At 43.8% G+C, this 249,678-nt stretch overlaps 4 protein-coding genes and 1 long non-coding RNA gene across 7 annotated transcripts; 3 read left to right on the top strand and 2 right to left on the bottom strand.

The window, feature by feature from the left end:
- Window positions 1–106,788: 106,788 nt before the first annotated feature.
- Ndufb4 (NADH:ubiquinone oxidoreductase subunit B4) lies at window positions 106,789–113,173 on the top strand. The gene is made up of 3 exons (XM_048422663.3): window positions 106,789–107,020; window positions 111,560–111,706; window positions 113,056–113,173. Exons 1-3 carry the CDS (start codon window positions 106,841–106,843, stop codon window positions 113,116–113,118), a joined length of 390 nt encoding a protein of 129 aa, XP_048278620.1. The 5' UTR covers window positions 106,789–106,840; the 3' UTR covers window positions 113,119–113,173.
- Window positions 113,174–127,862: 14,689 nt separating this feature from the next.
- On the bottom strand, window positions 127,863–175,448 carry Hgd (homogentisate 1,2-dioxygenase). Of its 3 annotated transcripts, none has more exons than XM_087899995.1 (15): window positions 175,245–175,448; window positions 169,604–169,837; window positions 167,892–167,963; window positions 166,861–166,949; window positions 163,393–163,498; window positions 148,686–148,745; window positions 146,738–146,829; window positions 144,788–144,822; window positions 143,903–143,982; window positions 142,943–143,042; window positions 140,730–140,854; window positions 137,367–137,471; window positions 135,092–135,218; window positions 130,633–130,814; window positions 127,863–128,186 (listed from the first exon to the last, which is right to left on the bottom strand). In XM_087899995.1, the coding sequence occupies exons 2-15, from the start codon at window positions 169,706–169,708 to the stop codon at window positions 128,037–128,039; spliced, it is 1,428 nt and encodes a 475-aa protein (XP_087756121.1). In that variant the 5' UTR covers window positions 169,709–169,837; window positions 175,245–175,448; the 3' UTR covers window positions 127,863–128,036. The 3 variants fall into 3 exon arrangements, with proteins under 3 accessions (XP_087756121.1, XP_087756125.1, XP_087756126.1); XM_087899999.1 differs by having other exon boundaries at window positions 169,604–169,728; XM_087900000.1 differs by lacking the exon at window positions 169,604–169,837 and having other exon boundaries at window positions 175,245–175,444.
- Window positions 175,449–177,105: 1,657 nt separating this feature from the next.
- Window positions 177,106–198,496, top strand: LOC125392989 (uncharacterized). The gene is made up of 3 exons (XR_007229663.3): window positions 177,106–177,285; window positions 196,470–196,569; window positions 198,062–198,496. It is a non-coding gene; the product is annotated as an uncharacterized LOC125392989 (long non-coding RNA).
- On the bottom strand, window positions 186,378–221,502 carry Rabl3 (RAB, member of RAS oncogene family like 3). Its single transcript, XM_048422982.3, has 8 exons — window positions 221,360–221,502; window positions 215,504–215,595; window positions 200,951–201,080; window positions 197,630–197,744; window positions 195,089–195,239; window positions 192,053–192,124; window positions 188,749–188,787; window positions 186,378–188,189 (listed from the first exon to the last, which is right to left on the bottom strand). The coding sequence occupies exons 1-8, from the start codon at window positions 221,403–221,405 to the stop codon at window positions 188,124–188,126; spliced, it is 711 nt and encodes a 236-aa protein (XP_048278939.1). The 5' UTR covers window positions 221,406–221,502; the 3' UTR covers window positions 186,378–188,123.
- Window positions 221,503–221,513: 11 nt separating this feature from the next.
- On the top strand, window positions 221,514–249,459 carry Gtf2e1 (general transcription factor IIE subunit 1). Its single transcript, XM_048422981.3, has 5 exons — window positions 221,514–221,673; window positions 225,656–226,122; window positions 240,776–240,977; window positions 246,207–246,448; window positions 247,539–249,459. The coding sequence occupies exons 2-5, from the start codon at window positions 225,675–225,677 to the stop codon at window positions 247,961–247,963; spliced, it is 1,317 nt and encodes a 438-aa protein (XP_048278938.3). The 5' UTR covers window positions 221,514–221,673; window positions 225,656–225,674; the 3' UTR covers window positions 247,964–249,459.
- The last annotated feature ends 219 nt before the right edge of the window (window positions 249,460–249,678 follow it).

Genomic DNA, 249,678 nt, shown 5'->3' with positions numbered 1-249,678 from the left:
CCCAGTCGGTTTCCCGCAGAGCTCTCCTATGCAGCCCTCGGTCCTCTGCACACGTCTACTTCCCTAGTGCAGCCTATCCTTCCCGCTTAGAAATTCAAGAAGCTGCCTCTGGCAGTGGATTGACTCCAGGCATACTCATTCTTGTCTGCTCTGAAAAGAAAAAATCGCTATTTTCTTTCACTCTGGGGTTCAGACACTACGGTTTCACGTCTTCATTCACATTCTTCTCCCACATCAAACCCAGACTCTCTGCCTTCCTGGTAAGCGCTCCATTCCTCCATGTCCCTACCTTATCTGGCTTACCTTCACCCTCTTCACTGGACACCCTCTGCTCACACTACACCAGGTGTCACGGTGCCCTCTGAGCATGTCAGAATTTGTCTTCTACCAAGGCCTGCTGAATGCTGAAGGGGTAGAAGGTTTCAAAACTATGCCTAAATTCCACACGGAGATAGCTGGAAACCAAAATGTAAACACCGTTACTGGTCAAACTGGAATGTTGGCCATGGTTGGAGAGCTGACAGGGCCATGGGTCTGCTAGTGCAGAACCCCAGAACTGAACAAACTTCATAGATATAGAGAGTTGGAAAACCTGCGTGTGTAAAATCAACTGCATGGGAAAGCAAAAACAAACAAACAAAAAAACCATTTGCTAGTCTCTATCCTTAAGAGGGATGACTTAGCTCACCTTGGCTGTTATCTAGGAGAGAACTGTCTGGACAAGATGGGCTTGTGTCTGTGGAGGCGCTGTTTTGATTCATCGTTGATGCTGAAAGACTTAGCACACTGGGCAGCACCATTCTTTGGGCATGTGGTCCTGACTTGTAGAAGAAAGCTAGGGATGTATGAGCCTTGCAAACAAGCTAGCGAGCAGCATTCCTTCAGGGTTTCTGCTTCAGGTTCCTGTTTGGGGTTCCTTCTGCCACGAGTTCCTGCAGAGATGGTCTATGACCTCTATGGTGAAATAATTTCTTTGCTAAGTTGCTTTTGGTCCGGGTGATGTATCCCAGCAGCAGAAAGGGAAATAGAGCAAGGGGAGAGTGACACATTTTTTGAAGCACACCAGTCAGATCGTGCGTGCCCCCCAACTTGCTGGAACAAGATGAGTAGGGAGGAACAAGATGAGTAGGGAGTAGACGGCCCCATCATCTACCCTACCTGCCGTTGTGCTAGGGTTGGCTAAGAGAGCTCTGGTGTGTCAAGCCTTGCTTCTGTCCTCTAATAGTTAGCAATGTTCCGTGCCCTTCAAAGTTGGCAAAGTCCTTCCTCTACTGAAATCTGCTTTCTCGTCTTCAGAACCCAAAGTGAGTTTCACTGCATCAGCTGCAGGTTTCTCGACAGCAGCTTGGGGTAGTAGAAAATACTGAAGTTTGAAGTCAGGCCAACCTGGCTATCTATCCAGCCACTAACCTTTGCTCTCTCCCAACCTAGGTCCCGGCATCCGATGAATGACAGTGATAATGCCCTTCAGGGGTTTGTGAAATTTAAAGTGGTTGGTTATAAGAAGTGCCTGGCAGATAGATAGTAGGTTTCTATAAATGGTAGCCATTATTGCTTCATCGATCTGCCTTGCATCTAAATTGTACCCGGGACTACGTGCCAGGTACACGATAAAATCCGACGTGCCATATTTTTAGTTAACTGTTTTAATAAACTTGAAGGCTTTTTAAAAGTGACTTCTACCTTCCAACAAGAAAACGGAAGATTAGAAAAATTCAAATATTTCCCCAAGGTTAGATAGTTTTGCAATTTGGTGTTTTATTTTACACTATTACTCTCTGTTTAATACTTAGGCCATAATTGTTCTTGATTTATAGTATAAATAAATCAACAAACAGAGTCAAAAAGAAATAAAAATAACAGCAAAACAAACTATAAGAGGGAGTTAACAGTTACGTAGGTAAGGGATATGCTTCATCGTGAGTGATATTTATGTGGTTTCTCTGTAGAAGCCAGTTTAAATAAATAGCTGTGAAGTTAACTGGAGCTTAGTGACCTGTGTAGCTGAGAAATCCCAGGACAATGACTGGATTTAGGCAAGTCTTCACTTAGGAGTTTAAACACATCCCCAGGGACCAATGTCTTACATCCTTTGTTTCTTCCTTCAACAGCCATCTCTTTCCTGGGTTTTACAGGGTGGCTCCTGAGCGCGGCCGTCTGCAGGTGATAAACTGACTTACAGTGGCCTCATGGAGGGAATAGAGTTAGCTTCTTTCTGGAGATGTCATAGAAGTCTTAAGACACACTTTAACAGTTCAGGAAGAGTTTTTTTTTTCTTTTTTCCTCCTTTCTCCCTCCCTCTCTCCCACTCTTTCTCTCTTTCAGGGCAGAGTCTCACTTGCAGAATACTAGTTGAATATGTGTTGTTACATTTGTTTATGCTGTGGAACATTTGTTTAATGATGCAAAGATGTGTTGCATTCTTTTATGTTACACTTGTTTAACTTTGTGAAGTTGTGTTACTTTGCCTGCCCTAAAACACTGGATTGGTCTAATAAAAGGTGAATGATAAATAACGAGGCAGGAGAAAGGAGAGGTGGGGCTGGCAGGCAGGCAAAGAGAATAAATAGGAGAAATTTGGGAAGAAAGATCAGGGAGCAAGAGAAGGAGAAAAAGAGGAGGCCAGGCACACAGCTACACAGCAATCTAGGGGAGTAAGACGTAAAGAAATGTGTACAAAAATAGAGAAATATAAAAACCCAGGGGCAAAAAGATAGAGAGGATAGTTAAAGAAAAGTTGGTCAAGAAACAAGCCAAGTTAAGGCTGGGCATTCGTAAGAAAGAATAAGCCTCTGTGTGATTTATTTGGGAGCTGGGTGACAGGCCCCTCAAAGAGAGAAAAAACAGACAAACAAAAACCCAGCTGCACTCGCTCTTTGGCCTTAAACTGGCAATCTTCCTGTTTCACCCTCCCAGTGCTGGGATTGCATGTGTGAACCACATAGCTCCAAACTGGCTTTCTTGGTGTCCCTTTCACTGGCCTCTGGGACTGGGGAAATTGGGTGACTCAGACAGGTGAGGACCCTCCCTCAGATCCATCTGAAAGCCAAGGCTAATGTTGGTTAGAGATGCAGGGAAGGATACTCAGGGTGAATCTACAGCTCACACTGAATTCTGTTCTTTGGAGTGGGTCATGGAGTCTCCAGAAAATGTGGGAAATAAAATTCTAACTTCTCATTTTACTTTTACCCATATAAAAACAGAACGTGGCTTTGGAAATATATAGATTAAATCTGGCCCCATATCCAGTCAGTGTGCCCAACAGTCAATTAAACCCTATTTGCCAAACTCCACGAGGAGAGTTAGTGGGGCTGATAAGAGCTAGTTCTCTGTAATAGACTGTGATGTACTGAGTTACAAGTGGTATTGTTTGGTTTAAACTAGATTAAACACCATTTCAGCTATAAACAACAACAACAAAAACCAAAAGACAACCAACCAATCAAACAACCACCAACAACAGCAAAAACCAGGACCTCTAAGTTGAAGGTAAAGCTTCTCCTAGAAAGCTTAGGGAAGAGTAGAGTTGACACAGGTCCTGCTTTTGAACGTGCTGAGTTCTACCCTCCCAGCCTGGTGAAAACAGCAGCAGTTAGATCTAGTAGGTCAGCTGAAACTTCAAAAGTAAATGCAGAGATTAGAGTTTATTTAACTCAGTGACAATGCACATTCATCATTACTTGTGAAGCCTGACTTTAAATGTCTTGGGGTCTACTAGCTAAATGTTGAGAAACCTCAGGGGCTTTTAGAACCTGGGTATCTGAACCAAAGTCAACCTCCTTTCTCTTTAATGATATTTAAAGGCATGTGATAGTCAAAACGATTCTTCGGGAAATTCCCCTCCATTAAGTTGCTTACAAAATACATACCTTTTTGGGAATCTATCTTCCTGTTTTACTCAACAATAGTAGAGGTAAGGGCTCAGACGGCAACTCAGTCTGCTAGCTTGCTGCACAAACTGGTGGGCCTGTGTTTGAATCCCAGAGCCCACGTGAAAAATATTTGGGCACAGTGGCACAAGCTTGTAATCCCTGGGCAGACGAGGCAGACACAGGTGGTTCTCTGGGGGCTCACCAGCAGCCTAGCTTACTTCAGGGATTTCAGGCCAATGAGAGATCCTGTTTTCAAAAGCAAAGTGGACAGTGTCTCAAGAATGTTATCAAGGTGGTTCTCTGGTTTTCAGATGCACTCACATACACATGCACACACATGCTCACACTCATGTACACCTCCACAGTGCATATTGCACAGAAGTATGGTAGAAATAATTAAATGAAGAACAATATGATGAGAAAATAAAATGCATTTCTTTGGTCCTCACTTGCGTATGGGATAATCGATCTCCCATGTCTTTGGGTTTTACACAAACAGATTTGACTAACCACTAAAAGAAATATTCAGGAAAATGTTTGCATTGGTATTGAACATATCACAACTTCTCAACCTTGTCATTGTTCCCTAAACAGTGCTACCTAATGACTAGTTGCAGTGTTTATAATTCTACTGGGTGCTCTAAGCAACATACATAGGATTTAAAGTATACAGGAAAATATAAAATGGGATATATGTAAACACTGCCCCATTTTACATAACTGATGATCTATAAATTCTGGACACTTCTGAGGTACCCTGGAAACACCTTTCCAGAATATCAAGGGATGACTGTATATAAATTGCTGTAGACAGGCCAAAATAAAGGAAAATAATGACAACAAATATTACAGCAAATTAGGCCTTGTGGGAGATTCAATGGAAAGAGAATGAAAACGCAATTGTCTCAAAATACTCGTGAGATTATTGCACTGGTTACATCCAGGTTCTGTGTGAAATCTGCAAAGAATTGCTATTTGATGAGCAGCTCAGAAAAGCAATAGTAGGGTAGATGTAGTCTTAATAATACATTGCATCTTTAATGGAAACAGTATTTCCTACAGGAGCTGTGGGAATATAGCTGCACAGGGGAGAAGGCTTCCCAGGAAGGGCTGGAGCAAGGCTCAACCACGAAACCTTCACTGCCCTGTCCATAGAGAAGGGACTGCACCCAGGACCCTGAGGCCGGAGCTGCACAGCGTGTGACAGAAATCACGATACGGTTAATGTGACAGATTTTATGCATCCCCACACAGCTAGGTGTTTGTCATACTTAGTCATGACGAGAAGTGGCTGGAAACATTTTGTCTGTATTGATGCTCCCAGATGATCTCAGGACAGAGGTTGTAGATGTTGTTAAACTTGAAAATCTGCATCTTTATTTGACAAAAGGCAGTTGTTCTCTATTTGTTATTGTCTGTTTATTGTCAGCACAGCACTCCCTACCAGACTGAAGCAAATCCACACACAATCTGTCACCTCAGGAGCAAGGACAACGCTAATGCAGACTGCTAAGGAGTGGTCACTTTGAAAGAAATATGTTATGGAGAAATGTTTTGAAATTGGATTCTTGGATGTATTTTATAATTAAGTGATTTTTGTCCAAATTAAGACTTTCATAGTTATGTATTAAAAAAAAAACAACTCTGGTATAATCTTTTGAGAGTCCCAGTGAGCTGTTTATTCTTTTAGTACAAATATAAAAATTCAGCAACTTTTATTTAAGTTGAAATATGAGTGGTTTATAGGGAAATTTACTCATTGAATTTCCACACAAACCTTTGCAAGACTGATTACCAGAGCTGAGAATTGAATACCTGAGACTGGGGCATGAGTGGAGGGCACCCATCTTCCTTCAGATCCGTGAGTCTGGGGCATGAGTGGAGAGGACCCATCTTCCTTCAGATCCGTGAGTCTGGGAGTGGATTCATCCTGGAGGGTGAGTAACCATAACAGAAATTGTGGAAGAAGGTGGCTTCAATCACCCAAACTTATTTCTCACCATTCTGAAAGCTAAAAATCCAGGAATCCAGATGAGGTCTCAATCCCAGGCTTGCCCATCATCCCTCTCCTCAGTGGGCCTCATGTGGCCTTTTGTCCCTCTTGTAAGGTAGGGTATCAGTGGTACCAGAATAGAGACTTTCGACGATCTTACTCGATCTTAATTCCCTAACCAAATATAATAAAACTTGCACACAGGTTTGGGGTGAATGCACTTCCGGCAACGGTAATGAATTCACTTCTCCAACTTTGACAGCTATAAAAGCCAAATGTGTAATAAAACTTGCCTTAGCTTTGCAACACTGCTACGAATTTTCAGCAAATATTTCTAAATGGGATGATGGACATCATACTTACCTACTTTTAATATTATTATTGTTGTTGTTCCAATGAACTAAAATAATGTTTTGACTGTTAAAAAAGAATGGGAGAAAGGCCTCAATAGTACAATGCATATGTAGCATTATGAAACACTAGGTTCAGTCCCTGGTATCATATATGCGCATACACGCATTGTGGTGGTTTGAATGAAAATGGCCCCCATGGACCCAGAGGGAGTGGCTCTATTAGGAGGTGTGGCCTTGTTGAAGTAGGTGTGGCTGTGTTGGAGGAAGTGTGTCACTGGGGCTGGGATTTGAGGTCTCAGATGCTTAGGTCATGCCCAGTCTCATTCTCTTCCTGCTGTCTCCAGATCCAGATATAGAACTCTCAGCTACCTCTCCAGCACAATGTCTGTCTGTGTGCCTCCAACAATGGACTAGACCTCTGAACTGTAAGCCAGCCTCAATTAAATGTTTTCCTTTCTAAGAGTTTCCATGGTCTGTTGTCACTTCACAGCAGTAGAAACCCTAACTAAGACATACACAAATGTTAAAAAGTGCTTTTTAAAGTGTGCATTGATTTATCTTTAATTCCTTGTGTCTTTTCTTGCTGGGATATGCTGTAATGTATAAATATCTCATAGCTACTGGTGGTGGTATGTAACTAGAAGTCTGAAGATCACCGGCTACAGAAAAAAAAAAATCTCACATGTAGGCCAAAAAAGGACTCTTTAAATACAATATTTTCATGGTTAGTTAATCAAACTCATGGTGACCTTTGACTAATCATTGAGAAGACCCATGACAAGATTCTTTGGTCAGCATCTTGGGGGGCAGTAAAGTATTTATTCAACATTTATACATTCATTGATGTGTCTAGCGCAGAATCTCTTTCTAAAGGTCAAGGGTATCTCAAGTCACATACAATGTCTTCAGAGTTATTTTTGGAAAGATCCATATGTCAGGTGTATAAATTTTCATACTGTAGTCATAGAACTATGATAGCCACATATTCCAGAGGAGCTTGGCAGGAAGATGCAGTTGGACAGAGAGCAGGACCCGGTAGGATATTTAAAAGTTATGACAAGCAGGACGTGCCCGCTCCTGTTCCTGCTGTGTGCTGTCACTGCACGTCCAGCAGCAGCACCCCACTTCATTCCTGCATCCCTCCAGCTGCACATTCTGCGCCCCCAGAGCCGCGGTTCTCAACCTGTGGGTCAGGATGCCTGCGGCAAACCTCCGTCTCCAAAAATATTTACGTCATTGATGTGGGGGTTTCCCTCTGGATGCTGTAAATACCACTGGTTAATAAAGAGACTGGCTTGGCCTGATAGGGCAGAACAGAGCTAGGCGGGGAAAACTAAACTAAATGCTGGGAGAAGGAAGGTAGAGTCGGGGGAGAAACCATGGAGTCACCGCCAGAGACAGACACGCTAAAACTTTGCCAGTAGGCCACAAACTTTGTGGTAAAATATAAAATAATAGAGATGGGCTAATTCTAGATATAAGAGCTAGCTTATATTGGCTAAGCAGTGATTTAATTAATACAGTTTCTATGTAGTTATTTCAAGTCTTGAGCAGCTGGGAACTAACTAGCAGCCTCTTATAGCACATTACATTTCATAACAGTAGCCACAAAAATAATTTTATGGTTGGGGGGTCACCCCAACATGAAGAACTGTTTCAGAAGGTTGCAGCATTAGGAAGGTTGGGAATCATTGCCCTAGATGGAAAGAAAGGCCTGGAGAAAACCAGTCAGTCCTTGTCAGAGCCCCAACTAGAGCTGAACCTCTTGATTTAGGGAGCATCTGTTTATTCATTTTCTTTTTGAAGCAATTGAGAAAACTGCAGCTGATCATCAGCCCACAGATATCCCTACGGAGTGTCTACGGCAATAAGATACTATCAACGCCTTCACTAGTCCTTTAAGCAGGACAGTTGTCAGGGTTTTGAACTAACACTTCCGGAAAAGGGAAGCAAGTCTTCTCGCAGCTTAACAGAAGAGCCAAGGTTCCATCCACAGCCCTCTGTGCCTCCTCCACTGCCTGGCCTGCTGCGGACACAGCCCTGTGTGATATGAGACACCTTTGACTTGACTCACTGAGCCCAAATCATGTTCATCTGAACCAAAGGGAAACTTTCTGGCGTGGTGAAAGGCAAGAGCCCTGGTGGCTCCTGGGACCTAGGGGAGCTGCCGGAAGTAAGTACAACTCAGAGGTCTGAATGAAATGTGTGTCAGGTTAAAGAAATGTTCCTGCAGTAGTCAGTGTTACCTTACATGGCAGAAGAGTGGATGTGGTCTTCAGTGTCAAATGTTCCTGCAGTAGTCAGTGTTACCTCACGTGACAGAAGAGTGGTTGTGTTCTTCAGTGTCACAGAGGTCACTAAGGCCCTTGAGCCGAGGAGGATTGTCCAAGTGGGCAGCCCTAAGGGCATCACCCTTAAAGAGGAGCAGAGTAGAGTGCCCCGTGCCCCGGCCGAAGAGGAGAAGGGAAATGCAGAGGACAAGGTGACCCAGAGATGAAAACGGAGAATGGAGTGCTGCAACCCCAACCCAGGAAATGCCAGGGAGTGCCAGGCACCAAAGTGGCACAGATGGAGAACAAGTTCTTCCTGGAGGGAATTGAACCTTAATGGCATCGTGGTGATTTGGGGCTTCTGACCTCTAGCTTTGTGTGAGAATGGACGTCTCCTGTTTTAATCCATTAACCTTGTGGTAACTCTTGGAAACCAATGCCAGACGTAATGCCGTGAGCCAATTAGCCTCTGTCTCTCTTTCCCTTCCTCCCTCTCCCCCCCACTCTTGTGTGCGTGTGTGTGCACGCACGCTTGCACGCGCACACGCATGCACACACACGCACGCACACACACACACATACACACACACGCTAGTCTCTTAGCTTATGCTGCTGATGTTTTGGTTTTTCCACATGGCTGTAAAGAAGGCTGATGTGTTACTGAATTTACATCTTCTCTCTTCTGTGGAGTCCTAACATGAGACAAACTTTTTTTCTTCTAAGGCGCAAGGATCCATCCAGGGAAGGAAGGGTTCTGATTATCCGTGTTTACGCCCTGTGCTCACCACTTGGACAAAGCATCCTCCCAAGGAGGAGGTTCTGACTTTGGCAATAGTCTTAATACCATCCTACAGCAGGATACCCTCCGTTATCAATAGCTTCACAGTCCACATGGAAAGGAGGAGAAGGGCTTTCCAAAGAAGGGGCATTGGACAACTAAGGATCCACTAAGAGGCAGTAGGCCGGAAGTCTGGGCTCTTTTCCAGCCTAAGGGCACCATGAAGACATAAAATATTATTGGTAAAACAACAACAAACTTAACTTGAATTGTCCCGACAGGTAAGAAGTGCCTTCTGGTGCAGCAATGGCAAATCAGAACCGGGCTGGGGAGGGAGTTGCCAACCACTTTCCGATTGCATTTGAGGTCTTTTCCACCAGAGGGATCCACATCCAGTTCTATAAGCCTAGTTAAAGGCCTGCAGCGTGTGTGTGTGTGTGTGGGGGGGGGGGGGGTGTTATAGGCTGTGTTGGGGAAGCTGCTGCTTTTGCTTTGCTAAGTGGAAATGTGTTCACATGATCGCTTTCTGAAGAGTTGTGTTTGTACCCATAGACTAGCGCTGCTATTTGCTTCATCAGGGAAACTCCCTTGGGAGTGGTCATCATAGAGACTCCAACGTCGTCAATTGTGAAGAGCATGGTAGGCTGGCTGCATAATGCTCCGTCATAAGCCAGATGTCCCCAGATGTCCACATCACCCCCTGACGAGACTCAGAAAACACCACAGAAGGTGAGGTGGACAGAATGTGAGAGTCAGAGACTGGAGCGGAGTGAGGTGAAGCTGACAGCATCATCGAGTACTGCACGCCATAGAAGGTGTGGCTATTAGCCTAACACCTGTCCCAGATTGGATCTGTTGGCGACCTGCCATGGTGCGTGTGGGGCAGGGATGGGAGTACAAGCCTTGCCCCTCCACGAAGAATGAGTAGATACCTATAGGTAGATAATGTTGGCTAGAGAGAAAGGGATCACTTAGTTCTGCCCTCCCTCTAGCAGTTAGTAGCCGGTAGGAAAGGAAGAGAGTTTGTCTGCAGTGGTCTAGCCATGGGTAGGGAGCAATGCTCTAGTAAATAATCCCTAACCAGGATTTCCTAAGAAGCTCTAATAAAATACAGTGGGTCACCAAAGCAAAAACCAGCGAACAAGCCTCCCACCCCACTTTGCCCTCCCCCCCAATAAATGAAAAGGGAAAGGAGAAGAGCTGGGACACAGAGGAAGATAAGCAGGGGCGGTTGAGGAGCAAGGAAAGGCAATGTGAGGCAAAAATGATAAAATATACATTGTGTAAATGTCTAAGATTTCATAGCAAACCCATTATTATGTATAACTAATGTACATGCATAAAAGTAAAAAAAAAACTGAAAGGAAAAAAAAGAAACCAAAGCACTTGCCCTGAGCACAGGGAAGATCTCTTTTCTAGAGCAGGGGTGAACAACTGCCTCTATAACCCAGGTGCCGACTATAAAAGCTGTTTGACCAAAATGTTGACCCTGCAGTCCTAAACACCCGGCTCTCAGAGTAGAGCTGTCCTAGGCCTGTTGAGTGGTGTCTTGGTGGTTCCAGAGGGCCCCTGGCATCATGGTCTCTCCTGGTGGGTTTTCCATGGTCAGACACCCACGACAGAGAGAGCCTTCGCCTCGCTCGCTAGCACTTAACTTTCCCTCCTTCTCCCCCCACGTTAGACTTTCTCCCTCTAATGTCTTCGATTGCTCCTCTTCCCCACTTCCACTCTTGGAGAAAAAGGCAGAATGCGAATACGCCAGCCTCGGGCTTTGTAGAAAGCAATTTATTCTCCTTTTCCCTACTGAAAAGAACACGCCTTCTCTTGTCTAGTTTAGGTGGAAGAGTCTGTTATCAGCATAATCACAGACATTTATCATAAAGCCGCACTGACTGTCTCCCAGGGTCTGCACAGCTCTTCAGGAGTGAGTGGGCACATGAGCCGGGGCGGGGCTTCTGTCAAACTCTCAGGTATCACTTTATAGTTCAGCACTGAAACCTAAAAAACAGATGAGATTAGATGTGGTTACTCAGAGGAACTGACTAGTGCGCAGGGTCGTGCAGAAAAACCCAGCTCATTAAGGATGTGTGGATGGGGCAGAAAATGCTCATTCTTACCAGCGTTTTATGGTGGGTAGAAATGCCGAGCCAAACTGCTGAGGAATGAGCTCACTCTGCGGAGGGAGCCTCTCAGGTGGCAGCCTTTCCTGCTGGGGTCCACCCTCCTCTCCCCTCGTTAAACTTGGAGTTGCTCACATTTGCTTTCAGAGAGAGCTTCCTTTCACATTGCTGTCAATTAAACAACTGCAATGAATGCAAGGACTGGAAAGATATTTTTGCAGGGAACATGTAGTCTCTCTCTCTCTCTCTCTCTCTCTCTCTCTCTTTCGTCGTTGTTGTGAGGAAATGAAAATCTCTACATCTGATTGGACGTATACAGGGGTCCCCCAGGCTACACTGAGTACTTTAGATTCAGTGGACCCAGCACGCAGGACTATGACTTTTTGCAGTGAGGGGACATACAGCAAAGGCAGCAAAGGAAGAGGTGCCGGGACAAAGAACAGGAAGCTTGGTGCAAATGCCCAGGAGTCTTTACCCTTGGGGTTCTATGGGAGGTGCCTACTTCTAGCAACAAATGGGCACAAGTGCTGTGTGCTGTCAAATGGGCGAGCTTGGTACAGATTCTGTGCTGGAAGGTTTCACCAGGAGCTGGTCATTTAGCCACCTTCTCTCTGCCGCACGCCGGAAATCCTGACGACTTGAAAGAAGCCAAGATTCAACGTAAGTTTTGTGTGTGCACAGACAGATCTGGGGTGGTGGTGGGTTGAAATGCTTGGTCTCCAATTGGTGGTGTTGTTTGGGAAAACTTAGAAGGTGTGGCCACGCTGAAAGAAATGTTACTGGAAGCCGGCTTGGGGAGTTAAAAGATGGACATCATTCCAAGTGTGTTCTCTGTTTCCTGCTTGTGATTCGAGGTGTGAGCCCTTAGCTTCGGCTCCAGCCTCCACGTCTGTGGTTTGCTTCCATGCTCCCTGCCATGTGACTCTGATCCCTCTGGACCTATGAGCCAGGTAAACTTCTACTAGTTGACTTGGTTGTGGCGTTTTCTCAGAGCAATAGAAAAGCAACTACCACAGGTACACTTGGAGAGTGTGTTGACTCTGTGATCCTAGCCACAAATGATCTCTCTGTGAGTCGAAGCTAATGGATTTAGGCTGAACAAGACAAAGACCAAGAGTCACAGGGTCTGACCAATCAGAAGAGGGCTCTAATGGGATGCTGAAAACTGGCTCAGTGTGCTCGCTTTGTAAGAATATACAGACCGGTAGAGGTGGGAGTCTCAAGCACAGACTGAGGACGGTGTTGCTGTCCCAGATGCCTATGGAAGATGCCCGTGAAAGCTACCGTGCCCTTCAACCTTGAAATGGCGCTTTAACACGTACCGAGACCTCCTTGCTTACGTTCCTCAAGTTGCCTCGCCGCAATGAACACGTTCCCTTCACTAATACGGTTGTATCTTTTCCAAGAAGACTGAAAGAGCCTGTTAACGCGGCCGTTAATGTTCTCTTCCCTGACAGACTCAGAAACTGAAGTGAGATTAGTTCTACTAGAGGGCATTTAAAAAATTTTGGAACACAGTCTATCCCATATAAACCAGAAAAGCCGAGTAAATTTAAGAAGAGCTGTAAAATGTACCCAAGTGGTTGAATTATAAGGCGTGGCATTGGGAAAAGCGCTCTGCTCCGTGTCAGGCTATTTCCTCTGCATCACAGTGAGTGTCAGGAAAGAGCCAAAAGCCCACCACCTAGCTCTGCCGTCCTTGTCACCTTCACACGTTCAGGGTGAAGAGGACAGTCTGAGGCAGGACTCCTCTGTGTGTGGGGCTCGCCTCTGCGGAGGCTGCTGCAGGGCCTGAGGTACGAAAAGGGCCCCTGTGGAGCTGCGCCTCTGACTGCAGCCAGACTTAAGCAATAAGGTGACCACACTGAAGGGCCCCCTGGGAGGCAATTGTTAACTCCGACCCCCAAGATGGGCTCTCAGGCAGTCGCTCAGTGTACTTATCAACGTATGGACTGTGTATATCTCAAGAGCTAACATCCCATAACTGTAAGATGAGGTGGTTAGAAATGCGTCAGAAGGGCAATGTGCGGCTGTAGAAGGAACCCGAGGACCAGCGGTTGGTGAGAGGGACCAGACCTGGTGGCTGGCTCTGAGCCTCCAGAGATGCACGCTGAAGCTGTTGGCTGCTGCCAGAACGTTATTTGGCAGGAAGGTTCTGTCCCAACACCATCATCTTGTTTCAGAAAGGGTAACGCTCCTTTATCTGGCACGTAGCCTTTTAGTCTGACTGGGAGTATCTCAGGGCTTTAGCACCATCTTGGAGATAGTACTATTTCTCTTTCCGAATGAGTCCCTAGCGAGCTTCCTGCAGTGTGCATGATAAGGGTTGTGGGGGACTGAGTATCTGGTTATGGTTCTGGAGTCATTTCCATCCTTTGTTTAAAAAATAAGCTTGAGTTGTCTTTCCCTGGAATAGGGGTAAGAAGCAAAGCTTCGCTACAATTGCTGCTTTAAGGGCTTTCAATAAACAAAGGGCCCTGGTTGAGCCAGCAACGTCTGAACTACTAGTGACCTGCAGTTTGCTAATAAACAATTTTTCTTTTCATTTTACATACGAATCCCAGTTCCCACTCCCTCTCCTCCTCCCACTCCCTCCACTTTCACCCTACCCCATACCCCATTCACTCCTCAGAGAGGGTAAGGCACATTGCTTTGAGGAAGGTCCAAGGCTTTCCCTTCTATATCTAGGATGAGCAAGGTATCCATCCAAAAGAGAATGGGTTCCAAAAAGTCAGTACAAGTGGTAGGAAAAAATCCTGGTGCCATTGCTAGTGGCCCCACAGTCTGCTCTAGCCATACAACTGTCACCCACATTCAGAGGGTCTAGTTTGGTTCTATGCTGGTTTCTTCCCTGTCTGGTTGAAGTTGGTGAGCTCCCATTAACTCAGGTAAACTGTTTCAATGGGTGTATCCATTATGGTCTTGACCTCTTGGCTCACATTCTCACTCTTCTATTCTTCAACTGAACTTTGGGAGCTCAGTCCAGTGCTCCAATGTGGGTCTCTGTCTCTGCTTCCACCAGTTGTTGGATGAAGGTTCTATGGTGACATTTAAGATATTCATCAGTCTGACTACAGGGCAAGGTCAGTTCAGGCACCCTCTCCTCTATTGCTTAGGGTCTTGGCTGGGGTCATCTTTGTGGATTGTGGGGTTTCTCTAGTGCCAGGTTTCTTGCTAGCCCCATAATGGCTCCCTCAATCAAAATATCTCTTTCCTTGCTCTCCGTCTGTGCCCTTTCTCCTTCTTGACTATCCCATTTCCTCATGTTCTTCTCCCACCTTTGCTTCTCTCCTCCTCCTCCCCCTTTATCTTCCCTTTTCTTCCCATGCTCCCATTTTTTCAGGAGATCTTGTCTATTTCCCCTTCCCAGGAGTATCAATATATGTTTTACTTAGGGTTCTCCTTGTTACTTAGCTTCTCTAAGGTCATGAACTATAGGCTCAGTATCCTTTGCTTTACAGCTAGTATCCGCATATGAGTGAGTACATACCATGTTCATCTTTCCGGGTCTGGGTTACCTCACTCAGGATTTTTATTTTATAGTTTCATCCATTTGCCTGCAAAATTCAAGATGTCATTGTTTTTTTACCACTGAGTAGTAATACTCCATTGTATAAATGTACCACATTTTCTTTATCCGTTCTTTGGCTAAGGGGCATCTAGGTTGTTTCCAGGTTCTGGCTATTACAAATAATGCAGCTATGAACAAAACTGAGCAAATGTCCTTGTAGTTTGATTGAGCATCCTTTGGGTATGTGCCCAAGAGTGGTATTGCTGGGTCCTGAGGTAAGGTTGATTCACAATTTTCTGAGAAATCACCACACACTATTAATAGAAGACTTCAAAACCCCTCTCTCCACAGTGGACAGGTCAACCAGACAGAAACTTAACAGAGAAATAAGAAAACTAACAGATGTCATGACTCAAATGGACTTAAGAGACATCTACAGAACATTTCACCCAAACACAAAAGATTACACCTTCTTCTCAGCACCTCATGGAACTGTCTCTAAAATTGACCACATACTCGGTAACAATGCAAACCTCAACAGATACAAAAAAACTGGAATAATCTCCTGTATGTTATCGAATCATGATGGTTTAAAGTTAAAATTTAACAACAATACTAATTGCAGAAAGCTTACAAACTCATGGAAATTGAACAGGGCTCAATTGAACCATCCCTAGGTCAAGGAAGAAATAAAGAAAGAAATTAAAGACTTCTTAGAATTCAATAAAAATGATGGCACAATGAAAAGTATCCACCCTTATGGGATACTATGAAAGTAGTGCTAAGAGGAAAGTTCATAGCACTATGTGCCTATATAAAGAAAGTGAAGAAATCTCATGCTAGTGACTTAACAGCACACCTGAAAGCTCTAGAGGAAAACGGAGCAGACTCACCCAGGAGAAGCAGAAAACAGGAAATAATCAAATTGAGGGCTGAAATCAATAAAATAGAAACAAAGAAAGCAATACAAAGGATCAATGAATCAAAGAGCTGGTTCTTGAGAAAATCAACAAGATAAACAAACCCTTATCCAAACTAATCAAAAGCCAGAGAGAGGACATCTGAATTAATAAAATCAGAAATGAAAAGAGGGACATAACAACAGACAAGGAGGAAATCCAGAGAATCATCAGGTCATACTACAAAAACATGTAGTCTACAAAATTGAAAATTTAAAAGAAATGTACAATTTTCTGGATAGGTATCACATACCAAAATTAAATCAAGACTAGGTGAACAATTTAAATAGACCTATAACCTGCGAAGAAATAGAAGCAGTCATCAAAAGCCTCCCAACCAAAAAAAGCCCAGGGCCAGATGGTTTCAGTGCAGAACTCTACCATAACTTCAAGGAAGAGCTAATACCTATACTCCTCAAAGTGTTCCACACAATAAAAACAGAAGGAACATCGTCAAACTCTTTTTATGAGACTACAGTTACCCTGATACTGAAATCACACAAAGACTCAATCAAGAAAGAGAATTACAGACCAATCTCAGTCATGAACATAGATGCAAAAATACTCAATAAAATATTGGCAAACCGAATCCAAGAACACATTAGAAAAATCATCCACCTTGATCAAGTCGGCTTCATCCCAGGGATGCAGGAATGTTTTAACATATGAAAATCTATCAATGTAATCTACCGTACCAATAAACTGAAAAAAAACCCATATGATCATCTCATTAGATGTTGAAAAAATATTCGACAAAATCCAACACCCCTTCATGATAAAGGTCTTGGAGAGATCAGGGATATAACAAACAGATCTAAACATAATAAAAGCAATATACAACAAGCCAACAGCCAATATCAAATTAAATGGAGAGAAACTCAAAGCGATTCCACTAAAATCAGGAAGACAAGGCTGTCCTCCCTCTCCACATCTATTCAGCATAATTCTTAAAGCTCTAGCTAGAGCAATAAGACAACAAAAGGAGACCGAGGGGATTTAAATTGGAAAGGAAGAAGTCAAACTTTCTCTATTTGCAGATGATGTGATACATAAGCGACTCCAAAAACTCTACCAGGGAACTCCTACAGTTGATAAATACCTTCAGTGATGTGGCAGTATACAAGATCAACTAAAAAAAAAAAAAATCGGTAGTCCTCTATATACAAATGATAAAGAAACTGAGAAAAAAAATCAGAGAAACTCACCGAAGTCCTTCGCTTCTTAGCTTTTTCTATCAAATGTCACTAATTAGAGTAACAATATCATCCATGGTTTTTCTGAGGACAGAACTGAATACTGAATAAAACATATATAAAAATATAAATTGTAATATTCTTTTTTTCTGCTACAGCCTTAGACTGGAGGTCTGGATTATAATTCTCTGAATTCCCTCAGTTAGTGTTTAGGGCACACTTGCTTTTAAACTTAGCTCTTCATCCTCATTAGACTGTCTGCACAGAAGTAGCCCTGTTCCCCTGTCTAATTATAGAATAACAAAAGCTAGCAGGAACTTTCTGTGCTTCTCTTTCAGAAACAGAGACTCAGAATTTAACACTACATTCCATGGCATGATTTTAGTCCTAAAGTTTTGGCGGTATTAGCTTTCAAATCTCAAAATCCTATTCTTGCAAAGGTTAGTTTGAAACCCAAAAGTAAAGATTTGACTTCATTCTCTGCATTTCTGCCATAATAAACCTATTGTTGGGCAATGATCACTTTAGGTCTAGGTCAGATGGAGACTGGCGGGGTGGGGGGTATAAGGGACAGGGAGGGAGAGCACCTTGGGCTACACTTGCTGTCCTTCCTGTCATCTCCAGATTTCCACACGGATCAGATTCAGGCTGTCTGCGGACACTTCTATCACATGTATTCAAGTCACTTACATAAAATACCGTGGCATTTGCTTATTACCTGTGCACATCCTCATATTACCTTAAGTCATCTAGATTATTTATGAATTTAATATAACATATGACCATGCACATAGGAGTATGTACCACGTTGTTTAGAGAATAGGAATGTGGTAGTTAGTTTTTTTGTTTTTTGTTTTTTGTTGTTTTTTTTTTTTGTCAACCTGATACAAGATAGAGTCATCTGGGTAGAGGGAACCTCAATTGAGAAAATGCTTCCACCAGTTGGCTTGGGGGAAGGACCATGAGACATTTTCTTGACTAATGATTGATGTGAGAGGACCCAGTCCACTGTGGGTGGTGCTGTTCCTGGGCAGGCAATTTTGAGTTGTATAAAAAGTCAATGAGCCATGAGAAGCAAGCTAGTTAGGAGAATTCCTCTACTGTCTGTGCTTAATTTCCCGCCCTTGCTTCCTCCAGTGATCGATGTGACCTGGGACATGGAAGCCAGATAAGTCCCCTTTTCCCAAGTTGCTTTTGGTCACAGTATTTTTGTCACAGCAGTAGAAAGCACACCAAGACAGATGTCAATATATATTATTATATATGATATAAATATAACATATAAAATATACATGTATTATATATATTATATATTTACATGTGCACAGCAAGCACTATGGATGTAACTGCATTTTCCCATCTATTTCAATCCACAGATGCAAATCCCACTCCGATGAGGGACCCAGGTACACCAATATGTCATCCATGAATCTGGAAATCTAAAAGGATTCTAGAATTTCCCTGTCAAAGTAAAGGTTTTCTTCTATAGAGAAGCAAGGTATATACCCTTGCTGAGTTTTACTAGCCTGTAACTTCTCACGTACCTGAGACTCGAGTTGGTTGGAGGCAGCTTCCACAATCCAAACTGCTGGGTCTTGGAGGTATCAGTCAGCTTTGCTAAGTCCCCAAGATGGTTTGCCGTGAAGCCATACTCTTCAGAGGTCACTCATAGGTGTGACCGTCAATCCTCCAAATCAAGCCTATTTGTTATTATTTACATATCCACACGGTCCAGTTATTAGTTTCTGGGCTAGCACAGGGCTGGAGAGTAGCGGAAGGATCTGGCTGTTGTAAACGGAAAAGCTACCGATAACATAATGGCCATGAAGGGGTCAGATGAATAACAAATAGCAGGTGCAAACATTTAGGGCATGAATGTTGCCTGGGGACTCAGTGTGCATGAGCTTTTCCCTTGTATATAAATCTCTCTCTTGCACCAGTTCCTATGTCTTTAATCGACCACAGTGTCTTAGAGATCAGTGGGATTTCAGAAGAACCCGATGGAACTAAGATACATGAACATTATAATCTCACAGTCTGACATCATCATAATAGAATTTTATGCCTCGGGGTATTGGCTTTTAATAACTAAAATTCAGCCTGTGCTTTCTAGTTTTGTAAATGTCATCTTGACATAAGATAGAGTCATTCGGGAAGAGGGAACCTCATCTGAAAAACATGTCTTCACCAGGATGCACTGTGGGCAAGACTGTGGTGTATTTTCTTAATTAGGGATTGACCTGGGTGGGCCCAGCCCATTGTGGGTGATACCACCCCTGGGCAGTTGGTCCTGGGTTGGATAAGAAAGCAGGCTGAGCAAGCTTTGGGGAGCAAACCAGTAAGCAACATCTCTCCCTGGCCCGTGCTCGAGTTCTTACCTCCAGGTTCCTGCCCTGCTTGAACTCCCATCCTGCTTGCTTTCCTACCCTGACTCCCCTCAGTGATGGGCTGTGACACGGAAGAAATAACCCATCTCCTCCCCACGCTGCTTTTGTCCATAGTGCTTCATCACAGCACTGAATAGACAGGAATGATCTCAACATTTTGTCTTTCCCTCTGAAGATCATAAGGGTTGTCCCTTCGAAATTCATGTTGAAGCTCTGACCCCCACGTACCTCAGAATGTGACTATGTTTTCCCTAAAAAAGTTATCAAGCTAAAATGAAATTGTCAGCTGTTCTAACTCATTGTAACGTGTGTCCTGTCTATAGGGGGACATTTGGACACAGAGACACCAAGATGTGTGTCCACAGAGGAAGGGCCATGAGAGGACAGGGGAGGAGAGCTGCCTCAGAGGAAACTCGGTCTGCTGACCTCTTTATTTGGACTTCCAGCAAATTTCTGTTGCGTAAGCTACCAAGCCTTTGGAATTTTATTATGGTAGATCCAGAAAACCCATGTAAAGGTTAATTGTGAAACGCACACACTAAGAACCGACTTCTCTGTCATTTACGTCATGAGATGGGAAGATCTAGAGGATTTGCAGTTTCAAGGCTGTCCAGTGTGTTTGCCGTGGTCTCTGGAAAGACACGGGATTGAAGCTAGACCTGTTCACCTGGGGACACGGTTTGACACAGCAGGAAGAACACGGGCTTCATCTTCCAAGCCAGGCCCTGTCATGTACATCAATGGGTTGGGCTTGTAAGGGCCATAATGTGTCTGAGCCTCAGTTTGCTCGGTTATGCAACACAGGTGAGCTGTACACATGCCATGAACTGACGTTATCTCAGGTTCCACAGTGAAGCCCCTGCACAGGAGGCAAGAGGCAGGTGACAAACCCAGTTCTGTTACTTCTGTGGAGCACCAGCGTGTCCTTAGGTCCTAGAGAAAAGCTGCAGTGGCGGCTTCCTTTCTCTGTTAAAGGAAAGGAAGCTATTTTATAAATAGCCTTTTAGCCTTCTGGGCTGACTCCAGTGACTTGGTGATGACAGGGACAAACATTTGGTATCACAGCGCTTGTTATCTAGGGGTATTCTCCGAAGGCTGTCAGTGGCTGAGATCAGTGTGCACATTCCCTGTCCTCCAAACTGTTCCCAACTTCTATTTTAGTTCATTCAGAGAACCTTAGCTTTCTCATGCATGCCCTTTATGGTGACCTTTAAAAAAAACCAAAAAAGGGTATTTTACTATTTTCCTATGTTTTCCAAAATGTCAGTGGCTTGTGGGTGTGTGTATGTGATTTTTAAACCAGGAAAAAAATTTCATAAATCAGAAAATGTTCCAGAATAAGAGAAGTATGCAGTGAGCTTGGTCATTTGGGCACTGCTGACCGTAGGGAAGTCATCTAACGACAGTGACAGATAACTGGATGGCAGAGAGTCTGGGAAGCAAGGAAGCGAGGGCACACAAGACAAATGTGTGAAGAGGAGCCAGGTCTAGGCAAGCCATGTGGGGCTTCATTTACAGGCAGAGAGGAAGTAGGTCCTGAAGAAGGTGAGACTAAAAATCCAGATGGGAGAAGCGTCAGCAAACGGGTAGGAGGGGCCAGCTGTCGAGGCCCACCCAGGGGGCAGGTTAGCCAGGGTCAGGCAGCTGGGAGGAGAGTTAGGATCATTTAGGTCAGTTTAGAGGAAGAGAGGGAGAAAATGGTGAAGAGTTCCTGTCTGTTAAACTATTTACGTGAGAAGAAATGGTCTCCATTGCTGAGATGGAGGGGCGGGCCAGAGAAGAGGATGAGGAGACTGTTGGGATGGAGGGATGGAATAGAGATGAGGATGAAGGAGACTGTGTGGACCAGACAGTGAACAAGGCAATTAACTTGGGACCTAGTGAAGTTATGGCAGGTCAGGGCTGAGGTGCAAAGAAAATGGGCATATAGAGACAATTATGTTACTAATTTTTAAAAAGAATAATATGAAGAAGAGGTATTTGGGAGCTTTTTTAAAAATGGAGTTGGAAAGATTGTCAGAGCCAGAGGACCAGGCTGTTTCCTGTGAGACTGTGTCTCCTAGCCGTATCAGATGCGATACACCTACGGTCTCATTAACATGACTGCCCAAATGTGAACCAAACAAGTACAACCCCAATGGACATGCCAAAATGGACAGGAAACGCCCATGCTTCAACTCTACACAAAGAACTATAGGCCACCGAGGGGAGCCGGGAATGGGAGAGGTGGCCTTTCCCCGGGAAGAGCACCCTAGCTGGTTGTCCAGTGCCAGATGGCCAGCTCTGAGAACGTGCATATTACATCATACAAACTGAACGGGTTATAGTTAGGAATATATACGTACACACACATACACACAATAATAATGAGTGGGAAAGATGCCATGAATTTGAAGGAGAGAGGGGAAAGCTATAAGGGAAGCTTTGGAAGGAAGGAAGGGAAAGGGAAAAGATGTAATTATATTATAATCCCCGCAACTAAATAAAAACGTAGAGCTGAAGTGTGGCTCAGCAGCTTAGAGCACTTATTGTCCTTGCAAAGAATCTGGGTCTTGTTCTCAGAACTCACATGGTGGCTCATGACCAATTATATAACTCCAATTCCAGGAGACCCTTTTCTGGCCTCTGCAGGCACCAGGCATGAACGTGGTACACAGGCACACATGCAAGCAAAACACCCATACATATAAAATAAAAATAAATCTTGAAAACAAAATAAAGAACCAGATGGGCAAGTGCACTTGTTAAATTCTAATTCTAGGAGGATGGTTAAATGCAAGGCGTTCACATCTTGGTGGGTATAGAATGAAAGCAATAAAAACCCCCAAACATAACTAACCAATAAGAGAAGAGTCAGCCACGGTGGCACATGCCCTTAAGCCCAGCACTCTGTCAGCAGAGATCTTTGTTCATTCCAGGCCAGCTAGTGAGAAGGAGGAGGAGAAAGAGGTAAAATGGGAACGATTTCCAAAGCTGTATCCTCCCCAAACAAAGGAAGCTTGGGGACATCTTTGGTGAGTCTGTATGTCCTCATTCACCTTCTGAGCCCTGCTTAGCTCAAGGTCACAGGCAGAAATGTGTCCATGGTGGACAGGAATACTTTGGGGCTCTTCAACTTGCTTAAGCTTGTTAGAAACATGGCAGGCACGAATGCCTCCAGGCATGCTTGGTTTTCTCCGAAGTGCTTTTAGTTGAAATGAAAGAAAGGCACTCTGAAGGGGCGTTCATGAAGGAGTTTGCCCACAAGGGTGTCTGCTTCACAAAACAGCTAGCAGGGTCATGAAAAGGAGGCCCTAGCAAGGGATGCTAAATGGGGTCCTCTTGACAGGATCCCTGCCGAAGTGTTTATTAAAAGGGAAGCGACAGCAAGACACATCTGTCTGTTTGCCCCCGCTGGCTCCCTGGAACACGCTGACCACAGACGTGAAGGGGACACGAGTCTGCAGGAGAGTCTTCAGACTGTTGTCTTCTGCTCCTGTCAGGGTGTTCAAGGAAGGCTTCTGGAGAAGATGTGTGATTCTTCTTCCCATGATTTTCCTGGACATCTGAGCTGAAGCTCTCAGCGTTCCCCTGGAGACAGGCAGCCCCCAGGCTGGGCCCCACTCAGCAGGCCTTCCCTGCTAACAGCCTGGACCCAGATAACGTTGGCCTCTCCTTTTCCTTCTCTGTCTCTGGAGAGTGTAGCTGCCTCCTGCAATTTTCAGTGCCAGCCTTCTCCTGGGAAGTCCTCCAACACCTGCTTGGCTGGCTTGTTAAGTTACTGTCTTCCTGAAAAAAGTAACTGCTATGGCTTTTGGTTTTCTTCCTTTCTTTTTAAAAATTAAAACCTTTGCAGAGTGTCACTTAGGTTTTTTTCCCCCAGGGCCACCATAACCAAGCACCACACACTCAGGTGGCTTAAACTACAGACATTTATTGCCTCAGCTCTGGAGGCCAGAAGTCTGGACTGATGTGCCCACAGGGCTGGCTTCTCCAACCGTTGAGAGGGAAGAGTATGGTATAGGCTTGTGTCTTTGATTTTGGGTAACCATCTCCTTCCTTGATTTACTCACACAGTCTTTGTAGCTGTATCTCTCCAGATTACCCCTTTCTATAAGGACACCAGCTTCATCGCATCAGCGCGCAGTCTGGCTTTCTCAGTTCAAGGGGATTACCTCCATAAAACAGGATAGCATTCTGGGCTAGAGGGTCTTTGGTCCTGAACATATAAACAATGGGGCCAGGGGACTGGTAGTGAGGACATAATCCAGTCTGTACCATTCACCTTCAGCCTGGTGACTGACAATAAGACAAAACTGTTTAAATTTAGCTGGCCTGCTCACAGGTCCTCAAGCAAGTGACCGAGTCTTTCCAAGTCTTGGTTTTTTTTGTTTTTGTTTTTTTTTTTTTAGCACCTATGAAATGGGTAGAGTAGTTCCTAAATCAAAGGTTAGAGGCTATCTGTTTTTTTCATTTTTCATTTCTGTTCCTTTCTCTTGCCCAGCTCATTCTACTTTTCTTCTTTTATTTAGATAAAAAAAAATGGAGTTTTTCCGCTCATAATTCACCCTGAGACCTGAACACCGAGGGCTGCATTGATCCCTGGAAACCCCCACCTCCACTCCCAGTTCTCTGCAAACATTGGCTCTTCTGGACTTCCTTCCAGCTTGCCTATGCTCATCACGACTTATTTCTTCCCCTCCCTTTGACACGCTCTGTGTGTGCCTCTCCCAGAGACCCCCAGGCAACACTCAGCCAAGTTACTCATTGTTGACCACACCCCTGCGTCTTGGGGGAGAGAGTGCTTTTCCACACACTGCTTTGTTAAGAAAGACTTGCTCCTGGATACAGGGCTGGGAGTTGTTTAGAATATAAGGGTTTGCTGGTGAGCAACATCCTAAGCGTAGTTGTGTGATACTCACCATTTGAAAACAGAAGAGCATTGTTTGAATGAGATCTTGAGCGGTTTCCACCATGTAGGGGTGAAATGAATGGCTTCTGTAAATGTACGTTTTATAATTTGAAAAGAAATAGGATTTTAAAAAAAGAAAACAAACAGCATCCTGAGCTCCTCTGCCTCCTTAGTGCTGGGATCACAGGAACGGGCCACTATTGTCCAGGTCTTCTCCAACTTTAACATGACTTGGAATCACCTGAGGACCTTGTTAAGCCTGAGTTCTAGCTCCCAGGGTCTCCTGGAGAGCTTGAGACTCTGCAGTTCTACACTGGATGACTTAACATTTCCGAGATCACAGGGCTGAGCTTCTCCAATGGGTCACACTTAGAACTATCCAGAGAGCTTTACCACAGATCTGTGCCTGGCTCCCAGCAGGCAGACCATCTGACAAAACAGGTCTGAGGTAAAACTCATGTGTCACCGTCTCTTTTAAAAGCATCGAGAGATTCATAAGTGCAGTCTGAGCTAGAAGGCATTGCTCTGGCCAATTTTAAACTTCAGTGTGTATTTGAGGTACCACTGGATGCTGTTAGAAGGTATCTCCTGATTCAGTTGCTCTGGTCTGAAGCCTGGGATGCTGGACTTTGGAAGTGCATGAAGGTGATGCAAAGCTGCTTGTTCGACTGGCCACACTGATTAGGCGGGATCCGATTCATGTTTCTCAGAGTAACTTTGGGCCAGCTGGCTGCTCGTGGTGGGGACTGTCTAGAGCATTGTAAAATGTTTAATGGGATCCCTGCCCTCTGCCCTCTAGGTACCAGTCACATTCACCCACCACTGTCATTTGGGGCAGGTAACTATGTCTGTGGACAGTGCCAGATATTGTAAGTGATCAGAGAGGTGATGGTGGGGCAAAGCTACTGTCACTACCATCTTCACCGTGGTGGCCTAATTCAACATGCTTATTGTGCTAGTTTTGAATATCCGCTTGTTACAACCTACGGTCATCTGAGAGGAGAACCTCAGTAGAGCAATTGCCTTCGTAATGTCTGGCTGTAGGCAAGCCAGTAGGGCATTTTTTAAAATTAATGATTGTGGGTGGGATCACCTTTGGACTGGTGATCTTGGGTTCTATAAGAAAGCAGGCTGAGCAAGCCATGAGGAGCAAGTCAGTAAGCAGCACCTTCAGGGCCTCTGCATCGGCTCCTGCTCCAGGTTCCTCCCCTGCTTGAGTTCCTGCCCTGGCTGTTTTTGATGGTGAACAGTGATGGTGTGGGACAATTGTCTATATTCTGTCAATTATGTCTTAAATAAACACTGATTGGCCAGTAGCCAGGAAGGAAGTATAGGCAGAACAACCAGGCAGGAAGTAGAGGTGGGTCAAAGAGAACAGGAGAATTCTGGGAAGGAGGAAACCCATTCCTCCCCAGTCCTGTCCAGATACCAAAAAAGCAGATCTGCCCGGCTGAAAAAGGTACCAAGCCATATGCCTAACATAGATAAGAATAATGGGTTAATATAAGTTATAAGAGTTAATAAGAAGTCTGAGCTAATGAGCCAATCAGTTTATAAATTACGTAGACTTCTGTGTGATTTTCTTTGTGACTTACTGGCTGTGGGAATTGGGCAGGACAGAAACCCCAACAAGCAGGCCCTCACATTACACAGTGATATGGAAGTGTAAGTGAAATAAACCCTTTCTTCCCCAAGTTGCTTTTGTTCATGGTGTTTCATCACAGCAATAGAAACCCTAACTAAGACACTAATTTTTTGGAAATGGGAGGCCAGAAAACTCAGTGCTGCAACATCCTTGTCTTCGAAGAAGCTCATGACCTCCAGGTGTTGGAAGCCTGACAAAGTTAGTTGTCTTAAATGGTAGATAATTACATCCCCTGAGAGGCCTGTGTTTAAGTCCTGTTTCTCTGTACTATAATGTGATACCTGAGGCAGCTAATTTAAAAAGATATGAGGTTTATTTCGATTCACAGTTTTGGAGGTTCCAATCCAAACTTAGGTGGCCCTCTTCTGTGGGTCTTTGAAGATGACTCAACATCATAGTGGAACACATGATTGAGCAAACAGCTGGCTTCATGGTCAGGAAGTAGAGAGCCTGACAGGGTCTCCACAGTACTCACCAAGGGCTCTGTCTCCTAGAGGACACAATACCTTTCAATACTGGCAGAGGCCAGGAAACGAAGAGGGCGGATGGACCTCGGAGACTTCAGGAGAAACACGGCCCAGCTTAGACATTGCTTCCAGCCTAGTCGAGGCAAAAGCATGGGGAACAGTGTAGCAGCCTGGGGAGCCACTTGGCTCATACACAACTGTTTTCTAATAACAATAGCAGCCTGAGCCTCTTCACTGCACACACTGCACACACACAGGCCACTCTGAAGGATGCAACTGCTGGCAACAGAGGACCCAGCTTGCACAGAGCTGCAGGCACAGCCCTATCTAAACAAGGAAATAACTTTCTCTTCCCCAGTGACACTCAAACTTAGTGTCTATTCAATCATACCCTCCTTGTGTCCAGGTAGGAGAGCAGAAAGACAATCTGGCCTGAATTTGTTTTGGGTGCATGCGCAATAAAGCAAAAACGGTGTCCTCCAGTGATCTTTTAACAAAAATTCTCTATTTATCTTCTTATGCCTATGTATAATTTTAAACTCTGAGGAATTATGAAAAGGGACATGCACAGTATAGAAATTGTCATATAACCCAATCTAAGCATCAAAAATAGAGAACCCAAACCATGTCCCCCAGTTCCCAGCCCCTCCTTCCTTTAGGTTCCTAGGCGGTAACCTGGGCCCGTGAATATCTTCAGTCTGTGGCCTGCTGCTCTGCTGCCGTGGATTCTGATCTGTCCCATAGCCTTGCTCTGAGAAAATGTCCTTGCCGTTTTGCAATTTGGCGGGCTTTTATTTCTTTCTTTATTTGTTTCTTGACCAGAGACACCTGGTCAAGACCCCAGAGACACCTGGTCAAGACCCCAACATCCAGTAACAACATTGAAACCCATTTCAAAAGTTTGACTTTTAGAACGTTAAGAGAATAGATTTGTGTGTTGCTTAAAGTCAGTGACTTTGTAGTAAACAAATACACAGGAGAAGGTGAGCAACGGATTCATAGTGTTTTCTTGTGGGGGAAGCAGAAGTAAGTTTACTTTGGAGTAGGATGGAGTCAACAGTAAGGCAACTGCAGGATGTGGGCAGACCTTGATTTTGGAGGAAAAGACAGCAGCGTGTTCCGAGTGAGGAATGATGAATGGCACCTCTGTGAAGGCCATCGAAGGGCTGATGGGTGCGGATGGGCAAGGCAAGTACCTAGCCAATCAGAGAGCCTTGGTGCCTGTGGGGGAGCATCAGCTAAGTGACTCTGTCCACTGCTTCTGCACCGGGGGCTCAGCATGCATGGAGAAGGCTTCTCTGTTCTTAAACTTCGATGCTTATTAAAATCACTCGGGAAGATTTAGAAAACCTTCCTGCTGGGGCTGCACCCATAATAAGTCAGAACTCTCCTGTGATGTGATGTTCCTGGAGGGCGACCATTGAGAACCTGTGATACAGAAGATGAATGGGCAAGAAAGCAGCCTACACTGAGTTTCACACTAATTCCCTTGCTCCTGGAATGCTAGTCCTTTGATGCGTGGAGGTGCTTATTTCTTGGAAAGGCTGATGTGGGTTGGACACCTGGCACCACCTGGTTGCCAATAGTTAGTATGTGGTGGAACAAAGATGGAGACCCAGGCAGGTCCTAGGTAAAGTGGAGACATGTGGCAGCTTACAGTCATCATCCACTTGGAAGGATCTTGGATCACTTAGGGAAGGAGCGGCTAGACACCCTGGAGGTGTTGTCTTGGTTAGATTACTGAAGGAGTAACACCTGCCCTAAATGTGGGCAGTGTTGGCTCATGGCTGAGTCCTGGATTGAATTAGGGAGGAAGGGAGCTGAGTACCAGCGTTCATCTCTCTCTGTTTCCTGACGGTCGAGGAAATGTGACCAGCTCACTTCCTATTCCTGCTCCAGCACCTTTTCTGCCTTCAGCCACGTCTTCCTCACCATGGTAGAATGATTGCCCTGAACTGTAAGCTGGGATAAATGGCTTTTTCCCTTAAGTGGATTTTGCCAGGGCGTTTTATCACAGAAACAGGAAAAATAACTAAACGCAGACCTTAGCAATAGTGCAGGAAACACGAAGAGGAAGCAGGGAATATTTGGCTGAGTGTGGGTGAGGTTATTTATCTAAATCTTGGCATCCAGAGAAAGTCACAAAATTCACACTTTTGCTGGACTGAGATCAATATTATAGAAAAAAGGGAAAATCTCCAGGAAGCTGTGAGTGAGTGCAGCCCACATCTCATGGATTTCCATGAGATGGGCAGGTCTTGAGATACTTCTCCCTGGAAGTTTTCTTTACCCCTTATCTTAAGTTGGGGTCTCTCGGTAAGTGCTCCTCTACTTTGTATGGGGACAGGATCTTTCCAGGCTGGCCTCACACTCATAATCCCCCTGCCTCTGCTTCTTGAGTGCTAAGGTTACAGGCCCTATGCCTGACCTTAAAGCCTTTTTAATAGTTTGAGTTCTACCTGTAGATGCCAGTACAAGTTGTGAAGAACAAAGATGTTCACTGGGGACACGAAATCCCCCACACGGGAACTAACAATCTAGAGTAGCACAAGGCATTGGAAAGACAGCAACATGCATGCATAGCAGATGCTCTGGGCTCTGGGGGTCCATTGGCAGGTTCTTCCTCATTGTCTCACAGCCCCTCCTACCTCCCATCCTTTCTCCATCCAAGCACACGGACATTAAAAGTTACAATGAGTAGAAAGAGGACTTATGTTTCTGTTGCTTAGTGAGAAAGTTTTACTTTCAGCCCAGCAATACTGACTTCTTCCCTGGGCTTTGTTCTATGAAAAAAAAATCCTCTTTCCAGGTAACAGTCATTCCCTAAGGACCTTCATGGATCTGCAAACATTCTGGGATCTATACAGAGAGAATAGGTCTGCAGAGATGACCCCGAGGAAGCTGTTGGCATGGACAGCATAAAGAGACTACTTCTAAGTTCTCATACATCAACTCATTTTTTTTTCAGTGATGTGGGAGTCCCCTCTGTGTACTGTAATTACCATTAATGAATAAAGAAACTGCCTTGGCCTGTTGATAGGGCAGAACTTAGGTAGGCGGGGAGGATTGGATTGGATGCTGGGAGAAAGAAGGGCAGGGTCAGAGAGCCACCATGGAGCCGCCAGAGTCAGACCTGCCGAATCTTTTCGGGTAAGCCACTGCCACATGGTGCTATACAGATTACTAGAAATGGGTTAAATTAATAAAAGAGTTAGCCAGTAAGAAGCTTGAGCTAATGGGCCAAGCAGTGTTTTAATTAATACAATTTCTGTAAGATTATTTAAGTTCTGGACTGCTGGGATGAACAAGCAGCTCCTCCTTCTACAACTTTGGAAAGTATGAGCTGAGTAAAACACGCAATAGCTCTTGTCAGGCCACTAAGTGGTGTTTCTCACGGTGGATCTGCTTGCTGGAGTATGATACATAATGAGATGTCTCAGGAAGAATCGCTGTGCTTCCCACACAAAGAACTGTTATAGGGGGAGTGGCAGGCCACACCCCGCTGCCTGGCTAGTTTAACCCCCGAAATAACCACACAGAAATTGTATTCATTTAAACACTGCCTGGCCATTAGCTCTAGCCTCCTACTGGCTAACTCTCACATCTTGATTAACCCATTTCTATTAAATCTGTGTATCACCACGTGACTGTGGCTTACCGGCAAGATTCTAACCTATGTCTGTCTCCGGCCGGAGATTCATGGCGTCTGCCTGACTCTGTTCTTCTTCCCAGCATTCTGTTCTGTTTTCCTGCCTACTAGGTTTTCAATCTAGTTTGCCAATTTCTATCTTTAATATGGTGAAGTTATACTGTCTTATTTAATAGAATTGCTGATACGTTGAAGTCTAAGTGTTTTTTTTTTTCTTTTTCTGAAAACTTCTGATAAAAGGAACTTACGGGAGAAAGGGTTTGTCTGTTTCTTAGTCCCAGGGTACAATCTATCATGTTAGGGAAGTGGCAGGGGCTTGGGGCAGCTGGCCTTGTTGCATCCATAGTTAAACCAGAGAGTGATGCATACTGGTGCTCAGCTCACTTTCTCCTTTTAATACAGTCTGGGATCCCAACCTAGGGAACAGTGCCGCCCACAGTGGGCTGGTCTTCCTACCTCAATTCATACCATCAGGATAATCCCCCAACAGGCAGGCCTGTCTCCCAAGTTATTCTGGATCTCAACATGTTTCCAACTGAGATTAAACAAACAAAAAACATACTAAATCTTCCTCTCCTCTCTTCTCTCACCTCCTCTTCCTCTTCCTCCTCCTCCTCTTCCTCCTTCTCCTCCCCCTCCTCCTCCTCCCCCTCTTTCTTCCCCCTCCTCCTCCTCCCTCCCCTTTCTCGGAAGCCTGGGGTCAACCTTGGGTGTTGTTCCTTAAGAACTATCCACCTTGTGTTTTGAAACACATCCTTTCATCAGGGCTCGGGGCTGACCAGTTTGTCTAGGCTGACTGGCCAGCAAATCACAGAAATCTTTCTGTCTCCCATTTCCCAGCACTGGAACTGCAAGTCCATCCTATCATCATACCTAGCTTTTTAAAAATGATTTATTTATTTTTGCTTTATGTACACTGGCATTTTGCCTAAATGTACATCTGTGAGAGGATGTCAGATCCCCTGAAATTGGAGCTACAGACAACTGTGAGCGACCATGTGGGTGCTGGGAATTGAACCTGGGACCTCTGGAAGAGCAGTCAGTGCTCTTAAGCCCTGATCCATCTCCTCAGTCATACCCAGCTTTTAATATGGGTATTGGGGTCCAACCCAGGCTTCATGCTTGCATGTAAGTCCTTTATAGACTTCCCAGAGCCTCCACTTGACCAAAGACTCATGAACCCACCCTCTAGCATGAAAGACAACATTGGAGTATTTTTACTGGACCCTTGTTGCCAAGGAACATGGGTCTGATTACTTCACCACTCTACAAAGGTCAGCATTCGGGGCACCTGGCTCTTTCAAGTTCCCTGGTTATAGATTAGGGGTGCTGACTCGCAGCTCCTCAGCCCTGGTGGCCCTGTGAGGACAATAGCAGGACTGTGGAAAGATATGCTAAGTATCTGTGAAGTCGTATTTAGTGTGAGGTATATACTTCACAGTGGCTGTTTCAGAAATGCACGCAGGCAGACTGGTGGTGTGAATTAGTTCACTGTGGATATCTCAGAGGCTGTCTTGGGTTTTAGTTCAATTTTAGATTCAGTCTTAGAGTTAAAAGTGAATAGTTACTCTGTGCATTAAACTCTGACTGGGATCAAGGGTGCTAAGTTCCTATCAGCACATAGGGAATAGGTCAGATCTGTGACTCCCTAACATTATTGTAGTACACACACATGCACATACAAACATACACATGGACATATACACACATGCACACACACACATGCACACACATATTGCAACATGCTTGAACTAGGCTCAACAGGAAGGTGAATGAAATGCTTGAATATCTAAGAATATTTGCGTAATTAAAAAGTAATGACAGAGACAAAGTGACCATTTGTCTATTGTCTTCATGTATCAGATCATTGTAAATATCATTTGTAATTACATAACTTCTTATTTTTACTTGACAAAACATAGTTTGTGGCATGTAATGTAAGATTTTTAAACATGTAAATATTATAGGATGATTAAACCAAGATGATTAACATGCATAGCACTTTATGTATTTGACTTTTAGTTGTTGTGAGGACTCTGAAAATTAGCTTTGTTAACAATTCATTGTAATTATCCATTGTCACCATGTGGGACAATAAGTTTCTTAAATCCTTTAATACTTAAAAGTGATAAATTATTATCCCATTTTATAATAAATTGAGGCTTACCATGGTCAAACAAGTTGTTTGGTATCATATTTCATAACTGGCAGAACTAAATCCAAACCCTAAGCTGCCAGATTTGAAAGTCTGCTTTGGTCCTTGTTTCTCGTGGGAGGGGGTGGGGCTGGAGGGCAGTCGTGAGAGGATTCAGTAGTAGACCCTGAGTGGATAGGGCTGGGGCTTCCTCAAGTCTCCATACTCTCACAGTTTTGGTGTGTCTAGGCCTTAAGTATGTGGTCTTTCGTCCCTAAGATGCCCTTTTATTTCAAGGAACAGATCTGGGCTGGGTTCTGCTCTCTCCTGGGGTCTGAAGGGTGTTGGCGGGGTCTCTTTCCTGAGTGTGTGACTAAGAGCGGTGGGAGGGCCCGCAGCACAAAACCCGCCGCCAAGAACATCTTGGGTGGAGAGACTTCTGGGACATTTTTTCCACCCTGCATCAGACAGAGTAAAATTGATTAGCATCTAATTGGTTTCAGCTGTGCTTAGCGTAGTGCACAGAAAATTTCGATGGACTTTACTAGATTCAATTCCTTATGGTTAACAGATAGAAAGAAAAAAAAAAGAGCCTAAAACATCCCAAAAGAGAGAAGCCAGTGCTCTGACTCCCATTTCACCCATTTGGAGTCTGGACTACCTTGGGTCCAGAATGGAAACAAAGAAACCAAAGAAGGAAATCTCTGTCCTGGAGACTCGGGTTGTCGGCTGCCTAGAAATCAAAACATCTGTGTTGGGTTCTGGCTTTCCATGAACAGCCACACGCTTTTGGTTAAACCTTTTTATGTCTCTGCACTGTGCTTCGGTCTCTAGAAATGACGAGAAACTGAGAAGTTTGATCTCAGTGATCTCCAAAGCGCCTGTCTTCTCACAATGCATAATTGGTTTCCACCAATCGTCCTGATGAGCCGGAACAGTCCCAGAATAGCATGGCATGCAACCGCTTTCATGAATTAAGGACTAGAAGACAAATGAAGGGCTGGGAAAGTCTGCTTTACTGGGTGTTTTTGGACAAGGACACCTCGGTCCCTGCCCTTCCCATCTCCAGCCATGGAAAGGGATGGAGGACACTTTCTGTGAATGCAAAGTCTTTTGTTAGTAGGTTTGGACAGTGCTAGATGTATGGTTGACTAACCAAAGTGCGCACTTAGCATACACGAGGCCCTAGGTTCAAAGAAAATGAAATTTGTTTCATGAATCTTGGTGAAAATAGTCGATATTTGAAGCAGCTTGCCAGCTAACCTGCCATCTCAGTCCTTCGTTCTGCTTTGCCTTTCATTTCCTTAGTTCTTCCTGCTCTTTATTTGCCCCGTATCCCCCCCCCCACCATTTGTTACATTTGTCTGGCTTAAGTCATTTTTTTTCTGAGTTTTTTTCCAAAGCTCATAGATGACCAAGATGGCAGCTTGAAGTGTAAAACATCCTAGAGAACTTTCGCCCTCTGACCCAGGTGTGTAAGAGCCCTGAGAGGGAGCTATTTGAAGCCCTTTGTAACACCAACATTTCTTGGTCCCCATTACCAAATCTCAAATTATCTTTTAGCTAACTTGTAGGCTCAACCCCAAGATCTCAGAAACTTCTGACCCCCCTCTGGTGGTACTTCCAACTTCCCCACTTATCCCCAGGACCACCAGGCTTAGAGTAGATTTGTTGAGTAGAGAGAAATGAGGAGCACCTCGTGCTGGCTAGTATTGTGAGATATCTGTTCACGGTATTGAACAAGATATATTGCTGTGATTGGTGTAATAAAGAGCTGAATGGCCAATGGCGAGGCAGGAGAGAGTAGGCAGGATTTCCGGGCAGAGAGAGGACTCTGGGAAGAGGAAAGGCGCATTCGCCAGCAAGATGCAGAGGAAACGGGGCTGCAGTACAGAGATGAGGTAACGAGCTACATGGCAGAACATAGATTAAAAAATATGGGTTAATTTAAGTTATAAGTGCTATTTGGAAACAAGTCTCAGCTAAAGTCCAAACTTTTGTAATTGATAATAAGTCTCCATGTCATTATTTGTGGGCTGTTTGTCCCGACGAGGAAGCACTATTACAGGCTTGTTTTATGTCAGCTTGACACAAGTAAGAGTCATTTGGGAAGAGGGAGCCCCAAGTGAGAAAATGCCCCTACCAGACTGGCCTGTGGGAAAGCCTGTGTGGAATTTTCTTGGTCGATGATTGGTTTTGGAGGACCCAGGTCACTGTAGATGTGGACTGATGGATCTGAATTCTATAAGAAAGCAGGCTGAGCAAGCCATAAGGAGCAAGGCAGTAAGCAGCATTCTCTATTTCTTTGGTTTCAGTTCCTGCCTCCAAGTTTCTGCCTTGACTTCCCTGGATGATAAACAACAAGCTGTAAAATGAAATAACCCCCTTTCTCCCCAAGTTACTCTGGGTCAGGTTTTCTTACAATGATAGAAATCCTAACTAAGACAAACCATTCGTCTCCCCAAATGGGCTAGTGATCAAGACTGCTCAGATTGCTAGACCCAAGGTTGATGCTGCTGCATTCAGGGTCTATGGCTCTCAGGACACAGGCTTCCACTGTGGGTGTAAGAACAGAGCATTGCTAGGGTCCCACTATAAAGAGTAAGACCAAAGACCTGTTGGCCTTGGCTGCAGTAGGTAACTAGGAGCTGATGGGAGTAGGTTTGATAGCAATGCAAGGAGCTGTGAGACCGAAGGTGAGATAAGACTCAGGTTCCAGGTTATATGTAAAATCAAGCAGTATTTTCCCAAAGTAGAACTCTTTCTCAAGGATGCATTGTGCACTAGAAATCCGAGGTCTGGGAGAGTTTGGCATTACCTATCTGACTGACTCATGGATCTGGGAATGGCAGCCTTGTTAGACTGGAAAGTTTCCCTCTGGAAATATCGTGTATCCCCTGCAAAGGGAAGAAGGAAGGCTGGCAGGCAGCAAATGCTTCTTAACACTTCTGGCATCTCTTTTCCATCTGGGCATAAGACTTGCCTGTTCACCAGGGACTCCTGGGAACAGCACAGCGTCTCTGAAGTCTCCCTTTCTCCTTTCTTACAGATTCTGTGTCCCTGTACTCTCCTTGGGCCCCCAAATGGAACTGAGTCCACAGAGTGAGCCCTGTCGATCAGCGAAGCTCACAGTACCACATACTCATAACCTCCTTTACTCAAGGTTTTATTTTTTGGACCCTGTACCTCGGAGACTGCACTCTTTTTCAGACGCCGTTCCTCTTGCGTTTATGTGTGCTTAGGAATGCGGTGGAGTCCCTGGACAGACATGAAGAAAGGACAGTCAGGCTGGCGTGACAGCTCTAAAGACTTGGGCTTTTTTTTTTTCTTGCTATGAGTGCATAGGCTCCCTTGGATCCATCTCCTCTAGGCTGCCTTAGGGAACAGGGTCCTATCATCTGGTGATTTACATTCCCCACAAGTCCAGCCCCCTTCCTCTAGCCTCCTCAGTTTTGGCAATAAGCCCAGACTCACTTTATAAGGTCTTGATCCAGTGCTTTCTCCCCATGGCTTCAACAGTACCCAGACATGGACCCCAGGCGTTTCCCCTGGCTTCCCAGCTCCAGTTCACCTTGACTGAGCATATTTTAAAGCTAATTTTTAAGCTGTCCTAACAAAGACACCGTGAGGGAGTTGAGTCTCCTGCAGGCATTGCGCTCCTCAGGCACTGTTCTGACTTGGCTGTGGAAGAGAGGGTGTGGTTTGTGGTTAGACTTGTGCCCCCACCCCAAGCTTGCAACGCAAACTGTTTGTCCTACGGGTCCCTCTCTGAGCTCCTTTGAAGGCTGCCCTTTCCTTCTGTGGCATCCTGAGGCTGAACTCGGATGAGCTATGTAATGAGCTGGGGCAGCCTTATCTGACTTTTATAAACTGAGCGATGAGGGTTAAGAGAAAACCAGCCACGACTGCAGAGTGCCACGCATAACAACCTCTATGCCACTGCTCTTGAATCAACCTTATTAAAAACTGCTTATAATCCTGGAATCAGGGGTGCTGAATGTACTGGAAACTGACTGGGACATCGTAGACTTTCTAGTTTTCCCGTCTCAGCTTTATTTTCAGCCAGGAAATCGGATATATCTTAAGATCCACTTTTGCCATAGGCACAACTATTTTTAGTTGCTATAGAGGAATGCTGTTTATTTGCAGAAAAGATTTGCTTTTAATCAACCAAACCCACTTTATCAGTAATTGGGTCATCTATGGAAAACTCACACCCCCTCAAGTGGTGACTAAAACCCTGAGAAGTCTTATCTATTATAGTTCTACACGTATATATTATTATTCTAGAACACACCAATTAAGAAAACTCTACCCTTCCCTTGCCACCACCTCTGCTTTGGTTATTTGACTGTGAGCTCTTTCATTGTTGTCCAGGAGGGTTTGAATTTCATTTCTTATGAGGAGAAACTGTTAGGCACTGCTCCCTAACTGGAGATTTTGTGTGCTGAGGTCACTGAGTTCTTGGGCTTTGGTCCAGAGTGACTTCATTTCTGCCTGCTAAGATTTAAGAGGGACTGTTAATAGCAGGGCCTTGTTTGCGAGCCAATGATGTCCTTTCTTCTGACTCATGCTAAGTAGGACTGCATTGTATGTTAAGACACTCATCAAGTTCCTCTAAAACGTTAAGTATTGCAGAACTCTACAGGGTCAGTCCCAGGGATAATTAACACACATTCCCAGATCTGATCAAGCTTAGTGAATCGGGACTGGGATGGCATCGGTGTAGCTATTGAAATAAAATAACAACTCTCAATCTCAAGTTAAATGCATCAAAATGGATTTCAGCTGTATCTAACAGTTAACAAGAGAGTCCTTTCAGGGTGTGTTTTTAAAACTGGTTTGATGGAAATGGAAAAAACCAAACCAAAACAAAAACCAACTCTAGAGTTTGAAAGGGGAAACAAAGTGTTCACAGACCACAAGCTTGTCCATTAAGCCTGCTTACCCACGAGCATCAGAGATTCAAGTAATTGACACTTTTGTGGACCTGAATGGGAAGGCAGAGACTGTGAGAAGAAAATGGGCACTAAAATTATCCGCCCAGTTAGTCCCTCTAGTCTTTGGGAAGAAAAACATGTTTCAAAATTACTTAAAAAGATTATCCTAGATGCGCACAAGGATTGCAGAAGAGTGGCGTTTACATTTGTCGCAGTGAAAAACGAGCCAGACAGATTTCTCTAAAGGAGACAACTGGACAGACAGTGCTGCACTGCCACGGGAATCCTCCTAAAACAGTGTTACGCGTCTGTAGCGTGACTTTTCCTGGGATTCTATCTCTATTGATTCCAGAAAACGATGCCAAGGACAACCAAGAAATGATGCTATGTGACTAGTTTTGCAAACCCTTTGCAACTCCAGGACGTTGGTGGTAGCTTTGCCACCAGAGTCTCTTCCTCTCAGCTTTTTGACCACTTGTTTGTCTTTGGGAAGTGGGGAGCAGAGCTCCGGGAGCTTCCGGGGCTCAGGAGCCTCTCTCCTTCCATAAGGGATCATAGCAGCTGTGCTTCAAGTCAACAATAATCATATCTACCCCGAGGAAGCGGTCATGAAACAGCTTCAGCAACAAAGTTCATATGGAAACTGTGATCTTAAAACTGTAACGTTTTAAGAGAACAAATCAGGTTACAAAATGGCAGACTCTAAAACTTAATGGCACGCAATGCAGACCTGTCAGGAAAGATATGCCCGCTGGGGCAATAACAGCATGATTGTTACGGGTTAACTGACAGTGCTCTGATTGGATTTGAAACCTGATCCATAGGAAGAAATTCATGCTCAGTATTATTGTTAGCCTGGTCAAAAGTCTATGGTTTGGGGTTCCAAAGGCTCTAGGGGAACCTATTACTGTTTGTTAAATGAGCACATTGTCAACTGCCTTCTACTTAGAAGTATTTATGTTTATACCCATAGGTTAGTGGTTCTCTCAGTCTTAGTCGGAAACATTTTTCTCCAGTGGGCAACAGTTAATGCAGAGTTTTGTAACTGTCAAAGTGCTTAGAATAAGAGTCCATTTAGTGAACATCTGTATCAACTCTACCAAGACTCGGGAAATATCACAGGAGGGTAGAAAGAATGTAAGTGCCAGAGAATGAAGAAGAGCGTGTGAAATGCCTGTTAGACATGGCGTGGACATGAACTCCCTGTGGCTGTTTGCCAACATAATACCCACAAAAACAAGACCAAGCTGATGAGATTTGTCAGCATTCCGGGGGCAACAGTCATTGGGTCCAGGGTGTTACATTAAAAGAAGACATGGGGAGAGTGGAGGGAGAGTTGGTGATGTAGATGTGAAGATATGTCACATGTGTGCATAAGATTGCCAAAGAAAAGAAAATGTATTCTTTAAATAATCAACAGTGGGAAGCAATAAATGGGACCTCCTGAAACTAAAAAGCTTCTGTAAAGCAAAGGACATGCTCAACAAGACAAAATGCAAGCCTAGAGAATGGGAAAAGATCTTCACCAATTCCACATCAGACAGAGTTCTGATCTCCAAGAACTCTCAGCAGAGGAATCTAAAATGGCTGAAAGACACTTAAGGAAATGTTCAACATCCTTAGTCATCAGAGAAATGCAAATCAAAACAACTCCGAGATTCCATCTTACACCTGTAAGAATGGCCAAGATCAAAAACACTGATGACAACTTATGCTGGAGAGGTTGTGGTGTAAAGGGAACAATATTGCATTGTGGGTGGGAGTGCAAGCTGGTACAGCCCTTTTGGATATCAGTGTGTCGATTTATCATAAAATTAGGAAACAACCTTCCTTAAGACCCAGAAATACCACTTTCGGGTATTATATCAAAGGATGCTCAATTCTACCACAAGAACATGTGCTCAACTATGTTCATGGCAGCATTGTTTGTCATAGCCAGAACCTGGAAACAACCTAAATGCCCCTAGACCGAAGAATGGATAACGAAAATGTGGTACATTTACACAATGGAGTACTACACAATAGAAAAAAATGACATCTTAAAATTTGCAGGCAAATGAATGGATCTAGAAAACATCATATTGAATGAGGTAACCCAGACCCAGAAAGACAATTATCATATTTACTCACTCATAAGATAAAGCAAAGAAAATCAGCCTACATATCACAATCCCAGAGAACCCAGACAACAATGAGGACCCTAAGAGAGTCTATCTATATGGGAAGTATATAAAAAAAAAACAAGATCTCCTGAATAAATTGGGAGCATGGGGACCATAGGAGAGGGTTGAAAGGGAGGGAAGAGGCAGAGAGGGGAGCAGAGAAAAATGTATAGCTCAATAAAACCAATAAAGAATTTTTTAAAAAATCAACAGTAGTTATCTCTGGGGTGATGATAAAATGCTTGAAATTTTTCTCTTTGTCTTTTTGTGTATTTTCTTTCTAATTAAAGAAAATAGCAACAATTGCCACAATGTCTGTTAAAATATGCTGTGTATTTTAATTATTTTTTTAAAAAAATCTATAATTTTCAAGTGACTTGGCTTCAGAGATTAGTATGCTTGTAGTTTCCATCAGTTTTTAAAACTGTCTTTCACTTCCTCTCTTATTTGAAGTTTTTGACTTTCTACTTACTCAGTGATTCCAGGAAATTAAGTTTGCTTATGCTGAGTCATCAGAAATGTCCTGAATTTTGTTTCTGTGAAGTCTTTTTAGAAGGTGTCAGGTCGTATTCGTAGGCTATTAAATTGGTCAAGAAGCCTTCAGGCCTGCCATAAAACAGCTCTTTATTACTACGAAGATCTCCACGAAGAAGCACCCCGAAGAAGCACACAAACCCAGACAGAGCAGAAAAGAGGGCTGTTGTGGTGACCCAGGGTGCTTCTGCGTGTCTGGCCCAGAGCAGGTTACTAGATTGAAGGCGGGGAATTGAGGCTCCCACCAGGAAAACTATAGGCTAGGGAGACATCAGTTCTTCAGGGTCAGTCCATCTTTGTGGTGTGATGCCCTAACCACTGTACTGTCACAGCACAGGCGAAAGCAGTTCTTGGCTACATGGGACATTCTATTAAAGCTTTATTATCCAAGCCGTGTCCTTGTACCAGCTGATCCTGAATCCAGATGTGTGTTCAGGGAAGCCATATCTAGCAACTACGAACTCTCAGTGATCACATTTTACCTTCTCTCTCTGTCTGGCTGTTGTCTCTGTTTCTTTGTCTCTGTCTCTCTTTCTCTCCTACACAGTAAGGGAAAGAGAGAGACCTTTTAAGATGGCGAGTTATTGCGGTACTCTCTAGAACTCTGACTTCCCCTATGTCTCTTTGCCTTGGGCCATAGAACTCTTCCTCGCCTCCCAGGCTCTTGCCTCTACCCACGCCCTGTGCAAATTCAATTGTTTGAAGTTCAGTGAGGCAGCCTCCTTCCAAGCCTCCAACTGTAGACTGCCCCAGGGTTTCGTACTGTGTGTAAAGAGCGACTGGAGCAGACACTCCAGCCGCAGTGTGACCAGCTGGCCTCGGGTCGTGAGGTACAGGACATTATAACTCCTTGACACCCAAGCATGAGGTTATGCAGACCCAGGCCAGTAAGGAAGGTGAGATGGGAAAGGGAGGGCTAGTGATATGCACCAAAGCATAACCTCGGCAGGAAGAGATGTGGCAGGCTGGGGTGTGTGTGTGTGTGTGTGTGTGTGTGTGTGTGTGTGTGTGTGAGAGAGAGAGAGACTGCTGAAGCATGGGCACGAAGTGAAGGCAGAAGTGGTGGTCGGATAGTTCCATGGCAATATGTGTGTTATCAATAGTTTCGCGAGGCTTTAGGGTCATACACCGTTTACCCCATACACCAGGTGAAAAGATAAGTAATGGTGAAAAGCAGAGGACGAGGCTTTATTTGGTGTAATTGTGCTAAGAGAAGGAACACATAAAGTGTTCTAGTGAACATAAGTCAAACTTTGGGTACTGATGTGGGGTTTAGGTTTATGTACAAGGCAAGGAGTCTGCATAATTGAGTAGTCCTGATGAAGGCAGAGCCACACCAACCTTTGGCACTTTGTTGTCTCCGGAGTTTTCTCAGCCTGCTTATACAAACCAGGGCCGCCTGCCCAGGGGTGGTGTTGCCCACAGTCATCTGGGCCCACCAGTATCAATCTTCCACCAAGAAAATGCCCTTCAGATTCGCCCATGGGGCATTCTGATGGGGATGCTCCTCTGCTGAGGCTTCTTTCTCTCTGGCATCTCTAGTTTCTTGACAAAACTTGACCAGCATAGCTACCTTGGGGCCCAAGTGAGGACTCAGCGTTCTTGAGTAAAAGCAGCTTCTAAGTCCGTGTTCCAGTCTTAGTCTTGTGTGTCCCTTCCTTCATGGTCACGCACAGTGTAGCTTACGTAGACACGGCTCTTTGTTCCATTCCTTCAGTACACTGCAGACTGCTCCATTGCTTTCCAGAGCTCAGCGTTGTTGCTGAGAAGTCCAACACCTGCCCCTCCTCCTCCTTTCTCTCCTCCTCTTCTCCCTCCTGCTCCCTTTCCCCTCCTCTTTCTCCCCCACCTCCCCAGCCCCTAAATTAATGTGTGCTTCCTTTCTGGCACATTCAAGATTTCATTGTATTCTTTGTCTTCCTAAGTCTCCCGATAGTGCTCCCAGTGTGGCTTGTTTTGATTTGTCTTTTGGAATCAAGAGTGAATGTTCGATGCAAATCTTTCTGCCGTTTGCTCTGGGAATTCTTGACTGCCGCCTTTATTTTCAGCACTGATGTTGCTTCTCTGTGGTCTTTGTCTGGGGTGCATATTATACGCCTAGGACAAAACTTGCATATTTGACCTGTTTTTCTGTGTTGCACGTGGAGTGAACTTGTCCCTAGGATCCCCCGTGTCACCTGTTTTCTTTTTAGCGAGTCTAGAAATTGTTCCATTTATTAGCATTTTAAAAATAACTCGGGCTACATTTCTGCTCCCAAGCATCCCCGTTGCTTATGTTCCATACTCATCTGTTTTGCTTCATTTATGCCTGTTCTGTCCCACAATGGCTCCTCTTCTCGTGTCCCCTTGAGCTTTCATATTTTAAGCAATTTGCCACACTAAATTAAAATTAATTTCCCTTTGCAGCGAATGTATGTTCTGATTTCATGTTTACTGCCTGCATATATTTAAGCTTAGGCTTCATAATTTTGATTTGCAGGCTTATTTTAAGTGGAAATTGTTTCATGGTTTGTTTGTGCTCTGCTTTCTTTCCTGCCTCTCTGCTCTCGTTGTATCTGTTTCTCTACATCTAATTGGTTCTGGGCTGTGGGCTCTCAGGAGTTTTTGAACCCAACATCATAAAGGCAGCTTCGGACTGGGATTGTGAATGCTGATCTGTCTCTTAGGTGATTCTAGCTCCTGTCAAGTTGATAATCAGCACTAACCATCACAACCCTAAGTTGCCTTTTTGATGCTGAGTTCAAATCCTAGAGCTCAGAACCAATTAGATTTAGAAACAGATATAAGGAGAGCAGAGAGACAACTCTCTGATCATGACTGTGAGGACTCCATGGATGGTGTCAGCCTCTGGCCAGGCCTGCAAGGTGTTATTTTGATTAAGTTAATGAAATTGGGAAGACCCATCCTAAAATTGGCAACACCATTCCCTGGAACTGGGTCCTAGAAAGCATTTTTAAAAAAAGAAGAAAAAAAGGAAGGAAGGAAGGAAGGGAGGGAGGGAGGAAGGAAGGGAATGAGGGAGAGAGAGAGAGAAGGAAGGAAGGAAAGAAAGAGCTAGCTAATTATACACATTCATTCATTGCTCTCTGCTTCTTGGCTACCGACAAAGTGTGACCAAATCCTCAGCACCGTTCTTATGATTCTTCTGCCCGTTAGACTGTCCCCTTGAACTGTGTGCCCAAACAGATCCTTCCTCCCTAAGTCATACTAGTCAGGTGTTTTGTCATTGCAGTGAGGCAAACAGCTGACCTAGGACTCGCTCAGTGATGCTGCCGACATCTCAGGTGTGCACGCAAGCTGACACGTGGCTCGTGTCTTTTCTGGTCTCAGGTGTTTGTGTCTTCTCACCCTTTGGGAGGCCACAGAGTTCCCTGAATCGCAGCTCAGGTCGCCTCTGGGTAAGGAAAATGATCCAAATTCAAGTCCCCGATTATCAGTTGGGGAAAACATCCGCCCCACCCCATCCCATCTGATTCCTTCACACAATTGCCATTTTATATTCTGTTATTTTGTATTCTATATTCTGTTACTTTTTCTCATTTGTAGATACAGTAAATCCTTTTTCCTGCAAACACTGTGTAATTTTTGTTTCATGTTTACACCTTCCCTATACATCTGGGGAATAATAGCAAGGTCACAGTGTGCTTGTTTATGCTGTGTTGGGGATCAACCCGATCCTGTGAGCTTCTGTCCAACTGCACTGGGCAGTCAGCAGCCATGTTTAAAACTTTACTTGCCATGTATCGCTTGCTGCAACAAATGTGACCGTCAGTACATGGGCCGTCAACTGCCCTGCTAAAGAACTGAATGGAAATTTTGTATTTGGCACAGTTAAGATGACATGCTACATTGAAATAGAATGGAGCGTCGATTTCAAGGATAAATTTAGACTCCCTGAAACAAGAGCTTTATGTCTGAACTGATTTTCAATGTCTGTAGTCCCTAAAGTACAGGAGCAGCTAAAGGCATCCTTTAGGGATTTAGGATGGAGACAACGTCATAGGATTTGATAACTTAAAAGACTGCGGAAGATTGTGCATTTATTTCCACATCTGGAAGAGGGACAAAGAGAAATGAAAGATTTTCCTCAAAGTTACATACTAGGCAGGCTTTGCAATTGGGTCTTCTTAGGCTTGTATTTCTGCAACAAAGTTGTCCACAGCATGTATCAGAAGTGAAGGAAGAAGAAGGCCTGACAAAGGATTGCTTCCCTGATGTGTTCATTGTTTACACCGTGGAGGCACTACACAGACAAACCACATCCAGGTTCCTTAAGTGCTCAGCTTTAAGCTACTCTGTGTTTTTCAAATGTCGATATGCACATATCAGCTTTCCTTGTTCCATGCAAAAACCTGCACTGGTGAGGATGCTCCTAATTCTCTTCCATGGCCACATCCTAATAAATGTCTGTTTGGATAAACACAGGAGAAAACTCCAAGAGTAGTGCAAACATAGAAAACGTACATTTGTTGGCCAATGACCACAACCATTAAAATATGACTCTTTATTAAGCAGACTGATTAAGCAGAAAAGCAACTTATTACAGGAACTTTGTGTAGCTCGTAAAGTTGCTGAGAAGGCTAGAGAGTTAGACCTGATAGTGAGTTTATAAAACCAGTGCAAACCTTTAGGCATGTGCTCTGCCATGATCTATTTATTATTCTAACAGGTTTTTCTTTGGACCGCCAGCTCCCAAATAATGACATGGAGAAATTTTTTTATTAATTGTGAAACCTTGGCCTTAACTTAGGCTTGTTCCTAAATAGCTCTTGAATCTTAAGTTAACCAGTTTATTTTAATCTACATTCTGCCACGTGGCTTGTTACCTCTCCTCAGTACCGTATGCCCAATTTCCTTCAAGTCTGCCTGGCAAACCTCCCGTGCCTCAGATTCTTTCCCAGAGTTTCTCTCTCTCCCCAGAAGTCCCGCCTACCCTCTCCTGTCTAGCTATTGGCCGTTCAGCTCTTTATGAAACCAACCAGAAGGCAGGTGACGTAAAACAGAGATACAGCTTTATGCAGCCTACAGAAAGATTATCCCCACACAGCGCCTCTGCCCTTGGCCAGCACTTTGGGTCCGGCCTACAGAGGTAAGCCGCTTTCGCTGTAAACACTGTGCTCTAGTGTGAACTAGGGACTCACAGGAATCCGCCTTTACTGAAGCTACCATTGCCGCGAGCATGGCTGCCGTTGCTGCTGTAGATAATACTCGCTGGAGTCCTGAAGTTCCAGAAATGACCTCTGCTGGGCCTGAAAGTTACTCACCTCCCTCGCCACCTTCAGCTGCATGCCGGTCCCACGCAAAGCCTCCTCCATCGGGAGTAGGATTGTTACGCTTGGTTATCTCTAATCAGTAGAATCTAGTTCATGCCAATGAGGAGTAGTCGTCTGTCTTGAAGAGACAGTTCAGGTACACCAGCTAATGAGCAAGTTTGCCAGTGTTTATTACATTTAAAAATCAAACTTGTCAAAGTGAAGTAATTGAGGTGATTATGAAGTTGCATTTAGGGACAAATGGCCGATTGTGCTAGCCTTTCCCCAGTCACACTTCTAAATTCACTCCTTATCATTCTCTGCCCTGTGTGGTCCCCCATGGCCTGATGTATCAAGGGCAGCATTAACGACTTCCTCGTGTTCTGTCCCTGGGTGGGTTTAGTCAATGGGAGGGACAGGCAGGAGTTGATAGCAGCAGGCTGAGGTCTGGGCGTGTAGATGCCCCAATCCCCACCTGGCTGGATTGCAAGATGTTTTTTCTCTGGACAGAGAGCCTGTTGGGTGATCCTCTCCTACAGCTGGGGTTCTGGCCACCACTCTTCTCTCTTGCCCTTCAGGTCTAGTAGTTCCCACTAGGGAGCCTTGGGTCACTTTCCTGTCTCGAGTCCTGTATCCTGGTAACATCTTTAAACTCTTCTTGCTGACCCCATTTCCATGTACTTGTTCGGTTGCTGGAGGATACCTCTATCCTTACTATGTCAAGCATTTGGATCTAATGTTCGCATCTCACCCATCAAAGTGCTGGGATCCACACTGCTTTCTTCTGAAACCCAAGCCTCTGATTAATTAAACTGGGTCAAGAAAACATTTTTAAAATGTGACCATAAGAGAAATTTGTACTCAAGGTTTTAACAGTTGGTTTTCAAACAGTTCGAACAAATTCCTTTCCAGTCCCAGACATGTATCAGGAAAACACATATATTTAAAGGATGCTGGCTAGTTCTGAGGCAAATCACAGATGCTGAGGAAGATAGATTCACAGACGCAACAGAAAATGGTAGCTATTTATCCTGTCTGTCCACATAAATGAATAGACACATGGCCTCCATTTGGTATGAAGTACCAACATTAGTGCTTCGCGAGTGTGTGTGTGTGTGTGTGTGTGTGTGTGTGTGTCAATGCAGAGGAAATTGGTATGTGCCTGAGTCTTCATAAGACTCTAACTGACTTCTTGTTTAATAGCTGCTTCCTCTGGTTCTGTTGATTGACGGACAATTTCCTCTTACATTCTAGCAGATGTCTTAGCCGCTTCTGCCTCATGTAACATAAAATGTTCCACACGTGAAACTCTTACTGAGATGACCCAGCAATGAGTCAAGGGAAACTTCTATTGCCTTCTGATCTCCACGCCAAGCCCTCCCCAGCCTCAAAAATTCATAAAGTAACAGTAAATGAAATCAACTGGCATTGGAGGTTCAGCGCACCCTCCTTGTCCTTCTGGCATCGAAGTTGAGTAATCAAATCACTAAGCTTCACAATGATGAGCATAGGAAGGCATTATTTTCAGTCAAAAATATGAATTTTAAAATCACTTTTTTTAAAAGGGCTTTTTTGGGGCCAGGATTTCTCTGTGTAGCTTTCACTGTCCTGGAAGTCACTTTGTAGACCAGGCTGGTCTCAAACCCACAGAGATCCACCTGCCTCTGCCTCCCAAACACTGAAATTAAAGGCGTGTGGCACCACCACCTGGCTAAAAATCAGATCATTTTTAATGTTTACTAAATGCTTTAATTTGCCTGTGCTCCTCTCCAAAATGTAGCGTGTGGGGGCTGCTCTCAAGCGGCTTTCAATCTAAATGGAGATGGTGATAAAAATTAGTTAAACCCCATTTAATGCTAAGCTGCATAGTGCTTGATGGACAGATGTTTAGGGACAGACACTGTATGTGCTCCTGCATGGTGCATACCCCAGCAGTTCTCACTGGCCACATGGCTTGAAGCAGTGACCCTGGTAGACGACCCATTTGGCAACTGTGCTCATATTTCTCCTCCCAAGCCTTATCCCAATACAGTTTGAAATTGGTCTCCATTTGTAGCACCCACGTCCTAAGATATTTCTAAAGCTTTCACTGTAATGATCTAACCCTTGGTTCTTTGACAGCCTGTACTTAAAACAAAATTCACTTTTTGAACCTGCAAATAACGCCCCCCCACTCCGATTCAGTTATTCTGACCATTTGAGGCCCATGATTCTAATTAATTAAGATAATTTGGACTCTGGTTCTATGACTCAGCTGTTAGCTGTTTCAAATACGATTGTGGAAAGCATCAACATGAATAGGCCTTAATCATAGGGAAGTTTAGAGTCCTGAGGAGTTGGTGAGATGTTGCTGTCTGTCTCAGAGCATGGAGCTGGGAAGGTGGATCAGTCAGGAAAGGGCAGGCTATGCAAGCTTGCGGACGTGTGTTCCAATAGTTAGAACACACAGAAAGCCAGGCGTACATAGTGGTGTGCACCGGGCTCCCTCTGCTGAATAGGCAGACGTGGGAGGATCCAAGGCCAGCCATTTCCAGCCAGTGAGCTCCAGTTCAGTGAAAGTCTCAAAATGATAATATTGATCACAACAACAACAATAATAATAAAGTGGAGACTGATGATAAAGACACCTGACATCAACCTCTGACCTGCATGTGCACATGTATGCACAACCCCCACGTGGACATGTATACACACACACACACAGATAAACGACTGAATGAAGTCTCTGAGCAGGGGTTGCTCCCTTTCTTACAGGTGAGACCAGCGATGTCAGGGCAGTGAGCTGACTTAAGCAAGTGAAGATTCAGGGAAAGGGTGTGTCTTCAGATTGGTGCCGAGGTGCACTTGCTCTCTTAAAACAAAACAAACATATTTAAAGGGATCTGTTATTCATTTCTAATTTGTAAGCATATGTTAAGGTGATTAGGGCTGTGGGAAACGACACATTGTCTCTAAGTGGTAGATATAAAAGTCCCAAAGCATTTGGCTTAAGCTGTCCTGCACTTCTTTACTTGGGAAGCAGTTTGCTTAGCGGGCTCTTGTATTGTACACATTCTGAACCTTGCCTCTTCTGAACAGAACTTATTTAAGAGCTCTTCCCTGTGAAGATTTATCGTATTGTTCATCTCCTTATCTGACGCACGGTGTTCTGCCTCAGGGATGCACATAAGAACTTACAGACTGACTAAAGAGGCTCAGTCCCCTGATGGAGGACAGTGTGAAGACACTATGCACTCAGTAAGATTACGGTCATTAGTTAATTCTACTATTACTATGACCAAAATCCGCGCAGGAAGTACTGGAAGAGTGGAAGGATTTACTCTGACTCACTGTTTGGCAATAGAGTCCCTTATGGCGGGGAAGGCATGGCAGTGAGGATGGCTGTGGCTGCGGCAGCAGGGAGGTGGGGCTGCTTCCTCACATTTTAACAGACCATGAAATAGAGTCAGGACAGAATTTGGGAGCTGGGCTATACATCTCCATGTTCTCCTCCATCTAGGCCCCACCTCCTAAGAGTCTATAACTTAGAATCGCCCGATGGAACCACAAGAAGGGAATTCATAAGCCTATGGGGGGCACTTGACATTTAAACCACAACGCCATATTTTGAGGTTTGACTTTTGCCTCAGTAGCAGTCAGAACGGACAATACTGTCTGCTGATGCCAGACGAGCTTCAGATCCCAGTCAGCCAGCAATCAGGAAGACAGGCAGACCACACACAACCCAGTGTACTGTGTTGCTGACCATAATGTGTATTTGTGACATGACATGGTGTCTTCAACTTACAATAGGTTCCTAAGGATGTGGTTCCAGTGAAATTAAAGAACCTGTAATTGATATGACTTTCTGTCGATGGAGGAAAAGTTTGTTGTTTTTTTTTTTAAATCTTTATTACTAACACAGTGTTGTAATAAAAACCCTGTGCATGAATCTTTGGATACATAAGAGGCATTTCTCTAGCCTGGATCTCTGGAAATGGAATGACCATTCTATTAATGAAACTGTCTTCCTAAAGGCCATGGTAATGTGAACGAAGTCAGCATCTCCCCATACTCTCAGGAATATTGATTAGTCCTGGTAGCAATTTCCACTAATTTGAATTACTGAGTTACTAGTGAAGCTGAGCCTCATATATTTCCTAGTCAAGAACAGCTCATTCTTTTGGTTATATTATCACTACTGTACTCTTTTTAAATGAGTGTCTGTGTGTGCCTGTGGATACAAATGCGTGTAACCCACATGGGTGACGAAGCCTGCCAAAGTCAGAAGATGCATCTGATGCCCTGGAACTGGAGCTACAGATTTGTGAGCCATCGTGTGGGTGCTGGGAATGCAGCCTGGGTTCCCCAGAAGGGCAGCAAGCACTTTGACGCTCTGAGTTGGTTTTTCCAGCCCCGCCTACTATATTTTTTATAGCCCTCCACACACGCGTCTAGAAAGGTCTTCAAGAAAACAGGAATATGTCTAGAGCTGTCACCAGCCTTGGGGACATTGTTCTATGATGGACGTGGATCTACTATCGAAGGGTTGAATAAAGTCATTCCCAGCAGCAGCAGTCCTTAACTGGTTAGCAAACGGAGCAACGCCCCTCTGTCTTGTTCAAATGAACATCACAAGCATCTCTGTAAAACACTGAGCTGATAACAATAAAAGATTTGCTGCCTCTAGTGTTTCCACATTCCGTCTATGTGCTGGCTTTACTAGAAAAGGAAGTGCGGGTAGTGTCACTTGGTGGTCAGCTTCCAAACGTGCGCACAAAATGCCTTCCAGTTGCTGCATTCATGCTGTAGACTCCAAAACCATTTTCTTTAAAAAAAAAAGAAAAAAAAAAGAAAAAAAAAGAAGCAATCTGTGTTCTTGCCCGACTCAGATTCCTGGCCCCCACCCAGGTTTCAATTTCTCTGAGATGAGAGAGAGGCAGTGGCTCTGAAGCCTGTAATCTTTCATCCCGTCTGCAGGGCCTGTGCACAGACTTCCCCAGACTCTACCCTCACTTCACTTTACTCCCTGTGCTGTCCGGGTTACTCTGCTCAGTCTGCAGATCATGTTCCTTGCTGGAGAAGAAAGAGGCCATTGAATGGCTCAGCCGCGTTTGCTCTGTTATCGTTTAACAGGATCTTCTCCAGGCCGCGGCTTAGCCTTCCCATCATGCTCTTGCCTCAAGCGGTGCGTGTGCTTTGAGAGCTTTCTGGGGTCCTCCTCTTTCAGATCGTGGTTTGATTTCTGGGTTCTGTCACTTTCTTAGAGGGTTTGCCCCACCAGCCTCTCCACCCGGGGCCGTGTCCTCTCCCTCATTCTTATGCGTGTGTCATTTTATCTGTGATGTTGCATCATCACAGAGCAACAGTTTGGCTTCTGCACAGACTGTTATGAAGCATGCTTAAATTTGCAGTTTCACAATTAAAAATGGATTTATTTGTATTGTCTCTGGCCGTTGGGTCACATTTGTATTCAGTGAATTTGTTCCCTGAGGGCCTCATGGAGATGTCTTATTATGTTTAAAATCTCTCTTTTCATGTTACAGGAACTGGTATGGCACAGCTGCCCTCGTCTGCAGGAAGGCAAGGACTACATTAGATTCCACGTGGTTGAGGAAAGAAAAATTCCTGTTGTATAAACATGGCCAACAAGTCCTGCTGGCTAAACCTGGGTGCAGAGTAAAGTTTTCTATAATTCTTTTTTTAAATTAAAAAATTGTGTGTGTGTGTGTGTGTGTGTGTGTGTGTGTACGCGTACGTGTGTGTGCATGTGCGTGTGCATGTGTGCATGGCATACGTCGGAGTGGGCACAAATGCCGCAGCACATGTGAAGGCAGAGAACAATTTGTGGGCTCCATTCTCTCCATCTGCCGCTCTTGGGGGGCTCTACTCACTCAGGCTGCAGGAGCCTCTCCCCTCCGAGCCATCTTGATGGCTCTCATCATTTTCCCTTGTACCTTTGGAGATACGGACTCCTCAAGAAGGCAAGTCCAGAATGTATTAAATTCTGAGATTGTTGTAGAGATTTAGAGCTGCTGTCTAAAGAGCTGAAGTAACCCATCAATATCACACATTTCCTCTGTGACGTTTTGATCCTGAGCTTTTACAAAGACGTCTTCCAGCGCCTCTATTCAGTCTGGCATTCTTAGCACACTCCCACAAACACCGGCACTTCCTTGCTCTTGCTCTAAGTCTGCCCGCAAGCTGAGTACCTGGATCCCATAGTTCAGTTTTGACAGTGGTGGTACCCTCTGCCTATTTTTCATCAGATCTGTCTAATGTAGAAAGACACACACCACTGAATTGATGAAACGAATCCCCCTTTTCTAGTTCCCTAAGAAATCATATTTCTCTGTATGGCCAACACTACAGTGAATAACCTATTCCTCTTAAGGTACTTTTAAAAAATTGTTCCTCCAGAGACCTTGGGCGCCACTGAGGCTGGCTCCTAGCTGCCAGTCCCTTTGGAGATGGTCACAGATGAAGAGAGTGCTCTCAGCTCCCAAAGCTAAGATCTTGCAGGGTAGTTCTAGTTCATTAGTTGCCTGGTGAATAGGAGAGTTTAGGCTAGGCGGTCTCTTGGCCCAGTTCAGGAGAGCTCAGCAGAGTGAACGCCTGGGCTGTCTGCAAGTGCTATTTCCTGCCTCTTCCCTTCCCCTCCTGCTCAATCCTGCCTCTTCCCTTCCCCTCCGTGGATCTCCACCCCAAGGCTACTATTGCCTAACAAATTTACTACATGCAAATCTCTGTCTTGGGTCCTGTTTCCTAGAAGACCCAACCTGGAACAATCTACTTGTTTAAAAAGAACACCTCAGCTATGCTGGGTTGTATATTGTTCACTGAAGTATGAACAGGAGAGACTTGCAAATTACTGCCAACCTAGCTCTCTGTTATTTTCTCAGAATAACTGGACTTCTCTTTTTTCCTATGTGAATCATCCTTCTATGCCTCTTAGGTTAACTCCCATTTATGGATTTAGAAGTCTTCCTGACTCCTTCTATCCCCCCTCCAGACTTCATGTGAAACCCCGATGTCTCTTCCAAAATGTCCCCACTCTGATTTTCCAGACTTCCTGTGAAACCCCGTTGTCTCCTCCAAAGCATTCCCCCTCTGATTTTTCCATCATGTAGAAGACTATTTGCTTTGTTGGGAATCTGTTATTTTGGTATCAGAAATAAAAGTTGAGAAGAAAAACATACTAGCTGCATCTTCTGAGCTACCTTTTGTCTCAACACTCATCCTGGCCTTCCAAGGGCACAGTTTGTAACTGGAAGAGCCGAGGGAGCTGGTGCAGCTTGTCCGCCACCTGTGATGTTCCCTGACCAGCTGCTCCACACCCTCCATCTCAGGGGATTCCAAGAGAGTCACTTCCTCTCAGGGGTGCTGACTCAGGGGGGTCAATCCTTGGTGTAACTCTTCAGGGAAGGGTGTCAATGAGCCTTGAGCGTCAGTTGGACTCTCTGGGAACATGGTGGGAAAGACTTCAAGAATCAAGGTCAAAGGAGAGAGGACGTAGGCTAGGGCAGAGAAAGTTTTCAGATCATAATTTGACTCTTACATTAACGAAGAGAAAGTAACAGGGGGTGGGGGGGATATAGTGCTGGGCAGAGGAACGGCTGGAGGTCTAACAAGGGCTTGGCCCACCCAGTGGAGATATCTGCAGCTTATTGCAGGGATGGCCAGGCCTTTCCTTGTCTGCTGTGGACTGCTGGGAATGGCATGGTCTGGCTTTGAAAGCTGATGTGGTTCCTGATAGCTGATGCATTCTTGAGCCCCCTTCTTGTGGAAAGATGAAATGGAACATACCTTGGGGTCTGCACTGCCCCTCACTTCGAAAACACCAACCTCAGACACAGTGACTAACATCTAAGTAGTGATGAGTATCCAGGGACGGGCCTGAGCATATAGTAATGAAACATTAACCTGATTTACTTTACAATAATGAGATAGATACTGTTTTCTCCATTTTTGCAGATGGTGATTGTGGTAGTTTGAATGTAACTGGCCCCCATAATCGTATAGGCAGTGACACTATTAGGAGGTATGGCCTTGTTAGAGGAAGTGAGTCACTGTGGGGGAAGGCTTGGAGGTTTCCTTAGTTCGAGCTTCCCTTAGTGTGGCAGTAGTCGGTTTCCTGTTGCCTGTAAGATGCAGGGCTCTCAGCTACTTCTCCAGCACCATGTCTGCCTGCATGTCACCATGCTCTCTGCCGTGATGGCAATGGGCTGAACTGCCACCTCAGTCAAATGTTTTCCTTATAAGAGTTGCTGTGGTCATGGTGCATCTTCACAGCAATAGAAACCCTGACAGTGATACTGGGAAATAGAGAACCGTGTTGACTTTTGTGAGCTCATACACCAGCAAGCAGAGAGACCGAGTACTCATCTTTTATGTAGCAGTTTCCTCCCAAACCTTCCAATTTTGAGGGAAGATCGTTAAGACCCAGGATATGAAAAGGGAGATGAAACAATAGGAGGAGAAACTATGGGAAGGTAAAGCACTTCATTCCTCAGGAAAGGTTTTTAAACTCAAAAATAAAGTATTCAAAACAGATTCAGGAAGTCCCTGAAACTGACCAGATTCACTAGCGCCTTCCCTCCCTACACATACATTGGCACTAAGGACTGAGATGCTCTCAGACCAGTCAAGCCACCTGAAAGAGACAGGAGAACAGCCAAACTTCCTACAAGATCTTCATACCAGCCAAATTGCCTAGAAAAGACAGAGCCCAGCAGAACTGCCTAGAAGGGGCTCAGACTGTCTGCACTGTCTGAAAGGGAGTTCAGACTATCCAAGTTGCCTGAAAGAGACACTCTTCACCCAGCTGAGCTACTTGCTGCTATGCAGTGTACTGTAGGTTACCGTGCTGGGGTGGGCTTTGGTGATGCAACTGTCTTCAAATCCTTTCTTCTTCTGTAAGTAACCCATCACTGATACTGCTGGAAGTATCCCCAAGTAGCCCCAAGAAAATTCCTTGGTTTACCAATTTGGACTCTAGTCATATCCTTACTTTGGTCAGTTGTTGGGTCCGTATCTGGGATAAGTAGATACAACTGAAGGCAAAGACGGGTTTTTGCTAGGCTGCGTCTCCCACTGTCCTCCCCATGGGTACTCAGTACTGCTATACCTGGTCCCTGGCTGCAGATTCTGTGGCTGTGAGAAGGTTCACTGATGTCTGTGGGTTGTTCAGACCCAATGCTGCTACTTTCTCGGCCTTCCTTTCTAAATAGACTTGGCCTCTTTGCAGAGCAATTAACCCCTGAAAAGGGGATCACCTGCCCACTTGCAATCTACAAAAATTAATTTGTCTCTTTCCACTGTTTGCTGAGACTATTCCAAGGGCCTCTTGGCCTGGAACCTGGAAAAGGCCTTTCAACTCACTTTTTTCTTTTCTAAGTTATTGTTTTCCACCTGCAGGTAACAAATGAAGTGGAGGACACTTAGTAATAAACTCAAATGGAATCTAGTCTAACCTAGTTTAGAAAGATTTTTTTGTACTGGAATTTTTTTTCTTCAGTTAAACTCCATCTCCTACTACCCAGAAAATTAAATTAAAAGGATGTTTAATTTCTCAGGCAAGCTGGTCAATCTGTATTTTAGTACAAAACAAGGTTAATATTTATGATTGTTAATCTGATTTTTCTCCAGAGAACTTAATCATTTGATTAATCTCTCTCTCTCTCTCTCTCTCTCTCTCTCTCTCTCTCTTTTTCTCCCTCTCTCCCTTCCTCCCTCCCTCTCACCCCTTTCTCACCCCTTCTACCTTGTTAATCTCTCCAATAATTTTTGAGAATGGGTTTAAGAATTCTGCCCTTAGTATAAGAAAACTGACCCGTGAGGAAAATTACCACAAGGTTTCCATGGGAACTGAAAATCTGCATCCATTTTTCTCATGGTTTTCACTGGGCAATTAGCCATCTGTGGGTTTCTGTTTTGTGTGCTAGCACTGTTAGGACAGCCCTGACTTGCTGTTATATTGTGAGACGTATTTTCGCCAGCTTTTAGGAATAACCATGGCTAATGCCATGTCCTACCATGAGTGTAATGTTTATAATAGTTTCTGCTCCCTGGGAGCATTCCAAAGAAGTCACTTTCTGTGACCACCCACACCAGCTCACCAGCCACAGTCTTTAAAATGGAGATGCCACTCCAAGGATGGCTGGGTCAGAATATTCACAACTGAGACCAGGCACATGCGTTTTTATAATTCCTGAGTGTGTTAAAGTTTAAGAACTGTGGCTAGCCAAAACGAATAGGACAAATTAAGAGTTGGCCAAAAGGGGAATTTTTTTTGTAGCTAGCCAGAAGGTGACTCCAAAATTTATTCTAAAAGGAAAACAAATTAGAATAGTCAAAATAATCTATGAAAGAATAACAATGTTGGAAGATTAATATCACCTGGCTTCAAGACGTACTAAAAAGCTATAGTAATCAAAACTGGTTTTAGTATAAAGGTGCATATATGGGCAGAACAAAGTAGACACTAAAAATAGTACACACAAATACTATCGGCTGGAGTGTGTAAAAGCACAGATGCAGCTTGAAGGAGAAACGACAACCTTTCCAACAAATGGAGCTAGAACTGGATGATTGGGTGTCCTTAAACGTGAGAATGAACCTCAAGCCATACCCCAAGACAGTCTGGGTCAGCAGCATAAGCGCAAATCATGAAACTGTAGAACTTTAAGAGTAAGATGGCACACTGGGAGCCGCCTCTCAGTTGCTCCGTAAAAAGGGGGAGAGAGAGAGAGAGAGAGAGAGAGAGAGAGAGAGAGAGAGAGAGAGAGAGAAGAGGAGAGAGAGAGAGAGAGAGAGAGAGAGAGAGAGAGAGAGACTGATTCTATTACAGGATGGAAAAGATCTTTGCCAATATATATCTGATGGGATTAATGGTCGGTAAACATTACAAAAAAAGGGGTGGTGGTGCACACCTTTAATCCCAGCCCTCGGAAGGCAGAGGCAGGCAGATCTCTTGAGTTCAAGGCCAGCCTGGTCTACAGAGCGAGTTCCAGCTACAAAGAAACCCTGTCTCGAAAAAAAAATTACAAAATGTTTTGAACATCTTTAGTAAGTAGGGAGATGAAAATTAAAACTGTTTTGAAATTATGCTTTCAAATATTCAAGTCATTATCATACCTCATAATGACTACCATGGAAAAAGCAAACAACAAATGCTGAGAAGGATGTATAGAAGGAGGCCCTGCTACCTACAACCGATAGACTCCAAACTGGGCAGCCATTGTGGAAATCAGTGAGGAGTTTCCTCAAAGGAATCAAAAATAGAATTACCATATAACGTAACTGTATCACTCAAGCATATTCCTGAAGGACTCGGGGATAGCCTTTGTATGCGTGTTTACTGCTGCACTGGGGTGAAGCTATAACTTGGAACAATATTCCAAAGAGCAGGAATTTTACCTTCTTGAATTAATTTCTATTTAACCACTTGAGGTATTTCTGAATCAAAACTACCACTCGAGCCCAACCAACTTTCACTGAACATCTATCATGGTAAGGGCCTGGAAACAAAGCCACATACTGGGGTCCCCTTGCTCATTCTTCCACCATTTCACCAGAAAGTACAAGAAAGGGCACACACAACTGTTGTGGAGTATTATTATTATTACTTTTTTCAGACAAGATTTCTCTGTGTAACAGTTCTGGCTGACCTGGAACTTGCTTTGTAGAACCAGGCTGGCCTCGAACTCACTGAAATCCACCTGCCTCAGCCTCCCAAGTGCTGGAATTAAAGGTATATGCCAGCGCCTGGCGTGGAATATTATTGTAACTAGGCAAAGATGTGTTCCATTTGTTTATACTGCAGAGCATTACTTTAACTGTGTAAAGGTGTGTTCCATTTCTTCATGCTGCACATGTTTAATGATGTAGGGATGCGTGTTTAGTAACGTAACGATGTGTTGCGTTTGTTTCACCTTGCCTACCAAAGGCACCTGATTGGTCCAATAAAGAGATGAATGACCAATAGCTAAGCAGAGAAGGGATGGGTGAGCTTCCAGGCAGAGAGAAGAAATAGGAGAAATCTAGGCTCAAGAGGAAAAGGAAGAATGAGAGAATGAGGGACATGTCCGGGGCGAGAAGCCAGACAGATGACAGCCAGCCAGATGTAGAGAAGCAGTGAAAGTAAGAGATGCAGTAAGAAAAGTCTTAAGTCCTGAGACAAAGGGTAGATAAAGAGAAACAGGGTCATTCACGTTAAAAGAGCTAGCCAGAAACGTGCCTAAGCTAGGCTGAGCATTCAAAACTAACAATAAGTCTCTGTGTCATGATTTGGAAGCTGGGTGGCGACCTCAAAGGACAAGCCTGGCACAAGCCGCTGTGACGGAGAGGAGCTCTGAGGAAGGGTGGGTTCCGAGCGCCGGATTCGCAGAGAGAACGAAGAGCTCAGACAGTAGTAAGACTGAGCCTTTGCAAACGTCAGCCCGTTTGCGAGCCAAGCAAAACAAAACAGGAGACGGTAATGGGCATAGGAAAATGTAGTTATTGATCAGGGAAGGCAAGGTAATTAAAAGAAAACTCTAAATGTACCAAGACTGAATCCACGATGGTATCCTATTCCTAAAAAGGCAAGCCAAGTTATCCACTATCAATTCCCCCGAGAAAGAACATGCAGTTGTGCTGAGTTTAGACACCATGAGAAAGTTCGTTGTGTTTTTCTCACCTTCCACAGAAACAGTTTTATTCTCTGAGAGTGAAGGAAACTCTTCTGTAGGTGGAGCCTGCTGATGACTGTCCAAGGTGAATCCTGTCCTTCTCATATGGGAAGAAACCTGGTACCTAACCTTTGGTACCATTATGTGCTTAGGATGGTGCTTCTCAGACCGTGAGGTCTACCTGGACCAGCCACTAGGCATCATTTATCCCTTGGAAATGCAGAGTCAGAGGTTACTGCCATGCCAGCTGAGTCGGACACCCTGGCACGAGACTGGGCTAAAGAACACTAGGGAGACGTTGGGCACCAAGGGATCAAGACTGTGCTGTGCTTGATGACCGCAGCCTGCTAAAGCTATGAAGAAACAGGAGCCCCTCCTGCAGACCCTCGTCAGCCTGAAGACTCCCTGCTGATAGATAAACACCCGGACTGGCTTGGACCCCTCCGGTGAGATTTAGTGCTTGAGTCTGTCCTTTCCGAAACATTCGTTTTCAATGCTTAACTAGAACACCATGCTAAATGGTGCTCCTGAAGGTGAAAACCAAAGCTGTTCTCTGGCCTCTGCATGCAAGAGCACTCACATGTTGTGCTCATGTGCCCCCCCCACATGCATCACACATACACACACACATACATTAAGGAAGATAGAATGACTTTGATTCTATAATGACTTTCTATAATTTCCAGAATTTTAAATCTTTTCCTCAGTAAAATAGTCAGTGAATTTGGTTTATAACAAATGTGTTTTCTTTGAAAAGACATAAAGTCTTAAGTGTCCCAAGGCTTGCATGGTTTTGGGTGATGAACTAGCCTGCCTCTATCTTAGGTTGAAAAGTCATCTTATAGTAAAGGCAAACTAGGTTCATCCCTGTTTATGATTAAACCTCTGTTTCTCAAGGACTGTACTATGTCCCACCTGTAACCTTAACTCCAAATGTTTCTGTGCTGCCTACTCCGGGAAATGGGAACCATGCCTTTGTGTCAAAGTCTTATTCGGACCACCTGTTGTCATGACTACCTTCCAATCATGTCTTTGATTCAGGAGGTCATTATGACTAACTTGTTATGCTTATGTCCTGATTATGTAACCCTGCCTGTTTTGCCCACCAAATACCCCATTTGGAAAACCCCACCCCTGAGCTATAGAAACCTTGTTTTCCCTAATGTCTGATATGCTGACCTCTTGAATCCTACCTTATGATGGGCAGCCTGTGTACATGGATAAAGAAGCTTGTTTTAATTTGGTCATGATGATTGGGGTTGGTGGTCCTTCTCCTCACATCTTTGGGATTAAAATTTGGGGTTGAGCTGAGTGGAACAATGAGGAAGTGAAGAAAGGACAGACCCATGTACAGACATGCTGGGATAGGGTGGACCCTGAGCTCCAATGGAGACTTATCAGGAGCCCAGAAACTCAGCGGATTCATTTTATGCTCCTGATTTGAAGAGATGAGTTTATATACATAGCTGAACTAGGAGGCAGGCTTAGTTAATCTCAGCAGGCAGTCGCTAGAGGGGAGCAGTCTCTAGAGGGGAGCAGTCACTAGAGGGAAGCAGTCTTTAGAGGGGAACAGTCTCAGGCTGTAGACTTTAGGAAAGAGGAAGCTGTGGTCCTTATTTCTTGTACACACAATGTCAACATTCGTACAAAACAGGGGACGGCTTTGTCATCCCCTGAGCCTAACCCAGGGAAGGCTCTGCCATTCCCACGAGTCTGAGGCATTGGGGTCTTTGGCACGCTTGTGCTCACGTCAATAATTCACATCCACTCTGGATTTTATCTACTCCCCACACTTAAGCTTGTTTTTAGTTTTCATGCTACAAGTCTGGTAGATTTTGTTCTTTTGTGAACGGCACACAGCCAGCAGCTGAGTGAAAGAGATTGAGTGCATAAATTTACTTTTTAATCCTTGGATGAATGAATTAGGAGAACAATCAGAGGACCATTCCAAGCCTTGCGACAACTGGAATCGCTGGGTGCCCTTGGGCAAGCTACAGAGCGCCTCGCAGAGTCCGTTCCCAGACTGTAAAGAGCAGGAGAATAATTATCCTTGTCCACCCTAGTTCACACAATGACTGAAGTTAGGGCAGAGATGCACCTGGAAGTCTGATTGCCCCTCGGTGAGCCTTTCTCAGCGTTGTCTTCCTCCCTGCCATCAAAACACCCCCTCGGGAAAGTCTGCAACCTTGGGCACAGCCCAGACTCTTCTGGAAGCCTAACAACAGCACAACCATTATTCTTTTGAAACTACTCTGGGCAAAGGGAATAGCAGAAAACATTCCAGCCTAGGGGATTATGGATAAAACATTAGATGGTTACAGGAATACATTAAAGATTTTCCATCAAAACTGGGAAATAATATTGCAAATTGGTGTGTGATTCCACAATAAAGATTGCTCTAATCCTTGGGGTGAACAATTGGCTTAGAGCAAATCTTCTGAGCTCCCCCAAATGCCAGTCCCAGGAAAGCATCCTGCATGCTGAGTCTATTATCGCAGGCAAGAACTAGAGAGGGAACAGCTGATGTCAGTGTTTGCCGTCCTAGGAGATAAACTGCTGCCTCTGGTAAATGGAGGAAATTTATGCTGGAGTATGTGCTGAGGGTCAAATTGGTCCCTGTGGTATGTGCAGCATTTCTGAAGAAAAAAAAAAGTGGTTTTTTGTTCTAAATAATTTCCTGACTTAAGGCAATTATTTCTATAATGTATCCGTTATTGGGATGATCTGACATTTCCCCAGGGCCCATAGGAATAAGAGAATTTTTCTAATGTGTGCCAACACTGAAAAAGAAGGTAGAAATCTTGATTTCAGTTAAAAGGCAAGCAGAGGGTAACTTTTATGTGAGAGAAAAGATCATTTGTGATTTACCTAATCCCTGCTGTGTGCCAAAGCACCTGGGTAAATGCTGTAAGGCCAACCTTATCCGTAAAGTAGATCAGTAAAGACTATGTTAACCCCTGCCCCTGCTTTAGCATAACAGGGCACTAGGGTTCTGAGAAGTTCAGCGGTGTCCACAAAGCCCTGCAGTACACAGTTGATAGCAGAGCTGGCTCAAAACTCTGCTCTAGCCATGTCCTGTGCGTGGTAGCTCCCTGTGCATCTTTCTCCATCATCCTTTGTATCCCTGCAAGCTGGCCTAACTCACCTTCTGGCTTTGTGTTGTGGTTAGCAGGTGGGGCCTCCTGGCAGGGGACCAGAGGGCAGAGGCCCTGAGACCAGAGTGGGAATGCTTCCTGCAGCTGCTCCTGCCCCACCTCTTGTTGGTTTGAGCTCCCCACACAAAATGCTTACTCTAGGTCTGGAGAATTCTCCTCTTCGAGGGCCCTACATGTCACTCACATCTCTTCAGGTCCCCAATTTGAGTGTGCCATGAATTGATAATGCATTGGAACTGGTCCCGTGTGCAAGATCCCAAGGCTTAGAAATGATCTCCCGTCCGTATTGTTACTTCTAATTTAAGTAAAATTGTTGAAGAAAGAATAAGTCCTGGTTCTCCTTCAGTGTTTCATCTAAATAGCTCACGGTTCAATGTTGGGGGCATCTGTTTCTGCGTTCTGCTCCCTGAGAAGAACAAGAGGGTTTTTAGGACCAGAAGCACCCTGCTGGGCCATATGTGGTTTCTGAAAGATGACATTCAGAGTGGAGGGAAAAAATGCCAAGCTGACATTAGTATAAACTTCTATCGCTTTACTTCCATTACTTTCTATATAAGGATATATTAGGAAATGGATGTGCATCCAGGGGATAAAAAAACAGCTGAACACGAATCAACAGTAAAGCTATCTTTAAGTAGACAAGGCAATAGCTGAGCCCCTAACAAGACACAGTCGCTGCCCCCTGAACTATCTCAAACAGCCGGTGAGCCGGGAGGCACAGCGTGCTAAATCCTTCCTCTGCATGACTCATCACAAAAGCTGTCAGGACAATGACGATGAAATAGAAGCTGCATATTAAACAGGACTGATTTGAGGAGGATTATTTTTTTCCTCACACATGAATTATGTTGGAATGAATACAACCTTTGACGATCAGCAAATGTAACAGTCCTAACATTGTCGAGGGCGTCTCTCTGAGAGGGCTAATGCCATGCATAAACAGGCAATAATTTTTTTAAAAAAAGATCAGTTTTGTCGGGCTTTTCAATTTGAGTGACAAGACGTTTTGGGATCACCATATTTCCAGAAGGTTGTCATTCTATTATTAGATAATTACAGTACTTAACATGAAAAAGGATGGTAGAAGTGATATTTTAATATATTTCCATGATTATGAGATGTCTCTTTTCATTGCTAGAAAGCTGTCTTACCTCAATATCTGCTTCAGCTGGTATTAATTTTACCACACCAAATTTACTTCATGATCCGTACTGGAAAAGCAACCCTTTGTTTTGAACCTTTCTCTAACGTCTGACTGGAGAGGCATGTGTACCCGGGTGGGTTTTACTTTTCAGCCAGGCTGGCAGATGTTGGCTTCTCATCGATTGCAGATAGGTTTAATTGCAACACAGATAAGACTAACATCTTGCTGCTGGGTGTGGTTCCTTTCCTGCCTTCTCTTGAATCGTGAAAGCCTTTTTTATTATTGCTTTATATTTGCGTTCCAGTTGGATATTCTTACTTAAATCCTTCTGCAGTTACCATCAAGAAAATAGTGTGTATTTTTTTCTATACATTATGTTACCTCACACGAGCGATTTGGGGCTTACTGCTTCCTGGTATGGCAAGGTCCTGTAACGATCTTACTGTGCTCGCCTGGTTCTCAGGGTTGCCACCTCTGTGATGCCAGAGACCATGTTCACTTACACTGTTCATGGTCTTCTATATGGAGTCATGCGGATGCCTTTCCCGAGGTTTGTCCGGGCTGCATGTGAGAACCTCCTTCAGCCTGAACAGCTCCTCGTGTGTCTCCCGGGTCTCAGCTGCTGGCATTGGCTCCTTTCAGGGTTTGTTTGTCTGAAAACATGTTAAATGTAACCTTTTAACCTTTAACATCAGTACTATAGGATGATTTGCATAAAACAAAATTTCCCACTTTAAATGTGAAGCTCGAGGAGTTTGGGGATGTTTGCATAGCCTCGTAGCCACCTCGCCACCATCTAGGTTTACATTTTTGTCACCCTGTGTCAGCTCTTTTCCACCACTTGGTTGTCCATCCTCGCCCCCGGGAACGGCTGGGCTGAGGTGCAAGGTGCCGTTGTCCTGTCCCTTTCAGAATGTCTTTCCACTGGGAATCATATGTCACCCTCCTGGGACTAGTTTCTTTCAGCTAGCATTCGATTTGTGAGAGCCACTGGCAGCTTGTTCATCTAAACTACAAATAGCCTGGGAAAGTAGCTTAGGACCAGGGCCCTGTCTGGCATGTTCAAAGAATCGCCAGTCGCTCAAACAATCTCCACCAGCACTGCAACACATTGCCTTTATATAGATATACTATATTTCGATTTTACTATGAAGAATGTGTCTGCTGTGAGTATTTATGCACAAACTTTGTGTGCACATAGTTTTTATCTTCTTGTGTATTTACCTAGGAGTGGTGAGTGTATAGTTAGCATCTGAAAATGAGATTCCAAACTGATTTCAAAGTGACTACTACTTTGCCTTCCTCCTTGCAATGTATCAGAGATCCTTGCTGCGGGAGCTCTTTCCGCTCCTTCAGCCAATCGCCGCTGAGTTACCAGCCCATTGGGGCGTGGTCTCTCTCTCTTTAAAAAAGCAGCGGCTGTCCTCCACTCCCTCTTTGGCTTCCAGCTCCGCTTCAGTCCCAGACAACAGCCCCTCCGTGCAAACAGGAAATGGTGTGGGAGAATTGTCTGTATTCTGTCAATCATATTTTAATAAAACGCTGATTGGCCAGGCAGGCAGTATAGGCGGGAAAGCCAGACAGGAAGTAGGGGTGGAGCAAAGAGACTGGGAGTATTAGAGACTGGGAGTATTCTGGAAGCAGAAGCTCCCTCTCCCACTCCTGCGCATACCACCGAAGAGGCAGCATGTAACTTGCCCAGCTGAGAAAGGTATGGAGCCATGTGGCTAATGTAGATAAGGATAATGGGGTAACATAAGTTATAAGAGTTAACAAGAAGCCTGACCTAATGGGCCAATCAGTTTATAACCTTATGGAGTCCTGTGTGTGATTTCTCTTTGGGATTTGCCGGCTGTGGGGTACCAGGCGGGACGGAAACCCCAACAAGCCAGCCCCCTCATTCTACAGATCCTAGCTGCTCAGCACTGACCAAGGCTTGGGTTGTGCAGCACCTGCCGAGACTTTTCGATTTTAGCCGCTCCAGAGGGTCATTTGTAGGCCCGATTGGCATCTCCCCAAGTAACCACGGTGTTAGGCATCTTCTCGTGTGCTTTCGAGCTATTAATATATTTTATTTGGTAAAATGTCCATTCAAACCTTTTGTCCAATTTATCTCTGTCAAGTCTTGAGAGTTTCATGTAGTCTGGATACAAACCCTTTGTCAGATAGACATTTTTGTTTGCAAATATTCTGTCATCTGTTTGCTTTGTAATTTTCTATTACTGTTTTGTTTAATAGTAAAAGTAGTAATAATGATAGTAGTATTTGCGTGTGTATGTCTCTGTGTGTGGTATGTGTCTGTGTGTGGTATGTCTGAATGTGTGTGTGTGGTATGTTTGTATTTGTGTGTGTGAGTATGTGTATATGTGATATGTGTGAGGTATGTGTGTATTTATGTGTATGGTGTGAGTGAGTGTGTGTGTGTGTGAGGTACATGTGTATTTGTGTGTGTGTGTGAGTCTGTGTCTGTAGTGTGTGTGAGTTTGTGTGCATTTGTGAGGTATGTGTGTATTTGTATGTGTGAGTGTGTGTCTGTGTGGTGTGGGTGAGTGTGTGTCTGTGTAGTGTGGGTGAGTTTGTGTGTGTATGAGGTATGTGTGTATTTGTGTATATGGGAGTGTGCAGTGTGTGTGAATGTGTGTGTCCTCTTGCATGTCGAGGTCTAAGGACAACTGTCATGAGTTTCTTTTCTCCTTCTACCAGGGGATCCAGACATTGAACTCAGGTTTCCCAGCTTATACAACAAACACCCTCAATCCAGAGGCATCTCTCTGGTGTTTTTAAATTCTCTTAATGCGATATTTTGATATTAAGATGAGATTATGTTTAGTGATTTTCAAACAATGAGTCAACATTGCATCACCAGGCTCCTTTGGTTGTAGTATGGCATCCACTTTCATGTCCTGCTAAATTCAATTTGCTAACATCAGGTTGGGAATTTTGCATGTTACTTATGAGGCATCTTGGTCTCTTCTGTTCTAGCATCATCTTTAGTTTTGATATCAGAACAATCTTCCTCAAAGTAAGCTAGAAAACGTTGCCTCCTCTCCTTTTTACTGGAAGCCCTTCCTTCCCTCCCTCATCGCTCCTTTTTCTCCCTGTATAAAAATACCATTTCTTTTTGAAACATCAGGCAAATTCCCATGAAAAACTCCCAGGGCTGATCTTTCTCAGAAAATATTTAGGTGATGATCTTAATGGCTTATATGCTTATCTGCTTCTTCTTTGCTGAGGTTTAGAGTTTGTGATTTTTGAGAAAAGAGTCCAGGTCATCTACACTGGTAAATTTTCCCCCATGGAGTTGTTCGTGGTATTCCTTTATTATCCTTCCCAATGCAGCCAGTCTGAAGTCACAGTGTCTCTTTCGTGTCTGATCTCAACGTCCACTCTCTCTCCCTCTCTCTCCCTTCTTCCCTCCTTCCCTCCTCTCTGTCTGCTTCTGGGATTATGAATTGTAGGCTGGTTTTCTTTGCTTTATGTCTAAAAGCCACTCATGAGTGAGTACATATGATAATTATCTTTCTGGGACTGGGTTACCTCACTCAAAATGATGTATTCTAGCTCCATCCATTTGCCTGCAAATTTCAAGATGTCATTATTTTTTCTGCTGTGTAGAATTCCATTGTGCAAATGTACCACATTTTCCTTATCCATTCTTCAGTTGAGAGGCATTTAGTTCCATCATAGACCTTTAATGACAGTAACCCCAGACTTTATGGTGTTGTTCTGTAGTTCCCTGAAGCTCTATTCTTATTTTTAAAATCTCCCTTTCCCAGAGATAGAGTGATGCTCAGCAAATAAGAGCACTTGCTGCTCTTGCAGAGGACCTGTGCTCAGTTCCCAGCACCTATGTCAGGCAGCAAGCAACCGCCAACAACTCTAATTCCAGAGGATATGATGTCTTGTGTAGGCTTCCTTGGTTACGTTATGCATGTAGTGCACATACATACACTCAACCACACACACATATACTCAGTCACATACACACACTCAGTCACACAAATATACACTCAGCCGTACACACATACACTCAGTCATTCACACATACACTCAGCCCCCCCCCACACACACACAAAGTCACACACATAAGTAAGTCTTTTTTTAAGTTTTATATTTTTGTTTATAAACTTTCCTGTTGCTAATCTTTGTCTTCAACTTCTTTGTTGAGACTTGTTGGCTCTTCACATTTTCAGAGTGTCTGCCCTTACTTCTTGAAGCATTTCAGAACCACCATTTTAAAGAAAACCAGCCCACAAATCACAATCCCAGAGAACCTAGACAACAATGAGGACCCTAAGAGAGAGATACATAGATATAATCTACATGTGAAGTAGAAAAAGACAAGATCTCCTGAGTAAATTGGGAGCATGGAGACCTTGGGAGAGGATTGAAGGGGAGGGGAGAGGTGAGGAGGGGAGGGGAGCAGAAAAAAATGGAGAGCTCAATAAAAATTAACAAAAAAAGTCTTCATCAGATAATACCAATGTATGTATCATCTTTGTATTGGCATCTTATGGTTGCCTTTTCCCCATGCTACATTTTCTCTAGCTCTTCAAATGCTGATAAATTGATATCCTTCTCCAGAAACTTCGATCATCATGGGATTCTATTTGTTTTGAATTAATGGACAATCAACCTAGCTGGGCTCAGATATAAATTCTATCTGGCCTTCTGTGATTTAAATGTAATTTCTGATTTCAAAACTTGCCCAGTGTTGTTCAAATTGGTCTTGCATGCATGTGAACTGCCCAGTAGCTCATCTGGGATCTTGGCAGTGATCTCTTTACCCTGAATATGGTTAGTGACATCCTGTCTAGGGTCAGATCCATGCACATGTCACTTGGAGATGGAGACCCAGAAGAACTTCTTGAGGCTGCTTTCCCCGTCTCCCTGAAAGCAATCTTCTTAGTGTTTTCTATTCTCCTTGAGCTTCTATTTTATTTCCCAGTCTGGAAGCCATGACTATATTTATCTGCTCTCTTGTATATACTTTTCCCCAAAGACATTGACATCCAGAGTCAAGAAGCAGGAGGACAGATTGAAGACAAAAGCAATAAAAATGTGACTCCATCTACCTTCTGAGGATGTCATCTCCCCTGACTGGAGAACTAGGCACCTTGTTCACAGTTTAGACTCCTGAGGCTTCTATTACCACTCTGTTGACACTTCCGTGCCACTGTGGGATCTCCCAGGGGTGGGCATGAGTGAAGAGAGGTGGGGAAGTTATTTGTCTACTCCCCCTGAGCATTAGGAGACACACAAGATCAGGAAGATTGTCCCAACTGTAGAGACTGACGCCAAGATGGAAAGGAGGTGGAAACTGTCTCAGCCCTTTCTCTGACATCACCTTTGGCAGAATATGGAAGCACCAATGGGAAAACTCCACCTCCCCAAATTTGGAGATCAGAGACATGAGGTCACCTTCTAAGCTGAACTCACGAAATTAATATACAAGGAATGTAAGCAATTGACCATCTGTTGGGTAAATGGAAGACTGTCTGAAACGGGCAGACCAAACGAAACCGCCATCAAGGTAGGAGATCTGGGTGCAATCAGAGAACAACAGGTCCAGAGGGCAAACGTCCTTTAGAAGACGAATCAGTTGTTTTGTCCATGCCCTGCTTGGCAGTCGACTGTGTAAAAATAGCGGTGGTGTTAGATGGTGGTAGGGTTAGGGTACAGAAAATAAAAGTCCAGAGAACCATACCGTGGCAGGGTCTTCTCAAAACACTGTGTGGAAGAGAACCCTGCCCACGTCCTCGTGGTTGCTGGAGGGGGACGCTCTGTAGGGCAGCCGTGCCTACACTGGGCTCTCCCTCACACCCAAGTGCCCGGTGGAGCATTCATGTTCATTTTACCATTGCTCTTCTCCAGGTGCTCTGACCGCTGGACAGCAGCTTCCCAGACCCCAAGGAGAACCATCTCCTGGTAAACTGGTGAACTGACTATGAGATGAGCCCCATAGATGCTACAGGTTTGAGGGACCCTATATTCTGTGTTTCTAGGGTCTTGACGAAGCAAGACCCTATTAGAGAGTGACAAATGGTCAGTTCTACCAGGGGCTACTACCCATGGGTCCTCGTGGTAAGTGGCATAGTCTTTTCCTGGAACGTCAGCCATTGCCATGGGTCCTGTGTGATGTCAAGAATGAGTCCTACTGCAGTCACTTCAGTCACTGATGATCGATCAACCCTATCAGACCCAAATTTAAATAAACGTTCCATTACATCCTCTCAACTATTGAAATGCATGAATAATACAACTCCCACTCACTCCTATTTTTAAAAACTTAATACTTTTAAAAATAGAGAACACTGGAGAAAAGGAATAATTTGCAATCAAATAATACATATTGAAGTATGTTAATGCATGGGCATGACTAACAGGAATGTGTAATTTGAGAACAGAATGAACGTGAGAGAAACAAATGTCGAGGGGGCCGGGTAGGCAGGCAGTGAAATCGCCAAGAGTGGTGTTCCTGGGTAGCGCTTTTCTGACAGCGAGGCCCCTGCTGGGAAAGTTTTGAATCAAACGAAGTCCAATCTCTTGCCTTTAAAATGTCAAAAGGACAAATTCTATGTTAGAGCTTTTTTAAAAAGTAATTTATGTGTCCAAATAAAATAGGGTTGGATTTCATAGCCAGGAGATTGTAAGCAATGTTTTCAGAGTCAGATCCGTGGGACTTTGGAAGATTACATGGGATGCATGACATTTCCTGGCTGTGGTGCCTGTGCTGGGTGTGGCAGAACAGCCAGCATTCTTGGTCCCCTCAGTAATGCCGTCAGTGTCACTACCAGTAACGGTGGTGATCAAATGTTCCTCTTCAAGCATCCAATACTTCCCCACTGGGAGTGGTGTCGCTGCTGCTTCAGAGGCTGAACTGAGTTGGACTTGTTTGAGGGTCCCACAAGGCAGATGTGCCAGGTCCTACAGCACAGTCGCCACATGGCCCACCATAGAAGAAAAATCCAAGAAAAGGAAAAGAATAATACGGAGGAGACGGGTCAAGTGTAGAGAAATTTGGAGGGAAAACTGAGTTCTCAGTGGGGCACTGACGTGCAGCTTGGGAGGGGAAGTCATGATATGAGTCAACTCCAGAAACCTGGGCCAAAATTTGGTGAGCACCAGCCTAAAGATAACGGTAGCTCTAGGCCACATGAATACCAAGGTACTATAGATTGGATCTTGAATGTCCCTCAGAGGTCATGAATTGATGTCCTAGTCATGGGCCTGTGGTATGATTGGGAGGTAGATGAAACATTAGAGGGTTCCGCCAAGCAGAAAGAAGGTCTGTCATCCATGAATCAGTGGTATCAAGGCTGACCCCTTTCCCGCTCTTGACTTCCTGACTACCATTGTGAGTATGTCTCCATGGCCTCATACATTAGGTACTGTGCCCTCAAGGGATCGTGTACTGAAACCATGAGCCAAATAACCTTTTTCTCTGTATACACCAATTCTCTCAGGTATTTTGCCCCAGCAACCCAAAACTAACTGACACACCAGACTTATTCTTGGTGCCTAAGGACCCAGCTCTGCAAGGGAAGATTCACGGGGACCTGGAAGCGTCAGCTTTCTTCCTGGAACTGGAGCCTGGGAATGCGGCTTAAAATTCCTCATACACAGTCCCGTTATTTAAAAAAAATGACTCAATGTCAGGCATGAATTCAAGCTGTCTCACATTGCAGCCAAGAACAAAGGCAACAAAGACCAGCATCCTCCGTTCATCAGCAACAAGCCTGAGCCTGGATAGGGGATGCCTGTGGAGCAACGTTCTGGTGTCTCCCATTATGTTGATACAACTAATCAAGTCATCATCCAACAATGCAAAAGGATGCATCAGGACCAGATTGAAACATTACTAGCTGCATCTCTCACTCACCCACACACCAGTTATCTCTTCGTTTCCTCTGGGTGGACACAAAACAGCTGTTTGGAACTCAGATTTGAGGCCCATTTCTAACAGCAGAGGGAGGGGTGTGGCTATAAATTCAGGCTATGTTTATAATGGATACCACAGTTTACAAGAGTGAGTCTGTCGTTCTGCCTTCTGCTTGGAGTCCTGACTGAACTCAGTACTGCAATCCATGCTTTGCGACTCAGAAGCCAAGCAGCATTTACACAAACCTGATATTCCCTATGGACCATCTGAATGGGAGAACGCCTTGCCTCTTGTTATTCTGCTCTCAAACTCCATGGAAAACAACTATCTCACCACAGCCCAGTTTTAGAACTACTCGATCTCTTTGTTCCAAAGGGGTTAGTGGGCTTCTTTGTGCATACAGAGAGTTCTTGGAAGTAATTCTTTCTAAAGCTCTTATCCCAATTATGACCCTCTTAGAGGTCTTATTGCTTCATCTGGCCCACACTCATTATGTACAGTGGGTAACTGTGGAAAGAACAAGCCCATCTTTGATAGTCCTTGATGGGATGTATCAGTAAGATCGAATCTTAGAAAAAGAAAGCATTTGGTAGAAGAAAAAAAGATTTTCCATTTTAGCATGCAAAAGAGGATAAGAAATATAAAGACATTGCCTATCATTGCCAAACAACCAAAGCTTAGATTCCTCCAGAAGCTTAGATTCAGTCCTGCTTAACATGTTACTGAATTACACACCACAGTTCCAAGACATTTTGTGACCTCTAGCATGCCCCCTCTACTCTTTCCGCTTCTCATCTCTCAACTTCACATATACAGCATTCCTCAAGCCTAGCTCTGCCCCTGCCTCTGAAGCCCCTCCCGAGTCAATCCAAGAGCCTCCTACCTCTCAGTAGCTTCCAGTTTGCCACCAACCCAGCTCCTGATCCCTTTGTAGTTAAAAGTCCAAGGAACTGGAGAGGTAGCTCTGGACAAAATACTTATGGAAAAGCAAGGTGATCTACAGGCACATGCCATCAAATTCTGCTGTCTTCTTTTCTGTGCGAATGTGGCTTTTGAGTTCTTCTCTCTATGAGTATCTCAATTTAATCAAGATCTATTTCCACGCTTGGGAATCCTTGATGGATCCCCTAGCACCCCAAAGTCAAGTCCAACTTCATAAACATAGGGTTCAAGATGCTCAATGATCTGTACCCAACAAGCCTCTCTAGCAAGTCAACTCCACCACTCAAGGTGAGAAAAGATGTGTTTAAAACCTCCAAGATGGGGCTGGAGAGATGGCTCAGCGCTTAAGAACACTGACTGCTCTTCCAGAGGACCCGGGTTCAATTTCCAACACCCAATGACACCTCACTTACTGCCTGTAACTCCAGTTCCAGGGGATCTGACACCTTCACACCAGTGCACAAAAAATAAAGTTTTAAAAGAAAGAACCCCTAAAACTCACATCTTTGCTCAAGTCATGATGGCTGATGATGGCTGTGTTTTTAATTAGCCTTCTTTCCTTTTCTCCTCCTCCTCCTCCTCCTCCTCCTCCTCCTCCTCCTCCTCCTCCTCCTCCTCCTCCTCTTCTTCTTCTTCTTCTTCTTCTTCTTCTTCTTCTTCTTTATGTACTACTGACTGGGTTAGAATTCACTATGCAAAGAGAGACAGGCCTCGAGCTCAGAAATCCACCTGTGTCTGCCAACCAAGTGCTAGGATTAAGGGTGTGCACCACCACACTTGGCTCTTTGTCAAGTTTCTCAAACTTGTTTGTGTTTTGGTGTCCCCCAACAGTAAAGGGGTCCACAGATGTGAGTCGTTCTACCTTGACTAAAGGTCAGAGAGTTTGATCTTATTTTTGCTCTTTCAAAGTTGTTGACAACGGGTATGGCTACAAGGAAGAGATTCTGACCTAGGGTATGGTTAATTAGTATTTGGGGTATAGAGGTGGATCCACTCCACCTGAACCAAAGGTCAGAGAATTCAGTTCTATTCCTTATATCATGCTAATGAAATTTGCTGCCTCTCCCCTCTCCTTTTGGTGGGAAGTATATAAGCATTTGGGAAATTTTGCTGAATTTCCCTCCCAACACTCTTCTGTGTTTCTGACTTTTGTTTCTCTCTTATCTCTGTTCCTTTTGCTTAACAATTTTAATCCTCACGCTCCTACCCTGGAACGTGTGAATTTTGTTGAGGCTGGACCCCGACAGATAATAATAGTAATACTTTGAGTTGAGGGAATCGGCTAAATGCTAGGAATTGAGGACAGACTAGATAACTGGCAAGAGCTGCCCTTCTCTGTGCTCAGCACACCACTGCCTCCTGTTGGCGTGGATGTTTCCAACATCTTCGTGTCCTTTCTCAGTTACTAACTTCTAAAATTTCTGGCTTTCTCTCTGTTCTCTCTCTCTCTCTCTCTCTCTCTCTCTCTCTCTCTCTCTCTCTCTCTCTCTCTCTCTCCCTCCCTCCCTCCCTTCCCTCATCCAATTCTTCCTCTTGCACAAGCTTCAATTCCAATCTTCCCTTCTGTTCACCTCTTCTCCCCGTGACTTTTTCTTGTAACTGCGCAAATAGGCACGCGTTGCGTCATGGGCCTTCTCGTATCTCTGTTCTGTGGTGGTCATCGCGAATGCAATTTCTCCCGGTCTTCCCTGACTAGCTTGAGGGTTCTTTAAAGGCAAAGACGCAGGCTTGTTTTTGTCCACGGCTCAGGACCTGCCATGTTGCCTTTCCACTAGGAGCTCTCTAGAACTGTATGCATTTGGATGGATTTGATTTCGGGATTGAACGCAAGTGCCTTAGGAGTGATGAGCTACGCGTGTGGTAAAGGAATTTGCTGACCGCTTCTGGCGGTTATGATGTCGTCTTTGGACAAGAAGTTCCATTTCTCTCCTACCTGATGGCGCACACCACCCGGTCTAGGAAAAAGTCCCAGAACTGACTCTCATCAGAATGAGATCAGGAACTGATTTTAAGAGCTAAAAGGTGCTTTTAGCTAGCAACATAGCCAGCTGCTGGGAGGAAGGGACAATCCCGAGAGCTGGCTGCAACACAAAGAAATGATCTCAGGAGCTACTGCTTCGGAATGAAGCGTTATGCGTTCAAATGCCCCTTCCTCGGCTGTTCAGACTTGCCAGAATTGGCAACCCTGGGCATTTACAGAGCAGGGTCAAGGAAGAAACGCGATGCTGCCTCAGGGCTTCTGCCCTCTAGTGGAAATTCCTGCACTACCTTCAGGGTACTACGGCTGTGTGTCATAACTTGCAGTTCCCTCAATCTATCTATGAGGGTGTCACAGCCTCCAGTGTTCTGTGACCCTCGGATTCTCCTCACAGTGAACTCAAGCGCCTCTGCAAAGCAGGAGACGGGCCCCTTCTCAGGCTGGGCTCAGATTCTTCTGAGCAGTGGGATGTCATCACAACCCAGCCACAGGAGTTCAACTGAGTCATCCCCTAGAGCCGGCCGGGATCATTTTGTTAGGAGTGGCCCTACTTAGCATTATCTTGGAATCTTGTTCCTTCTCCACCCCATCTGGGAAAGCAAGCACTTGGGATGATGGAAGGAGGGGAAGCAGAAATGAGCTAAAGACTTGTAGTGGAGCCATCTGGACGTACTGGGTCAATTGTCCTGCCTCTACCTCATCTCCCATGTCCTCCCCTTTCAGTTCCTCGTGGAAGGACTAATGCCCTTGCAGCTGATGACAGTAGAGGCCAGGGAGATGAAGCAAGATGGTACTGATGGTGCCAAGTGTGGGAAAGTGGTCAGAGAAACCATTCATGTCTTGGATTCAGTCTTATTGGTGCATTGTGCTGGCTCCCCTCCCTTCCCACTGCCAGATGATCGATCACCTAGATGTCCTGGGCAACCTAGTTCAGTTGTTCCCGCCTTCTCTTTCCTCCACCACCATTCTGAAACCCGCTTCTTAGCCCTTCTTCGTAGTTCCTCTCTCTTCCCCCAGCCAGTGCAGCAGACTTGCCTTCTTATGCCAGGCTTGTAGGTTAGACACTTAAAAAGCCATCGTCTGTCTGTGCCCAGAAGCTCATTTAGTACCGGCAAACGCATGCTGAGGTAGAGGAGGACATTGCTTCTGCTGCTTCCTATTGCTCATGCTGCCACCACTGGAGAATGTCTATAATGTGTTCTTGGGACTGGGAAGAGTGTTGCAGGCGCACATGGATAATAACGTCAATCGTGGCAGGTCAAGCAAGGACAAGGAAACATGTCTGCATCGATGATCCGTGGGCTTCACATGCCTCCTTTGCTGTTCCACTTCCTGGCATTGCAACAGCCCTGTGAGGTACTCGACTCCGTGATCTGTGCTGGCGGGGATGGAAAGGAAGAGAAAAACCCATGTCACAAACCTCTAAGGAGCTGGCAATCAAGTCAAAGAATAGCACACACACATTCGCCCGTATTCACCAGGGCAGCAATAGGGATTTCACACTAGAGTCCATGGAGAGTCTGTAATAAAGAAAGTTAGGGTTTTTTTTTTCCCATGGAAGATCCACAATTATCTTATTTCAGAGTCACAGTGGATCCCTGTCCCCAGAAGGCTTGAAGAACTGAGCTCTTGTTGCAAGATCCTCATGGAGACCCTGAATTCCCACTTGCTCCCTCTGTGACAGCGAATTGCCCAACCACTCTAATCTATACAGGGAGCAGAGCAAGCCCCGAGCGACGTCTTGAGTGCTTGTGTATTTGACATGGGCATAGCCTGTCAAGGACTCCAAGACCAATTGATGTATGGGAAATTGGCAAAACAGTTTGGGCCAGGCTCAAGAGAAATGACAAAGCTTCCTCTCCCATCCACCCTACCCCAGGAGTTAGAGTATGCGTGTTTGTGAATGATTGACCAGTGTGAACTGCAGCTTCCTCTTCCTGAGTATTTACAGTCGGAGATTGCTTGTGTGCAGAGACCCCTACAGAGGCCAGCCAATCCCTCCCCTTCTGCAGTATCTACTAAATACACTGAGGTTGTGAGTAGTGATGGCTGTATGTTAGAAGCTCCCCGGTCCAACTTTGTTGTCTTTGTGTCTGTGTGTCTTTCCTTTCTTCATTCTGTTGCTACCCCTAGTCAGGGTTCCAGGACCCAATCTGTGTGGGTTATAACACCAACCTTTACTTTCTTCATCTCCAAAATTGGGGGAATAATTTTCGTTATTCTCATCTTGTAGGTAATTATTTTTTTTATAAGACAGAGTATCCCAGCCTGGAGGTTCAGGCTTGTATCCCAGATACTTTGGTGGACAGAGATGAGGATCACAAGTTCAAGGCTTGCCAGTATTACAAAGTTAGTTCAAGGTCAGCCCAAGTAACTTAAAGAGACCCTATCCTAAAATAAAAGCCTTTTTAATGCAGTGTTTCTCAACATGTTGTCATGACCCCTTTTCACAGGGGTCACCTACTACCATTGAAAAACACAAATATTTACATTAGGATTCATAACAGTAAAAATTACAGTTATGACATAGGGTTAGGGTTAGAGGGTCACCACAACATGAGGAACTGTATCAGAGGGTCGCAGCATTAGGAAGGCTGAGAACCACTGTTTACAGATCTGAGTGGAGGCAGAAAAGGCCCACAAGTTCTTACCCCTAGCTGGGGAGTTATTGGCAGTTAATACCTGCTGGGGTGGGGGAGAGAGAGTGAGTTTCTCTAAGGGTATGGCCCCTGGTAGGTGTACCCATCCCTCCAGTGGATGGCCCAACACCCGTGAGTAATCCGCAGCACTCACTGAACCCAGTGCATGAAAAAAAAAACATGAAGTTGAGAGGGGGTGAAAGATTAGGTCTGGAAAGAGCTCGAGAAGGCGTGTGGGATGAATGTGTAGGCGTGTATGAAATTGTCAAAGAATTAATAAAAATATGATATTTTAAAAGTATAAGAATACAGTCCAATGATCGAGTGCTTGCTTACATGTGAAAATCTCCAGTTTGCTGTGGGACAACGGCTTTAGCCTGTAAAGATTTATTTCTTGTACTTGTCTAATAAAATGCAGCAGGAATTTAGAGGCGGGGCAAGGAGAACAGGAGAATTCTGGGAGGAGGAAAGATTCAGTCTGCAATCATCACCCAGACACAGAGGAAGCAAGATGAGAAAGCGTCCCTGATGTGAGGTACCGAGCCACATGGCTAACGCAGACAAGAATTATGGGTTAATATAAGTTATAAGAGTTACAAGAAGCCTCAGCTAATAGGCCAACCAGTGTATGATTAATATTAGACCTCTGTGTGTTTCTTTGGGACTGAATGGCTGCAGATCCAATGGGGACAGAAACCCCAGTTAACACCAGTCCAAACCCCTAATACCTCAAATAAAACAAAACAAAAACAAAAAAGCAAAATAAAACAAAATTCTGTGAAGCACAATTTATGTTTGTACTTTTTGCTTTGTTGTTGCTGCTGTTATTATTTTTTCAACTTGACACAAGCTAAGGCCATCTGGGAAGAGGGAACCTCAGCTGAGAAAATGCCTCCATCCAACCGGCCTGTAGACAAGTCTGTGGGGCACGATTGATTAATGATTGACACGACAGGGCTCAGCCCACCATGGGTGGTGCCACTCCCGGGCAGGTAATCCTGAGTTTTTCACTGAGGAGCTGAAGAGGTGGCTCAGAGGTTAAGAACAGTCTTAGAAACTGTTTTTCTAGAGGACCTGGGTTCTAATCTGAGCACCCATGGGGTAGCTGATAACCATCTCTAACTCCACTTCCAGGGGATCTGATGCCCCCTTCTGGTTTCCGTAAATACTGCAAACTCATTGTGTACAGACTGCGCAGGCAAAAGACCCATACACAATAAATTTTTTAAAAAGGCTTAAGAAAAAGAAAGGAGGCTGAACGAGCCACACAAAGCAACCCATGGAAGCACTCCTTCATGGTCTCCGCTTCAGTTTCTGCCTCCAGGTCCCTACTGCGAGCTCCTGACTAGACTTCCCTTCAGGATGGACTATAAACTATAAGATGAAATAAACCTTTTCCTCCCCAAGTTACTTTGGTCTTGGTGTTTATCACAGCAGTAGAAACCTAACGAGGAAAATATTTAAAACCAGAACACAAGGCTAGAAAGAATGACAAAATGCAGGGCTTATCAAAACCCTAGAGATGTCTAATATTTTCCACACGGAGACAATGAAATCAAGACTGGGAAGCCGTCCAGGAACAGACAGCCAAGCTGGGGCAGAGCCAAGGCCAGAGAAAGGGCCTTTCTGAGCTCCGTTCCAAACTGTAGGAAAAGACAGCCCCTGAGCATGCAGCCCATCTCTCTGCCTTCCTGAGTCCTTTGTAGCAGCAGGCAAGGTCTCTTGCTTCCTCGGCTTCACAGACAATACTGTCTGGCTGAGACCAGCCTCATCTGCCTCCTCGCTCTGCTCTGCCGCAGCTTCATTTCTGTTCCTTACTCAGCCAACGACTCCCGGGGAAAATGGCTCCCTTTTGAAGTTACATCAACACCACAATACCAATAACTGATGGCCCCGTGGGAGAGACTCAGAGATGAGATGGGAGCAGCTTGTGTGGAAAAGTGGGGTCTTGCTAGTCAGTCTGAGGTACAAGCCTGTGGTCCAGAGGTGGCTCGGAGCAACTCTGCTCGGTGAGCTGGTGGGAGGTGGGCGAGCAGGGACACGCCCTTCCTCTGTAGGTCTCTCCAGCTGTTGCCGGCTGAGTTCTTTTGCTTGTCAGCCTGGAAAGGATCCTGAGAGCTCAGTTCCTCGAGGTCAAGTCATTGCCCCTCCCTCTGAGAGAAATGTGACCTGCAGCATTTCAGAACACTAAGATTCCCTTCTTTAGTAAGTGCCCCCAGAAGTCACCTGATTATTCCCTCTGGTTCCTACTGATAAGAGAGATGGGAGTGTTGCCTTCTCAGGGTTTCCACTTTGAAGTCCCTGGTAAAGATCTGACCAGAACGGCCCCCTCACCCCATACTTACCCAGCCCCAATAATTTCGGAAACACAATTTTATCCACTTGCCTGCTTGATTACATCTTTCTCCCCCACTGTTCTATAGTAGCTGCTACTTCACCACAATGCCCCTGCCTCCCTCCACGGAGCCCCTTCCCTGATTCTATTCTAGAGACCCTCTTCTTCTCTACCTAAGAAACATCTCCATCTTTTAATCCAGACATTCAATTCGCTGTGCAGGCACAAGATGTTTAATTTAGGAGCGGTGTCTGTAGGAAGGAATGCTTTGTTCGTTTCCAGAGTGATACAAAGGTGGATTTAAAAAAGCAGTACAACTTTGTTCTTCTAGACGTCAGAGAGATTATGGACTGTCCTGCAGAAGCACCCGGCTTGGTATCTGGAATTTTGCAGGATTGTTTTTTTAGCAGTTTCATTTTTTTATTCCCAGTCAGAGACACTGTGTGTGTGTGTGTGTGTGTGTGTGTGTGTGTGTGTCTTAAGCTTAGCCCCATTAACTTCTGAAACTAGGAAATGAGAGTGGCCATCAAGTGCCAAGCAAGGTAAGGTGTGTTTGTTAGACATGATCTCAGCTGCCGTTCTTGGGTCCTGAAGAAAGTTAGCATGCCTAAACCGGTGTATTGTGCCCCAGTCAATCGAATTAGCACCTTCCACTTGGACTCACACGCCTGCTATTGAAATGGGAGGCGGGAGCCATGTAAGGTAAAAATTTGGAAGCTGCATCACTCAGAACACCACAGCACCAGCCTTTGAGAAAGCATCCCCAGCACCGCCTCTCTGAGCTCCAGGCAAAGCAGCCTTCCGTCTTGGGTTGGAGGTGCCAGTTGATTGTCATACAGCTTCCTGGCATTTTGCAACCATGACTAGCCACGTTTCTCGGTTACCTAGGACCCAGAAGCCCGGGAAGAGGATGTAATTTCTCTCAAGAATGCATATGCACACACACACACACACACACACACCACACACACACACACACACACACACACACACACGCAAATGAGAGTTTGGAGAGAAAGACTGTGAAGGTTATCCTTAAGAGAAATTTTCTGTAAATAAACAAAAGTACTTGGCTTGGAGTGTGGTGCATGCCCCTAATCCTGGCTCTTAGAAGGCAGAAGAATCAGAAATGCAAGAATATCTTTGGATACATAGTGAGTTTGAGGCGGCCAACCTGGGTGACATGTGGCCTTTTCTCAAAACCAAAAAGGAAAAGTAAAACATTCTGGCAGAATGGCCTGTCCCACCGGGAGACCCAGAATCTCCCAGGTCAAGAGGTTTCAGGCAGGCAGAGGGCCAAGCTGTCTTTCCACTTCTTATCTAGACTACTGCAGTCCCTGACTAAGGATTCCATTGTGCTCTGGAAGTGTTCAGGAGACTGTTGTTCAAATGTCAGAAAACCACTAACTGTCGCTGGAGTCACCCGATGTAAGCTTCAGTGCCTTCTCTAAGACTCCGGAGACCCGGTCCTTGTAGCCTGGGAGGGAGGCAGTCTTTGGAAGTCAGTGGCAGCAGCCACGGATCAGCAGAAAGGCCGTGGGTGGTAAGGGCAGCTTACCCAAAGACAAGGAAAGATGTCCACGTGGTGGCAGACTTCGCCATCTTTGCTTTACAGCATGTTTTAGGTTTTATTCAAAGTACCAAGCCCTGGTGTATTTCAGAGCTCTGTCTTGTGGGTGGGTTCATGTCCATGCATTTTTCATAGCATTTTCTAGTGACTCGAGGATGGTGGGAAAAAAAAACAACGAAGAAACTTACAGACGGAAAAGTCAGGAAGACAAAAGCAACAGAGTCTGGGAGAGGCTAGGAAACGAGACTTAGGAGAAGTGGGGAAAGACGAAAGAAAAAGGAATTTGGTCCTACGGATTCCAAAAAGCCTATTAAGTAAGACGGCGTCCAGGGAGAAGCTAGTGGCGTCCTCCAGAGTGGGGATCAGGCCGTCCTGGAGGAAGCCTCTCGGAATTCAGAGCCGAAAAGAAACCACAAAGGCTCATTGTTTTTTGTTAGAACCCTGGCTTGGCTCCTGACCGCAGCAGCGCAGGAGTTCTGAGAAACGGCCTGAGCTCCCCCTACTGGCCGCCGTGCAGAACTTCACCGTCTGGATCCCCAGAGGAAAAGGATTACGTAACCCGGCTTAGACCACTTAAGCTTTTTTTCCTCTTTCCCAAGGTCTTGGTGTCTCCAAATTCTGCTGCTTAATGCCAGAGCTTGGATGCCCCGGCTGGCTGCCCAGGTCCTAAGGCACAGAGAAGGCAGCTATAAGGGACCTAAGCTAATGGGAGGGCATGAAGGAGGGTGACTGAACAAACGTTTATTCGAACACGTGTCACACAAATAAAAGTACTTCGAAAAGGCCTGAAAAGGGGGCTTTTTCTGGACTTTTCTCTTCTTGCCTCAAATGTGACGCTGGCATTAGACAAGACTTCTTTGCTTAAATGGTCTGTCTGCCCGGGTCTAGGTCAGAGGCCAATCAAAACAAACCATAAACTGAGCTCTGCTCCTCATGCGCTACGGTGCATCCCCCGCCCCGCTCTGCAAAAACAAGAAGAAGTGCAATGATCAGAGCCCTGTAAGAGGGAAAAAGGGACAATTCTCTTCTCTCTCACACACACACACACATACACACACACACACACACACACACACACACACACACACACACACACACATCTCCCCGTCTCTCTCTTTCTTCTTCCTTATCTCCTCTTCTTAAAGTCATTAAACAATGCAGGAACCCTGTCCTTCCCCTTCCGAAAGGAAACAAAGACTAGCAAGTTCAGAGACGCAGGGCTGGTGAGGGAGACACCAAGAGCTGGAGCATCCGAAACAGAAACGAAACGGGAGCCTGCAGCCAGACTGGGGCAGCCACACTCGCGGGGAGCGGTCCTGGGTGAGCAGGGGAGCCTGCTGGCAATAAGCAGTGGACACGCCCTCTGGCTGTACAGAGGCATCATATGGAGGACCAGCAGGGTACTTGCTCCGCATAAAGACCTTCTTACGTCTTCAGAGGCTAGAAACCCAAACCTCCTCTTCAAAAATTAGCAATTTGTCGGGAGTGGCAGAAGCCAGCCCGGTCTAGCTACACAGTGAGAACCTGTTTTAAAACACAAAATAGTCAACTTTTTTCTTTCATCAAAGAGCTGAATCTCTCTCAGAGCGGAAAGAAAATGTCCCTAAAACGTTGTTTAGGTCGGTAGCATGGGGTTATTTTCAAAGGCTCTGAGTGAACACCGGATGGTTCCCTTTCTTTTGTAGCCCGCAGCTGAACAATGGTTAGTTCACGGCAGCGCAGGCTGCAGTGCTTTCCTGGGGAAACGGCCTCTTGCTCCTCACTTCCCTCAGGGCATGGGTAGCCCCCTTCCCTTTGTCCGCCTTCCTGAGTCAGCTTCACAGTTTCGCTCAACGCCCCTTTGCTCACACTAACTCCCAGGGCTGACTCCACTCCTGCCCTGTGCTCAGGGTCTGTTTGCACAGACAGGGTGCTGATGTGCGAGAGAAAAGGGAAGGTGTTACCATGTGTTTGTGAGATTCCCAAGACATCTGATGCCCTGCAGCGATCCGGCAAAACTAGCATAATCCACAGAACTCAAGGGAATTCTTTATTCCGTCTGCAAACCACCTTTGCAAAATTCCTGGCAAGCTCTCAGCCTCTAAGTCAGACCATCTCCCGTCTTATATAGCCCTTGTCCACTGCCGCTAGAGAAGAGGATTTAGGAGTTTGTGAGTTCGTGGGACTCTGCATAATGCAAATAATAATTATTGTCAATGAAAGAGCCCCAACTGAAACCAGACCAGTTTTGCCTCAGTTGAACGCAAAAAACAAACAAGCAAACAAACAAAACCAAACCCACCGCATTTAAAAAATAAAGGCAAAAGAGAAATGCTCTGCGGAAGATGGAATTTCTGTGTTGCAATAGCTGAATGGATTGTAACTTTTTCTAAGCTGTTACTCATAAGGTAAAAATGATGCTAAGAAGAAACCCACTCAGCTGCCCCTGCTATGGGTGCCTGCTGCCCGTGGCCAGCAGGGGGCAGGCGTCAGTCAAATATGGGAAATTATGGGCAGCTAGCCCTGCGCTAAATAATAAAAAACTGTTTATTTGTCGCTATAAATATCCACTCAGCCTTTGCCCACCCCCCTCATAGTCCAAGGTTCTTCATAGGTTTTGAGAGACTATAGAGTTCAAGAAACCAGGTCCTTGACATCAAATTTTCTCTGTATAGATTAAAAGCTTGGTAGCAAAGGTTGGTTCGGCACACCCCCACTGGGTGCCGTAGGCTGAGGTTGCCTGCGCTGTCACTGCAGTGGCTTGCCTCTCTGCCTAGGGCCTGACAAAGTCACCCAAAACCGCAAATTGTTTGCGGGGTGGGTGGGGGTGTTTGGGCTTATATTTGACTCGGAAAAGCAAGCGCCAGTGTCACAGACTCTGTAGAGTCCTCTACGCTGGTTATTCCCTTTGGTTAGTGAATGTGGGAAAATTCCTGGGAATGGAGAGAAGGGAAATATTTCCTTAAGCTCTGGACCAGTCTCATGCTTCAGTTCTAGGCATACACACTGGAGAGTTGAAAAAAAAATGTGTATATGTCCACCCCAAAATCTGTACACAGTTGCTCACTGCACTCTTGTCCACCATGGCCCCAAAGTGGGGGAAATGCCCCGCACCCCTGTCCCTTGACTGACGGTTTATCTAGTGAACGCCTCAGTTCCAGAAATGGAGTACAAAGCTGTTAACAAGGATGCATCTTTAAATCTTTAAGCTAACTGAAGGAGGTTAGCTACAGGAGAGTGAATTGTGTGCTTCCGTTTAGTCCATAGAAACAGAAAATGAGTGAGGGTTGCTGGGCTGGAGGGAGAGATGGAGGAGGAGGGATTCCTAATGAGAATGAGATTTTCGGCTGGGGCTGGAGGGGTGATGAAAATGCTATGATATTACAAAGTGATAATGGTTGGACAATCTTGTGGATGTATTTTTAAAAACTGCTGAATTAGGTTGTTTAAGAGAAAGAATTCTACATATGGGAACTGTAATTTAAAACAAATATTTGGACCATAACAGACATTACAGAGGGGAACTCACAGCATTGGGACTGAAAGACCCTTGATATGGGGAGACTCTCACTCAAGCCTCGGGATGACGTGACCCCCCCCCAAGTAATTCATGAGAGACCGTCCTTGCTGCAATCACACGAGGTTTAATGACAAGACGACAAGACGGGAACCAGTGCACTGGGGCCGAGACTCATAACCCACGCAGGAGAAGAGTTCGACCCTGAGTGACTGGGAGAAGTAATTTTTATAGGAAGAAACCACACAGCCCAGTAATCCAAAAGGAGGGCAGGGAGGGTGTCATAGAAAATTCCAAAAATTCCAGTGATGATTACAAGGGGGCAACTCCCTGCCTCTCAAGATCATTCTCAAGGTCATAATCAGCAAGTTCCTATTCCAAAAATACCAATGATAATTACTCGGGGGGGGGGGGGGGACTCCATGTTTCTCAAGATTACTCTCAAGATTACAATCTACCTTTATCTTCAGCTAGTTCCTGAAACCCTGAAACTGGCTAATCCTAGATTTCTGATTCTTCTCTTTCTGCTAGATTTTTGGCTCTATTTTTTTCCTGCTAGGGGGATCTGGATTTATCCAGGTCTTTCAGTACTACAAAGAGAATATTTGGTGTGGCAGTGTGAATAAGAATGCCACCCCCATAGTCTCATAAGTTTGCACACTTGGTCTCCAGTTGGTGAATGGTTCGAGAAAGGTTGGAAACTGTGACCTTTTTGGAGGAGGTGTGTCACTTAGGGTGGGCTTTGAGCTTTCAAAAGCCTATACCAGGTCCAGTCTCTCTCTCTCTCTCTCTCTCTCTCTCTCTCTCTCTCTCTCTCTCTCCCTGCCTGCTGCCTGCAGGTCAGGATGTATAGCTCTCAGCTTCTTCTCCAGCATCATGTCTGCCTTCCTCTCAACACATTTTCTGCCGTGATGGTAACGGACTAACCCTCTAAAGCTGTAAGCAAGCCCCCAATTAAATGCTTTCCTTTATAGGTTTGCCTTGGTCATGGTGTCTCTTTATAGAAGTAGAACAGCAACTAAGACCTTTGGCTTCTGGAAGAGCCAAGACCCATTTTCAATTGAATACAGAGTTTGGCTGAGAACAGGGTAGGTATTAAACCAGGCTGAAGACAGAGGTAGCTAAACACAGAAAAGGAGACAAGCAAGTTGGCCATGATGCTGACTTTCCCGGTTTCTTCTTTAGCTGACTCAAATGCTAAGAATTTGTCCCTCCTGTCATGATGGCTGCAGTAAAGGGGTGCTGTTCCACTCACGACAGCAGGGCTGTGAACAGGTGATGCCACGGTGATACCCCGTGCAGAAGGAAATAGGGGAGAGCCACAGTCTTCAGGCTCCAGAGACAAGAAAAACTTCACAGCTCTCAGAAAGTGACAAGGAAGGGAGAAAGGTGATAATAGTTACGTCACCAACTCCGCTGCCAGGGCCCTTAGTGCCACACAGTTCCAGCTGTATCATAGCAACTGGGGAGGCTGGGGAAGTCGTCCTGGGCTGCGTAGTGAGACCTTATCTCAAAAACAGATAGTAATGGGGGCTGGGCCAGATAGGTTAGTGGGTAATGGAGCTCCGGGACTCACGGTAGTGGAAGGAGAGAACAAACTCCCAGACGCTATTCCCTGACCTCCACCTGTGTTTTGTGGTATGTGCTTGCCTCCTCCAGTCATGCCCCAATAAATAAATAAACAAATGAAAAAATTAATAGTGATGTTCACAGGAGTCCCCGTAACCCCTCATAGAGGCTTAACCCATGAGAATCTTTGGGGGAGTCACGGAAACTGGAACATCAGAGAAGTAGGCAAGGCCTAGGAAGAACCCCAGGAGGGCAGGAGTCCTAGGCAGGAACACAGTAGAGAGGAAGGACGTGGAAGCAGCTGGAAAAGGGAAATTCCTTATTTGAGGGCTCTTTGTAAGAGTCACCCACGAAACCTGTCTTCTAGTGCCCAGACATAAACAGGGCTGTGTCTCAGGAACACGAGAAAAGTCCTTCCCCTGGGGAATCCCTGTCTTTCTTATATTTATTTTAGTGCCTGATAGAAACAGCAATACGCTGATATCATCGTGTGCCATCAAACCAAAAAAAAAAAAAATGCTTTTGTTTCTAAAACACATTGTGAAGAAACTGTATAAGATTAAACCTCTGAAATCTTGTGCTTATTGATTAAAATGAAAAAAAAAATCTTGTTCTGTAATTGTTTACGTTGGCTAGGGAGGAAAATACTTCTAGAGCATGGTAAAATATTTTCCAGGCCTGTGTTTTTCTCCAAGCCTAGCCCTCTGGGTAAACGTTACGCATTCTAGGGACCAAGGGACTATGCCTAACTGTGTCTTACAAACTTGCTTAATTATAGATTCATCCAGGAGACAGGAACTCGGTAGCTAATTATGTAGCCAGATGCTCAAGTGGCCGTTAGCCCTGAAATTCCCCACACTCCCAGTCCTATATGGAGCTGCAAGCACCTGTCCAAACGCCAACTGTTTTGAAGAAATTATATGAATTTAGCAGTGGCCAGACTGACCTGGGAGCTGGACAGATCTGGGTTGAAAGCTATGCTATCTTAAGCCATTGTCTTCAGGGACTCTGAGTAGGTGTGTACTGACCATTCATGTGGACCAGAGACGATGCTGACCACGACCCTTGTACCTGTTGCTTTAAAAAGTTGCTAAAACTCTCTACTTCTAGGTCGATAAGAAAAGATACGGAAGAAAAAAATAACTTTCAAGGTCATTATAAGGAGTAACTTGAGTCCCTTAAATTGCCTGGGATGTACATTCTAAACTGTTCCTCCCTCCTACATGGAAGACCCCGGCTTGGTGTCTGGTGCCTATGAGGGGCTTGGTGAAGGCCGCTGTGTTTGTCTTACTCATAGAAGATCAGTTTTCAGTGCTAATGCTGGCCTTGATTAGTATCATGGTCAACACTCCGTTTTGTAAATGAGTTCACTGAGCTTCCAAGTGTTTGGTCACACTGTAGTCAGTGTGGAAAGAGGAATCTTGAATTGTTGTCCCTGCATCCTCTGTTTCTCTATCACACCCCCAAGTGTTTGATTAGAACGTTGCTCAAGGCGTGTTAGACAAGTAGGTACTAGAGGAGGGCGCCTTGTGAGCTTCCGCACAGGAGCAAAGATGCCCTACAGAGAGATGCTTACATCCTCCCCTTTAGAGGTATATCATTTGTGTTTTAATAAATAAAACTTGCCTGAAGAACAGTGCAAAGCAGCCATACAGTTCAGGGAGTGGTGGCACACACTTTTAATCCCAACAGCCACACTAGTCAGTCATAGAGGTCAGGCAGTGGTGGTGCACACTTTTAATCCCAGCACTAGAGAGGAATATAAAACAGGAGGAGACGGGTTTCAGTTCAGTCTCAACCTGAGGATTCATGGAAGCAGAATCGTCTATTTTTAGTTTGAGGTAGAGGTAAGAGCCAATGTCGGGCTACTTAGCTTTTCTGATCTTCAGGTTGAACCCCAATATCTGTCTCTGGATTTTTATTATTCATACTACACTCCCCTTAAGCCGTAGACTGTTGAGACTATTGACCCTGAAGGAACTGGAATTTCTCCAGAAATTCTGCCCTGGGGAAAGAGAAGGCTGGGGTCCTGGAGGCAGTGAAAGGATGAGAGTCTGAGATGTCAGCCAGTGCTGACTTGCAGTATGCATATATGTACACACGTACACAACTATATATAACTATATACATAACTGTATCTATCTATAGTTATATGTATATCTAAATGTTTCTCTGTATTTAAACCAAAACTTCATGTTAGGACACAAAAATGGACTCAGGGAAGCATCACTGGACCCCTTGATTTGTTTCTCTTCCAGTGTGTGCACATCAAATAGCAGTGCCGAGTGTGTGTTTCCATCTAGTTCAAGACTAGGTACAAACAGACGCAGGACCCGCTCCCATGCCTTTTATTACAGGACAACTGTGTCTAAATTTACAGTTTGCTGCTCTTTCAGGCTGCATATTGGATCCCAATAGTCTTGAAACAATTTTAGTGGGTCAACAAATGAAATAAAAGCAAATTTAAAATATCAAAGTGCATCACAAGTAGTAATAAATATTATTTTGTGACCTTGTTGCTATATATATATCATATATGTGTCAGTTGACTTATGTACTGTGATAACATCATTTTTTAATGCTTTTCAGTGTGCATTGTGGAGACAAAAAAAAACCAACAGTTTCTGCTTTGAGACAACATCTCTGTTGCTTGTATCTTAATTTTTTTTCTTACTTTTAAGCTACCCATTCATTTATTTGACAAGCATGTATGAAGCACCTACCTGCTGAATGCCAGACACCGTTCTAGGCAGTTGAAATGAAGCCATAGACAAGACAAACCCCTCCGCTATGGGGCTTGCCTTTTAGTGAGGGCAACATAAATAAGAGCAGGGTATGCTCCAGTGTTCAGGAAATGGGGAAGGGGAAAGAAAAGGCAGTGGGGCCTTTCACAATCAACAGCGCAGGACAAGCACTGTGAGTATTGAGGTTTACACCCTTACAGATGTCTCACACCTATGCTGTTTGTCTTGCAGTTTCAGGACCTCCGGGGACCGAGTGTCACATAAACAAATGCACAGGGTCAATGCTAACCAACATCCAGCCTTCAGACTCTTGTTTCTCTCTGACTCTGCTTCCTTCTTCCTTCTTTAAATTACCCCATGTCCCTGTCCACACAGCCTCTTCTCTCCGACAGTAACTATGGAGATGATACGGGATGTCCTTCTGTATATGTGTTACTTTTATTGGTTGATGAATAGCGCTGTTTCAGTCAATGACTTAGCAAAGTCAAGTGGGAAATCTCAACACAGAGAGAGAGAATAGGCAGTCAAAGAGACGCCATGCAGCCGAGGAAGGAGAAAGATGCCAGATCATTACCGGAAAGCCATAGCCTCGTGGCAATACATAGATTAATAGAAATGTGTTAGTTTGGCATATAAGAGCTAGCTAGGAATACGCCTGAGCCATTGGCCAAACAGCGTGATGAATAATATAATTTCTGTGTGATTATTTGGGTCTGGGCATCGGGGAAACAGAAGCACAGTCTCCCAGTCTCGGTCTACAGGAACCAATTCCCCAGCCTTAGGAACCGAGTCCCCTGCTGTGCATTGAATTGGCACAGTAGCAGTTTGGCCTTGCTTACTAGGAAGGTTGGTGTTAGGATTCTATTGAGTACTGACTGTCAGTGCCTCTAGTTTTTAGTTGCTGTTTTATGGAGTTGTACAGTACAGGCTGGCCTGCAACTCCTGATCCTCCAGCCTTGGAGAGCTGAGATTACAGGGTTCTTGACTTGTGACTTTATCATCTTATAGATCAACACACACACACACACACACACACACACACACACACCAAAACATTGGCGTACAGAGAGGTTGTGACTTGTCCGAAGTCTCAGGATGAGAAGCGGCAACAAAAGTCTGAAATTCTTGTGCCACAGTTTGAGGACTTTGGATTGGCTTCCTTATATGCCACTCACTTTACAGCTCTTCCTTATTTCCCTTATAGTTTTTAAGTCCTGCAGCATTGTGGCGACGTGAAGCTGCTGCAGTGTTCTCTACACCCCGTCAAGTTTCTCTGAGAGGCAAACTGACTAGACTCCTCCTGACTTAAGAGACCACTAATCGCACAAGTGCCTTTGGATTCTGTGCTTGCCACACTAAAAGCCTTAAACACAGTTTAATGAAGCCACACTGAGTCTTGCAGACAAGATAAAACTGGGTCCCATCCAGAGCCAGCGTTTACATTTGGGTGTCTCCGGCTTTCTTGTTTCCTTTAGCGAACTATTTAATGAAGTAACTTTAGCTTTGAAAATGGGAGTGGGGGTGAATCCCAGTTTTGAGGTGAAAGTGAGGAACTCGACATCAAGAGGTTTGGACTCTAGAAGTGGTTGTGGTGGCACATATATGTATGTACGCGGCACTCGGGAAACTAAGCCTGGAAGATCCTAAGCTCAGAACCTGCTGGGCTACATAGAACACAGTGTGTGCCTGCGTAAGAGAGAGGGAGATTTAGACTCTGGTCCCAGTTTTGACAGGTGACTATGGATTAGCCACTTCCTCTGTCTGAGCCTGGGCCACTTCACTTGTACAGGAGTAGTGCACAGTGCTCACCCCTAGCCAGGGTATGCTGTTTTGGTTTCAGTAGCAGTTAAAATCGCCTTACAATGAAGAGATGGTCTGAAAGACCCTTGCCGTTGTAGTTTCTGCTGATTGATTTTTTTTCTTTAATAGGTCTCTCTGCATGCTCATCGGCCACTCCTACGCTACGCAGTTTTGTTCCCTACTGACCCGTACTGCTTAACATGTATTGTTCCGTTTATAAAGCTTCTGGAAATGGCTCTCTCTGCTAATCCTATTCTAATACTGTGGCAGCCGGCAGGGGCCATTTGCATCAGGGCCTTTTGCTGACCGGGATTGGATTTTTTTTTTTAACTTGTGGATGTTTTGGGGGAAAAGCAATTCCAGAATCGTTGCCAGCTCAGGCCAGCAGGGCAGCATCCTCGGCTTCAAGCTTCATCTTAGCGTAGGGAGAGACACCATACACTGCCATTCTTAACTGCTCAGGCATCCCGCACCCTTTCCTGAACATTTTGTGTGTGTGTGTGTGTGTGTGTGTGTGTGTGTGTGTGTGTGTGTGTGTGTGAAAAACCATTGATATTGAACTGCCACTGCAATCCAGGCTGAGCCAGCCTGTGCCATCACAAACCCCTCCGGGAGCCTGGCCCCGCTGGCACCGATAAATTTCACATGCAAAGTGCCGCTTTGCCCGGAGGGGAATGGGCAGGAGCACTTTTCCCTGATAAAGAGCTCATTCGGACGGCACTCTAAAATTCACAGATGCTGGAAACAGAAATAAATCAGAGTTCTCCACTTACTGGAGGTCAGCGAGTCTAAGAATGCGCTGTTGGAGGTCACGAGGATGCCTGCCTGCCGAATGGAAAGGGAACTGTGTGTCTCGTAGAGTCTCATTGTATCTTCACACAAACCGCAGTGTGGCGGAGGAAGACACAGGCTGGGAGAGGCGGAACTGTTCGGCCAGACTCAGGAAGCAGCAGACATAGGAATTGAACCTGTGTTCTCTGCACCAAACACCCCATTCTTTCCACTCCCTTCTGATGAGTGGGCTTGACTCACTGGGACGTTACATAAGCCTGTAAATCGCTCTGAGATTCCTAAATAACATGCCTGCCTGTGTTGAGAACAAGGTGCGACCACCAAGAGCTCCGGAGCGCTGGCCAAAGGTTCCAAAGGCAGCACTCTGTGTAGGCAGAGGGACCCCACAGAACTTTTGAGGGGACAGGGCTGCACCTGCAGGGCTCGGTCTAAGCCACACCCCATTTTCTGTTTGTCCCTTCCCTTCCCAGCCGGTTCTGTCAATAGCCAGAATTTTAATTAAAAACTCAGGAGTCATTCACAAGTAGTTGCTTCCAGTCTCATCTAAACGTGGGCCACTTGCAGAAGGTGTATCAAGGTGTGTAGGGTCAGGCAAATCATGTGACAGTCACCTAATCAAGTAATTAAGCAAGGCTGGCCTTAGCCTCATCCACTGACCTTTTTCGGCCGACTCGGAGAATGTCATAGTCTGGTTTGCATTAGGAAGGTTATTTCTCAGCTTCACGTTGGGAGAGAGGCAACATGGTAGGTGTGATCAGAGCCGACCTATGTTCCCTTGGAATTTACACCAGAGGCTTATGTGCCCCTGGGCCCTGGATTGGCAGCATGCCCAGCCAGTACTCCTCACAGGCAGGATTGCTGGAGAGAACCTGCCAGCTCTGAAGGACTCTTTCTTGGGTTGACGAGCCAATCCTCAGCTTCCTGGCATGTTGCCTGGGAGGTGCTGAGCTGTGTTTTAGGGTGACTTTAGAGACGCAGTGGTGCTCAGGGTACCATGCCCTACATAGGTTCATCCTTGTTCCACCCTCCCAGGGTTTCCAGCACAAAAAGACCATTTAATTTCACAGCGCAGAGAAGTGGGAATGGGTGGGAAGGGGTGAAAAAGAGGATTACTTACCTTGAAATTTAGGACTTCAAAATGAGGAACTACAGTTGGGTGGAATGGCCTATGTCTCTAATTTTAGCACATTGGGAGGTTGAGGCAGAAGGATTTCCATAGCCTTGGCTACATTGTGAGTAAGTCGTCCTGGGCTTAGGAGAGAGACAGGATGTCAAACACACACACACATACACACACACACACACACACACACACACACACACACACAACTTCCCACAACTCAGTAGCAAAAAGAACAACTCAACTAAAAAACGGACCAAATACTTGAACAGATAGTTCTCCTAAAAAACTGGCCAATAGGAGTGTTAAAAAAATGTTCAATGTAGCTGGAAATAGTGCCCTTTAATCCCAGCACTTAGGAGGCAGAGACAGGTGGATCTCTGAGTTTGAAGCCAGCCTGGTCTACATAGTGAGTTCCACGACAGCCAGAGCTACATAGTAAGACACTGTCTCAAATAAACAAACAAACAAACAAACTGGTTCAGTTTTATCACTAATTACCAGAGAAATACAAATTGAAACTGCAGTGACATATCATGTCCCTTCTTTCATGATGACTATTATTAAAAACAGCAATCACAAAAACAGTCACTACAACAAGAATCCAACCAAACAAGCATTTCCTCCAAAGACTGGAGAGGGCGCTGTGGAAGCTGGAATCTCCGCATACTGTCGGTGGGAAGTCAAAAATGGTACGGCTGCCATGGAAAGTTCCTCCAAAAACATTACAAGACAGGACTGCCATATGACCTAGGAATGTCACTTCTGTGTACTTCTCCCAAAGCACTTTGTAGGCTAGAGCTGATGCTCCCCAGATATGAAAACAAGTGAATGTCTGTCTTCAGGTGACGGGACACCATGCACACTCTAACAAGCTGGAATAGTATCTACTTAAAAGAGAAAGGGGATGGTGTAGCATGTAGCAACGCGGACAGTTTTTGAAGATGTTCTGCTAAGTGAAATAAGCCAACCATAGAAAGACATACTGTATGACCCCATTTACGTGACTGTCTAAATAGCTGAGAGTGAAGGCTCTCAGAGCTCCGGTTGCCAGGGCCGGAGGGAAGGGATTTATGGGGAGTTTCTGACAAGGAGCCCTCAGGGAAGTGAGTAAGTTCTGGATGTCTGCTGTACCCACACCGTAGCTGTCTGAGGCAGTTAGAGGTCGTGTTTTGTACACCTGGAACTGTGTTCACGGTGTAGCTTTCATGTTCAATGTGCTTACCGCGGCAAAGACAAAGAAAATAAAACAGACTACGCGGAACGGTGAGGGACAAGACGATAGGACCAAGACTCTGAGGACTCTGGGTTCCTTTAATCTGGGGGGAGGAGGATGCCTTAAACTGACCTCGGGGACTCATCTGGAGGTTAAGAATGTAATTCTGGCTTCAGATGTGTGGGAGAAAGCGCCACCAGGCTATGATGTCATCTGTAGCGCCCCACTTGCCAAAAGCATCTTCCTGGCGCCCTCACCACAGCGCGGAGCTCTGTATTACTCATTCCTTTGGCTTGCTCTTTCCAGAATCCTATTTTTAAAATGCTCCCCAGCTCATTGGTACTTTTGTTATATGTGATAATAGCATGCGGTTATGCACGAAAGGAACCCTCTTAACTGTTAGAAATACATGCCAAGGTAGTTAATGGATAAGATGAAATGTTGGAAGACTTGATTTCAGATAAGATATGTCAGATAAGAAATATAGATGTATATATAGTTCATATTGTGTATATGGAGACAGTTTTTTGTTGTTTTTGCTTGTTTGTTTGTTTTCTGAGACAGGGTTTCTCTATAGCTTTGGGTTTCTCCTGGGACTCACTCTTGTAGACCGGGTTGGCCTCAAACTCACAGACATTCACCTGCCTCTGTCTCGCTGGTATTAAAGGCATGCACAACCACTGCCTAGCTAGGAGACAAATTTTTAAAAGAGAGAAACAAAATATTTAAAACTGTAAAAGTTAAGGAATAAATGCATGAGTTTCTTTTTTTTTTAATACTTATTTATTATGTATACAGTCTTTTGTCTGCATGTATGTCTGCAGGCCAGAAGAGGGTGCCAGATCTCATTACAGGTGGTGGTAAGTAACCATGTGGTTGCTGGGAATTGAACTCGGGACCCCTGGAAGAGCAGTCAGTGCTCTTAACCATTGAGCCATCTCTCCAGCCCCAATGCATGTTTCTTATACCATTTCCTTTTTTTTTTTTTTGTTACGTTTGAAAATTTTCACAATTAAAAATTAATAGAAGTTACCCGAATATTTTCACAATGCTCTCAGGAAGATATACTAGCTAATTGTCTTCAATATCTGTGGGAGAAAAAGTACTGAAAGTGTGTTTTCCTGCTTGGTTGGGGAGCCCAGGGAAGAGACAAAGGAACTGTGGGTTGCCAGGCTTGCCTTGATGTTCATAAAAGGCTGGTGTTAACCTAGATGGTCACTTGACAGTCCAAAGGGCTGAACACCTTCCTCTACAAGGGTCCTCGGTGCTACGCTTTTGAGAAAGTAATGGATGGAACATGCGCATGGAATCGGGGGCTATCTGGGCTCCAAGAGAGTACAGGATAGCGTATGAAGATTGCTGCAGAGCTTTCTTCAGCACAGAAACTACAAAGCTCGTGGGTGACATCAGAGGCAGCGGGATGAGCTAATCAAGGAGGGAGGGCTCCTCTCCCTCACCTTCTGGGCAAGGGGGAGCAGAGCAGCAGCTGACTGCTGGCGGGAGCTCTTCCTGCTCTTCTCCACTAGAAAGAATGTTTACTGAAAACTCCTTTGTGTAGGTGCGTAGAAACAAAGACTTACTTAAGTCTTAAAAAAACAAAACAAAACAGTGGAACTATGGTTGGAATGCATATATGCAACAGAATTGTTTTTGGCTGTAATGAAAAATAAAATCGTGACATTTGCAGGAACTGGAAATCATTATGGCAAGAAAAAACATAGACTTAGAAACACAAATGCCACATGTTCTTAATTATATGTAAACCTAGATTTGAATTTGTGAGCGAGTGTGTACAGGTCATGAAAATAGAAAGAGGGGGCCGAGGGAGGAGGAAGAGTTCTTTATGGAGGGTGGAGGGGGGCTATGGGAATCATGTGACATGAAAGCAGAGAGGGGGAGATGGTGGGGAGGTGGATGAGTAAGAATAAGGTAGGATGGCACGTTCTTATAAGAATGCTATAACGAAACCTATCGCTTTATGTAAGTGCTAAGTTTTAAAATCAATCTTTAAAAACCCTCCATTTAGACCAAAAGAGTTTGTGCCTGGGTTTTAGGTATTTAAAGGGAAGCTTGTTGGGAGTAGAGTTTTGAAACATCAGAAATACGCATCATTTTGTTATCGCTCTGTTCTATGAGAAAGCATAGATGTCCTCCCATGTCCTCCTACATGGCTCCCCATTAGGGACCTTGCAAACATGATCTCATTTTCGTCTTCAGAGCTCTGTCTGTGGGAAAGGAGTCTGAAGCTACCGGTCTGGTCTTTTTTGGTTGTCAATGACTTTAAACTGCAAGGGTACTGAAAAAAATGACAATGATTCAAGTGTCACATGTCTGCTCCACAGTCTGGTACATTCTGCAGCCTTCATCCAGGTCATAGGGTTGCCCATGGCAACCTGTCAATTCAAAAGAAGTCCTTCATTGACTGCCTCCCACTGAATGGGGTGTCTGAAAATGAGCCTGGCTTAAGTCAGTCCTAAACCAAGAGAAATTAAGAGCATTGTAGGATGGCAAGATAGCAAGGGCTCACGCACCAAGTGAGGGCTCCAGGGAAGTATGGCGTCTGTTCAGCCACGGCCTAGCGGTGGACAGCCCTGAAGGCTGAGGCAGGTGAAGATGGCTGAGAAGCCTGTGAGAAGTGTTTAGAAGAGTAGTGCTTTCAGAAATGTATGAGTATTTTTCTGTTTTTGAAAAAATAAACTTTAAGGACAAGTAGTAGAGTTGGTTAAATAAAATATAACTCTCTGTGTATGTGTGTGTGTATACCGAACATTTAAAACACAATAGTACATTTTGTTCGTTTATTTATTTAAAATAAATGAATGTTTCATCTCTGCTGTGCTGAGGGTGGGACTGGGGCGTGTGAGACAGCCTTCTACCATGGAGCAATAATGCCTCAACCATGTGTGATTTTTCTAAAACACCTTTTATATGCAAAAAGGTTGGAAAAGATAAATGCCATGTGACTGTGCATAAGTCATAGAAATAAAATATTTTAAAAATACTTTGATTATTCATTCTGTCTGAAATATTTCCTATAATGAAATGCATCACTTTAGAAATAGAAAGAAAATATTAACAATATCTTCAAAATAAGCTGTTTAACCCTTGTTTGATCTGGATAATCAAGAGGCATACAGGAATAAGAGAAATTACAGGTATTTACAACTCATGCTGGGAACTTAAGCATTTCTGGTCGGAAACCTGAGTGAGTCAAGGTAAGATGTACAGGCGATGCTCTCTGCCACGGACACACAGACAAACGTCTCACTGACTTGCCGTCCCTCTGTGCAATCAGAAGAAATGAAACTCTGAGTTCTGTTCACCTGAGGCCCAGTCACACCCATGAGGATAAACAAAGGCTCTCTAGCAATAGTCTTGTATCTAGACCTTGGGAGCTTAAATTCATACACTGTCTTAGTAAGGGTTGTAATGCTACAAAGAGACCCTGATCACAGCAACTCTTATAAAGGAAAGCATTGAACTGGGACTGACTTACAGTTCAGAGGTTTAGTCCACCATCATCATGGCAAGAAGCATGACAGCGGGCAGGCAGACATGGTGCTGGAGAGGAGCTGAGCGTTCTACATCTGGATCAGCAGACAGGCAGCAGGAAGAGAGAGAGAGAGAGAGAGAGAGAGAGAGAGAGAGAGAGAGCGAGCGAGCTGCTAGGCCTGACTTGGACATTTGAAACCCCGAAGCCCACCCCCAGTGACACGCTTCTTCCAACAAGGTCACACGTCCTAATGCCACCCCCTAAGCATTCACATATGAGTCTTATGGGGGTCACTCTTATTCAAACTACCACACTTACCAATATTTTTAGTTAACTTTTCCTTAGTCATTTATAATAAAAATATGCAATGTAATAATGAACTAATTTGGGGAGGTTGCATCGATTTCTTTATTCATTATATGTGTGCACGTGAGTGTGTACATGGCATAGTACGCATCTGGAGGTCAGGGAACAATCTTAAAGAATTGATTTGTTCCTTATACCATGTGGTCTACTGGAGCCAAACTCAGGTCATCGGACTTGGTGGCAAGTACCTTTACCCATCGAGAAATCTCTCTGACCTGGTTTATGGTTTCTGAGAAAGGATCTCATTTAGCCCAGGCTGGCCTTGTACTTACTATGTAGCCAAGGATGACCATGAACTCTTGATCCTCTGGCCTCTATTTACTGTATGCTGGGTTTACAGTCAATCGCCACTACATCCAGCCCTCCTTCATTCTAGTTAACCAGGCTGAAGAGTCTATAAATCCTAGTCCTTCAGGTGTGACACATTTAAAAAGGCCGGGGCTACCCTAGGAGAAACCTTCAGCTTCTTAGCTGGAGAACGGCTTCCCACAACTATAAAGCAAGACCTACACCACACTCAAGCACAGAACTACAACACACTCAACCATGGTATCCATCCGCTCTAACAGGGGCAGTGGCTTCTTCTAGGTGATACTGAAATGGAAATGCTGGTCTTTAGAATCTGAAATCCAGAAGTGTGTGTGTGCATGCACACCTGTGTGTGTGTTGCAGCATGTGATATACATGAATGCGTATGACCGAGTACTTGTATGAGCATGCTTGCCTGTGTGTACATGTGTGTGTGTGTTGCAGCATGTGATGTACATGAATGCATATGACCAAGTGCCTGCACCCTTGTATGTGCATGTATGCCTGTGTGTGCATATGTGTGTGTGTGTGTGTGTGTGTGCGTGTGTGTGTTGCAGCATGTGATATACATGAATGCGTATGACCAAGTGTCTGCACCCCTGTTTGTGCATGCATGCTGCATCTCCTGTTCTTTCACTCTCCACCTTATTCATTTGGGACAGCGCCCCTCATTGAACCTGGAACTAGGCTGGCAGCAGGGAAATTCCAGCAATCCTTCTGTCTCTGCCCACAGAGAGCTGGGCTTACAGGTGAAGTAAAAGCCAAGCAACATCCCTTAGGGCCTTTAGCTCACAGGGCCACTTGATTTTTTTTTAAATTAGAAGTATAAGTGTTATGTTTTATTTATCTTTTCTTTTGCGTGGTATAATCTCCCCTCTGTCAATGACATTCTATGCCCTCCTTACTGTTTGTGACTAAAATATTATGGCTGTCAAGGTGCACCTGAGTGGTTAGATACCCTGGAAACTTCTTCATAAAACCCCCAAATGGAGATAATTGCTTTTTTCCAACTATGCATCCTATTTCTCTTGCCTTACTTGGCGTTAAAGATGATTTATTGTTGCCCCCCACCACACCCTTTGTTTTCCAAGACAGGGCTTCTCTGTGTAACAGCCCTGGTTGTCCTGGAACTCTCTTTGTAGACCAGGCTGTCCTTGAACTCACAGAGATCCACCTGCCTCTGCCTCCCAAGTGCTGGGATTAAAGGTGTGCACTACCACACCTGATCTGAGTTTTGTTTTTTGCTGGGCATAGTCCCTGGAATGTGGCCCGGGGTTTCAGAGCACATGACAGGCCTTAGTGCAAGTTACACTAAAGAGACTTTAGTGTGGAGCTGGCAGAGGAGGCAGCTGGACTGCAGGACCTCCCAGAGCAGACTGTGGAAGCAGGGATGCTGCTGCTGCTAGTGCGGTCAGGTGAGATAGTTCCGAGTGTTGTAGAAATAAGAACTGAGGGGCAGGAACTGGAGAGAGGGCTCAGTGGTTAAGGACACTAGTTGTTCTTCCACAGATCACAGGCTCAAGTCCCTGTACCCATATAACTCACTATCAACTGTATTCTCATTCCAGAGAATCTAATGGTCTCTTCTGGCCTCTCTAAGCATCAGGCAGGCACAAGGTGCACAAACATATGTGCAGGCAAAACACCCATAGACATAAAATAATAATTAAAAAGAATCTTTTTTAAAAAAAGAACTGAGCACCAGGCGGCAGTGGTGCACACCTTTAATCCCAACGCTCAGGGGGCAGAGGCAGACGGATCTCTATGATTTCGAGGCCAGACTGGTCTACAAGAGCTAGTTCCAGGACAGGCTCCAAAGCAACACAGAGAAACCTTGTCTTGAAAAACCAAAAGAAAAAAAAAGAAAAGAAAAAAAAAGAAAAAGAAAAAGAAAAGAGACATTGCCTCTGAAATTTTGAAACATTTTGCTCTGTGATTCTCCTCTTCTGTGTTCATATAAAAGTCTACATTGTTAGATTCTGCTCTGGACTTAGCTTCTGAATTCATGCTGAGAAGTGTGGAGTATTGCTGGAGAGTACACGGGAGATGGATGGAGGTGGGGGCAGAAATGGAAGACAGGTGTGGAAGTGTTAGGTTCATACACACGTATCCACTTGCCACTGCCGAGACGCACCACGCACTTGCCACTGCCGAGACGCACCACGCACTTGCTGGTGCTGGGATGCCAGACGAACCACACCTGATGTATTCCCAGTCTCCAAAAAGCCTACATTACGACGGAGGTGAGGGGGGGACGTAGATTAACTAAATAATCGAATATGTAAAGGTTGGGGTTATAATCAGTGTTATGAAAGATTGGTTTATATACTGCTATGAAAGGTCAGAGAGGGCTAGAACCTAGTCAAGGGGCTGCAGAGCGGAGTTCTGAAGGATGAGTAAGTGTACGCTATAGAATGCAATGTTTAGGGTAGAGTGAAGAATCAGGGCAAACTGTTAAAGGAAAAAGAAGCCAAGGGCCTGTGGAGTAAAAGAGCTGAAGAGTGGCTGGGGAGGGTGGAGCAGACAGTGCCGAGGAGCCTAGAGCTAAGTGCACTGAAGAGATAGGAAGCCGGCTGCATTGAGGGCCATAAATCACATGAGGGTTTAATTAGAGGTGACAGGATCATGTATATTTAAAAAGGTCACCCTGGCTGAAGCATGGAAAAGAATTGGGAGGTGTGGCCGGGGTAGATGTAGGTGAGAAAATCAGCTAGGACACTGTCCCCAAGCAAAAGTCGACAATAGGCATTACTCCATCTCAAAGAAGAAAGTGGGATCCAGTCTGAACTAAGAGGATTAACCTTACTCTATGTTAAATCGACGACTTGCAAGAAAATGCCATCTTCAATTTTGTGGGAAAGGCAGGTTCCTTTCGAGCACAAATACATGCTTATGTAAGTGACTTTAGTAATGGGAACAGATACATGCTAACACCGGGAGGAGAGACTGTCTGCAAAAAGGAGGAATGCAAAATGCAATATTCATAAGCTTTGGGATGTGTCTACGTGACAGATGCGCTTCTAAGTGCACTGTGTATTTTAGGCAGAGATCTCCTCCCGCTCCTCTGTTGGTTTGTACACCATTCACTAAATGGATAGAGCGAGCAAGCCGTTGGGCACAGCTACTTTGTCTTCTGACAAAAACAATCTACAGAAACACGCACATTAAAATGTTCTGTCACCTCCAGCTCACCCCAGGCATATTAATTTTGCTCAAGAAAAAATTAACAAACCATAATAGCATAGAGAGGTTATAATAAAAGTCCATCTTGGAAATTGATCTAGTAAACAAACTGATCAAGGACGTGAGAGGGCTGAGGTGCACACTTAACAAGCTCAGTCTAACCATGAAATCAGTAAATACAGGTTTATATACATGTTCTTTTGAAATTCACATGGAACTGCTTAATATAAAAATTTAACATAGCCATGATTAAGAGAATGTGTCTACTTTGTAATAACTCGTTGAACAGAATATGATTCACACATTTCCTTATCTGTAAACTCTACAGCAAGGGTCTATCTCAAAAAGACTCAACCAATCAAAACACCCAACCACCTCGACAAAAACAAGCCAAACTAAACCAAATTAAACAAAAACTGACCACGTACCCCAAAGAGTGTGTCAGCAGATTTGACAATAATGGGATTAAATGAGAAATTAACAACAACACATATTTTGAAAAATAACTAGTGCATTTCTAGAGACCAGTGAGTCGGCTTTGTGGGTAGAGGCACTTGCCGCCAAGCCCAATGACCTGAGTTCAAACCCTGCGTCCCACGTGGTGAAAGGAGAGACTCGGCTTCTGTCAGGTGACCTCTGTCCTCCACATGCCCTTCTGTAACCCCACTCCCAGTGGCTCCAACGCCCTCTTCTGGCCTCCAGGGTACCAAGGCATGCACACAGGTCGGTGAAATTCTCACAAATAATTTTTTTTAAAGGAAGGTAGGAAAATGATACTTGAGTAAAGTAGTAGAACAAGTGAAAGGAAAATTGCTCCTTATAAATGATTGAGGCACAATAAAAACAGAATCCTGGGGCTAGAGAGATGGCTCAGTGGTTAAGAGCACTGGCTGCTTTCCAGAGGACCTGGGTTCAATTCCCAGCACCCACATGACAGCTCACAGCTGTCTGTAACCTCTGTTTGAGGGGGTCCGACACCCTCACAAGGATGCAGGTGAGACACCAATGCTCATTTAAAAAAAAAACAGTTCTGAGCATCTGAGCAGACTAAAAACAGAATCCCAGCAACTTGTTCTGTAGGTATTGACAGTCTGAGTCTTCCATTCCTTTCAAGCGGTTAAGATCAAACTCAGAGTACCCAATATAACATTGAAGAAGTTAGATGACTCTGGTGATCCAGCTCTCAAAACTTGCTACAAAGCTATAGTTATCAGAACTGCATGGTATTAATGAAAAAAATATACAAATAAGTTAGTGGAAGACCGATGAGGGAGAACAGGAGGCTCAGAAATAGACCTCTATAAATACAATCGACTGACTTTTGACAAAGGAGCAAATGCAACGTACAACGAAGCAGGGACAATCTTTTCAATAAATAGCACAGAAGCAGCTAGACATCCTTAGGCAAAACACGAATCTCCGTAAAGACCATATGTCTTTCACAAAAGCACATTGGAATTTATCGCGAACCTAAGTTTAAAACACAAAACTGAGCTGGATATGGTGGTGCACACCTTCAATCCCAGCATTTCAGAGGTGCAGCAGAGGCAGGTGGATCTCTATGAATTCCAAGCTACCTGGCCTAAATAGCCAGTTACGGACATTGGGGTGACATAGAGAGACCCTGTGTCAAAAAAACAAGAAAACAAACAAAACTATTAAGTTCTAGAAGATCTGTATAGGAAAAACACAAAATAGTCTCGAGTACAACACCGGATGTGATACTTGAAAGGAATAACTGACAAGTTAGACCCAATTTGATAGAAATTTCTGATCCCAAGAAGACTAGTCCAAGAGAACAAGAAGACAGACCCAGGGATGTGAGAAAAACATTTGAAAAAGACATGTCAGTTATTTAGAATATACAAGATTATTAAAACTCAACAACAAAGATCACAGTTTTATTGAAAATGTGCCGTAGCAAAGGGATGGTCATAGGATGATGGGGTAGTATGTGCTCAGAGACATTCTTTTACTTGCATGAAAATGGATTTGTGTAACTTAGTATAATATATTAAAAAATAAAAATTAAAACTGGGCCCAAACCCTTACCGAATATCTCACCATAGAGGACACCAGATTGGGAAAAAAAAAAAACCAAGCAGAGGAAAACATGCTTCACTCCTGCCACCAGGCAAGTGTAAATGAAAACAGCGTGCTGCCCTCCACACTTACACTGGATGATAACAACGTTCACCATCAGTAAGGGGCTGGAGCAATGGAAAAGCTCACCGATGATTGATGGGGAAGTGAAGTAATACAGCCACATTGCAAGGCAGCTGGACAGATTCTTACAAAACTAAGCGTATTCTTGCCATATAATACAACAATCAGTATACTTGGTATTTACCCAAGTGCCTGAGCAAAATCTCACACATGGATGTTTATGATAGTTCTATTCGTAATTGTCAAAATTCAAAGGCAAGCAAGGTGTTCTTCATCAGGTGAATGGACAAACTGGAATAAACTGTGGTACATCCAGACAATGGGATAGTATTCAGTCCTAAAAAGGGCTATCAAATTGTGAAGGATGGGGTAAAAGAAGACAATTTTGCTGTGGGATAATGCTCTTATACCTTGTGAAGATTTGTCACTTGTATTGGTTTAATAAAACGCTGATTGGCCAGTAGCTTGGCAGGAAGTATGGGCAGGGTGTCCAGACTAGGAGAATTCTGGGAAGAGGAAAGCCTCAATCTGTAGTCATTAGCCAGACTCAAAGGAAGCAAGATGAGAGTGTCTCACTGAGTAAGGTACCAATACATAGACTAATAGAAATGGGCTAATTTAAGATGTAAGAGCTGTCTAGAAATATGCCTGAGCCCATCAGCCAAACAGTATTGTAATTAATAGAGTTTTGTATGATTATTCGGGTCTGGGTGGCTGGGAAACAAAAGTGCAGACTCCATTTACACAATTTGAAGGGACAAAATATTGCTTGATTCCAACTATCAGATGGAGACAATTTGACAGCAGCAGAAAGGGAATGGTTGCCTGTGGATAAGAGGTAGGTTAACTAGACAGAACACAGAGGTGTATAGGTCAGTAAAAATACTCTGTATGGCATGATGATGGTGGATAAATGATATCCAAATATGTACAAATCATAGAACTAACAACTTCAAGAATGAACCCTAATACAAACTAGATAACAGGGGATCCTGTGTGAGTGTCGCTCCATTGCTTGGATCAAGGGTACCGCTCTGGTGGAGGAAGATATTGAGAGTGGTGCGGGTGTGTCTGGATGGGGATGGTGCGGGTGGGATACGGGAGAATTCCTGGATCTTCCTCTTTGTTTTGCTGTTTATTTAAAACAAGTATAGCTGGGCATGGTGGCACATGCCTTTAATATCCCAGCACTCGGGAGGCAGATGCAGGTGGATCTCTGTGAATTCGAGGCCAGCCTTGTTTACAGAGTGAGTTCCAGGACAGGCTCTAAAACTACAGAGAAACCCTGTCTTGAACAACAACAACAAAAACCTGTGTAAATAAAGTTTGTTTTAAATGAGCTTTATGCCATTTTCATCTTCTTAAAGGTCCTCTTTAAAAAAACAAATGACAAATGACAAATCTGTACAAGAATCAGAAGCAATGTAAGTTTGTCATGGACAAGCTGCACAGTCCTGAAGTGTTGAATGCAAAAGTCCTTCCAAAGTAGGTAATTCTGAGTAGGTCTTTATTAAAACGGTTGTATAATCTTATCTGTGATTGATTGGGACAATAACCAAATCAACAGAACTGCACGGAGCACTGAGATACAATAACGTATAAGCCTTTGTGATTCTCTGATAGTGTCAATAATACTCTCTGTTTTTTGGTTTTGTTTGTTTTGTTTTGTTTTTCTTTTCTGGAGAAAGAGTTGATACTAGATAAAGTGGGCTTTTTAAGCTTATAAGGGACCCTGAAAACTCAGGAATACAGAACTTAATCAGCTGGAGGTGTGTGTGTGTGTGTGTGTGTGTGTGTGTGTGTGTGTGTGTGTGTTTCAGTTTTGGAGGTAAGGTTCCAGAAAGAGCTGACTGGCCTTCTAGCACATGTTCTTGGATTTCTGATAACTAAATGGATTCACCTAGTACTGCCTCTTCTTTGAAGCCCTAACAACATTGATAAATAGGAAGTGGCAACTTTGACCGGACTTGAAGCTTAGACAATTTGGAGGGACGAAAGACAGAGCTTCCTTTAAAAAAATTATATGTGAGCTGGGCTGTTAGGCCAGTGGTAGAGTATATGTTTATGATATATGATGCCCTGGGTTAGATTCTAACATTTTAGAGAGAGAGAGAGAGAGAGAGAGAGAGAGAGAGAGAGAGAGAGAGAGAGAACTAGTATTTACTAGTACAATAAAGTGTGAATGAGAAAACAATAATTTCTAAATTAAAAGTATAAACATTGTGGCATCCAGAAAATAGTAAAAGTGGTTTTACTGTATAGTATTATCTTCATAATGTACCTTTACATATTGTCTTTTTCTATGTTTTATGTTTTGCCACATACAATTTGCTCACTGCTTTGTATGTAATATTGTTTTCTGTACAGGAAAAAGAAATATAACTCAGTGTTTCCCTGGCTCATCCTTAGGGTTTCTGTCAGCCTATTTCTTGAAACTTGGCCCTATTCATGAAACTTGGTCAGTGTGATGGTTAACACTGATTGCCAGCTTGACAGGATCTAGAATCCCCCTAGAGGCAAGATTGAGTGTGTCTGGGAGGAATTATCTTGCTGACCCACCGTAATTGGGTGGCACCATTCCCTGAGCCGATGTTCTTGTAGTGTTAGATGAGAATGGCCCTCTTAGGCTCTTATATTTAAATATTTGGTTCCCAGTTGGTGGACTCTTAGGAAGGATTAGGAGGTGTGGCCTTGACGGAAGAAGTTTGTCACTAGGGGTAGACTTTGAGGTTTCAAAAGCCAGGTCCCTGTCTCACTTGTCTGTCTGTCTGTCTGTCTTCCTGGGCATGAAATGGCTATTGCACACATGAGCTCACACTAGCTGTGGATACCAGGATAAGAGTTGTACAAGACTGGGCCCTTCAGCATCCTAGTATGAACTGGAGAATGACCCCTGAGGCCCTCTACCTCCTTGAGGTGATCAATTGCTGGGGAAGGTGATCAACTCGTGAGCCCCCATTTCTCTCAGTTGAGCTAACGACTGCTGAGGGAAAAGTAGACATTTTCTTCAGTGATGTAGCCACTGGTAGGTTGCCCATGCTCTTCTAAGTAACCCCTCCCCCACGCTCCTCTAAGCAACCCTAATTAAACTCACTGGGCCAATGGAGAAAAAAGGACATGAAAGTAGACAGGGACAAGTTGGGGAGAGGACAAGAATCAGTGGGAGTAGAAGCGGGATAAGAGAGAGTAATGGTGGTGAATAGGATCAAAATACATTATATTATTACATATATTACATATATGAAAATAGTGCAGTGGAACCCATTATCATATATAATTAATATTAACAGAGAAACTGAAAAGGCATCCCATTATTGTTCCAAGGGGAACTGTCAGTATTTGAGGAATTGAAATATGTAAAACAGAATAGCATCTGATATCTGATATACACTAAGCACTCAGTGAAGTGTGATTGCCCATAAAACAAAACAAAACTCTGTGTTTTTAACAATCATCTTCAGTCATGTTTATGATAACTAAAAAGCATAGGAATAACCACTTAAACTCAAGCAAATATTTCATTTTAATAAAGCTCCTTTCTCTCTGCCTGTCTCTCTCTGTCTCTGTCTCACACAGATACACACCTTTTTCAGCTTTGTAAGCTGGCTTGTACTCACACACTCCCTGCATTTCTTTATTCCTCCTCTTCCTCATTTCCCACACCAATGGCTTAAAGGGACTTTTGAAGTGCTATCTATGCAGCATTTAGATTTTATTCACTGAACCTGCTTCATACTCACTTATTTTGTCCTTCTATTTTAGAACATCTTTGAGAAGCCCCTTCCTCCCTCTCTCTCTCTCTCTTTCCCTCCCCCTTAAATCGCATGCATGTGATTTTTCTCCTTCTTTCCTGCAGCCTGCCTTCTTCATGAGACAATTTAGCTTTGTATTCATTTGGACATAGAACTACTTTGCAAATATCATGCTCTGTCTGCTCTCTGAATGATTGTCAGCAACTGGGGGGAAAATAACAAGAATCCTGCTTCCATTTCTCCTGTAATTTCTCTACTGAGCCTAGAAGATTGACTAAGACTGGATGGTGTAAGGTGTGCTTTATGCAGGGTGCTTAATAAATATTTTAAAACAGTATTAAAGTGTGGAATAAATCTGACAGCACATCCCGTCAGTGCCAGCATTCTCTGCGTCCTGCCTCTGCCTAGCAACCATCCCCCCCCCCACATACCTGTACTGCCTAGTCGAGGAATGGCAATCACATCTCTGTTTTAAAAAGCTAATAACCATCGTGCATCCCGACCTTTGCTTCGAAAGGGCTGTTATGGCTACCTTGTTATGACCACCTGTTGTTAGGGCCACCTTGCAAATAGGTCGTTATGACTAACTTGCTATGCTTATGTTCTGCTCCCAAAACTCCGCCTATTGTGCCCACCAAATCCCTCATTTGGAAACCCCCTATCCACCCATCCCCAAGCTATAAACCTCGTCTTCCTCACATGGTAGCTGATCTCTCAAATCCCACCTTAAGGGATGGCAGCTCCTGTATAAGAAGAAAAAGGCATGCTTTCACTGTTTGCTTTAATTAATTTGGCCCTGATGATTTGGATTAATAATCTTTCTACTCCCATCTTTGAGATTAACAGTGGACTGGTCCTAATGTGGTAACCTGCAAAAAAAGATTCATTCCCCCTTTTTAGGGGGGTGGGAGGTGCGGGGAGCTACAGAATATTTGTAAAGCACTTGGCATCTTTTCATTGTCTCATTTAAACGCCACAGTTCCCCAGGGTCAAGGTCATTTCTCCAGGATAAGAGAAAGGAAACTTGGGCGACACCAAATGACCTTCTCCAAGGTCACCCAGTTTAGATGAACCCACACTGCACGGCAGGACTTCGGGAGCCACAGCCAGTCCAGTTTCCCAGTCTCTTCTCGTCTGCTCAACTTCAGAAAATTAGTTCTGCAAGAAAAGGTCAGCACGGTGGGAAACAAGTGTCAACGCCAGACAAAAAAAAAAAAAAAAAGGCTAGAGGAGGGCGGACAACAGCGCGCACGCGCAAACTACGGGTGCCGAGGGGGCGAGGAGGAGGCTCCTCCCCATTCTAGACCCCGCCCCTCTCCCGCCCAGAGCGTGCTAAGGCGTGCGCAGGCGCACTTCCTGAGCCTGAAGGTCAAACTAGAGCGGGCAGCTCTCAAAGTCGCGCAGGCGCAGATGTGCGCAGGGAACCAAGATGTCGGGTTCTAAGTATAATCCTGCGCCCCTGGCCACTCTCCCCCAAACCCTCGACCCAGCCGAGTATGACGTGTCTCCGGAGACCCGAAAGGCGCAGGTCGAGCGCTTGAGCATAAGGGCCCGGCTTAAACGGGAATATCTGCTTCAGTACAACGACCCCAAACGCCAAACGCACATCGTGAGTGGGGCCGGGCGGGCTGTGGGCCGGGGCAGCCGCATCTCGCGTGGGCACATCCGATCCATATGTTGGACACGGGTCCCTAGCCACACACCCTTGGCCCTTTGACCTCGGCCGTAGGCTCAACGGCCAAGCGGATGGGCTTCGGCTGCAAACCCAGCTGGCCTTACATCCTGGCTTGGCGACTTCCCTCCTCATCTGGAGAAAGTTGTTGAACTATGCATAGTCTCGGGTTTCTTGTCTGAAACATGACTTTAATGTGGTCCTTTGTATCTTCTGAGGCAGATTGACACGTGACCTATCAAGCACAGTATCTTCCTTGTAAAGGGAGTGATCAGGCCCGTACTTCCAGCTGTACAGCGTCAACAGCTGTTTTGAGCTCCGAACTCCCGAGGACACTTCTCTCTCACCATGATTGTAGAGGTTGTTCAAATTCAGTGTGTTACAGAACCCGAAGCTTGATGAAGCATTTGGCTTTGGAATCAGATCACATGAAATCATATACTGACAATGACCCCTGGGAAATTTACATATTCTCTTTTAAAACAGAGGTTTTTAATGTTCTCCTGGAAATTGTGTGCATTAGACCTAGAGTTGTGAAATCCACAGAAAAAGTGTATGATATTACTATGTAACATTTCAGTAAACTGGTATTTTAACAAGTGTGCTTTAGACACTTTCCGCTGTAAGCGCCTTCTAAATATCTCCAGTGAAGACCTTCCGCCAACTGCATTCCCATTCTCTATGAATTTTTGAAAGTTACACTAAGTGGCCAGACACAGTACTAAGTCTTATTTGTTTTTCTCAGAACCCCAGGTTCCCCCAGCCACAGCTCCACATACTGGGATTTCTGCCACTTGCAAAACCATACCTGGCCTGAAAAACTCTCTTTTTTGTAATTTATATGTCAGACCCATTCGTAGAATTAAATTGTGTTACTCTCTTGGCTTTTCTAGATGAGAAGACAGTCTGGATAGGCTATATTGCTCGTACAGATATACCCTGTAGCATTTCACAGTGCTCGGTTTGAACCCTAGTTTGTGTGACTCAATAGTATAGTCGTTCACCTAGTTGGATGTAGTATCTCCAACCAGACCATGGTTTACAGGGTGAAAGAGATGCATCTGTTCTAAACGGTACACATAGTTGCTTTTGATGTGCTGGATAGTGTGCTATCATTTTTATTATTGTTTGTTTTCAGTCAGGATCTCTCTATACATGCCCTGGCTGTCCTGGAACTTATTATGCAGACAAGGGTGATCTTGAACTCACAGAGATCCACCTGTCTCTGTCTCCTGGGTGCTGACGTTAAAGACCTGGTCCACAACACTTGACCTGTTTGTTTGTTTGTTTACTTTTTTGAAAAAATAAATAGAATAAGGCCTCAGTCAAGTTTGACCTCCAGTCGTCTGTCTTCTAATCTGTAACCTAGGCCACTTTCCGTTTCCCATCTGTAGCAGAGTTAATAGTCCCTGCCTCTTTAGCTGCTCCATTAATCATTTACCAAGCAATATATGTGGATCCCTTTGTGTAATCTTTAGGAGTGGCTGATTTGGTCAGAAATTTGCCCAGGATCTATTATGAGACTATTTGAGATGATGTGGTACGAGTACAAAGCCAGCTAAAGTTCCCGTCCTTGTAGATCTAGCTGTCTTTCTAGTGGGGATGACAAACATTAAGAACAGTAACAAATCTGAATCATTAGTATGTGCGGTAGTGCTAAATGATACAGAAAAAAGTAAGAGTGGGCTTCGCAGTATGTGTGTAACAGTGAAGGAGACCCCTGTTTGGAACCTGGCATTGGGTGTTTTGTTTTTCTTTGTTTTGTGGAGAGATAATTCACAGTATGTTAGCCATCCTAGTACTGAGGATGAGTCAAGTCTGAGTCAAGTCTGGGCCACGTACACACCGACTTTTGTTTTTGAAGGGTAAAGTAGGGAACGGCACAGACAGAATGACAAAATGAGGTCAGAGAGGCTCCTGGGATTTGATCCCACCAGACTTGTAAAGGTTTTTTACTGAGAAGGGAGTCACATAATGGAGACTTCCATCTTAACAGACTCTGTTTCCTCTGTTGTCTGTGAGGGGCTGAGGGCAGGGAGAAATGAGCCAGGAGGCTTTTTACCACCATTAAGGCTCTTGGCTAATGCTGTGACAGTAATTGTGAAGGTGGTCAGAAGAGGCAAGTACTGGGTGGGTGTTAAAAGTAGCTCTAGCCAGGTTCACACAGGCGGGTGTGCTGTGTGAGAGGACGGGAAGTGCTAAGGACAACTCCAAGGCCAACAGAGTTCCTCTTGCTAGAAGAGTGAGAGGAGCAAGCATGGTGGTGGATTGAAAAGGAATTTTGACAGATTGGGTTGAGGGGGGTACTTTGGGGGTGCCTGTTTGGGGGTTATGTCCGCGTCCAGGTGAATAGATGATGAGTAGAACGTGGCCGTCTAAGGCTAGCAGTAGAAGGTTGGTAGCCGTGAGCCTGTGAAGGCCCAAAGTCATGTGACTGGCTGACTTTAGCGGAGTGGATGTACGTGAGAAAGCCCAGCAAAAGCTGAGGCCTAGTATTAAAAGACTGGGAAATGGAAGAAAAGGAGCAAAAGAGATGGAGAGAGAATGGGGGGAGAGGAGGAAAACCAAGCCGAGTTGGGCTCAGAAATACAGTGAAGGAAGGTTCTAGGTCTCACTCTGCTGGAGGCTGCTGGCATTCCACTGACCACTGAGTGGCCTCGTAGAAGGTTGCCCTTCCCCTGTTTACTTAATTTATTTGTGTGTACCCGTGTATATGCCTGGTGCCGGAGGAGGCCAGACATTGGGACGTTTGAAATGGAGTTAGAGATGGCCGTGAGCTACCATGTGGGTGCTGGCAGCCGAACCCAGGTCCTCTTCAGCAGCAACAACCAACTCCTAAGTCACGGAGCTGTCTTTCCAGCTTTTTTCTGTGGTTTTGATCTTGAAGCCGCCGGTACTTTTGTGAAATGAGATTTCCATTTCTGGAAGGTATTGAAGTGCAGAGCTGCGAGTGACAGGCAGATTGAGAAATCTCACTGTGGAGGCTCCAGCAGAAGAGCAGACACGCTGATCCTCTTGTCTTCTGGCCTTACTCTGTGCAGTTTCTGTTTGCACCAGGGAATAATAAATAGCCCTGCAAAGCCCCGTGGTCTTAGCATGGAGGGATAATAGTGATTGTTTCTAGAGCAGCAGGAGATCTTTTTAGACTTCTCTGACTGGTAGCGAGCGAGCCATTGCCCAGATTGCCCACATGGTTGAGAAATTCAGCCTGATTGAAAGGCTAGAAGCATCTCCACTCAGGCTGCTTTACCGTGAGCTGCAGCTGGTCACCTTGGGGGTCAAATCGCTGTAGTGCAGTTTAGTTTGAAGTGTAAATGTGGAACTTATTTCAGCCCTGCCAATCACGGCTGTTTGGTGTTCGTTAGCACATTAGACGCTCATGCTGCATACTGAGGACTAAAGCTGAATTTATTTGCTTATTTTAATTTGTCAGTTAATTGGAGAGAATAATTTCGCAAAATCACTTGGGGATTTAGCTAATTAACTTTAATTATGTGTTTGGGGTAGATTTGCTATTTTTGGGAAATTATTTTAGTATAAATATATTAAATTATTTTTTTCTTAACCAAGATAAGCTGATTATTTGACAACTTTGACCTTTTTTGCAAGACTTTTCATAATGTGGAATGTAATAGTTTGTTTTTCAAACATCAGCTAAGTTAGTTTAGAAACAGTTCATGGTGAATGGTATAGCTTAGAGGTGGAGCTCATGCCTAGTCCACACAGTGCCCTTGGTTTGCTCCTCGGGACCAAAAGGAAGCAAAAGCATATCATTCAGAGTTAGAGTAAGCCTGCTTTCATCTTCCTGCAGCTGATGAAGCAGGGAACAGGCCATTGTCACGGCATTAGAAAGGGTACTAGCCGCAAAATAGGAAGCTGGACAGTGTCTGAGGTCTGTCTTGTCAGGGCTATGGTGTGGTTCTGATGGCCACTTCCGAGAGAGTGAACCAGGCAGGGTAAGGAGAAGTCAAGGAGGGATTCATGGAAGTGAAGGGAAAAGGGAGTTTCTCTGCCAGTTTCAAGTTAGGAGTTAAATCCTAAGTAAATAGAAAGCTAGCTGCGGATAGAAGAACCTTTATGCAGGATTTGAACAGGATTCTTAGACAGTTGTTTGTGACCAGATGTGGTGGTGCACACCTGTGATCCCAGCTGAGATGGGAGGATTGTCATTATGCTGACTTGGGCTACAGGGCTACCTACCTTGTCTTGTAAAAACCAAAACCAAAAAAGAAAAGAAAAAGAGAGGGAAGAGAGGAAGGAGGAAAAAAGCTTTTGAGTGTTAGAAATGGGTCGGTGGGAGTGGTGGCACAGCCGTGGGATTTTACTTGGAAAGTAGAGGTCAGGAGCCAGAGCAGAAGGCAGTGTGAGTTACCTTGGAGAACAGAAGGCTTCCTTGTACTCCTTCACAACAGCTCCGATGAATCTCCTTCTCAACACGTCCTCCTTAAGGGTTACAAATCTCTTTATTAATTTCAGGAAGATCCTGCCTTGATTCGTTGGACATATGCAAGATCAACAAATATTTATCCTAATTTCAGACCCACCCCCAAGAATTCAATTTTAGGAGCTGTGGCGGCATTTGGGCCTCTCATCTTCTGGTATTACATTTTTAAAACAGACAGGGTAAGTATTGGGCAGGGTGTTTAGCATTGGTGTGAGAGGTACCAGCTCAGTGTTGTGGCCATTGCTCCCAAGCCACTCCCACCGGAATAGTCCTTTCCCCTTCTATCTTGTATCTTCATTCCTTTCTTCCTTTCGGGAAGAGTTGGAGTTTTCAATTTGATTTGATACTTTGTTAAAAAACCATGACAGCCTATGGGTCTTTCAGATTTAATTTAATGTTTATTCTGCCATTAGAAAAAAAGTCATAGAATGGTCAGTTTAAATGTATGAGATTAGAGTTTAGTTCCTGAAAGCTTTCCTGCTTTGTCCAGATAATATAAGGAAATTATAGTGTGATTATTAAGCATATGAATACCATAATAACTTTCTCTAAAGTTAATTTTCTCCTTAGAGGGTGTATAGAAACTTTTACTAAGACAGTATTGAGAAGGTCTCACTATGTCTCCCAGTCCAGCCTCAGATTTAAGGGCTTCTGTCTCGGCCTCCTGAGCACTGGGATTACAGGAATGAGTCACCATGTCTGGCTTAAAACTAGACTTCTTTTGTGATTCACCTTCAGATATGCTGGTGAAGGTCTTTAGTTCTGTTGATACATTTGTTAGAAATGAGGTTTATTGGTTCAGTGTGAACAGAGCACACGGATCACTTAGCATGCTCTCTGTTGCTGGGTTCTTCATGTGAGCGACTTTGCAAACATACTAAACCCTCACAGTGGCAGCAGAAGTAGCCTGCCAGTCACTGTCACCAGAGGCCTTGCTGCATGGTCACAGAGAAGGCTGCTCCTTCTAACTCTCGGTTCCTGGCACAGTCCTAGGGCTTGTGCAGCCATCCAGACTGGGGGCCACTCCTCCGTCTTCATCATCAGCCAAACACCCACTCTTCTGTCGGAGGTCTTGTCTTTTGATTGGTCAGTCAGCTGTGCTTTTCCCGACGTGTTTGCATTTGCTCTCGCTGTCTACCTTTGAAGCTGGGCATGGGAGCTCACACCTGTAATCCTAGCCCTGGGAGGCTGCGGCAGGAGGATCACCGTGAGTTTGAGGCCAGCTAGGCTAATGACTGAGTTCCAGGCTAACCTGGGCTGTAGGGTGGGATTCTGCCTCAGAATAAAAACAGTGTCTGTTTGGGATGGGGCAGTTTTTTTCTCATCACTGAAAACAGCTAAGGTACTTTTGAGTGGCGGTGTTTTCTTACAGTCCTAACTTTAGCGTCTCATTACTTCCTCAGAGTTCTTGGGCTTTAGGGGATGGGACTACAACTAAATTTTGAGAATTTTATTGCTGATTTGCAGTTATCCCGTGGCCATGCCATGCTTTTTAATATTGTCTCTCTTTTTGTTTTATTCTGTACAGGACAGAAAGGAAAAACTTATCCAGGAAGGAAAATTGGACCGAACTTTGAATATCTCCTATTAAGTTTGGCAAGGATGATGCTATCCATGTATAAATAAATCTATTGTCGCTGAACAGATTCTTTTGTTCTTGGGTTTATTGTTGAGGCATGTTACTACCTTCACAATGGAAGCAGAGGTGACTCACAATGGAAGCAGAGGTGACTCGTGCTGGGATAATGTGTGTCAGAATGACGGCCAGTGTGTGCTGGATGTTATAGAATCTCCTTTCCAAGAGCCCAGCTCAATGAAGAAACATTTCTTTATTCATTTAATCCGTCATTCACAAATGAGTCTTAACCATGGCCAGCTGATATGTATGCTAAAGGTACAATAGCCAGAGAGCCAGGGTGCACAGCTCCGAGAACTCATTAGGTTCTGATACCTAAGTCCTTGCTGGCCCCAGCCTTATGGGTGAGCACAGCAGAAGGTAGCGATGATGGGAAAACGAAGTACTGATAAGGAAGCAGTTCTCTGAGAGAGGCTTGGGGAGATGGCATTTGTTTTGGTTTCTGAAGATCCGGAGGCTGCCAGGTCTAACAGGAACATGAAAGGCCAAGGGGCCTGCTGGGTTTATCTGACCTGGCTGCCTCTGGAGTAAGAAAGTGAGGGCAGAGAGCATGCTGAGGAACAGAAGGATAACAGCCAAGGGCATAGGCTAGACATCCACCCTGGGATGAAGGCTGCTGGGATTTAGCAGCTAGAATTCTGGTTTCCATTTTCTTTTTATAGTGTGGCCTTTCGCCTCATAAAGCCATGAAGATAAAAATGAAATAGTATTAACTAATAACAATACCTGCCACTCCACCTCATAATTCAGTCTGGAAACAGTGTGGTAACAATTTCATCCACAGAGACAGTCAGATCAAGGGGAACAGCATGCACTCTAGGCTGCTAAGTGTCTTTGGTCTTAACTTGGAAAGCTATGCAACCAATCTCATCTGTTCCTAGCATTAGACCTCATTACCAGGTTCGTATGCAGGTAGTTTGTGTCAGGATCTAAAAGGGCCTGAGAAGAGGGAAATGCAGGGAGGAAGAAAGTCATCACTGTGCTGTTGACTTCTTGCCTCAGAGTAACGGGCTCCCATCACATTCTAAAGGCCTCTGTAGAATTCTTCAAACATGGGTAAAGCAAATATCCTGTTTCCGGTGGTCAAGAGTTACGTCCCAGGTGGGCATTCCTTTCCTGCCTGGCTGGGTCCATCAGGAAGAGGGTGCACAGGACGGAAAGCAAGTGTGTGTAGCTGAGCCACGCAGCAGCAGCAGTGGGACTAAGAAGGCAGACAGGATGTGAAACAGGCACAGATATATCACTTCCTCACCTGTACCATGCAGATCTTCAGCCCGCACACATTAACTAACATGGCCTTCAGAGTGATGGCTACATAACAGTCTACCAACCAGTATGGGAGGGGCAGTGGGACCAGCCGAGACCCACGCTGCTAGAGCTGGCCTGGAGATGTGGCTGATGGTCATCTCAAGCTTGCTTTCTAGATGTCCCATTGGCCATCTCTTGACATGTAGATTGCTTGACTGAGGGAGTCACCGCCACGTTTGTTTTTAAAGACAGCCTTAGTTACTCTAGGTGTTGTCATAGCAATCACATAGTCACAGTTACATTGGGCATAGAAGTACCCACATATTCCAGCCAATGCTCTGGCTCCTCAATTGTGTGGCAGTGACACTATCCCCTTGTAATTATATCCGTTCTGCCAATCACAAATCGGGCTGCCATGTGGTTGAGGTATCTATCAGATTACAGTTTCCCTGATGGAAGGCTTCTGCCCTTGTCCCACAGTGAATCAGGTTATCTTATTCATCGAAACCTAAGTTGGGCCAGTGAGATGACTCAGAGTAAAGGCTCTTGCCATCAAGATTGATGTTGTAACTTAAATCTCGGGAACCTGCATTGTGGAAGGAGAGGACCCGAGTCCTGCAAAATGTCCTCCGATCTCTACACGTGAGATGCAGCATACCATAACCTTCCTACAAGCACACAAATCCATGCAAAAGAAAACCTTAAATATGGGGATCAGGGATGTAGCTCAGTGGTGGAATGCTTGCCCAGCATGTGTTTGGGTTTTAGTGTTTGGGCTCTAGGTTTGATACCTAGCTCTGGGAAAAAGAGAAAAGTAAACCCAAAACTTGTAGGGCAAGAAAGCACATGTTCGGGGCTGGAGAAATGGCTCGGCGGTTAAGAGCACTGATTGCTCTTCCAGAGGACCCGGGTTCAATTCCTAGCACCCACATGGCAGCTCACAACTGTCTGAAATTCCATTTCCAGGGGATCTGACACCTTCACACCAATGCACATAAAATAAAGATAAATAAATCATAAAAAAAAGCACATATTCCATCCCACCAGTTAATCACTAGCAGGGCAAAACGGACCAGTCCTGCTGCTGGTCCTTTTGCTCCTGAAGGCAAGCTGCAGTACTCTGTGTGACCATTGGTTCATTGCACCGGCTACACGGTGAATCCTCTGCTTCAGCCCTTTGGGATGCTGTCAGCAAGCCGACACTGTAGCTAAACTTCAGTAGGCTTTGCTGCTGTTCACTTACATCCCGGAGCCACTAATGCCCACCTTACCACACACTTCTATCTTTGCAGACCACAATGAGCAGCTCATTTGAATAGATTGAGTTTTGTAACGATAACTAACTGCTTTGGGAGCAGAACTGTTCGTTATTGCAGAAGGTGTCACCATGCTTGAGGGCCTTAGGGGCGAGACTTCATGGCAGTTATGGCCAGGGTTCTGCAGAAGACCCAAGCTTCACTCTTATGTACCGTGTGTATCGAGGATGTTGACTCAGTTGTGTTAGAGACGTAATTGGCAGCATTGACAGCAGCTGGCCCTGTGTCCTGAATCTGCTGCAGAGCTCTCTCTGGGCTCCATTCAAAACCAGTAGCTTTACAAAGCCTCCCATTAGTGGATGAGAATAGTGTGCCCAATAGAGTCCTGAATCCAGAGAGATTCACAAAATACTGGCCCTATCTCTTGAGAAGGAAAGGGTATCGAACGGAACAACTTACGACTCTCTCTCTCTCTCTCTCTCTCTCTCTCTCTCTCTCTCTCTCTCTCTCTCTCTCTCCTCTAGCATGCTAAAGATCACTGGGGTCCCATAATCACTGATAATGAAAGGCTCCCAATCCTACATAGAGATGATCTCCCGCTCAGGCTGTCTCTTCCAGGGCCCGTGTTATGTTTTTCACAGCAGCAGACTACCTGACAGTTTACAGAAGGAAAGATTTATTTTGGCTTATGTTTCAGTCCACGGGGGAAGGATGCTCAGGGCGGCATAGAGCAGTTCATGTCATGGCAGCCAGGATACAAAGCAAAATAATTGCACCCAGTGGGCTTTTCTCTATTCCCCTTTTATTGCCCCTGGACTCCAGCCTGTGAGGCGGTGTCATTCATATTCAAGGGAGGTATTCCTCCCTTAGTTAATTTGGAAACATCCTCACAGATACACCCACAGGTGTGCTTTACTAATATACTAGGCACTTCTCAATCCAATGAGGATGAGAATCAAAAGTTAACCATTTTAAGGCCAGGGAGTAAGTTCATCCCATAAAAAGCTTACCCTGTAAACATGACAACCCGAGTTCAATCCCAGAATCTATGTAAAAAGTCAGATGTGGTGGAACGCTTGCAGTCCCAGCTCCGAGAAGGCAGAGTCAGATCCCTGGGGCTCACCAGCCAGCCACCCTGCCCTAACCAGAACCTCTGGCCGGTTAGAAGCCCTGACTCAAAAGACAAGGTGATTAGTGCCTGAAGAACAGCATCCAATGTAGTCCAGTCTGGATCCAAACTTTTTCTGTCTCTGCCTCCCACATGATAGAATTAATACTGTACCATTTGCTGGGAGTTATCCCCAGTGGTAGCAGTGGACAGGTCCCAGCAGAGGATGTAAGGAGTTGGTGGGGGTTACAGGAGAGCCAGCCTATGGTGATGGTGAGAATCTTGCAGCCTTAGTCACTTCCTCAGCACCCATGACCACTGAAGGCTATTGTATTAAATTGTTCTCCAGATCCATAACAAACAACATTGCCTTGCTCTCATTTTATCGGAAAGCAAAAATGGAAGAAATTCTACCTTGACCTCTGGGTTTCTTTTATAGATGTATTATTTGATGCTGCAAATGAATCAGTATCTATTATAACTAGAAAGTACTCAAGTAAAACAATAGAATAAAACCCACTCCTTAGTCCATATCATGTGATGATTTTTTTTTTTGGTGTGTCTCTTGCTTTGGTGGTATGAATAGGTATGGCCACCATAGACTCATGTGTTTGGATGCTTGGCCCATAGCGAGTGGCACTATTAGGAGGTGTGACCTTATTGGAGTAGGCGTGGCCCTATTGGAGAAAGTTGAAGCACAATTAATGAAAACTAAGAGAGAGAAATTGAGGTTCAACCTGAAGGTCAGAAAAGCAAAACAGCCAGCCACTGACTCTTAACTCGACCTCAGTCCAAAATGACGACCCTGCCTCTCAGAATGAGACTGTGTCTGAGAGCTGTCTCCTTTCATTTTATAATCTGCTCTAGTTCTGGGATTAAGGGTGTGCACCACTGTCACCTGGCTTCTATGGCAAGCTAGTGTGGCCACTGGGATTAAAAGTGTGTGTCACTGTGGCTACTGGGATTAAAGGCACTTGTCACTGCTGCCTGGTCTGTAAGGCTGGTCAGTGGGGCTGTTTTACTTTCCCGATCCCCAGGCAAGCTTTATTTATTAAAACAAATGAAATGCCACTACAGGGAGCGCATCACTGTGGGGATGGACTTCGAGGTCTCACATGTGCTCAAACTACCTCCAGTATACAGTCTCTCCCTGCTGCCTGCGGGTCAAGATGTAGAACTCTGAACTCCTTCAGCACCATGTGTGCCTACACGCTGCCATGTTTCCTGCCATGATGGCAATGGACTAAATCTCTGAACCTGTAAGCCAGTTCCAATTGTCCTTTCTAAGAGTTGTTGTGGTCATGATGTCCCTTCCCAGCAGTAGAAACCCCAACTAAGACAGCGTGTCTATCACAACCCACTTAATCTTTCTTATAAGTCAATATTTTATTGACTTTTTCTTTTCTCTACTTTTATGATCAATGTGATAGACACTTGTAGGAGAATGTTTGTGTTCGTGTAACTCTCTCATGGGATAGTGCTGTGCATGGGGCCACATGCCTTTCAATTCATACCATAAAATAAAAATAAAGGAAAAACAGAGTCTCGGTGGATGTTTACTGTATGATTTTTAAACCCAATGACTAAAACTATCTTAAATCTGCAGTTCATTTATTACTGAGATTCAAGATTTTTTATGTTTTTCTGTCCATTTGTTTGTTATTTGCTTGTTCAAATTTACTTACTGCCCTTTTATGTAGGTGCCATTTTCCTTAATGATTTTATGACTTAAATAAGACAAATTAAAGACTAACCTTGATCATTCCAGTCAGAAGTTATTGTAGCATTCCCTCACATTGGGGGAAAAACACTGTGTACTCTCAGTATCTAAATGTTAAAGGAAGCAGTACCCAGAGGAATTTTTGCATCATTTCTTAGCATTGAGAAGTATTGAGCAATGTGTTCTTGAGACTCTAATCATTCCACGGGATTTTTTTTTTTTCAACCAGTCAGGAACAATGTCCTAAATCAACCAAGAAGCAGTCTGATGAGGACACCAATTGCCACCTCCTCTGAGCTCCAAATGTGCCATCTGTCTGGCTGATGCTGCTAGCTCTGGGCATCAGAGCCCACACTGTGGTACTGCTGAACATAAGAAAAGAAAAAGACAGGAGCGTAATGAGGATACAGATCTTAAGACTTTTGTCCCACAAAGACTCGAGCCTTCAGCCGGATGACAGAGAAAGTGACTGGCGGTGGTCATCAGGTCACAGTCTGACGAGGTTCACATTCTTGGAGACCATGTTGGTCCGTGGGTGGAGCATGATCACAGGGCAAGAGAGGCGTTGGGAGGACCAGTAATCAGGCTGTTGATTTTCAGGCATGGCTTTCAATTTTTGAGACAGCCCTAATGCAGAATAAAGCAGCTCCTGCCAATTGCAGATTGGCTCATCCGGCTGTGAACTTGTCAAAAGCTGTAGAGACGTCTCTGTATATGATCTCTATTAGCTCCCCTTCTGCACACACACAGGCAGAGGCAGCTCAACAATTGCCTTAGCAGAGCATGACATCACTTCCCCTTCGCTGGAGCTGTGGGTGTCCCCCACAGGCAGTTATTGCTTTATTAATTGATATGACTTCTTACCCTTTTTTGCTTGGATCTTGCCTCTAGCAAAACATCATGCCTGTTCTCTAATTGAAATCCCATTGGGTCTAAACTTTGAGTATGTTTCCTAACTCCCAGTGTCACCCAACAGTCTTCTCATACCTTGGGGTCAGGTGCAGAGATTTGTTACCCATTTCTATATCCTTCAGGATAATTCATAGGTTATTGGAAGAAATTAGAAATATGTACAAGAATCTGTTTTGGTTAAATTTGCATGATTGCAAAAATATATGGATGGGACTTCATCTAAAAACACACTTTTTTTTTTCCTTCCAAGACAGGTTTTTTCTGTGTAGCCCTAGCTGTCCTGGAACTCTCTCTGTAAACCAGACTTTCTTTGAACTCTTAGAAATCAACTTGTCTCTGCCTCCTGAGTGTTAAGATTAAAAGCATGTTTGCCATCACTGCCCAGCTAAAAACACCTTTTTAAAAAACCTTACAGTTTTTTAAAAATTTTTTTAAATTAATTTATTTTTAAAATTTTTATGTACATTGGTGTTTCGCCTGCATGTATGTCTGTGTGAGGGTGTCAGATCCCTGGAGCTGGAGTTACAGACAGTTGTGAGTTGCCATGTGGTTGCTGGGAATTGAACCTGGGTTCTTTGGTAGAGCAGTCGGTACTCTTAACCACTGAGCCATCTTTCCAAAAACACACTTTTAAATGTATGAAAAGATTTTGGGCTTTCTACTTCCCTTCCTTATTTTCTGCTTTTGTGGGGAAAGTGACTAAGTTCCATTTTTCTCCTAGAGCATCCATTTGTCATGGAGATACTTCCACCCATTCCCCTTTGATATCCTTGGCTTTCTGGCAGAGTCGAATGTCTTATCTTGGGAGTAGCGTGGCCAAGAGAAACACCCACCAAGCCTCGTCATCTGCTTGGAGACCCTTTGTTTGGAGCTATCACAGAAGTGTTCTGTGAATCTCGAGCTCATGGCGGAGCCCCAGATGCTCATCTAGCAGTTGACTTCTGGGTTTTCCTGGACATGGATGACTCACAGAATGTCAGAGATTATCTGGAACAAACCTGACACTAAAGTTCAAGTTTGCTTTTTCCCGTTGTCACAAGGAATATCACTTTAGTTTTGAATATGGCCCTTCTTGTCCTCCTTGCTCGTGCATGAGCCCTTTTGAGTGTGTGGGTGGATGCGGATGTGAGCACACACTAGTACATGTGTATGCACCTGGCTTGGGAGGGCCTCCTGGGGTGTTGTTTCTCCCTAGGGAATGTCTACCTTGCATTTTGAGACATAGTTTCTCCCTGGGTCCTAGTGCTCACTGATTAGGCTAGGCTAGTGGCCAGTGAGTCCCAAGGACCCACCTGTCTGTGACAGAAGGATCATTCCTGGCTTTGTTCTGTTGGGGTTGAGCATTAACTTGGGTTCTCAGGCTTGCATGGCAATGCACGCACTTCACCAACAGGGCTGTCTTCTCAGCCCCACGCTCTCCCCCTCTCTTCTACTGCTTCTCTTTCTTCTCTTTCTTGACGGGGGCAGGGTTTTGTGTCCTAGGTTGGTTCTGAACTCATAGGCCTCTGACTTCTGTCACTCCCAAGGACTAGAGCTGGAGACATGCCATCCTACCTGGCTAGTTTTGAGTCACTTCTTTACTTTGTCTCTTACTAGGTTCTAGAAGAATCTTGGACCCTGAAGAAGCTGGAAACAACTGAGGCTATATGAGGAAAAAGTCTAGGAGGTTCTTGAGGGCTGCCACCAAGTACAAAATTATTGCGGCAAGGATGAGAAAGAAGGTGATAAACAACTCTTGGAATTCTGCACAAAGACTTAAAAATCTTGTATTGATTTTTCAAAAATTAAAAACGCGACGTTTTCCAAAGAGAGTTTTATCAGCATTTTACATGAAATATTGAAAGCCACAAAAAGTTTGGTATGGTGTATAGTAGCTCGAGTAGCAGGTTTCATATCGTAATTTTATAGGAAATGTTTGAACTGAAAATTACTTCTCTGATGCTTCAACACCCACTAATCTGAAGATTAGGTTCTGGGTTCTGACTAGGAAGTGCTGCTTGATTTCCTTTGTCACCTGGTTGTGATCACAAGTGATACTGCCAGGGCTGGCCAATTGCTGGCCAATTTTCTGACTTCATCCAAAGATTCAGAAGTTGTTTATATAGGGAGTTGCTTGTTTGTTTGTTGTAATTGTGCAAAACCAATGTCGACAGATTAATTTTTTTCCCTGGGACTATGACAATGAAGATATTCAAACCCAATTCCTTATTGTCTTGCTGTTTTGCCACCTGAAGGTGCTCGTGGTAGGCTCTAACTATTGCCTACGAGTACCTACACCCATTTCCTTTTATTCAGATAGAAACTTGGCTTCTCAGGAGGTGGTTGTATCATCCTTCACATCAGGCAAGATGAGATGACCCTTGTCTTGGATTCAGATTGCCAGACATTGGTGTGGTCATGTGCCTGTCTGCCCAGAAGACCAAAGGGGAAGTCTTCAGGGAAAGACTTTCTGTCCTGAATAGAAAGACGGTATTTCCATAGGTAAGAGACGTGTGTGTAGGTGTATGTCTTCTGCTCTTTGCTATGTCCTAAATGTAGAAGCAAAGGTCAAGAATAAAGATGTCTTAGTGAGGGTTTTATTACTGTGAATGGATGTTGTGACCACAGCAACCCTTATAAAGGAAGCCATTTAATTGGAGCTGACTTACAGTTCAGAGGTTTAGTTCATGACAAGAAGCATGGAGGCACACAGGCAGACATTGTGCTGGAGAGGAGCTGAGAACTCTACATCTGAATCCAAAGGCAGCAGGAAAAGAAAGTGAGCCACTAGGCCTAGCTTGAGCTTCTGGAACCTCAAAGCCCACCCCCACAGTGACACACTTCCTCCAACAAGGCCACGCCTCCTCCAACAAGGCCATACCTCCTCCAATAAGGCCACACCTCCTCCAACAAGGCCACACCCTCTCCAGCAAGGTCACACCCACTCCAACAAAGCCACACCTCCTCCAGTAAGGCCACACCTACTCCAACAAGGCCACGTCTCCTAACAGCGCCACTCCCTGTGCATCTATAGGAGCCATTTTTATTCAAACCACCATAGAAGATAACAAGACAACATGCCAAGAACAAGGAGTAGAAAATCAGAGAGTGTGTGGGTTCAGGACAGACATATGCTGTCATTTTCCCTATTCTGAACTGCTAACCTCAGACATCTTTAATAAGATCCTGGTTGCTAAGCTAATGTTAGATTTTCAGATACTTAGAGTTGAATAAACTCTTAATCAGATCATATCCTTTTATTAAGAGAAAGAGAGCATTCTTCAGATTTTAATTTTATTCACAGAATCTAAAATCAATGCTAATGAGTGTACAAAACGTCCCCATTTGTCAAATTCTCCTCACTGAGCTGCTATGGCATTGCATACAGTTAGTGCTCCATAAGGCATTGCTCTTAAGCACGCTTGTCATGGCTTGTACTGAAACTCTGACATAACTTTAGTTGTAAAAAACTCTGGATTAGCCCTAATGAAAGTCCCAAGGGCCTCATGATTAGGCAAGATTCCTCCGGGAAAAGCTCTCAGACACAAGGAAACTGCTTTTATCAAAATCACTTTAAATTCTGTCTTAGCTTCCACTTCACTAGATCTATTAATAGACACGGCTGGGATCTTTAGTTGAAACATATGATTTCTTGCTCTCAGACCTAACAGCAGCGAGAGGATTTTCAAGGGCTTCAGCACTCTCAGTCTTGGTGCATCTGTCTCTGATGGCATCTAAGTGCACACACCTTCCTCTCCAGTCAAATGCATCTGTCTCTTATGGCATCTGACATGTACACACCTTCCTCTTCAGCCAGATGTGAAGTGCACACACATTCCTCTCCAGCCAGATGCATCTGTCTCTTACAGATTCCAAAGTGCACACACCTTCCTCCCCAGCCAGATGCATCTGTCTCTCATGGCATCCGAAGTGCACACACCTTCCTCCCCAGCCAGATGCATCTGTCTCTCATGGCATCCGAAGTGCACACACCTTCCTCTTCAGCCAGATGCTAGTTTACTTAGGCCCATGGGCCTTGATGTGGGACAATGGTTTATATTCTGTCACTTATATTTTAAATAAACGCTGATTGGCCAGTAGCCAGGCAGGGAGTATAGGCTGGAACAACCAGACAGGAAGTAGAGGCGGGTCAATGAGAACAGGAAAATTCTGGGAAGAAGAAAGTTGCTCTGAAGTGTGACCCAGCCACAGAAGAAGCAAGATGTGACTGCCTAACTAGAAAAGGTACAGAGCCAAGTGGCTAACATAGACAAGAATAATATGTTATAAGAGTTAATAAGAAGCCTAAGCTAATGGACCAATCAGTTTATAACTAATGTAGACCTCTGTGTGATTTCTTTGGGACTTAATGACTGTAGGAACCGGGCAGGATCAGAAATCCCGGTCAACAGGGCCTCTGCTTGGTCATTCCAACAGCTCCTATGGTAGAGGGCACCACAGTCTCTCAGAGGTAGGAACTGAATTCTCTCTGAGCCATAAGGGTAACAACAAAAAGTGTGCACTGTGTGGATGTCTTCAGAGCACCACTTAAATCCCAAAGACCCAGGGGGAAAGAAAGCACTCCATCCTTTAAGGAAGAATGCAAGACTTAGAGAGGTTGTCACACGTCCAAAGTCATTTGGCCATAAAAGCACAAACTGAATTTCAGAACATATATATTGTTTTTGAGACAGGGTTTCTCTGTGTACAGTCCTGAGTGTCCTGGAACTCTCCTTGTAGACCAGGCTGCCTTCAAACTCAGTGAGATCCGCCTGCCTCTGCCTCCCATGTGCTGGGATTAAAGGCATTCACCACCACTGCCCAGCCAGAACCTATATTCTTAGTGACTATTCTTTCCAAAAATGAAATTCATGTATAATGGTTACTAGTAATTACCTAATGATGATAGTAAAATCTAACAGATTAAGAGCTACAATTTCCCCAAACTCCACAAGAAATAATAGCTCTTGTTATACGGTGCTTATGTTGTGATAGGTTCCATTCCACTATTACAGGTTGCTGTGGGTTACCCACGTGGGTACTGGGAACTGAACTCTTGGTCTTCTGGTAGAGCAGTCAGTTCTCTTAACCATTAAGGCATCTCTCCAGTCCCTAAGTAATGTACTGACCTGAACTTTTATACCTGCCTTAAGCAGTGCTAGGAGGTAAGTACTATCCTCAGGGTTCCTTACTCCTGAGCAACTCCTTACCCTATGCCACTGCCTTCCTGTCCATTCTGTTTACTGGAAAACAGAGCCTTAGGGTTCTCCCCAAGTCTTTCTTCTGTTGACTCCAGAAACAGAAGTACCTTCATTGCTGGTTTTAGCTGAAGTGCCCATAGCCTTGTCCCATCCCTGGTGTTTCTAATTGCTTGGTTTGAGGTGTAGCCTAGGCACTGGAGCTTTAAGATGCTGAGAGCCCCCAAATTCACATTTGACTCTGAGAACCATTGCTCATTCACATCTAGCATCTGAGAGTTCTTTGTTGGGTGTGACTGCACTGTGCACTTCAGCATCCTTATCAGAGGACCAGATGTCTATAGCTCTCCTTCCATCCAGTTGTGTCAACCAAAAGATGCCTCTCAACTGGATGTGTTATATTCGGGGAAAAGGAGGAGGGTGGCCCCTGTTGAGAATCACTGGTCTAGGGACATTTCTAGTAGCCCGGACTGTGAGAAGTCTTTCAGAAAGGAAATGAGCAGGGTGGCTGCTGTTACACTTGCTTCTAAACGGCAAAATATACAGAGATGCCAAAGAGGTCTGGCAGGAAATCCTCCTGTCACTGGAAGAAACTTAATCAGGGTGCTTGCTGTTCTTTGAAGGTTTTCATTCCAAGCAAAAAGATGGCAAAGTTTTTGAGGAGCATCTTGGAAAATTAAGGAAATGACACAAATTTTCCTAACTGATCTGAGACATACAGAAGGAAACTGAAAAAAAAAAGTTAATTAGTGTGAACAGTCTGGCCTGATGAGATCCTGTCTCAGTCTGGCGGATCGCTGTTGTAAGTGGAGAGATAAAGTTCAAAGTCCTGGGTGCTGAGTGCATGGAGACCCAGGTCACACGTGCATCTGGTCACCCAGCCGGTAACAGTGGCAAATGGCTTGGAGCTGAGGTGCTATGGGGCAGAGTAGACTTGGAATGAGTGCACGGAGGGAAGGCCAGGCTTGTGGATAAACTACGTTTGTGGAAGAACTGGGGGTGAAAGGGAAGAGATGGGGGCAAACAGGTGCAGTAGCGAGAAAGTTGTCCTACGTGGAGCTTGATCCTTTCAGGAGTTGCAGAGAACCAGAGCTGAATACAAGCCTCAGAGGTAGGGGGCAAGAGAGCTTCCATCTTTATTCACAGACTCCCGTTTGTTCTTGCCTGAGAGCTGTATCCAGGCTCAATCATTCCCCAGTACTTTCATGTGTTCTGACCTGATATCAGGAAGAGGGGTGGGGACTGGCAGTTGAGAGCAGTCAGGGGGCCTGGATGGTGGTTGGCATTGGGGCATAAGCTTCAGTTTTCATTTGAAAACATGTTTGAAAGTAGCTTTGCTTTGTAACTATGTTTAATAATTTTTATTTTCTTAATTATTTTTATTTCTAATCATTTATTTTCTTTCTTTCCTTTGCCCCTCCCCACAAACAAGGTTTCTCTGTGTAGCCCTGACTGTTCTGGAACTTTCACTGTAGACCAGGCTGAACTCAAATTTAGAGATCCGCCTGCATCTGCCTCCTGAGTACTGGGATTAAAGGCATGTGCCACCACCTCAATGATGTTTAATTTTTAATAAAGCTTCTGTTACATTAAAGAACTTTGGGAAAGTCTATCAAGTTACCCTTAAAGATACCTGTGCCTTATTTATTCATTTGTTTGAGACCACAAAAAGACAACTTCTACAGACTGAGAAGCCATCCCAGCCCTGCTCTCAGCTCCTTTTTCCGCAAGTACTTTCAGGTCCATTCAAAAACACACATTGTCCTTTTCTTTGGTTTTCCGTGGTAGCTGTTGCTTTTTGTTTCTTCTCTTCCTTTTATGAGCTCGTTTACAATTCTTTCAGTTCCTTAAATCTAGAGAGGTGTTTAGTTGGCATGTTTCTCTTTCTCATTCCACCCCGACTCCCAGTGACTTCTTCCTTCCTCTTCTTTAGGTATGGCTAAATGCCCCTTCTTCACTGGGGACCTAACTTTGTGCAGAGAGTCTTTCTTAGTCCATCTCATTCATTGTTATACTCCAATCTATTTGTCTTTATCCGGCATGCTTGTAATTGTCTTGTATGTTTATTTTATCTATTTACCTCAATAGAATATAACCTTCGTACAGGCCAGGATCATATCTATATCCTTGATATCTCTAGTAGGGTTGCCAGATTTAGCAAAGAGAAATATTGCTTTCCCAGTTAATTATGAAGATAAGATGAATCATAAATGATGTTTTAGCATAAGGCTGTCCAAGAACTGAATAGGACATAGTTACCGCTAAAATTATTTATGGTTTTTCAGAATTTCAAATCTAACTGGGTATCTTGTATTTCATTTGGCAGTCTGGTCCCTAGGTCCTAACATATGACTCTCACCATGTATTGTTAGAGGAAAACTTGATAGCAGCAAATTTAAGTTGCTGCCATGGCAACAAAGCAGAACGAATGTACTAACCCTGTAAAATCAAAGTCAGGACAGCTATCACTTCCCATATTTCTGTTCTGACTTGCATATCTTTTCACCCCTGGAGAACATAGTCAATCCACTTCCAAAGTCTCAGGCAGCCCCATTCTGGGAGGGACGCTGACCTGATAGCGGAAGCTTTATAAGTTGTGTTCAGCTTGCTAGACAATCATGCCTCATTTTCAATGTGACCTTCTCCTTGGGTATCAGTTTCTGTTGGCTCTTTCTCCCAAGACTGATTCTTCCATTTCAACTGTTCATCCATAGCACCCTGCTCTAGGGTTGGTAAGAGGGATTTCACACAGGATTACCAAATGTATTGACAAACACAAGTGAAGAGAAGGGTAACAGCCTGTCTCCACTCAAGGAGGCCGATGAGTTTCCTAGGACACAGGACCTTTCCTGCAAAGACCAGAGAAACCCAGATCCGGTCATCCCCAGACAGCTACTCCCCTAAAGTGAATGGATTCCTGCTTCTTCTTGGCAGCTGCTGAACTTCTCGTCTAATTTCATTGTACATGACTCCCAGAATTAGATGCCCGCTGTCCTGGGTATCCACACAGTTTAGACGAACGGCTGGTTGTTTAGAACTCTGCTGACCTCAGCTTCCCCATGCCTGGGTTGACCCTAAGGCTTGATTTTGGATTCAACCTCAGCTCATCATTCTCATGCTTGCCCTGCCCTGCTTGGGTCATAGTCTCTGACAGATTCCTGTAGTTGTGATCTTAGAGTAAAGCCCATAGGAAGTGCTCCCACCCCGAGTCCCCAGACATGGGCTTCTCCGGCCCACCAGTCCTGGACATCGAGACCGGAAAATGATCATTTGCATCATCCACAGAACACATATTTACTGAGTAACAGAAAGCCATGGACATTTGTGAATGCATTTCCACAAACACGCCGAGTTCCTTGACTGTAAAAGTGAGTCCCTGTATCCCCAGAGGGTGTGAGATTCTCAAGGGAACCATGTGAATCCATTCTCAATTACAGGAGCAGGCTTCGGTCTCACTTCGGTCCTGTGGGGTTCCTGGAATTGGGGGTGAAGTGGCTCCTGAGAGGCTCCCAGCACTTGTAGTAGTTCTCATCCAAACAGTTGCAGGTCTTGAGACCCCACTTGGTGACTGCCAAGCTCAAGGAAGACTCAAACATAAATGCCTGTAGGAAATAAGATGAAGATGAGAAGAGGTAAGGGGATAATAGTGTGCTTAGTTACATACATAGAGAGGTATGGGTGGACACAACATTGGACTAATTATGGTCACACGTACTGCCATGATGAAGAGGGGAAACACGAGCCCTGGGTTCTAGATCGGGTTTACCATGTATAAGCTGATGAAGATGTCTACAAGGTTTCTATCTGCTTACGGCCTTGAGTGTAGAACTAGCTTTGCTTATAGCATTCTAGAGGCAAAGTTTTTATTCCAAGGGCAGATGTGGGAGAATCCTGGGGTCGTCTCAGAGACCATCACTTGTGATGATGTCCTGATACGTAGGGCGTACTTTTATTTCACAAAGGAAGGAGCAAAGCCCCGAGCTGAGAGGCGACTTGTCTAAGAGGGTAACTGATGGTAGAACTGAGGGCTCAGCCTGTTTCTTCAGGAGCCTGACCAAGAGTTCAGCTCAGAAAAAGGAAAGAGAAGAAAGGAGAGCAAACGAAGATGGTCCATAAAGAGACTGATGCTGCACACCCCACTGTGTTCTAGATGTTTCTGGCCACAGTAGAAAGAAGCTAAAAAATATTTTATGTAGACTAGACATTTCAGCTTTTTATCAGTGGTTGATTTTTCTATCTATAGTGTCTTTCGTAACATAATGTGAAACCTTACAATTATTTTTGCTTTCATTAAGAAATTAAAAACCCTCTAGAAAGACCAAAGGAAAATGATATTATTCTTTTGCAACACTGCTCAGAACACCTGCATTAATGTTTGGGTCTCACACCCATGAATTTCTTCTTGTCTGTGTCAGTGATGTGTGTCTTTGCCTGACCTCTATACCTTTGAATGCGAAGGTTTAAAGCCCTATTCACATATGAGGGAAAATGTTACAGCCATTATTATTGTGGTCTTCCGCTGACTGCTTGCAAGTTTTGCTGTCAGGCTGAGCCGTGAAAGATCTTATAAACCACTTCCCACTGGAATAAAGATATGGCAGACTGGTCTGTGTCTGCGTTATATGATATGATGGGGAATGGTAAGGGAGACATAAAGTTAGGTCTCGGTAAAGTTTCTATTTATGTGTATGCGTGTATCTCTGGGGGTGAGGATACACACATGCATACAAGTGCCTGTAGAGGGTGCTCTCCAGTTATTCTGGACCTCCAGAAACCCAGCCCCTTATCATTCTAATCACCTTCCCAAGACTCCATCTCACTAGCAATCCAGGTCTTGGACTCAAATTCTTACTGCATGTAAAAACAGCCCTGTACCTCACTATTGTGGAACATTGCTAGGAGTAGCATGGCTTTCAAAAGCCCATTTGGAGGCCCAAGGGTTATTGACGAACAACACTAGGGTGGATTGTGTATGCTCAAGGGCTGTCAGAGGCAACAGCCTGAGATCATTGAACTGTCTCACAGAGCTGTAGGTTCCTATAGATGCTTCCAGGAGGCTCATGAAAGGTGTAACGGAGCCTAAGCTAAGGAGATAGGAAGGGCTCTGTGTCCCTTTCTCTATAAAAGCAGCTCTGGCCTTGGACTCGGGCCTAAAAGCCCCACTGGACAGGTGGACAGTTAATGCTAGGGAGTTTGGAAGCCAGGCTTTTTGTCGAGCAGATTTGAGCTGTGGGTTCTAGACTACGGTAGCATTGAAGGCATTTGCTTTAAAATGTGCAGCAAGTCTGCATTTGGCTTAGCATAAAGTTATTTCTTGTGGTCCCGTAAGTCAGTTTCCAAGAACTCAAAAAATAAATAAATAAAATAAAATAAAATCAAGTACTGCGGCCAACCGCAATCGTGTTCCGCCTCGGTGTTACAGCTGGACACAAGAGGAATACAAAGCAGGCTTTAAATCCCATCAGCTTCACCCCAGGCCAAAGGAGAACAAAGAGAATGAAAAAAGCAACTGAGAACCGCTGTCACCAGCCCTGACTACAGAAAGGCACAAAACTGCTTGACCCTCCTTTGCTTTCGGAACTGACTGAAGGTGACATTTCCCTCCTCTGCTACTGTGGTACTCAGGATTACTTCCCATATAGAATACTCTGGGACAGGGCTGCATTTAGATACGGCAAGACCCTTCAAAGAGTATTATTAATGCTTCCTTGCATTTAAAGTTACTGAACACGCCATAGGGCATTATAATTCGTAGATGTCCTCTAGGTTAGATAGTATGTCCATTCTACAGATGGGAAAATGAAGCATGGTGAGCTTACATAGGAATTAAGAGCTAGGATTTGAACTGGTCTGATTCCCTGCCAAACTCCTCCTATGCTGTCACACCAGAGGTCTAGGGTTCATGCAGCTATACGTATGCATGCAGACTTCTAACGTGCACGCACAGACATGAAACTCTCCCCACTCCACCTCTGTGACTTCGGAGAGACAGAAAAGAGCTGCTTCCTCTATAGAAGTTTCAGAGCCCAGAGGCATCAGGCTGCTTACCATGGTACCGTCAGCAATCCGCTCAGGTGCCAATTGGGCCTTGCTGGCCTTCTCAAAGCAGTCTGCATCCGGACCGTGAGGGGTCATGGCACTGTGAAGGCTGCCTCCCCCTGGCAGGAATCCACCTTGCTTTGCCTCATAGTGACCTTTGATGAGTCCCATGAATTCACTCATGCAGTTCCCTGGGAAGGTTGAAGCAGTGGCAGTTTTATTATCCAAGGCTAGACCCATGAAAGAATAGTATTTCTTCTAGGTTTTTGGGTCTCATATCTCAAATTCACCAAATAATTCCACAGTAGTACATGGTTTCACCACCACATTTCTGGTTTCCAGTCTAGAACAAAGTGATGTGTGTGTGTGTGTGTGTGTGTGTGTGTGTGTGTGTGTGTGTGTGTGAAGGTAATGATAGAGGACAAGCTCCAGACCTACAGTCCATTATCAAGTGATAATCTATGAGGCAGATGGTTGGTTTCGGTAAAACAGTGATTCATCATAGCAGATCACCGAATCTGAACAGGACAGAAACCGTATTCTTCTGTTCTCTTGGATCCCGAAATCTGAACTTTGGAAATAATCCTTCTTTCTACTCTAGACAGAGGGCTTTTCTACATCATTCCTTATGGATTACCCCCTGGGCTCTGCTTGTATGCCTTCAGTGAATGAAAGGCTCTACAGAGCAACCTATCCTGATATTTTTTATAAATTAATGGGCATTTTTACATCGCCTTTAGGAGTCACACGGAATTTGACAAAGCCCACCACGCGTCCTTTCTTTTGGTATTTTATTTTTGTTGAAGTAAAACCCTTTCTCAACATGACAAAAGCCTAAGAGCAAGAATGAAAGAAATCTGACACCTGGGGAAATGCATATACCTTTCCTCCTCTGCCAACCCAGTCATCTGTCCGCTTTCCCCGCCACTCGCTTGCCCATCCACCCGTACCCAAATACAGAGACACCACTCTAACTACTGTGCCACACAGAGGATAAGGAATAACCTGCTCAGAGCTGCTCGTCGTCTGTCCTGTGGGAAGATGGAAGGTGCAGGGTGTGTGACATTGAAGTGACAGTCCTTACAAAGTCAAACGCTTGGCAGGCCAGGGCCATGTCCTTCTCTCCATGTGAGATATAAGCAGGTACCACAACACTTCGGCAATCAACTGAACAGTCACGCATCCCCTGCCACCTACACAACACACTGCTCCAGGCCCTAAAGGTAAACAGGTGGCAACCCTGAGGAGAGAGTGAGGCCCAGATCATAGCCCCACACACGTCTCCAAAAGCAGATAAAGGAAGAGAAGCAAATGGTTGCCCTAAGAAACTGAGTTTTTTCCTTTGGGTGGGGGGTTCAAGACAGGGTTTCTCTGTAGCTTTGGAGCCTGTCCTGAAACTAGCTCTTGTAGACCAGGCTGGCCTCGAACTCACAAAGATCTGCCTGCCTCTGCCTCCCGAGTGCTGGGATTAAAAGTGTGTGCCACCATTGTCCAGCTAAAACACTGTAATTTAAGAACAGTTCTGCACAGAGCTTCAGTCTGCAGTCACATTCCTTGCTGCACTACGTGTCGCCAGGGTCACCTTCACAGTTTAATTTTAAGAAGAGAGCAGGACAGAATTTGGTTTTGATCTGAATGTGAATTTAGTTAGCAATGAGTTGGGTGAAGATATTCTACATCGCTTTTGATGTTTCAAAGGACAGTGGGAGGGTAGACCTTGCCTTCCTGATTAAAGCTGGATCTAGTTGACTCAGGTGCATTAAAATGACTAGAGGCAATATTTCTACAGAAATAATTCTCCAGTTTCCCTTAAAGTCATATCAAAGTAACAAAGATTTGGAGTATCGCTACAGCGATATTTTCATATCTCTGATAAAACTAATTACTAACTTCGGGTTCTGTGTGAGTTTTTTTTTTTCCAAATCAACTTAGGGAGGCACATCTTTATGAGATGGTATTTGGGGACAAGTCATTAAAAACATCAGAGGAGGCGTTTTGCAAGGACCACTGTTTCAGGCTCTCTGCAGTACAATTGGAGATGAAGGAGTGAACTGGGAGCCCGAGCACAGCAGTGTGGTTTTGTCCCCCTGCCTAGGAGAGGAGACGAGCCCTCCACTGCTGCTCTCAACAGAAAGTCTGTAGACCTCTGGGTCAGAAGCCTCTGGCGCCCTAGTTCAAAGGGCAGCTTCTGAGTTTCTACTTTAAAGCCAACAAATTAAACTCTGGAAGAGAGAAGCTTGAGAATAAACTTGAAAGGGAAAGGGTACTCTTGATGGTGACCTCGAAGGGGCATGTTGGCTGTCATCTGACTGTGAAGTGGCCTTCTTTCATCCGACAGCCACTTCCCCACCCTCACAAATGCTTAAACTGCCTATTCCGTGCATCTGTCCACCATGAAGCTCCGGTACCTGGGAACTGTTACAGAGAGGAACTCACATACACAGAAGGTTCTGGAGTTAACTATGGAAAACAATTTGTTTTCTAGACTGTTCCGGCTGAAAATGTACATTACAGCCTTTCCAGCCCTCTATGTTCAAAAAAAAATGTAAAATCCTCCTGAAAGCAGAATTGTACCTTGACCTGTTTAATTTGCACAATTAAAAATGTCAACCTCATTAAACACAGCTGCAGTGCACTTATTCATTCTTAGTAATGTATTCACTGACTGAATAAATATTTCTAGACGTGTATTATGCACAGGCCACAGCACTAGCTGCATCAATTAGCAGTCACATGCATCTGCTTTGGCATCAGACAATCTGCAATTTAATCCTGACCCTGCCACTCAGCTAACTGTGAGACCTGGAGAATGGCTTCCTTCCCCGTGTCAGTCTCATTTTCAGGGAAACCGAGAGGGAGATAATTGATATTATCTATCTCTTGCTGCCTGTTATAACCCAAATAAGTTAATACTTTAAAAAAAAACTTGTAATAGGGCCTTACAAACTTGCCAACAATCATTAGTCTTAATAATACAAATAAAACTGAATTTGTTCAAATCAGTTTCTGCTCTGTGCTGGTGACTGAGGGGGAGAAAAGCTATCAAATGGTCTTACCCATTAGTAAATTCTACCAATTCTACCAGCTCTGCAATATCAACCTGCTGGTGAAATGTGCCTATACGGGCAGTAGTGGCGTGGCTATCATGGGGTAACCAACTGCTCTCTAGGTTTGAAGCCTGTACCATAGGATGATCCTTTGCTTGGGAAGTCATAGGCCCTGCAAGGAAAATTACTACTGATATCTGACTACATAGACATAACGTCAAATTTCCTTCTAAATGTCCATGCTCATTTCTCAGACAGAAACTGCCCTCAACCCCACTCAAAGAAGCTTCTGTTTGCGGTGGACACTGGTGAATTCAGAGTCTCATTGGCTGCTCAAGATGCTGAAAATATCTGGAAAATGGGAGCTGAAGCCTAAACCAAGTGCTTATACTATCCCTTCTAAGGCTCAGGGGATGTTGTGGGAAGACAGAATGATGTAACATAAAAGCTGGAAGACAGGAGGCAGATTAGTAAACACCATCCTCTGCATACAGAACAGCCAGTGTAGTTAAGAACTCATAGGATTTTCAGTTGCTTGTGTAAGGCCCACACATGGCAGGCACGCTTAATGGTCAGTCATAGGTCAGGGAGAGAGGCCCTCTCAATGGTCAGTCATGGATTTGGGGGGAAGGGCTAATGGGAAATGGTTTCTTACTGCTGAACTATAGGCCACTCATGGAGGGTACAAGAAAAGGGAGTCAACTTCATGATTCCATGTCTTCAGTTTTGTACCAACTGGTCTACCCCCAGGCTCCAGTGAATAGTTTCAGTTCCAAGGTCATAGAGAAGGTCTTGGTCAAACTCTGGCAGACACAAATTAAACAAATTGAATGGAATGTGGACCAGGCAGGCGGTGGTGGTGCAGGCCTTTAATCCCAGCACTCGGGAGGAAGAGACAGGTGGGTCTTAGTGAGTTTGTGAGAATGGGGGAGTTGAGAAAGGGTGGGGGTAAAAGCAGTCAGAACGCGTTATACACACATATGAAATTGTCAAAGAAAACAATTCATGAACAACACCCCCACCTTCCAGAATAGTTTATCTCCCAGTTTAGATCGCTGTCTGCTTTGTTTTGCCAAAATAATTAAATAAGGAACATTTTACTTGTTCTTGTATCAGATTTAAGTAGTTTCCCCAAACAAACTACTCCCCACCCTTTATAAAAATTTGAAATGCACTTTCTCGCTTCACAGGCTTCCAACCCTTCTGTCTCTCTTTCAAGCCAGAGAAACAGGAATTAGTCCACGAATCCCCCTGCTGATACTGTGAGGCTGGAGCCTCTTAAAACTCGAGTGGCCTGAGAGGCCAGATTCTAAACTCAAGGCACATCAGGGGGTCCAAGAACAACCTGGCCGTTGTCCCCAGTGCCCCATTACTTTGCTGTTACTAGTGTCCAGGGGTATTCTGGTAAACCAGAGACTTACTGTGGTAATAAGGAGGCCGGAAGGTCTTATTTGCCACCCCCCACCGAGGTGGGAAGATGACAAAGTCAGCAATGGCCACTCCAGGTCGGAGAGACTTGGCCGTGAGCACCGTGAAAATGGAAGGATCCTGTGAACACAGAAGGGGAGGCTGAAGGTAAGATGCCTGGGAGGGGACTGAACCACGACAGCTTGTCACCTGCACAGGGAGGTGTTTTCAAGCCACACTTTCTGATTAAGTGACCCAGGTCAGACTTAGATCGTTGAAGTGGAGTAATCACACATGTGGCTTCCTTCTTGCTGCGATGGAAGCAAAATGCATTCACGCTGGATAAGAGGACGGGCAGCTGCGGTCTTTGCCTGCTGAGTCTACATTAGGGGCGCCCTATTTCCCTCCAGCGCGGAGAGTGAGAGAGCCTGATGTCTTCTACCCCCAGGCTGAGTGGCGGGGAGCTTGGTGCTGCTCAGAGAACGTTGGGGAGCAGACAAAACAGCATCCACATCCTAGGGTAGAGGTCAGGATGCTTCTTGGGGAGGCAGGGCATCAGAGTTCCAGATGGTGTCCACAGGCGGGAAACATCTGAGAACTAGTTAAAATTATTTTTCTGACTCTTGATTGACTCCTCGATTGACTCTCAGAAGGACAAGGTTATACTTTTCCCAAGAACTTTAGACTGCTAGGTGGAAAGACCAAGACTCAGTGTGATTGATATCTGTGTTCACTATCAGAGGCAGAGCTGACACCGGGAGATTCAGAGATTGGGAATCTATTTTCTACTCCTTTAATTGGGGAAAGGAGAATGTGGCTATTTCTTTTTTCAGAATAATCCTCTGTTGAATTTGTTCTTTGATGGTTTCATGCATTTATGCAGTGCGTTCTGGTGACTGCCAGCCCTCTCCTGGTCAGCCACCCTTCCTCACCTCCCGTGACAGGATCAGGGAAAGCTTCAAAGGTCCATGACTTGAGCTAAATCTTTAAAAGTGAACCAAAGTGGGAGGGGAAGAGGAACAGAGGGAGGGATTTTATCAGGGAAAATAGAAAAGATACCAAGTATGCTGAACTTTTGTAAAGCAGGGGAAGGTTAAAGCCAGAGGGATGCAGTGAAGGATGAAGGAGGAGTGAGATGTGGTACTAGAGAAAGGAGCCCAGGGCCAGAGGGTGAGGAGTACCAAATGCCATGCTTTCAAGATCAGACTTAATCCTAAATCATGGGGAGCCTGCAAAGGTTTTCTACAGCAGTGGCCAGACTGAATTTAGGGGAGATAACCACCCCAGCAGTACAGAGAAGAGTGAATCTCTGTAAATTCAAATGAGAACCAAAACAAAACACAAAACCATGAACAAAACAAAAAGTCGACCCAATTCTTGCTGGAAGTTACCGTTTTTCCTTTCAACTGTCATGGGAAATGGTTGGAAACTATTAAAAGAAAGACAAGGTAAGAAGGCTCAAATAGAGCTTTACCAAGGTCTCAGGGTACTTCTTCATGATGCTTTGGGCTTGGAATCTTGATTTTCTTTTTCCCCTTTGGTTTTATTAAGATTCACTGTTGTTCAGAAAGGTAGTCTGGGCCCCCTAGAGAGAAACTGAATTGGCTCAGAGTAATCCTTCTATCTCTGACTCTCTGGCTTCTGCCCCAATTATCCCTCAGCTTGTGGGTTAAGTTAATCTATTAAGAAGTACACAACAAAATGAGCCTCCCCTCAGGGTCGCAGAACTAGTACTTTATCAAACATCTGGGCTCTCGGGATCCTGTATGGTAGACCAGGGACCTATCCTTGGTCCCCTAATTGACTAAAAAGTATAACTAAATTCAAACATTGGACTTTTTTTTTTTTTTAAAAAAGAAACGTTTAAGTGTTCAACCTTTGTGTAACGTTAGAAGAGGCCTCCCTTGCTCTTCATAGCCAACCACAGCCAGAAGCAGAGGCGAGGGAGCAGGGAGGCAGCCAGAGCAGAGTACACGCCCCAGGTTCGCCAGGTGGCCAGGTCTGTAAACGACCTTCCCTCCTGCCTTCAACATTAGCATTAGCAGGTTTTCCTTTGCCCATCAGTGAGAGCTGTGATTACATAGAAGCAAAGTAAATTAGGTTGAGTGTTTCCTGGCTTCCTCATTTGCTCTGGCATGTATTCCTTCACCAAAGGGCAGATGACCCTGTTGAGGCTGTGCAAGCATGACCTTGAGAACCTTAGCTTTGTGACTGTCCACAGGTATACTCTGGATCCCTCCCATTCAAGGGCTGTCCCATCCCCAGGGTCCCTGCATGGCCCACACTTACCGCATGGTCAAAGGCCACTGCATTGATCACCATGAAGTTCTCTAGGTTGTACTTGTAGGGCGTATAGTTTCCGTGCCAGGCCACAACATTGAATGGGGAGACACTCTAATCACAAAAACCAGGAGAGCGTGGTCTTAGAATGTAATATTTCCATAGCTGCAGACTTCCAGTACTTACTGACATAACGCTTTTTATTTGCTATTGTTCTAAATTTAACTAGGCTATCCTTTGGGAACATCATAGCTCATAATCATTCTGCAGTTGCTTCGCACACCCTCTCCTAGGTCCTCACTTTGTCGTTAACCCCTTTTCCAGTTCAAAGGCTGCAGCTGTCCGGCCCGCCACGCGTACAGCCGAAGCCTAGCACACTCATCAAGCGGTACTTTTTCAATTTTTAACTTAACTGTAGGAATCTGTAGATGCCAGCAGTTCTCAAACAATCTGGGCTTCCCTCTGTCTCCTGGTGCAGCAGGCACTTGCTGTGCTATTTCTCTAGGGTTTTGCAGTCTAAAGGAAAGTCTCCTAGACAGTGTCTACTGTTGAGCTCGTCAAAGAACCCCAGTTTACATGTTTGAGATTTCAAAATGACATTAACACCGTGCTCTGTTTCATCTGGGGTAGGAGATCACTTTGGGGCTATGGTATTATGATCTTTCTCATGGGCACTGCACATCTAATTCAGAAAGAGGATTCAATAAAGAATAGTCTAAAGTTCAGGGTATATGGCTGGTCAAAATACTGAGAATAAAAGATGCTCAACCGTAAATGGGACATCTATATCAATGCCCACCCAGCCAGACCAAGGCTCAAGGACCGTCTTGAAAGAAGAAGAGGCAGAAATAATATAAGAGTTGGGAGATGGGAAGGAATATAGGGAAAGATTGCCTTCTAGACATGACATGGCTGCCAAACTGACGAACTCATAGCAGCAAGATGTGCATAAGGGCAAGCTAGCCAAAATTCTGATATAAATGACGTGGATGATCTCCAGGCCTCCAGGCACTGAAGATGTGTCACTGGTAGGATTCCCATGTTCCTGTGGGTGGCCCTACATCTGTGCACATATAGGGAGCACTAACTGTAATTAGGGGATATAAACAATAAAAAAGTTAAAAGATGTGAAGTTGGGAGTTAGATGTGTTGAAGGGGATGTGGAGAGAGGAAGGGGGATATGGGGATGAATATGATCGCATGTCTTTGTAATTATGATATTCTTGAGAACAAAGAAAACAATTTAAGGGAAAAGTCTGCGCAAACGCATGGTTAGGGCTAAGTGGACTGATTAGAAGTGTTGAGGTTCCTGAGCCTTACCACAGGGAAGGCATTGGCTTTCCTAGTCATGAGAAAGAGGAAGGGAAAGTAATGTTATAGGATGCCAGCAGAATCCAGAGCCATGAAGAAAAGTAATTTGTAAATATTTGTAGCTGGTTCTTTGGGGAAACAAGGCTCTGAATTATAGTATTTTCTAATATCTGTGCTATGAATACTCTCACCATGATATTTATCTCCCCCTAATAATATTTTTTTGGGTGAAAAGAAAAACACAAAGAAACAATGTTGAGTGCCTTTAGTACTGAGATCTGGTTTTGAGTCCCAGTACGACGCTGCTGAGCCCCAGGTGGCACAGATGTGTGCACATCAGCTTTTACAAGTTGCAATGAACTGACTCCCCACACTGAGACCACTCAACAGGAGATAGACCAGGCCCTATTCATGTCTTCAGTAGGGAGGAAGCAATGAAGAAATGTCCAACTATCCTCTCTCCTGTCATCAAGTTTCTTCCAGTTGAACTGAGCAGCAGACAGTAGACTACGGAGCCCAGGCTACTCTGCGGACAAATGTCAGTCCCCCAAGACACAGACCGTGACAGAGGAGAACGGGCCAGTGGGACCATCACAAGGCTCCCCTGGGAAGTAGAAAGCTTTCTTTCTACAGCAGCTGCTGGCTACTGCTAGAATGGAGGCCCTTCATCAACTGAGTGTAAAATAATAATAGTCTGGGAAGCATACTTAAAGCTCATGCAGATTTGTTCTTCGGATCCCCCAGAGGTTAACGCTTTTTGCCAGATGAGAGAATTCAAGTAGGTGTAAGCATCTTAAACAAGGCTTTCTGTGGCTTTCTCTACAAACGTTCCCTGAACTACTTATGAAAATTCCTGCCCTGGAGTTCATGAGGATGACACATGACTGTTTGCTCCAGGGCTTAAGCTGAAGTTTCAGACTGCTTAGTCTCTGCTGGTTGGCATGGCTTTGTGGTGCTAGTCAAGGAAAATAACGTGTGCCAGGCAAACGTAGACAACAAACCAGACAAATAAAACAATAAAGCAAACAATAGCAACAGAAGGGCTCTTTGGATGCCTTTCATTATATGATTAATCTGTTCTAACATTTTGCTCTCAAGAAGTTAAGTAACAACACATAATAATAGCCTGGAATAATGGGGCACACTCAAAATGTCCTTTCTTGGGGGACAGAAGAAGGAGGGTCAGGAGTTCAAAGTCACTCTCAGCTACAAAGCAAATTCAAGGCCAAACTTGGCTACATGAGACCTTGTCTCAAAAAAAAAAAAATGAACAAGAAGTCATATAATATTATAGCATAGATTATATATATATTTTCATATGACACTCTTTCAGAAGGGACAGAATGTTGCCATCTCTCAGAATTAATTTATATTATTGCCTGTGATTTCATGTTCTGAGTTTACTAGGTCTCTGGGATAATTGAAGTTAATTAGCGAATTCTCTTTGTTTTGGATCAACGACCAATCACTTGTATTTGAAATGAGGTTGTCACTGAGGAATATCAATCTTGGCTGATCTTTGTGGTGATTCATCTTCTTTTTCAGAACATATTAGGTGGCCTCTATGGCATGTTCCCCATTTCATTTCCAGAGACCTGCATAGTGCCAAATTTCCATTGCTAGATGGTAGAAAGAAAGAGCATAACCCGTAGTCTAATAGTTGGGGGTTTTAACCCTGGTTCTATCGCTTACTGGGACATGGCTGAATTAATTATTGCTGTCTGACCCATTTTCATGACTAGGAAGGCAAGCAGTACGTAATTTGCAGTACTTTAGTAGTGTGATAAAGACAAAAGGATGTGCTGGGCGGTGGTGGCGCACCTTTAATTCCAGCACTCTGAAAGCAGAGGCAGGTGGATCTCTGTGAGTTTGAGGCCAGCCTGGTCTACAGAGCGAGTTCCAGGTCAGGCTCCAAAGCTACAGAGAAACCCTGCCTAGAAAAACAAACAAACAAACAATAGACAAAAGGATGTGTGTAATGTACCTAATGTTGGCCTTGGCTTTTAACTGGTGCTTCATAACTCCACATTCACCCTCTGGCTACCAACAGTCATACTTTACCTGTTTGCAAGCAAACAGCTTGCCTTGGTATTTATTAATCACAGTGTAGCCACCTGGCACTTGACGATCTTCATACCAGGCAACAGGGATCAAGAAATCACGAGGATTGGCCAAGCCATTTGCTCCTAGAACACAGTAACCCGAGCCCCATTTAGATATTTCCAAAGTCAAAGTGAAGACGCCCGCAAAGGGGAAGGCCTTCTTCTGTGTCAAAAGTCATTTCACAAATTATCATCAAAATCCTTGCTGGATTTCCAGCTGGGGCTATGGCTGAGTGCCTGCCCAGCATATGTGAGCCTTTAGGTTCAATCCCAAGCAAAACAGAATCTGTTGGATCTCAATCTGGTAGATTTGTAGAAAGATCCAAGAGTTTGGGGTAAAAAGCAGAAAATTTCAAAAATCCTCATAAACAGCATTGTTTTCTAAAGTTGAAGAGTGATTGTGGGTCATTTTTTTTTATATAATCATTACCATATCACTATTCATTTACCACAGGTGAGAGCAAGGGCAAGGGAGGAACTAGAGAGGAGAAGAGGGGAAGAGTTGAGAGAACAGCAGATCTCTGTCCAAGGAAGCCCGGAGACTCTCTCCAACACACGCTTAGACCTTGATGTCTTATAAAAAGGCTACAAGCTATTGTCCCAGGCAGGCCTCTGCCTGGTAGACAGAACTCAAAAGCCAGGATTATAAAGCTGCTGTCCAGCATGAAAAATATGTGCCTGCCATTCAGAGAGGACGAATTGAGGACCTGCCTGTTTAGCTTTGCTCAGGAGGGAGTGTTCCCTCCGGAGAAAGGAAATAAATCAAAAGACAAAATATGAAAAAGCGTAAGTGCAAAAACATAATTTAACTCAGAGAGGAGAGGCCTGGGGAGTGTTTTATCATTTCCAGCTCCTGGGGTTAAAAAAAAAAAAGCCCCCAGCTGGTTAGTAAATTATATATATTTTCCAGAGGGTACATGCTCCGTGGAACCTGAAGGCTCAGCTGCCTGTACAGCAGCAGGAAGTGAGACCAAAGTGGGAAGAGTGGGTGGCAGGCAGGATGACAGACGGCCCACCATGGCTCCAGCTGCCTCTCTGCTGCCTCCCACCTTCCTCTGAATATTTGGTTCCCCAGGGGAGTGACCAGAAGGCACAGGCTGGCCTGTCCTTGTTGCTCTGAAAAGCTGTTGACACAGAAGGAAAGAACTGGGAGGTGCAGCTCAGGATGAAACTAGGGGCCAAATTCCCGGGCTCCCTTTTTTTCTCCAAGGGAGGCTTGAAAACAATTACTCCTAAGATCTTTCCTCCCCTCCTGCATCCCGTGCCTTCAGCTGTTGTAAGGGCAGGGGCAGGGAGAGCAGGAAGTTTTAATCTACCACATAGCGGCTGTTGTTTCTAGCTTCTTCATAGCGTGAAGTGATCCAATCGTTGAGTGTGTTAAGTGTGTGGATTTTGTGGAGTGTGCTCAGAAGGAATGTGATCCTCAAAGGCCGCGTGTCACCCAGTCTGTTCCATTGTTTCATGGGACTAGAACCCAGGCCGGCCATTTTGACAGCTCATTGACTTCAGAAAGCAATTCTTCACAAAGCTCATTCTCATTAGCATGTATTTGCTTAAGTAGTTCCCTTCCCTCTTCTCTTTAATGTGTCATCAAAAATTAATCAAATCTCAGGCCTGAGGAGGATGTAGCTCAGTCTGCAACAAAGTGCTTGCCTCGCATGCCTGAAGCCCTGGGTTCAGTCCTCTTCACTGCAGGGTACTGGCATGGTGGTAAACGCCTATAACCTCAGTACGCAGGAAGGAGTGGCAGTAGGATTAGAGGTTAAAAGTTGTTCTCATCCACACAGAGAGTTAGAGGTCAGCCTGGGATATAAGAGACCCTGATTTACAAAGAACAAAACAAAACAAACAAACAAAAAACAAAAGAACAAAAGCCAAAAGAATTTACTCAAATTGCAGATCTCATTCTTTGTAGCTATTCTTGGGATCCCCTCTGTGTCCTTTGAAATATATAATATCTAACCAGAAACCCATTAATGCCTTTACCCTCATTGTTCTGTGGTGTTATTTTAGAGAAACTTAGAGTAGATTGGTTTGGGTCATTTTCTGTTATCCGTGCATTTTATAGGAAGGCATATGGTCTGAGGCAGTTGTCTGGAGAGAGAAAGTGGAGAGTGGAAGAGATGGAGAAAGATGCATCTATCTCAAGGGAGGCTTAGAGGGAAGGTTTACCAATGGGTCCCAGGTCAGGTAACTCAAAGTGGACGCCATAGACCTCCAGGATGTAGCCCCTGGTCTCCTCGAAGACATCGATGCTGAATCGCATTCCTCTCTGGAGGACAGAAACACAAACGTGGCCTCTTAAATAAGTCATATCCTTGCAGTTAGATGCAGAAGTAAAGTGGCTGCGTTTCCAGGCATGTTGTTGTGGTAGTTTGAATCTAATTGGCCCCGATAATCTTAGGGAGTGTCGCTGTTAGGCAGTGTGGCTTTGTTGGAGTGGTCTTGTCGGAGGAAGTGTATCACTGTGGGGGTGGGTTTTGAGGTTTCCTATGCTTAGGATACCACCCAGTGTCTCAGTCGACTTCCTGTTGCCTTCTGGTCAAGATGTAGCTGGCACCATGTCTGTTTTCACGCTACCGTGCTCCCTGTCGCCCACCAAGCTCCTCGCCACGATGATGATGGACTGAACCTCTGAAACTGTAAGCAAGTCACCCCAATTAAGTGTTTTCTTTATAAGAGTCACAGCGGTCATGGTGCCTTTTCACAGCAATAGAAACCCCAACTAAGACAACTGTGAAAGGTAAGCAGATTAAAGATGGGTTACAAAGAAAAATCTAATTCTTAATCGTGCCCACAATAACCTCTCATTGGGTCCAGAAATAACAGCAGCTTCCAACTAGAAAAAAAAATTTTTAATATCTTCACTATCTCCTCTCTCTGATACAGCATCAAGCAGACTACAAACATTTAGGGAAGGGAAGGGATAAACATTCTCTGCTTTGGGATTGTGTGCTATATTAAACAAAGCAGGCACTGGGCCGCACACCCCGAAGCCGGCTGTGTGACTCACATTCCTCCCTGTTGCCCAGACATGACAGAGACATTTTAGCATTAGAAATAGCGGCAGCTGAAACATCTGATGGCTCCCAGATTAGGGAGAGGCAGCGGGGAGAGGGGCTCATTACCAACCTGAATGACGCAGATCTCGTTGGGTTGCAGGAGCATCTTGCCAAACTCTGTGTAAATGAGAAGCTTCCCTTTCTGGGGAACTGGCAAAAGGGAGAAAAAGAAGACAGTGCAGCAGTGAGCCACCCTGTTCAAGGGAGAACCTGAAGGCTTAAGGGCTGTAGTTGGTTGCTATTGCAAATGAGGAGACCTTTATTGTGTCTCTTGGGAGTAAGTTATATTCTGACAATGCCAGTTAACTGTTTTACTGTCTAGATGGTTTGGGAAGTTCTTCAAAATCTCAGTCCTCCCTCCCACCCCGACCCCTGTTGAGGAGCTTGTATATATGCACTTTTGTGAACTGATCCATGGACATAGCATGGAAAATCACTTTTTTCTGACATGTCAGTGGGAATGCTGGGTGTCTGCATGTCTACCGACTATGTGAAATGTTCACACCCTAATACTGATACTAACACCACCATGGAAAGACCAGAAAAATCTCTGATGGGCCTTAACATTTTAAATGGTCTCATTTTTTTTTTTTTTTATCTGAGTGGTGGTTATTGATGACAAATGGGCTTTCCTTGGGTGAGTTTAAAAGCAAATAGAATTTTCCTAATAAGTTAGTCATACGTTATTAACTTCATTTCATCTGCCAAGATCTCCCACATGAGAGACGCCCAACAGAGACAGCCACAGGCAGAAAGCCCAGAACATACATTAGAGACTTTGAAGTATGCTAGGAATCTTTTCCAGACCACCAGTGGTGTCTGGAGATGGCACTTCGTTTAATAAAACAGTTGGGAGAACGCAGGCAAGTAAAATGCAAAACAACAACATTAACAACAAAACCTGGAAAGCAGCGCAGGGTTAGGACTCTGTCAGTCTTCCTGCTTAGGAACTTACCAATCAGGAAATCCCCATCTGAATTGTAAAAGCATCTGAAAAAGACAGAGTGCTTCCTGTCATTCTTTTCAGTTTTAACATAATCTGGACGCGTCTACTCATTCTATAAATTATTATTTAGTGCCTTCCACAGGAGAGGTGCTAGGTATAAAAGGGCCAGCAGAAGCCCTCCCTGAGGAGTTAAAAATCTAGCAGAGTGCAACAGGAACGGCAGATTGCAGACCTTCATCACTGCGAGGCATACTGGTGCTGGGAAGGTCAAGTTCAGGGTCACGAAGGACTGGGGACCTGCGCTGGTTTGAGGAGAAAACAAAGGCCTCCCTACAGATGGGACTTCTGACAAGAGAGTCAAAGGCATCATTTCAGCAAGAGAAGAAACTCCAGGAAAAAGGAGAAGCAGGTTAGGTGCAGTGGGGCAAGAAGGCCTTCTTGAGAGAACTAAAGTGAGGCCATTGTGACGTAAGTGGAGAAGGGAGGTGACCTGACACAGAGCTAGACCCAAAGAGAGGTCTCCAGCGTCTCACAAGGCTGTGATCTTGGCTTTGGTTTGTGATTCAAAAAGTAGAACAGCTAGGGCAGGAGAGAGATGGCTCGGCAGTTACAAGCATTTCTTTCTCTTCGAGAGGACCCACGTTCTATTCCTAGCAATTCCATGGTGGCTCACAACCGTCCCTAAGTGCCAGGGGGTTTAACACCCTCTTCTAACCTCCACAGGCACTGGGCACACATGGTGAGGGCAAGACACTGAGACACATAAAATGAAATAAAAATAAAACAATTTTTTTAAAGATTTGAACAGCTCACACAAATTCATTAAGTCAGCAAGACCAGATTTAGGCTTCAGGCACAGTGGTGTAGTTCTAGAGTCGTGTGCAAAGCTGCTACAACAGTCTGCTTTCCGAAGAAAAGGTAGAAATGGCATTTACTTCTTCAAATTGCAAAGAAAGCAGACTATAGGGACCTACAAAATAGCCCAGCAGGTAAAGCCACCTGACACCAAGGCTGAGGATCTGAGTTTGAAACGTGGGACCACATGAAGGAAGAAAAGAAGCCCTCCCCCCACATTGTCCCCAAGTTGTCTTCTGCACACATGTGCTACGACATGCACCCCCCTGTACAAAAACAATAAGGAAACTTCTATGTGCAGGAACACCAAGCTTACACAAAGCTACCAGTTATCAGGTAAAGCAGATCCTTTGCCTGCACAACTGCTCTTGCAATGTGACTCTGGACGTGAGCCCTAGAGCATGGTGGAATATTATTTTCACTATGTAAAGATGTGTTATATTTGTTTAACGATATAAAGATAAGTGTTTAATTATGTAAAAATGTGTTGCATTTGTTTCACTGTGCTTGCACAAGGCACGTGATTAGTCTACTAAAGAGCTGAACAGCCAATAACTAGGCAGAGAAAGGATAGGAGAGGCAGAAAGCCAGGCAGCAGTCAGACAGACAGACATTAGAAGCAAGGAAAGTAAGATATAGAGAAGGAGAAAAAAAGGTAAAAAGTCCCAAGACAAAAGGTAAATTAAAAAAAAAAAAAAGATTAGTTTAAGTTAAAAGAGTTCGTCAAAAAACATGCCTAAGCTAGACCAAACATTCGAAACTAATAAGTTCCTGTGTCATGATCTGGAAGCTGGTTGGTGGCCCAAAAGAAAAATACTAGGAAATCTTAAAAATTTAAATTTAAATTAGTTCTACTTACTTGAACTTCTTCATCACATGGTCCTAACCTCTCCTTTCTGCCTACGCTGTTATAAGACATTTTGGTCTAGGTCTTCAGAACCAGTCAACATAGAAATGCTTATTTGATATCATTATCAGGAAACACACGCCAACATTTCTCTGAGAGGGGAGTGTTTGTGCACGTGTGACTCTCTTAGGCCTCCACTCTCTGGCCAACAGGCCCCGAGGGATGGGTCTACCAGGCCCCAGCCCTGAACCTCTTACCTGTCCTCCATGGAGGAGTTACACAGGAAAATGTGAATAGCAAGCCCGTTGTTAGACTTCATGTCTCCAGCTCCACATAAGGTGTGCAGCCCCTGAGAGAGCAGGGGAGAAGCAGTAGTGATTAAGAGACTCAGCCCTCCCCCTGGCCCCTGAGAGTCATGATGCTTAGCAGATTCTAGTCTTCTTCCTGTTGAGAATGTCCCAGGAGGCACTGGGAGCTAGGCTGCCTGAAATGTCTTGACTTACACTTGGTGGGCTGTGTCCCATCCTAGATCCCAGTCGACCTTGTCTGAAGTCTTAACGGCCAAGTCAGATGAACTTACAGAACATAATGTCATTTCTTTAAGTGGATTTGAGATTGACATTTGATTATCACTGTGATAAACCCGGAGGAAGGAGGTGGTACCTGGTAGAAGGCTTGGGGGAGGGAGAGAGGATCTGAAGCTTCCTTTGACAGTTAGTGCCCCTCAAGTCCACCCCACCCTGGGGCACTCTCTCTTGTGGAGAAAGCCAGGCTACTCTTCCCAGAGCAGAGCAGAGAAGAGCAGACCTTGGGACTAACTGCAAGTCCTTTTGCTATAGGACCAGACAACCCACAGTGCAAGAAGCCCTGACACTGGTGTGTGTGTGTGGTGGGGAGAGCGGGTTGACTTCTAACGTCGCTCTGCCCCAAACATGCAGGTAGGGAGCCAAAACAGAGAGGGTACTGCTCCTCAGATACCCATAGACATTAACTGATAAGTTTGAGGTCTACTAAAGTGTGTCCTCACAAGCCATAGGGACGCTTCTAAGGATAAAGGCTTCAAGATGATTGATACAGTTTGGGCTAACGTGGGGCACCTGGAGTTTCCCTAGGTAAGACTCGAGCCAAGTTGGCCTGCAGAACCCTCCTCTGCCCTCCTCTGCCCTCAGGAGCACTGGCCCCCCGACAGCTCCTGTCCCTTCTCCCACACACTCCTTGCTGTGGGTGCAGGTGTCCCCAAACTGCCAACATTTTAACTATCGAGGAGGGCAGCCAGTTGGCACTGAGTTGTTGCCATCTTAGCCCCGGCATCCATTTCAGGGGTTTCAAGTTCTTGGATGGGAACATAGTTTGTCCTTATTTTTTACTAATCTGAGTGGAATTTATCACGTCCTTCAAACATTATGAATGCAGGCAGCAAACCGCAGCAGTACCGGAAGTGCTGTCACTTCGATGGTGACAGGGACATTTTTATAGCCTTCATTACAGGCATCTCAAAGCATCATTTGGGCTCATATTACAGTGAGTGGATTTCCCCCATAGGTCTAGTACATTAACTAGATCATAGTTATGTGTGCAACTATAAAACACATACAATTTATTTTCTTGAAATATTTTTACCATTGCATTTCAATGTAATTGTCCGTGAAATTTGGTGTAGTTTATATTACCCAGTCAAAACACACAGGTTATGCCAGGCATAGCGGCTCATAGCAGTAATCCCAGCACCTGGGACTGAGGGAAGAGTACTGTTGTAAGTTCAAGGCCAGCCTGAGCTACAGGGGGAGGTCCTATCTCAACCAAACCAACCAACCAGCCAACCAAATAAACAAAACCCCCAAACTCCCAAATTAAAGGTAACAAGAAAATAACTGAACACGTAAATAAAAAAATAGGCGTCACCAGACCATCAAAGGCACTATGAACCAGACTGCCCGTTCTGACCCAAAGAAGAAGTGCCATAGGGAGGATATTTTGCTCTCCTTGGCCTTTCTGTGAGGTAAAATACTCCTGGGTGCCCTTTGGTGTCAGAAGCCATATGGCGCCTGTAAGTAAGACATCCCTCAGCCAGCCCCCATGCTACACACAGGTGTGTCTGCTGCCTCTGGTTCAGGCTGCTCTGCTTGGCATTCCGACAGCAGATGGTTAGCTAGCTCACCGCAGGACACAGGAGGGCAGTGGAAGGCATGGAGAAGATTGACTTACGCTCACAAAGTCCACTTTCTTCTGAGACGTTTTTGGAATCTCAAATGGTTTCCATCGAAGCTGGAAAAAGAAATACCCACACAGGAAAATGACTTCACAGGGAGAGACCATAGGCTTATTAAACAGATTCAATTCACAGAGAAAAAAAAGACAACTGTTCCCTCTGCGAGGTCCTGGCCATTTGTGATTTTGTTCTGTTAGAACTAGTGATTAGCCATCATTTCTTTAAAGGGGTTCTCTCTCTCTCTCTTTCTCTCTCTCTCTCTCTCTCGTGTGTGTCCATGAATGTGTGCGTGCACACACACACACACACACACACACACACACTCACACACACATGCTCCATAGGGTGTATATCTCTATGTATGTACTATAGGTGTGTGTGTGTGTGTGTGTGTGTGTGTGTCTATATGTGCGTTGTAGGGCTGTGTATCCCTCTCTTGCTGTGCGTGTATGCTCTGTAGGGGTATATGTCTTGTTTGTATGTGCTATTAGGGTGTGTGTTTCTGTGTGTGATGGAGGTGTGTGTGTGTGAGTGAATGCCATAGGCCTCTGTACCTTTCTCTCTGTGTGATGTCGGGGTGGGTATATTTAATATGAATATAAAGTGCCTTTGTTCCTTAGTGCTTTCAATTATAAAAATAAAGAGAAGCCATCGCTCCCTCTCTCAGAAGGTGTTTCTTTTAGCATTTCACTCAGGCACATCTGTGAGTTTTGACTGATGCCGCTTTCATGCTATTTATAATCGGCTCCCTTTCCTGGCATGCCAGCCTCTCTGTGTGGGCTCCTGACACTGCAGGCGAAGGTTCTGCTTCTACTTCCAGCCCTTGCAGTTTTGAATTATTTCCTTAAGAGAAAGAAAAATGCATCCAGCTGAGATTGGATTTGGTAAATGTAGTGCCCGGTTCAATTTCTTCCCCAAACCTTGGGTTTGTCCCCAGGCTGCCCAATGGTTCCCTTTAAATCTCAATCATCTTTAATTCAATAACGAACTGATCTAAGGGAGTGGGGGGAAGAAATCAACAGGTATAGGTCGCTCTCAAAACATCAGCGCAGTGTTTATGAGTCGGTGTAGACAGGGCCTGACGCAGCCAGGCTGCGAGCTCATCTGCCCAGTAGCCCCAGGGCACATCTTCCGGAGTGACCTGCACCCTGGGGCTAGCTTCATTGGCTGCTATACCTGGTGAAAATTGGATGGGCAAGGGTTCCATCAAGGTCCTGGGCACTGTCATTCTGTATTTTGAAAAGGCTGCCAGACAGGAAAGGGAACATCAATGGGAAAGGTGCTGCTGGGATTATCCTGCCTCTGATCCCTGCAGTCAGGCAGCATCCATCATTTCTTAAAAGCAAAGGGAATGATGACATTCTGGGACCACTTCAAAGGGATGCAAAATGCGGGTCTGAAAAAGACCGTTGAAATTGTGCTTAAAGTAGAATTCAAATGCGGGCTGGTTCTATTCATGATGGTACTTCTTGGGACCCAGGGGAACCCAAAGAGCAAGGATCTAGCAGGGGCTTTTCAACCATTGGCATGTGAGGCATTTTGTGCTGGGTAATTCTTTGTTGTAGAGCTGCCCTATGCACAGAGAGATGCTTAGCACTGCCCCTGGCCCCTGCCCACCAGATACCAGTCGCATTTCCTCCAAGTTGTAGCGATCCAAAATACGGCCATTGTTAAAACACCCCTTTAAGTTAAATATCCTGCCAAGTTCAGACCTAGAAGAAAATTCCCCTGACTTCAGGAAGGGTCATAGCTGAGCACTGAGCTTGTAGGATGGTGGTGTGAGCTGGGGACCAAACTCAGAACCCCGTGTTTGTGCAACACATGCTCTCCCTTTGAACAGCGCCCCCACCCACGCACTGCTGCTGCTCCAAGGGGTGACCATGGTCCCCTACTAGCCACTGCCTACCGCCTCTCTCTCTGGCAGCAGTGGAGGAAAATCACCTGAAAAAGAGTCATCACCATAGATTTCCCAGAGGAAGATATTTAAGTATCTGATCAATCGTTGCCCTGGCAACCATTCAGCACTAACCAGAGATTCTCAACCCTGGATACCCATGAGAATCTGCTGGACAGCCTTTGAAACCATGACCAAATTAAATCAGAATCCTTGGAAGTGGGACCCAGGCATCAGCATTTTATAGACGTTCTTCTATGCGCAGCTAACCCGCACTCAGAGATTCGGTAACTACTGGGTTACTGAGCCAAACATGCTTAGAAAAGTCTACCCAATCAAGAGGAAAACCGTATAGCTAAACCAAATAAATCGTGACATCTCAAGCTAGATGTGGTGGTAGCAATGCCAGCTTCCAGATAATAGCAAAGTTTAATACAAACTCAAGAGTTAGCAAATCCAAGGAAAAAGGAGAGATGGGCAGGGGATATGAAGGAAGGAGAGATGATTGATACATATATATATATATATACACATACACATCTGTATGTATATATGTGTAATTATATTATATGCACATAAATATTTATATGTAACATATTTATAAACATATACTATAAAAGTGTGTATGTGTGTGTATATATATACATATATATATATATATATATATATATATATATATATATATGGAGAGAGAGAGAGGGAGAGAGAAAGAAAGCACATGGGGTGCGGGGAGACAGCACAGTAGCAAGTGAATTGCTGCTGGCTACCTGGCTGTTGTACTAGGATACCCGTATAATCTCTCTGAAGGTCGAATATCTGCGGTGGGTAGAAATGAAGCCCCACCTCACAGAAAAGAGGCTCTTCCCTGAGTGGGGAAGACCGACCCCAAGGTCTGATGGGTTAGCAAGGTCCGCTGTGGACTTTTCTGAAGTCTCTGGTAGCACTGCAATTCTCCAGCCATAAGGAGAGAGGGGCTGAGGTGGTGGGTGAAAATGCAGCCGCATGCTGCTATAGGAAGCCTGCCATCAAAGGGTCTACATTCCAGATGGAGTAAGTCACGGCACCCATGAGCCTTTCTTCACTAATGTAAAAGATGATCACCTTCAAATGGCACTACAGAGAGAAAGATAATGTATCTATTGGGTCTGATGGCAGTAGATTGTACAGAGCCCATATCATGAGGAATAATAAAGATCCTGACGTTGTTCTGATAAGACTTGGACCACAAGAGGAATTCAACTTTGGATCTTCAGGCAAGAGGTCAGGAGATCCGACGTGATGTTTTAGTGACTGTGAAGAGGGATGGACAGAAATGCCCTTGGAGTGCAGAACAGAACATTCCCTGCTGAGGCCAGAAGCTTGATCTACTGCATTTGTTGCAGAGCAGTCACCTTGGTAAACCCCGCCCAAGAGGCCATGCACGGGGCAAATGCGAAGATTTGGCTTCTGCTACTGCCTCTGTGGGCAAATCATTTTCCCTGTTTGGATTGCTTTCTCTATATGTCACAGTGGGGCTATGGAAGCAGCTATAATTCCTTCTAGAAGAGCATCTGACAATGGACTTCATGACTGATAAAAACTCTTCGGTTTGAACTGGCATCTCCCCCAACCCCATGCAATACCAATTCATATACTGAAGCTCCAACCTCCAGTGAGATTGCCTGGGAGGTGAGGCCTTTCAGTGGTAAATAAGATCGAATTAAATAATATGATGTAAGAGTGTCAGACTACGAAGAATTAGGATCCAGGCACTTGGGAGACCAAGGCAGGAGAACTGAAGGTTTTATAGCCTGGGATATATACAAAGATCTTGTCAAAAAACAATAGTAGTGAAATAAAGCCCAGAGTACTAAACCAAAATAATTATAGATTGTCCCATTTCCAACATCTAGTCTGAGGAAAGGCTGTGTGGAGACAAAAGGGAAGACGGCCTAGGAAAAAAGAAGCTGGGCAGTGGTGGTGCACAACTTTAATCCCAGCGCTTGGGAGGCAGAGACAGGTGGATCTCTGTGAGTTCAAGACCATTCTGGTTTACAAAGAAAGTTCTAGGTCATCCAAGGCTATACAAAGAAAACCTATCTAAAAACAAACAAGCAAGCAAACAAAGTAAAGAAGAAAGCCATTAACAGACATCAACCCTTCTCAGACCTTGTTATTAGACTCCCAGCCTCCAACCCTAGAGGGTACCATTCCTGTTATTTAAGAGGCCCAGCCAATGGCATAATATAATGCTACAGTTTCATAACCATTTTTTTCATACTATGTATAACCACTGAATAGCTCTTTCCTTATGGAATTTAATTGTCTTTCAAAAACAATGGAATAGCTTATAGTCTCTGACATGATATCTAGGCTTTAGTATGTTTGAATGCATACTTATTGAATGGTATAAACGTGAAGAACATTGCTTATAAAAGTCCAAATTTATTTCCAATGTGTGAGTCAGTCCCTCATACGTGTACAAAGTTGCTCAACTGTCCTGATTTTTTGTCCAGTGGTTCTGCCAACTACTGAGAGAGCGATGTTGAAGTCCCACCATGACTTGGCTTCCTACATCTGTTTCCTTCAGGACTATCAGGGCGTCACATGGTTTGTTTTTCATTTGTGCAAATTCCATTGGAGAATAAACTTTTATTCATGAAAATTGAGGTGGTAAAAGAGTTTGAAAAGCATTTCCAAGAACGCTCAACGTTTGAACAAAAAATTCTTCAACATTTCCAAAGGAGGGCGATGAGAGGATCCCTGTTAACATTTAATGAAGGAGATTCAAAATTCATGCCCAAGATGAAAACGAAACCAGAGAGAAGCCTAAATATGTCTGAAGTTAGAAGACTCAAGTTTGCCTGGATGATATGAAGATCCCTTTCAAGACTTAGAGCCCTTGATTCACTGACTCCGTCCCAAACTTCCACGGACTCAACTCCACTGAGTGACCTGGGTTCTCTTCACATGGGTTGGCTAGAGGCAGACATGTTATTCCAAGCTGGTAACACCATCCAAGAACTTTGAAGTAACTTGTGGATAAAAGCACAGTCATAATGCTTAGGCCAGTGCCAGCTGCAGCCGTGGTTGGAGGAGGTTCAGGATAAATGTTGACTTTTAGACCAAGGAGGGAAGAGGGGGTGGAGGAAATAAAGAGTGACTCACAGAAGTCTTCGGCAAACCTATCAATCTCAGGAGAAAAGGAACTATAATTTATGTGGAGAGAGACAAGACTATTGCTTGCACTGGATATCTTTGGAGCAATGGGCAAGAGCACAGATACAAAGGATCCAAGTCACAATAATTTGTTTAGACTTTCTAATGTCTTTCATGGAACTTAAAAAAAAATGAGTCATCATGGATGGAGACCTAGATTCCCAATGTGACTTTGCTCCTGAATGCAAAGCTGAGGATTCTGTAGTCATTATCCAGTGTTGCGGTCTAAGTCTGCTAGTCAGCCTTCCATTATAATGAAACACCGGAGTCACTTAGTTTACAAAGAGGAAAGGTTTATTTGGATTCATAGGTTTAGAGAGTCTAGTATACGACTGAGAAGCCCCAGGCTTTAGGGCTTCTGAGGAGGGTGGAATATTAGAATGGAGGAAATGGTTCACCACAGGAGGCAGGGAGCAAAGGAGAGACGAAGAGGGTGAGCGCCTGTAATCCCCTTTGAGACTAGACCCCCACTGACCTAAGGGCCTCACTGCCTACAAATCCCACCCCTGCCCATCAGTGCCACTCTGGGAACATTGCAGAAGACTCCAAAGTGTGAAGAATTCCCAAGGAGGAAAATAAACAGTGGAAATGACTTTGGAAGAGATGCATAACTAGACGCATTCCTTCAGGGATGTGTCCTGGCACAAGGCCTATTTGACAGCTGTAGACACGAAATCATTTGATTTGTAGACAGCTCCAGTATCTTTCCAAGGAGTGAAATGTCAGTTGATAGAGGCGAACTGCACGGAAGATCTAGTGAGCTGTCCAAAAAGGCCCCACAAGGCAATGTGCACTGCAGAGCTGGCCAGTGCCAGAAGATGCATTTAGGGAAATGCAATCCTGTCTATTTATAGGATGGTGAGATCTGAGCTACCAGGGAATACGCTCAACAAATATTTGCAGTTTTGGGAAATAGGTGTGCGCTAGGTGCTGCAGACCAGAGAGAGACCACAGAGATATGTGCTCCTCTCTAACACCCTAGGAAATGCTCGAGGGCAATGGAAGAAAGCTGTATATTTAGATTTAAGACCAGTTTTAAATTATTCGTGGGGTTTGACAGATAGATGTTTATAAGGATATAGAACATTCCAGGAAGACAAAAAAGCATAAAGCCTTAAGGCAGAACAATTTAGCCCATTTTCCTGGAATAGTGATGGTCCAAGTGTGGCTGGCAAACAGGGGACATAGCAAGGAACAGAGCACTGGTTCTCAATCCGTAGGTCATGACCCCTCTGGCGAACATCTACCTCCAAAATATTTGCCTTTTGTTGATTCATAACAGTAGCAAAATTACAGTTATGAAGTAGCAATAAAATGATTTTATGGTTGGTGGTCACTACAACACGAGGAACTATATTAAAGGGTTGCAGCTTCCCAAGGTTGGGAGCCACAGATGTAGAGGGTTTAAAAGCTCATGGTAGTGCATTATGGCTCTTCCCTCTGGTGTAGGAGCCTGCACTTGACAGCCTGGGCAGTGCGGCTAAGGGATGATGGCAGGATCTGAAGACTTTTAGACGAGAATGAGTTGACTCTGGCATAGGCTGAGGATGCCGTATTGGACCAGTTATGAGGCTTTTTATCATAACCCAGGTAAATGGAAATGAGTTCTGTGTTATCTAGAGTTAGGGAAAAGAACAAAAATTAGAGCTATCTCAGGAGTAAATTCTACAAAATTTCTTAAAATGTGGTCTACTCTTTAACTTTTTAATGTGAGCTAGAAAATTCCTCAGTTGCTTAAGGAATTTTTCCTATTGGCTTGTCTCACCCAGGCATTTTTCATCAGTGACTATCCCTTTGTATGTGTGGCAAAGAGAATCCAACAAAGGGAAGCATTCACCAGCTGATATTTAGAAGGAAAGGGTGAGGAAGAGTATTATGGTCTGTACCCCATTCATACATCCTTATCCCCAGAATGTGATAGAAATACCATTTATTTATTTTTAAAGCAGGGTCTCACAACACTGGCATCAAATCTGTGATCCTTTTGTCCCGTCTCCTGAACGCTGGATTGTAGGCACGTGCCACCATGACCAACTGGGTTAGAATTGCGACTGCATACATGGGGGCGGGGTTGGTAACTGAATATGATTGGAGCCCTTGCAAGAACAGGAACGAAACCGAAGGGAGAGGAGAGAAGACAGAAGAAGAAACGTGCCTCAGCCTCAGGAAGCAGAGCTTTGAGCAGGAGATGCCACGAGTTCCGTTTTGCTTTTGTTATGGCGTCCTTAGCGTAGAGCAACGGGGAGAGAAAGCGAAAGGGAAGAGGAGAGAAGGGAACCGAACTCTTATCTTTTTGGTTCTGAGAGGAGGAGCTTGGTCCTGAGTTAACTTGATGTGCCATGCTTTGTTCAAGCGGAGGAGGAGGGGATGGTGGGTGGGGAGGAGGGGAGCTGGGATGGGGAGGGCGCCGAAGGGTATCTAGGAGGGGTGGGGAGAAGGGAGGGGAAACTGTGGTCAGTATGTAAAACAAATGAAAAAATGTTATTTAAAGAAAGTTTAAAAATTAAAGAGAGAGAGAGAGAGAAAAAAATAAGAAAGACACGGAAAGAGGAGTGCCCCAATTCCAGGAAGGAGATGGCCACAAGGGGGAGGTGATAGTCTAGTTCAGGACCTGGAGAGTCCTTATTTTGTGGGTTTTGAGTCACTGCAATGTCATGGTACCCAGAGAAGGACAGCAGTTCAGAAAAAAAAAGAAAAGGCAAGTCAATGTTCATGCTGTGGAGTGCGGGAAAGACAAGGACTGGAATTTCCACAGATGATTTATGACAGTCAAGACAGAAAGTATCAAAATCTGACAGTAGAATCCATTTACCAGCGTGGGTTCTAACACAGCATTACAGATGATCAACAAAAGTGCCTGCCACCAATCCTGAAAACCGAAGATAAATGCTGGGGGCCCTGATGGCAGGAGACACTGAAATCCTGACTTGTCTACTACAGCAGTGCTGTGGAGTGTGTGTGTGTGTGTGTGTGTGTGTGTGTGTGTGTGTGTGCGCGCGCTTGCGTGCCTGTGCACTCACAAGCTCTTGTGCACGTGCACACATACACTAAGTAAATTTAATTAATTTTTTAAAAATAGTAATGCCTGGTGTTGGTGGCATAAGCCTTTAGTCCCAGCACTTGGGAGGCAAAGGTTAGAAGATCTCTGAGTTCGAGGCCAGCCTGGTCTATGGAGCAAGATCCAAGATAGTCAGGGCTACACAGAGGGACCCTGTCTTGGGAAATACAAAACAAAAACCAAAAAAAAAAAAAAAAACCAACAAACAAAACAAAACTCTATCAACAGAAGTATAAGACATGGGAAAAGGTACAAAATAATGCTTTTTTTTTTTAAAAAAAAAAAGCCAAAAAACAAATATGAAACTACTATATCGTAAACTAATTACAGAAGACACATGCAAATACTGATTTTAAATTACTCATATCCACAGTTTCTGTCTCTGTTCCTCCCTACTCCATGGGGTGTAATTCTGACTTGCACCTTCTCACTGGGTATCCTTATACTTCAGTCTCACCAGGGATATCATCATGTGCTCATGTCTTAGGAAGAGGGGGTGGGGAAGCTACATGACTAGTGCCATTTTCTAGAGACAGAAGGCAGAGTGTGGAAAAGTTGAACTAAGAACCAGTGAAGACAAGGCAAAGAGCTTGGGGTAGGCGAGAGAACGGGAGAGATCCTGGCTCAGAAAAGGTATGGAATCTGGGTGCAACTGAGCGAGGGGATTTTACAGAGAGATGCTTCAGGACATGTATTAGATATTAGTTAATGTTTCAAGGAGAATCAAGTAAGTGTTGACACTGTGTTCAATTATTTTTTGTTCCTGGTTGCATGGAACTCCAGGAATTACCGGTTCACACACATGTCCAAGGATTAAAATGAAAAGGAATAAGTCAAAACATTAGATGTGGTTAATTTTGCACTGGTGGAATCCTAGGCATTGATTCTCTTATGCAAGTTTTGAATAAAAGTGTGTTATTCTTGGGGATAAGACCTACCGTGGGGAAATAGTCCCCTACTAGTATGTCTCAAGAAGCTGAGACAAGATTTCCTGAGCCCAGGGGTTCAAGGGCAGACTGGGCAAACATAACAGGTCTTCATCTCAGGGATAAAAGGAGGAAGTGGAGAAGTGGAGTATGTTTCTCTTCCTTTCCACCCTTTCCTTCCTTCCTTCCTTCCTTCCTTCCTTCCTTCCTTCCTTCCTTCCTCCTTCCTTCCTTCCTCCCTTCCTTCTTTTCTTTCTTTCTTTCTTTCCTTCCTTTCTTCTTTTTTTTTTTTGAGTTCGTATCTTGTTATATAGGCTAGGCTGAACTTAAACTCATAATCGCTCTATCTCAGCTCCCTGAGCACAAGGGTTACCTCTAAGAATAGTCAGGGCAGGTGACTTACACAGGATGGAGTAGTCCTGTGTAGCTGGATGTGAGGGGTCAAATTATTTTCTTAAGATGTCTGTCAGGTCTGGGAGTAGAGTGCATATTTAGGGTAAGACCCAGGTTCACTCTGTAAAGAAGAGGAGGAGGAAGTGGAAGAAGAAGAGGAAAGGAAGAGGAGTAGGTATGGCAGAGCAGCTGATCTAAGGAGAGAGCTGGATGAAGAAGGCCTGAGGTATCAAATAAGTCACACTGAGACTGTCAATATGGCAGGATCTGTAGAGGTGAACAGAAGGGGTTCTGTGATATGACCTTTAATTAATCCTGAAATAATTCCCACATGGCCCAAATCATACTAGTTGGGAACCAAGCGACAATTTCCACAGTCTCGGCTTTCTCTGTGTCAAGGGTCTGACTGTCCAACAATCAAAAGTTAGGGATTGTAATAAGAAACAAAATCCGGAAGACTGGCCTCTAAAAGAGATTGCTGACTCAGAATGCATGTTGAAATCTGTAAAGTTGAATTGGATTTAGATGTGCTCATTGAACTCCGAGCTTTCACAAGTTAGGGGAAGAGACATGATAAACAGAATTAGGCGTCCTTCTTATATGAGATATTAATGGACTGAGCTAAGCTCCAAAAACTGAATGTAAAAGCACTCAAGAGTTCCCACTAATTCTCAGATGCAGGCTCATATGTAAACTAAAAAAGACGAAGGCTGTGATGAGATAGTCCCCAGGTTTCTGGCACGGCATCAAGGATGGTCGTCACAGCAGCCTATGGGGGGATTCCTGTAGGACTGAGGTTAGACTAGAGGAAGTATTAAGCAAGTTCTGATTCGTCAAAGCCTCAGAGATCTTCCATGTGGGTAGCTGGTGAAGTTACTGAAGTATTAAAATTGGTCTTTGGCAGGTAAAGACTCACCTACCATACAGGCTTCCACCAGGAAGGCCTGTCAGAGAGAAACCTAAATATAATTTTCTCAGACTTCCTTCATGAGAGCCTGGAGTACATATTTGGAAAAGGTTGTGAAGGGGGAAGTGAGGATCGCAGAATGCTGTGGTTAATTAATGAAGCATAAAATTGGAAAGAGATATTAACTTGTCAAGGAGTGAATGGAGACAAAAGGATAGATGTGCACAGGAATAGCCAGAGTGTCTATCGGGCAAGGGAAGCAGGTGACAGGTGACTCAGAGCACAGGTCAAGAAGACAGTTAGCTGCTCTTCCTATGACTCCGGTGTCGCCAAGGAACTGAGGGGTTCGAGACACACCCCTCCCCGTTCGTGAGCAGAGGAGACACTAGAGGAGAAAGCTGTTCGGTCGCTGCCATAGAAAACGTGTTCAAAAATACAAAACAAGGATAATGTACCAAGTTCAAGAAGAAAACAACACATTGTCAAGCCAAGGGGGATGCTGCAAACCTTTAATCCCAGCACTTAGGAGGCAGAGGCAGACAGATCTCTGAGTTCAAGGCCACCCTAGTCTATGGGGTGAGTTCCAGGACAGCCAGGGCTACCCAGAGAAACCCTGTCTTGAAAACCAAAAGAAAACAAAAAAGAAAAAAAACAAAACAAAACAAAAAACATAATTCAGTGTTAGAGTGGAAAACACAGGAAAGTGGGTAGTCAGTGAATTAGGGGTCAATCAGAAAGGGGTTGTCAAGTTCCAACACAACTATTTTGGTTTCTTGCCATTGACACAGACTTTTAAACACAGTGCCAGGAATTTCTTTGCAAAATGTATGCTAACCATTTGTAATGATTTAACGTACTACATACTAGATATAATGATTTAGCATATACAACTGAAATTCATGTGACTCTTGCCTAGGGTTAGAGTGTTCCACTTTCTATGTTACTAATTCCTACACCATTTGAGATTTTAGAAGTTAGATACTTGTTCAAGAAGGCAAGGCTGGGTGTGGTGGCACCTGCCTATACTCAGTATTTGAGAGGCAGGGGAATCATGAGTTTGAAGCCATCCTGAGAGAAAGACACACACACACACACACACACACACACACACACACACACACACAGTGGGGAGAGAAAAAGAGGCTCAAACTAGAAGAATTCTATTGACCTAAGGTTAACTTTAAAATTCTGATATGTCTCAGAGTTAATGACAGAAGCTAAAGTGGTAAGAAAAAAAGAAGTTAATTGGAATTTAATTCAAAACCAACAAAATATCGGTTTATATTGAAACTGTGACTTAAATCTAATCACAGTGATGACCAGGACCACAGAATCCTATTTTACATATTAATTGTTGCAGCCTCAACCAATCCAGATGTGACCACAGCTCTCCATGAAGACTGTCCTTCTACCTCCTGACTTTCTCCTTCAGTGTCTTATTTGACCCCTCCCATCCATAGCCAGTGTGGTGCATTTCTTCCCCTGTGTTACTAAGCAACACCCTTAGTTCTGGCTTGACAGACATCTGCTAGCCATCTCCCAGGCTGTAGGTGATGTGGGAGCTTGTCCCAGAACCTTGTCTCTCGTTTTATGGCTAGCACCTGTTCTAGAAATAACAGGAAATGTTTTATTGCAGAGATCTGTTGGTCTCTACACTTGGGTTTTTACAGATTCTATGACATGTAACCTGTACCTGGAAAGGACCTTAAGAAGGGATGCAATCATATGAAACAAAGTGTGCCCCAGTAGTCATGGAAACAACGAGTGATAAAAGCCTGTTCCCAAGGACCTTGTACCTCAGACTTGCAGAAGATTCTGTTAAATGTTTTCCTTAAAGGTTAGATTTAAAGCCTACCCTGGCCCTAAGAAAATCCTATGAAAGAAGTAATGGTTCCACTGTTGCCCACACAACTACGGACAAGGACCCCAGGACTTCCGGCCCACCCCATTTAGCACAAGTATGACTGTGCCCTCCCCTGACACATCCCTCCAGTCCGCCTAGTGACTGAACGTGGCCCTGGAAGTGTTCATTTAGTCTAGCCCAGTGGTTCTACATTTACTTTACAAAGGAATGTCCTTTTGTGGGTAGCATGTGCAGAATCATATGTCCTATACTTTATGGGTGATTAAAGAGCTTTTCAGAGGTGATTTCCTTTGTGTTTAATTTCCTTCATATTTGGCCATTGCATAGCCATTTTGTTCCTTTGTGTGATAGGAGATTTGGCTCTATTAGAGCGAACTGTCGAACATATAATTGAGCATTTCCTGTGCCACCTGAATAAAGAGCTAGAAAACTCTCCGTGGTCCAAATGCCCTCTCAAGCCTCCCACGCTGGCATATAATAAGCATCACGTTGGCATTTATAAAACCCATAGGTGCCACGCTTCCTATTTTTCTGGTGAAAATAGAGTCCTGTTGCTAAGCAGACGGGCAGCTCTGGGAGAGAACGGAGATTCTGAAATTTAACTCTAGAGGCTCAGGAAGAGACACCCCCAAAGTGACACTTGGGTATGCTGAGATGGAGACGCTGTCTTGGTCAAGGTCACACTCGCATCTGCTGCACCCTTTCACAAGGAGGGCCTGGAACGCCCTTCTCCGACTGGGAAACTGTCTTCCACAAGCAATGCAGTTGTCTCGAGGTCCCTGCCTAGCAGTTTCACCAAAGAAAAAACTAACTGTGGAGAAAGGGAAGAAGCTAAAAGTCACTGCTGAGGCACAGCCCGGACAGTCGTCCTCTACTGTTCTGACTGTAGCACCCTGAGGTTCCCAGGGAGGGTTTATCTACACGACGGAATCTTTGTCCACGGCGAAGTTCCATGTCTCTTGCTTCTGACAACTTGTGATGACGGTTTCTAAGCACCGGAACTTGTTGGCTGTTAGGTAACCGCTCTGCCGTGACTCCCTCCTCAACACAAACACTAGTTATACTTGCTTCCCTTTCTCCTGACCTCTGCCTGTTGCCGGCTCAGCCTTCACTTTGTCCACTTCACCCATTTAGAGGTCGAGCAGGAACTCAGAGAACGAGCACAGATATTATGGCCCTTTGTGAGGTTAAGTGGAGAAAGGTGAAATAAAGATGTTCTGCCATGCTAATTCCTAAATGTTAGAGACCACTCCAAACACTTCCATCCTGTCCTAGATGGGGAGAGTATGTAGCTTTCAAACTCCTCAGTCCTTGGCATTCCCAGCACGCGGGAAACAAAAAGACTGACATTTTCTGGCTTTTGTCTTACAAAACAAACCCCAAGCGTTTAGGTGGAGTACATTTGCGGATATTTTCAGGCATCGATGAAATGTCAATATCCATAACATTTCAAAAGGGAGAAGCAAGAAGTTTCCTTGGACTCAGGAGCGAAGTGAGGTCGAGGTGCAGACAGAATCCTCAGAATGAAAAACAAACAAACAAACGAACAAACAAATCTAACTAAGAGCTAAATTGACCTGAATCTAAATTCTGAAGCTTACAGGGACTGCCACAGCCTGTAAGTGGCTGCATCAGGACGGTCTATCAGAGTCATGGTCCTTGCCTATAACCTGTCAGGCACTGGGCAAATACTTTCACACCTGCTCTGTCATGTGTAATCTTCTGGACAGCACGGCAAGGCCAGTGTTTTCATCATATTTTACAAGTGAGGCATCATGGCGCAAGGGCAGCTGGTAACTATGGGGCCAGGGATGCAAACCCAGGTCTGCTCTTCTCTGCAGGATATCACTCTGGGGAGCAGAGGCATGTACCTAAACTTAAAAAGAATTGTCTCAGACTTCCTTTTTTAAAAAAGAATTCTGTCCATTGTAGTATTAGGCCATTGCTACAAGCCAAGAATATGAATAATGCTTATCATTGGGGGAAACTTCCAGACCCCCCCAAATATTGGATGTGGATGTCTCTAAGGCAGAAGAGAATGTGATAACGGTTTGTCACTACAAGACTTAAAGAATTCTTCGCAGCAATTCTCTCATCCCTATACCAGACTTCAGAGGTATCTCTTTAAGGACGTCGGTATTGAAGATGCTTCCTATATTCCGTGGTAAGTGAAGGTTAACAATAAAAATCTACGGTAGTTTGATCGGCCTATGTCTCTGTCTGAACCACGGCCCTGCCTATCTACATGGCATTAAACCAAAAAGATACGCTTACTTTCCCTGTTCATCACACACAGGCACAATCTATCAATCAGTTTCAAGATCCCCACTCAAGCATGAGTCACAAACAGACCTGACAGCACTTACTTTAAAACACCCTCTAAGTTTTCAGTGACTTGGGCCCAGATGTGAGGATTTCTGCCCAAGGCTTTGTGGTGTGTTTCAGTTCATGAGGCTGGGTTACCTGGTTAGGATCAGGGCCAACTTCATCCCAGTCGTGAGTGACGTGGCCTTGGTCAATGGGCTCAAAGGGCTTGTGAGACACTGACGGGAGAATCCTATACAGCCAGCTAAGGGAAACAAGAAAAACAGAAAGACACAGCTTTGGGTAATGTTCTGAGGGACCTAGACCAGCTCTGGAGGTGCCCCCAAGAAGACACTCAACCAACAACCATCTGTGGACTTTGCTGTGAGAAGCAACGATTCTTCAATTCTCAGTAGCCATCTCTGTCCCTAACTGTGGTCTCTTCGTTCCTTCCATGGTGCCCACACTCTTCAGGTTGAGGCTCTGGTTCCTACCTACTCACATACTGCCAAAAAATATGAAGCATTGCCTTTCCCAACAACTGTAAGGGAAAAGGAAGTACCACGAGGGACATGTACAATAACATCCACAGAAGAGATGTTAATTCTTGCTTTTCAAGTCAGGACAAGGATTTGGGAGAGCATGAGAGAAGATGGGGAGTAGGTTTTGTTATTTCTTAAAGTAAAAACCTGCTTTGTCCTTTAAAAGTGATTTGTGACAATGGGGAAATAATTCCATATTCAAAATTCCTGTGGGTGATCAGTGCTCTCCAACTTTTCTCATGGCTGTTCCTTGGAGGTACAGAGCTTAACACTTTTCACATCTATTTCACAAAATTGGCAAACTGTAGGAGCATTGTCTTCTCACACGAATGATACAGCCGAGAACGTATCTCCCACATCTCCCCCAATCTGGGATGCTATTATTACTGCACACACTCTGGCAACCCTCCTGCCTCTGTGCTCTCCAGCTCTGAGGTTACAGAGGAGTGCAACTGTAGTTGTTATGTGAGTATTGGGGATTTGAACTCAGGTCAAATGTTTTGACCCACTAAGTCATCTCTCAAGCTCCAATGACTATACTCTTAAAAGTGAAATATAGCGTCTTTTTTTTAAGCGTGTCCTTTATTTTGAATAAAGTTGAAGAAGCTTTGCTTATTTATCAGTCTTTCGTAATTTTTCTAAGAATTGCTTGTAGAGTCCCATGTTGACTCCAGTTGAGTTCTATTTGGTCTTTCTGGTATTAATTGTGAGAAGTTTTAGAATTCCACTTCTCTACTGTGTAGTTAAAAAAGCATGCGTCCATGCTTTAATGTGGTGTATTTATGGATGCTTGGCTTCCCTTTCCTTCAGTAAGTTCTGCCGTCTGTGAACATCAAGGCCTGAGCTAGCCTCTTCTCTAGGATCAGATCCAATTCAAGGAAGGGAGAAGGAGTCTGCTGAGGGACCCTTGAGGGTGAGAGGTGTCTCACTAAGTCTTTACAGGAGTGGACAGGGAGGAGGACACTTCTGTGACAGTGAAAAACCTGCTGTGCTCAACCGGCTCCAGGGCAGTCCAAACTCTAGGGTGGGATTTGCCTGTCTAGTCACGAGCATCTGAACGATAAATGGGCTAAATTTTTTCCCCTGCCATCTCATTCCCCCAGCTCTCAATGCAATGACGTCAGACCTAGACTCACAAACCTTTCCAACTCCCAGGGGTCTGTGGGGCTGAGCACATATGTGTGCCTTAGCCCTGCCAGAATGCTGCAACTTCCTGGACCCCATCCTCTTCATCTGTAGTACTAAGGCGGCTGTGAGGACTGCAGATTCGCTCGGCGCTCACTTTCTGGATGATTATTGAATTGCCGTCTCTTAATCATCCGGGTTTTTAACCACAATTTAAACTCTACAGATTTACTTTTCCAAGAGATAGATGGAACCTCTGGTAGTTTGAGTTTGAGTGTTCCTAATGCTTTGGGGTTTAAGTGAGTGGTGGCTATTTGGGAATGTGAAGCTGACCCACCCATAGGCAGGCAGGGCCAGACTTTCCTGCTGGAGGTTTGAGTGTTTTCCTATGTTTCTTGTGTCTATCTTTGGAGCATTCTAAGCAGATGGGTGAGCCATGCCTAGTGTCCCTTATTTTTCAGCTGAGTTTAGCAAACTCCCCAGGCTACACTAGGTTGCCCTGGACTGAGATTTAATTCTGATGCAGGGAATGTTGCCAGCTTCTTAATGAAATGCCAAGAGCTCCCTTTCTCCTGGAACAGAGCTCAACTCCTGCTGGCTGAAGATATTGCTGAATAATGGGGGCAGGCAGCAGATTCTGGAGACCGGGTGGCCAGTGTATAGATAGGCCGTGAAGTCAAGAACACAGTCGTGGAGGCCAGGCTGCCATGAATTAGAACAGATAGGGATTGTTTGTGGATTACTTTATCTTGTCTAGAGGAAGAGATAGCCAAATAACAATAGAAACAATCTCTGAGTGCTTGTTTGCTTTTGCTTTGTGTTTTGTTTGCTTGGTTGGTTTGGTTTTTTGAGTCAGGATACGTAGTCCAGGTTGGCCTCCAATTCTTGATCCTCCCACATCAACCTTCCAAGTCCTGGGATCACAGGCATTCACTACACCACACCCAGCTCAATCCTTGATTTTTGACAAATAGAAGAGAGTCTATCCCTTTGCCTATATTGTCTCTTAGGATCCCATTTACAAATGTGGAGGATCTGAAGGGTAGAGAATTGTTCAACACCATCCTACAGTAGATGTAGGAGCGAGGGCTGAACCACAGGGGGCGCTGTCTGGCTGCCTGGCTGCCTGGCTGCCTGGGAGTGGACATGATTCATCATGAAGAGAGGTGATATTTACCACACATGTGGTTCTTGGTGCTGTTCTGCTTGCTGGCCCATCTGCTTCTCAGGAGGACTCAGTCAATAGAAACCCACTTCCTCCTGCTATCTAGACAGTGTAAGCCCGCTCTAGCTCTCCTCAAATCTCCAAAGTCAGCAACATCACTCTTTCCACACCCGTGACCTGAAATCCCTACAATTAAGATGCCATGAATTCAAATCCTAAACCTTGACTGCCTCCTGGGTCTCCAGCATCAGCATTCAGCCTGCTCCTTAGAGGTTGATTAGCGAGAGGGTTCACTGAGGTGGCTTGTGGGATTAGAGTGAGCACAGAACACACTACCCTGCACTAATGAACATGCCAGCTTCCAGGAAAGGCAAATTCTGAAGAGGAAAACCCTATTAATTCAAACCCCGTGGGGCCATAATACATGACCTTTCAAGCACTTCAGCTTGGATTATCGGTTTTCACACAAAGAACATAATGCTTCTAGTCAGCCGAGAAAGATGTCTGAATCTTGTCTGACTGTAGGCTGAGACTAAGAGGAAAGTCAGAGCGTGAGAAACCTTTCCTGTGGCATCCTAGTGAGACTTTGTAATGGGACTGAATTTGTGTGCTTTCTTTTTTTTTTTTTTTTTTTTTTTGCCTCTGTACATCTGCTCCCTAGCTTTCTTCTGCTAATTACTCACTGGGAACAAGCCTGGATGTCCCTGATGTGACCCAGAATGCAGTGCACAAGGAGGGCCTTTGGGGAGACTGTGGCTGGGATGTAGGGCCTGCATGATTGACCCCAGCATGTACCTTCTCTTATTGGTGCTCCGTGGGCAAGTGAAGGCTGATCCCGAGAGCTGCTCCGCATAGAGATTGTAGGGGCAGACTTGAGGATTATTCTAAAACAAAGGAGATAGCACATAGCATCATTCCACTACCCGAAGCCTCCTACTTTCCCACCAACCCGTTCAGTGGGGAGAGATCCTGGCCTGAATGTGTAGGCTCTGGACCACTGCACATTGCTGCCCCCGCCCCCCATACTTGCAATATCTTCGTGATGTCCCTCAGTGAGAGTGATACAGGCTTATTGTGGAAAATTCGCGACATATGCCGTGACCCGTTACCTCACCAACCAAAACAACCTAATATTAGTGTTCATATATTTCTTTCTGTTCTTGCCTCCAAATAAGGATTCTACGAGACATATAAGTCTATCATAGTCTGAAATTTTTCCTTTGAAAAGGATGCACTACGTCACAAGAATTTCTTTTGTTTTGTTTCGAGACAGGTCTTGGTGTGCAGCCCAACCTGCTTTCAAACTCAGGATCCCCCTGCCTCCGTCTCCGGAGTGCTGGGATTAACCTGGTGTGACACTATGCCCAGTCTGAAAGCACTTTCCATACCATGAAATAGCCACCAAAAAGGTTTGAAAATAAACTCATCTGCAGGGGTTTTGCTACTGTAACCAGCATGGGTGAGGACATCTTCGTGCATGCGTTTGTCAAGTAACTTATTTTCTTATCCTAGTCGGATCCGATGTTCCTCAGAAGGGCTCTTTCCAGGAAATTCCTCCAACCTTGGACTTTGGGGGCATATCCTGGAAGTTCTTGTGGTTAATCTCACTTATTTGGACTGGGTCCTTTGCTGTAGCTAATCAATTTAAACCCAGTTTTGATATTTTTGTTGCTATTATGCTATAACACCATTGTGCTAATGATCTTGGAAACTGGACAGTTTGCCTGCTAAATTAGAAGAGGCCTGTTGGGTGGAGCTATTGGGTTTACACGCTTGTCTTCCAGACCTACAGTTCTGAACCCTCCAGACATTTGTCCCATTCTTACCTGTCCTTCTGGCAGAGAACCCGGGCAGCGAGGGTCCTCTGAAGCACACTCGTTCCCAAATCCAGAAATGTACTACATGTGACAAAGACACAAATTTCATTGTTACTGGGATGTATTTGTGTGTGCACGTGTGTGTGCATGTTGTTACATGTATGTAGGTAAATATATGTGTGCATGTGGAAGACCACAGTTGAGTGTCTCTCTTCCTGAACTGCTCTTCTTATTTACTGAGATAAGGCTCTCTCTGAACGGGAGGCTCACTGCTAGGCTGGTTCACCAGTTTGCTCCAGGACCGCTAACTCTGCCTTTTATAATAAACTGGTTCATTCTGAGGATGCATACTTGATCAGACTTGAGCTGCAAGTGATCTTCCTGCTGAGCTATATTCCCAGCCACTAACAGGATGTGAAGAGCATTTTATGACATTGCTGTCCTACAAAGGCAAGAATAGCTACAAGGGCATGTATTTGTGTGATGCTCTATAGGCAATAGCTGCTATGTAGCTGCTGTGTCTTGACTGGTGAACTGTTTAGGATATACAATATGTGTTTGTGTATTTTAAATATTTGCAGTTAATCAGAGAGGAATTGTGTAGATTTTTCTGTCCTTAACCATTCTTGACTGGTTTTATAAGCTTGCTTTTAATGATCCCATTTCAAGAACAAGCTCTTTAATTTTTGTTCTGTCTGGAAATTCCTGGGAGAGAGATGGCTCAGGCATCATCTCAGCGCCAAACCAGCAGGATGGCTCTCTATCACAAGTCCTTTCCCCCTGCACACCCTAAAACAAACAAAGAAGCGAGAAACCAAAATCCCAAACTGGGAAGAAGTATGTGGATTTAAAGAGACAAGACGATGTTTGTTAGAAAACTCCTTCCAGACATACAGTAGTGGCACACGCCTTTTATCCAAGCACTAGGGAAGCAGAAGCAGGCAGATCTTGGTGAGTTTGAGACCTGGTCTACAAGAGCTAGTTCCAGGATAAGTTAGGACTGTTACACAGAGAAACTCTGCCTTGAAAAACCAAAAAAGGAAGAATAAAAAAAAAAAAAAAGAACACTCCGTCCATAGGAGTCAATATCGCCTCTGTGTGTCTGTGTGTGTGTGTGTATTGGCATTTGTGCAGATACAAGAAAGGAAGAATTAAAGATGGAATGACTCAGAAGATGCTCCAGCCCCGAATCTTTTCAGAACAATGCAACAAGCTACCATGATAGCCATCTCTGAGGTTCACAATACAGAGGGGAAATTAGGTTCCTCCACAAGGTAACTTCCAGGGGTCCTCTGAAATTTATACGCCCCTGATGGGAAAGACTGCTTTATTGATGACACTTGGTAAAGCCAATAAATACTGATCCTCGAAGAATATCGCAGCTGTCCACAGACAGCTGAACTAGGACCCAGGAACTGGCTTGAATGAAGTCAGTCCTGCTTCTTGAAAAATGAGTGCACAGCTGCCAGAGTCACAGGCTGGTCTACAAACTGTGAGAGCCATGGTGTTTTCATTCAGGCGGGCTTCAGCTGCTCCAACCTTTAGCTACCTTGGAATTCCATTAGCCCCCTGAAACAGCTTACTTCCCCTCTCCAGAAATTTATTTACAAAATGATTGCATGAAATCATGCGTATGATCCTTTGGGCGATCTGAGGAAGGGCAGCAGACTTTGTAGCACCTTGGCCCAGTCACTGCTCATCCCCTGGGAGCCAGGACTTACTCTTGCCATGTTTAGCGCGCCTGACTTCTCTCCGGCTCCGTGTTTCCTGAAGGTTGGTACTGTGCCGGTTTTATTCACCTCGGTGGACCTCGTGTCTCGGCCCATGGGAGCTATTCAGTGAGCACCTGTGGAGTGGAGGACCTCACTCAGGGCCGGTCCTCAGGGTGCATGGTTGCCACGGTGAGTGGAATTTGAACTCCCTTTGCTCTAACGCAAACACGGGTTGATTTTAGCCTAGGATAAGGAGAGTGCAGCCTTACTGGGTGAGAGAAATACCGCCATCTGAGCATGATTCTTTAAGAGATAGGAGAAGGGTGGGTGTGGGCGGAGGGTAGGCCCTTCAAAGTTCTTGGCAGCGTTGGGAAGAATGAGCTAGATGTAACACGCCTGGATGTGAGCGCAATGATCAGGCCAGCAGTGTCTATATTTAGAAGGAATATGAAATGTGAAATGTTATGACCTAGAAAGCAATGGAAGTGAAATTATTCATTTGTCTTCAGACACAGGGTTTGTGTGTGTGTGTGCACGCGTGCACGTGCGCTGTGGCTGGGGTTTGAACTTGAGGCCTTATGCAAATGTGCTCTGCCACTGAGCTATACCTCTCAACCCTCACAGTTTTTAAAAATCTCTTTGAAAATTTATCAGAATCCTCCCTCCCCCAGCCATGGTCTTTTCTAATGGAATTTGTTCCAAGATGCATACAGTCTGGAATTATAGCTTTGGGGTAATGGCGGAGACCATCCACTATCCTGGACCTCCACGGAGTAACAATTTTCTTTTCTCAAAATGAACCTCATGCGCGCATACCACCAACAGGACTGAATTTGAGCCTCTGAGGATCAGTAATGACCTCCAATTATCTTCCATTCTGTGAAACAGAATTGTAGATCAGCCTGTGACAGAAGCCACTGAGGAAGACAGAGGCTTCTCTCTGTCGGGCTGTGCGATTGTTCCTATCTGCAGGGAGGAGGGGGAGGTTTGAGAGCTACCCGGTCCAGCTGAGCTTTCTGGCAGGCAGGGTGGATTTACTGATTAACCTTTCTTGGTCTTTGTAACCGCGGGCCTCAGATCACAGGTTCTAAGTGTATTTGGAACAAGGAGAAATGGGAGTTAGCGATTCTGAAGCATTTGATTAAGGCCCTGCTCTAAGGAAAAGGGGAAAAAAAAGAGAGAACAGCTGTTGGTTTGGGAGGGAGCCACCCAGAGCTCTGAGGGAAAGAGCTAAGGAGGCAGGAAGGAGGGAGGGAGGTGGCAATTTTTTTAGTTCTTTTTTCCCACCTCAAGGAAGTGCACTGGCTTAAGAAGCCAGCGGAAGCTGCTGAGTCACCGTTAGCTGGTTGGTCCTCCTAACCTTCCAGGAGTTAAATTACGGAGGTGTTTGTTAGATTTTTTTTTTTTCCACCAAAGACTTCCCAATGGAGGGAGCTGCGTTCTGCAGCTGCTGTCTCAAGGCTTTGAGTCCAAGGACGGACTCTGAACGCTGCTGCTATCAGCTGTGAAAACCCAAGCGCTCCAGCTGCCTCCGGGATTATGTAAAGATGCACCTTCTGCAAAGAGTGAAATAAATCCTGACATTAAGCGAGTGTGTTTATGTTTCCTTCAGCTCAGATTTCGGAATAATTTGATGCTATATAAAAATACAATTTTCTTTCTTTCCAAGAGAATTATATGCAGACTTGTTAAATGAAAGAATACATTTCTGGGGCCATGTGACTTCGGCACAGTCACTTTTTTGGCAGCTCACTGGCACCCAGCTTTTCAATTCTCATCTGGTCCCCAGGATATGATTTACTCAGAGTCATTTGAAGGGGTCCTTTTGAGTCAGATTCTAGGTAACACCTGATGTGGGGAGTAGATGGTGCACCTCATTTCCTTTTAATGGGTGCTAGAGAAAGAGGGACAAGTCTGGGAAGACAATTTCGGTGGTTTTTTTTTTTTTCTTTCCTATGAAAGGAGCCAGTTCTCCTGGCTAACCTTAATAGAATCATAGAATCTAGGTTGTTAGGGAAATGTTCTGTTGCTGCTGCAGCCTGAATAATGGTCTGGAAGGACCCTGGAGTCTTATTTCTTAATGCTTAAAACTAAGAGGCAGGTTTTAAAATAGACAACTTAGGACTTTGAAGACCCGACCCTTTAGCAAACAGCCCTCAATGTGCTGGTTATGGCTTAGTTAATGATGAACCAGAAGCCTCAGGTGGTGACGCAGCCTGTGATCCCTTTCAAGAGGTGGGTGAAGAAGATTGGGAGTTCAAGGTTATTCCTTTCTGCATAGTGAGTTCAAAGCCATCCTGAGCTACCCAAGACTCTATCTGAAAGAAACAAAAGACCAAAAAGAAAAAGAAGCAAACAAACAAACAAAACAGACCAAAGAACCGGAGAAGCAATTTGGGGCTCACAAATGTTAGGTAAAGGAACCAGTGTGGAGCTTTAACTGGCCCTAAAGCTAAGGGATAAATTAGTGACAGCCAGAACAAGTCACTTCTTCCTGTTTCCAAGCAAACAAACACTAAAAGGTAAACTCATGGTCAGAGGTGAAGTTAGCCATCCCTTCTTTGTTAAATGCCATTCCTGCATTTGGTGCTGCATAGACCAGCCTTTACTGCAAAGTTAAAAAACAAACATATTCTAACACGGCTAATTCTGTCTTCCTGGACTGGCTTTGGAAGGAGAGCAGAGGTTTCCCAGCTCTCAAGTCTTGGGAGCAAATTGCAGTTTTCATGCCCATCTCAATAAAAACCTGAAGAGAGGCAGTCGATTTTTCACGCTGGTCTCTGTCACATTCTTACTGGCTGTCTCCTCTGGTCTCCCTCCTTTGTCTGGGGAGGAGTCTAAGGAAGGTCTCCTTAACCTCTGGCTGCCTCACCCATGGCCCGAGGTCGTTATTTCAGCTGCTAAGGTAGCTTGGAAAGAACTTGAAAAAGCAAGCAGATGTCCTTCTGCTGGACTCGGTTGAGTAAACAGCCTTGGGGAAGGGGAGCGTCCCCCGTGGTTTCCGTGGTTTGAGGCACTCTAAGCGAAATCCCAGGTGTTCTATTAGGACAAAGGTGAAAAGTAATTTGGTTGAAAAAGAGGAAACAGAGGTGTATCTGGGAACCAAGGAATGTGTACTCTCTAGGAACTGCAGCCTGAGAAATCCTCCTCAGAGTCTCCAGGCGAACTCAACCACGCTGACACTTTGCTGTTGGCCCACTGGGACTGATTTCAGACATTCACTCTCCAGAAGTGCAGGAGAATGTAGGGTGTTGTCTCAAGCTAGTACATCGATGGTCATTTAGTGCAGCCCAGTAGGAAACTGTAGGCCGGTGGGTCCCCCTTTGTCATTAACCATAAGAATCATCTCAGGCTCCAAGCTAGCGAGTCAGGTGTCTGCTGGTGGGGCCCAATGCCAGCATGTGAGGAGAGGTAGAAACGAAGTGACAGAGTCCAGAATGCAGTGAGCCCACCTTAAACCTCATGCCGTTATTTTAGCTTTTGAATTTTCTTCCTCTCGTTGTGCTTTTATGTAAATGTGATCTCATCCGAGGTTTTGTGTTGACATAGCCATTGAAATGATGGAGGAAGCATGAGGGGCATTTCAAGCTAGGTTTTATACTGTTTATTGATGGGGATGGGTGTGCCTTAAACTGGCTCTCTGTGTTAAGATTCCTGACCTCTGGAGAGACAGCAGGCTGAGCAAGCCTTTGAAACTGAGAACAAAGGCCAGCGTGCCATTTACATGCCGTGGCGTTTTGCATACTAAGTTGCTTAAACATTGCAGCAGGACAGGATTTTAGATATGTTTTATTTATAAATGGTAAGGATGCTTCCTCCCGTGATGAGCTTCCTCATAGGATTTCCATCAGAAAACAAAGCAAAACTCTTATGAATTCTCCTTCCTCTCCATCTTCAGTTGCACCACTGGCAAATGGGCACCATTAGGTTCCCATTACCTATGCCCACTTCCCTTCAGTTCAGGTCCTCTCCTGGGCACCCTCATTCATGCAGTAGCTCCAGTTTAGCTGAAACACTAAGTTCCTGGGGTGCACAGATCTTCCTGCATATTTTGTGCCTTCAGACGTGGCATGACCTCTGGCCCAGTCCTATGTCGTCACTCCACCTAGGAACAGCTTCCCTCCAGAAGTTTCTCCATTCCCAGGGTGCATTAACTGCAATATCATGAACAGACACCGAATGAGAGCTGACTCTAGGTCTGACCCAAAGATAGAGAAGGAAACCTCTTTGCTGCGGTGAGGAGCACCTTCAAGGTGCCTATTCATTAGGGAACTGCTTGATTTACCATCCCAGCTTTGATTGAAAAGCTTTCTGGAGGTGTTCTATTCCTGAATCCCAGGAAGAGGCCTAATGGGTCTCTTCTACCCAGCTTGCACCAATGTGCCAGGATATTCGAGCTCCGGCTGTATGCAGTGAGCTTAGCAATGGGCAGAGGTTTTGTTTGTTTGTTTGTTTGCTTGCTTGTTTTTTGGTTTTTGAGACAGGGTTTCTCTGTGTAGCCTTGGCTGTCCTAGAACTCACTCTGTAGACCAGGCTGGCCTTGAACTCACAGAGATCCTCCTGCTTCTGCATCCCGAATGCTCGGATTGAAGTAGTACACCACTACCGCCTGACAACTAGGCAGAGTTTTAGACCCTGGGAACATTCTCTTCTTCCTGCCCCAAAGGCTCCAGCCTGGCAGGTGCCACCAATCTTCTTTTTTGGGGGCCTGAAATTTGAACTCCAACAAACCCAAGTTCTACTGTGGCCTCCATCACTTACCAGCAGGAACTTTGGGTGAGTCTCTTAGTCTCTATGAGCCTTGCTTTCCTAATTGGCTTAAAATAGGAAAAAAAGCACCTATACCCCAGGTTTACAGTGAGCATAGTTAAAACCTCCAGCACCTGTAACACATGGCACTCGTTCTCAATGGCACACTAAATAAGAAAGTAATGTTCAAGGCTGAGTCGGAGGTACCAAATGATTAAGCAGGTTAAGCACATTAAACTGGCTGGCCTAAAACGGTCCAGGGAGTTGCAGTCACAAGGATGGCTGAGAGTAGCCGGGAAGGAGACACATAGAGAAATGCACATGCTCATTTAGAAGGGGAGCTCTCAACATGCCCACTGACCCGCAAGACAGTATTAGAGATTAACAAAGGCAAGGATACAATTGCTTCTTTGGTCACCTTTTCCTTGTCCCTCCAGAGCACAGGACCTTAGGTCAGGCTCCCTTTCGTGTGTGTGTGTGTGTGTGTGTGTGTGTGTGTGTATGTGTGTGTGTGTGTATGCACATGAGACTATAGGGGCCACAAAGGCTAGAAGAAGGTGCTAGAGTTATGAGCAGATGGACAAGTTCTGGGAATTGAACTCAGGTCCTTTGGAAGAGCATCAAGTGCTAGTAACTAGTAAGCAATCTCTATAGCCCCCACCCACAAGTGTTTTTCAACTCTGACACCAGAAAACCCCACAAATTCTTGCTGAAGAAGGCACAATAAACTTGTTAGAGATCTCTCCACTCTTCTCTCCTCTCTTACTTTCTCTCCATCTCTTCTCCCTTCTTTTTCTAGTGTTGGTGCTTGAAACATGCTAAGTGTAGGCTTTCCTGTTTAAGTGACACCCCCAGATACAGTCTCCAATCTTAATCCAAATACAGACAGAGGGTTTCTTACCTTTAACTCTGCCATTTTAACCAAGGCCAGGGAGCTTGTGAGGTACCAAGGCGTCTGTTTCTCTTTATAACCTCTCAGAGTATTCTTGTTTTCACCAGTTCATTATATCTCCTTGGTCAGCATGTCACTTAAGGCAGAGTTGCCTAACTGACATACTAGGCAGAAAGTCCAACGTGCTAACATCTACAATTCTTGCACAACTATTTTTTTATTATTAACCCAGGTCATCTCTGAGAACATTGCAGAGAACTGGTTCCATTCACTGGAAGTAAATATTGACTTGTTCCACTGTAAGGAAGATTTCTCCCCAAAGGCAGAGGATTTAAAGCTGAAAAGGGAACTGTGGGAGTTAGCACGTGCCAGATGTGACAGAAGTCTTTCTCGGTCCAGACTCAAGCCAGGAAGGAACAGGGCCAGGATTCAGTGACCGTGGAAGGAACACTATGTGCTTTGACCCAAGGGCAAGAGGTGTGAGAAGAAGAGGACCAGGATTGGAGGCTCCCTGACTCAGACTCCTACAGAAGAGTTCAGATCCCAGAGCTAGGACTGTTGAGAGAGTGTTGAACTTAGAACAAGCTGGGATGTTTACTGACATTCATCTTGATTTCCTAGAATACATTAGGTATGCTTATACCCTCTTTAGTCATTTGCTTCCTAATGCCTTAGTCCCGAGAGCAGACTGCTCTCCGGCTGCCTTCTCCTGGCCTTGCTTGTCCTTCATCTTAGCCACTCGCTGCAGCCATTGGAAGGTAGCAACTTCGTGGCTGGTGGTGTTCAGGAAGGGACGTACACCTAGGCTTGTCTGTGCCAGGTTTTCCCCACAGACACTGCCTCGTTTAATTTCACAAAAACAGTTTTGCAAAGTAGGTTTTATTACAAACTCAGATGCAACAGCACAGGAAAGAAAAGTAGCCAAGTTGATCAGGCTAGGTGATTTTCCAGAAGCTAAATTCTAATTTTGAAATGTTGGTAAAAAGAAGAAAGAACTCTAAATCCAACTTTTGTAACTAGAGGTTTCTAACAGTAAAGTGTTTATTGAGCTATGAAGACACTAATAGGTAAAGGACCAGAGCTCCGAATACATGAATGACTGCTAGATAGCACCTAGAACCTAAGGGTTGGGAATTTTTATAATAAAATTTGGGAGAAAAGAAATAAAAAGCATTTACATCAAACCTGCATTGGCTCTAGATAAGGAGGGCAGGACACACAAGACCACAGCAGCCTAGGTCCGTGCACAAAGAAGTCTTGCTACTGCTTTGTTGGTTGGTTCCAAAATCAGAATGCAGTGTGGCCCTGAGGAGTGATCTTCAGCTCAAAGACGTATATGGAAATGTTTTTCTTTGCTGATTAACCTTGAGATGTGAGTTTAAATGGTCTTCTCTTACCTCGTCAGTCCTCTGCGCACCAGCATGTAACTTAATATAGGACATCTATCTCAGAATGGAGGAAAGAAAGGAGGGAGGGAGGGAGGGAGGAAGAAGGAAGAAAAGATGAAAGGAAGAAAGGAGGGAGGAAGAAGGAAGGGAGGAAGAAGGAAGAAAAAAGGATGGAAGAAAGAAAGGAGGAAGAAAGAAGGATGGAAGGGAGGGAGGAGTAAAGGAAGGGATGAGAAAAGAAAACTTTACATCACAAGCATTGCCTAGCTCTTCCCCATGTTTCTGTGTGCCCCTTGAACATGACTTTACTGTTCTTCCATCAAAAGAGTCTTTCGCTGGGCATGGTGATACCCAGCACTTGGGAGGCTGCAGCAAGAGGATTTTGAGTTCAAGGCCAGCGGGGACAGCACAGTGAAACTCTATACAAAAACAAGCCAAGAGGTGGAGTCTTTTTCTTCTCTGGATCTTGGTAAACAGGATGTTAGAAAACGTAACACAGAGGCTTGACAGTTTGGTCGTAGATTCTTGTGCATTTCCAGCTGTCTCAGACTAATATGTAAAGAGGTGGAACTAGCTTCCGGGGGCCAGGCGGCAGCTCCACAGCCCACACTAAAAACAGTCCGCTGCCAGATGACTGACTGCAGACAAGCGAGGGATCCCAGGTGAGAACAAAGAAACCGGCAGCTAAATCGAGCCTAGATTGTTGACTGAAAGACTCCCGAGCAAACAGAACAGCATGCTTTCCACTAATAAGTCTGAGAGTGGTTGGCTGACAGTGACAGATAATTTAACTGTATAACTAAACCATCATGTGGTGCAAGTCTAAATTGGATTCAGGCTTCCATTCTGAGATCCTGTCTTTAGATCATGGGACGGAGCAACCTTCGGAGCTCAGGACTGTGGTATACTGTAGCTGCAGTGAAATGCACGAGGTGTTCCGCATGCAGGGCCAGTCTTATGGGCCATGTAAGGGATGTTGGTACAAACTTGTGGACTAATTTCTGGCAGGCAGCTTACAGGGAATCTCAGCATGTTAGAGCATAGACAAATGACTTATAAGGTATAAACTCTGGAATTTATATGTAAAATTGGAAGCGTATGAAGACCCCTGTATTATTATTGCTATTTTTTTATTGAGCTATATATTTTTCTCCACTTTCCTCCCTTCTTCTCCCCTCCCCTTCTATCCTCTCCCATGGTCCCCATGCTCCCAATTTACTCAGGAGATCTTGTCTTCTTCTATGTCCCATGTAGATTAGATCCATGTAGGTCTCTCTTAGGGTCCTCATTGTTGTCTAGGTTTTCTGGGATTGTGAATTGTAAGGTGGTTTTTCTTTGCTTTATGTCTAAAAGTCACTCATGATATTTGTCTTTCTGGGTCCGGGTTACCTCACTCAGTATGATGTTTTCTAGCTCCATCCATTTGCCTGCACATTTCAAGATGTCATTATTTTTTTTTTCTGCTGTGTAGTACACCATTGTGTAAATGTATCACATTTTCCTTAACCATTCTTGAGTTGAGGGACATTTAGGTTGTTTCTAGGTTCTGGCTATGACAAACAATGCTGCTATGAACATAGTTGAAACCCCTGTAATATCGAGGCTAACTGTGTGCAGACCTGAAGTAGAAAGGAAATTCTATTAAATTCTGAGTTTATGAGTACCTTGGAGCTTCCCTCTAACTTGCTTTGGTGGTTGAAAAACAATACAGGAGCTAATAAAAGACAAAGGAGAGCCCCACTGCTCCACTCTTCTATGGAGCCAGCTCCAAAGACAGACTTTAGAAGTGTTTCATGCTGGGTGTAGAGGTGCACACCCTCCATTAATTCCCGTACTTGAGAGCCAGAGGTAGGAGGGTCTCTGAGTTTGAGATCAGCCTGGTCTACAGAGTGAGTTCCACAACAGTCAGGGATATATAGGTAGAGACCCTGTCTCAAGAAGAAAAAAGTTTCATTGTGTGAGAGACCGAAGGAGGAAGAAGGTGACAACAGATTCCTGGTTGGATGAAAATTTCTTCAGGGCCCTGGAAATATTTAAACTAGAATTAACCTATTAATAGACTTTAGGAATTCCTCCAATGCGGATAACTTCATTTCCCGCCTTGTCTATTTTTATATAACAATGAATTAAGCATTTACTTTGCAATCACTATGCCAGGCACTGTGAGCCACACATCCAGGGAAAGAGAATAAAAAACCCCACACGTACAGGTAGCCTGGAGTCTTTGTCAAATGACTTCCTATTTTAACTAATGTATGCACATATTCATTCAGTTTTCTTGAGGACCATTTCAACAGTGTATGTGTGCTAAGATAGTAACTACAGGTCCAGGGCATTGTTGGAGTGATTAGACTGGGCCTCAAGCCCAGACTAGGAGAGCCAGGGAAGGCCTCCTAGTGGAGATGATGCCCGAACCACATCACCTCGGGTGAAACTTAGAAAGGGCTTGAGCAGTAGGAACTGTATGTGTGGATGGAGAAGTGGCAGTGCACTGTGTAGGGGACAGGGTGCCTGAAAGGAGGAGTGGGTGGGAGATCCTATTGAGAAGCCTTCCAGGAACAGGAGTGCCTGGGCAGACTTTTGAAGCAGAGGGAACGGAAGTGACCTGGCTAGGAGAGTCCCATTTAAAAATACAACCGGCAGAAGGATGAGACTGTTGGGGTAAGTCAAAGGCATCCTGGACCAGAGTAGAGGACAATACCTAAGCAGTGAGCAACAAAGACAAAGCCGGTAAAAACTGGCATGAGGAGGGGTTTGATGAACCAATACTGGGAATGTGTGGAGCAGCAATTTGAGGCCTGCAGGGGTGTTCGGCTTTCTGATCTAGGAGACAGCAACTCCACTCTCTGCAGAAGCTCCCAGGAAAAAGGTCTAAACTCTCAGGCCCTGTGATCCCAGGTACTTCGGAGGCTGAGGCAGGTGATGAAGTTCACTTTAGCCTTGGCCAGCTTGGGCAATACAGTGTGCCCCCTGACTCAGACAAATAACAAAACTAAACCACAAAACCTCAGCTTTCCTCCTGCCCCCACTGCACTTCCAAGATTTTCGTGGCATGCATCCTCTCTTTGAATCCTAAACTGCAGATTCTTCTCTAGGTGAGTGACCTGTAATATGACATATTTAGATAACCTTGTATTAAATACGGGATGCAAAATTTCTGGAAATGTTCAATGTACTTTATTTTTTGTGGGGTGAGGATGTTGTATATATCACAGTGCACTATGGAGTCTGAGAGCCCTCAAAGGCTGTGGTTCTCAACCTGTGGGTAATGACCCCTGGGCATGGCAAACTATTTTACAGGGGTTGCATATCAGATATTCATATAACAATTCATAACAGTTATGAAGTAGCAATGAACTAATTTTATGATTGGGGATCACCACAGCATGACAAACTGCACTAAAGGTTCCCAGCACAAGGAAGGCTGAGAACCACGGACCCAAGGGATTGGTTGTCTCCTTCCACCATGTGGGTTCTGGATCCAGCTCTCATTGTCAGGCTTGGTAGCAAGAGCCTTTATCTGCTGACCCATCTTACCAGCCCTGAAAATCAATCTCTCTCTCTCTCTCTCTCTCTCTCTCTCTCTCTCTCCTCCTGCTGCTGCTGCTGCTCCTCCTCCTCCTTTGTGCATTTAAGAATGAATAGCCCATACATCTGAAGTAGCAAGATTGTATCATCTAATGCTGTTTTTTGTAGTTTTACATTTTAGAAAAGTTGTTCGCATAAAAATAGGTATGAATGAGGTTTAATTTTTTTACTCACCTCTGCATTCAATATCAAAGCCCAGTCATTTACCAGTAAGTATTACTTCTAATGATCTATAATTCAGCACCTTACTTAGGTGTTTCTTTGTGTTGAAAGGGAATTATTGGAAGCCTGACTGAAAAAGGCTTCATTTCCCAGCTACTGGGACCATTTACTTTAACTGAATATTACACTTTGTCTAGCCTGTTTATTAAGAAAGGGCTGGGGAAATAAAAATGTTAACTTTTATAACCATTTTTATACTTAGAGTCTTACTTTGATAGGCAGAGAGAAGCATTATATGACAAAGTCTTGCCTTTTTTCCCTTTTTATTGACATAAATTATACATACTAATGGACTTTTATAGCATCTTCTTCATACATGTCTATAGTGTATCCCAATCACGTTCACCCCTTGCCTTTACCCTCCCTCCACTCTACTTCTTCCTGTAGCGGGCTTTCTTGGATCACTAGCCCCTAAATCGCGACACAGAGACTTGTTATTAATTATGAATGCCCGGTCTTAGCTTTGGCTTGTTTCTCACTAGCTTTTTTTCTTTAACTTAAATTAACCCATTTCTATTAATCTATGGTGCTGCCCCAAAGTTCACTTACTTCATCTGTGTATTGTCCATCCTGCTTTCCAGCTTCTTCTGTGGCTGGCTGTCTTCCCCGACCCTCTCTACCCCACCCGCAACCCTTGCTGGTTGGCCCCTGGCTGGCTGGCTGGTACACAGCCCTTGTCTGGACCTGCGTAGGACATGTGGAGTGGGGCTTACCAAGGGGAGTGGGTGCCTGTCAGATCTTTGTCCTGGGTGAAGAGACAGAAGTATGCCATCTTTCCCTCCCTGCCTGTCAGAACGCTGCCTCCTGAACATCTCTCCCTCCAACAATCATTAACTGTCTAGAAATCCTTGGTGGAGCATGGATTCTTCTCCCATCAAGACAGGGCATCAATGGATCCAATCTCGTGCAGATTGTGTGTGGGCAACTACAGTAGCTGAGTTCAAGAATGCACAGTCATGTCATGTTTAGAAACCAGCATCCACCACCACCCTGGACCTTCTCCGTCTCTTTCTATGCCTTCTACAATGTTCTCTGAGTCTTGGAGGGCATAACACAAATATTTCATTTATGGATGAACATCCAATTGTCATTTATTCTCAGTACTTTATCCAGTTATGAGTCCCTGCAATAACTCTGACTACTGCCAAAAAGAAGATTCTCTGAACAGAGCTGATGGCAGCGAGTTACTTAGAAGACAGTTTGATGGGCAAATCATGTCTACCCAGCAAAGCAACAGCAATAGCTTCCCCTCTAGGGCCTTTATCTGAGCGATGGGCTCTTGGAGCTTACACTACCAGACACGAATTCCCTCCCCTGCTGTAGACAGTGAAAAGGAAAAAGAGAAATATACCACCCTTTGATGCTGGAATGCAGGGCCTTAGAGATAAACAATTCAGGCCCCTTGCTGTAAGGGAGGGGAAGGGAGCCTTTTGTCCTGTGACGGGATGTGAGTCAGGATGTTTACAGTCCACCATCAGGTCTCCAGCTAGGAAGGCAGGAAGAGATAAGAAAAACAGGTAGCACAACCCCCTCCTTGGTATCCAGGTGGGTCTGGACAACCCCCTCCTTGGTATTTAGATGAAAGGTCAAGAATGTGCCACTCAGCTTAGCCTTATTTAAACTGACCAATGAAATGAGTCCCCATAACCACGCTTTTTTGCTTCTGTACCCGCGCTTTTGCTCTCCTATAAGAACCCCTCACCCCCAACCTGGGGGCGCGCAAATCTTCCGAGAGACCTTGCCGCCCCAGGTACCTGTGTATTCAAATAAACCTCTTGCAGTTTGCATCCGTAAGTGTGGCTTCGTCGGGTTTGTGGGTTTGGGGCCTCTCTCGCTAGGAAGACATCCTTCGGGGGTCTTTCAGACAGCAAATCCAATCAGATAGTGGTTGGCTACCCGGTAACAAACACCGGGCTTATTTTATCTAGCTGATACTGTTGTACTCCCGGTTCAAGGCTGAGATGGGTGCTGTTGTCACACTGATTGTCGATGGCAATCTCCCCAGCAGTCTACAGAGCATCTTCAGGTACTGAGAGCTCACCAGCAGGGAACAAGTACCCAGCCTAGTTCCAGTTTGATTTCTCTGTATTGTGACCAAGGTGTGCAGTGCCCACAGAAATAGGTTCCGGTGAGCAACCAACAGCAAGCAGCAGTTGGTTGGCTTCTTCTCACTAAAGCTTTCTTTGCTTTGTTTTCAGGAACTCCACATTTTTAAAAAGGTTGTTTTAAAGAAAACTGTTGACAGTTACTTATTTTCAAACTTCCTTGTTGCATTATTTTTCGGGAATTCCCATTTAAAAAACTGTTTTAAAGGAAGTGTTGATAGTTTTTAACATTTTCAGATCTTAGTTTTGGTTGTTTCTGCTTTCTACTAGTATGTATCAATTGTAGAAGACAATGGGCTTCAGTGTGTCATTTTCACACATGAGTATTAGGTATTGTGGTGGTATGGATAAGAGGACCCCATGCGCTAATAAACGTCAGTGTCCCAGCAGGGAGTGGGACTTTTTGGTAAGAGGAGAAGGATTAGGAGGTGTGGTCTTGTTGGAGGAGGAGGAGTGTCACTAGGAGTGAGTGGGCTATGAGGTCTCAGAAGCCCACGGCAGGCGCAGGTTCTTGTTCTGCCTGATGCTCGGGAGGCAGCTTTCAGCTACATCTCCAGCACCATGCCTGCCGTGCCTGCTGCCACGCTCCCCACTGTGATAACCATGAACTAAGCCTCTGACACTGTAAGCAAGCCCCTAAAAATGTTCCCTCTTGTAAGAGTTACTTTGGTCAAGGTGTCTCTTCACAGCAGTAGAGCAGTGAGTAAGACAAGTATATTTAAAGATAATTGTGGGGACTGGAATAGGCCAAGTCCTTAAAAGAAGTAACTATTTAGAACTGTCCTTTGGTTGGTACCTTGGGGACATCTACCACAGTACTTCAAGTGAGCTGTTCCTTTGCCGAAGAGGACAAGGTGATGGTGAGCTGAGGTGGGAAGTAATAACTAGCAACGGGCTGCGTTCAGAAGCGGGTCAATTCTGTTAAAGGTATATATGCAGAAATATGTCTGGAAAATGGGTCCCTTAAAATGATCTGTGCCTACATACCTATCGATGGGATGCTTGTGGTCATTTCTACCTCCAAGAACATGGAAAACATCCAGGAATTTGGGATAATGAGAAGTACAGCATGACAGACCCACCAAGCCACCACTTCAGGATGGTTGTTCAAGCTTAGGGGGCTGCAGGACAGTGACCAAATAAAAGGCAGTTCTGAGCAAGTTGTTACGTCTTAGAGGTTGCATTTTCGACCACTGCTTGGTAAAGCTTAGTGCTGAGTTAGCTGAGAAAACGAAACACTGTCAACAGGAGAGGTGGGTTATGACAACCAGCAGGGCACAGATTAGAAATAGCTGTACCTGGACCAGAAACAGGCATCCCCCAGAATGACAGCAATACACCAAAGACAACACCTCCTGGTTTACCAGTGGATGGCATGGCTCCGAGAGGGAGAGGACCGGATTAGATCACTGAGGAGAGATTAAGGTTGAACGCTGGTAACTTTGTTATAATGGTCTCATAAAGTTCATGACGTACAATCTATGTGTTCCACACTCTTTAGTTCACTTGTCTTTCTGAAAGGCGAGAGCTTCACTACCTGCATTGGGGCTCACCTGCCTTGTCTGTTAAATATATAAAATCTGGGACCTGGAGAGATGCTCAGCAGTTAAGAATTCGCCTGTAATGCCAGTCCAGGGATCCAGGGCTGTCTTCTTGGCCTCTGCAGGGACCCCTCACCCCCAACACACACGAGAAGATTAAAAAACGTCCAAAAATATAAAATTGCTTTCTTATTGCATAATATAGAATTAGGGGATGTGAAAGAAAACAGATGAAGCCTTGGACTCTGATTGAAAGATTTTTATACACTTCCGAGTCTGAAGGCAAATGACTGGCGTCCCACTATGGAGGTTTGGATTAATTGTAACTCGAAGTCATATGGTCTTTAATCACATGAAATAGTCCTGGCAAACTGGCAAACACCCACTGGGATAGGTGAGACCCAGGGTCAGACCCCTGGCACCCCTCTTTCCCCTGTGCAGTGATTCAGCTCTACAACTATGAAGAAATGCATTTCTCGGCTCCTCTCCTCTTTTCCCTCAGTGTCCTCTGAATTTTAAGGTATTAAATCAATGCAGGAATCTCACTGAAACCATCAGATTTTTTAGAATAGGATGCTACCTGTACTTTAAAGAAATTCAACAAAACCGCTATCCATTAAGTATGTATACACAGCTCTCTACCTGTGTCAGGTGTTCTAACACACATCATTGGGATGAGGATAAGGGCAGCAATTAGAACACTTCATTCCAGTCTGACGGCCCAGCACGTCAACTCCAAGGAGTCCACTTCACAGTGGACAGAAAAGTAACAGTGACTATATAGATAAACGCCCTAGGCCAGGGAAGACATTTTCTTTTTTCATTCATGGTGGAGGACCAACAATAGGTAGATAGATTATCAGGAGACTGTTTGAGCCTCAAACTAGTATGGCGTGCCTGACAGTAAGGCACACTTACTCTGAGTCTGCTTGGTGTCTCCATCTTTGAGGATAAAGATGCTCTTTCCTCTTGGGATGAATAGTGGGATTGTAAAATAAAGATTTTTGTGAGCAAGTCCATGGAAAATGCAGCTACTTTTACAACCCGCTTCGCGAGAGAAGGCATAAGGAGGGGTGTGAGTACCCTCACATTTTCTTGCCATATTCTAAGATGCCAAGGTACTGTCTGGGGAGTAGTGTGTCTGCACCCCAGTGGCACTGAGTTAGGTTCCAAGTAAGGGTCCTGTCCACCCGAGGGACGGATGGAGCCCACCATGCGTTTACATCTGGTTGCCTCCTCTACACTAAGTGAGAATATTGGTCAGGAACTCTGAGTTATTCAGGGAGAAAAACAGATGACAGCTATTACTAGCAATTTGTGTAATCAAGAAAATAAGATAACTAGGATCCAATACATCAAAAGACAATTCTGGCAGTCACAATAACTTATTTTTGCACTATACTAAAATATTGCTTACAAGTAGTATATATAACTAAGTCTTTAAAAGTCATGCTTCAAGACATTCTTTTGTTGGGCAAATAACACTCATTTGGTAAACAGCTTTCTTTGCTGCTACATATAAATGTAACAAATTTACCTCAGATGATTAGATTAAAATTTATTTTTTTTCTTTAGGAAACTACAGCTCAAAACTAAGTGCAAAGAATATCTATTTGACAGTAAAGGTGTAAAACTCACTGAGGCACTCCCCAGCTTCACAATGGTGGCTCTAACTATACCGAAGCTCGCTGAGAGATAGAGACTTTGGGTCAGATGAATTTGGGTGTGTGATATTTATTTTATTTACAACTTTTATTTTTAAATAAAAAGGTTTATAAAATTATAAGGAAAAGTATAGGTCAAGGAATCAAGCTGGTAGAAATGGAATTGAAGAATATTATTAATTTATCAAGTCGGATCCTGTAGCCATCACTGATGGGTTGCTTTTATCTCCCCATCCTTAAAAACATTTATTTTTATTTTATATGTATGCATAGTGTTTAAAGAGGTCTGAAGATGGAGCTGAATTCCCTGGAAGTGAGTCTGATGGCTGTAAACTGCCCATGTGGGTGTTGGTAACCAAATTCAGGTTCTCTGCAAGAGCAACATGTGTTCTCCCACCTCTAGCTCTGTCTCTATGTTTTTTTCAAGACAGGCTTTCTTTGTGCAGCCCTGGCTGCCCTGTAACTTGCTCTGTAGATCAGGCTGGCCTAGAATTCAAGATCTGCCTGCCTCTGCCTCTGGAGTGTTGGGATTAAAGGCGTGCACCACTGCCCACTCTTTTATTTTTTAGTAAGAAAGAAATGATGGAAATTGGGAGTGGGGCTCTTAATTAGGAAGAAAGGAGAGAGAAAGGAATGGGTTTTTAACTTACTTTTTATTTAAATTTTGATATTGGAAACAAATGTAATGCCTTGCACATGCTAGGTAAATTCTCTACTACTGAGTTGCAGTCCATGCTTCTTGATCTAATTTTAAAAGGAGAAATACGAAGGGTTTTCGATAGTTAGACAGGCGTTCGTGTAGCATTTGGTTTTTACTTTCCCAGCTTTACAGCATCTCCCCAACACACTTGTGACAAATTCCACACCCAGACCATAATCTGCATAACACTAATTATATCAAAGAACAATCAAATCAGTAAAGAAGCTGAAACTGGCCTTGGTAAAGACAGAGCAGCCCAGCTCAGGAGAAGTGCTCTTCCAACTCCCAAATGCCTTCTGAGCTTCTCACACTCCTTCCCAGCATACCCTGCCTTCCTGAGTCCTCCTGAAATTTAATTAAAATGAACAGAAAATGAACCTTGTAGTTCTTACCTGGTTTTAAACGAGCTGCAACTGTGTACTCATAGTACTATTTTTTTAATTTGGTGCAAAGCTCGGGAGCTGAGAGCTGCAGCAGAGAAGAATCTGGATAATAAGGTGCTGAACGCAGCAGCCAATTATAGTCTTCTTCTTCTTTTTTTTTTTTGCAACCAATTTTATGAACTAAGGAAGAACTGGGCCAAGAGAATTAAACCAGCAGAAAAGATGGGCTAAACAATAATGATGAACACTTATGCGAACACACACACACCACCGCTAAAAAGCTGGGCAGTGATTATGAAAGCCCAGACACTGGTTCATAATTTATGTGAATGTGCTACTCTGGGACTTGTTTGGCTTTCTCATAAACACACTGTTAACTCAAGGATAATATTCTTAGTTTATTGTTCATCATATTAAAGGGTATTTCAGGATCCGAATTTCCTTTAAAAACCAAAACCAAACCCAGAAACCATGACAACAACAAACAGACAAAAAAAAAAAAAAAAAAAAAAGGCCAAAGAGGCAGTAAATCTCTCTTCCTGCCCTTGTGCTCCTCTCAGATTTCATCCGATTTCCAAACAGAAAGCAGAAAGGGCCTTCGAAAGCTGCACTCTAAAGTGTGGAGGAGCTGTCAATGCCTCGCAGAAGCCTTCTTTTCTGGTCTATTCTCCATGTATTATTAATTTGTATTTCTATTTAACTCTAGCTATTAGTCCGTCTCTGCCAGACACCAAGCCTTTTCCAGGGGAGAGGGGAGGAGACATGGTTGCTATTTTTAGGCATCCCTGTGTGTAATGAGGCTGGAGAAAAGGAAAAAACACCACTTGGCTTCTTTAAAAATGACAGAGATGGTTTGGGGTGGATAACTCAGGGCTGGTTAACGTGACCTTTTCCCTCAAGAAGGTAAAACAACACAGATACGTTTCTCCAGAACTTAATTAAGCCTTCAGCAGTGAGTGTGGGAAAATCGCAGACCTGCAAAGCCCTCTGATTTCACGCGAGTCAGTTTTCTGTGCTGCCCTTGTCACTACTCATTATTCGCTGCACTGGCTCGACGGTGTCTCACATCTTCAGAGTCTCTTCCATAAGGTATCAACAGGGACAGGGAGGGGAGCAACACAGACAACAGGGGCCAAGTAGGATCCTCCACTCATTGCTTTCTTTTAATTTTCCATGAGAGGGTGAGGTAGCATTTTGAGATGTTTTTATCAGAGCCTGAGAAGTTAATAACCTGACACAGCAAGAGAAAAGCTGTGACAACCGCCACCGCTCGCTCACTCTTCCAAAGGGCAGCAGCTCAGTCATAATGGAAGTTCTTTAATGCTCCTCCTCCAAACCTCTTTCGATCAGAAAAGCCGGGAATCTGTAGGCAAGAAAGAAGCCTGTTAGGTTTTGGGCAGAAAGATTCAAATGTTAAAATGAACTGTTTCTTCCTGTTTCCGGTTCTTGTATGACAGCCTGTTGCTCACTATAAAACCAGCTCTCTAAGATTTCATTCAGAAAACCGTTGGATGAAAAATAATAAAAAGAAACTCGACAAATACGGAAAACATTTGCCAGCAAATTGGTGTCTGTGTCCTCTGGAGTCAGAAAGGACAGGCCCCTACGACCGCCACTGGGCTGCCGCACGAACTGTCTGTGTTGTGGAAGACGACACAGGCCTGTGCAGATGGAAACACACTCTCTTCTTTCCGTACGTTACAGAATCACCTCATCCCTGGTTCTCCTTGGATTGCAGATCCTTATTTTGCCTCTGTTTAGGTTTTCTACTTTTGTATTCAAGAGGACAGAAGGAGTAAGCTGCCTGTGCCTACAAAGAGCTTCTCCTAACTTAAAAAAAAAAAATCCCTCTGGGGGAAAATTGGAAAGCATGTCTTTCAAAATTTAAGAAACCATTTTATCAAGAAAGGATAGATACTAACCTGATTACCTTCTTTAAAAAAGTACCTCTTCTCTATGACCTGTGAGAAATAAGCAAAGATTTTTTGGGCTTAGCATATTTACCTGGACAAAGTGACTAATTATAATGTTCATTAATGTAACTATAGGAAACATTGCCAAATTAAAAATCTTTTCAACAGTTATAGACATTTAATAGAATGAACTAGAAATCTGGTGCTGGGGTTGGAGGAATGGCTCAGTAGCTGGACACTTGTTGCTTTTTGAGAGGACTGGAATTTGGTCCCCACCACCCACAGTGGGCAGCTCACAACCACCTGCAACCAGAGCCAGGAAAACCCACATCAGCTTCTGGCTTCTGCAGGCACCTGTGCACAGGTGGCATTCACACACACACACCTTTAAAATCTGGTGCTAATGGGATTGAAACTGTGAGATTATTCCCACTAAAGCCTACTCATTCCAAAAGGAAGGAATGATAGACTAAAAAAACCAATGAGCAGGATACAGTGGTACATCGTATACTTGTGAGGCTATGTAATCATTCCCAACACTCAGGTAGCAGAGGCAGGAAGATCAGGAATTCAAGGCAAGCCTGGGCAACTTATTGAGTTTCAGACCAGTCTGTGTTAAGCAGTAAGACCCTGCCTCAAAAGAAAACAAAACTTACAAATAAATAACACACAAAAATCAAATAAGGACAAAATGATGTCCCAATGGGCTCCTAGAGTATTGCAGCAATTGGGCCAAGTTTCCTAGCAGTCAGTTCCAAAAGGATGCATAAGCCAATGCAAATCACAACAGCAGTGCAGCTATTCTCAATAGGAGTCTGTGGGAGGCAGTGAGGAATTCTGTGCATCCTGCATGTGGACGATGGCACACCATCAAGCAATCAGTGAGCTTCCCTTATATGGGCCTCGCTGGCATCCTTACCTAGTAGTCTCAGAGCTCTGTGTTTGTCAGCAGGAAGAATGGGCTGAAGCAGTGGATATACATTGCAGCTGGCGAAAGCTCATAGAACATGCCCTAACACAGTGGGTTTGAGAATCACGCTTTCAGGTGATGGAGAGTATTATATAAAACACAAAACCCCTTCTGTGAGCACAGACTGAGGCATTCACATCTGGCGTGATGACATTGAGGGTGCTGACTGAGAGCCCGGCGTCCTCTCAGGCCTGGGGCAGCCTGCTCACAATAGACTAAAACACACACTATTCAGGTTCTTTCTCTCTCGAAGACTATGTCTGGGTTAGTATTTAAGCCACAAGAGACCCAAGGCAAAGATGCATCCATCAGCCTTTGAGGCCGAAAAGCTGGTTTCTAGTTAGAATAATCTTGAAACACCAAGCCCCCTGAGCCTCCAAAAGACTGAGTTCTTTTCCATTCTCAGCAGGACAGAAAAACCTTATTCTGGCGCAAAATTACGACCAGCTGAGAAAATCCAGAGGACTTCGACCCCTCTGGCATTCTGGAAGGTTTAATCCACAGACAAAGGACAAACTGTATTGCCAGGTGTTTCGCTTTCATATCCAGGACATGTTGTACAAACCAGGCAGTCTCCTTTCTGATAGACTCTATGAGATGTAGACAACAAAGGTAGCTTTCTCTGTTGTTGAGAATTCTTCACCCCCAACTTACAAGGTCCTCTTATGCATGTTGCTCCTTTCTTAGATCCAACCAAAGTACTATTTATTTATTTTAAATAAAGCATTGCTGAGAGCTTAGGTCATGGCAGTCTAAAATCTATTATTTCTCTAGAATGGGACCTACAGATTTTAATCTTAAAAAAACACTTAAAACAAGCAGGGTGGTGGTGGTGCACATCTTTTATCCCAGCACACGGGAGGCAGAGGCAGGCTGATCTCTTGAGTTGGTGGTCAGCCTGGTGGTCTAGAGAGTGAGTTCCAGGACAGCTATGCCTACACAGAGAAACCCTGTCTTGAAACACCAAACCAAATCAAATTAAACCAAAACCAAACATCTAAAAGTATATTAAGAGACCTTTCCCTATCCAACAGAGATCTACAGAATGTTGTCTTAGGACAGGAGTTTGTATTAGATGGGAACCTGGACCTAAATCAAGCAAATGCTGCAACATCTTAGGTTGAAAACAACGTGGAGAGAAAATACAATTCCTTGCATCACTTCCCCCGCCAGATGCTGCTCTCTGTGCAGCAGGGCAGTGAACGGAAGCTGTCAATCTCCTAGTCCACTGCTTGAAGGGCTGGCTGTTCTGAGAACTGTGACAATCAGGGTCTGTGCACATCTCTTCCTTTTTGCCACACCCCGGTTAATAAGTTGTGAGTGAGATAAATTTCCCTGTTGGACACTTAGGGGATTGGACCTCATAGCAACATACTGAAAAGGGCTCTGAATATTAGAGACTCAAATAGTTAAAGAAAAATGTTCTGAATGGAAGATCTGTAAGAAGGCAAGTGTCTTTCTTAAATTTTAAAACTTATTTTTATTTATATGTGTTACATGTGTGTGTACCTGCTTGACTGTGTGTACAACACAGAGGCCAGAAGGTATTATCACTGGTGCTGGAGTTATAAGAGGTTATGAGCAACTGATGTGGGTTCTGGGACCTGAATCTGGGTCCTCTGCAGGAGCAGCAACTGCTCTTAACCACTGAGCAATTTCTCCAGCACCAAAGTTTTTTTTTTTTTTTAAAGAGACCACATTTAAAATAGATCTAATACAGAGATTAATCTTTTCCAGTAATGAATGCAGAAAAAGTCCTATATTACATTGCTATGCAAAATCAGCACTAGGTAAGGCAGCTGCACAGCCCTGAGACGAGGAAGACCACTGCTCTAACCGGCCAGTGTGCTGAGCCACACTACAGTCTCATTCCAGTTCAGTGCAAGAGGGAGCTACACTAGAAATGTGAACCTTCTCATACGGAAACAATAGATTCAAGGAGTCATGCTTACTTTACAAACAAATAGTAACATTTACATGGAAAATATTAATAGCTGAGAGAATAAAGGGCTTTAATCTCTCTGGTCAGTGCCTTTTGGGACATGGAGTAGTGAGTAATTACACAAAGAGCATATGGGTAACTATAGATTTTTTACAGAGGACTCTGATACCTTTTTGAGAGCCCCAATTGAATCCAACAGCCTTTACTCTTTGCTTAGAGACTGTCAGTGATGGAATAAGTACGTCATCAGGCCTTGAGCAATTATTCCAACAGATAAGAGAGATCAAAACAGGTATTCAGGCTGTGCAGTTTTGGGCAAAGGAACAAAAGAATACAGCATTTCACAAAGAGTTTAAGCTATCATATGTTAAGTTTAAAAATAACTTAATTGAAGCCATTACCTTATCAAAAAATCTACTGAGCTTGACAGCATTGGAGGAGCCTGCAGCTGAAGAGCGTGGGTTTGTGCAATCCTGGAAAACAAAGGGGCGCACAGAAAAACCAGGAAGTGAAGCTCCAGTGCAACCAATCCCACCGTACCTTCCCAATGCTAAATGGTCAGAACTCTCAGAAAATACAAGGAGATATTCAGATCGTGATGTACGAACAGGAAAGCACCAGCAAAGGTAAAGCCATGTAGTCTTTGCCATTTGAGCAATACCGGAGGATACTGAATCAACATACTCACCATCAAATAATTCCTGAAGGCGGCTGAATTACTAGCAGTTTATTAGCCAAACCGAGAGACTGATCAAGTGACCTACATATGCTTACTCTGAAAACCAGAACTAGAATCATTACAAACAGGACACACTTGTTTAAGGCCAGGAACCACGTGCTCAACTAATGAAGTACTGTGCAGGCTGAGTAATAGTTAGAAACATGAAAAAAAAAGATATAGCGGGCCAAAGAACAAACATTTGCCAAGGATTTCTCCATACACTGCAAAGACACGCAGGTTTTGATAATGGTAAGCAAGAAATATATTATTATTATCATTTAGTAAGATTCTTTAGACAGGAAAACACAGAGCTCAGAGGAAGGAGACAACTGGGGACACTAAAGTCAACATAACCGCTTGCAAACGCTAGCGTTACACCACCTTTGCTCGTCACCAGTGCTGCTCCTCTCAACAGATGGAGTAGGCTTTGATGCTTGCCTCAAACGCCACTGAGACCAAACTGTGCAGACACCATTTAGGATAAGTGTCTTGTGCACATATGTGGTCCCCCGTGCCCCTTGAGAAATTTGAAATTACTCTTATTATATTTAATAATGATGTTTTGTAGCTACCAGGCCCATATGCTTCTTTCTAATAAATTTAAATGCAATTTCTTTTGTTCATACACAGCATTTCATGGGTCATACTTAAACAATGGCCAGAAACTATATTAGTTCTCCACCTGCCTCATACACACAAAGAAAAAGACAGAGGGTAGGAGGGAATTATATCAGTTTCCAAAGATCATAAAATACTAGGGATATCAGGATTCTTGGAAGTCAGTAATCTCTGCATTTAAATATCTGTGCCAACATTTGCAGATTGTGTAGCCTGCTGAAGTCATTATGGCGCTAAAGCTGTGCTCACTCCTCTGTGAAAGGGGACAATTGCACGTACATTTGTGAGATCCAGTGAGATCCTGCAAGCCTGTCACACAGTGGACACTGGGATATTGCTTCTCTTCTTCATTTTCAGAAAAATAAATTTTTAAGTATAAAATCATTTACTATAACACAGACAACCCCACATGTGGAGGTATACCTTGGTATACACTGTGCACTCTGCTGTATTTGCAATAATGTTTGAATTTCTGTAACAGTTGGGATGGACAAGAAATCAACTTTAGATCTGCATTAGATGTTTTAGCAAAATGGGTAGTGATTACCTCATCATCAGAATGTTAAATGATGACTCTAAGTAAGAGTGAAAATTACTTTTTTTTAGTAACCAAAAACCAAACCAAAATAACAACAAACAAACAACAAAAAAAACCCATTCTGGTCGGTGGTGGTACACGCCTTTAATTCCAGCACTTGGGTAGAAACTTAGGCAGAGACAGGCACATCTTTGTGAGCTCAAGGCCAGCCTAGTTAGTCTACAGGGTGAGTTCCAGGTTAGGTTCCAAAGCTATAGAGAAACCCTGTCTCAAAAAAACTAAAACCAAACCAAAACAACAACAAAAAACCCAAAACAAAACAAAACAAAACAAAACCCTCAAAAAAAAAATCCTAAATCAAATAGCAAACAAACAAGTTCCCATCTTCCCCATAAAAATTAACTATTGGGCCCCACAATTCAAGCTGAGCAGGAAATCTGAAACTATGCTTTTTAGGGTAAAATTTTGGAGCTGAAAGAGTCATCTGTCATTGATCATGGCTGAGGGAAAGTCTGAATAGCTCTATGTAGCTTGTTTAATATAACTGAACCAAGAATCTGAACGTGGAAATGACTATATGCTATGCAGACACCCATGAGGAACAGTACTATACACAAGAACCCCAGCACCATTTTTATTCAAACAGTTTGCATTTGCATCCACAAAAGGAAATTCCGACTTCAGTTCTGATATATGCATGTTAGATTCATACTTCTCCAGAGGCTTCAGCAAATTCAGGCAGGAGACAGTGGCTAGCACTAATGCTGTCACGTGGTCCCAGTTGGAGGTTTTAGAGTTATTGGTGTCTTTCTATTTTTAACTCCCATATTCAGCTGCCCTTTTGATGTGGGAGTTCCCTCTGTGTGCTGTGAATACCATTGGTGAATAAAGAAACTGCCTTGGCCTGTTGATAGGGCAGAACTTAGGTAGGTGGGGAAAATTAAACTGAATGCTGGGATAAAGGAGGCAGAGTCAGAGAGAAGCCATGTAGCCGAAACTTTACCCAGTAAGCCATTACCATGTGGCGATATACAGATTAATGGAGATGGGTTAAATTAAGGTGTAAGAATTAGCCAATAAGAAGCTAGAGCTAATGGACCAAGCAATGATTTAATTAATACAGTTTCTGTGTGATTATTTCTTTTTTTTTCTTTTCTTTTTTGTTTTTTGAGACAGGGTTTCTCTGTGTAGCCCTGAATGCCTTGGAACTCGCTCTGCAGACCAGGCTGGCCTCGAACTCACAGCCATCCACCTGCCTCTGCCTCCTGAGTGCTGGGATTAAGGTTTTTTTTCAAAAACAATAACTAACATATGGTGTCACCTTAATCAATATGACTCTTGAATTTGGTATCCTTTTTAGGTTTTCTCAAGAAAGATTCTATGATTTGTACTGTTCAGTGAGAGTTCCAACAGATCAGTGCGCAAGTTCCAAGCGAGAGAGACCCTCACGTGACATCCTGATGCAGAACATGATCTGCTCTGTGTTTGGGGACTCTGCTTTGAGTATGATGCTTCTATGACTAGAATATCACCCAGACACACATTAGTGAAAACACATACCAAATTAATCTCTTCAGCATTGAAGTCCTCAGCCAAGAAAGCAGTCCTAGTCAAAACTTCATGGCGCTTGGTTTCATGAATCTGGTCCAGTTTGGTCCCTATTACCAACAGTGGGATTTGGTTATCAGCAAATTGTTCTCGGTCATAATCCCTGTGACAAATAACCAGGAAGAGGTGAATGGAATTTACCTTTCCAATGTAGACGTGTACTAGTCAAATGCAAGACACTTACACAATTTCAGTGATAATTAACTAATTCCTGCTCATCACCACCTAGAAAGTTTTTCTCCTAATTCCTTCCATGTGCTCAATTCATCATCTGTTGAATTCCAGTTACCCATTCTATTACTCAACATCTTTCCTGTATGTCTTTCTAACAAATAATAACTTGGATCACTGAGGGCCTAATGTGACTTAACTGCCCAACAATGCTCTGTCTTCAACAGGTATCAGCTTCAAAAATTTTCAATGTAGAGGCAGAAAGTGGATTTGAAGCTCAGTGTAAGGAAAACCCAGGGGCCTAGCGTGCAATGCAGGTACTTCAAGCACAAATTCTCTACCCTTCCTATGCATTCCTGCCTAAGAGTGGTTTTCTGAGTACAAAGAAGTAGGCTAGCTGCAGGCTAGTGAGACTACAGCTCAGAATGGGAGTGGAGGGAAAACAGATGAAATGCTAAAATAGTAAAAGGCAAAAAAAGCAAATAATTATCCTAACATGACAGCCATGAGGGACAAAGGATCGACTATTAGAATCCCTCAGAGATAGAAGGGTAGGGGGTCTATTATAATTCATTTTATTTCCATTTTTACCCAAAGGATTGAGTAGCAATACGAATGATATTTCTCATTATTGAAAGGAACATAAAGTCTATTGTTGTTAATTAATTGAAATTCTATTCACCTATTAGAAGCAAAATAGATCTAAATTTCTGACATGTTATAAGCTCTATTTACAACAGTCAGCAAAATCTGCTTTTGAACAATCAATATTGCATAATTTAATCAATAAAACCCACGGGAGCACAGCTTCTCTTCTATTCTAGCCGTTTTCTTTCTTTTTGAGCAATCTAAAGTGGGCTGGGAGCAGAGGGTTACTACATCTCTCCATCCTTTACAACGGCATTACAGACCTCAGCTATAGTTCCACCTCAGAACACAGATGTTTTGAACTATGTAGCCCATCTCACATAAATATCACCATCTGTTTTATTTGCATCGAAGCCAATAACAGCTCAAGTTCAAGGTCTATGAGCTAGCACCTTCTTCCTCCCTACACACACCTGACTTAAGAGACATGGCTTGAACTGAAATCTGAATGACTAAAGGATGATGTTTTCGGGGTGCCTTCCTTCAGGATTATTTCTTTTTCTTATATTCACAGACAGGTTCTCTTATGGAAGATTTGTGTTTTCTATCAAATCCCATCTCTGACACACACTCGCCACTATCTGGACCTTATATAAGCTCCTATAGATTATCCTGTAAGTATATGTGTCATGCTTGCTCATCTTCCATTTTAGTTCTTTGTTTCATCAAGAGCTATATTCACTGAATCATAAATGTATACAATGACTCATCTCCTAAATATTAATTTTAAAAGAAAATTGTACCAGATTGATTTTGGTTTTCCTTATCGCCTCTTTCATAAAAAATCATCATCCAAATTGAAATTAGATCTTGAAATCATGTTAAAATCGTTACATAAAATACTGATATGAGAATTTTACTATGGACAGATATGACTAGCACTTTCCCCTCAAACCCTATCATTTTATATGCACAATAACCCTCTGAGAAACAAAACCAATAGTTTTACATCTCTTCAACACTGTAACTATCATTGAAAAGAGATTCAAGATCCAAGAGATATACTTTAAAGACACACTAGGACTTTTGATCTTGCTGTTTTATATTTAAACTGGTGGTAAAGATTGAACCTGGGGCCTCACGCGTGCTAGGGAATAGCTCTACTGAGCTACATTGTCAGAACTCTCAGGAGGAAATATTTACGCAGGCTCATGGTTTCAAAAGGAGTAGACACATAGATCAATAGAAAAAAGTACAGAAGCCGACCTGTACAAACACGGTCAGCCGATTTTGTCAAAGGATGAAGGCGACTCAATGGAGACAGGGTACTCTTGCTAACAAACGATGGAACAGCAACATTCAAATTTAAAACTGATAAGCCCAAATCACACATATTACATACAAATCAAAGCAGACCAGAAATCTAATATAAACCCCAATTTATAAGACCTATAGAAAAAAACTGAAGAAAATCTGTATGATCTGAAATTAAGCAAACAAAAAAATTCTTAGATGTAATACCAAGAGCAAAATCCAGAGTAGGAAAACTAAGTAATTAGATTTCAACAAAATAAAAACCACTGCCATGAAAGATGCCATTCAGAAAATGGAAAGACTATGTATAGGCTAAAATATAGAGTCAAATCACATATGTTACAAAGTTGTATTTTGTAAAGTGAATTCTCAGGATTGCAAACATATTTAAAACCAATTGTAAAGTAATTCCTAGCTTACCCATTTGTCACCAGGACTCCAGTTGGAACCAAATCTCTATTGAGAACTTCTAATGACCAACGATATAAGTTCTGAGATGACTTCTTATTTGTTAAGTCATGTACTAAAATAATACCTAAAATGAATATGTAAAATGATGTCAACATTCATCAGCATCTCTTACTTTACAATCAACAAGGACAAACACAGTAAGTACAAATCTTAGGGCCTTAGTGATCTAGTATTCAAGTATGACTAACAAAATCAGACAAACATTTCAAAATGTTCTTTACAAAAGTTTCCAAACAACTAACTATAAACTAACTATAAACCAAATAACTAACTATAAAGCTTGGCTACAAATATACTTTTAAAAGTGTTTTCTTTTTTATTCCCCAAAGGCTAACAGAATGCCATAAAATATTCAGACTGTCTTTTGATATTCTCATCCAGCAGCCCCTGAGTGCCAACTTCATGCTCGGAACTGCTATAGAAGCACTTCACCAATGAGGAGCATTACTTATTAACAGATTATATCCATTCAAAAACTATACTGTTTCTGGACTGGTAAAATGTATTAAAATAGCACCGTTTTAATTTTTATAACTTCAGTTTTTCCTTGTAAAAAACAAATCCAGGGTTTTACTACACTGGGGATACTGGTTTGGCTCACTGTGTAGCCCAGTCTGGTTTGGAATTCTTCATACTCCTGCCTTTTCCTCTCAGATCTGAGATATATATGCCACACTTCTAGCTCAATGGCTAACCTTCTGTTCTTAAATGTTCAGTTCTATTTATGTGTTTGTGTGTCCGTCGGTGCATACACACATGTGTGCAGATGCCTGTGGAGGTAGAAGAGGGCAGTGGATATCCTGGAGCTGAGATTACAGACAGCTGAGAGCTGCCCTGTGGGTGCTAGGAATCAGCCGGGTCTTCTCCAAAGGCAGCCAGTGTCCTTAACTGCTGAACCATTTCTCTAGCTCCTCAGTTGTTATTCTTTAATAAACAAAACATTGAGCTGTAGATCATTTGAATTTCAACCGCTCAAGAATTTAATTTTGTTGTTCTTTGAATTCATTGCTAGCTATGGAAGCTTGTTAATTTAAGAGATTTGGTTAACCCATTGTAGTGACACATGCTTAGACTCCTGCATTTGGTAAACTGAAGCAGGAGAACTTAAGTTTGGGGCCAGCCAAGGCAACATAGTGAGACCCTGACTTAAAAGGCAAATGAGGAGAGGAGAAAAGAAAACGGAGGAGAGAGATGAAGGGAGAATGAACTGATTTCGGTAAAAGGGCAAGAGTCTACAGTCAAACTACTGTGAATATGCTCAATCTCGTCTCAATTAGCAAAGACACACGCCACTAGGAGATAGTAAGGGGACGTAGTCAAGTATGAATGCAGGCTGGAGAGATGGCTCAGTGGTTGAAGCACTGACTGTTCTCCAGAGGACCCAGGTTCAATTCCCAGCACTCACATGACAGCTCACAAGAGTCTGTAACTCCAGTTCCAGGGGATCAGATGCGCCTACCTGGCCTCTGCAGGCATCAAGCATAAATATGATACACAGATATATATGCAAACAAAACATCAATAAACATAAAATATTAAAAAACTATATAAAATTTTTAAAAATTAGAAATAAATATTTAAAAAGTATGAATAGTAGAAAAGATATGGATTTTTTGAGATTGAAGAAAATAAAAAAATGTAACACGGCTCAGAAATACAAGTAAATAGATCAACTAAAGTCCTGGACAGAAAAGCAAAGGTAAAAGAAAAAACTTCAGTGCATGTTGGAATTTAGAACATCATCTTGTGATTCAAGAACCATAGACTTTCACACTCTATTTATTATTTTATTTATTCATTTATTTATCAAGACAGGTTTTCTTTGTGTAGCTTTGGAGCCTGTCCTGGAACTAGCTCTTGTAGACCAGGCTGGCCTCGAACTCACAGATGTCCACCTGTCTCTGCCTCCTGAGTGCTGGGATTAAAGTCATGTGCCACCATTGCTCAGCCATACTCTTTCTTTTTTAATTAAATTATTTTTTAAAATTTCATACATGAGTACAATATTTACATAATTTCTACCCTTTCTGATATGCCCTCCGTTTCTCCTGTTCCCCCACATTCCCTCGCAAATTCAAGCTTCCTCTTTAATTAGTGTTACACAAGTATATATTTATAAATACAGCCTACTGAGTATATTTGCATTGCTGCTTGTTTATGTGTTCATGGCTGACCACTTGAGCTTGAACGAGCTATCGGGATCATCCCTAGAGAAGGTGGATTCTCTCTTAGAGAGAACAGATTCTCTTTTAGTGGTCACTAATTGCCCTGTAGCTCTTTGTCTAGAGGCAGGGCCTTGGGAAACTTATTCCATCCACACTGGTTCACCAACTGGTGTTGTCGTGTAGGTCATGTTTAGATGAACATATTTTTTAGGTAACATGAATTTGTCGTCAATCTGATAGCAAAAGATTATAGAAAAGCTGAATAAAATCTCACCAGAGCATAAAAAATGAGATATTTTCACCTAGGCTGGCTACTAGATGGACAAAAAGCAAAACCACAAACCAGAAACAAACAAACAAACAAACAAAACTTCAGAATTTGATGTCTTGATGATCTTTAGGGAATGCTTTTGAGTTCTTAAGGGTGTCTGAGCATTCTTTTTCTATGTCTTCTTTTCTCATTTAAGCTGAAGTGCTAGGGCCAACTGATCGAGTCGGACTGACATCTGATGAGAATATATTCTAATTAAGGAGGCTGGAGAGACACTCCACAGACTTTCTACCGAGATCGGTAGCCTGGGTCATCAGAGTGGGAAGAAAGAAATGGTACTTATTCTCAGATACAGTCCATCTGGAATATCTACAGAGGCTGGGGGATTACTAACGGGTCATGGGGAGGGGGTTTAAAGGGAGATGACATAGAATGAACTGGTATTAAGGGTTAAAAGGGAAGGATGGGACAGGAAGGTAAAACTTGGTTTGGGGTGAAAGAGCAGGGTTGAGGAAAGAGTATGGAGAGGGATGAACAGCATCAAAGACCTTTGGAAAGAGACGTATGGACAACTACTACTGTTGAGCTTCAAATATTTTTATTACATGTAATATATATCATATACATAAAAAAGTAAAAATGAAGTGACCCTATAGCAAGGCAACAATGCCTCCAGCAGACACCAGAGGCTAATAAGTTAGACTGTGACACGCAGATTTAAATCGTTAAGCACACCAGCTTTCTCACAGGAAGATAAGCCAGCATGTCAAGGCATTTCACATCAACGATCCACACTTGTAGACTCTAACATACGGCAGAGATGAAAACACTCACCATTTACAGAGTTGTAGAACACCGCTCTTGTGCTTTTCACGCTGCTGGCACTGCCCACAGAGCCTCCAATATCCCACAATTCTATATAGTATGTCTTCTCTTCTGGAGTTCCTTCTTTGTAGTCATGAACCTAATGGATTAATCAAAGCCATCATTAAACCCACCACACAAACTGGTGAGCACCCTCATTTGGTTTAAAGCAATGGCCATCTCTACAGCACCTGCCCTCTGGTTCTTTCTGCTCGTCACCCCCTATTTTCCATGCTTGCCCCTCACTAGACAACTCTAATCTCCCACCCTATTTGACCCTATATTTGAGATGAACATCTGATAATTCTCTTCCACTTTCAAAGCTTTAGTTCCTTCCCACAAAGCACACTGTGGCCCATTCTTCCATTCTCTGTCACTCTATCTTTCTTAGCCGCGTTCATCTGACAAAACTCCCACCCTGGCCAAAGCCTCTTCCTCCTTTATTGTGCCCCCAGAATTCACTTTCCTGAATGCGTAGCTCAGAAAACTACATCCTAGTAGTCTGAGTCCTTTTCAAATTCAAGTGTGCCCTTGGAGTCATCCATCAATTCTGCTGTCCACTTTCTTGTCCTGATAATAATTTCATACTTTTGCTTCTTTTGGAAATTTCCAGTATCTCTTCTCTAGACTCAATAGAGTTAACTTGGTTTCCTAGGCTAGAATAATAACAATAAAAGAACTTCCTCCACCGCTTTTTCTACCTCCTTGAATGTATGCCCATAGGATCACTTTCCTCCTGCTATTACCTTAGGCTGTCTGCGCCCCTCAGGCTAAATCTGAGTCTTCTGTGCAGTAAAAATTTCATCCTGTACAGACGCAGTCACACATTCTTCTCGCTGTCGAGCATGGCATTTCCTCCTTGGCTGGATAATTCTCCACAACATACAAGGGTGCCTTGTCTTCTGCCAGCTACCATGCTGTTTCTCTGCTCCCTCTCCGAGGAAGGTCTCCAAACCATTACCTATTTCCAGCTCTATTTTTCCTCGTTTTTTTTTAATGTAAAAGTTTTATTTTTATTTTTTAAGAATTCAATATATGAGTACTGTGTTTACATTTGCATCCTTCCCTCTCCTGTTCTCCCATCCTTACTGTGTCTGCCCTCCGACCCCACAACTTCTCAAATTCAAGGCTTGAGTTATTGTGTGTGTATGCGTGTGTGTATTCATACAATCTACTTGGTCTATTTAGTGTTCCTGTATGGAGAGTGTGTTTTGGGTTGACTGCTTGGGACTGGCTCTCCTACCATGGGTGCTCCCTTTCTTAGCAGCACTGCTGACCTGTAGCTCTTCCTCCATCCACATTAGCACGGCAACTGGTAGGACGTTTATGTGGGTCTTGTTTAGGTAACAACATTGTTGAGATTTCACGGTGCAGCTTATACACGTAAGTGTCTAACAATTACTATTATCTGGGAGGCACATACCATGAAACACAGGTAGCAGTCAAGAGAACAGCTTGTGTAAGTCAGTTTTCTCCTTCCACAGAGTGAACCAGAGATCCAACTCAGGCCATCAGACTTTGCAGCAAGCACATTTACACGCTGTGCAATCTTACTGGCTCTCACACGCCTTTTCTCGAATGCTTATTTATTTTTATTTTATGTGCCCAAGTGTTTTGCCTCCATGTATGGATGCACATGCCTGGTATCCACAGAGGTCAGAAAAGGGCATCGATCCCCTGGAATCACATCTCTTTAGAGCTCCTTCCTATATGATCTTCACAACATCTTCCTACTGAACCATTTCTGATCAAGGGTGCCCGTTATCTCCACACTGACTTCCCCGGGGCTCTGCAGCCTGTCTTCACGCACTCTCCCCGACAACACCACTCTGGCTCCTCCCATCTCACCGCCTGGTCGCTTCGGTGGTCCTTACTTCTCTCCCTGCTGCTGCTGGAGTATCCTAGCCTATTTCTTCTCTTTCCATTCCTGCTCTCTGGCAATTTGATCTACTCTTACGGTTTTATGTATGTTGATGAATCAAAAGTTTACATAAATCCTGGGGATTTCAGACTACCACATTAACCAGGCTACCTCTAGGAATGTCTAATAGGTACTGCAGAGTTAATTTACCGAAAAAAATATGATATCCTTATTTTTTTCCCAAACCTATTCCTCTACCGGTTTTCACAGTCTTGACAAGAGGCAATCCTTTTGTTGAGATATCTTTGATATTGGAGTCAAAACCTTAGAGTGAACTTTGATTCGTTCCCCACTACAACTGCTCTGTCAGCAAATCCTGGCCCTTTGGTCACCGCCTCAACTATTACCCTTTAGGGAGATGTCCCTGTTTACTTCTTTGCCTGAATTAACTAACACGGTCTCTTAGTTTCCCTACAAGAAGCATTCCCTCACCTATTTGTTTTCCACAAAGTAGTTAGAAGGATTACATTAAAATCCAAGTGAGTCCAATGGCTTTCTCAGTCACAATAAATTTCAAGCTCTCTTTTTATTCCTCATGATCTAGGCTTTTGTTACTTATTTAACTATTTTGGAGCAAATTCTGATATACAATAATCTGATGTATAACGATTCAAGGGTACACAGCAGACTTTTCAAAGGAACTTAGAAATAAATATAGAGAGCCAGGTGGGTTGTACACGTGTAATCTCAGTGTTGGAGAGGTTGAGGCAGGATTATGCATTTGAAATCGGCTTTGGCTTTACTGTGGGACTTTGACTCCCCACACTTCAGTACTCCTTCCCTCTCTTACAATACAGAAAAATATTCACCAAGCTAGCAGAATCAGGTTCTCTGGGGGTGAGACCTAGCATATAAATCTCCAAATGATTCTGCTGTAACTCTCAACTGGAGAACTGCTGATTCTATAGAATGGAGCTATTCTGGTATTGGGCTTATACCTCTGGATTACCATGAACCAGCCTTGGCGTTGCTGAGCCTCTGATGAAAGAGATGTTTTGTGTATCTATAAAGCATCTATTGGCTTTACAATAATAATGATAAAAAAGACAACTTAACTATTTAAAAGATTTCATAAAATCCACTAAACTTTACATATTATACTCAACGGAATGCTTTGTATTTTGCTGTATTCACTTAGTTCTAAATCCTTTGGCCAGGAAAGCGTTTGAGTACATGTGGTACTCTATACATAGTCAACTGACATTAAGAAGATAAGGAACAGACAAAAACAACAAGATAACATGATGACAGCAAAGTCACAAACATTGGGCCTGTTTTAGAGAATGGAAATTAATGTTACATACGGCAATAAAAAGTACTGCTATTTTGGTATATGACATAAAAAGACTGATAACACACGACTACACCAAATCATCAAAACAAAAAAGGTTAAGGCAGTGGTGGTGGTGGTGCATGCCTTTAATCCCAGCACTCTGGAGGCAGAGGCAGGCGGATCTCTGTGAGTTTGAGGTCAGCCTGGTCTACAAGAGCTAGTTCCAGGACAGGCTCCAAAGCTACAGAGAAACCCTGTCTCAAAAAACCAAAAAAGAAAAGAAAAAAACATGGAAATATATGATATATTTTAGAAAGTTTCTAAGCAAAACTATTTAAATAGGGAGCAAGTGATCTGTTATGAAAGAGTTTAGCTACTTCCATAAACCCCTCCTGACCTTGCTTTCCCTCACATCCCAAGCCCGGCCGTGTTAGGTTCTCCTCTATGTTTCTCTAACTCTCTCTGTCTACATCGCTGTCACCTCACTGTCTGCACTGTCTTACTGAACACTCATGTGAGCTTGAGAGAGCAGGGGTCATGTGCCTTTCATCTTTGAATCCCTAGAAAACAGTGCGATGCTTAGAACCTGTTGGCTAAATTAATATCCTTCACGGTTTTAGTATATTTAGTTTGCTTATTAAATTTCTGTTTTGCTTTGTATAGCTATGAAAGGATGTAAACTGGAATAAGAACTTGGTCAAAAAACAAAGATTCCTGAACCATTCCTGACTCTTTTGAGACAGGATCAAAACAAAACTTGTGGGTTTTTTTTTTGTTTTTTTTTTTTTTTTTTTTTTTTTTTTTTTGGTTTTTTGAGAGAGGGTTTCTCTGTAGTTTTGGAGCCTGTCCTGGAACTAGCTCTTGTAGACCAGGCTGACCTCAAACTCACAAAAATCCACCTGCCTCTGCCTCCTGAGTGCTGGGATTAAAGGTGTGCGCCACCACCACCCAGCCAAAACTTATATTTTTATAACACAATTCCTGGTAATGTACTAGCCCGTTAGCCAGAACGCTTTGGGTAGACACACTCGTAAACCACTCCGACGACTTATTGATACTCTCCTCTAATACAAAATACCTTCCCAAACCAAAGTTTTTCTTTTTTTCTTTTTTTGTTCTGGCTGGAGAGACAGCCGTGGGTGCTGGGAACCGAACTCTTATATTTTTGGTTGTGAGCCTAGCCTTTAATGGCTGAGCCATCTCTCCAGCCCCCAAACCAAAGTTTTTCAAAATCCCTTCTAGAATTAGAAGAGGTGTCTCTCTTCAGTCCCCATTTGCTTAATTAATACTCAACTAAATGAATCCAAGTGCAATGAGTCCTAAGAATTTAAACTGTAGGTTACAAGAAAGTTAACGCTATGCTAAGCGCGGCTCCTGACACAGGAAGCGACATCTGCTGTTATACTGAGTCTAACACGACAGGCAGGGTAACACCTAGCTGTAAGAAGCTTTTTAAAAATGTATGTAAACCAAGTCATCAAGGATCTGATACTTCTTTTATGGTAATGCAGGTGGGCTTTCTCAACAGGAAGCAGGGCCATATGGGAATCAACAAGGAACACCACTCCTCAGCGCCACGCCCCCTCAGGTGTCTCTTGAGCCACACAGCACGATTACACGTGGGCACCGCTCCCTGGAGTGCTTCAGTGTAACTTTTAAAGAGAAATAAATTCAGTAAAGGAAATGATACACATCAAGAGAGATAAGCTGCTAACAAGTCCAATTTAGTAACCGTGCCTATAGAATTACTTCTAGAAGAAAAGGAACATTAGGAATTCTTAGGAGAGTGTTGGGAGAAAAAGAGAAGAGAAACAGAGCCACTAAGACATGCCACTGGTGTCGGTTGAATTAATGAGATAGAGGCTACTGCCAATTGCTCTTTTTTCTAGTGACTTCTTAGTTGCCTTCAGTCAAGCTCAATTCCTCTATGTAAAAAAGATCTTCCCCTCTGTCCTATAACCATTCTTCCCTTTCTTCTAGCTCCAACCTGCATGAAAGACTGATTTAAGCCTGTGTCTATTTCCTGGCTGCTCAGGCACTCCATTTGGTTTGTGCCAGTTGAATGTAATCACACGTCCAAAGGTTAGTGCTAACCTCCCGGTGATTGTTTTTTCTTTCCTCTTTGTATCTCCGCCATTTTATAGTAAGGACAACGCTGCTCCTTTCAGGACTTGCCGTGTTTGCTCATGTAGTTGGCCATCCTTTTAGCTATATTCTATGTTGATCAACTTTTCTATGACCCCCTTTTAGGAACTTCAACTCTTTAAATGCACCCGAAGGTTTCCCTGTATTTCTTTTGAACTCATTGGCTGTCATGATTTGGGTGATTTCTACACACATGACTGCAATTCTGAATTATCTCCTTCAGCACCTCATTAGCATATGCTTTCTGATCAGCTTCAGTTCGACAGCTCATAGCTGCACCCTTCACCATGTTTAGAACTGAATTCTTACAATGTCCTTCTCTCTTTCCTATGAGATAAGCCTGTGGGAGGAGGGTTAAGTCTGTCTGCCCAATAACTTGGCCCCCAATCACCAGCATCTTCCGCACACCGCTCACCACTTTCTCTCTGGCTGTCATCACCTTGTTCCCTAGTGCTGTCCTGAGGTTCTGTCTTCAGCGATGCGCATGTGCAGGGCTAACTGCTGAAAGCACCTAGCTACCAAACCATCAAGATATGGTTTGTTCACCCGCTGAGCTAATTTTTTTATTTTACTAAATTCAAATTTGTTGCCACATGAAGCTGGTTGCTATCACATTGGGTTTTATAGGAATACTTATTGCCTTACATTGTTTTGGAATAAGAGGCAGTAAGGTTCTTGATTAAGAATGCAGGCTTCTGGATCAGGCTGTCTGGACTTGAGTTCCAATTCTGTCACTTGCTAGCAACACAACCTTGACAAATCACACAATGCCTCTGTGTCTCAATCGTTTCCTGTGCTGAACGTGGCACCAACAAACGATACCCATCTCACAGAGCTGGTGTGGAAATCGATGAACTACTATGTACATGGGTTCCTAACCCAAGAAAACACTAAAGAAGTGTTAGCTATCATTAGTGTTGTCATTTTAAAGACTACTAGACAGACACCTTATCCCTCCAAGTAAATCCACTTCATATCCCTAGTGAGGATAAAAACTACGCTTCTTATTTTTCCCCAGTGCCTGCACATTGTTTCGTTACCCAAAGAGAAATTCAATAAGTATTGATTGTATGCAGTGTACAAGTTAGAGAGTTAAAATCCCATTAAAGTGAACTAGAAATGACAAATCAATTTCCTTATTTATAATCTGTGAAAAGATTAAGCTCTAAACATCTTGTTGTCATTATTAGGAGTAGCCATGCGCTCATCAGTCCATTAGATTCGAAGTAACAAAGTCGGCAGCCAGGAGTGAGTGAAGAATACCACAAAATAAAACGCCTGCTCAATTCAGTTATGGCCTCTGCCCCGGAGAAAAGGGCCCACATGGTCAGTTATAATTACTGAGTAAATGCATTGACTGCACGCAACACTGCAAACAATCACACCATCACCTCCACCCTCTCTATTCTTAGCTGCCTCTTACCACATCTGAAGTGAGTTAAATGGGAGCAACTGTGTCTAGGAGTTCTGGAGAGTGGGCCCAGGAATCTACTTTAGCCCTAGAGAGCCCCCTCTTGCAGGCTCAATAACATAGACACTGTGACTGAACTACAAAAGCTGCTTCAGGAATCTCTGTTCTCCTAAGGCATTTATAAGGCCTTCATACAATTTAATCATTTTCCTACAGGGAACAACTGTTCATATTACTATAATAGTGGTGATTTACGTTTCCATGACAACTTTAGGTTATCCTTTCCGAATGCCTTTACTCACGTCACCACTCCAGAGATATGCGCTCCTCTCGGAGAAAGAAGACAGAGATGGAGAGGGAGCAGTGACACGAGCTAGGCCCCCTTCGGCCCCATATGCCTTGTTCTTCAACATAATTCAGGTCAGACTGGCTTTGAGGGAACCACCAGCACAGCGCTCATCCCAGGGAGACCAGCTGCACCACAGTGAGCGCTGGCCACCATGGCTTTCCCTTTCCTTTTCTTGTTTGTTTATTCCTCTCTCATACAATACATCCCGCCTGCAGCCTCCCCGCCTCCAGTTATCCCTCACTTCACCTCTCCCCAGTCCACTGCTCTTCAGTTTCCTCAGAAAAGAGCAGGCCTCCCGGGGACAGGTCCTCTGCACACACATTGTGGTTGTTTAGCCTGTTCTTGTGGCCCTTTCCCTCCTACTAGCTTTGACTACAGTTTCCTTGTGAGCAGTTCCATGCCATCTAGAGTTCTTAGAAGTAGTAATGGATTAAACAACAACAACAAGAAACAACCCTGTGGTCCAGCAGGAAACTCTTGACTTGGTAATTCCCAAAGTAGAGATTTCCTCAGGGAATTGCTGTCACTTCAGTAAGTGAGATCTTTGAGAATTAGCTAGTTTAGCTGCCTGCTCTCCAGGACTTACACAGATCATTAGCTACAGAAATGATCAGACCCCCTTTCACACAGAGGGCCGACGGAGGTGAGGTTTGTCTTGGAGTCTTTGCTGCCAGATGCATTCAGGACATTCATATACTTGTTTTCCTCATTGAACACACATGGGGGAGGGGCTTTGTTGGAACTCTTTCATTCTTGTCCTCAAACTACTTATCATTTGGCCTCAATAATTTCCTTCCTCCAAGAATTTCTGCCCGGTGTGGTGGTGCATGCCTTTAATCCCAACACTAGGGAGGCAGAGGAAGGAGGATCTCTGAGTTGGAGGTCAACCTGGTCTACAGAGCTAATTCCAAGACAGTTAGGGCTATTACACAGAGAAATCCAGTCTCACAAAAAATAAATAAATAAATAAATAAATAAATAAATAAATAAATTCTACTTTCCCTATGGAGTCTTACCCCATGATTACAAAAGTAGCTATCTATACCTCGAAGATGCAGCTTTGCACGCCCTTTCAGATGCTGCTTCTTCTTCAGCACCCTTGTTTTTGGTGCTGAAAAATATGAAATGCCTTGCTTATCCCCATGGCTCCTTTCGGTTACTCTAGCATACCTAAACATACCTAGTGTTTAGAGTCTGGGCCATTGGTTACACTACGTTCTCTCTGTTCTCACTGTCCGTCCTTAGCAGTTTCTGTGGTTTCTGTGAGCATCCAGACTGACGACCTGTACGTTCATCTGGAAAATTGATTCAGTATGCTATTTATCTCTACTTAATCACCTTAGATGTTTCTTAAAATGCAGATTCCTCGGTGCCATGTATATTAATTAGAATATTTGGAGCAAGAACCATAAACCAAATTAAAGGACAAAATCTATCTGACTGACCATTAAAAACCTTTGTCTATACCTACTCAATAGGAGACACAGTAGAAAGACGTGGTATGTAAACAGTGAAGTGAAAGCTGGAAATGAGATACATCGCAGAAACATGACAAGTATCAACTATTGCAGGATCCGAGAAGATACACTTCAAGGCACAATACATTGGCAGACAGAAAAGGGACATATTGCAGTGATAAAATGTTAAATCCAGGGACCAGTAAGACTGCACAGTGGGTAAAAGTGTTTGCTGTATAGGCCTGAAAACCTGAATTCAATCCCAGGAAACCCTTCAAGCAATTTAAACAGTCTCAAACTGGTATATAATCTCCAAACAGGCAGAACTAAACAAGAAGACAAATTTACATACACAGTGAAAGTTATCACATTGGCTCCTTGTAAATAATCAAACAGATAAGAAATCCAGCAGAGATAATTAACAAAATGCTCAACAAGCTTGACCTCGAGACAGAACATTGCATACAACAATAGCAAAATATGCATATATGCAGTTTTTCTGTCTTAGATATGAGACACCTAACAATTATTTAACAAAGTTGGCCATAAAACAAGACCTGAAGCAAATCTCAGTCATTTTTAAAGGCTGAAATTACATAGTATATATTCTCTGAGCACAGCGAAAATCAGCTAGAAACCAGTAATTATAAGATCATCAACACTGTCAAATGTTTGGAAATTAAGAAGCACATTTCAAATAACAAATGAGCCAGAGGAGAGATCACAATGGAAACTAGACAATGTTTTGAACTGAATGATAACGAGGCAGCTAAAGCTGTGTTTAGACAGAAATTTCCGTGCCTCAGAGCTCTCTGGAAGAAGCCTGAAAGAAATCAATGAAGCAACTACTCATTTCAGGGAGCCTTAATAAGAGAGCAAATTAAACCCAGAGGTGTGGACACCACAGTGAAATTCCAAACAAACACAGGGATGGGGAGACTGCTCAGCTGGTGAAATCCTTGATGGGCAGGCATAAAGGCCTGAGTCCCAAGCCCTAGTACCCATGTTCTAAAAATGCTGGGTGTGGTAGCAGGTTCTCATAATCCTAAAGCTGGGACGGCAGAACCTGGTGAATTCCTGGGGCTTGCTGGACACACAGCCTGGCCCGCTTGCTGAGCGCCAATCTCTGATGAGACTGTCTCAAAAAACAAGATGGGTGGTTCCTGAGGAACTACACCCAAGGTTAACTTCTAGCTTCCGCAGGCATCCACACCCATTTGTACATGCACCTGCACACGTGTGCACACATACCATCTCCCAAGAAAACCTCAAACCATGTAGAAAAATGACAAAACGGAAACTTGTCTTTGCTAGACCACTGGCAAAACTTATAAAGAAAAGAGCACCCAGACTGGCAACATCATTCACAGAGTAAGGGGCTTGCCTCCAACCCCAACAACCTGCATTCTATCCCTGGACCTCATATGGTAGAAGAAGAAAACATTCCTGCAAGTGGTCCTCTGTCCCCCACATACGCGACATACTACACACACCTCCCATATGTAAATACACATTTTTAAAAGAAAAAGTATAGATTACTCATACCAGAATTTTTGAAAATAGAAAATCACCTATAGAATTTGCAGCAATGATTGCATTAGTAGTCCATTGTCTTATTGAAAGAAACTAGATAGAGAAACAATGTGCAATGTTTAACAATTTGCTTGATATGAACAAATTCTTTTTCAAACACAAATCTCCAAAAATTGACAAGGGAAGAAATGCAATCATTTTCTTGTTTTCTCTACTGAATTTAAGCCCTTCCCACACAGAAAAATCACAGTTAGTTTCCCTTGTAAATTCAAAGGTAAATAGCACCAGTCTTACAAAGTCTTTCTGAAGAACAGGTTGACACAGTATCAAAACTCCATAATGAAATTAGAAAAAAGTAAATAGACTAAAACTTCTCATGAATTTAGGTGCAAATATTTGAAAAACATAATAGTTAACTGAGTCTAGATACTAGAAAACTGGTCTAGACTAACATGTCAAGACAAGTTTGGAGAAGGCAGGGCTGGAGAGGTGGTTCAGAGGTTAAAGGCTCACGGATGCTTTTCCAGAGGATCTGGGTTCGGTTCTCAGCACTCCCCGCCCCCCAACAGCTGACAGCAGCCTGTAACTCTAGTTCCAGAGGATCCGACACCCTCTTCTGGCCTCTGAGGGCACTGCAAACGTGGTACACAGCTACAACATACAGGTAAAACACCTGTACAGATAAGAACAAAGGTAAAGGCACACGGTAGAGGTGGTGGTGGTTTGGATTTAGTTCAGGATGGTAAAATGTGTTCAGTGTTTAAAAATTAATAAGCAGAATAAAGCAGGAAAATAATGATCATTATGAAGACAGAATGAATAAAATTTAATAACAGTCAAGATAAAACTCATCAATCAACGAGTACAAGGAACTTTTAAAATAATGTATATGTACAAAAAGTTCTCTGTCTAGGCTGGGGATGGAGCTCAGTGGCAGAGTGCTTGATGGTGCGCACAAAGCTCTAGCACCACACACCAACATAACTCCTGGGCAAACACTGGACGGGACGGGATTGGGAATAGAACAAAGCTAGTGACCACAGGAATGGCTATTCTAAAATGTGCTGGACTTCAGCCACTCTAGTAAGACAGAGGGGAAATGCACAAGATAAAAGATATATGAGCCTACCTGGCACTGGGTGGGGACAGGCATAAAGGGTGGGCAGAGGGTAAAAGGAGAGGCAGAAAACTGTGCAAAGGTCAGGAACTATGTAATTTTCTTCTCTCCGATAAATAATATAACTAGGCCTCAGGAGGTATATTATTTAGTTTAGGTAACTCTTTAAGTAGAAAAGGCAATTGATCCAGGATCTAAGTTTCTTTTCAATATGCTATGATCTTTCTTTGGAAGGAAGTTAGAAAAATCTAAAGAAAATTTTGTCCAGAATATGTTACTGGGTCTCCCAAACCTAGACAAAATTGCTACTGAATTCATTACCGAGAACCTGGTTTGCTTACATAGCTAAGAATATAAGAACATTTTAGGCTGAAATGAGTATAGTCCTTTTCTACTCTGAATTCAAAGAAATGTTACAAAAATATTTTGAGGGGGAAAAAGAGGAGAAGGAAAGAGAGTGAACACAAACTAATGATCGTGAAAGAAAGGGAGGGATATTTGCAGATGCTGGCGATGAAGGAAACCCTTAAAACTAAAGACGAGGGGAATGACCCAGACTCAGACACGATTAAGGACTAGTGCCTGGGGTGTTAGTGGGGATCCAGGAATGGCAGACTCGTTTTCCAGCTTTTAAGGAAAAAGTATGTGTGCGTGAGCGGTAAGGAATAGATTGCCACCTCCATCTTGTGAACCGCGGACAAGCTCCTCAGTCAGCGGAGGAGGCAGATGAAAGAACGATCCACAGAGTAGGGACCCTGTCAGGGACTGTAGGTGGGCGGCCATCGAACAGAGACAAGATATGCATGAAATGGAAACCTCAGGCCTGTGTCACATCAAGTGTGTGGGAAATCCATGATATTTAGGTGGCACAGGAACTCTGAGATAGAAATTCTGAGCACCACTGAACTTGCTAGGTCCCCGACAACAGCAGAAACAAAACAAAACAAGGATACTCGCACAACATAGCATACAGGGCTTCCCTGACAAGGTGTGGGAGTTTTTTGTTTCTGGTTTTTTTTTTCAAAGAAAAATATGAACATGGAACTGGAAAAATGGCTCAGTGATTAACAGCACTGACTGCTCTTTTGGAGGACCTGGGATTCATTCCCAGCACCCACATGGCAGCTCACAACTGTTTGTAACAACAGTCCTAGGACATACAATGTCTTCTTCTGGCCTTTGTAGGCACTGCACACATGTGGTACATAGATGCACATTCGGGCAAACACTGATGTACATAAACAAGGAAAAAGTTCTAGAAGTAGAACATTTTCCAAGAATTGTAAATAATCGGGGACCTCCGAGTGCCAGCCTCAGTGTCCCCTTCAGGGCTCAGAGAAGACTCCCAGCAAGCGCAGGGCTCCTCTGAGGGTGAAATGAACTCTCACTACATGCTTTTCAGCATCCGTTTCTTTATTCCTCTCCTGCTGCTCTCCCTCTCTTCTGTAAAGTTTCCAGTTTATATACACACACAAAACCAAGGCAATTCTCTGGGCGTGGACATCCCTTTATCACTGAAGGTCCCAATGTGATCTGTATGAATGACCCCTTTCCTGACTGCATGTCCTGCCAAAGGGAAGAGGGCTGCAGAGAGGTGGTTTCTAATGTATCTCAGAGAAGGAAGTCGAGATTAGACTGTGGGAACCAAGGCTATTGACTGCGTGACTAAACTTCCCACTGGAGGTCCCACAGAGTGTGTGGGGGATGAGCCAATAAACCAGTATATGGGAGAGAGTTGTGCGTACTTGTCCATACTCTGCTGAATCTTGCACCAGGGGAGAGTGCTTCCACTTCACAAGAGATCCACTGTGAGAATTGGTCGATAAGCAAAAGGCAGGCCCAGCGCCTTGCGGACTGGGTTTGCCTCCATCAGAAAGTGTTCGTTCTGGTGGGTCAGCCTTCTGCTATGCATCTGAAAGCTCACTTCATGAGTCCTGTGGCCCGTAGCAACACATCATACAAGACATATTGCTGTAAAGTAGGATAACACATACAGCATGTAGAATGTTCACCTCACCCTAGAAGATGCTATAATCCAAAATGAAACTACAAAATGACTATGTGGAAAATAAGTTAATTAAAAAAGAAAATCCACAATGAAAAATAAGATTTTAAAAAAACTTGACATTTAAAAATGAATAGACACTTTGAGAAGTTATAAATTTTATTACTTGAAAAACAGAATATATATATCAACATTATATTATGCATAATTGAGAGATGTTTAGTAAACTGGAAGGGAGAGATGAATGTAACTTCCAGAAGGCAGCTAGGAAAAATGTAAACAAAAAAAAGGATATATGGGAATGAGGTTCAAAGACATAAACAGCAAATCCACTAGAAACTCAAAAGGAAGGAAAGGAGGAAGAAGAGAGACAATCAGAGAGGGTGTCTGCCGAGAAATGAAAACAAGAGCACTGCAGCCTCTGAGCAGGGAGACGAATGTGGCTGAGGCAGGCCAAGCTGGAGGGTAGGTGAGCATCACTGCAAAACACTAGACAAGAAGAATCTTCGGAGAGCAGCTGGAGAAAACAAATTCCCTTAAGAAGGAATGATAATCAATTGGATAAAGATTTTTAATCAACATGTCAGGACCTACACCATAGCTCCAAGGAACAGAAGAAAATAGCTAGTAATTTAACTACTACTTTTTATTTGGTATTATTACTGTGTGTGTTTGTGGGGGTGCATGTGACAGGATGCACATGTGAACCCCAGAGAACAGCTTGCCGGAGTCAGCTCTCTCCTTCCACCCTGTGAGTTGGTGGGAACTGAACTCGGGTCCGTAGCCTTGATGGCAAAGGCCTTAGCCTGCCCCATATTTGTTCTTAATTCAGTGGTAAGAAGACGCGCCAACAGTTGACAGACTTGCTCAGAACTAGGCATTAACACTTAATTCAGGGGAAACGCCACTGAACACCTAAGTGTGACACAAAGCAGACCATCTATACGAGGTCCTGCAAGTGTTTGCCCTGACACTGCACTCCTAGGCATAAGTTGGCAGTCTTAGAGCTTAGGGCTTAGGGAGAATAGCAACTGGATTCTCAAACTATAGTGATTAACATAAAAGCCTGTACAAGCAGACCACTGGGTTCATGTGTTGAGTTAGCTTTTTGAGTTGAAGAAATTTGGTTGTTTTTTACTTTCTCAAGACTTAACAGTAAATAAGGAATGACAGTAAAGTACTAATGCACGGTAGGCTCTGAATCAACCCCAGTTATTATTATTACTTAATCTTAACTAAGTCCTGTAATTTAAATGTGATTTGAAGGACAGGTTTAATATATCTAGTGAAAAACAGAAACGAGAACACATACTCTGATATCCACCGAGCAGCCCACAGTCCATGACGGATTTCCCAGCACTTGACTGTGGCACAGAAGATGGACAAGTGACGATTTCCCAACACCTGTGGAAGATAAACGGTGTCTGTGAGTGGGGTACGGAGCCCTATGGGACATCTATACCACTGCCTGTAATATACCACTGCCTGTAGGCCGGGGAATAGCTCACAAAATTATTTCAATTCCGTCAGTGACAGGACTCATGATGTCATGATTCCACATGCAAAGAACCTTAGTTCTCACACATTGGTTTTTACAAAGCAGCTAACCACTTTGTTCTAGATTTATCATTTGGATGATAATAATAATAATAATAATAATAATAATATAATAATAATAATCCTACTCTCTTTTCTTCACCATTGCCTTTTATTTTGAAGCAGTATTTTATCTCTTTCTAGATCTCTTGTGCTCAGACAATCTCGTTACTAACACTAAAGGACATCTCTTGAAGATTTAGGTTGAGGAAAGAAATGAACCATCTATTTACATCCTGTGTAGAGTCACTCATTCATTTAATTGGCTACGAATTGATAATTGTATCAAAAATTCAGGAAGTCTCTCTGGGTTCAATATTATATACGGGTCTATAATTCATGTTTACTTTTTTATTATGAAACCTGTATTCCCAACAACTGAGAAAGTATAAAAAGAAAAAAAAATCACCTTAGACCACTACCGCCAACCATAAGGAGTTTTCTTTTTTCTTTTTTTAGTTTTTCGAGACAGGGCTTCTCTGTAGCTTTGGAGCCTGTCCTGGAACTACCCCTTGTAGACCAGGCTGCCTGAAACTCACAGAGATACACCTGCCTTTCCCTTCTGAGTGCTGGGATTAAAGGCATGCACCACCACCGCCTGGTCATAAGGGGACCATGTTGTGACCATAAACATAGTGTACTTAAAAACAACACAAACTGGCTGAGGTTCAGTGCTTGCCTTCCAAGCTTGAGAACCACAGTTGCATCCACTGATTCTACACTAGCCAGTGCTACATAGTGGGACCATGTCTCAAACACCCCCTCCTCCCGCCCAAAAACACTGACAAGGCAAGGCGGAAGAGATGGAGAGATGGTTCCTCCATCAAGAGCCTTTGTGGCTTTTGCAGAGGAGACTTGGGTTCAATTCTAAGCTTTGTGGAAAATAATTAAAAATCCACAGTGATCTACATTATGATCATGTTTGCAAATCATTTTTTTCCCGTTCTTACAAATTTTCTACTGATATGCTCTGCTCATTTAACTAATAATGGGTTTTAGCACTACTAACTTCTATGACCTTTTGTGTCATACTGTGATACTGGGTATTGAGTACAAGTTCTTGCATGTGTTTAAGATTGGAGGACACACAAAATCAGTTTTGTAATTAAACTTACTGCATAGTGCCTGGCATCTACAGTCTTTGGGTATATTGTTGATTTTGGGCTTTCATATAGGTTTGTGTTGGAGGCATACCTGCTGTGGGACAATGATCTGTACCCTGTCACTTATATTTTAAATAAATGCTGATTGTCCAGGAGCCAGGCAGGAAGTACTGGTGGGGCGACCAGGCAGGAAGTAGAGGTGGAACAACGGGAATTCCAGGAAGAGGAAAGTTCTTTCTGCAGTTGTGGCCCAGCCTCAGGAAGCAAGATGTGACTGTCTTGCTGAAAAAGGTACTGAACCACGTGGCTAACACAGACAAGAATTAAGGGCTAATATAAGTTATAAGAGTTAATAAGAAGCCTGAGCTAATGTGTCAATTAATTTATAACTAATGTAGACCTCTCTGTGTGATTCTTTGGGACTGAATGACTGCAGAACTGGGCAGGACAGAAAAACTCAAGACAACAGAATGGTGTCCAGTGTGTGGACAGCTGCATCCACATAAAGCCTGAAAGAGGTTGGGAAGTAATTCTAGACATAAAATAATAGAGTTAAGCATGGCTTATTGATAGCAGCACTTTCTTAGATGGGCTCTGCTTGCTAGAGGCAAGCACTCTCATTTAAGAGAGGCTTCCTGACTCAGCTTTAGTTGTAAAACCTTGCAGCTCTTTTAAGAGGTCCTGCTATGAAACACTTAAATGATGTTGATGAAAAGCTGACTGCATGCTTTTTGGTTTTCAGCTGTAGCAGAAAAAAAAAGCCATGCCGTTTTAAAATGCCAGTTTTCTGGGCCATCCTGCCAATGCAAACTCTGACTCTTTCAGGCAGGAGGTCTAGCTACAGAGCATTTGAGTATGGTTTGTGAGTAGGCTGCTACAGCTTGCTTGCTGGTAGGGACCTTGAAATGCCATAAAGTTGTGGCAATAAATATGGCTACAGACAGTACCTCCAGTACCTCTGTCATGAGGCTGGAATCTCAGAAAGCTAAGGAATGGGCTGGATCCAGCCATCAAAACCATGGCTTTAATCCTAGCAATATTGCTTAGCAAACTAAAGACTCATGTGGTCAGAAAAAGAGAGGTATACAGTAAAGAGAGATTCAAAAACGAAGAAAACCTCTAAATGGTTTACAGTGTGTTAAAAATATATGCAGGATTGGGAGAGGAAAGAAAAAGGTTAAAGTCCTTAAAATAAAAAAAGAGAGTATTTAAGGTGTGGTGGCACACACCTTTAATCCCAATATTTGGGAGGCAGAGGCAGGCAGACCTCTGTGAGTTCAAGGACACCCTGGTTTACAGAGTGAGTTCCAGGACAAAGGTACACAGAGTAACCCTGTCTCAAAAAGCCAAAAAATAAAAAATAAAATAAAAATAAAAGAAATAGAGGTTAAAATAAAGCCATGTAAAGATGAAAAATACACAGAAAGTCTGGATACTATATGTTATTATGTTCTCTTTGAATTGTTTGAAGGCCGAGGAAGGTGCAACAGCTGCTAAAAGACATTTAAATATAAATGCTGCTGGATTAATAAAACATAAATATTTTGTAAATGCCTTGTCTTCAAAATTGAAGCCAAAAGATATGCTACTTTGTAGAAGAGGTTTTGCCTTTGTTTCCACAAGAAATGAGAGGCTGTGGATTCATTCCAATTTAAGAAAAATCAGGTTTGATCAAGGAAGACCGCCCCCCCCCCCCCGAAATCTCCAATAGAAGCGGATAGCCCAGATGTCTGAGTTCTACATCCAGAACATATTCAAGACTGCTGCCTGAGATGATCAAGCCTCACGGGATACTCCAGTCATAACTTGATGATAATTCTAAATTTCCTTTAGGTCCCCATAAGATTATCAGTGCCCCCCAACTAGCAGGAAGTAGCCTGTAAAACTATTCTCACATTCCCAAAAAATGGACTATAAATATTCTCCTTTGCTTAGAATGTTGGTTACAAGTTGTTATGGATAATGGTCAGGAGAAAAGCTAAACAAACAATATTACATTCAGAGTTCTTTTTTTTTAAAAGGGGGGAAGTGCTGTAGGACAATGGTTTGTACACTGTCACTTATATTTTAAATATGTGCTGATTGTCCAGTAGCCAGGCAGGAAGTATAGGTGGGGCGACCAGGCAGGAAGTAGAGGTGGGACAACAAGAATTCTAGGAAGAGGAAAGTTCTTTCTGCAGTTGTGGCCCAGCCTCAGGAAGCAAGATGTGACTGTCTTGCCAAAAAAGGTACCGGGCCACATGGCTAACACAAACAAAAATTATGGGCTAATATAAGTTATAAGAATTAATAAGAAGCCTGAGCTAATGGGCCAATCAATTTATAACTAATGTAGACCTCTCTGTGTGATTCTTTGGGACTGAGTGACTGTAGGAGGACCAGGCAGGACAGAAACCTCAGACAACGCACACCTAGGGCTTTAGTTATCTATCATCTTGATATATGCTTGAGCCCAAAGTTGGCTTAACTGTATGAGGATAAGCATCTCCATGTATTTATATTACATAGTTTATTTAGCTCTCCATGAACTAAATGCTTTGGGTGGTAGCTAAAAGAAAACGAAGCTCTCAACAGTAAGAACAGATGACATCCTGGGAATAGCGAGTGGTTAACTAATTATTTAAGAACTTTGAAACGTTAACATCAATCTATAAACAGATGTCCTTTCACCCACAGATAAATGTAGTCCTCACCGAGGGGTGTCACATTGAAGGAAACATGAAGGAAACGTCACATGGCAGCAGACAGAAACCATTACAGAAAACCACAACCAAGCAGAATGCAGAATGCAGAGCTGTGGAACCCAGTCCCAGTGGATACATCTACAAAACACTCCCGCGCCATAATAATGTTCAGAGAACAGGACGGAAGAAGGGGTGGAATGACTGTAAGAGCCGGAGGATTGGGGAGTGTGCTGTGAGATTGTGACTCCTAGTGATCTCAGAAGCTACACCCATGAAGTCCAGTCAATATGAGTGCCCAAACACGAGCTGAACAAGAATGACACCAACAAACACACCACACTGGACAGGGAAAAAAACCCACGAGGCCTCACCCCTACACCAAGAACTACAGACAAGGGTAAAGCTGGGAATGGGAGAGGTGGTCCTCCCCAGGAAAGGACACACCAGCTATTTGTCCAGTACCAAACACATAGAAACTAGTAGCATGATTAGGACATAACAGGTTATAGTTAGGAATATACATGTATATGCAAATACTGATATGCGGGCAATAATAGTTAATGAAAAAAAAGAGGCCATAAATTTGAATAAAAGCAGGAGGGGTAAATTTAAAGGTTTAGAGGAAAGAAAAGGTAGGAAGAAACGTTCTAATTAAATTATAATCTCAAAAGTAAAAAATTATAAAAAGCTGAAATGTTAAAAAAAATGGGGGAGGGCCAGGCTGTGGTGGCGCACACCTTTAATTCCAGCACTCGGGAGGCAGAGGCAGGCGGATCCCTGTGAGTTCGAGGCCAAGCTGGTCTACAAGAGCTAGTTCCAGGACAGGCACCAAAAACTATGGAGAAACCCTGTCTCGAAAATCCAAAAAAAAAAAAAAAAAAAAAAAAATGGGGGAGGGTTAAGACTGATTTTAGACTTAGAATTAAATAGGTCAGCTATTTGGGATATATGTCCTCTCTACTCTCAAGCATCCAGTAAATGTCTGTTTAGAGTACCAACATTTAAAAGCGTATCTATAAAATGCATGGCTGGGGTGCATTCAAGTTCTTGAGAGCTGGAAATGGGAAAGAGACAAGTTATGAGGCAGGAGGAGAAAATATAGACTTTAATAGTAATTATAAAATGGTCAGGTTATAAAAACGATTTTGACACTAAATTAAAGTGTATTTAGCATTAAGCTGCTTCATAGTGTGACCCTTATCAGATTTTTTTATTTTGTACATCTCAAAACCTCATAGGTATTCGACTATCAGATGAGAACAAGGAAGTGAAAAAGGAAATCATGACTACCATTTAAGATCACATTGCATGCTACAGTTTACGACTTTGGGTTCGTACTAGTTAGCTTCACTTTTATCATCTGTAGAATGGAGTTACAAGGTCTGATTTTAGAATTAAAGATATTAATACGTGTCAGAGTATTCTTAGTGTATATTCGACTTAATGAACAAAGTCTCCTGAAAGGGCGGTTATATCAACTTTTGTCTGCCTAACAAGAGCAATATAGGAATTGACAACATAACCCTCGGCCAGGGTCGCCTGGGAGACGGACGTGATGAAAACCAAAAGCAGAGAAAGACCCGGGCTCCGCGCCCCCCACCTCCCGACACGCTACCACGTCGTCTAAAGGAGCAAAGTCCTCTGGGAAGTGTAGTTTTAAGGTCTTGGAAAGGATTTCAGCCATGAACCCAAACGCTAGGAAGTTGGGGGTAAAGCAGCGAAGAGTCGGGAGTATCCGGTAGCTAGGGCGTATCGGGAGTTCCAGACGTGGGCTAAGCGGCTCACCTGAGTCTCCCAACACCAGAACCTTCACTCGATCCAGGGACGCCATCTTGCCACGATTTCCTTGAGGTTAACGCCCATTCCTGGATTCCCAGCCAATCAGATCAGGGTTTGAGGGCAGGGCTTACCATCTCATTGGTCGGTCAGAGCATGAGTGGTTTGAGTGAAAGCTTCGCCGTGCGGATTAACGGGTGGTTTCCAAACTGGTCGCAGGAATTAGGCGTTTGTCCTTGTCTCGCAAGTGGCGTGGGCTGGCTGAGGCCGGTAGTTGAGGTGCCGACAGCGGCTGTAGTGGGAGTGTTGGAGCATCCGCTTGGGTAAACCTTATTCCCTGATCCTTGTTCCCGGTTTCTGACCTGGCGTGGTATTTCATGGTTTTCTCCTGTCCGTCCCCGCCTTCTCTAGTCCCCTCTCCTCGACCACCCTCTTGTCTTGGTCCTCTTCTTAATCTTCCAAAGAACCATTGCCCGGGAGCGGCCCATGTGCGACCTCGGGTAGGACGGACTCGGCGGCATCGACTGTGGTCCGGGAGCCCCCTGGGACTGTGGGGTGTCGGAGTCTGGACGCTCCTGAGCACAGCTGGTGGAGGGTCCCTGGGTTCGCACGGGCCCCTTACAGGACGAAGGGATGGAGAGTTCGTGAAATACAGTAACAAAAACTGTAGAGGCCTCGTCGAATCCAAGTTCTAGAACTTGGGAAGTAGTATTTTGAAATAGTCGTAACAAACCAGGCGTCCTGCACCCACTTTGTTCTTTTATCTTCCACTCTTCATCCAGCGTAGTCTTTTTTTTATCACAAATTTAACTTCGTAACTCCTTGCTTAAAGTAGTGACAGGTTTAAAAAGAAAAGGATGCCTTATAGTTGTCGTTATTGTGGATGCAGGTGTGAAACAAGTGAATTCTGTGGAAGCTGACAGGATACGTGCCCGGAAGATGTATTGAAAGTTTGATTTAAGTACTTGAGTAGCTTATGCTAGGTGCTAGCGTTGGTGAACAAGATGAAGTTTCTGATCCTAGAGATGTAGGTAGAAACTGTACAAATTATGAGGAAATGTGAAGGAGAGCATTAGATGCTACTGTTGCGAAGACCAAATAACATGACCCAAAGCCTAAAGACCTTTAAGAAAATACTTTGGGCTTATCGTTGAGGGCTGAGGGAACCGGTGTGTGGATATGAGGTTAACTATGGCAAAAGCAGAGGGATTTCAGCTTTGTTTCTCCCAACTCTACACCTGGGCCACGGCAGTCCTTAATTATTGCTGTTATTATTTTGGTTTTTTTGAGACAGTGTTTTTCTGTAGCTTTGGAGCCTATCCTGGAACTAGCTCTTGTAGAGAGCAGGCTGGCCTTGAACTCACAGAGATCCGCCTGCCTCTGCCTCCCTAGTGCTGGGATTAAAGGCATCCACCACCACCGCCTGGCAGTTTTTAAATGTTTGTACAATTAGAATATAGGTCTAGACTGGGTAGGGTGAAGTTGGGAGATGCCTGTTTACTGTGAAGAGAGAGATAAAATAAGAACATTACACCGAGAAGGCTCCATAGAGTAGAGAAGTTCCTCTCTTAGGTGTCAGCGACTGTAGAAACTAACTAATCTGGAAATGTGGGCTCACTGTTTTTTTTTTTTTTCACTATCTCCAGTTTTTAAGAGTTGTGGGACGCTGAAGTCTATATGCATTATATGTTACATGTGGACAACTGAGTCATAAAATGTTCTAAACATTCCATATGGGCTGCCAGTTTCAGGGCTCAATCTCAGTGGCTTTGATCCAGAGACTGGATAGTCTAGATTGGGGAAGTAGTGAAGGAGCGAAGGCTCTGGTCAGGAAGGAGGAGTTAAAATTTGAGAGTCTTGGACTAGCCAGCCTGCCTGAGCTCCAGTTTCATTAGTTACTCCTTTGTGTGTGTCTTCAGGGGAGTAGCATGTATTTCACCCGAGTCAGGCTTCTGAACGTGAGGTTACCTCTTCCTCATGCATTCCCCTCCTCACAACGGCTCGAAACGCTACTTGGGTTTTTTTTTTCCTAGCATATTGTTGGGTCCTTTTGATTGTGTTTCTGTAACAAATTGCATTCATCGTGTCCTTGCAATTCTTCCTTTCTTTCTCAGTTTAGGTTTTCTTACTACAGCACCTGATACAGCCACAATGCCACCAGCTACATCTCATCAGCTCACTGGTGTAAGAAGTCAGATGGGGGAATTTGTTCTGTTCAGTTGAACCCATATACCAGCCCAGAAGCAGAGCATGTTAGATCTGATTTAATTCATACATTAACTGCATGAGAAAGGCACTTTAATTACATATGTGAGGAAACCGAGGCTGTGGGTTTTCTGGGGCCAACAGTAAGAAGTTGGCCTGGAATTTCCAAGCTTCAAACTGTTGGCCAGAAAAGCCTTGATGTCACCCCTTTGCACTGATCCGCAAGACCGCGGAGGTCCATCCGACAGAGGAGCCAGGCCGAACAGCGAGCAGTGCAGGGACCTCTCCATGCGGAGTGTTCATTTGCAGGATGCAAAATAGCCATGGGATAGATTGGAGTAATGATCATGGACTTTGTTGATTATTAGAGTAATCTAGAGGGATTTTAAAATTAGGAGCATTCCTAATCTGGTTCTTCTATATTAGCTGAAGCAGTGCTCCTGGGAATGGGGCCCAGGGTTGGTTAGTATGCTTCAAATGCTAGCTAACTGATTCGACTTTGCAGAGTTGAAAGCAAATGCTCTGAATCTTAGAGTGTGAGGATGGGGACAGAGGAGAGCAAAGCAATGGGAGGCGATACAGAAAACGATAGGTGTGACGGCCTCGTCTGACCTTTGGCATGTTTCTGAAGTTGTGTTCTGTTCTGTCAATGACTGGGCATGTAGAAGAAAAAGCAAAATTTGGTTTTTAGTACACCGTGTAGACAAAATTGGAAAGATGATCAAAAGTATCTGATGGTGTGTTGTGGTTCTGATTTGGTAATGAATCCAGACATTCCTAAACATCTAGGGTGACGTCGAGGCTCTAGGATTGCCGGTTTGAACCTAGTGAGTCTAGGCGCTACTTCGTTATCTCCACGTGTGTATGGTTATGCCTGAGTACTGTGGTTTAAAATAGATATTGTAACCTAATTTTTCCTTTATTGTAAGTATGACCTTAACCACCCCTCCCCATAAAAAGTGTATGTATTGGTTATTTAGGATTTTATAATATAGTACTGCAGATATTATTTCTTACAGAAAGAAGCGTTAAATCTGATAGGGCGGTTACTTCAGAGTTCAATTAAAGGTTCAGTTGAAAACTGGGGTTAATCACAATGTGATGCTCATAGAAATGGTTCAGCAGGTGTCTATTAAATTCTTTTCTGTATAATCAGAAATGCCAGCTGTGGTCTGCGGAGAGCCTAGAGAGCCTGGCTAGTTCAGTCTGGTCCTATCAGAGTTAGGTGGAAGCAGCCCTAGTTAGCACGTCCTCCTGGCACCACTCAATGCTCTCATTCATCACAGCACCCATTTCCTTCTGAGTGAAGCCTGTGTAAGCCTTGGTCAGGCTCAGACAGCAGCCGGAATGTAGCCTCTCTGACTTGAGTCCGCAGCTCAGGCGCTGTCACATGTCAGAGACTTGAAGAGCACAGCTTTCTGAGCTGTGGCCTGCAAGATAGATACTGTCGGCATCTGCTTTGCTCTTCAAGGAGCCGAGTATCAAAGGGGTCCCATCCTTCTTTTCCTTCCTATTTTTTAAGGTTTAGAAGGCATTTACTGAATAATTAGATTTAACTTCCAAAGCTGGTAAAGCACTTTTGGATCTTAGCGTTAATTTCTCATCCCGACAACGGCAAGTTACTTATGTGCTTATTCTGTTCTTAGTGTGTGACTTCAACGTGGAAGTGTTACTATGTAAACATTCTTGAATCTTAGCGGGAAAATTTTGCTGAAAAGAAGTGTAGTCTAGGGTAATTGTTCGGACTCTCTTGATTTCTCGCCATTCCTAGAGAGCATGCCGTTAAGAATAGTGAACTCTCTCAGAGGTTTGTGTTTTGTTCCTGTTTCTCTTCGTGAACCAAAGTGGTGATGATGTAATATATCATTGTCAGAAATAACATAGGATTATGTCAGGCTCTTTAGGTGTGGTCTTTTGTGTGCTATAGAAGAAGACCTGGCTTTCTGTTAAATACTGAAGTGTGAGAAATCTTTTAAAACAATGTCTGAATGCTTTTGTGGTGCTTTAAGAACAATGACAGCTACCGGTTAGAGGTGGTTGTAGATTAAAATGATTATCATGTCCTCATGCCTACTAATCCCCACCCCCCAATCCATATAGTTGAAGCTTGCTGTTGAAGATGGCAGACCCAGATGTCCTCACCGAGGTTCCAGCAGCATTGAAACGGCTAGCCAAGTATGTCATCCGGGGCTTCTACGGCATTGAGCACGTGTTGACTTTGGACATCTTGATCCGAAACCCTTGTGTAAAGGAAGAGGACATGCTGGAGCTGCTCAAGTTTGACCGGAAGCAGCTTCGGTCTGTTTTGAACAACTTGAAGGGAGACAAGTTCATCAAGTGCAGAATGAGGGTAGAGACGGCTGCGGATGGGAAAACCACACGCCATAACTACTACTTCATCAACTATCGCACTCTTGTTAATGTCGTCAAATACAAACTGGACCACATGAGAAGGAGGATTGAGACGGATGAGAGAAATTCCACCAATCGGGCTTCCTTCAAATGTCCCGTCTGTTGCAGTACTTTCACGGACCTAGAAGCTAATCAGCTGTTTGACCCTATGACAGGTGAGACTTACCCAGTTTATGAATCAGGTAAACTAAGATGGCTACTCGCTCTTTGTAATTGTTCTAAGTTGTAAGCCAATCATAGGCTTTGTCGGAGTGAGTAGATCAGTGTGAATCAGCATACAGCTCTGCTGTCTTGGATGCTTGGCTTACAACTCTGAGGAGTTTTTGCATTGCCCTTTTCCTTCACACGGAAGTGTACTTTCCATGGAGTTCTCCCACTGATGGCGCTCCTGAGCCCCCCACCCTGTTTGCTGCTGCAGCCTAATCTCTGGGTTGATTCTCTGCCACTTTGAGGCTCTTCTGACTTGTGACCTCATTCTTCAGCAAATTATTTTAAGTCTATTTATGTCCATCACTGGCAGGCAAGCTTATAAGCATATTGAAGGAGACCCCTGTATAGCGGGGACTCCCACTCAGACCCTAGATTAAGCACAAACCACACCCAAACACCTGTTTTCACAGAGAGAGCCTTGATTAAGCGGGAAAGAAAAGTGGCTGCTTCCTCACTCGGGCAGAAACAGCAGCAAATGACCTTGCAGGTGTGACTTTTAAGAGGAGGAAAAGGGGAGGTCTGTGTTAGGATGGGCTAGGATGTAGTGGTGAGGGAGATAGGGGACCTGAGCGGGGAAGGGGGGAGGGGGGCAAAGGAGATGGAGAGGAGACAGATGTGGCACATGGAAATGGCAGTTTATAAAGGTAAAGGGGAAAATCCCATGTTAGGATGGGGTGTTTAATTTTAATTGGGTGTCTTAATTAGGTGAGCCAAAGGGGGCTCTTGATAGCTGATCTTTGGTAGTTAGCCTTAGGAGGAGGAAGTGACCAAATAAAGAAATAGACCTTGGTGGGTAACCTGAAGAATATAATCTAATGGGTCTTAGCAAGGCAGAGGGAGTGGGGGAGAGGAACAAGGCCTTCCCTGCCATGTTTACCAGGCCTTGGCTGGCCAGAGTCCCTTCACATTGACACAATAGGCTTAAATGCTTTGCCAGTAGAGTGTGTAACTAGGACATGTGCTGTGGATTTGGGGGAGGTCTCCAGAGGGAGGAGTAGCTGAGACCTAAAAGATTAAATGAGAATTAACCAGACCAAATAATTTAATCTAACAAATGGATCAATAATTTAGATCAATTAATGGAAGAGAGTTGTTAATAGCATATATGATGTGCCTCATTTAATCAGATACTGTACTTTTAAGAATTTTCATTAACACAATTTATGAACCATGTTTTCCAAAAATATAGTATATCTGGCATTAATATGAGAAACATTAAAGTGCTGGGTTAAATGGTTATTTTTAAATTAAACTAGGCATGAGACAATTTTTTTTGTCAAATACTTGGACCAGTTTTGTCTTGTTACTTTTAGTGGGCTCATTTTATCTGGGAGAGAGGGTTTTGTGTTTTTTGTTTTGGTTGTCGTTTGTTTTTGAGACCAGATGGCCCTTTTGTGCTCAGGCTGGAACTCACTGAGTTGACCTTGAACTACTGTTGACCTTCTGCCCCGGTCTCCTGAGTGCTGGTGTCTTATCCGGGTACCACCCTGCCTCGTGCATTGGTTGCTTTTTGTTACTGTGATAAGGCAACACACCCGAAACTGACTTGTGAAAGAGTTTTTACTTTTAGTTTACAGTTCCAGAGGGCGGGTCTGTAATGGTGGAGAAGACGTGATGGCAGGCGGTTGGAGCAGCAAGGCTAAGAAGATACTAGGCTTCATTTACACTGCAGGAAGCAGAGGGAGCTAACTGTCAGGGACTGACGTTATAAACTTTCCAAGTCTGGCCCCAGTGACATACCTCCTCTGGCAAGGGTCTACCTCTTAAAGTTTACCCTCCACAAATAGTACCGTCAGCAGGAAGTTAAGTGTTCAAGTACTTGAGCCTCTGGGAGACATTTCTCATCTAAAGGCTCACACCTAACTAGGAGAACTCTTTTATTTATTTATTTATTTATAAATAAAAATTTCCACTTTCTCCCCTCCTCCCAATACCCTCCCATTCCCCCCACTCCCTCTCCTCCTCCCTCTCCAGTCCTAAGAGCAGTCAGGGTTTCCTGCCCTGTGGGAAGTTCAAGGTCCTCAGCCCTCCCTCCAGATCTAGGAAGGTGAGCATCCAAACAGACTAGGATCCCAAAAAGCCAGAACGTGCAGACGAAACAAGACCCAGTGCCATTGTCAATGGCTTCTCAGTCAGCCCCCAGGTCAGCCACATTCAGAGAATCCGGTTTGATCACATGCTCGTTCAGTCCCAGTCCACCTGACCTTGGTGAGCTCTCATTAGATCAGTCCCCTTGTATCAGTGGGTGAACGCACCCCTCGCGGTCCTGACTTCCTTTTTCATGTTCTCCCTCCTTCTGCTCCTCATTTGGACCTTGGGGGCTCAGTCCAGTGATCCAATGTGGGTCTCCGTCTCTATCTCCATCCATCGTCGGATGAGGGTTCCCTCTGATCCTGCCTTCCTTGCTCACGTTCTCCCTCCATCTGCTTCTCATTTGGACCTAGGGAGTTAAGTCCAGTAGGAGAACTCTTTTTTGTTGTTGTTGTTTATTTATTGTATTTTCAAGATAGAGTTACGCTCTAGCTCTAGCCAAAGATGATCAGGAGCCCACTATTTTACACAGCCTGATCTTGAACTCTTGGTAATTCTACGCCAGGCCCCCTAATCCTGGGATTATAAATATGAGGTACAATGCTTGGCTATGAGATCTTGACCATCAGAAAATCTAATTAACTATCTTGGGTGTAAGCATTGTTTGCGTATGCCAGAGGAATTTCTAGAATGTACCCGGAGCTCTTCATAAATAGGCTAGCTAAGTCTTGGGATTTTTGTCATTTACTGTACTAGGTTTCTTACAGCAGTTAAGGGTTCTGGTTTTGTTGTTTTTGTTGATGTTACCGTGGTCTGTCTTATCCTACTGGATGACAGTGAGAGGTGGTGTCGAGCTTCTCAGAAAGTTAATCTGTAGCAATATGCTTCTGCATTTATTCATCATTTGAGTCCTATTTCATTTTTGTGAAACTTTTATAGATATTAACCCATGCTGCTTTTTGATTATCACCATGTTTTGTGTGGATGAAACGAGTTGTAATCAGCAGATAGCCTTTGGAAAAGTTGTCTTGATTCACAAGTATAGCTAGGGTTATTAGCGTGAAGGAGCTGATAGCGAATGAAGGCAGGAAAAGATTTTTCTGAAAAGAAACTAAAGCTGAGATGAACGTTTTGTTGCTAGTCTGAGCACAGACTGTATTTCCAGTATGAGGGTGATAGCATGAATGTAGGGAGAAGGTCTGTGGGAGAGCAGGAAAAACCACTAACTCTTGATGTCATCGAGAACAGAGCATCCGAAAAGCTTGCACTAAAGCTCAGTTGGTGACTTTTTTGCTCCGGGTGCAGCCTGACTTAGCATAACTGAAAATTTGTGATCAATCAAGGACTCTTGTTGTCTAATGTGCTTACCATCTGATAATGATGTGGCTCTTACCGGGCTTTACAGAAGAACAAAATATGCTGTTTATTAGGTTCCATTCTATGTGTTAATTCAGAGGTAACAAGCATTTGTGTGTGTGTGTTTTAATTCTTAAACTACTATACCTTGATAGTCTTCCTTTGTCTTTAGAAATCCTTGTGGGATCCCCCACCCCCTTTATTTCCTCCTTGTTTTGTTTAGTTTTTATCTCTCCCGACTTCATTATGGAGAAAATGGGAAGTAAACATACATGAGGCAGGGCTACGGGGTCCTTTCTCTGATAATATTTACACACTGTTTACACTTGTACACAGTCCATTTCCTCCTAACCTCAGTCCTCTGCACACCTCACATTTATCCTATTTGCAGGCTGATACTGAAGGTTAATGGTGTCTCTGGTGTGATGATGGAGAGGACTGAAGGGCTTCTTTGTTCGGTTGGTTAGGTTTTGAGAATGGGACTCAGGTAGCCCAGACTGGCCTTGAGCTTGCTTTGTAGTTGAGAATGATCTGATTACTGACCTTCTGCCTTTACCTTCTAGGTGCATAGAATATAGGCCTATGTCATCCACTAGCTAAGATGGGGACCAGAGAGCTCCTCTTTCTATTTTGTCCTCAGCAATTCTAGGTTGAACTGTGGTTTATTTTACCTTCAGGTAACATTTAGTAATTGGATTAGAGCCTTCCATACTTTGATACTTTGGTAAAAAGTTCTGAACTCAAATATGTGGGCAGCTCTTTGCTAATGAACAAAAGGAAGTAACTCCTAGATGAACTCCCCAGGAGCATGGGGAATTCTGTATTCAGTGAGGAAGGATTATTTTGCTGTCAATTCATGTATAGGCCAGTGATCTCATACTATAGTATAGTTTTTCCCTACCACCTATTCTTTTCCTACAGATTTGTAGATTTTCTCCATCTTAGCCATTCATCCTGGTCTTCCTGGGTCCAGCTATGAATGTTTGGTCTATGGAGAGCCTTCCTCCCTCCCCACTCCCCCATTTAGAGTAATTTTCAATGTGGTCAACATTTAACAAGCAACACAACTTGGTCATCCACACAGTTCATGTGCAATGCAGTTGCAAAAAAAAAAAAAAATTGAAAAAAAACAGAAAAAAAACCCTAAATATGTTTTAAGTAAATTTATGATTTTTTTATTGGACTGCATTCATAGTTAGCATATGGCTAGTGGGCTGCAGGTTGGACAAGCTTGGTAGTCTCTGCCCACCAGTTCTGAGCTTCAGAAGTTTAATCAGACAAAAATAGCTGTTTCAGTTCCAGAAATATGGGGAGGTTATATAATTAAAACAGACATGACATGAGATCCCTCAGATCAGCAGAATAGCATTTTGTGGTTCCTAAGTGCATGTTTTAGATTTAGCAAGCTTTCTAACAATGTAAATAGACTCAGTATTTCTATCTTAACACTTGCAGTCACATGTGATGTAGCTAATGGCACTTCTGAGTTAAGTTTAGCAACATGTGTTATTCTCTTTATATGTTAGGGTTAGCTGAAACGGAAATAGCTTTATGTTTTCCATTTTTAATTTAAAAATATGCACCCGTAATTTCAGAGAAGTTTTCAAGAAGGAAAAAAAAAAAGAAATCACCCAAACCATCAGCCTTTTTGTATTTTACCTATATTTATAATGGAAGCCTAGAATATTTTTTGGTCTCTTGGTTGCTTAAGGTACCAAACTCTTATTTCTTTTTATAGCATTTAAGATACAGTTAATGGGTCTGGTTTTCCCTGCCTTAGCATGATTATTTTGTTTTTTGCCCTCTATTGTAAATAGAATGCTTTGTATTCCTTTGTATATATACATTTTATTCTTGATAAAATTTTTCTCAGTAGTTAGAATATTGCCTAAAGAATGTAGTTTTTTTGACTTCTATAAATGCTTATGTGGCACTGTGGTTTTATTTTAAGTGGAATAAAATTCTCAAGTGTTAGAGTTAGAAATATGTTGGAAGCCTTTATTATTACCTAAAGACCCACAGAAACTCATATTAAATCAACTTTGAAGTGTGTGTAATTAGAATTTCTTAAAGGAATACATTTACTTAATAAAATCTTAGCATCAACGTATAGGGGTGGCGTAGGTAAGTCAAGTCACAGGTCTAGGGATGGGAGGGTTGGGTTGCTGGGATGCTCTGCACAGAATATCAGGGAGGGGTGTGGGAGTCTTCATGGGGATTTAGCCCATTTTCTCAGGTTCCCTAGGAAAGATATAATCAATTTTAGTATTAGTATTAAGAAGAATTTACTGGCTAAATAAAATCTTTAGTTATAAATAGTTCAAAATTAGCCAACAGTAATTGATTATAGTGGTTCATACCTGTAATCCCAGCACTCAGGAGGCCACAATAGGGTGATTGCTACAAGTTCAAGGCTAGCCTAAACTAGTAAGTTCCAGGCCATCCAAGGCTAAAGAGTGAGATTCTGTCTCAAAGCCAACAGTGGGACTAGACATTCTCTGTTGATGAGTTAGAAGTAATTTAGAATATTCAAGTCAACTTGATATCTAAACTAGGATCCGACATTTGTGAAACTTTCAGATGTGTTAATGTTTGCCTTGATAGGATGAGTTACTTCTTCCTGTCTTCATCCCTCACTGCTCGGAGCAGTAGATGTCTTGTAAGCAGTGTTTGCAGTTCCTGAAATGCTCAAAGCACAAACTCAAGAAATCTAGGATCGTTTGCTCTATTGCTGAGTTCTGGGTCTCAAAATTGTGTGCAAGATGCATTAATTAGAAAATGATGCCGACAAGCTGCAGATTAGCTGACTTAGAGACTGCATTGCAGCTTTAGCAGTCATCCAAGCACTGTGGTCATGTTGTTAGTTTACTCTTCCCCAGCTCTGCTACATGTCGCCTCTTTACAATGAGTCCCAGAACCTGGGAGTAGTTGACGGTTAAACTAGATAAATGTCCATATGCAGGAGGACAAAAGCCAGCTTCCTTGATAAATTCAGTTTGGGGGTAGGGATTGTATTTTGTTTATCATCAATACATTTAAGATCTCAATTTCAAAAAAGCTAAACTTACCCTATTTTGGCCTTTTATGTACTTATTTATTTTTGCAGTGCTATACAGTGAATTGTTAAGGGATGAATTAATTTAGTTTTGTGATAGGTACACTAATTATGAAACATAACTATGTTGCTGTTATGTGTGTTAGATAATAATAATTTTTTTCACCTATTTTCCCATATCAAATTAAACTGAAGCCACTTGTATTAGGAAAGTAGTTTGATAATCAGATATAATAAAAGGTGGCTTTTTGAGATTTCAGTATTTGACTTAATATTTTGATATATGTATCCCCCTAAATGAATTCTTAGAGCTTGTAACAAAGGAATGGATAGTGCTTTGGAGAAGTAAGAGTAGGCCAGGTCATTGCAGCTGTCTCTTTGGAATGCCCCGAAACCTTGTACTCAGACAGGTCAGTCTGGCAGAGCTCATAAGGTCTCCCAGGCTTGGGACTGGTTTTGCCCCTTGCCCACATTCCCAACAGCCATCTTGTATCTTGTGAGCAGCAGGGATGCCTTTCCTTGCCTTTTCGCAAGAACCATCCTCACTGCCCAGATGCCTGTGGGACCATGATGCCGTATCATGGGTGACTCCTTGAGTTTTTGTATGAGAAATAAAGCGGTGTCCCCTTTGCTCTGCTGCTGCTTCTCTTTCTTTCTCTCCCTTTCTTCGTAATACTTACCCGTAGTTGATGGTATTTCTTTATCTTGACTGCCTGCCAGTAGAATATGAGCACCAGGAAGATAGCTCAGAATAGGGTTGGCCGGATTTAGGAAAGCATAATGTGGAAAAGCCATGAGGACATCAGACCTACTGATTTTGGTCGAGGCTTCTGTGCAGTAGTCATGTGATCGTCCCTTGCCTGTCCAACCTCGAGGATGTGGGCTGCATTGGGATGACTCATGCAGCACTGCACTCTATCAGAGTAGTTGGGCCTATTTTGACTTTTAAATTTAATCTTTGTAATTTAAAAAAATTTAAATTTTTAATTTTTTTTAATTTAAAAGTAAAGGAAAAATGACTAAATGGTATCTCAGTCTGATGGACACCTTTGATAGATGTTTGACAGCGAGACACGGATGGGTAGATAGCCCTTGGGTTGTCTGTAGTTGGAGGAGGAATACCATCTTCAGTAGTTAATTGTGATTTGATTTTTGCTGCCTCTACGAGTGTCATCATTTATTATTGTAGCCCTTGTCTTGGTTATGGGTATCCCAAGCACTCCATTGTCGAACAAAGGATGTGAAACAGGTTTTTCGCCTTGGCTTTATTTGTGTTTAATGTTTCCTTGGCTGAATACTCAATGGGTATCAGTTAAAGTGAGTAACTTGTGAGAGGCAGGCGAGGTGCGCAGGCCTTGCCCAGTGTACTCAGCACTTAAATGTCTGTCTCACTGGGCGATGGTGGCGCACGCCTTTAATCCCAGCACTCGGGAGGCAGAAGCAGGCGGGTCTCTGTGAGTTTGAGGCCAGCCTGGTCTACAGAGTGAGTTCCAGGGAAGGCTCCAAAGCCACAGAGAAACCCTGCCTCGACTTCTATTGACTTTTTGGTGGTTTTTCTTTTACCCTTTGTTACAAGTCCTTTTCTCCACCCTTCTCCACTCTGAATTCAGTTTTGTTCCTTTCTTATATTTGGAAAGTTAAAATGATACAGAAATTCTTTCCCATTTTCTTTGATGTGTGACTTACCTTCATTACAGAGCTAGGACATTGCTGTACTATCAAATAAATGATCCTAAAATGGTTCTGAAATGCCTATTTGTAAAAGTATCTTTTTCTCCCTACTTCAAATGCCTATTTGCAACTGGATTTACTTTGATCCTTCTAGCAAACATAATAGGTTAGCGGTCAGCTAAGTAAATGCCAGCCATGCGATAGGCACTTAATGCTTGTTAAACTCTTTGGTGCAATTTCTTCCTTTTTCTATTCCTACTTAAGAAGAGTACTTAGTATCTACATGGGAAAATAATACAGGATCAGGTTTTCAAAGTCAACCAGAACTGAAAGGCAGACTAGTAACAAAAGACAAGTAAGGACTTCAGAGAGGTTGGTGGTGGTGTGCCAGCATTAATTGTTCTCTGACTATTCCAAGCTGTCTCCTGTCTCCATATTAACATAATGTATGCAGTATGTGTGAGGAATTCAAGAATAAGCCATCCAAGGTAAGGTCAACCACAGCTTCTAAATACCTGTTGAACTAAAACACTCACACCAACATAGGACCTAATATGACAGATTGAAGATGATCCTCTACAGAGACTATCAAAGAGAGCTAAAAGTACTTTTAGAAGCAGTTAATAGTCTATACAGCTTTGCCTTTAAAGGAAGACATCCCATTCCTCCATGTTAACGCGAAGCAAGTGGCTCTGGGCAAGTTTGTTAGATTCAAGCTGGCAGAGACAATAAGCTGGGAAGGGGTGTGAAATTCAGTTTAGTCTTTGGAAGCAGACATTTTGTGTTTTGAATCAAGGTTTAGTGGTTTTTGTTTTCAAGATGTAATGTAGTAAACTTAGTATCTCTAAGCCTTTATTCTCATATATGTCAAGCTTGGACAATATTATACAGACTTGCCTCTGATGAATACATGGGAATATTTATAAAGTAACTTTCTTTAATAGTTTGTGAGAATAGATATGTAACCCTTTTCCTTGCCAATCCTGTCATCGTCAGATTTGTCCACAGTATTGTGCAGCTTTCCCTTTCTCTGCTCCCATTGGAAGATCTGGCTTGTGTGTTCTCTATAACGTGACTTGACTTCAGTTTTTGGCATCTCTGTCAGGCAGCTCACAACATCCTGTAACTTAAGCTTCAGACGTCCATTACTGTCTTTTGGCCTTACAGGCACCTGCACATACATGTGTTTGTATGTACACACAAACACAATTAAAAAATAAACTCTTAAAAAAAACCACAAGTGAAAGAAATAGCCCTTTGGCAATGCGTAGAACCACCACCAGCTTTGGTTTTAGGTATTTATGTGGCAAAAGGTACAGTGGAAAGTTCCAAGAAAACTCAAGTCTCAGGTCAGAGGCGGGAAACCTTCCAGATAAGTCTTAGCTCCATGCATCCACCGGTGTTTTAGTAAAACTTCCACACAGAAGGGCACCAGCCTGCTCTCTGCTTATATCATCATTGTTTTTATTGATTTAATTATGTTTGTTTTACATCCTGCCCTCAGTTTCCCCTCCTTTCTCTATCCCCAGTTCCTCCCTCCACCCTACCTCAGTCCCTACCCCCTAATCCACTCCTCCATTTCTCTTCAGGAAAAGGTAGGTCCCCCGTGCATGTGAACGGAAAGGATACGGCACATCGAGTTGCAGTAAGACTGAACACCTCCCCTTGTATTAAGGCCGGCGAGGAGTAGGGTCCCAAAGCCAGTCAAAGAGTCAGAGACAGCCCCTGTTCCCTCTGTTAGGAGTCCCCCAAGAGGACCAAGCTACACTACTGTAACATATATGCAGTGTGCCTAGGTCAGTCCCATGTAGGCTCCCTGGTTGTCGGTTTGCTCCTGTGAGCCCAGGTTAGTTGATTCTATGGGTTTTCTTGTGGTGTCCTTGGCCCTTCTGGCTCCTGTAATCCTTTCTCCCCCTCTTCTGTAGGATTCCCTGAGCTCTGCCGAAGGCTTGGCTGTGCGTCCACAACTGTTTTCACCAGTTCCTCAATGAAACCTCTGATGACAATTGGGCTAGGCACCGATCTATGTGTATAGGTCACCCTTACCCCAGCACATCCCGTAGGCAAGACAGACTGTAGGTTGAAGGTTACATGAATTGGGTTGGTTTCCCAACTCCCTCCCCTTGAAGTCTTGCTTGATCACAGGAGATGGCCAGTTTAGGCTACATATCCTCTATTGCTAGCCACCTTAACTAAGGTTATCCTTGTGGATTCCTGGGAGATTCCCTTGCACCAGATTTTTACCTGACCCCAAAATGCCCCCCCCCCGCCTCGCTCCAACATGGTTGTTCATGTTCCCATCCTCACCTGCCCTCAGTACACTCAAAAAGTCTCTGCTATTTCCCCTTCCCAGGAAGATCTGAGTGTCTGCCTCTCCCGTGAACCCTCCTTCTTACCTAGTCTCTCTGTGTTTGTGGATTGTTGCAAGGCTATCCATTATTTTATAAGATAATATCCACTTATGAGTGAGTATTTATATTGTTTGTCTTTCTGAGTCTGGGTTACCTCACTCAGGATGATTTTTTTTTTCTAGATCCATCCATTTGCCTGCAAATTTTATGATTTCATTGTTTTTACAGCTAAATTATAACTCCAATGTGTAGATGTACCACATTTTCTTTATTCATTCCTCAGTTGAAGGACATCTAGGTTCTTGCTATTACAAATCAAGTTGCTATGAACATAGTTGAGCAAGTGTCCTTGTGGTGTGACTGAGTATCCTTTTGGTATATGCCCAAGAATGGTATAGTTGGGCTTGTGGTAGATTGAGATTTTGAACTGGGAAATTTTCTGAGAAATCACCATACTGATTTCCAAAGTGGCTGTACAAGTTTGCACTCCCACCAACTCCCATGCATTGCATGGAGCAGTGTTCCCCTTGCTCCACATCTTCTCCAGCATGAACTGTCATTTGTATTTTTGATCTTAGCCATTCTGACTGGTATAAGATGAAATTTCAGAGTCATTTTAATTTGCATTTTCCTGCAAATTAAATTTCCTGCTAAGGATAGTGAACATTTCTTTAAGTGTTTCTTGGTCGTTTGAGATTCCTCTGTTGAGAATTCTCTCGTTTAGGTGTGTGCCCCATTTTTTAATTGGATTATTTGGTTTGTTGTTTAGTTTCTTGAGTTCTTTATATATTTTGGATATTAGTCCTTTGTCAAATGTGTAGTTGGTGAAAATATTTTCCCATTCTGTAGGCTTATGTTTTGTCCTATTGACAGTGAGGTTCCATTTATTAATTGTTGATCCTAGCCTTTGTGCATTGGTGTCCTGGCAGGAAGTTGTCTCCTGTGCCGATGTGTTCAGGGCTATTTTTGTGATAGATGTGTGGATCTATTTGCATTCTTCTGCATGCACCATTTGTTGAAGATGCTTTCTTTTTTCCGTTATATAATTTTGACTTTGTTGTTGAAAATCGGGTGTGTGGATTTACTTCTGGGTCTTTCATTTGATTCCATTCACCTACCTGTTGGTTTTTTATGCCAATATCATGTGGTTTTTATTAGTATAGTTCTACAGTAGAGCTTGAAATCAGGGATGGTGATATCTTTGGTAGTTCTTTTATTGTACAGGATTGTTTTAGCTATCCTGGGTTTTTTGTTTTTCCACATGAAGTTGTCATCTCTTGTCTTAAGAAACTTTCTTGCATTGAGTTTGTCTATTGATTCTTGTACTTGCTCTCCCAAGTCTCTTTGGATATGTGATCTACTTGGGCATTAGTTACCACCCCTGTGTTTTGTACTCTCATATTTGATTTTCTAGTCTGATAGCCTCTCTTGAGCTTTCAATAGTTGTAGTAAGTGGGTTTCTAAAGCATATCTGTTTTAACAGTCAATGAATAACATATTAATAACATATATTCAGATATCTAAAAGCAATGTGATGTTTTTTATCAAAAAAGAAAAGGAAAATTACTTATTTTTTTTAACATTGGTAAATGGTATTCTTGTCCAGTTGATAATTCTCATGTCTTTTGTATGTACATGTTGGTTTGTATGCAGGAGCATGCAGCCTGTAGTGTTGGTACCTCAAATGCCGTCCTTTTTATTTTATATTTTTAAGTCAGAGTGCCTCCCTGGCCTGGCACTTGTCTCTTAGGCTAGACAGGCTGATCCTCAGGGATGTGCCTATCTCCCCAGTACTGGAACTATATATAAATACATACTACGTGTCCTGCCTTTTCTTTGTTAAGCCTGGGTTATGGGGTTGCGCTTAGGTCCTCATGTTTTCAATGGAAGCACTTTACTTACTGTCTGAGCTGTCCTCCCAGCCCCGATGACTCCAAAATCTTTATGTTCTTTAGCCAGACATGCATATAACAAACACTTAAATTTGCACATGCAAGAGAAACTACATGTCAAGAGGTGTGTTCAACTGTTTTAGTAACATGGTGCTTGAGAGACTTTGGTAATTTTCTAGAGGATTCAAAAACTGGTGACTGGCCCAGTGGGTAAAGGTACCTGCCTCCAAACCTGAGAACCCGAGTGGGACCCACACTCGGGAAGAGAGAACTGACTTATGTATACACTGTGACATGTATATGGGTGCTTACATGTGACTGTATACATACATACACACAGATACACATATAAATATTACTTTAAAATGTTAAATAAAAATGGGGTTAGTTCTTTAATGGGGTGTTTTAATAGATTTAATAGCCGTATCTTATGTATGTGGCTAGAATAGCAAAAGGGTAAAACTGATTGGCAAAGGATCAGTAGTAACTTAGATTCACTGGAAATTGTCCATGGTTTTGCAGAGTCCATGTCTGTCTATCAGGCAGTCTTCTACATGACTTGGTTCTGATTCGCTTCTTTGATGGTTACATTTAATGTGACATTCTTTCTGACCAACCAACCAACCACAGCCTAGCCATGAGGTCTGGGCTGCCTCCTAGCTTTGAGGTACTGTCCGTCCTCTTCTGTACTGGGGATGGATGTAGAAAATTGAGAAGATAATGTTCTAGAAGTGATGAGTGATCAAAGCATTCGCTTATTCTTGGCCATGGGGGTAGGAGGCCTGGAAACATATTCAATTGGGAAAATGTCTGGAGGATTTGGTGTCATACGGAAATAGAAATGCTTATTTTGTTTATTCTGTTACTGGGAAAGAGGGGAGGAGATAGTCCTTGTTATGTGTCCTGCACTAGTAGTCAGTTACCCTCCTTAATCCCTCAGGTAGTTCTGTAGGAAAGGAGGAATGCATGCCCTGGGAGTAAGGCCAAACTGGAATCGCACGTCTGGTAGTAGTGCAGACTGTTAGGTAGTAAGACACTAGTTAGCATCATAGTTGAGCTGATTTGATTCCTCCCCATCGCCCAGCTATTTGGGTGACCTTGATGCTATCCATCACGGTACAGTCCTAGCTAAAGGCGCTGTTATTTTCCTGTATTAGCTGTATGACTTTGGACAAATTATGAATTCCTTGAGAGCCTTGGTTCTGCTGGCCCTTTCCAGAATTAGTGTATAGATCAAAAAGTGCAAGGGCATACTTTAGAAACAACACTGTGTAAATAAAGGATTTGTTAATCACAGATGTTTATGACTGGGTTATAATATTTTGGGACCAAATTTTGCAGGGTCTTGATATTACTTTGCAGGTGTTAGAGATTGAGCTATCAAATAGACTTCAGATCAGGAGGTTAGGGTAATAACTAGGGTGGTACAGGAACCAGAGCTGGGGAGGAGAGCCTAAATATCATTGCAGTTCTATGTTGAATGTAAGGGATATGAAAGCAAAATAAGTTCCTTGAATTTCTTTTGAGATTGCTTTGAATACATTTCTTTAAATACAAATAGTATATAAACATTAAATGATAGCCCTTAAAGAGGTGGCTATTTGTTAAGAGCACCCCATGCCTTTGCGGAGGACGATCCGCGTTTAGTTTTCAGCATGTCAGTCAGGCAGCTCACAGCCTCATGCAATTTAAGCTGCGGGGTCGTTAACCATCTTCTGTCTCACTGGCACCTGCACATACATGTGTATGTGTGCGCACACAAGCATACAGTTAAAAACTCTTAAAAAACACCACAAATAAAAGAAATAGCCCTGTGGCAATGCCTGAAACCACGAACAGCTTTTAGTTTTAGGTATTTATGTGGCGTTTTCTAAAATACTAATCCAATTGTGTAATATATGAAGAAAACTTTTGGAAGCACTAAGCTTTAAGTAATAAGCTGTAAATTATAATAAATATAAATGTATTAGAAATGTTGTGATTTTCAAAAACTATTGGGGATGAAATTTTGAAATGCATAAAAATTATGGGCATGTATAAAGATGGACATATCAGGTAAATAAGAAATTTTAGAAATTTTAGAAAATTGTAGAATCTAGATGGTAGGTACATAGGTAATCATTGTACAGTTTTTCTTGACTTTTTGATGTAAAAGTTTTACTAAAACATTGGTGGAGGCATGGAGCTAAGGCTTCTCTGGAATACTTCCTTCTTCTGACCTGAGATTTGACTTTTTCTGTAGGAACTTTCCGCTGTACCTTTTGCCACACAGAGGTAGAAGAAGATGAATCAGCAATGCCCAAAAAAGATGCTCGCACACTTTTGGCAAGATTTAATGAACAAATTGAGCCGATTTATGCATTGCTTCGGGAGACAGAGGATGTAAACTTGGCCTATGAGATACTTGAACCAGAACCCACAGAAATTCCGGCCCTGAAGCAGAGGTGAGTGGAAGCCTGTGCCTTGACCTTTTCCACCTTGCTTTGGTTTTGATTTTGGAGGGCCAGAGTGAACACTCCAGAAACTGAAGACTGAATGCCACAGAGGTTCTCAGCTCTGCCGTGCTTGTCTTATTAACTTGTGCCTGTAATCAGATTTGTTGTTACTGAATGTAGTAGAATGGAAGCCTGCGACAAAAATCTTTTAAGTAGTCAGGTTTCACCTCAACCATTCCTGGTTGAGCCTGCAAATCTCAGCCAATTGTAGCTAATCCCAAATTAGTTGTGCCTCTTGGGAATATTTAAATTTTCTTAGTCATTTTTTTTTTAATTTTTTTAAATTTTTTTGGTTCTTCGAGATAGGCTTTCACTGTGTAGCTCTGACTGTCCTGGAACCAGGCTGGCCTCGAACTCAGAGATCCACTTGTTTCTGCCTCCTGAGTGCTAGGATTAAAGGCGTGCACCACCACTGCCTGACTCGTAGTCAACTTTTAAAGGCCAAAATTCTCTCAGGAATACAGCATTTTCCTATAGATTTGTGTTTGCTTTTGTATTAGCATGTACACTTTGCTAGACTGTTTGCATATGTGCTTCGTTTTTACTGACCCTCCTCCCTGATTTCTCTGCCAGGCCCCTGCCTCCACTTGCAGCCCCCATATACACCATTACATCCCACACGGTCCCCTCCTCTTTCCATTTTGATGTCACATATATTTTATTCTTTGCCAACCGAGATCCACACCCCTTGTGCCTCAAAACCTCTAATTATTGTTCTCTCTCTAGTTCTATGACCAACACCCATGTGTGTACTCACATGCACACATATGTAAACATTTAAAGCTAGGGCTTATGTATGAGTGAGAGCATACAGCATTTTGTTTTAGTCTTCTGAAACATTTTAAACACATGCTTCTTGTCTTGCTCAGTTTTAATGCAGTCTTCTGAAGATATAGTGTAGCCGTGAGTTAACACTGCAAACAGTGGCTCCTTCCTCCTTTTTCAATGTGCTGTGGTGTTTGAATCACTAGGCAGACTTAGTTCTACTATGCCATGAAAAGGCATTGTGTTTTAAAAAATTTATTTGCTTTTAGTTTATGTGTGTGAATGTTTTGCCTGCATGCATGTATGTAAGTTCACCACAAATATATATGTCTGGTGCCCACAGAAGCTAGAAGGTATCAGATCCCCTGGAACTAAAATTACAGCTAGTTGTGAGCTACCCTGTGGGTACTGGGAAGTAAACCTAGGTTCTCTGCAAGAGCAGCAAATGCCTTTAACCTCTGAGCCATCTTTCTAACCCATAGGAATTAGATTACTTTTTGAATTGCCTGAGGGAGAACTGGTGTCAGGGAGTGTTCTCTTGTTCTGCCCCGTCTCCTTTCCTTCTTCCTGACACTAAGGTGAATTCGTATCCACAGACCTGCTCCTAACTCTAGAGCTCACAATTATGATTGTATTTGTGTGGGGGTTTGACATTTCTGTTTCATATTTATTTATTTATTTATTGAAAATAGATTTTCGTTCATACAGTATATTCTGATTCTGATTTTCCCTCTTCCAACTCTTTCTAAATCCTTCCCACTTCCCCACTCACACAAATCCACAGTGTTTCTTTTTCTCAGGAGAAAACATAAACATCTACATAATAATAAAATAATAATAATAATAATAACATCAACAATATAAGATAAAATAAAAACAGACAAACTGGAATAGGACAAAACCAACATAAAAAAGAGCCATAGAAAAGGCACAAGAAATACATACAGATGCTGAGACACACACATTCACATACATAGAAAATTCTTAAAACAAAACTGGAAACCATAATATATAAGCAAAGGGGAAAGGAAAAAACCCAGAGAAGCGTTATCAGACAAAATACCTCCAAAAATGATGTTGAGTTCATTTGGTGTTGGCCATCTACTGAGTATGGTGCCTGCCCTTAGGTGTGGTTTATATACCCAGCGAGATTCCATTGGAGAAAACTAATTTTTCCTTTGCGAGTGATTATCAATTAGCTTCTGGATTAAAGATGGGGTCATGTGTCCCCTTCCCCTCCGCACTGGGACCCCAATGGCTTGGACATGTGCAGGCCTTGTGTACGCTGCCCCAGTTCGTCTGTGTGTCAGTACTCATATGTCTAGAAGACCTGTTTCCTTGGTGTCTTTCACCCCCATTAACTCTTAAGAGGTTTTCCACCTCATCTTCCGCAGTTCCCTGATCACTGAGGGGAGGAATTTAATGAAGACAATGCAGCCCATGTAGGACCGACTGTTCCAAGGTCTCTCACTCTCTGCACATTGTCCAGTTGTGGGTCTGTGTATCTGCTCCCATCTGCTGCAGGAGGAAGCCTCTCTGAAGATGGCTGAGCAAGGCATTGATCTGAGTCTAGCAGAATGGTATTAGGAATCATCTTATTGCTACTGCCCTTTAGTGAATCAGTAGTATTTGGTTTTCCCCTAGATCCATACCTACCTAGTCTCAGATCTTTGACCCCCAACAGGGCAGTGTTAATGATTCGCATGGAGTGGGTCTTAACTCCAATGAGATAGTGGTCAGCTACGCTCACAGCTCATGTGCTGTCATTGCGCCAGTGTATCCTGCAGGCAGGCACCTTGTAGATTTCCATGTTTGTACCTGGGTTGGCTTTTCCCCTTCTCCTCTGGCAGCGTGCAGAGGACCTTCCTTACCACCAGTGCTAGTCAGTAGGGGTGATGGCTCTAGATAAGCACCAGTTTGACTTCTCTGTGTTCAGAGTTGTCAGGGTTGTCTTCAGCAATAGGCACTTACCCATCAGTTTGTGGAGAGCAGCCAATGACCCTGGCAATAGTCTGGGTTTTGGAGGGCTTTCCATGGGACAGCTTTGGCCAACAACTCAATTAGATAACCCATTCCCAGCACTGGAGATTCATTTGGTGACAAGAGATGTCTGTTTGGGGCAAGTAGGGAAGAGAAACCTCTACTATATTAGGTTTCCGTCCAACCCCTCAAATAGCTCTTAGTTTTAGTTGTCCCTCTGGATTTCCTGCTTACCCTGCCTTCCCTTGCCCTCTCCATTTGATCGTCCCTTTTCAGTCCCTGCGTCGTCCCTCTGTGTTTCCTCTTTCTAGGGAGATCACATTTGCTACCCTCCCGGAAGTCAGATTTCAAGGGTGGCCTTCTTCATTCATTCCTGTTGTCATTTCTCACTATTTCCTTCTATCTCTTCATAGTACCTCTTTTGACTGCATGAGATAGTCAAAAGTTAACCCTATGAAGTTGATTGAGGATTATGTATAAAGAAAAACAGCCTCAGAGAGTTGACCGAGTAATAACAGTAATAAAGTAAGGACAGGTTCACACTGGAGCGCTGTGCCTTCTCTCTCCTGCTTGGAGTTAGCTGACTCTGGAAGCAACTTTTGAGGCAGATAGAAAAAGTGAAGATGTTGGCTGAGGATAGACAAAGCATAGCATTGAAAGGAGTTGGGGAAGCAGTGAGATGAGCAGGGAGAACTCTGCATGTAGGATAAGAACAAAAATAAAAATGAATCAGGACGAGAAAATGAAAGGAACATGAATGCTAAGGGAGAGAGCGATGTAAAAGGCCAAGCTGCACTGAAGTAGTGAGATTGCAGTGAAGGGAGGTGGAATGTCTAGTGACAGATATGGCCAAAGTGAGGCAAGTGGTAAACAACACAAAAGTCAACATCATTTGAATACAGAAAGGAACAGAAGGTAGAGGGAAGTCAAGTGCTTGCAATTATATCATGAGATATTTAAAAAAGCAAGACATAAAGATGGAGTGGATCTCTTTGGTCAGATCCAGAGTGGGAACAAGGAGATAGTAGAGAGGAGTTAAAAGAAAGTATTAAGACTAGATAGAACTGGTGCCAGGGAGAAAGGCTGTGGGCAAGGGTGGCACAGAGTATCCCTGGGTGCAGGTAAGATAATGAAAAGAATGCAGAGGCAGTTGCTGTAAAGTGGGCATTAAATAGCTTGTTGCTTGGTTTCAAAAGTATAGGACCTAGAGGCAGGGCGGGAGGGCTGAGGTTAAGCCCGAGACTACCTATAGAGAGTTGTCAGACGCATAGGGTTATAGAGCCGAGTAGCCAGCCAGACTCTTACACAGGCACACGAGAAGAAACTCAGTTCAACATGTAACAGACAGCCCAGGGCGCTCTGAAGTGGTCCCAGGAAGAAAGCCAGAACGAACAGAACAGCAAGGATGCTGGTTCCTGTGGCTTGTGAGGAAAGATGACTAAAGATTCAGATGAGCTGACTTCCAGAAGGCTAACAGAATGCAGGGAAGTGACTTAGAGAACTGTGAGAGAGGTGAGGGGAATCATACGGTCCTAGAGTACCTGTGGTGCTGGACAAACATCACAGAAGACTGAGCAGGTATCTCAGGAAGCATGATTGCTTGTGGGGTGAAACCTCTCAACAGGCATGGTAGAAACAAATCAGTATAGATCAAGAGTGAAAACTTTAAAACAGGGAAAATAGGAAGCAGGGAGAAGGCAAACTTAGCTTGGTTCATAGAAATGGGGAAGCCCAGTGATTGGAGAGAGAAGGATCCATCAGGGTTAGAGCGTTCCAGCAGGCAAAGAAGGCTGTAGAAGTTAAGAGCAAGCCAGACCAAGAAACAGATCAGAGCCCCTGTGAGGGGGAAAATGGCTGGGGGCAGATAGTGTAGTTATAGAAACAGAAAGGTGCACTGGCATTCTGAAGAGCGCTCTGTCCTCTGAGAGGCAGGAGGAGACTGTTAATTCTATGTTGAGGTCTGACGCTGTAGAGTAACTTCCTAACTTCTTCCATAGCCACACACAAAACCACCCTAGGTTAAAGTTAAACTAAGAAAATATTTTTAAAATACAATAATCTTTATTTTGTTTTGTTTTAAACAAAATTTTCGTAGAAAATATGACTAGGAGCTGTTTTCCAGACTAGTATCTTTAAGTAGGCTTTCATTGCCCTTCTCCCCATGCAAATTAATGGACATGTTACAATCTCTGAAACGTTGGTTATTCATAAATGTGAGAAGGTGCAGTGTTTGCAGAATTTAAGTCTGATGTAATCCATGCAGCTTCCACCCTGGGTTCTAGAGAGCTCTCTGAGAGCTGTTGAAGCATGCCTGCCGGATTGCTAGGCAGCTTCTGTTCAAACTGCTACTGCATTAGCCCTCTCTCCAGCTGTCCTTCATGCTCAGTGCCCAGACCTTAACTTTTCTTCTTGTTCTTTAATCTTTTTCTACAGCAAGGACCGAGCAGCCACTACTGCTGGGGCTGCCGGCCTGGCAGGTGGGCACCACCGGGAAGCATGGACCAGCAAAGGCCCCTCTTATGAGGATTTATATACTCAGAATGTGGTCATTAATATGGATGACCAAGATGATGTTCATCGCACCTCGCTGGAGGGGAAATCTGCCAAAGAGAGACCCATTTGGTTGAGAGAGAGCACTGTCCAAGGGGCCTTTGGTTCTGAGGAGATGAAGGAAGGTAAGAATAAGAAGTCAGTAATATGGCTATAGCATGGATTTTTGTCAAAAATTAAATTGGCTTAAAGGGGGATGCCTGAGTAATTCTTGGTTTTATTGAAAATTCATTGTGTGAAGTTGAGCAATAAGCATTAAAAACAGCCAGCATGTTGTTCTGTCTGTAAAGTCAAAACAAGAACTAGGTTTGTAAATTTTTAAAAGATTTGTTTATATTTATATGCATTAGTGTTTACTTGTCCACACGTATGGGTGCTACACGCACCTTTCTGAATGACTTTGAAGTTTGTGCAGTTTGCTTCAGGAAAATGAAACTGCCATTTTATTCATTTAGTAAATTCCTACTCGGTGCCTACCACGTGGCAGGTATTGTCCCGGTGGCTGAATAGGGTCACAGTGAATAAGGAAAATAGAGTTTTGTTGTGGCAGACTCCACATCCTTAAGAAGTAACAGAGGCAGTTGGCCCGGGTCACTGTGCAAGAGAACGGGTGCTGGGCACAAACAGCCTTCATAAAGTGGCAGTTGGGTGAAGATGGGATGGAGGGACGGTAGAGGAGAACTCTTGAGGGCAAACGGGCAGTGCAAACACCCTGAGAGAGTGTGCCTGTCTTTACAAGGAATACCAGCTGTAGCTGGAACAGAGTACGGATAAGGGTAGGTGGCCAGGAGAAGGTAGCACTTTATAGGCCATTGTAAGGCCTCTGGCTTTTACTCTGAGCAAGGTGAAGGGCTATGCCCTTGTCCCCGGTACACCGGCTGCTGTCCCACACATTCTTACCCAGGGTCTTAGAAGGTGCGCCCTTTATCACCTCCTAAAATAGTGCAGCTTGTGGGGAGGGGGAGAATTCACATCCAGGTAAACGTATGTAAACCTGCAAATTCCCTGGACTTAGTCATTGTGCTACTTAAGGCTTAATTTTTAAGGAATGTTTTAGATATTCTGTAGAACAGCAGCTCAGAAAATGGAGCCAGTGAAGTCTGCGCTATGTTAGTCACCAATTTAAACAGAACACATTGAAGTCTATTTTTCGTTAGTTACAGATGAATGCTGTTTGTATTGTGGGGTTGTGACTTTCTGGGTTTTAACTTCCAGGTGGCATCGATGTTGACACATTTCAGGAGCGTGAGGAAGCCCACACAGGGCCTGATGACAATGAGGAGGTCATGCGAGCTCTACTCATTCATGAGAAAAAGACTTCCTCAGCGACAGCCGGCTCGGTGGGAGCGTCCGCGCCAGTGACTGCTGCCAATGGCAGTGACTCGGAGAGCGAGACCAGTGAGTCGGATGATGACTCCCCGCCCCGGCCAGCAGCTGTGGCTCCCCATCACCGGGATGAGGACGAGGAAGACGACGAGTTTGAGGAAGTAGCTGATGACCCCATTGTTATGGTGGCTGGCTGTCCATTCTCCTACAGTGAAGTTAGCCAGCGGCCAGAGCTGGTAGCCCAGATGACCCCAGAGGAGAAGGAGGCATACATAGCCATGGGTCAGCGGATGTTTGAGGACCTCTTTGAGTGAGCTTTCCTGCTCTCTCCTCCGTTAGCTCATTTCAGAGAGAAACTCCCCACAAGTGCTTAAGTGGCTTCCTGCCCTCATGTTGTAAAGCACCTGTTAATCTAGTACAAAAGCATAACAGGAGAGAAAGTTTGGTTTTTATTTTTTTCTAAATGTCAGAAACTTCCAAGAAAGGTAGGTGGGCTATGAGTATTCCCTTCCCTCTTATTACTAAAGTATTAATATTTTTCCGTAATTCCTTATCTTCATATTTAGGACATATTTCTTCTCACTCAGACTAAAATGTTCCTGTCTACCTACAGACCCCTACTGGGGTAATCTTATCCTAATATGACTGTTTTCTGGTCAAGCATTTGAAACAATTCCTTGTAGTTCTGTAACCAAAGCAGCTTACCAAGAAGCAGATTGCTGCTTAGGGGAACCCCAAATACTTCATCTTTCCTCCAATTTGAGTTTGGGGTCAACCTGTAAAAGGGGCTAGAGAGAAAGAGAAGTTAGAGGAGAGGGCGCACACATGTCCAGGGTTACAGAGAGCAGCAGGTACCATGCTCTCCTGGAGACGTTAGAGGAGAGCATGCACGCACAAGGGTAAGGGGGCTGTGTCCAGGATTGAAGAACTGAGAGCGTGGGGACAGCGCCTTACAACTGCCCCAGTATGATTTATTTGTACATCTCCATGTTTAGCTGAGCCTGGTCCCACTTCCCTCCTGTTCTCTAGGCCTTTGCCAATGCTCTTAATTAGGGAGCTTTTCCCAGGAGAAAGCAGTAGAATGGCTGATTGCGCCACACCATCAAAGCCTGTGTCTCTCCTTTGAGTCTTACAGACATCATATCCTAGTGCTGCCCCTGAGACATTGAGCATTGTGACCTCAAGGAACATAGGCATCTTAGCATGGTGTTATTCCTCAAGGCAGAACTCTCAAAGTAAAGGACTTTCATGTACGGTCTACAGCAATTACATCTTAGAGTATTTCCCCTTGCATTGTGACTTTTAATTTTTGTTTTGTAGTATGTGTGTGAAGCGAAGAGCATTTTAGAGTATCTGAGCCTTGTATAAAGTGATGATTCATTTACCTGGTTGTTGGATGACTGAATATTGAGTTGACTTATTATTGTTTAAAATTTGTTCATTTCTAGCTCTGACATTTTGGAACATGGCTAGAATGACTCCTCTTCCCATTTAAAGATGTCAGAGACTTCTGGCCATCATCTAATATCATAGGTGCAATCGGATGCTATTGCAACTCTTTTGGAAGGGGGCAATGAATTGCCTTAAAATACCTTTTATGTATTTATCTTAAATACATGAACTGTTCAACTTTTAAATTTTGTTTTTTAAGCTTTCATGGTTCTAGAAATGTTAATTTTTAAACCATGATTAATGTTGAAACTGTGTTCTTTGTTGCATTTTATATGAGTATGTGTATGAGTGTGCTTTTCTATTGTGGAAAATGTATTAATAAAGGCACTGATTAAAGCAGTGTTGGAATTAGACTAGAGAGATGGTTGTACTCACTAAATACCTTCTGAGGAAAATGCACAGCATTCATAAGAAGGCATTAGGAGGAAAAGCCATCCATATTGTGTTTCATGTAAAAGAATTCTCATTTGCTGGTGCTGTTTGCAAGACGCTCTTAGCTGTTTGATTTGACATTTGTTTGATCATTTGGATCAAACGTGAGTCAGGGATGGGTGTGTGAGTGAAAGTACGGGAATGG

This window comes from Myodes glareolus, chromosome 2 (genome assembly GCF_982192425.1).
Source record: "Myodes glareolus chromosome 2, mMyoGla1.1, whole genome shotgun sequence".
NCBI lineage: Eukaryota > Metazoa > Chordata > Mammalia > Rodentia > Cricetidae > Myodes > Myodes glareolus.
Note: the sequence above shows the minus strand (reverse complement) of the source record. Positions and strands in the feature narration are given on the sequence as shown.

What these genes read in the sequence shown, in the direction of transcription:
- Gtf2e1 (XM_048422981.3), top strand. Translation starts at nt 225,675, where the DNA reads ATGGCAGACCCAGATGTCCTCACCGAGGTTCCAGCAGCATTGAAACGG. An exon ending in GCTGTTTGACCCTATGACAG is followed by an intron (nt 226,123 to 240,775) that starts GTGAGACTTACC and finishes CTTTTTCTGTAG; the next exon opens with GAACTTTCCGCTGTACCTTT. An exon ending in ATTCCGGCCCTGAAGCAGAG is followed by an intron (nt 240,978 to 246,206) that starts GTGAGTGGAAGC and finishes CTTTTTCTACAG; the next exon opens with CAAGGACCGAGCAGCCACTA.
- Ndufb4 (XM_048422663.3), top strand. Translation starts at nt 106,841, where the DNA reads ATGTCGGGTTCTAAGTATAATCCTGCGCCCCTGGCCACTCTCCCCCAA. An exon ending in CCAAACGCCAAACGCACATC is followed by an intron (nt 107,021 to 111,559) that starts GTGAGTGGGGCC and finishes TATTAATTTCAG; the next exon opens with GAAGATCCTGCCTTGATTCG. An exon ending in ACATTTTTAAAACAGACAGG is followed by an intron (nt 111,707 to 113,055) that starts GTAAGTATTGGG and finishes TATTCTGTACAG; the next exon opens with GACAGAAAGGAAAAACTTAT.
- Rabl3 (XM_048422982.3), bottom strand. Translation starts at nt 221,405, where the DNA reads ATGGCGTCCCTGGATCGAGTGAAGGTTCTGGTGTTGGGAGACTCAG. An exon ending in GGAGTCCTGGTGACAAATGG is followed by an intron (nt 195,240 to 197,629) that starts GTAAGCTAGGAA and finishes TATTTGTCACAG; the next exon opens with GGATTATGACCGAGAACAAT. An exon ending in TCAGTAGATTTTTTGATAAG is followed by an intron (nt 188,788 to 192,052) that starts GTAATGGCTTCA and finishes TATTTCTCACAG; the next exon opens with GTCATAGAGAAGAGGTACTT.
- Hgd (XM_087899995.1), bottom strand. Translation starts at nt 169,708, where the DNA reads ATGGGCCGAGACACGAGGTCCACCGAGGTGAATAAAACCGGCACAGTA. An exon ending in AGATGGGGATTTCCTGATTG is followed by an intron (nt 143,983 to 144,787) that starts GTAAGTTCCTAA and finishes CCCTTTTGCCAG; the next exon opens with TTCCCCAGAAAGGGAAGCTT. An exon ending in ACGAGATCTGCGTCATTCAG is followed by an intron (nt 143,043 to 143,902) that starts GTTGGTAATGAG and finishes TCTGTCCTCCAG; the next exon opens with AGAGGAATGCGATTCAGCAT.